Consider the following 288,358-nt stretch of genomic DNA (forward strand, 5'->3'; position numbering starts at 1 on the left):
TTATTTAGAAAAATATATGGATTTTACATAAATTGTTTAAAATAGCTTAGCCTGGAGATTATTTTTATTATCATATAATCAGATATATTTTTGAAATGTCCCTCAATTATTTGATTATTATAAAAAGTGGGATACACTAGGTCTGCCTAGAAGAATTAAATTTGGATATTTTCTTTTGATATAGTGGTAGTATGATTGATATCTCACCTTCTATCCTAGTAAGGAAAATTCAAGAACAGTGATGAAATTATAAACTTTTTATTTCCCTAAGCATCATTAAAAATAATAAGCTTTATTCCATTCTGTTATAACAAATATATGTAAAATTGAAGTGCAAAAAAAGGAGTAAAAACCATCATCTGACCTTTTTCTCCCCCTAAGACATATCTGCAAGCTACATGTTCTATCTCCACTTAGTATTCCCAAGATATTTATATATCCAAAGACCACTTCTTAGCACTCTTATCTATATCTTTGCAGTAAGAACTGTGTTTATGTGGTTAACTACTATAACCCGCAACTCTTTTTCAGAGCTATTATCCTCTAGGATCAACAAGCTGATCTAGTAGACACGCACACCCAATATATTCTGGCAATGGTTGCACTCTTCATTGAATGCAATAGGAGATGCTTTTGTTTTAAACAGGACCCAAAAGGAGAGGTTGAACAGAGAACATGTTAGAGAGAGTATTTACTGCAGATTTTACAGTTTAGATGGAATCATCAAAGACAGGATGCAAAAAGAGACTCCTGGAGATAGGAAGCTACTCCTCCAAAGTCAGGAGGCAGACAAGTGCTCATGTGAGTGTCCCACATACAAAGACATCTTGCCTCCAGATGTTTTGTAAAGCCACATTACTCCTCTGTTCTATGCAAATTATGATACAACATGTATGCTTAATTGAAACTCTGGTTTACATACATATATATGAATGAGAAATTTGGACCAAGTAAATACTAATAACAATTTCTGTTTAGCTTATTTTTTCACTGATAACAAAATGAGTTTAACCGTTTTTATGTGTTTTATCAATAACAATAAACTTCAAAGCCTTAAAAACCCTGATAGAAAAGTCACCCATTCTTCTTTACAGCTGGTTTCTAATATATTGCTGGAGATTTTTTTAAGTGTTCATTTTAAAAGATCTATAAAAGTTTATTGGCATGTTTATGGCCACCTATCTCTAGAAGACCTATGCAAGCAATTGTCGTTTTTTTCACTATAAATGTTTAGAAATCATCAGAACTTTTTAAAAATAAAAAACATTTTTCCCTAAGAATAACAAAATTGGTCTATTTGGTGGTAATAAGTACTTTCTGTGGAAAGTAATCAACCATCAAAACAAAATACAGTCTTTCACTGTAGATCAGAATTAGACTTTAGATACTCAAAGGGTAAAAATTCAATAGCTTTATTTAAAAGAGATTATTTCAGTGTAATAAAACTTATCTTTTCTAAAGTGCTCATATTTGCTCATCCCATAACTTTATTATCCTGCTGGTATGCCTTAATGGACTCTTCAATTAATGACCACTTGTTATTTAAGATAGTCCAGGGAGCATTACTGAACACAGTAGACACAAAACAGACACAAACATATTGAAAGTCAGGGATGGGGAAAGAGTCCCAAGCTTCTGTAAAATGTTGTATTAGTCATTAGACTGTGGAAATTTTCCTATTAGGCAACATAAATCTCTAGAAGAGTACATAGTAGAGAAAAAAATCCTATCCTGACGAGTGTAAGTGACCTTTTCTATTTTTCTGTTCCTATTTTTTGACTTGGGAATTCTATTTTTCAAACAGCGATCCTGGTTTTGGCTGGGATAGAGTTAATTTTCTTCCTAGTAGCAGGCATAGTGCTGTGTTTTGGATTTAGTAGAAGAATGTCGATAACATGCTGATGTTTTAGTTGTTGCTGAGTACTGCTTATGCTAGTCAAGGACTTGTCAGCTTCCCATGCTCTGCCAGATGCACGAGAAACTGGGAGGGGGCACAGCCAGAATAGTTGATCCAAACTGACTGAAGGGCTATTCCATACCATATGACATCATGCTCAGTATAGAAACTGGGAGGGGTTGGCTGGGGGGCAGCGATCGCTGCTCGGGAACTGTCTGGGTATCGGTCGGCGGGTGGTGAGCAATTGCATTGTGCATCACTTGCTTTGTATATTATTATTACTATCATTATTTTTATTATTATTATTGTATTGTTATTCTTATCATTACTGTTTTACTTTATTTCAATTATTAAACTGTTCTTATCTCAACCCAGGAGTGTTTCTCACTCTTACTCCTCCAATTCTCTCCCCCATCCCACTGGGGCAGGGGGAGTGAGCGAGCGGCTGCGTGGTGCTGAGTTGCTGGCTGGGGCTAAACCACGACAACAGCTTCTTTCTTAATCCTTTCTGAATAACTTGGCAGATAATATTTTCTTGTCATGGTAGGTATGGATAAATCTTACTGAGAAAAAGAAGACACAGTTTAATTGGAAACTGCTTCCAAATATGGAAGATAAAAATATAGCTGATCATCCTTAACTTACTTCAGAAGATGGGGAAGCAGTAGTGCTTACTGAGGACTGGATTACCTGGGATCAGGATCACCAGGCACTACATTTTGGCGTTTTACTATACCTACTGTAGGATTTTTGAAACAAAATCCTTGTCTTATTTGTATAATAATTATTGCTACTTCTATAGTATCTAGAAAGTTTTGTCAGTTTTTAAACAATCAATGTATTCATATGAACAAATTAAGATTTCCAAATTTCACACTTAAAATTCAAAATTACTGAAGTCACAGGTGATGTGAAACAATAAAAACAGGAAATTCTGTACCCCAAATTTGGCCTTTACATTTGGAATAACCACTGGGTCAAAGCAAATTAGAAGGAAATGTTTTTTCTAATGTAGCTTGATAATTGATAATGACCCTGCCTTCTTTAAGAGTAAGAAACAGCTGTAGAACTTTATCTTACTGTTTTATTCCAAAGATCTTTCTACTCCCAAATCCCCAAATGCTGATTCATGCCCATACATTTAACAATAGCATGGGTGAAACCCAGTGTCCTGGTTTCGGCTGGGATAGAGTTAATTTTCTTCCTAGCAGCAGGCATAGTGCTGTGTTTTGGATTTAGTAGGAGAAGAATGTTGATAACAGGCTGATGTTTTTAGTTGTTGCTGAGTACTGCTTATGCTAGTCAAGGACTTTTTCAGCTTCCCATGCTCTGCCAGGTACACAAGAAACTGGGAGGGGGCACAGCCAGAATAGTTGATCCAAACTGACCAAAGGGCTATTCCATACCATATGACGTCATGCTCAGTATATAAACTGGGGGGGGTTGGCCGGGGAGCAGCGATCGCTGCTCGGGAACTGGCTGGGTATCGGTCAGCGGGTGGTGAGCAATTGCATTGTGCATCACTTGCTTCGTGTATCATTATTATTATTATCATTATTATACTGTTACTATTAGCATTACTATTTTACTTTATTTCAATTATTAAACTGTTCTTATCTCAGCCCAGGAGTGTTTCTCACTCTTACTCCTCCAATTCTCTCCCCCATCCCATCGGGGTAGGGGGAGTGAGCGAGCGGCTGCGTGGTGCTTAGTTGCTGGCTGGGGCTAAACCACGACAGTCCTTTTTGGCGCCCAACGTGGGGCTTGAGATAACAACAGATTAATCAGAGTGTATTAAGGAGTCTGTTAACAGTTGCCGGTCACGATATTAGTTCTTCTGATCTGTTCTTTTTTTTGCAGCACGCGTTAAAGCTTGCTGTCAGTTTGTGTAGTGTGCTATGCTCTGCAGTGATTCATGATCTTTTGCTTGGGAGGCTCCTTATCAAAGCCCTGACCTTGAGCATTCTTTGGTATTTGGGTTTCATACAGAAGTCACTACTGTACTTCGGGTACTACCTCATAGAGAGAGTTAGCAATTATACTTCTTACTCTGAGAGGCTTGTTGTGGAGGAAATACAGAATGGCACCTTTGCTGCTTTCTTCTATGATGTTTCCTCCTTCATTACAACAACTTTCCTGTATCTTGAACACCCCTGGGCAGTTAAGATACTTCTATTGATAATTCTTGGGAATGTTGTTTCCATTTTGATAAAGGTCAGTAAGCAGTTTAAAAATACCATCCAGAGATCTACCCCAAGGCTGGATAGTTATGAGTGGCAGGGTGTGTGGGATCATATGCACAAGTACCTAGGGCAGTGGGGACCTCCAGTGTTTTGGAACTTCACCCCTGAACAAGTGCAGAATCCTGAAGAATTAGTAAAGTATTTGGAAGAAGTATGTTGTCACCCTGGTAGCTCCAGAGAGACACAAATCATTGCAACATGCTGGGGACTGGCCCATGCTTATCGAGCCATGGTCAACGCTAATCAGTACCCTCAAAAGAAAGAGAAGGTCTCTGGATCTGATGACAAAACAACAAGCACTGTGGCTACTCAAACCCCCACTACAGGCCCTGTGGCTACTCCAACCCCCACTACAGGCCTTGCAGCTACTCAAACCCCTGCCCCAGGCACTGTGGCTACTCCAGCCACAGCCATGAGCACTGCGGCTACTCAAACCCCAGTGACAGACACTGTGGCTAAACCAGAGAACCAACCTGCGCCGGTATCAGTTGCCCCTATACAGAAGAAAAAATACACGAGGAAATCAGTTCGTTTAGTAAGGGATGAAGATGAACCAGGGCCATCACGAGAACCAGAGGAGGAAGAACCCATAAATGAGATGGTGACCACCCGATCCCTATCCCTGAGTGAGCTGCGAGATATGCGAAAAGATTTTGGTCGTCATCCAGGCGAGCACATCATCACCTGGCTGCTCCGATGCTGGGATAACGGGGCCAGTAGCCTGGATTTAGAGGGTAGGGAAGCCAAGCAGCTGGGATCCCTTTCCAGGGAAGGGGGCATTGACAAAGCAATTGGAAAAGGGGCAAAACCGCTCAGCCTCTGGAGGCGACTTCTGTCAAGCGTGAAGGAAAGGTATCCCTTCAAGGAGGATGTTTTATACCGCCCAAGCAAATGGACCACCGTAGAGAAAGGTATCCAGTACCTGAGGGAATTAGGCGTGCTGGAGGTGATTTACAGTGACCTGAATGATGAGCGGTTAACCAAAGACCCAGATGAAGTCAGGTGCACACAATCCATGTGGCGGAAGGTGGTACGGAGCGCACCGGCATCGTATTCCAACTCGTTGGCAATACTAGCCTGGAAAGACGACGAGGCACCAACGGTGGATGAAGTGGCTAGACAACTCCGGGACTACGAAGAAAAGCTCTCTTCCTCCCTACGGGCCTGTGTCTCGGCTGTGGAAAAACTGTCTGAAAAAATATGCCAAGAGTTCCAACAACTCAGAGAGGATCTGTCCTACTCCCCACCTGCACGGACCAGTGTCTCAGCCATTAGGAGTCAACGTCCCTATGCTCAAGAGAGAGGATATAGAGGATACACACCACGGGGCACCCTGTGGTTTTACCTGCGTGATTATGGAGAGGACATGAGAAAGTGGGATGGAAAACCCACCTCAACCTTAGAGGCACGGGTGCGTGAGTTGCAAGGAAAAACTATTAGAAAAGGCGGTTCTCCCAGGAAAATTGCAGCTCCAGTTTCCAGTGAGCAGTTCCCGAGACAGAGTAAGAGGGCTAATTTTACTTCCGACCTTGATCAGGGAACTTTTGATTCACATTTACAGGAAGTGAACAACGAATACTGTGACCAGTGTTAGAGGGGCCCTGCCTCCAGCCAGGTGGAGGAAAGGGACAACCGGGTTTACTGGACTGTGTGGATTCGATGGCCTGGAACGTCAGACCCACAGGAGTATAAGGCTCTAGTGGACACTGGTGCACAGTGCACGCTAATGCCATCAAACTATAGAGGGGCAGAACCCATTTGTATTTCTGGAGTGACAGGGGGATCCCAACAGCTCACTGTACTGGAAGCTGAAGTGAGCCTAACTGGGAATGAGTGGCAAAAGCACCCCATTGTGACTGGCCCAGATGCTCCGTGCATCCTTGGCATAGACTACCTCAGGAGAGGGTATTTCAAGGACCCAAAAGGGTACCGGTGGGCTTTTGGTATAGCTGCTTTGGAGACAGAGGAAATTAAACAGTTGTCCACCTTGCCCGGTCTCTCAGAGGACCCTTCAATTGTAGGGTTGCTGAAGGTTGAGGAACAACAGGTGCCGATTGCTACCACAACTGTGCACAGGCGGCAATATCGCACCAACCAAGACTCCCTGATTCCCATCCATAACCTGATTCGTCGACTGGAGAGCCAGGGAGTGATCAGCAAGACTCGCTCACCCTTTAACAGTCCCATATGGCCAGTGCGAAAGTCTAATGGGGAGTGGAGACTAACAGTGGACTATCGTGGCCTGAACGAAGTTACACCGCCGCTGAGTGCTGCCGTGCCAGACATGCTAGAACTTCAATATGAACTGGAGTCAAAGGCAGCTAAGTGGTATGCCACAATTGATATTGCTAATGCATTTTTCTCCATCCCTTTGGCAGCAGAGTGCAGACCCCAGTTTGCTTGTACCTGGAGGGGTGTTCAGTACACCTGGAACCGACTGCCCCAGGCGTGGAAGCACAGCCCCACCATTTGCCATGGACTGATCCAGACAGCACTGGAACAGGGTGAAGCTCCAGAACATCTGCAGTACATTGATGACATCATTGTGTGGGGCAATACAGCAGAAGACGTTTTTGAGAAGGGAAAGAAAATAGTCCATATCCTTCTGAAGGCTGGTTTTGCCATAAAACAGAGTAAGGTCAAGGGGCCTGCACAGGAGATCCAGTTTTTAGGAATAAAATGGCAAGATGGACGTCGTCAGATCCCAATGGATGTGATCAACAAAATAACAGCTATGTCCCCACCAACTAGCAAAAAGGAAACACAAGCTTTCTTAGGCGTTGTGGGGTTTTGGAGAATGCATATTCCAAATTACAGCCAGATCGTAAGCCCTCTCTATCAAGTGACCCGGAAGAAGAACGATTTCAAATGGGGCCCTGAGCAACAACAAGCCTTTCAACAAATTAAACGTGAGATAGTTCATGCAGTAGCCCTTGGGCCAGTCCGGGCAGGGCAGGATATTAAAAATGTGCTCTACACCGCAGCCGGGGAGAATGGCCCTACCTGGAGCCTCTGGCAGAAAGCACCAGGGGGGACTTGAGGTCGACCCCTAGGGTTTTGGAGTCGGGGATACAGAGGATCCGAAGCCCGCTACACTCCAACTGAGAAAGAGATACTGGCAGCATATGAAGGGGTTCGAGCTGCTTCAGAAGTGGTTGGTACTGAAGCACAGCTCCTGCTGGCACCCCGACTGCCGGTGTTGGGCTGGATGTTCAAAGGGAGGGTCCCCTCTACACATCATGCAACTGATGCTACATGGAGTAAGTGGGTTGCATTGATCACACAACGGGCTCGAATAGGAAACCCCAGTCGCCCAGGAATCTTGGAAGTGATCATGGACTGGCCAGAAGGAAAAAACATTAGAATATCACCAGAGGAGGAGGTGACACGTGCTGAAGAGGCCCCACTGTATAATAAATTGCCAGAAAATGAAAAGCAATATGCCCTGTTCACTGATGGGTCCTGTCGTCTTGTGGGAAAGCATCGGAGGTGGAAAGCTGCTGTATGGAGTCCTATATGACAAGTCGCAGAAACTGCTGAAGGAGAAGGGGAGTCGAGTCAGTTTGCAGAGGTGAAAGCCATCCAGCTGGCTTTAGATATTGCTGAAAGAGAAAAGTGGCCAGTCCTTTATCTCCATACTGACTCATGGATGGTGGCAAATGCCCTGTGGGGGTGGCTGCAGCAATGGAAGCAGAGCAACTGGCAGCGCAGAGGCAAACCCATCTGGGCTGCCGCATTGTGGCAAGATATTGCTGCCCGGGTAGAGAACCTGGTTGTAAAAGTTCGTCATGTAGATGCTCATGTACCTAAGAGTCGGGCCACTGAAGAACATCAAAACAACCAGCAAGTAGATCAGGCTGCTAAGATTGAAGTGGCTCAGGTGGATTTGGACTGGCAACATAAGGGTGAATTATTTATAGCTCGGTGGGCCCATGATGCCTCAGGCCATCAAGGAAGGGATGCAACGTATAAATGGGCTCGTGATCGAGGGGTGGACTTAACTATGGACAGTATTGCACAGGTTATTCATGAGTGTGAAACATGCGCTGCAATCAAGCAAGCCAAGCAGTTCAAGCCCCTTGGGTATAGTGAACGATGGCTAAAATATAAATATGGGGAGGCCTGGCAGATTGATTACATCACGCTCCCACAGACCCGCCAGGGCAAGCGCTATGTGCTCACCATGGTGGAAGCAACCACTGGATGGCTGGAAACATATCCCGTGCCCCATGCCACCGCCCGGAACACCATCCTGGGCCTTGAAAAGCAAGTCCTGTGGCGACATGGCACCCCAGAAAGAATTGAGTCAGACAACGGGACTCATTTCCGAAACAACCTCATAGACACCTGGGCCAAAGAGCACGGCATTGAGTGGGTATATCACATCCCTTACCATGCACCAGCCTCCGGGAAAATTGAGCGATACAATGGATTGTTAAAGACTACCCTGAGAGCAATGGGTGGTGGGACGTTTAAACATTGGGATACGCATTTAGCAAAAGCCACCTGGTTAGTCAACACCAGGGGATCTGCCAATCGAGCTGGCCCTGCCCAATCAAAACTTTTACGTACTGTAGAAGGAGATAAAGTTCCTGTAGTGCACATGAAAAATATGCTGGGGAAGACAGTCTGGGTTACTTCCCCCTCTGGCAAAGGCAAACCCATTCGTGGGATTGCTTTTGCTCAAGGACCTGGGTGCACTTGGTGGGTGATGCGAAAGGATGGGGAAGCCCAATGTGTACCTCAAGGGAATTTGATTTTGGGTGAAAATAGCCAATGAACTGAATTGTATAATATTAATTGCTTTATAATACTGTATGTTATCTCTTAACTATATGTTATCTCTTAACTGCATGTTAATATAATAATATAGTAGGTTAATATTAAGTATATAATACTATATATTATGATTGCTATATGCCGCATCAATGGTATTGCAGTAAGAATTGCCCAGCCTAAGGAAAATGAACTTTGATGAAACCATGTTGGAATGAGAACTGACTTCAGCATGCAACAGTCCAACACTGCACACCACCTCTCCTGCTCTGAAAGACTGTGATGACAGATGGAACCCAAAGTCATGGGCTAAATGAACTCAATGGACATTTTAGAGGGATGGGCCATAGACGAAGGGAATGATATCTGTGTGTATATCAAGATAGGGAAAGGGGTGGTGATTAATTGGAACACATTGGAAAGGGGAGGGCCTGTGCATGACGTAGATGGTATAGAATAAGGGGTGGATACTGTCCTGGTTTCGGCTGGGATAGAGTTAATTTTCTTCCTAGCAGCAGGCATAGTGCTGTGTTTTGGATTTAGTAGGAGAAGAATGTTGATAACAGGCTGATGTTTTTAGTTGTTGCTGAGTACTGCTTATGCTAGTCAAGGACTTTTTCAGCTTCCCATGCTCTGCCAGGCGCACAAGAAACTGGGAGGGGGCACAGCCAGAATAGTTGATCCAAACTGACCAAAGGGCTATTCCATACCATATGACGTCATGCTCAGTATATAAACTGGGGGGGGTTGGCCGGGGAGCAGCGATCGCTGCTCGGGAACTGTCTGGGTATCGGTCGGCGGGTGGTGAGCAATTGCATTGTGCATCACTTGCTTCGTGTATCATTATTATTATTATCATTATTATACTGTTACTATTAGCATTACTATTTTACTTTATTTCAATTATTAAACTGTTCTTATCTCAACCCAGGAGTGTTTCTCACTCTTACTCCTCCAATTCTCTCCCCCATCCCATCGGGGTAGGGGGAGTGAGCGAGCGGCTGCGTGGTGCTTAGTTGCTGGCTGGGGCTAAACCACGACACCCAGTGAAAGGGTGTGGGAAAAGGTGTTACATTTTATCTGAGATTGATCAAAATTTGCAGAATTAAAGCCTTGTTCACCTATTAAACAAACAATCAACAACAACAAAAGTTCTTCTGCCCCTGTATGTGAACAAAATCTAAGTGTAAAATTTGTAACAGCTGTTCTATCCCAGCAAGAGACAATAACTAGATAAATACATCTATGACATTAATGGGAAAAGTCATAAATGAAGCTTTTTTCTTTATATTTGCAGCAGTGAGTAAATGAGATTCTCAGAACCTAAATTCAGTTTGATCTGCTACTATTTTCCCCTGTTCTGCATACAATGTTCTGTCTTTTGCAATTAGTTGATGTATTTTCAGATTTGTATTATTATGTTTACAAAGTTGCTATATCTTAGATAATAAAGGCAAAAATGAAATCTACACCATAATTTTTGTTGATAATGTGGATTATAAGGCTAAAAAATGTCACAGCAAAACTACTATCATTGAGGCATGTTAGTCTCCTGTTTTCTGCAACAGAGTCAAAACTTACATGGCAAGATAGTGCTAAGACTGAGACAGATGCCATCTGGAGAATAACACAGCTATTAAGGGTCCTAGGGCAACATGGCTCTACCATATATATATGGCTCAGAATATTATTTTATTTATGATTTTCATTTCCTGCCTTTCACCTGAAAATACTCTGTGCCTTTATATTAACATGTTTATATTTCATTATGGCTAACGATAAGTTTAAAAACCAGGTAATTCCTTGAATTTTTGCACTTATGTAGTGTTGCACTCTGACACATTTGATTAAGAATTTGATAAGCTACCATGAAAATCATTCAAACTAGTACTTATCAGAAGTTTGCTAGCGAGTTGTGTGCAACTGCTTCAAAATTGGTTTAATTAAGATTAGGTGGCCATCAGTATGGCTGATGCCAACCCAAAAAAAGTAGCTGCAAAACCTTGAAATTTTAGTTATTCAGGTTCTGAAGGGCACAGAAAACTGCAGTGAAATGATCAGAAAAAAACCCAAAGCAATTCTTTCAATGAAGCAACACTAAAGTTGTTTCAGTTATTAAATTTTGATACAGCACTCTCTTCTATTTGTTGTTTTTTCAGAGTAATGTCAGCTGCTTTCTTCCAGTTTTTCCTTATTTTGTAAAACATTAATACAATAAACTGTATTTCAAGCTTCTATAAAAGCAGACTTCTGTATAGGTAATTTTTTTTTTTACTTTAAAGAAATATTTATTATAAACCAGAAAGAATATTTATTGCTTACAGGAGGTTAGATTTTCAGTCCTAGGACTGTACTTAAGAACTTCACAAGTCTTCCTGTCAACCACTCTGCACCTCTAAGATACTCTGCATGCATATGGATACTTAAAAAGTCCATATGTATACCCCTGATGAGATCTGCTTTGAGCACTCTCTAAAAGAGCAGCAAAAATCATTGTTTAATGTAACACTGGAATGGATAGCTGAATTAAAACTGCAAACTTGGGGATAATTTTGTTCCCTTTAGTGTAGAACTTACCTGATGGACACATCTTTGACACTGATTTGTCTCTCAAGCCTCAGTTACAATATGAGAGGTGCTTCACTGTTAACTTTATACACACACAAGGCCTGAAATTTGCATTGAAATCTTGATGGGCAGGTGTCCACACATATGCAATACCTCGGTGAAGTCTATCAGCCTCCATTAATGCACGGTGCTTCTTGAAGGTTAGTCACTTAGATGTTTCAAGTACTTAAAAAAATATATTAATGTATTCTATACACAGCTCAGTGAAATTGCTTCCCATATTTCTTGATGTCTTTGAAAATTAACCATCCTGTTTAGAGATGACAGTATTGATCCTTAGGGTTAATGTTTCAAAGCTGTTATTAGTTCAGGTCTTTGTGTTTGTACTGCTTTCTTAGGATTTGTAGTTGCTGAGCTATCAGTCACTTTATATGATATTAAACACTAGACATGGTGAAAAAACATCCAACAGAAACTGCTGTTCAGTTCTGACAGATATTAAAATTTCCTGCAATCTCTGTATGAAGTTTGCTTAATCAAATGTCAGGGAGACCTTAAATCTATCGATAAAGACCTTGATTCACCCAGAGGGCAAAATCAACAAGGAAGGCAAAAATCCCAAACAAGAAAAGAGCCTTTAAGAGTTGTATTTGTAGTGCCATCTGCTTTGAGTTAATTGTTCTCAACAGGCTACTCAGATGCCATTTAGTCTCTGTATTACTTATTAAAGAAGTAGTGAATACATAGAAATATGTCATGAGCAATAGCAAAATCCTGATATAGTGATAATACAGCCCGATTGATATACTTATACTCCACTATTTAAAGCTTTATTTTCTTCTTTATGAGTTAAATAGCAATCTTTGTGCATGTACAGCTACTAATTGATAAACCTGATGTTTATGCAATCTTGATAGGCAGACATATATAAAAGAACAGATGGCAAAACTTTTGGTCACTTGCAAGTGTTGTGAGTTGTACTGGTCTTAAAAACAGCTTTGTTCCATAGATTGAAGTGCTATTCAAAATTTCTTCTAACATATAACTATGCACTATACAAAAGAGACACTTTAAATGTTGGGAAATGTCAGTTTGCCCTTGTAACTGGCAATTTGCTCTCTTGTTCTGTTGTAAAGTGAATGCAATAGGAATACTACCATGCGTATCAGCAGGATATTGCAATGTGTCTGTCCTCAGAGCTGCAGCTTGGGTGCAACAATCACAGTAATGGGGATAACAAAGGGCAGTGTATGGAAAGATCACAGAAAGTTGAGGTGAAAAGAATGCAGTTTTGGACCTTTCACCTCAATCTGTTTATAGGTGTTTGTCCCTCCTTTAGAAACAGCTTATTGATGTGAACTTGGGAAACAGGGAGCACACAAATTTTTCTATTTGTTAATATTTTTTAAAAAATTATAAAACAATAATAATTTAAAACGAACAAACAAAACTCACTGAAAACCCACAGATGTCGTGAATCAGAATAGATAATAATAATCTGATAATAGATCCATGTTTACATTACTTCTTTTGACTGTAAAAGGTCTCTGGACATCAGCCTTACACCTCTGTTTAATAAAGTGCTGAGCTCTGATAATGTTGCAGCTATTTGTCAAACACTCTTTTTTTGTATCTAATCAGTGTTACAGCTATTACTATATTTTAAGGCTTCAGCTACCAAATCTGATTTTTTAAAGAGAAAAAACCTGTTGTATTTAGCAACAAAAGTAATCCTGAAGTTCCAGCATATCCAACAATAGCCAAATTTAAATAAATAATAATAATACAGTAAAAGAAGCAAAAGAGTAACTAAAATGAGATTATTAATTTTTTTTTTTTTTATCCCTATGCTATGAAGGAAATGAACACTGAACTTCGGACATGATCCTATTGATTTCAGTGGGATTACTCACCTCCTTAAGTTTATAAAACAATAAATACACACTAAGAATGATATATGTACTGTCTCTGGACAAACAGTTTGCTCTCATCCCTCCACCTACCTACCTACCTCAGGACTTTCTGTAGATTCCACTGAAACTGTCTATACACATTGTTCCTAAAGCACTACGCTATGAACAGATCATATTTAGTCCCTACCACTTTGTCACCTCTCCTCATAATGTTTTTCTTTTTCTTTTTTTTTTTCCCTACAAGATCTCTTCATTCTAAAAGATGGCTTAAATGGAATGTGTTTGAAAATACATGCTTTGGAAGAACAGTGGAAGACACTGAGGTGTAGAATAAGTCTGACCAAGGTTTAATGGCAACTTTTAAGTTTCTGCAGACTTCTTTTTTTCATTTTCTGACCTATGCTGCATCTTTATATGTAGATTTGAAACCCTACCACTTCCTATAGGACTATTGTGAAAGATTAAAGTTATCTGAACACTGACTCCACAATTATACTTTCAATTATTTAGCCGAGAAGAAAAGTATCTGAAAGATCAAGATCTGTTCTAAAACTACATCATTTATCAAATTTCAAGCAAAGTCAAATATGAAATTGCTTAGCTGCTTACTGTGAAACAGACCTATTTCTGTAAACAGGCTAGGTATCAGAGAAATTAAATGTTTGATATGCAATGTTATTTTTTAGAAAGGTCACAGGTCTGATCTCTGTACTTGTTACATTCAAAATCTTGTTACGAGCAAAAAGAAACTCACCACATATATGGAGCTAGGAATTTACTGGCAGTCTAGTTTAAGCTTTAACACTCTAGTAATACAAATTATGTAGTCAATACAGATAAAAGCCTCATTAATAACAGAGTTAAACCTGTTATGGAATCCCTTTGCCCCTTCCTGGCATCTACCTCTTTTCCATGGTACTGTGCTCATACCTCGAATGTCCCTGGGGTTCCTAAAGCTGACAGGCTCAGTTCCTGGCAGGACGACTGGAGAAGTATAGAAGACCTGGTGGACTTGGTAGTGTTAGGTTAATGGTTGGACTGGATGATTTTAAAGGTCTTTTCCAACCTAAACGATTCTATGATTCTATGATTAAAGACATGCCACACCTATCCTGAGGTCTTTCGCAGGATGAGTATGAAGTCTGGTGGGGTGGGGGAGAAGGCTTCCTCCTCTATCCTGGGAAGAACATAGAATCATAGAATCATAGAATGCTTTGGGTTGGAAGGGACCTTGAGAGATCATCGAGCTCAACGCCCCTGCAGTAAGCAGGGATTGAACCTGTGAGCTTGGTGTTATTAGCACCATGCTCTAACCAACTGAGCTCCTTCCTTGAATTTCTTTTATACCTTCTTTACCCCAGGCAGCTGCCTTCTGGCAGCTCCCAGCTAAGCATGAGCATGACCCCACAGCCCCCCCAGCTCAGCCTCCCAGAGACTCTTGTCTGTTGGGCAGAGGCTCTCTGGGTTTGCCAGACCCTTCCGAAGGAGGCGCTGGCAGAGCTCAAGCTCAGACAGGGGAAGCAACAGGCAGTTGGCCATGAGGCAGGCACTGAAAAAAGTTCAGCCTAGCTCCAGCCAAGGACCTGTCCTACCAGGTCAGTACCGAGCCTGTGACACTTTACTAGGAAAGGCAAAAAACATAGTTAATGGGCTGCATTCTAAGCAATTGACAGAACCAATAGTAAGGAAGGCAATCAGCAGACGCAGATAAGTACTTTGCATAGGGGTAGAGGCAACATGGCTTTCTAGAGAGAAATCATACCTCATTAATTTTCCAGTATTCTTTGAAAGAGATAACATGCAGATACAATGCATGTGGATTTAGAAAAGCTTTATAAAAGTCTTATCGTGGGAACTAAGCTGTAACCAGATATGAGAAAATCTTTCCTTGGATTACTAACTAGTTTAAGATAGCAAAGAAGAGATGGCAAAAAAGGTCAGTTTTCAAAGTAAATCTAGGCTACCAGTAAGGATCCCAAATATGACAACAGCACAGTACAGTCATAAACGTTCTGGAAATGGATTTAAATAGGCAGCAATGCTTTCTGATGTTACAGAAGTATTCAAAGTGGAATAAAAAAGACTAGTACCATAAAATGACTGAAAAACTTCATCAGAGTTTCATGATATTGAATAATCAGATTATAAAATGACATGCAAAATATGATATTGTTTAATGCAAATTTATATACCAATTTAAATGGTGCACAAAATAAACAATAACAGAGTTTAAATACCTGTAACTTCTTTTTCTGGAAGAATTCTACTTAGATTTTTTTTAAAAAATCATCTCTGTTCAGATGCAGTCAAAAAGATAATGTTTGTTACTTTGAGGAAAGACATTCAAAATAAATAAAAGAAACATAACACTGCATAAATTCATGATAAGCCCACATCTTAAATATTGTGAGGGCCACAGAAAGAAATTATTAAAAGACAGTTTTAAGACTAAAAAATGGAGGACTTTTTCAGGCAATGCAGAAACAGAAAATATTTCTGAAGGATGGATAAAGAAAGCAAAAAATATAAATAGATTTCAAATGTCATGGAGGATGGTGACTAGCAAGTGCAGTAGTTTGGATATGATTCTGGCTTTGGAAGTCCTTAAGTCACTAATAGCTTAAAACCAGTGGATATTAATGAAGTCAGCTCCCTTTAGAGATATCCACCTTCTTTTTCTAAGCACCTGCTACTGACAGAAAGAGGATACTGAACCACACACATCTTTTGATTTAATCTGACCTTTTAGATAAATACAAAACCTTATAATTTTTAAAGATCCTATAGCATATTCAATGTGAAAACTGGGATTAAACCCAAATAAAGTTCTTCTCATTCTATTTCTACACCTGACAAAGTGAAACTCTACTTCACCATGCTAGACCCACCATATAATATTGTTCTATTTTTCTATTTACCCTGGATGCTTTTTATCCACAGAAATCTGTAATTCAGAATGTCACCAATGTCTCTGTAAGTAATTATCTGACAGTGCAATCTGCAATTTTCATACAGTGTATTTGGAATGAAAATATGGAAGGCATACAGAAAGCTAGCATTTGTGGAAAACTTACTATGGAACTCAGAAACTTTAATATGTTCCAAAGTCAAAAGAAGAACTACCCCTGTAACAGAACATCCAGCTGTGATATCTCTTGTAACATTTTATTCTGAGGGAGAGAAGACCTCTTTAAATAACATAAAGGATGTTCTGATCAATATTATAATGAAATTTAATATTTGATGTTAGATTATTAACTTATAATGAATTTGTCCTTTTATTATTGATGCATAATCAGTATTTTAATCAGGTTCATCAATGATATCATATCTAGAATTCAGCACAGCAGGAAAATTAATTGCTAGATTGATAACAAACATACCTTATCATGATTTCCATTTTATATACTCTTCAGTAAATAATTTTATGTGAAACATTTTATAACTACAGTAAGCACTTAATGTCTTGCTTATTAAAGTGAAACTATATTAGTACATATTTTTATATTAAACAAAAGGAAATATAGAATCTTCTTTTTAATGTAGAAATATCCTTATTCTGAGAAGTTTAAAATATGATTTGTCACACTGACTGCCATGAATTTTAAGATTACATCTTTTACCAGAAATAACTTTGTTCTTCATGGATCTATATTTTAGTAAAAGGAATGTGAAATTATGAAAAAAATACTCTTCCCACAGAAGAGATAAAATACAAATATCTTGGTTAATGTAGTCTAACACTCACTACAATAATACCTGAACAGTGTGAAAAATATTTTTCTTTATTCATCAACAGTATATCAGCCTGACTTAGAAGTCTAAAATATGTTATATGTTAATGATATATAAAACAATTTTTATTTAATCTTAAGAAATTATGACCACCTGACTCAAATAAGGCATATCTGACCAAGTATTACTCTTTGAAACAATGATGTATAACAGTTTCTGACCTCTGCTTTGACCCTTAAAGAATCTCACATAAAAAATTAAATTGAATGACCACTCTGACTGCAGTCTCAGAAATGTGGAGTTAGAGCTGGAAAAGAAATACTTGTGTTCTTCTTATGAATTAAAGGTTGTTACCCCAGGCAATCAAGATATGTAATTTTCACTTCATGCAAAAATTCAAAACTTGGTTTTGTCCAGATCAAATGAGAGTCAGCTGTATTTATTCCTGACATTTTTTAAAGTAATTAATACAAGTATCATTTAAAAATCAAAAAAGCACAAGTAGTAGGGTTCAGTGTAGTCACATACCAATGGACAGATCTCAGGAGAGGAAGATTTAGTAACAGAACCATTTGCTTTGAACTATTAATTAGCCCAATCCACAAAAGAAAATACATTCATTTAGAAATGAGGTCCTGAATATCACATTTGTGACCAGCTGATATAGCTGTTAGTGTTATTCTTTTATTTTCATTGTTAGTAGCAGGAGATGGTATGAAATAAGAGATGTTCTGCAGAAGGTAACCCAGAAGAAAAAATTAAAGGAATAAAGGAAAAAAAAACCCTAAAACCAGGAAATTGATGGTTTGGTTTGAAAAGCACTTCCTTGCCCTTTTGAGACCATTGGATATATTTTCTAAATGTTTTTTTTTAGAAAATGGAACTTTAATTCCAACATCAATTAGGAATATTTGAAAATGTTTCTTTCTGACCTGTTATGAGGCACAAAAGGTACCTGTTACAAAATACTCAGTTTACAACAAGGAAAATAGTATCTATTTAAGAATAGTTCTTACATTCCAATCCAGTGTAAAAGACTACACACAGGAATTTTGCATGTTGCCTAGGAATAACAGGCAATATTCAGAGTCTGAGGATTATTCTGAAATAGCAAATCACAAGCTTATTTCAAACTTTTTTCCTCTTTTGTGGGAGATACCATAGAAAAGACTGAGATAAACAGTGATGTAGATGTACTCAGACATATTGTGATAAACATGTCACCAGTAGTTCAAATGTAGAAAGGGACGTATTCTTTAACTGCACAGAGCTGTAGATATCTACTTTGAGTACATTATATGATTCATATTTACTCCTTGAAAATTAAGCACTTATAAATTAGTTTTAAATCCTATGACTTGTTAATCTCAATTCATTCTAGAAGATAAAACTTTACCAAGCATACTATTTATGTTTCCTGTTATCAATGCTTGGACTTCTGTATCAGGGACATTAGTATAACCTAATAATCTGATCCCAAGGTAGACAATAAATAATCAGTCCCTAAGCATCCCAAAATTTGCTCTCTATTAAGCTACTGCATTCTGATATTCTCTAGAAAAAGATAAAAGTCAGAGAATGTGACTTCTCTTTTTCATCAAAAATGGTTTCTTACCAGAAGAAATGCAGAAAAGCTCAGACTCATGATTTTTTCTGCTGTCTAGTTGGCTGTTTGCATGATTTATGATGAATTTGTCATTGCATTAACAATCTGGACATAGCTTTCAGGCTTCACTTTCTCCAGTTGTTAGTTTACACAATTATTGTTGAGTCATCATTGGATGTAATCATCACCTTAAAGCAGACAAAAAATTACCAGCTATCTCTTCTTTGTTATTCTGCTTTCACCTACAAAATGCACATTATTTTTAAGTGTGGGGGTAGGTCTTATCCTGGTAGTAATAGGCACTTACATACCACAGTATTTCTCCATTTTTTTCTTTGAACTCAGGGAGATTTGGTTATTAAATGTCAAATTCAGGATCTTAGTATCTGGAAAATGACATTTCTTTTTTAAAATGCAAGTCAAGTGAACTGTTTTTAAAAGTAGAAAACAAGCATCTGTTGCTTGCCTTTCTTAAAGTGCAAATTAAATCCTTAGCCAAGGAAAAGAAATATCTGAGGTAAGTGCTGTTGATTACTAAAAGTATGATAGAAAATATATATTTGGCTTTGCTTTTGATTTTCTATTCTTTTGAATTATTTAGAACTATTAATTTTACTACAGATAAGATTCTTCTAGGTCGTTCTTCATTAGACCATAGCAGTGTCCAGTCTTTTTTTATTTATGAATAAATTAATTTGCTATTTATTATAAAGCTCCTATCCATATACCCCCAAAACCATGGAAACTATTTAAAATTCTGAATCCAAAGTACAGTATGACCAGTTCACCTCCTTTAACAATGACCACTAAGTATTGTAAATCTCCTAAGCCAATTTTCCCGTCATTCTCCATATTTGTCTACAAAGTCTACAATAATAGCTGCATATCTTATTTCCCCCCCTTTTTTTTCCTTTATTTATTTCAATACATGCATGAAAGAAAGCAACTAGAGATATTCCTTACTTAAATCATAACCTTGTATTTTCTCATGTCACACACTCCAGCAGAAAAACTGGGAGTTTCTCTTTTTCATTGACTGCATCTTTCCTGTGGATAAAATATCTTTCTGTGGTTTTTTTCAAGCCTCAAAAAACATGCATAATCTATGAAAAATAGTATTTTTATTAAAAAAAAGCTCCAAAACTGTCAATTATCTCACCCTTTTTGTTGTCTGACAAGAAACAAAAGCATGACTATCTATAATTTCCTCAAAGTGATGATTTTAATAAAGGCACATACAGAAATGCTGTCAATACAAGCAGAAAGAATACTCAGTGTCTATATGTGAAGGATGTATATAGTCAATTAAGGAATAACTGAACCATAATTATGGTCACCATGCTTTCCACTTATTTATTCAAACAAACCCATATGCTTATACATCAGTTTCAGTACAAATCTGTCTGAAGACAGCAAACTAGTCTGTTTTCATTCTTTGCAGGAATCAAACTTATCAGTTTTAATCACAGCTGCCAACTTCTAGGTTGTCCTTCACATCTCACTGGTCAGCTAACAGTAATCAACACACATTACTCACATAGGGCTCAATCCTAATTACTCTTCTCAGCCTACAATATAAACAATCAGAGACGCATGATCTGAATGCTGACTCACTTTTTAAGCTTTCTGAGTTTTCTTAGCTTGTCTACAGACTGATCTCCAAATATACTAAATACAACCATAGTGTATACACCAGACTGACCATAATACAAGTATACTGGGCTCTAGGGTCTTTATTTAGACTACAGAACATACTATATCCAAAATGATATATGAATTATTAATTGAAATATAGAGTTTAATTTCTTGCTCAGATCTAGGAGGATTCAAGAGTGAATTAGATGGTTCTCAAAGCTATTACAATATTTTTAAAAACATAAAAAGGGTATGGTACCTCATCCAGAATCTAGCTACCAGTCATGAGAACAAGACCTGTGTAAGATGCAGATTTGTTCATATTTTCCAGCTGTTGAGTTGTCATATCTCCCTCTCACACTAGCCACTGGAATATTTTCTGTGGGTTTCAAGATTTCATTTCTGGATGAAAATTTCATTAAGGAAGTGAAAATTTTTTCACGGTCTCTATTAATTTGATTGATAACTTTGTAAACCTTGATAACATTTGAAAACCTTGTAATATGCCTATAAACAGAGACATAAGAATGGCTGCCATGCTTGGTTTCCTGAAATAGGACAAATTTCTTCTTCGGCATTCTGGGCTGAATACATACTGTATTACTACAAAAGGTCATCAATCCTGGTTCTGACCAGGAAGCAATCTGGAAAACCTGGGAGCTGTTAAAAAAAGCAGTTTTTCATGAACTTTTATGGTATTAGTGCTAGATGGTAAAAATCAAACTTTCTGGGTTTCATCAAAAGGAAGAAAAGGAAAACAGAATTATGGGTGATGATTTTGAAGTTACATTTTGTATTTGCCTCAGTCTTTACTGGCAAGATTAGTTTTCAGGAATCCCAGGTCCCAGGGACCAGGGGGAAAGGTTGGACCAAGGAATATGTACCATTGATGGAAGATGATCAGGTCACAGAATACTTCAGAAAACTGGACATACATAAATCCATGCGCCCTGATGGAATGCACCCACAAGTGCCGAGGGAGCTGGCAGATGTCATTGTGAGTCCACTCTCAAAAATCCTTCGTCATGGTGACTAGGAGAAGTACCTGAAGACTGGAGGAAAACAAACATCTCTCCCATCTTCAGGAAGGGCAAGAAGGAGGACTCAGGGAATTACAGGTTAATCAGCCTCATCTTGATCCCTGGGAATGTGATAGAGCAGCTAATCCTGGAAAACATTTCCAGACTCATGAAAGACAAGAAAATCAGGATTAGTCAGCATGGATTCCCAAAGGAGGAAGTAATTCTTGACCAATTTCATAAACTTCTATGATGAACTGACTGGCTTGGTAGACAAAGTGAGAGCAATGGATATTGTCCACTTAGACTTTGATAAGGCTTTCAGCACTGACTCCTATAAGATCAGCATGGAGAAGCTGTTGGTGTATGGGCTGGATGAGCAGGCAATGAGGTAGATTGAAAACTGGCTGAATGGTCAGGCCCAGAGGGTGGTGATCAGTGCCACAAACTCTAGTTGGAAGCCAGTGACTAGTGGTGTACTTCAAGAGCAAAAAGTGTGTCCAGTCCTGTTTAACATCTTCATTAATGATCTGGATCACAGGGTGGAGTGTAGCATCAGCAAGTGTGCTGATGACACAAAACTGGGAGGAGTGGCTGATACACCAGAGGGTCATACACCAGGCTGGAGAAATGGGCCGAAAGGAACCTTATGCAGCTCAACAAGGAGAAGTGCAAAGTCCTGCACCTGGGGAGGAACAAACCCATGCACCAGTATGTGCTGGGGGCCATGCAGATGGAAAGCAGCTCAACAGAAAAGGACCTGGGGATCCTGATGGAAACAAAGTTAAATATAAGCCAGTAAAGTACCCCTGTAGCAAATGTGAATGGTATCCTGGGCTGCATTAGGCAAAGTGTCGCCAGCAGGTCAAAGGGGGTGATTCCTGCCTGCTACTCAGCACTAGTGAGGTCATACCTGGAGTACTGTGTCCAGTTCTGGGCTCCCTAGGACAAGAGACACATGAACATACTGGAGAGAGTCCAGTGAAGGGCTACAAAGATGATGAACAGACTGGAACATCTCTCATATGAGGAAAGGCTGAAAGAGCTGGGACTGTTCAGCCTCGAGAACAGAAGGCTCAGGAGGAATCTTATCAATGTATATAAATACCTGAAGGGAGGTGCAAAAAGGATGGAACTAGACTATTCTCAGTGGTGCCCAGTGTCAGGACAAGAGATGGTGGGCACAAGCTGAAACACACGAGGGCCCACCTGGAAATTGGGAAACGCTTTTTCACTGCGAGGGTGACTGAGCACTGGCACACATCTCCCAGGGATGTTGTGGAGTCTCCACCCTTGAAGAGGTACAGAAGCCATCTGGATATGGTCCTGGGCAAGTGGCTCTAGGTGTCCCTGCTTGAGCAGGAGGGTTGGACCAGATGACCTTCAGAGGTCCCTCCCAACCTCAACCATTCTGTGATTCTGTGATGAATGATGAATGAAAGCCAAGATCCATTTTTTTTAAGTGACTTAGATTTTTATTTAGAGCAGATGAGCTGTAAGGCCTCCTAAGAATCACTAAATGGCATGGAAAGCTAGCTAAATAATTGGCTGATAGAACTTTTCACCCCTGAAAAGCCTCAGTTGCAGTTTTGTTGTTTATGTACCAGGTGAATATTAAAGTCATCTCTGACAGTGGTGCTAGTGGTTCTCGAGTGTAAGCCTAGGGCATAATACAGAACTGTATGTCTGTAGGATTTGCTTTAACACATGATCATTTGAAAAACTTATGATATACATTTTATGAAACTGTGTCTTATTTTAGTTTCAAAAAATCATTTTCAGAGTTGTCTAAATGGCTTAGAAATATGGTGAGAACATTTGCCAAGCTGGTATCTAATCTTCTGAAAGAAATTCATGAGTCTGACTACTAACCATTTGAGGAGAGCTCTCCTTTCTTATCTTGTGCTTGTCAACATGCTTGGAACAATTTCCATTTGTTTCTAAAGCCTGTCAAATATATAATTAGATTTGAATCCCACTGCTTTAGGTGATATTTTGGCAAGCTGTTTTAAGATGTTAAGGGCTATCCTCCCTCTTTATCTTGAAAGAATGAGTGCAATGTCCAAAGATTTTTATATGCTACAGGTAATATATTTTCACTGTGATAACTATATTGTAGGAAGTGACTGAAGAAGATGCTTAAGTATTGCCTGAAGCACATTATATACATAGAGATATATCTGTCAGCTGTATTACTGATTAAATGCATAGATTACACAATTTCTCTTTCCACTAATGTAGGGTGGTAGTAGTTAAGTCTTTCAAAAAAGTCTGACTGCTACCACGGGGTACATGACAGGGATACTGATAAACCTATACAGTATGTGCAATTACACACAATCTTTCTAATGGGTCTGGTATGATTTTGAAAATCTTCTAAATAGGAAAACTTTACTGCTACAGTGCATCAGAAATACATTTCTGTGATCTGGGAATAAAGTCCGAACAGGAGCTCTATGATCACTCTGAAAACTGAGACCGCAGGATATACTCAAGATCGGTGATCCTATGAAAAAATTCATATCAAAAGCAGTGAAGATTCTGCTTCCTTATATTGCTTTCTACCTCCAGGATACACAGGCTGACTCAGCTGGGGAGGTGATATGTGCAGAGGAATTTGATTGCTTTTTTACAGCTGTAAAAGACGTGGAATTTGTGACATGGTCCAATTTCTTTCTGTTTGTGGCTTCCATTCTCCATTACTGTTCCACTGAAGGAGGATCTAATTTAAGATATTTTGCTCCCCATCCTTTGCAAGACTTTATGACACCCTCAGGTGTGCTGATTCAGCTGCATGGCCTTGCTCTAAACCAGATGAATGAGACAAGCCATTTTAAGAGTAAAACACACTACATCTTTTTGTTTATTTCAGTGGATCATTTGAAGAAATGTAGGTTATAGTAAGGTGACACAGAAATGGAATTAAACAGGGATGGTAATCTTTCCTGGGGAATAAACAAGTGTGGGAACAGAAGAGGCAGAACCCTGATAATTTGCAACCGCTGCTGATGACTTACTAAAATAAAGCCATGGTTTAAGCAAGGAAACAGGCTTTTTCCCATAAAATTAATTGTTAACTCGTTTTACTGGTAACACATCAGAATATACTTTTGTAGTGTTCTACACTAAGAGAGGTGGGGGTTTTTGTTTGTTTTAAAGGACTAAGAGGAGAATTTTTTTTTTTTTCAAGTTTGAATGTTCTACTTGTTTTTCGGCTGGCAATAAATGATAATCTACCTCTTCATCTAAGTAAAAAGAAAATGTAACACTGCTTATATAGCAATTCTCTTTCTGGATTGTTTTCTCAGATAGAATAAATCAACAAATACTGGCCCATCAATGTCATTGGTACTATGTTAGTTTATATTAGCTGAAAATGTGGTGCACTTTTCCAGTGAACTCTTTCTTTCTTATGCTATTCAGCTCTGTCTTTGCTGAGCTGTTTTATCTTCCTTTCTGCTGTGGTCTTGCTAAAGACTTAGTTACACATGGAAAAACTTCTAGTGTTAATAGCTGATGCTTTATTCTCTCTGAGCCCTTTAGAAATTTTTTCTATGATTTTTTTTTACATAATCTTATGATACAGAAAGATTGTCATCTGACCCCATGCCCCTCTCTTCCAGTTAATTTTAGTGGGGGGAAAAAACATCACTATTTCATATATCCTTTGTAGATGTTTACACTGCTTGGCCAAAGTGACAGACCAGTTCTGGATACCTTAGGAAAACTATAATTTTCCTGATGAATATATCCTAAGATTCTATATTTTACATTTCTTAACAATAAACACACAGTAAAACTGGGCTGTTAAATCAAATGCTTCTTTGAACAAGACGTAGTGGAAATATTAAGCACGGTAAAACATTCAGTACAAAACAGTCCTGTCAGACATTTAAGCTTGGAAATCAATTAACATGAAAATAACAGAGAAGGTTACACTGTATACTGAGAATAAGAATTCTACTCACAATTCGAACACAGTAATACTCATGAAAATAAAGTATTTCTAATTTATCTTTTGAATTTCAAGCTAGATAACTATTCTTAGAATATCTGGTTATCAAGCATTGGAACAGGCTGCCCAGGGAAGTGGTTGTGCCACCATCCCTGGAGGTATTTAAAAGACGTGTAGATGTGGCATTTAGGGACTTGGTTTAGTGGTGGACTTGGCAGTGTTAGGTTTACAGTTGGACTCGATGACCTTAAAGGCCTTTTCCAACCTAAATGGCTCTATGATTCTATGATTCAGGTGTAAAATTGTGCATTGTCAATGAGTTTACTCAAAACTGCTTTAGAAATATTTGATCTGTGTAATGATCCTGATCTGAACTTTGTATATTTGAAGTCAAAGATGACATCACTAAGTTTCATAAAATTTTGAATTTAAGAACAAAAGACATAAGCATTGTTGATATTTAATACACAATGTGGATCTCTTCTGAGGTTTGTAAGGCCCATTCTGTAGAAAGTTTTTTACAGCAAGCAGCAAAAGTGTATATGAGTGATATAATAAATGGAGATTGTTCTAGCTCTGCTGTTTGGGTTACTTTTATGATTATAGCAAGATACATTGTGAGACAGTCATGAAAAGTCACATATTTCCCTGCTCACAGGCACAGTGAGTATAGCATGAGTAATATAATGAGCAATATTTTTTTTTTTTATTTTGGGCCCACAATGCCAGGCAGACATTGATAAGCTGGAGCGAGTTTTGTGGAGGGCCACCACAATGTGGTGCTGGATCACTTGCCCTGTGAGGAGAAGCTGAGGGAGCTGAGCTTGTTCAGCCTGGAGAAGAGACAGCTTCAGGTGAACTGAACATCTGCCTCCAAAGCCTATGGAGAGGATATTGAGAAATTGCAGTTAGCCTCTTCACAGTGGTGCATAGTGGTAGAACAAGAGAAAATTAAGCTAGACTGATAGAAGAGATATACAGGCTGGTTATAAGGAGATTTTTTTTCCCTGTGTTGACAGTCAGGCAGTGGAACAGGCTGCTCCAATCTCTCCCCATCCTTAGAAGCTTTCAAGACCCAGCTGGATAAAGCCCTGAGCTGAGGTCTGACATAAGAGCTGACCCTGTTCTGAACAGAAAGAACTCTGGACTAGAGTTATCCTGAGGTCCCTTCCAACCTGAATTATAATATGATACTGAATTGTATTGTGATTCCTTTGCTTTAAGAATGTGCAAATATTTAGAGCTACAGTTACAGAGCAACTTTGAGAGTTGCTGAGTGTTATTTTCAATTACTTAAAGGATTAAAGCAGTATATAAAATTAAAGTTTAGGAATAAAATTAACATACTTTAACCATTTTTGCAGGAATACTCTAAAAATTGATTATTTATGTAATTTAACCAAGATCATGTCTTTGTCTAATCCATTTAATCTTAGGCACATGCAACAATAGTCTCACATCATATTCAGTTTTGGGATCAGATTTTCTTTTGACTGGAAAAAGTGCTATTACTTTCATTAACAATCAAGAGCAGTTACTGTGTTTTTTTCTTTTAGCCATCTGTCTAATCTCTTAATGATCTCAGAGTCACATCAGTCAATTCTAGCAAAGCACAGGTGTTTCCCCCACTCCCAGATTATATCTACTTCTTTAAATGAAAAGAAAATCATAAACCTATCACTAATAGTGCTCTCTCTAGTAACAATGCAGGTTAAAAATAGATTATGTGAAGGTGCTTTCACATTGTTATTTCATACTGCTGATCAAAAAACATGCATCTGCTGGCCAGTTACATGTATAAATAAGAGCTGCAAGAGGTCTATTTTATTTGGTGACAACTATGCAGGTCCTCCAGTGAAGGGAGGACCTACATATCTCCCACATGAGGTGTATGGTCCTCCCATACAACCCCTCCAAAAGGTAAGAGAATGATAAAGATGGCAAAACCACATAAAACAAAGTCCCCTTTGGAAGAAACACTAAGGGTAACGAATGAACTAGTTTTCAGACAGATTTATATTAACAGGAGCTAGGAGGTTGGTTTGTGCATATATGGATAAGCATGTTAAGCAGCAGTTAGAGAGAGGAGTTTTTTCAAGAGTTCGTTAAAAACCCCCTCCATATACTTCAGATTGTTAAGCATGAAGCTTTCTCAGTCATTTCCAGAAATGTGATGCTGCTCAGCAGTAAAATGTTAGACCTGAGTCTTATTTCTAAAAGTAAATAAATCTTGGTGATGCTCTATGAAACCTAGTTTCCAAGGATAACTTTCCCTGAAAATCAAGTAATGAAGACATTTTAAAAAAAAAAAATATATATTACATGGAAAATATTATCCTTAATTTGTTTCTTAATATTCACTTTATAACAGTATTTCAGTATTTTGTCATCTTATGAACCATCCCTTAGAAAGTGTTTAACACCAATGGTTAAGTTATGTGCTTGGATTTTTATTTGCCTTCAACATTTTCTTTAATTGCATTTAATAATTTGAGAAACCACAAATGGGTTTCTTGCTTTCTTTTTAACTTTGTTTTATGTTTTTCGTTATGTTCTTTCTTTTTATTCTTTAGTTTAGGTTACTGGTACTTTTATAAAGGCACAAAAATTTCTGTCCTTAGAATTATCACCGTGTTGTGATAAAAGTTTACCTAAAAACAAGCTATTGTTTGAAAAAGATCTGAGCTTCCAAGCATGGAGTGATCTTACTTAGACACAATAGAAAAATTTCTGAGAACAACATTAAGCAGTAATTGGCTAAATTATGCTGTAAAATTACACAAGAACTTCTGTAGTTGCACAGGACATAAAACATTTCCTGCAGTGAACATGCTACACGTTTCTTATTCATGTTTCATATTACTTGAGGGCTGCTGAATGATGGCAAGTCAATCATGTCATTAAGGCAGAATAATATATATTACCATAAGAGTAATTCTGAAGATTCATATGTAATGAGACAGGAACCCGGGGAAGATATGTTAAGTCATTCTCTCTGTCGTTCCCATGTTTGCTTATTGCATTGAATACTGTCATTTAAAATATAGATTTAGAGATGTGCTAAAAGATGGTCCTTCCATTGTATGAACCCAGTGATACCAAGCATTTCAGAAAATCAGATCCTGTATATTATAAAATAAAAAATTTATTCCACAATTAAGCCATTTTGATATCTCATTTTACTAAATCTTTTTTGAAAAATGCAGGACAATATAGTAATGATGAAAGGCCATATCAGTTCCTCATCTGAAGAGTGTTTATTCTTCCCTGAGATTTCTGTTTTGATCTCATGTTAGTTCCCTATAGAATCCTGCTTCTTCATGATGAATAAAGTGACATCACTGGAGTCACGTTCTGACTCTTTGTGGTCTGGTAACCTTGGCTGCCAGACACCCACCAAGCTGCTGTCTCACTCCCCATCTCAACAGAATGGTGGAGAAAAAAAGGCAGAAAAAAGCTCATGGGTTGAGATAAAAACAGGGTGATTGCTTACCAACTACCATCACAGGCAAAACAGGCTGGACTTGATGAAGAGTAATTTAATTTTTTGTCAATTAAAAAGAGAGTAGGATGATAAGAAATAAAGACAAAACTAAGCCAGCTACCCTTCTCCTTCCCCTTCTTCCCAGGTTCAACTTCACTTGTGACTTTTCTACCTCTTCCCACCCCAAACAGCGCAGGGGTATAAGGAATGGTGTTACAGTCAGTTCATAACACTTCATAACACTCTGCTACTCCTTCCTCTTCATGCTTTTTCCCTGCTCTGACATGGGTTCCCTCCCCTGAGATACAGCCCTTCACAAACTTCTCCAACATCGGTCCTTCCCACAAGCTGCAGTTCAAGAACTGCTCCAGCATGTGTCCTCTCCTGTCCTTCAGAAACAGACTGCTCCAGTGTGGGTCCCCCACAGCCTGCAGCTCCTGCCAGGAATGTAATCCAGTATGGGTTCTCCATGAGCTGAGCTTCCTTCAGGGCATCTCCACCTGCTGCGGTGTTGGGTCCTCCACAGGCTGCAGTGTGGATATCTGCTCCACTGTAGTCCTCCACAGGCTGCAGGGGGACAATCTGCTTCACCATGGTCTCCTCCATGGGCTGCAGAGGAACCTCAGATCCAGCACCTGGAGCACCTCCCTCCCTCCTTCCTCACTGACCTTGGAGTCTGCAGGGTTGTTTCTCTCACATTTTTCTCACTCCTCTCTCTCACAACTGCTGCACACCATTTTTTACCCTTTCTTAAATATGTTATCACAGAGGCACCATCAGTTTCGCTGATGGGCTTAGCTTTGTCGGTTTTTTTGGTCTGTTTTAGAGCCAGCAGGAACTGTCTCTGGCCAAAATGGGGGCAACCCCTTCCGTCTTCTCACAGAGGCCACCCCTACAGCTGACCTCCCCCCTTTCCTGCTGCCGAAACCTTACCACTTAAACCCAATACACTCATCCAGGTAAATTAGTTTTCTGTTCAAACTTTCAAGTTCCTTATGTAAGAACATAAGCCCCTTCCACTGTAAGGGAAGATCAGGTTTGAGACCACCTGAAGAACCTCAATGTACACAAGTCTATGGGACCTGATGAGATGCATCCCAAAGTCCTGAGGGAATTGGCTGATGTAGTTGCCAAGTCACTCTCCATGATATTTGAAAAGTCATGGCAGTCTGGTGAAGTCCCTGCTGACTGGAAAAAGGGGAATGTTGTGCCCATTTTTAAAAAGGGAAGAAAGGAGGACCCTGGGAACTTCCGACCTGTCAGCCTCACCTCTGTGCCTGGGAAGATCATGGAACAGATCCTCCTAGAAGCTATGCTAAAGCACATGGAGGACAGGGAGGTGATTCGAGACAGTCAGCGTGGCTTCACCAAGGGCAAGTCCTGCCTGACCAACCTAGTGGCCTTCTATGAAGGAATGACTGCATCAGTGGACAAGGGAAAAGCAATGGAGGTCACCTATATGGACTTCTGTAAAGCCTTCGATGCAGTCCCCCACAACATCCTTCTCTCTAAATTGGAGAGATATGGATTTGATGGGTGGACTGTTTAGTGGATAAGGAATTGGCTGGATGGTCTCATCCAGAGGGTAGTGGTCAACGGCTCAATGTCCACATGGGGACAAGTCCACAAGTGGAGTCCCTCAGGGGTCCGTACTGGGACCGGTGTTATTTGACATCTTCATCAATGACATAGACAGTGGGATTGAGTGCACCCTCAGCAAGTTTGCAGATGACACCAAGCTGAGTGGTGTGGTTGACATGCCAGAAGGACAAGATGTCATCCAGAGGGACCTGGACAAGCTGGAGAGGTGGGCCTGTGTGAACCTCATGAGGTTCAACAAGGCCAAATGCAAGGTCCTGCACCTGGGTCAGGGCAACCCCCAATATCAATGCAGGCTGGGGGATGAAGGGATTGAGAGCAGCCCTGCGGAGAAGGACTTGCAGGTACTGGTGGATGAAAAGCTGGACTTGAGCCTGCAATGTGTGCTTGCAGCCCAGAAAGCCAACCGTATCCTTGGCTGCATCAAAAGAAGCGTGGCCAGCAGGTCGAGGGAGGTGATTCTGCCCCTCTACTCTGCTCTGGTGAGACCTCACCTGGAGTACTGTGTCCAGCTCTGGGGCCCTCAGCACAAGCAGGACATGGACCTGCTGGAGCGGGTCCAGAAGAGGGCCACCAAAATGATGAGAGGGCTGGAGCACCTTGTGGAGTGATTGCTGGAGGTGACTTAGACACCAGACTTAGATTTACAATTACAAGAAAGGTACAGCATTGAAGAAGCTTTCTGGATGGAATGCAGCTGGATGCAAGGAATCTATCCCACAGAAGTTCCTAAGCCTGTAACCTTGGATGTCGCAACCCAGGGGAGCCTGGTGTGCTGATTCTGAGAGGAGCTGCCCAGGGGGTGGAGTGGTGTGGAGACATCACGGCCAAGCCCTGTGATAAGGGAACTCGGAGGGACATCATGGCCCTGATAAGCTGCATAAGTGATACCCTGAGTCAGCAAACTATCATGATGTTGACGAAAATGCTGTCCTTTAGTAACTTTTACTCATTATAATATCATTATAATACTAGAACACACTCCCATCTCAAAACCCACCCGCCTCCAAGGTAAGACCCCCCCTCACTGAGCCTGTGCTCTGAATTTTTCTGGGCCTGTACCTTTAAAACGAAGCGAGAAAGTTTTACACCAATCGTAACAAAAGTATGTATGACTAGAGTCCCTCAAGCTCCACCTAATGTGTAAAATACTATAAAATTGGCCTAAGGGAGAGGGGATGTTAGGGAAGACATCATCGTGTACTACTCTGACCTCTGGGATCAGTCAACGGGCTGAGCCTCTCTTCCCCCCCATCGGGACGCCTTTGGGTAAGAATCTAACACTTGGTTATACCAAGTGCCTCTGCGGGAAACTTAGAAACCTCTATAGAGTCGCTTTTATGTCTTTTGATGCATCTGTGTTATTCTAACCTTTGGCAATCGTAGGTGCCTTGCAGTCAGTGAATTTATCACCGGTAATCCAAAGAACCTGTGTGTCTGTTGGTTTAATAAATTGCTTTGATTTGTTGCTCTAGTGTGATAGTGGTCATTGAACGCGACCACACGCTTTAAGTGTGGCCATGATAGTTCATGCAGCACGACTAGATGAAAGGTGCCTACGTTATTTGTGAATCCGTAATCATGATAGTTCAGTGTACTGAACGCGACCGGACTTATAACGATAAATTGGGTACCTTCCAAAGCCGAAAGGTGCCTACGTTATTTGTGAATCTGTAATCGTGATAGTTCAGTGTACTGAACACAACCGGACTTATAACGATAAATTAGGTACCTTCCAAAGCCTCTCTTCACGCAACACACCTCTCCTATGAGGACAGGCTGAGAGAGTTGGGATTGTTCAGCCTAGAGAAGAGAAGGCTGCGAGGAGACCTTATTGCGACCTTCCAGTACTTAAAGGGGGCCACATGAAAGATGGGGAGAATCTTTTTAATAAGGCCTGTTGTGACAGGACAAGGAATAATGGATTTAAACTAAAGAAGAATAGGTTTAGACTAGACATTAGAAAGAAGTTTTTTACAATGAGGGTGGTGAAGCACTGGAACAGGTTGCCCAGAGAGGTGGTAGAGGCCCCATCCCTGGCAACATTCAAGGTCAGGTTGGATGGGGCTCTGACCAACCTGATGTGGTTAAAGCTGTCCCTGCTCACTGCAGGGGGGTTGGGCTAGATGACCTCTAAAGGTCCCTTCCAACCCAAAGTATTCTATGATTCTATGATTCTATGAAAATCTTATGACTCTACTGTCCCACTTTCTCAGCTGTTGTTTTACAGGTAATGAGATGTTTTTATTGCTGTCACATTTATGTATCATCAATCTGTTATCTACCAAGAACATTTTGCATAATTTCTTCATGCTATCCATAGCATCCACATGCTAAAGCTTTAGGGCAAATATGAAATCCAAGCAGTTTTGTTTAGCTGCTCTGATGATGATTAAAGGGCCATCAAGCAACCCTAACTGGTGATTTATGGCTGATTTAGTCCAGAAAACTCACAAGACACTGACAAAATGCCAGAGTATTCAGGACCGAGGTTATGTGTCAAAAGGCATGAATGTAGCCAAAAATATACATTTTTCAGGAAATAGTAATTCCAGTTCAGCTGAAGATAGTAGAGAATTCTTGAAAAATCCAACTTCTAGAATTAAGCTGCTGCAATGTAAATTGGTATGTGATTGTGTGATTTATGCTATGAATTATTGAGTGAATTACTGAGAAAAATTGATCATGTTCTACCATCAGATCATGAGTTAGGTGCAACTTCTGCAAAATTTAAGATTTAGACTCTTAATGTCTGTAAGGTAGTTTTGGTTACCTTCTCAGAAGGTGCTTGCATTATTAGGGATTCCTTGGAAGAATGAAATAACAGAAGTGTCTGAAATGACACATTTCCTTGCATTTAATTTTAGTTATAATAACATTCATGATAATTTAACAGGCAATGTTGAGAAACAACCTCATGATCTTCCCCACACCATTTTCCTGCAATAGACTTTGGTTTTATAGTCGCCATACTATGGCAGACAACTCGGTCTCTTTCTTGCTGAAACTCATGACTCTCGGTCTGGGTCACCCTAGAGCAACTGACAACTTTTTTTCTTTTTTTCTTTTTTTTTTTTATTTTAAAACACCAGTGTTATATGAATTTCCTCTTTTTGACAAAACAGCATATTGAAACTGAGGGGCTGATCCTTCATGATCACTGTACTTAATTAGATGCTCTTCATACAGTCCGCTGCCTGTCTGTCTTTACTATTTTCTTCAGCAATTACTCTTTATTTCAGACTATGTATTCAGACAAGGTAAACACATAAACACATTATTTTTAAAAAATAATATAAATATTTTCCTGTTTCCCCAAAGCTATCCTTTTCAAAACCACAACTTTCACACAGCATATGCTTTTCTACACTAGGCTATTTTACATGTGGACAATTTAAAGGATGCTGTTGCAAGCAAATGGCTAGGCCAATGACTAGATTTTGGCCTGAGGTTAAGCTAAATGAAGAGGGAAACTACTGGATATGATGCAAGAAATTTCTGAATTTAAATAACAGAATGGGAAGCTGATGACACTTGTAGGTAGTTCAGTGAGGGATGGCTGGATTTCACTGATGGTAAAGTAGGAGTGATGTGTGAGATTGCAAAACTGCAGAGATACTTGAAGGGGAGCATTGGGGACCTTTTGGGGAGTACAGTCTTGCAAGGCCAAGAGTACCTAGGTAGCCACATCAGCTGTATTATATAGAGCCAGGGTTACCTAAGTAATGTAGAAATACTGAATTCAATATGGATTTAACAAAACTGGGACTGAATGGGCAAAAAGTGATTAAGGCACGTTGCTTATTAGGGCAGGGAGGACACTGAGATGAAAAAAGAGAGTTACAAGGATGACAAAAAGAAGGGCCAAGAAACAGGAAAAAGAGTAATAAGGTACATAATTTTGTGAGCAGTGTTGTTTGGGGGTACCTGTGGGGCAGTTCTGTGATTGATCATATAAATAAATGAAATAAATAAATAAATAGGACAATAAATAAAGGACAATAAATCAAATATGTTGTTATAACCATACTACATGAGTCAAATCTTCTCCTGCTGTTAGGAGGACAGTGATGGGAATGAGGTGATGGGCTTCCCTGGACTGTGACAGAACATCTCAAATGACCAAGCATCATGGTATCACCATGTCAGTGCAAATTCCAGGACTCATGGCATTGGCAGCTGTTAACTGCTTCACAGTGTACTCTAGACACAGTTTTGTTTTGTTTATTATTTCTTTTGTTATGCTTTTCAACTCTGTACTTAGATTATATTTCTAATTTTATTAAAGATCATTCAATGTAAATAGCATTGCAAAATCTTTGTCATGTAGGACAACAGCATGGGCAATACATTGTGTAGTCTTATGGCAAAAGATATCTAACTACTTATTCTTCTGGGTCACCTGTGCACCTTATTTCATAGAATGAGTCTTCTAATTCAGAATAGCTGCAAGATATAATAGCATAATACTGATACTTTTAAAAGTGAGTTGCATCTTTCTGCTATGAGCCATCACACACTGCAGTTCCTTATGCTATGAACTATCATTCTGTGGTTTCTAAACCTCTGAAAGCAAGGCTAATGTTTTTTTTCTACAGGTGGTGAAAATTGGTGTTTATAAATAAGTACTGTTGGATCAATTAATGTGTAGCTAGGGCACAAGACAGGGAGGCTTACAATGCAAGGGTAACGTCTCTTTCTTTTTCCTTCTATTGATTCATAGTATTGATAGTGCTTGCCTTGTAACCTGCCCTCAAGGTAGCCTACAGTGTCAAGACAAAAGTGCTTTTCTCCATCCTTTTAAAAACATACTAGCTATTGTGTTGTCCTCACAAGAACTACTTTTCCACAGCAAATTTGCAGCATGTGTGATTGTTTTCAGGGACATAAAGATTTGATCAGAAATTGGTGATACTTGACATCATTAACATTCCTTTAACAATATCCTACGTTTTGCATGATATACTTTTTATTTTTGCAGAATATCTTCCTCAACCTTCTCTAATTCTGAATCTGACTTTATAAACACTTTCTTTTTATATATATGTATCTGCCAGATTCATAGAAAAGATAACGGAGATTTGAGGTTAGCTGAAGAAGAAAGGTGGAATGAACATTTTATGAGCATTTCTCATATCTACATTTTCATGATTTTTGAAATCATTATCTATGACGCAGACCTGAATAAAGCTCTGCACATGTTACTAGGACAAAAAGTTTTAAAACATTCAGCATCTGATTGTCTGTCTACTGTTTCTAACAGAAATTTCTTGTTTCAAAAAAGAAAGGTTTCTGTCTTGGGGTGTTAAGGACCTATTTTTCAGTGTGATTTCACTATTTGGTAGAAAACCCCCCACTATTTCTTCTCATTCATTAAACCTCAGGCAATATATGTGCTTTCACACAGTAGTGGACTTTTTATGTCTGTTGTCTTGAGTACTGTACATCTATACAATCAGACTTTGCTTTTTCAATCTCCTTTGATTTAAGGAAATTGTATAGGAGTTTTGCAAATATCCTGTACGAGTACCAGTAGAGTAGTTCAGGAAAAACCTAGTATGGCTAGGTCAAAGCTTTGAGTCTTTGAACAGACATTGTTTTCTGTTTGATCCCTACTCTCTTCAGAAAATCAAGTTTTGTTTTGTTTATTTGGTTTGTGTCTATTTAATTTCTCCTCCTGCTGGAAATACACCTCAATTCAGCAAACTGAATTAATTTTTCACTTCACTAGGATAATGAATTTTATTTTTAAAAATGAAAAAATCAAAACTGGTAATAAACATTTAAAAGTCATAAGAAAATTTAGGAGAAATTTTCACAATTCTTTAGTACCGCTTAAAATTTATATTGGAAATAACATATCCTGTGTGGAATAACAGAATTTCTTATCGGTTTTTAAAAAATCCTTACAAAAAATGGATCTATAATCTTAATTATGTTATTATTTATTATCGAACAATTGTTTTTTATTAATAAGTTTTGATGCCCATATTTCTAAGATGTTCTCTATATGAATGTTTTACTTTATTTCTGAATAGCGCATATGATTTCCTTTTGAGCATTATATCTTTTTCTTTTTCCTTATGCCTGCGCCTCTACTGTTGATCCCATTAAAGCATTTCTGGCTTATTTTGGATTCATTTTTATTGTAACATAATAGGAAGAAGAATACATCACTCCTAGTCACTAGAGAAAATCCTTTCCATGGACTTGATCCAATGCTTCCTGAAGCTAAAATTAGTTGTCTTTTTCTCTTTATTAAAATTTCTGTATTCACATTTTCTGTGAGTAATGACTACCAAGTATTAATAGCTGATGAATAGCTAATGGTCCCAGTTCAGTATTATGGAGGAGTAATAACAATTATTTTTCAGCTACTCCTAAAGTATTTAAATAAATAAATGTGCTTGATGATACTAACTTGTATAAAAGTAAAATTCCTAAATCAGTAGTTTGGATGGGATAAATTACACCTTGAAAATAATCCTTAACAGACCAAACTGTAGGACAGAGTACTCAATATAAAATTACTTGAATTAATTTAATCATTTTTAATTGAAAAGTTGAGCAAAATTTGATGTTAATGGGTCGTCAACATGCTTTATGAATCATCAAAGCTGTATCAATCTTTCAGTTGTGTTACTGTGTCTATCTGTCATGGTTTAACACCAGCCAACAACTAAGCACCACACAGCCACTTGCCCACTTCCCCCCTGTGAGATGGGGAAGAGAATCAGAAGAGTAAAAGTGAGAAAACTTGTGGGTTGAGATAAAGACAGCAAAAGTCATGAACACAAGCAAAGAAAAACAAGGAGTTCGTTCACTACTTCCCATCGGCAGGCAGGTGTTCAGCCATCTCCAGGAAAGCAGGGCTCCATCACGTGTGATGGTTACTTGGGAAGACAAATGCCATAACTCTGAACATCCCCCCTTCCTCCTTCTTCCCCCAGATTTTTATTGCTGAGCATGATGTGATATACAATATCCCTTTGGTCAGTTGGGGTCAGTTTTGTCCCCTCCCAACTTCTTGTGCACCCCCAGCCTACATGTCGGCGGGGCGGTATGAGATGCAGGAAAGGCCTTGACTCTGTGTAAGCACTGCTCAGCAATAACAAAAACATCCTTGTATTATCTACACAGTTTTCAGCACAAATCCAAAGCATAACCCTGTACTAGCCACAATAAAGGAAATTAACTCTATCCTAGCCAAAACCAGCACACTATCATATATAATTACTATTCTAAAATTCTGGGGGGCTTTGGGTTTTAGGGTTTTTTTTTTTTCAGGAAAAATTTCAATATTCATTGAGAAAAGTATATTTTTTTTAAAATATCTTTTTTATCTCTCCTCCTCTTTCCCTAAAAAGCTTTTTTTTTTACCTTTGTCCTTCCTGAAACATGCTCTTTTGCAATGGCTGACATTTCTTTATGGGTATAATGAAGAGTTAAAGATGCTTATGGCAGTAGATCAGCTCACATGACAAAATGATTATGGTCATATCGCTTGGTTAGCATCAGTCAAAGACAGAAAACCCAAGGTTTCTCTATCTGTTGGAGCAATGAATGGAAAAGACTTTACCCTGCTGGTAGGACTTACTCCAAAACATGAAAACAGGCAGGTTGAGTGTCTTTGTTTCTTTGTTTATTTTTCCCTATTGGTTTGAGCAGGTTCCCTTGATATTTCCTACTGAGAAGCTGGGTTTACCAGTAAACTAGTACTGTTTTATTCTTGATGTTGAAACCCTGCTGGGAATGTCTCATCTTTAGAACTCAAAAAGTATCTCTGGTTACTGAAGGTTTCATGTCATTCCTATTGCATCGTAAGAGTTTTTTTACTCTACAAAGAAATAGGTTCTGCCAGGTATTCAGAAAGTACCACCAGCAATGCTACACTTAAGGACTTGTTCTGGCGAAAAGGAAACAGACATATAGATGGACTTAGTGTTAATCCAATTAATGTTTTAACAGTATAACATTTCAAATTATTTGATACAGAAAAGCTGAGTACAGTGAAAATTATTATCTCATAAAACCCCATCTTATGTATCCCTGTTCTCTTGGTGCTGTGCTTACCCTTCCAATGTCCCTTGAGGTTTGAAGATGATGGTGCCAGCCTCCTCAAGAACAACAGAGGAGGATTTTATGATAAATCACTATCATCCTGAGTTCTTTGCCAGGAACAGCGTGATTTGGAACCTCTCTCTCCTGGAATCACATTAGGTTTATTTTAATGGGCTGCTGCCTTCTGGCTGCTCCCAGCTGAGGGGTGATCGTGTCCCCACAACCTCCCCAGGCTCAGCTCCTCCACCAGGGGATCTCATTTGTTGGGAAACAGACCCCTTAGTTTGTCAGACCCTTTCCATGGAGGCATTGGTAGAGCTCAGGCTCAGGCAGAGGTGGCAACAGGCACTTGGCCCCAAGGCAGGTGTTGAAAGTAGCCCAGCCCAGCTCTGGCCAAGGTGAGCCCAGGCCAGCCCTGAGACCTGTACTCTCAAGTCAGAGCAGAGTCCAAGACTTTTCACTAGGAATAGCAAAAGTCATAATGAGAGAATTTGCATCTGTATGAATATAATGACCAAAATGTATATCAATCTATTCTTCTTCCTTCAATATGCTGCATAAATATGTGATAAAAGTATGTCAGATTTTGACAATGAACCACAAAGTAACCACAATGTTATGAGTCACATTATTACAAGAGGAATTTTGGTCTTTCCATCCTTGTGCTTTCTTCACTTTCAAAATATCTTTGTTTCCCTCCAGATGCACCCACCCTGACAAAGACCAGGCCTTTGTTACTTTTTATGCCTTACTTTTCACTCCTTACTTTTCACACCCTTACTCTCCTATTGTGGCTGTTGCCCCGTACACACTCAAGGGTAGATGGAGCCTTCATCAATAGGAATGGACATTACCATATATGACCACAGGTCGATTTGAGTAGGGTATAAACAGAGTTCCTCAGAGGGGCAAATTCATTGTTCCTCCTTGGAGCAGTGGTCTGCAATCGGAGACTCCCCCCTTGGGTCGGGATGCCACCCAAGGTAACTCCTCACGGTTGAGAGCCCTCACACTATTATTCCAGTCATTATTCTGAAGCTTAAGAATTTTTGTCAGCCATGTAGTATTAAATTCCCGTGGTTATCCTGAACCTGTGGTTTATTAATGTTCGCCAGAGTACCAAATATTTTTTATTAGAATAAATATAATTTTTGGTTCCATCACCTGCCTAATTTGACTTTGTGCACCTCCGCAATAATAACCACTGGCCTCTGGGCATGTCTTCAGGCTGAAGCTTTTCAATGTTCTGAAGATTTTTTTTTTTTCTACTAGAAAAAGTCTGAAATAGTCTAGAAAAGATCATGAAACAATAAAGTTCACATGCACAAATAATTCAATGTCATATTTTGACAAATTCAAATTTTTGACTTCCTAAATATAATTTTAAGCAGTTCATTTTTTTTTTGACTTTTTGACTTTTTTTTTTTTACTTCAGTTCATTGAGTAATAGAAACCTGTTAAGAAGAACACTTAAAAGGTCATCTTTCTGTTAAGCCATTCTATATGTAACTACTTGAGTACTGTGAAAGATGATCTAACAAGATAAATTTTGATAAACAAGATGTGTCTTCAGACTTTTCTAACTCAAACTAGAGAAATATTATAAACACAAAACTTGTAGAATGAGTGACTTATCTTGTGAGGAAAAAAAAATCTTGCATATATTAAATATTGACTGGTTAGAGATTAATAAATTAGATTCTGTGAATTAACTCTATTTGGGTGCTGTGACAGTAATGTCTTGTTTTCTCATAGTCAGCTAATGTAACTTTTAGTAAGTCCACATCAGACTAAAACATAACCAGAAAGTAAGACCACAGCAGTAAGTCTTACTGCTATGGAAAGTAACACAAGCATTATTGTTCACAATTTTAGGAGAAGCACCAGGCTTTTAAATATAACTAGAACTGATCTGCCAAATCTAAAAAAAATGGGTGAAGTACAAGCACAATGACCTTCATACTTGGAAAACATAAACATTTCATGTTGCAAAAATATAAAGCTCTTTGACAGACTTGTGACATCTTTGATTTATCATTTTACCATGACACACAGATGTGACAGTTGTTAGAGGCAGGTAAACAGCCATAATCCCTTGAGGTGTCAGTAAAACTTCTTTTCTCACATCCCAACTTTGATTAAAAATTGAAGGACATTTTCAAAGCTTCTAAACAAATATCTCAGAACAAAATTTACAAAAGAACTCTAATTTCAAATCAATATTTTTTCTTTCATGGCTTATAAACTTTGAATTTCTCCTACTAAATGTTACTTTGAATTCCAGTATTGAGATTTTATATCTTTATAAATATTAAAATCAGAATGAGTTCTTAATTCCAATAAATTATGAGTTTAGAAATTATTTGAAGGCAACGTTGCAATTTTAAAGTTGTACCCATTCTAGTTCGTGTTAAATTCCACTTCAGAAGTTTTAAGCCGACATGTCAAAGAGAAAAGCAGGCACATGGAAAGGGAAAAAATATCCTCAGAACCAACTGTCCAACACAAAAGTGAAAGCAATGCTTTATATCCAAAGAGTTAGTAAGCATGTGGAAGTACTTCTGTCATCAAATGAGTCAGTCAACCTCTAGACACATCAGAGACGTGAAAGGCAAATACTTGAGACATGAACTTTGGTACCAAGGGTATCCTAATATTGGAACAATACCAAATCAACTGACAGAATATGGGAATGGTGAGGTATATTTTCCACTAACACAAATCACCTTTATAGTCTTTTCTGGTGGGCAGGGGGGTAAATGTCTCACTCCATACATTTTTTTTTCAAGTTTAGTTTCAAAATCAGTCTTTGTTAGTAATATGCTAGAAGGCCTACTTCTCAAGCTATCAGAAGTTGCAAGTCTGGAAGAACAAGATAAATGTGGAGATGAAAACCTGTTGAGTTCCAGTCCTGATTTTGACTTAAGGTAGATTCTTATCTTGTGAGATTTATTTTTAACATATTCCACTGGCATTTCTGAAAGTACTCTGATTTATGGCTGCAAAAGATATGACCTAATGTATAATGTTAGCCAGAACTTGTGTGCAATTACACTTATTGTTCATGTTTCAGAGAGATGACATTTTAGCAGTGGTTAGAAATGCTTTTCCTAATAGCTTTTACATTTTCTTTCTTCCTCTTGTCTTTCTATTCAATGTCACATTTTCAGCCCAAAACATCACATAAAGGGCCAGATGTGGCTGCCTTTATATAGACAAATATAGCGGCATGGCGCAGAGCCATAGCATGACTAAAGTTTTAAGGATACAGAAGGTTAAGAAAAGCTACCAGCAACTTGGGTTGCTCCACACTGTGTGTCTGTAGCATAAAGTACAGCTCTGGTCCAACCCCTGACATATGCCAGTACAGCTTTTCTGGGAGAATGCCAGATATGATTTTAAAATGTGACAGTTTCCCTGACCGTATATCCTAACATCTTTGCAAAGACAGCTCTGTCCATTCACACTGCTTATGTTTAGAAGATGTTCTTCCTTCATCCTGTCAATTCTCTGGTGGCTTGCAGAAACATAAAATGACCCAAGGAATATAAAACTAGAGAGGTACCCTGCGAAAACATTTTTAATTCAGACGTAATTAAAAACTATTGTGGATACTCATGATTATCATAATTCATGAATAAACAGAATTATCATGAGATTAGTGTTTTAATTGTTAAAAACAATCCAAACTGTTGTATAGCTTGTTTTACTTGTAACCTGTGAAACTATTTATTTAATTCAGTAATTTTCTTATTGCTTTAAAAAGAGGGAAATAATTAATGAACAAAATCTATAGTTACTGGCAGCTAAGAGTTTTAGATAGGTACCTTGTCAACCACCAGATGCTTTTAAAAACTAAATGAAGTATAAAATAAGAAGGAAAGTTTATACCATCCCTTCCATCTTCATGTGAGTGTACTTTTCAGTGCTACATAAAATGTTGCCTTCTATCTACATTAATTTTACAAAGAAATATTCCTCTTTTTCATCACTTTCTGTTTTCAGCAAAACCACTAGGACTGAAGTCATATGACATAGTTTTAACTATTTTCTCTCACACTGACCATCACCTACAGAGGCACTTCACCCCAACTGAAAATAGGTGTCTAAAATACTTTGTAGATGACGATTCCATTTTCCATTTTTTTAATTCACCTGTCTCTTTTACATTCCACATTACTGAATTTCATGTTGATTTTTTCCTGCATCTTCCTGAAAAGCCCCTGAAATAAGTGGTTTTGAACTAGTAATATTCTTTGTGTGACAATCCATTTTCCACCAAATAATACTGAAAAAGTGATGTGGCCTTTCAAATTTTTTGTTTTCTCTAATTTTGTTTTTGTTAATTTTGTACTTTATAACATGAAACTTTAAATCATGAGTTAAGACATTGAACCCTGATCATGTTTTGTGATAGTGAAGCTACAGTGGAGTATAGTGGATACCTTCCTGCACAGCAATACAAAAACACATATGGGCTTATTAGAGATGCTACAACCAGCAGTGTCCAACACACATACACACACACACACAACTCTCTCATGTTAATTGAAAATTCCTAAGTACAAAGTCATATATTTAAGCAAACCTAGTTAGTCATTACAAGAGCATAATTTTTTCTGAAGATTGATTTAGGGCATTGATCATGACAAACAAGCATGCCTTCTTGACTGCTGTGAAGCACTTGAACCAGAAAAACACAAGATTTCATGCCTTTAATAAGTAACCACTTTCTATGCATTAATCAGAAAAGCTCTTGTTCTGCACCACTAGTAGATTTAGAAGTTGTTCAAAATCTACCCTTACCTCTGTCAAACATATAATTCATTGCCACTTAAAAAATCCAACAACAACAAAAAAGGTTTACAAGTTTTATATTGATTGCATGCACATTTTTGAATGTTACCAATGTCAGGTCCAAAAGTAATTATTGTTCTAAATAGGCAGAGTGTAAATGTTATACTTTGCTTGCATCAATAGTTGTAGAACAATACAAACATTCTGGTTTTTGTTTATCCAAGCCCTCATTCTTTGAAGAATTTTCATCTTGGTCTGGTTTGTATTTTCCAGTTGGATGAAGAGAACTGCAGGTAAGAGTCTTTCATTAGAGGCATGTCTGATTTAATTAATCTTTAATTATTGTGCAAAACAAATGAAAGGATAGCTTCGATCAGCAAATTCATTTGCAACATTTATCAACTAACTGATCTTTATCACCCACCCAGATGACAGTAAATCAAATGCATGCCCCTTTTCAATTCATGAAGCAAATGATTAAAGTGTCCATGAGTCGCTATCCTAACTAAATCTAATTGTGTGTGAATAATCAGTTCAGTTGTGTGATGAATGTGCCATCATAGAATCTAGTCCATAACCAAACCATACTTTAAACTATACTTGCTTTAAAAGGCACATTCTTAAACTCATGGCTCCAGACGTTTCTTCTTGTTCCTCATTCACTGGTAGATAAATATATACCATATTAATTTCATCATTTTCCCCTGCTTCCTCCTTGATCTTTCACATCAACTCTAGGAGTTGCCCTCACTTGACTTTTGTAATTGTAACACATTCCAAACACAGATATATATCTTATTAAAAATAATAATTTAATATAAACACAAGAAGTAGTTTTGTATTTTACTACAAAGGCTTTATTAGTCCAAACTAAATTTTAATACTTTCCATTGTACAGCTTTGATTCTTAAGACTGTTTCTACTTGACTAAATACCTCCTTGACTTAACATGAAGAAAAAGAAATCATAACTGTATTTTTTATTGCAGAATATAAAAGATACCAAAATCACACATTCTCCTTCAGAATATATTTCTTGACCTCTGCTGTTCTTAAATATTTATGAACCCATTCTTTTTTCACCTGGGCTTCTAAAATTCCTTATTTAAGGTTTCATGAAACTTTTGTTTATGGACAAAACTTCATTTAGAGGCCTTAAATGAGGATTTCAAACCTTTTTGTTCATCAGTACATAATTAAATAATGATGAACTAACATGACAAATAAGCTACGCTTTTTTCTAATCTATCCTTAACTTATACCACATTCTATTTCATTTTTCTTCAAGTATACATGTATAAAATGAGACCTTTTTCCCTACCCGTCATCTTAAAAATAAAGAGATGTCTCTGTTGAATTCATCTAACACATTAAAGCGAGAACAAAAACTTTGTAATTAGTTATATTTAGGTGGTTAACTAAAACCAAAGAACTAGCTGTAAGGGTCTTGAAATGACTGAAAGGTAAGAAACTTGAAAAGGAAAAAAATTCTTTCATATATTGATTGATTCTTTCTATATGCAAAGGTGGAAGAGAGAAAATGTGATTTGCATAAGAAACCAGATATCAGAACTAAAAAAACTCTATTTGCTCCCCCATACACCCTTTGGAAACGCAAAATCATGATGTACAATAGAGTTCTGGTTTTGTTTTGATTTGTGTGGTTGTTGTTGTTGTTGTTGTTGTTGTTATTATTATTATTACTACTATTATTTTTATTATTAATTATCCAATATGGGTCATCTGTTTGGAAGATGCCCTTAGTGAAAATACAGTTTTATTAACTACCACTTTCATCCATAGTAATGACATGTTTGGGTGAAATGTGTACTCATTTGAAACAGATTCTGTAGCTATCAATGAAAACGCACCTATCAGACAACAGAAGGCAGACCCTATGTGAATGCACAATCCCATCAGTCAGCTGGCTTCAAGAGCTATGCTGATTTAAACTTTCTCTATATCTGGCTCAGGCATATTTCAGATGACTTGGTGCCATCCACAGCCACTCTGCTGGGTCATCAGTGATAGTTCTCATATACATATGCACAGAAATAGAGAATGAAATAAAAAAAAAGTCATGCTGTGTCCCTAGGGTAAATATATTAACAAATGAAAATTTAAAGATATACTCAACTGAATTAAAAAGATACTTCACTAAGTCAAATTAAGGAATTTTTTATTGCCTACAGTCTGGAACATTATTTGTTCCCTTCATTGTAACCCAGGACTTGATTTGTATGTGAATGTGAATTACTTCTTTAAAACGGAAGACTTACAAATTTTCATTAGTGAAGTATTTAGCAGGACAGTTTGCCAGGCTTTTTCTAACATCATATGAAGTGATTTCATTAAATTACTAAGCAAGTGGTTTAATTATGCAAACTTTCACATTTCTAACTGAAAAGTGCATGTTTTATTGGAAAACATATTGCTTCATGAGAGCAATAGCTAGGCATGTTGTTGCAGATTGAGACCTAATGACAGTTTGTAGGCTAAAGGGATTTGGATACCAAAACACTTTAATAATTATTAATTATTATTAATTAATCAAATTAATAATTATTTTCTTGAGCACACCAAAACTATTCTTTTGTTTGGGACAGCTGACTGATTGTACTTTCTCTCTTTCTATGAGAGCAAGAAGTCAGTTAAGGTTTCTGCAGTCTGTACTGACTCCCTGGCTCATGTTAATTGCTACAAGCATTGCTGTTCCTTTTCTATGCATGAAGGTAGCAGATAGACAGGTAATATACTTCTAACTGCCAAGATCCTGTTCAAAAGTTCTCTAAGATACAAATGGATGAGTCACTTCTGATTGTTGCTTTCAAACTTAATGAAACATATATATAAAACTATTCTCAGCAGAGGGTGAAAATGGAATTAATTTCTTCTCACTTCTCAAAAATAAAATGAGACCTTCACAAAAGATGGATGGATTTCATGTGAACTGACAGGGAAAAGCAAAATAATTCTTATAAGGATCCCTTATAAGTGTTTGCAGAGAGAGAGATATTCTTTGAAATGGCGGACAAGCTAACAACTGCTCTGAGAAACATGAATACCATCTGCATATAGCAGAGACTCCCAAAATCTGCAAACTCTCTTATTCCAAGTATCATCTTCTCCTCAAATCAGAATATTTTTTTGGGGGGTTGTCAGATATTATATATATATATATATATATATATATATATATATATAAACTTCAATGTAATTTTGGGCACTGGAATAAAAATCTTTCCTCACCTGAAAAGGAAGATTGTGTCTACCTTCCCCACAACAGATAAAGACTCAAATTTTCCTATCAGAGAAAGTAGTTATTCAGCGAAGAGTTGGGTGCTTGATTAAACTGCAGTAAGACTTATAGTGAGGACATCCCCTACAGAAAACCAGGAAATGGTTCTCCCCTATGGCCTATTTACCTAGTGCTCTGTTCAGGGAAAGATGACAACTCCCTTGCTCTTTAACCCTTGTCTGAAAAAAGAGGGACCAGGGCTCAGATGGAGAAGCTGATTTTCCCAGCCATATGCAGTCTTGACCTGTACTGTTTCCATTACAAAACATAATGTAGGGCACTCTTGAACTATAGCCCCTGTAGAAGTTTTTTTCTTTTTTTTTTTTTTTCTTGGTCAGAGGAAAAGATAATGCAGATGTTAAAATACGTGTATGAGTACTGAATTGTAGAAAGATGGAAGAATTTATGAATTCCATGACAAAATAACAAAAATGCAAACGTTACCTTTGTTGTTGGAAACATGTTAATGGTTGGACTGGATGATCTTAAAGGTCTTTTCCAACCTAAACGATTCTATGATTCTATCATTCCACCGATGTCTCTTGGCATGTAAAAGAAATACAGTTATAGGCTTACAGTAAATACTTAAAGGTTATGACCTACCATGATATGTCCACACAGACATTTTGCAAATGTTGGCGTTGTAGTTTCTAATTAGCGATCATATATGTATCTGTTTCTGGAACTGTAGTTTGCCAGAGGAACATTGCCCCATTGTGCTCTTTTCATGTAGTAATAGTGAGCTGAAATAGTATCTGTGAGTCAAACTCAGGCAACTATATCTGGGTTTTCACTGGTGCTGTTGCACAGTTTCACAGTAGCTGGATGGAACCTGGAGGGTTAAATGAATGAGTAAAGGCAGCATACCTTGATATGACGATTTATGCTGGCTTCCATTTTGGAGATGGCTCTTCTCCAGCTCAGTTGGATCATGGGCAAAGAGAGGCCACAAATTTACATTGCAGGAAGAGTAAGTCAGTCTATAAAGCATTATGTGAACATATTCAAATATCAATATTTAAAAAACTTTTTACACCAAATAAAACATTAGTTTTATATAATCACCTATATAACCTATAAGTCTGAAGGTAAATTGTTATCAGAAGTGTAACGAGAAAAGTAACTTTGATTTCTTTTAGTAGAGAAATATATTCAAAACTTATTAAAGAATATGTTTGAAACTTCTGCAGCCACATTTTCGGAACAAAAATGCATGGTCTTCATAGGTAACTGATCATAAGTACAAAGTAGGCTTTCATATTGATGAAAACCAATTAGAAATAAGCAAAATTCTTCACAGTAATTGGAGAGTTATAGACACTGAAAATGATTGTGTGAAACTTTATATAGGGATAGCTCTTGACTTACAAATTAGTGTGCTGGTACAATTGGAAAAAATATAAGCAGTATGTAAATTATTGTTCTATATCACCACTCTTCATCAGTTTTGCACAAATGTTAAAGCATACAAAGAGAGGCACAAGAGAATTATGCTTAGGGTAAGCAAAATTTTTCAGAAAGCATGTATTATTTTCTTCAGAGAGATTTAAAAATCTGACTGACATATTTAACAGTCAAATGGTTTCTAAACCTTACTATCCTGAGATATATTGTATTCAAATATTTAAAACTAGAAATGTACAAAAATGCAACACTATATATATTCCTTAAAAGGAATTATTTTAAATTCCTTAAAAGAATGCCATAAAAAAAGTCTATCTAATTTCCAAGTTACTTTTTTCAGTTTTCCTAGTCTTTGCTAAAAATTAGTTTCTGTGGTAATTTAATTTGAATATGTTTTTGACTAACTCATGTATAAGCAGAGTGGCATCAATTTTGTGATTTTACTTGAAGTTTGGTTCTGTTTCATTTCCTGTTTAAAATTTCACTTACTTTACTTTTTTTTTTTTTTTTTGTAAAAATTTTGCTTTTACTTTTTAAGTTAGATTTATATGTCCCATGAGAGCAGAGCATGAAACCATGGACATGATACATTCAGAACAAAAAGGTAAATGTACCAAATGGAATTTTTAGAAGCCCATTTTTATCATTTGTGAGACATTCTAATGATTGTGAGGGTCTAAAACATAGTTTGTGAAGGGTTGCAGCTGGCAGCTCTGTAGACTGTGGTTTAGAACAGACTAGAAGCCAAAGACATCTAGATATTGTTTTGAATGATTTATGGACTCTAGTACTACCTTAGTATCAAAGAGGTATGTAAGATAGTGTGGCTTTGGGATGGTCTAGGGATGTGAGCTTGCTCAGCTGAGATACCAGTTGACCTAGACTCACCTGATGTGTGAATACCTAGATACTCCTAAAGGCAGAGCTGTATAGATGCAATGGTAATTAGATCATTCTGTTGTGTCCTGTCAATCAGTGAGCAGGCATATCTCAAAAACACCAGCTCAAGAGGCCTTGCAGATATATCTGGCTGAAACAGTCTATTAAGACAGGTCTGTATGTGGTTGTGTGACCGAAGTACAGAATAATCAAAATATGATTTACATTACTGGCATAGCTATTTAATACCTGTATGCATATATATCATTGTGGTAGGTTGACCCTGGCCAGCAGCAAAGCACCCACACAGCTGCTCCCTCAACTCCTACCCCCACCCTCATCAGGACTGGGGAAGAGAACAGGAAGAGCAAAAGCAAGAAAGCTCATGAACCAAGGTAAGGACAGTTTAATAACTGAGGGAATGGAGCAGGGGGGAAGATGCAAAGACAATTACTCACCACGTCTGATGGCAGACTGATGCCCGGCCAATCTCTGAGCAACAGCTACCCTGGAAGAATACCTTCCCTGCAGTTTTTAATACTGAGCAGGACGTCATATGGTATGGAACATCCCTTTGGTCAGTTCAGATTATCTGTCCCAGCTGTATCTCCTCCCGAATTCTTGCCCAACCCCAGCCTACTTGTTGAAGAGGCAGGTTGAGCAGAGTGAGAAAAAGAGAAAACCTTGTCATCATCACACTGTCACGCTCTTCAGCAGTAGCCAAAACATTGGTGTGTTATCACTATTGGTTTAGTCACAAATCCAAAGCTATAAAGAAAGTTAACTCCCTTCCAGCCAGACCCAGTATAATCATAATATGCTGAAAATATCTTTTGTAATAAATAACTTTTACATATTACTATCAGCAATTAAATCAGTGACAGGTTGGGTTTGGTTTTTTTTCATATGAAGTTGCTTTTTTGTTTTTGTTTTGTTTTGTTCTATGAAAGGCAAGAAACAATTGATGCATTCTACTAGCCAACATTAAGGATTATTCTATTCAGATTGCCAAGTTTGTTGATTCATCATAACAGTTCTTTCAGGTTACATCAACTAAAATTGCTCTTGAAGACAGGTACAGTAACCAAGTGATGCTGATGAATAAATTATCTACCCTAGAAACAAATAATCAAATGTAAAAAGCTTCTTGACGTGTTCCTCAACAGTAAAGAAAATATTATGTGATGATTACACTCCAATTCAATAGAAGCAGAAAACTGATCTATAAAATATTTAACAAACCAATCTGAGTGAAACATGCCCAGTCTCACTGGTCTATGTGAAAAACTGAATTACTGCCTCTTCAAATTCATTACAAATACTTTGGTATGCTCTTTTAATCAGAAGGTCATTTTAAAAATGACAGGCAAGAGTTATTTCTATTTGGGCAAATATTTGAACTTACTACCTTGTTGTGTTTATATAAAACTGTGTGCATTGTCCTTGTGTAAGTACTTTTCTCTCTGACCTTTTCAAGCATATAGCAAATAAATCTTTCCTTGGCTTTAAAGGGGCTGTCATAACAATATCACAGGGTTCTGGGCACGTTGACTAAAAATTTCAAAACAGTCTAATCAATTTGGAAACATTTTTCTTTGAAATTAATAGATGTTGCTATAAAAGGACTAATCAGCTTTGAAAGTTTCAGTCCATGAATTTGAATGTCTTTCCCAGTTACATTTCCTTATAGGTTTTTAAATAAGGAAGTTGTATCAGTTTTTATTAAGATGGGATTAAAGTGAACCATTGCAGTGAAGTAAGAACTCATGTGTTGATATTGTATCCTCTTCAGCAAGATTTATTTTGTTTTTTTTTTTTTTCTCTTAAACTGATTAGGAATTATCTTCTGTTTCAGTTAATTAAAGCAGATTTCCCATCAGAGGAGTGCCTAGGTACAAATGCAGTCTTAGTTTGAAAACCCTTATCCTTAAGGAAAAAGATTCATATGATTTTACCCCTAGCCACCAGGATTTTGAGCTCAATTCAGAATCTCAAATTCAGGCTGCATACTTTCTCTACTCTGTCCCAAATGAGGTTCATGCTCAGGTTCAGGGATCCCTGTGGTGTGTTGTCCATAATTGGGACAGAGTCAAGTTTGAACTACCTAGGCAAGCAGTGAGAGAGTGTACAGAGGGAAAAAATATGACATATTGGCTATTTCCCTAAGGAAATTCTGAATCCTAAAGATAAAATTGGTTTCTTCTGTGTCTTTATAGAGCACTCACATCAAAGTCATGCTGCAGGACTGTGCCTTCTACCTGTGATTGTAAGAAATTTAACCTAAAAGGTAAGACTTCCTCTTGACATATCTTTAATCAGAAAAGTCTGGGGTAATAACTGAGAATAGGATAATATCTATACTGTGGTGTGCCTGGTGGGATTTATTGCTCCTGTCTTCCTGTATATGTGTGTGCATGTGTGCACATGTATGACTAAGCCAGTAATCCTAAAGTAGGTATTTAAAATAGTTGACTCACTCTGAAAAAAAGAAAGTCAAGAAAACCAGCTCCATTGAATCCTATGAATACTGACTGTCAATAATCTGACTAATTCCAATTCTGATCTAATTCAGGATGCAAGATGGCTAACCCATGAATGGTGTCACATGTCTAAGAAGTGATAAAAAAATATAACCAACCAACTGTTTTGGCATTCTTTGGTGCCAGCCTTACACGCCTTGAAAGACCTGCTTGAGGAATTGTGCCTAACACAAATGTTAGGCACAGCCCAGCCAAAGAAACCCCAATGACATCCTGAAAGTCTAAATGGATTTGTTTAACTCCATGTTGAAAGCAGTGACAAAATATTGTACGGGAAAAAGGTCTATATTACAAGCAGTTATTTACATCCTAACATAAACGCTATTATGTACCTTTAGTCACCAAAAAGAATATGCATAAGGAACTCAAATATCAGTCCCCTCTGGTCAGAACATTATAGGGCAAAATCTAAAGCTTGCTGTCTTGTATCAGGGCACTGCAAAGGCTGGTGGCTCTCCTGGGCCAGGAGCTGGGGGACAAGAGGTGTCCCCATGAGGTGTCAGGGCAGGGCTTCGTGGCCAGGGCCAGTCCCACCACCAAAAGCCAAAGGCAGTGGGACAGGCCTTGGCTGGGGGTCCCTGCTCTGCCTGCCCCCAGCCAAGGCACAGAGCAGGCCAGGGGTCAGCTGGGGACATTGGGCATCTCCATGGCGCTGGAGATGTGTCAGGGATGGCCAGGAATGGTCCTGTGGCCCTGCTGTGGCATTGCTGGGGCAGGGACTGACAGGTCCAGAGGGATGAAAAGGGGTCCTGGGCCAAGGACAGGAGACAACACAGGACGCTGCCAAGTGTCATTTTCTTTGGTGGTGACTAATACAAATCTCAGTTCTGATCCCATCCAAATCATCAATCCCAAATTTGCAAGTATGGTGAATCTTTCACAGTAGAACAAGTGGATTAGTGAAAACTAGGAAACCAGTTAGGATAAGAAAAGGAAATATATCAGAGGCAGTTTAGCTGTGATTGCAACATCTTTGGTTTATACTGGAAAAGGTGTCAGAGTAGCTCTGGCAGAGTATCTTGTGTTCCCAGAAACTGGGAACATGAGAAGCTCACAAATTCAGTATCTAAAATTCTAATGTAGTCTTCAAGCTTGTAGCTACATCACTGAACATAAAACTAAGCATAAGGCTATACCATATTCAAATTCAAGGTAGTTGCTCTAAATTGATATGTTAATGGGGGAGATTTAGCTTAGCAGGGAGAGATCCAACTTAAATAGCCAAATTACTATGACTACTTCTAATGATCTCCTAAATGGTCAGCAACCTGCTAAAGAATGAAGATTAGTTCTATGTATAAGATGTTTTATCACAAATTATGTGGCTTAGGTTTTTTAAATGGAAGAAAAAGTTCCTAGTAGTTTGCAAACCACTTCTTCCTTCCTTGATGGAATTCTGTAATGTTGGGCAGTTACTGAAGATCCCTTCTGTGTACCATAGGTTTGATTATCTAATGGGTTGTTCTTTCTGCAGTTAGCTCATTTGCATTTAATGTGCATAAACAAAATGTTCCTAACCTGCTTTTACAGATGTGATTACAGGAGCAGAAAATCAGAGGTGGTTTTGTTGTCTTTTTTTCAGGAATATAACAGTATGAATCTGGATTTACTCTGTAGAAGTGTAATGTGGACCTGAATTTCTATCAAAATAGTTTTCATACCCCTGAAGTGGAGCTAGTCCTGGAAAAATGGAACAAATGTAGCTCTCCAAACTGCTTTCATTATACTTTGACCAATGTTTACTATGGTGTTTTTTAACATGGAAAAAAATTTGTGTTTCTTTTCATTTACTTTGATTAGTGTTAATTCAAATGTATTGACTTTAATGGCTTTATTCTTTACCCTGTTAGGTGTTGTAAGTAAAAATGAGGCTATTATGAATACAGTTGAAGCAGGCTGGGTATTATTTAACAAAAAATGGTTCAAAGTAGGTAGCTCTTCCTACCATAATTTGTAGCACCTGGTAGTGGTCTGACATTAGACCTCATCACATACTCTTTCCAGATCATTAACCACAACCAGAAATCACAGATTCACAGTAACTGAAGCAATGCTCTAAAATAGTGTTGCAGACTTTACTTTTTAAAGGTTTATTATTTTGAAATGTTTGGGCTATATTTAATCCCTTCTGTTTTTAAAAGACCTCAATAAACTTGTCTGCAGATTACTGTGGAAGGGAAGAAACAGTAGAGCATCACCTCTTGTCTGAATGGATCAAATGAATACTGCAAATAAAGTTTACAATATGCAGATTTAAGATGCATGATGCTGGTGCTCAAACTCAATAACCTTAGGGTAGAAAGCTATGTGGTGTCATCAATGAAATTTACAGTCCAGGTGACAAACAATATCTCTGTGCTGTGATAAGGAGGGAACAAAACATCATAGTGTCCAAGTCAACCTAGCAGAAAGAAAAAAAATCCTTCTCAAACGAAAAGAAGTCTGGCATCTTAAGTTAGTCATACTCCACATGAACCAGTAGACATTTGAGGAAACATTTTTCTATGTGCTGTAGAAATTTTGTGTCTGCTTCCCAGCTCCTAAAGCTTAAAATTTCTTCCTTTCTAAAATTCAGCTTAAGGAAGAGTCTTACTTAAAGCGGTAAAGGAATATCCAAATAAAGAGGTTTCCTATACCACACTTTAACATCTACCCATCTGTAAAGTAAAAGATTCTTCAGTGTAAAAATTATAGTGAATAATTTGTATTAATTTTTGTAATGAATTTTGTTTATAAGCTTTGAGATAAAGGGTTCAAAATTTGATAGAACCGTTAAACAGGCAGCTATAATCAAATTTCATTGAAACAATTTAAATGCATTACAGTATCTTGAAAGTGCTACTGAAACAGTTGGAAGAGTGCTTTCTTCTGTCTAAAAGATGGCAAATCAATTAGATAAATGGAACTCACACACATTTCTATTTCCCAACTCTTCATATCTGCAGAACAAGTTAAAGTGGGATCCTTCAAAACTGTATAAAAAAACCCCACCCTTTTGTTTTTGTTTTAGTTGGGTTTTTTTTTTTTGTGTGTGTGTAAGGCTAGTTGCTAGATTTGTTTTGTTATTTTCGTATTTTTTTAAGCCCTCCAATCTGACTACCTGCCAAAACTGAAATGACTGTACAGTACTGACCTTAGCCAAATCAAAGGAAAAACTGCTGGAAATCTTGAGGCAATACTCTGCTTCTGTGAAATGTCCTGTAGGATTTAAACTCTCACAACATTTAAACTCCTGTTGACTGGAAAAAAAATTTGACTGATGCAGTTATCAGGACGCTGAGGGAACTAACAGTCTCTGCAGCCTCTTCCCTCAACTCCTAGGGGTTTGGCTATCTGTATTTAAAATCAGCTCTGGTTTTGCTCAGCTGTGTAACCTGGGATCAAACTGCTGTGAAAACACATAAGCTGTGAAAATGAGCTGTGGTAACCTCTTCTGGGATCTCTGTCCCCTTTGCTTGGAAGCTGTATTTAAGCTCAGGCCCTTGCCCTAGGTCCTTGTGTGAGTTTTGTTGCAGCTGTGCCGCTGCCTGGCATTGCACCTTGCTGTCCCTGACCTGGCCTCGCTGACTTGGCTTCCTGGCCTGATCTCAGACCTGCATTGTCACTAAGGGCACAGATGGCAATCACAGGGCTGTTGGCTGACCTGGGTCACGGCCACCAACCTTCTGCTCATCTTGCGTGTGTAGCCTTTGTGGTAGAGCTGCTGCCCTGCCTGCCTGCTGTGACTTCCAGTTCCTGGCTCGCCTTTACATGCGGAGCAGCATAGGCTTGCTGTTCCCTGTCACTAGAAAGCTCATTTGCTGGATCGATGGCTTTGCAGAACACTGAATTTAATTTAAAACTGGGTATGAAATGATGTTCTCCTTTTATCTTTTTTTGATCCTGGGAGTGACACAGAAATGACCTACACTTCATACTGAAAGTTCCTATATGTCAAAATAGCTGGCAAATTTTCCCAAATAGAATCATAGAACCATAGAATGCTTTGGGTTGGAAGGGACCTTGAGAGATCATCTAGCCCACCCCCCCTGCAGTGAGCAGGGATTGAACCTGTACACCTCCAATGCTGGGAGATCTTTGTTACATCATGTCTGGATATACTCCACCTTTTCTACTGTGTTCATTTGAAAGAAAAATAAATAGTGGTCCATATAGGCCATGCTTGCCTAGCTTAAGGGAATACATATCTAATCTTACAGGTGTTTCCCTTTGAGACAACAAATATAGGAGAAGCTTGGGAGCCAGGGTTAGGTTTAAATCAGTGTTGTTACTCTATAACACATTGTGTTTATTCCCTTTCTTATATACAGGTTGTCAGAAAATAGCAAACAAATCATTTTTTCTCCATCAGAAAAAAAAAGACACTAAGAGCCATTAGTAAACAGTATAGACTGGATTTTCTCTAACAGAGTATGTCAGACATTTATAGCAATGTTTTCGTTGAAACTGAAGAGCATGAGAAAAGAATTATGCAGGAGAGTCCTGGCTGCAAACCCATCTGGTGACCACTCTCTGGGTACCTCCCTCACAGGTTCTGTTTTCCATTCCAGCTTTGTGCCCTAATTCATCAAGAATCTCTTTTCTCAGTATTTCATCCTGCTGGTAATTTATGTGTATGTACAACTAAATATTTATTTGGCCAATGCAAGACTGATCCCAAAGTTAAATAACATTTTCCTCATGTATGGTATAAAAAACTTGGCTTATCCAATTTCTATTTCTTTATTTGCATAAAGCAGCACAGCTCCAAAGTAGAACTAAATGAGAGTGTCATATTTGTCAGACTGTCATCTATGAGGTTGGGGACTTGAAACTTTGCCTTTCCCTGCAAGAAATTACCAAAGGTTTCTTAGCCTATTCACTATTTTTGATGATTTCTTTTGGTTTTTGTCTCATTATTTTTGAAAGTTTTAAAATATATCTTTTTTTTTTTTTTTTGGGGGGGGGTATGTGTTTTTTAATTTTTTTCCAGTGAAGAACATGATGTTTTAAAATATTTTTATTTTTTATTATAAAATATGTTTATTAGACGTGAGAACCTCCTTGTACCTAGCCTTAGCTAGGCACAATCACGTCACATACAGGTCCACAAAGCTGAACCTGTATGTCAGGTTAAGAGTTTAGAAAAAAAACCCACACCATAATGTATAGTAGCAATCAAATTATCTGAAATAATTAGGGGTTACAAATAGCCTTTAGCACAGCATAGGTTTTCAATGGCCTAAACGTTCATCCAAAAGTTAACTCTTTGTTTAAACTTGGCTTGCTTTGACTTCAGAATCATTACAGAAATGTAGGCTGGAAATGAAGCAAATTTAACTTATTTACAGAGATCAGGTAAATGAAGTGAATCTAACCTTTAAGGTTGAACCTGAAGAGCAAGAATATTCATCTAGACCTGCCTGATAGGAGTCCTCTTTGTTAAATTTGATGTGGTTCTTTGGAATCCAGATCACACACAAACTTTCCAGTGTCTTGGCATTTGGAGGCATGACAGCAGTTCATCCAGTGTATTAAACCAACCAGTAATATTTTCAGTTATGATTTGTTTGCTTGTTTCATCTATATTTCCTCTGACTTCTATGACTTTTGGGCTATATCCTTATTCTTCTGTGGTATTATTTTGACAAAGTTTCCATATGCTGGGAATATGTCTCATGGACAATTTTAATGAAGTTATCCAAGCAATCACCAGGGTTTTGTATCATTTAAATGGTAAATTTAGGGTTAGAGATAAAAGCTGACTCAAATAAATGTACAAGTTTTCATATATACTGTATCTGACTCCTCTCACAGTGAAACAGAGAAGACTTTTAGTTTACTTATATGGAAAAGCAAGAATAACATTGTGTAAAATACATGTTCATTTGTCTCTCTGTTTGTGGCCAAAGCAGAGGCCTGTGATGCTTATTAATTATAATTGTATAAATCTGGATATTGTTAATATTAATTTGCTTACAAAATATATAAATATTAATTTGCTTACAAATATGAACTTACCAAAACAGTGTGAATGTAGTGTGATCAACAGCAGTATACAAGTACTTCAGCAGTATACAAGTACTTGTTAACAGCATGATGGCATTCCTGTTACAATGCATACAGAAGTATGTGAGCTCCAAAGCAGCAAAGACATACAGTTGCCCCAGAAGACACACAAATGATAAAAGTTTCTGCAAGTAGTCAGGGCATCTGGCTGAACACAGAAGAAAGATGACTGGCAAAACTAAAATCAAAAGAAGCAGTGCTGGTAGCAGATTAGGTCCCATTTTGGAAAGGGCTGAAAAAACCCAAAAACCTATCAAGCACAAAGGAGCTAAACAGAAACTGAAAACAAGCCCACATCAGTTGCAGCTTCTCTCACCAAAGAGCTCTGAAGCTTGCTCACCTCAACTTCAGCAACCAAGTACCTTCAAGGACTGTACCTATCAGCTCTAGCTGTGCAGCATCAGCTACGTAGTGTAAGCGCATGTATGTAATATATTTTGTGTGTTATTTAAACATTTGTACAAAGTGTTAATTAATTAATTAATTTTAGGTTTAACTTGTCTGATTTTTCAGTTTTCTAAACACTCCCCTCACAGTAGTCTCAAATTTGACAGCTAATATATACCTCTCTCTCACATACACCAATATATATATCTCTATACACACACACACACATATGTGTATGCCACGTATATATATGCCACATTTGTCAGTAACTGATCTCTTTTCTAGGTCACTAATAGTCTTCCTAAGACTCTTTTTTCAAGCCATGTTCCATGTTCAGTCCTCTTAGGAGGAAAAGAGTACTCCTGAATTTTTTACTATGCTATATCTTTTATCTCTTCGAGGCTTATTATCATTCCACAGAACGCCTCCATATCCCTCAAAATTTCTTTGAAGGTGGAGAAACAGAGCAAGTATCTGGAAAGTGTCATTTCTTTCCAGCTTCAGAATGACTGTAGAAAGAGATTTTTAATAATACTAATTTGCATCCTCCTTCTTCCTGCCCAGGAAGAAATGAATGAACCTGTTCATCTCTTAGTCTGCTTGTAGACATGTAGTTTATCAATTTTTGAAAACACATTCTGAACAGAGTTTTAGTCCAGTTAAAATATTGATTAGAGATGGAGACCAGATTCTCTCTCAGTTACTTTCATAAAAACATTTATAATAAATAATTAGCAATGACTAAATAAAATCATATTCTTAGTTGGTGGTAGGTTTGGGGGATTTCTTTGGGGGGGTATTTGTCTGTTTGGATTTTTTTATGGCATGTTATTAAGAACATTAACAAATGTTGAGTGCTGGAAGGTGTTAATACTCTGTTGTAATTCTGCCCACAATAGTGTTGTAAGCATAGTTTGAGCAATGTACATTTACAGTATGTTTTTGGGTATTATAAGAGACATGTAAGATTATTTATTAAATAATTACAATACATTTAAATTTAATTTTTAGAATAGTATTTTACTGACTATGTTTGCTGTCAAAATATGCATGAGGGTTTTGTGGAATAAGAAACTTTAAACATATAACAGTTGCATTTGACGTTTTATTTTGCTTTGGTTGTGATTTTTTTTTCTTTAATGAGATTTCATGTCCTTTGACAATATACAGGCTGAGTTTATCCAGTGCTAAAAATAGTAAAATTCCTAGTCAATAGGCAATATAGTTTCATCCACATTATGCATAGAAAAGAATAATGAGGAATTAACTACAAATTATTCCAGGTTATGGAAAAAGGGTAGTATATCCAGCAAAGACATTGTCTGCACTCCGTACAGCTGGTACTATTCTTTTGGTGAGTGTACTGTGTTTAGTAAATTATTTTTAAGTAAATAATGATCTAGTGAATATTGATGCTACAGGCCTGCAGGAAGCATAGTGAGTTTTGGATGATTTGCGTAATTTAATGAAATATTTTTTATTGGTATAATATTGATTTTATTTTGGAATTTCTCTTTGTGTTTGCTTCTTGGTGTTTGCCAGCTGAAAGTAGAAAGAATTAAGTTCTAGCACAGTTAAGAAGCCAGAATAGTTTTGGATGGGTGCTATGGAAAGGTTTTCCTTGCCTTAAGATACTGATTACATCACTATTTTGACTGGTACAGTCAAGCTACTAATGTTTATGCCTAATTCATGCAGCCCTGAGAACAGGCAGATTTTTCCATTAATAGTAAAAAATTCAAATAAGAATTGGTTTATAAATAGCACAAATTGCTCTTAGAAAACTCTGTCTTTGCACTAGTATTTTCAAGAAAGCCAATAATTTTATCTTCTTTAATTAATTTTATCATTATACTTCTTTAAAAGACCTAAATACACAAGGATAATTCTGAAAGATTATTTATGAAGCATCTGTTCCATATAAATTCTAGACAGATTATTCAACCTGTTCCATGAGAGTCATCCTTAATTGCCTACCCATAAGGAGATAATGTATTAGAAATATTATGCTTTTCTATTCAGTTGCTATTCTGCATGGCATGGAGAAAAGTTAACTTATTGTAAGTGGAGGGTTTGTTGGTTTGGTTTTTTTTTTTTTTTTTAATTCTTCAGTGCTCACCATGGCTTCTATGCTGGAAGTTGAGAGTTGTGTAATAATTTAGATATGAATTAAATCTTTTTAACTAAATGAACACATAAAAAGGGATACATAAATAAATACTCTGTGTCTGACAATAGAGAAAGACAAATTGTACAACCCAGAGATAAAATTAAAACACCTCTATTAGTTACCATTTTAGATGTTTTCATCAACTCTTGTTGAATGAAATGATTCACTAATCATTTTCTGAAATATTAACTGGGAAATCTGTAATATATTTAAAGAACTTCATATGTGTCTTTTTTTCTTTCCCCCCCCCCTTGCTCTGAATGCGTAAATATGGGTTATGTATTTATTAAGAGCAAAGATTTACACTCCATAATAGATATGCTGACTACAGAATAAATTATTTTACTAGAACATATACCATATTCATGTTAGGTAAAACAGAACATGAGATTTATTACATTGGTAAATACAACAAGTAAAAGGCACTCTTTTGGAAACATTTAAAGAGAAGTGCTTTCTTTCTCTCTGTCATTTTTTAAAAGATATTATTACTTTTTATTTTTAATATTAGGTATCTGATGTTCCTAAATTAACTTCTAAAGGAAAGTGAAGTCTGAAAAATAGGACTCATAACTCATTTTGTCAAGCTGATAAAAAATGTCCTTATAAATGGAAAGAAACAGCAATAAATTATTACTTTTTTGATTGATGGATTACATTATGTTGTTCAGATACAGTAGCTGTATAAAATAAATCTAAGTGTAATAACTGTTCTGTTGGATAATTTGATTATAAATGTCATCATTAGAAATATATATATGGCTTACACTACCAGAATTGTGATTAAGAGTTAACACACTGAGAAAATATATGTTATCTATGTACAGTTTAAGACTTTCTGAAATGTAGAATATAATTAACTAAACTTTTTGGCATATTAAGATTCTTGTTTATACTGTAATTTTTTACTGCAATCGAAGTGAAATGTTAAAATACAATCACCTGATTTCACAGGCTTTTTTGCATATAACTATCTTCAAAATGACAATGTAAAAAAACAGTTACAATCTTTATTGAAACATTATTTTATATATTGCTCCTTACTGGCTCAGTAAGTGTCAATATTTTTTTTAACTGTTTCCAAATTCAAAATTAATCTCTTAAAGAAACTTAAAAAAATACTTGAAATCATGGCCCTTATTTTAATTAACAAGCTCATCAAATTTCTTGGTATTGCAAACTTTTGGTACAAAGGTGAAGATCTATCCAGTTTCACATCCGCCAATTGTGACATGACAGCTGTAATTATCCTGTATACCGTCAAGTCAGCTGGGACTAGTCTTTAGCATAAAACTTAAGAAAAGCATAAGATTCTAACTCCATGTATTAACCAACATTATTTGACATAGATGTAACACAGATAATCATGCACTTTGATGGTACTACTTAATTAAAGGTCATTCCTTTCACATTAAGTTAAGCTGAATTTGAAATCAGAGTGGGTAATTTTTTTTTATCATTTTAGAATACATCTTTTAAAAAAATGACATTGACTGAAAGCCTTGTTATAATAATGGTTAATATTTTTTTTGTGTGTTTGATAAATCTAATTACTACCTTATTAAATTAATTAATATCTTAAAACAAAGCTGAGCAAACAATTTCTATCAAATAACTTATCAAAACTTTTATTTCTTGTTCACAAAACCTGGTTGTCCATTTCTTTGCCTCTGGCTTCTCACTGTATTGATTGTAACAATTTTGCAATTGTCCAATAAAAAAGAGTTGGTTTGGGTTGTGGTTCATCACATAAATGATATGATTTCTGTTCCTCAGAAAGATAACCCATCTGAGACACTTGGAAAACAGATGGAACTAAAATATTTTAGAAGGCAGGAAAAAGTGGAATGAATCAATGTCTTGTAAACATAGACCCCAAAAGAAACATTAAAAAAGAATATTTTAAAACTTTCTTATATTTGGTTACACTGGTCTCTTTTTTTTTAGAAAATATTGATCAGCTGAAGATTCTGGCTTGTGATACAGTGAGGAAATAGTTTTTTGTCTCAGTATGTTTCCAGTGCCTATGCATGATCTTGATTACTAATACTGAGTTGTGGATTGTTTATGGAGTCTTATGGATATGTCTGACACTTAAGTTCTATCCCTCCATAAACATAAAGAACACAGACTCTGATCGTGAAAAGCATTTTGATAAATTTGAAGATTTAGGCCTTTCTTTCCAGTGTCTTTGACAGAGCTTTAGAAAATGTGATGACACCAGGGTTTTAAGCTAAGCACAGGTGAGAACTGCAATGGCTGCTGTACAGGCACATGCCCTTTTGTGCATGCGTTTCTGACTGACAAGTTGAAAACAACCTGTACAATCCCTGATACAAAGAGAAGTATGTAGTTTGAAGAAGACAAAAGGTAATATCACAATGATATTGTTGTTACTTTATATTGTACTTTCTCTATTTCTTTAATGCAGTTTGTATATGGACAGATAGAGTTTATGAGCTTCCATAAAGAAGTGAAATATTTGAAAGACAGGACAGTAGAGCTACAATGAGGTAGACGAAATCAAGACAGATATTAGAAGTGACAGAGGAGAGCAACGGGAAAGGGAAAGATTTGATGGGAAGTTTTGTGAAAGTGTGAAATTGAAAAAGGCTGCGAGGAGGTGTGCAGAGAAGGCAATAGCAAAACAGAGTGTGAAGATGAGGGATGAGAGAAAAATATTTTTGAGTAAGAGGGCTTGGTTAAAAACAAAATTAAAAACAACCTGATGAGAAATCTACTTTTTTGCTGGTGTAAGTGAAGCTGAAGACACTGATCCATACTAGCTTATGCTACAAGAGAGTAGCATAACTCACCAGAATCTCTGCCTTGCCGCCCTCTGTAATGCATCTGCCCTTGTCCTCCACTCTGCTGAAGAGGCAGTGTCCTGGTTTTGGCTGGGATAGAGTTAATTTTCTTCCTAGTAGCAGGCATAGTGCTGTGGTTTGGATTTAGTAGGAGAAGAATGTTGATAACACACTGATGGTTTAGTTGTTGCTAAGTACTGCTTATGCCAGTCAAGGACTTTTCAGCTTCCCATGCTCTGCCAGGTACACAAGAAACTGGGAGGGGGCACAGCCAGAATAGTTGATGCAAACTGACCAAAGGGCTATTCCATACCATATGACGTCATGCTCAGTATAGAAACTGGGGGGGGTTGGCCGGGGAGCAGCGATCGCTGCTCGGGAACTGTCTGGGTATCAGTCGGCAGGTGGTGAGCAATTGCATTGTGCATCACTTGCTTTGTGTATTATTATTATCACTATTATATTGTTAGCATTATCATTACTATTTTACTTTGTTTCAATTATTAAACTGTTCTTATCTCAACCCAGGAGTGTTTCTCACTCTTACTCCTGATCCTCTCCCCCATCCCGCCGGGGCAGGGGGAGTGAGCGAGCGGCTGCGTGGTGCTGAGTTGCTGGCTGGGGCTACACCATGCCAGGCAGGCAAGGAAACCCCATGGTGAGCTGGACATTCACACTGTGTGGACTGAAACTGCTAGCTGGTCTGAAGAAATTCAGTGATAACAGAGTTTACGCTTAGTTGTTGAGTGTCCCCAGGTACTGTTTGTTGGTTTCCTAACTATACTGCTGTAGGTGTCTGCCAAGAGAATCTGAGAAGCCTGCCATTTTCCTCTTCCATGAAGATGTGTGTACACAGTGTTTAAAATTTGCTATCTGTGAGTACTAGAGCATGGAAGCTAAGGATGTGGTTTCTGTGAGCATCCGTGTGAATAAAACTCAGTCACTCAAATGTTCAAGAAGATCTGATACAAAAGGAGTGGGTGGATGGCTGAAGAAAATGTATTTCTAAACTCCCAGGTTTTGCGTTTGGGTTTGGTTTGGTTTTTTGGTTGTTTTGTTTTGGTTTGGTTTGGTTTGGTTTGGTTTGGTTTGGTTTTTTCCTTCCTTCTTTATTCACTAATCTCTTGTCATTTCCTGGGAAAGATTCTCCTTTTTCCCTCTGAAGTTTGTCACTTCATTAATATAGCAGGAAGCTAAGGCATGGTTACACAGCATGTGTTAGTTCTTTTCTAGTGCAAAAAGAAATAGATTTAATAGAATTGCTAACAGCATTTTATATAGCTTTCTTCCTCCCCATCACTCCTCCCCCCATCCCCCACTTTTTTTTTCCTTTTTTTTTTTTTTTTTTTTTTTTTGTTACAGTAATTGCTGTCTGAGCCTCAAAGGCTAAAAATCGTTTTTCATCTCATGCATGAAGAATTTTAGTCTGACTGATGACAGCTATGGAACCTTTTCTTAGTCACTAAGCTGCACTAATTTGCAAGCTAAAACAATATTAGCAAATTGTTAATGATCCATGAAACTGCTGCAGCAGCCTTAAATGTTATGCTCAGAACTTTCTTACAACTAAAGCAGCTTACCTAAATTCCCAAATGGACACAAAATGAGATGGCATTTACAAAACCACAACAACAACAAAAACTTGTAGAAGTGACAGGCTTGGCTAATGCGGTACATTAGTGTGAATAATTTGTATTGAGGGCATGTGAACAATTAACATTAAAACCCAGACCTAGTTTGTAGCAGTTTGGATTTAATTTTCATGTTGAGCTAAAGCTGGTGCACACATTTCCTGTCTGCGCTTAATGGCTGCAATTTTCCTCTATTTCCATCATTGTGTGGCTGGCTTTTAAAATGAACTAGATTCCTTAAAAAGGAAGATAGAGTCAATTTTGGAAATAACCTGTGAACATCACTTTGCATAAAAAGCTTTTTTTTTTTTTTTTTCTTGTTTCCCCCCCTTAATGGAGCCAAAAATACTGTTTGATGATTTATTTTTGAAGTGTTTTGAGAAATTTTGTTGACTGAGCAATATTCAAGCTGTTTCATGTTATCAGAGCATGTGGAGGGCTAGTTCCCAGTCAACATGTCAGAGAACGAGAAAATATACTTTATTTTCAGCCATGCATTTACCAGCAACAAACAGAAACTGATAAAGCAATGTGGCTTTGTTTAGCACCTGTGTGGCTCATTGTAGATAACAGGAAGAGTTTAAACAAAAGCATTGCTCTTTCCCTGGCCACATATAAACAAGTTATTAAGAGTGTGTGTGTGTGTGTGTGTGTGTGAAGCAAGATAAAAAGCAAATTTTTAATGTGTTTCATATGGAAAAAAATTAAGCATTATCTCAAAAATCAAAGTAGTGCAACGTCAAGCCATTCTGAAACAGAAAAAAAAATGTATCTAATAAAAAAAAAATTCTAGAGAAAGAAAAAAACACAGATAATTCTAGACACCTCCAAATAATTAAGAATTAAAGTTCAGTAGGGAGACTCTCGTAATTGTAACTTTACATTCTGTTAACTAAAGTTGATTTCTGTTATTTAATCTTATCCTTTCTAAGTTGGTGGAATAAAGACTTAACAATACTTCTCAAACATGATGTGTTATTTTGTGTCAATTATCATGTATTTCATTGTATGTAGTAATGATGTTGTTATTAATTATGTTCTCTTTCAGGATATTAAAAAGGCCCTCCTGAAGAAGTCACATTTTCTGAACAAATATATGCAGAGATTGTACCATACCAGAAGGCACAGAAATCCAAACTGAACCAAGATGAAGCTGAGTGAGCATAGAACAATAAGAGCTGATGAAATGTTACATGATCATCTGATCACCTTTTGTACTACAGCAGTTTTTAACTGTTGAAACAAATATTTCCAAGTAACACTCAGCTTTTTTTGGTCATCTTCAGTTGTAGAGTTTCAAGGTCATAGTGAAAGGTGGTTTTAGACTCCTAAATACAATACATTAGACTTCTTCCTCTTGTGTGACTGTCAGTTCTGTAGCAAAATATTTTTATGTGGTGTCAGCATCAAAAAGTATATTAACAGTATGTATGAATTCTCTATTAAAATTTTTTTTAATTATTTTTTGTCTAAATCATCTGCTTATAACCCATCAGTATGGTTTGAAGTAATGAACACATTTATTTTCATGGAAGACAATTGTATGTTTTATTGCTTTTGTTTTTCCTTCTTGATCTTCTTCTACACCATTTTCTTTCCATCTGAAGTAATGCCGAGTGTAAGATAACACATATATTACCAATATTTTTCGTTTGCTGAAAATAAGAGCTCAGTTTACGCCATAAATGTAACCCATTATGACTGCATTTACTATTTTTCATTAAAGTAGGAGAAATAACTGTACTTTTCAGTTTAATTTGATTATTTTGATAGCGAAAGAGGGGTTTTACTTTTGGAACGCCATTTATGTTTATGATGTTTATATTTATGTTTATTAAAATCCACTCTTTAAAGGGTCAAATACAAAGAAAGGAGTATTAGAATGTCTTGTCTTTCACTGGGTGTGAAGAAAAGTACTCTTAATTGTTATAAGTTTATAAAGAATGATCAATCAATCAGTTTGTATTTCATCCAAGTCTCCATCTCTGTAAATGGACTATTTGATTACAAAATATACTGGAAAATTTTGAAGATACAAACTAAAAGACTAAAGAAATAATGCTCATCTTTTCTGTAGGAAGAGAAGGAGGAAAAAGGTCAATCTATGTCTCTCAAAATGTTTCTAAGCAAGCCAGCTATAAGAGAAATTTTACCACACTCAAGTCTCTAAGAATTTTGCCATCAAGGTTAACAAGACTGACGTTTCAGCTATTAGTATGCGTACCTTTTCTGTAAAACTGCTATATACTAGTAGAGAAAACAGAAATGATGAAGCAACATTCAGTCTGTGGAAGGAGATGCATAAGAGGATGCCGTTAGAAGATATGATGCTGAATCATCATGGTTGTTGGTGTGGCCTTTTTGTCTTAAGTTAGGGAAAGGGTGAATTACAAAAGTCTGTTAGGATTAAAGAATAGATTGTTTTATTGGAAAAGAAGTAATAAAAGGAGGTTAGTCATTTTGAAACATTTCTTCCAATATATCATTTGAGATCATGCGAAGTCTCTGGGTTCTTCTATGCAAAATTACCTGTCAAGGTCTCTCTGACATGGACCTTGAAAAGTAGCTGTGAATAAGCTCTGAGACAGCTACACAAAAAGCATTAAACTCTAAAATATTTTATGAGCATGGACAGATGTCATAAAGAGAAATTTCAGCAAGGTTTTTGGTTTTTGGTTGGATTTTTTTTTAACATATTACAATTGCTTTTATATAATACTGTCACCAGCGCATTCTGATTTACAAGTTACAAGATGCGTTGTGGCCCCAGTGGTTTATCACAAAATGTGTTTTGAATTTTTTTTATTTTTATTTTTTTCTCCAAATGAAAATGCTGTTATGTAAACAGAAAAGGATAACAAAATTGTAACAGTAGAATTAGTCAAAAATTCCAAGAGCAATATAACTGTGAGGTTTGATTTTGCACAAACATAAAACTCTTCTCTAAGCAATTTTTCATTTTATAGTTTTTTCTTTGATTGGAATGGGAGGAGAAAGGGAAAAATAAAACTTTTAAAGTAGAGTTGTTCTCTTTCCTACATACTTTCAGACGATAAGAACATAATAAGCCAGTATTATCAAGATAATGATAAGAAACATAGGGCCTACTATATTTTGAGGATACACTTTGACTTCTGTATGCCCTTTATTCAGGGAATGTTTTTCATAAGTAAAGTGAAGATTTTATTCTCAGAGTTTGCGGTTTACAAAAATACTGTAAAACCAGAAATACAGTGCTGCTCATAAATATCCTTCAGTGAGTTTAACAGTGCATTTGGCAGTAAATAACATTTAGAACATTATCTCCAGGTTCTTTTTAAAGATCAGCTTCCTTACGGTTGCATAAATGCTTCTCTTTCAGCATTTGAAAACAGTTTCAACAGAAGCTCCTCCAAAAGCAGCGTTCCCCTAAAAATCCTGAACTTGCTATTATATAAGGCAATGACTTGATTCTTCTGTTTTTCTAGCTGCATAATTTTTTTCTAAGCAAAATATAATATAACCTCTATGCCTATCTTTAAAACCTTACAATAGTTGTAATACTTGACAGAGCCTGGCACCTTTTATAAAACTTTGAGAAAATATTCTTTTTATTTTCAAGGTCTTAAGGTTTCATCAGATGTCTCTCCTAGCTCCCAGACTGGTTTGAACTTCTGAACACAGTCCAGGAGAACATTTATAAAGACTCACCTATCAATTGCTCAAAACCTTGCAATTTAAAGGGAACTGGGGAAAAAAGTAGAGAAAGGTCTCTTTTTGATCAGCTATGTGTGAAGGTTTCTGTATAACTCCACTAGGTCTGTAATTCCCTGATTTGACTGTTTGTAATAGTAGTTTTTCATTGTGACTAATATGCTGCTTACCAAAGTGCTGCAACACCATCAGTCACTTCGTAGAGTTTCTGAAGACAAAACAAATCTAAAACTTTCTTTAAACCATAACTCTATGAAAGCATGAAGTGGGTGAGTTTGCTTTATAGAGGCTTCTGAAAGCATTGTTTAATTATTATTCTATACATGTGGGGATCGAAGCTTCTTGAGTTTTACTTTGTATTTTGGATTTAGGAAAAATAAGTAAGGTAAAGCAGAACTAAGTAAAAAAACGTGATTTGTTGGAAAACTATGAGAAAATGCAAGTGGTTTCCCTAACCAAGTTTAACCAAAACCCAATCACTTGAAGATTACATTTGAGCGTGCTGTTCAAATTATCCATGGAGCTATCAGTTTCATGAAGATCAAACACTCTCAAAATTAATTCAGAAATAACGTGCCTGATCACACTGCAGTAAACTGCTCTGGTTGAACTACTCCTCTTTGTTCAACTCAGCCCTGAGACTTTTTTTTTAAATGTCACCGAGACTTATCCTGGAATAGCATAGATGTCTCTCTAGACATATCTAGATGTACGGGGTTTTCATGGCAAGCTTTTGGTAGCAGGAATGCTGCAGGGGTGGCCTCTGTGAAAAGAGGCCAAGGGCTGCCCTGTGCCGGACACGGTTCCAGCCAGTTCAAATGGACCCCAGCACAGGGCACAGCTGAGCCCATCAGCCAAGCTGGTGGCATCGAAAACATATTTAAGAAAGTGTAAAAAATGCTGTGCAGCAGCTGTGAGATAGAGGAGTGAGAAAAATATGAGAGAAACAACCCTGCAGACTCCAAGGTCAGTGAGGAAGGAGGGAGGGAAGTGCTCCAGGTGCTGGATCTGAGGTTCCTCTGCAGCCCATGGAGGAGTTCATGGTGAAGCAGGTTGTCTCCCTGCAGCCCATGGAGGACGACATCAGAGCAGATATCCACACTGCAGCCTGTGGAGGACCCCATGCCGCAGCAGGTGGAGATGCCCTGAAGGAAGCAGCCCATGAACAGCCCACAGAAGAGCAGACTCTTGGGAGGAACTGTGGCCTGTGGAGAGGAAGCCGAAGGAGTAGCAGGATTTCTGGCAGGAACTGTGACCCTGCAGGGGAACTCACTTTGGACCAGTCCGTTCCTTATGGACTGCAGCCTGTGGAGAGGATCCATGCTGCAGCAATTCTTGAAGAACTGCAGCCTGTGGGAATGACCCATGTTGGAGAAGTTTGTGAAGAGCCTTATCCTGTGGGAGGGATCCCACACTGAAGCAGGGGAAAAGTGTGAGGAGGAAGGAATGGCAAAGACGAACTGTTATTAACTGACTGCAAGCCCCATTCCCCATCCCCCCTGTGCTGCTCAAGGTGGGAGGAGGTAGAAGGGTCAGGAAGGAAGGAATGAAGTTGAGCTTGGGAAGATGGTAGGGGTAGAGGGAAAGTGTTTTTAGTTTTGTCTTTGTTTCTCACCATCCTACTCTGTTTTCAATTGGCAATAAATTAAATTGGTTTTCCCCAAGTCGAGACTGTTTGACAGTAACTGGTAAGCAATCTCCCTATCTTTATCCCAGCCCATGAGCTTTTTCATTTTATTTTCTCCCCCTGTCCTTTTGAGGAGGAGGAGTGAGAGAACAACTTGGTGGACATCTGGCAGACAGCTAAGGATAACCCATGACACTAGATCTTTAAAGCATGTTATCTATGAGTAAAAGCAGAGCTTAGATGGTATCTTAAGTTAGACAATTAGCTTTTAGTTACCTGTAGTTACTTGGCATGAATCTGGCTGTTATGAGTTGATCAATTTTGTTAGACTGGAATTTTAAGTACCTTTACTTGACTCTAAGATGATGCTTTTTTGGTGTTTCTGCTAGCCTCATTAATGACATTCTAACTCACTGCTAGCTTTAACTTCTGAAGCAGAGTAAATGAAAGACTTGTTAGTGATAAACATATCAGCAGTTAACAAATTCTTCCGTCTACAGCAATGAGCAATAAATAAAGGAGAGGAGTTCAATAGCCGTTGATTCTCATCAACTGTGCTTGCTAGTGCAAGATTACTGGGTCAAGGAACAAACAGCATCTTTCTTATTTTCAATCTAATGTTATCACTAAAAAGAAAAAGTTCAATTCTATCTATGTTTGTAGCTGTATCTGTTTAGCTGATATGTGTGACAAAATAAGTTTTCTACTGTCTAAAACCCTGAACAGATCAACACTACAATTGCCTCAGAAAAAGATACAGGAATGACTATATCAGATCAAGACAGGCTGGCTGAGGCTCTTGAGTTCCTAAGCTTCTCAGAAACCTGATACGGGTTTAAGACAAAACTCCCAAATAGATAGCGTTTAAGGTCATAGTTTTATTGCAAAAAACTAGGGAAAAAGCTGGGGTACAAATACATTCCAAGTCTCAAGCACTTACAGCTGCCAGAAGGTGTAATTCTTTTTCTTACACTTTCTTCCAGGAAAACAAGTTTATGTGAATGAACACAAAAAGATGCATTACCTCACTGAAAATTTCAAGACATTAAGAACTCATATAAAATACAATAATACTTGTCATTTTGACCAGCAGCAGACTATGTACTTACATATATATAGGTGAGTCATTATTTCAAAAGCTATAGGCTTCTGTTTCATTCTGCTGGCATTAGCATTAATACATAGAACTGAGTTTTATTTATTTTTTAGTGTAGAAATGTATTCACCTCTGCTGGTTTTGGCTGGGATAGAGTTAATTTTTTGCATAGAAACTAGCATGGGGCTGTGTTTTGGATTTGTGCTGAAAACCGTGTAGATAATACAGAGAGGTTACTGCTGAGCAGTGCTTACACAGAGTCAAGGCCTTTTCTGCTCCTCACCCCACCCCACCAGTGAGGAGGCTGGGGGTGCACAAGAAGCTGGGAGGGAACACAGCCGGGACAGCTGACCCCAACTGACCAAAGGGTTATCCCATACCATATGATGTCATGCTTGGCATATAAAGCTGGGGGAAGAAGAGGGAAGGGGGGATGTTCAGAGTGATGGCGTTTGTCTTCCCAAGTAACCATCACACGTGATGGAGCCCTGCTTTCCTGGAGATGGCTGAACACCTGCCTGCCAATGGGAAGTAGTGAATGAACTCCTTGGTTTTCTTTGTTTATGTGCACAGCTTTTGCCCTGCTTATTAAACTGTCTTTATCTCAACCCACAAGTTTTCTCACTTTTATTCTTCTGATTCACTTCCCCATCTCACTGGGGGAAGTCAGCAAGTGGCTGTGTGGTGCTTAGTTACCGGCTGGGGTTAAACCATGACATCACCAAAAAAACACCCTCTGAAAGACAAAAGATATTATCATATCTTATCATCATAAATAATAGATACAGATAACCTACTGACCAAAATTTTATTTGTTTGGGAAAAAAAAAAAAGAGGTAGAAAATTCAAGTCTCTAGATAAATTTTGCTTTTAAGACCCTCTTAGATTTTTTCTACTTTTTATTTTGAGTCAATATTTCTTTCTCAGCTATTTTTATGGATAAATATCCTTAAAATAAACTTAAAATGTCACTCTATGCTATGATGATAAGCATTTCCTGACTTTTATAGCTTTCTCTCTCTTTCACTTCCCTCATTATTGTTTTCATTTTGAAAGAGACAAAGAAATTTTAACCTAAGGAATTATCAGAAGTAATTTCTTCATTTTTTTTTATAGTTAATAGATTGATAGAACATCAACAGTAAGTAACAGGATAAAAAGTATTTTCCTCCTTTTTCCACCTCTATTTTTATCATTCTTTCTTTAAAAATGGGTAGATAACCACATTTTTATAACAGGTAGAAAAGAACTTTGTCTGCAAGATGGAAATAATTTCAAAGACATTTGTGATATAATCAGAAAGGAAATTTTTCTAACTGCTACAGAATTTTCACTTGTTCTCCATGTAGTGAAATGTGGCTTTTTATGTTAAATCCATCAAGACAGAAATTCTGTAACCTCTTTGTTTTCTAATGAGAAAATTGGCTGAGGATCATTATAAACAAGGTGGAAGTCAGTCTGGCAGGTGGTGGCTATCACTGAGATAAATAAGTAGAAGCTGAAAACATTTTTCTATTGGAATTGTGTTTGCTTTAGTCAATATGATTTGTAGTTTCTCCCTACTAAGGGGTCTGTAATTAGGTCTGGACTTGAGAGAACGAACTGATGGTTTTTTTTTAAAAAGATACAACTACTTCACAAAGCTGGTATTCTTCAAATCAGGAATCTTGACCAATATAGAGAGGTGAAAGCTAATTTACCACACAGTTAAGATCCATGCTCATGAGCAGTTAATACAAGGAATGTGGAAATGGATCTCACAAGTCTGCAAACACTACCTTTTATCGTATTCCAGAAGATAAAGGAGAACAAAGAATCATAATCTTTGCCTAAAGTGTTTTCATAACATGTTCTGTAAGTGGAAGTTATTGTACCCTACCTGAAGTAAATAGTTATAAACATAATGTAGGGAAATTGATGAGAAATTCATAACAATTTCCTCAAAAAAATTAGCTGAAAGGGATCAGGATTTGCCTGGAGGGTTTGTCTTAAGAAGGTTAACATTCAAACTCTAAATACATTTTCAGTTGGTTTATATCTCTATGCTACCTGCAAGTTTGGTTGTGTTAAACTGTGGAGGGAGAACACTTTAAAAATAATTACAGAGAAAGCAGTATAATGTGTTTAGACCGACAATCTTAAAATGGGAAAAAAATACAAGGTAATTTCTCCTTCCAAATAGGAAAGTAATACCTAGGATTTAAAACTGATCTCAAAGAGTGACATATTTTAGGGTGTTAACATGGCACATTTTTCCATGTGCTATTACAGTTGATTCTTCTTTCTTTTTTAAAAGTTGGAAAGAGACATTTTGAGAGAAAGTGCAATGGCAAAAAATGTGATATACTGAAAAAGTATAGCTTTTAACCTATATAAAGGGTAATGACTTCTGTGGTTGTATGCTGTTCCATCACTCTTCTCTTGCCAGATAAATCCTCTAGTGATCCTCTGATTAGATTACAGAATAAATGTAAAACTCTGCTGCAATCTCATTTCTTTGATTTGAACGGCAAGATAATTGGGAACTGTGCCTTGTGAGGTCACCCTTGTTGGCTGTGGAATTTTGTCTTTTACAATATTTTGCAACTGTTAATGTCATATTCACAGTGATTCTATTCCTGAAATCAGACTAAAAAGAACAGCCATATTTGACCACATGAAGGTAAATTTGCCTTGTTTTAACAAAATCTGCACAATTAAAAAGTTCAGGTCCCTTTTCACGCAAATTAAATTGATTATATTACACAATCAAAATCAGATTCAAAATAGTAGTAGTGGCAACAGAAAAATCTTGTAAGTTCTCTCACTTCGTAGGATACCGTCTTTTAACAGACTGTATGAATACCGATGCAGAATAACATATCTGAGACAGTGGATTTAAATTGCTAAAAGAGCCTAAAGAAAGCAAATCACTGTTAAATCTCACTGCTCTTACATAAAACTAGAAGTAACAGTCATTTAACTCTTCCTTAATCTATAAAATAAGAACCAAATTCTCAGTCTGTGACATTTAGAAGTATAAAGAAGTACAAACTCCTCCTCAATCTATAAAATAAGACTCAAATCCTCAGCCTGTGAGATTTAGAAGTATAAAGAATGTAGAAAATGGAAATTCTTATTGACATCTTTTCAAGACATTTTATTAATGCTTAAGAATATCTAACTCTTCTACATATATTCCTTCTCAATGAAAATTTAAGGTTTTCTTTAAAAAAAATCATTAAAAGATGTTAAATCTGCATAAACTGAAAATTTGTACAAATTTTGAAAGGAAAAATTTTCTAGTAATTTACAAATTTTGCATACCAACAGTTATTATCTATTTGTTTAGAAAGTTTGCTTTATCATTCCTTTTTTTTCTTTTTAACTTAAATGCACCTCTTTTTTCTATTTCTCTCCTTTCTACACTGAACTGAGAATAGCATATAAAAAAAAAAAAAAAGTGAGTGAAACCAGTAATATTTTCAAAATGAGACAGTGATTCAAACATCTGGTAATGGGAACAGTTTCCTCTTGAGAAAGAAAATTACCATACTAGAATTCTTACATTGTTTTTAAATATATAAAATTGTTGGCCACTTAATAATTTAGTTACCTGTTTGTGTAAAAAAATGTAAAACATTTTTGCAGAAACTTTAGTCTGTTGAAAGTCCATGAAGTTCATCATGGAGTCCTGTTTTGAGACATCATCAACTTTTTGCATTAGTAAAGATCACATTAGGACAGTGTCTGCCCTGTACTGCAATATGATGATCTTCTATGTCATATTCTCTCGTCTGAATTCTCTTCTTTATTGGCAACAGAATTTAAGAATTTTCTGTCCTTGAAAATGGTCTCTGCTTCTTCATGTTATTCCAGAGGTATATGATACTGTAGAGTAAAAACATGCAGAAAAGATGGTTAACCAAGTCACTGTTAAATCCCATCTTTCTCTGTGGCTTTACTGAGAGACAAAGCCAAATGACATAACTGTTCCCTGACTGTATTCCCATTGTTAAGTCAAAGTCACCTTAACCTGCGCACACTTATCAGGGAAACAGTGAACATCTTTTTCATGCAAGTCCTTCTCTACAATACCATGATCAAGAAAGGAGACAATTTCATTTATTGGGACTTTTGGCTCCTTTCTGTTAACAAAGAAGAAGTAAACCTTTAATTTCATACAAGTTTAACATTTATTCATAATAAGAAGACTATTATAAGAAGTTAAAAGAAGTTGGAGCCATTTTTAATGGTGTTATTAGTTTGAGTTTACATTTGTGCCCATTAATCGTCATCAATATGATTTCATTGTGTGGTTAGTAGTAGTTGTAGTAGTGATTTTAAATAAATTGCTATGGGGTTATATTTTAATGCTTTCAAGAAATGTCAAGAAAGAAGTATCTGGTATCTGTTACACATAACCTTTGATCATAATAAACATTAAGCATTAGTGATGAGTTGTATTTCCCTTTTGCATGAATTGTCTTTCATCTAACTTTGGTGTTGGTTTTACTCTGTAGCTATAAGAGGATAACAAGGCCTTTGAAGTGACAGACTTTTTGGGTTTTTCCCTCTACCTTTATTTGACCAAGATTACAATGGGTTACAAGGGTTACATAACTGAATAGACATACCATACAAAAGAAGAAAATGCCAAATGTAATTAAATAATATGGAGTGTGTCGTGGTTTAGCCCCAGCCAGCAACTCAGCACCACGCAGCCGCTCGCTCACTCCCCCTACCCTGGTGGGATAGGGGAGAGAATCAGAGGAGTAAGAGTGAAAAAACCCACTCCTGGGTTGAGATAAGAACAGTTTAATAATTAAAATAAAGTAAAATAGTAATGATAAGAATAACAATATAATAATAATATACAAAGCAAGTGATGCACAATGCAATTGCTCACCACCCACCGACCGATACCCAGACAGTTCCCGAACAGCGATCACTGCTCCCTGGCCAACCCCCCACAGTTTCTATACTGAGCATGACGCCATATGGTATGGAATAGCCCTTTGGTCAGTTTGGATCAGCTATTCTGGCTGTGCCCCCTCCCAGTTTCCTGTGCCCCTGGCAGAGCATGGGAAGCTGACAAGTCCTTGACTAGCATAAGCAGTACTTAGCAACAACTAAACCATCAGTGTGTTATCAACATTCTTCTCCTACTAAACCCAAAACACAGCACTATGCCTGCTACTAGGAAGACAATTAACTCTATCCCAGCCGAAACCAGGACAAGTGTCTCATATAAACTGACAACAATCATACATAAATATATCATTTGGTGAGTTAAATACATAATTTGGTGGCTTTGTAAAAAGTTAACTGAGTAAACTAACTGGTAGACTAAAACCGCAACACTGGAGCTGATACACCCTGCAAATTGAGTATGTATTCATTTGTTATTTTAATGGAGATACTGTTCAGACTGATCAGACAGAAAGTAAGAAATATTTCTGTTGTGTGAGCAGAATTCCTGGTTTAAACACATAGATGACAGGAAACAACTTGTGAGGTGGATGTTACTAAGTTGGGAAATTGGGGTTTTTTGTGAATATAAACAACTACTAGAGTCAGGCTGGGCCACAATGATTGGATAGGCTAGGAAAGTGAGATAGAGAGAGGCAAAGGGATCAAGCTAAGGTAAAATTTAGATATTTTACTTACAAAGAGTAAAGATGCACTCAGTGGAAACAATCTTTAATAGTGATGTGATAATGAACTTGATTCTTGCATCCTTCAGTGGCCAACGCTTTCCATTCTAAAGCCTATTTTGCAGGCACTGTCCATTTTCCTCAGCAGTCAGTCATAACTCTTCAGAGTGTTCCAAGCAAAGGTCAAGATTCAACCACCCTTTTGCTTTCTAAATGTCATACACTTAGTTTGTTCATGATCTAGGCTAACTCCGAAGCAATTCAAATGAAGAGACAAGAAGAGACACCTCCAAGAGGGCATCTCTTCTCACCCTCTGAAAGCTGTCTACGGGTAGTCTGATGAATCAAACACTGGAGATGTTGCCTTTGCAGGACCGACTTCTTAAAGACTAGATTAAACTAGACATCTCAATTTTATACTGTGAATGTATATCAAACAGAAGCAACCCTAAATATCTGATTTACAGTACAGAGTCTATAAATCTAGAATCACTTGACCATTTTCATTGATTTCAATTAATTCGTATTCACTCTCTACACAAGAAAACTGATGTATAAGTATCCAGTGATTAATAAAATTTTATCATTATTCATGCATAATAAATTAAGAATCACAGAGTCATAGCATAGTCCAGGTTGGAAGGGACCTCAAAAGATCATCTGGTCCAACCTTTCATGAGAAAGGGAGCCTAGATGAGATTATCTAGCACCCTGTCCAATCGCATCTTGAAAACCTCCAGCGACGGAGACTGTACCATGTACCTGGGGTGGTTGTTCCAGTGAATGATTGCTCTCGCTGTCCAGCTCTTTGATAATTTTCATGGCCTTCCTTTGGACCTGATCCAGTCTGTCTGCATCTTTTTTGAATTGTGGGGACCAGAACTGGACATGGTATTCTAGGTAAGGCCTGAGAAGCACTGAGTAGAGTGGAATGATCATGTCTTTATCTCTGCTAGTAAAGCCCCTGCGGGTGCAGCCCAGGATTTGATTTGCCTTTATTACCACAGTGGCATGCTATTGACTTATGTTCAGCTTGTTGTCCACCAGGACCCCCAGGTTGCTTTCAGCAAGGCTGTTCCCAGCAACACAGATCCTAGACTGTTCTGGGCTCTTTAGTTATTTCATCCCAGGTGCAGGAATTTACACTTGTCTTTATTAAACTTCATACTGTTCTTGCTAGCCCACTCTTCCAACCTGTCCAGGTCTTTCTGTAAGATGGCTCACCCAACTGATGTGTCCACCTCATCACCCAGTTTGCTGTCATCAGCAAATGCAGTGAGGGTGTTTTCAATCCAATCATCCAGATCATTTATGAAGATGTTGAATAGTATGGGGCCCGGTATTGAACGCTGGGGGACACCACTTGTGACAGGCTGCCAGTCTGAGTAAAAATCATTGATCACCACCCTCTGAGTGCAACTTGTTAGCCAATTTTCTACCCATCTTGCAGTCCACACATCCATGTGTCCACCCATCTCGACACACTTAAGCCAAACTTAAGAATCACAGAATCACAGAATGGTGAAAGTTGGAAGGGACCTCATCTTGTCTAATCCCCTTCTCAAGCAGGGCTACCTAAAGCGACTTGTCCAGGACCATGTCCAGATGGTTTCTGAATATCTCCAAGGATGGAGGCTCCACAACCTCCCTGGGAAACCTGTTACAGAGATCAGTCACCCTCACAGGGAGAAAACATTGGCTGATGTTCAGAAGGACCCTCCTGTGTTTCAGGTTGTGCCCATTGCCTTGTGTCCTGTCACTAGACACCACTGAAAAGAGCTTGGTTCCATCTTTACATCCACCCTTGAGGTATATATATACCCAGAATATGGACATATGTTGTTTATGACTTCACTAGAAGCCTTCTATGTTATTCATTTTCACATATATAGTAACAAATGATCTTCAGTTCTGATATTATACAGTAACACTGCTATTCTGATGAACTGCCAAATGTACAGTATTTACAGAATCATTAGAAATACTAAAATATCTACCTCCATACACATAAAATATAGTCCTTTTAACTTCTGTCTTACAAAATTTTGTTAAAAAATCTTTTTTTAATTAATCTATGTCCAAATTTCTTTGTAATTTAATTGACTATTTCTCAGTACATAAAGCCCCATGCTAATTAATTTTTTTCAATATTAAATTCAATTGCCACTCGTTAGGTGAAATAAAGTATTCTGAGGGAATGTGTATTATTTTCCATCTACTATTAGAAGTTCCTTGATGACTTATGTGTCAACATTTGTTAGTTAAAGGTGGGTTATATGAATGCTTCCAAAAGCTTTACAAGGACATTTGCAAAAATGCCTCCCCATTTCTACCATTATTCACACATCTACCAGACTAGACCTCTAGCCAGCAGCACCACAGTTGTGGTTCACAGACACATCTCTCTCTCTCCTTTAATAGAATAAAAAAGAACAGAATGGAACAGAACAGCATAGAGTAGACTATTTCAATTGGAAGGGACCTGCAATGTCTAGTTGCAATGATCATCTAGTCCAACTGTCTGACCAATTCAGCACTGACTAAAAGTTAAATCATGTTATTAAAGGCATTGTCCAAATGCCTCTTAAACACTGACAGGCATGGGGCATCAGCCTCCTCTCTAAAAAGCCTGTTCCAGTGATTGTCTACCCTCTCGATAAAAAAATGCTTCCAATGTCCATTCTAAAGCTCCCCTGCCACAGCTTTCAGCCATTCCCACATGTCCTATCACTTGATACCAGGCAGAAGAGATCAGCACCTCTATCTCCACTTCCCTTCCTCAGGAAGCTGTAGACAGAATGAGGTCACCCCTCAGCCTCCTTTTCTTAAAACTCAACAAGCCCAAAGTCCTTAGCCACTCCTCACAGAACATTCTTTCCAGCCCTTTCACCAGCTTTGTTGGCTCCTCTGGATGCCTTCAAGGACCTTCACATCCTTCTTAAATTGTGGGGCCCAGAACTGCACGCTATATTCAAGGAGAAGATGCACCAATGCGGAATACAGCGGGATAAACACCTCTTTTGACCAGCTGGTTATACTGTGTTTAACACACAGTTGAGCTTGCAGTTGACCAGCACCCCCAGATGCCTTTCTGCAGGGTTGCTCTCCACCTACTCCTCTCCTAGTCTATAATCGTGCCTGGCGTTACTCCGTCCTAGGTGCAGAATCTGCTATTTGGACTTGTTAAATTTAATCCCATGAATCATTGCCCAATACTCCAATCTACCTAGATGGAGATAGATTGCCTCTGCAAGGCATCTTGTCCCTCAAAAGAGTCAGCAGCACCTCCCAGTTTGGTATCATCAGCAAACTTGCTAATGGTGCTTTCAACTCCTGCATCCAGATTGTTGATAAATATATTGAACAGAACTGGCCCTAGAATTGAACCCTGAGGAACACCACTGGTGACAGGTTGCAAGCCAGGTGTAGGCCCATTCACTACAATCCTTTGAGCCCTGCACTTCAGCCAATTCTTCACCCAATGCACCATGAACCCATTCACTCAACAGTTGGACAACTTGTCCAGAAGGATGCTGTGAGGGACAGTATCAAAAGCCTTACTATATTCCAGAAAAACTGCATCCACTGCCTTCCCTTCATCCACTATTTTCAGTCGGTGAATTCCCTTTTTTAAAACAAACCAAAAATTCCTCATTGAGTCCCTAACTGCATCACTTTGCAATTTCAACTATTAAGTTTCATAGCTTTTTCTATTACTTTTGCCCTGTAGTTCATCCAGTTCTCCTTTTATGATATTCCAGTATTTCTCTGTGCTGATGATGTGTTTACATGTGTGGATATCTGCAAATCTCTCTCTCTTTTGCCTACTTTTTCTTCCAAGACTGTTAACAAAAATATTAAATAAAATCTGTCCCAAGAACAGACCTCAGAGAACTACTTTAGTAATCTCACTACAAAATAATAGATGTCCCTGAAGAAGTACTTCTTGGTTTTAGTTTAGTTGGTTCTTTATCTTTTCTACGATTCTTTTTATTAAACTCTAGTCACTGCTGTTGAACTGTGTCATCTGAGTGAACCGTATCAACCACTTCACTGAATCCTAGATAAAGTGGATCTACTGCACTTCTTTTGTCTTGAAAGTCAGTTATTTTATCAAAGAGCAATACCATGCCTTTATTACTGATCTGGAAGAAGGAATAAATACTAGGTTTATGAAAACAATAGTTAAAACATAAAATTAATCCTATGAGTGGAATAAGGCAAAATAATAAACCTCTGGAAAAGTGATTTGTAAATTCTGTGTTCAGAAAAGGGGAGAAATAAGGGAGCTAGCAATACTAAGTCAAGCCTGAGATTAAGGTGATGGAAAATTAAAGACAGGATGCCAATGGGGCTTCAAGGTGAGACATGATGATGAATTGGTAATGAATAAGAAATAAATACTGAATTTTCTGTATACAGACATACCTGAACTTCTAGAAAGGTACTGACAAACTGAAGAGAACCAAAATAGGAAAATTAATAAGATTGAGGAACTAGAAGGATGGACTTAGAAATAAGAGAAGTCAAGGTAATTAAAATAATAAAATACTAATAACCAAAAGGTACTCACACCAAAGCATCAGAAGAATTACATAAAAAAAGAGTAGTATGATGAACGCAAGCCAAATAAATCTTATTGAGATCACAGAATACTTTCCAAGAGTAAGGTCTGTCTGACCGAGAAATTTTCTCACAATAAAGTTTATCAGAAGCCACATATATGGGACTTCTAAAATGAGATTCCACAAAACTGAAGAAAATATAATCAGCTCTGTATTAATGGTGAAAAAGAAAACCTGATGTCTGAAATTAATTCTGCCTCTTTTCCATTGTCCTGACATCTTATTAAGTAGCACATAAGGGGTAAGCTATGCAAATTTTCACTATACACATTTGTAGTGAGAGAGGAAATCGTACTGAAAAGCCTGAATTTGTTCCTCTAGGTTCCTACATCTTTCACAATGGAATTTGTGATTATGTATTTGGGATTCAGTGAACAGATTTCCCTCTGCCTGAGGCTCCATGTGCTTGTCATGTTCTGATCAAACCTGGTTTGCTCAGATTGCAAAGGATAAAGTCACTTATATTCTATATAATTATCTACCAACTGTGTAGAACATTTCCTCAAGAGCTGGGAGCCTCAGGTTTTAATCCTCTTCTGCCTAAACATGTCTGGGGAGTCAATGTCTGTGTGCTGGAAGACTTCCCTGGAAGCTAGACTAAGAAAGGTTTGGGAAATACATCTGTCAACCAGTTGTTGTTAACCCAAATCCCAAACAGTCTTCATGATAGTTCAGATTAATTACCAGGCTCTACATAACCACACATATCTCCTTTTTATGGAGGAAACAAGAGGAAGAATTTGAGACAAACTTCTTTACAGGTATTTTACTTGCTGGCTCAAGAATCTATACAAATATGTATTAACACTGATATGACTCTACATTTAACTTATGCTCCATCATTATGTGTAGAATTAATTGTTTCATGCTACTTTTTTAAGCACTCCAAGATGGAATGTCTCAACCTCAGTGTCTCTGCTAAATGTCTGTGCTCTTGCTCATTGAACATAATAGCCAATCATAAAAAAAATGCATCTTCACCATTCAGTTTATAGGTAAGACATTCAGAATAACACAAAATTCACCTTATGTGTCTCTAAAATAAAATATCCTTATATATTTTCATTAAATACTGTTTCTAGTGTGTCATTAGGGCTCTGAGCACCTGAAATAATTTATAAGCAGTCTTAATGCAGTGAACTAAATAGCATTGTCTTGTCGGTCAACAAAAAGGCAGTTATGCCTTTTAGCTACTATCAGGATCAATGTTTGATTTGTACTTCATTTTAATTACTAATAAATTAATACAAGCCTACTAGAGCATATGTAATTAGGATTTTTGTGATTGATTTGCCACCAAGAAATGACCCTGATTATGTTGATAATGTTCAGTTTACTTTTAATTGTTTTTTTGGTTGGTTTTTTTTTTTTTTTTCATTAAAGAATAAAGAGCTACTATGGCGGGTTATCCTTGGCTGGCTGCCAGATGCCCACCAAGCTGCTCTCTTACTCCCTTCCTCAACAGGACAGGAGGAGAAAATCAGATGAAAAAGCTTATGGGTTGAGATAAAGACAGAGAGGTTGTTTACCAGGTACCATCACAGGCAAAACAGGCTCGACTTGGGGAAATTAATTTAATTTATTGCCCATTAAAAATAGAGTAGAATGGTGAGAAACAAAGACAAAACCAAAAACTCCTCCCCTCCACCCCTCCCTTCTTCCCAGGCTCAGCTTCCCTCCTGACTCCTCTACCTCCTCCCCCCATATGGTACAGGGGGATGGGGAATGGGGGTTGCAGTCAATTCGTAACACTTTGTTTCTGCCATTCCCTCCTCATACTTTTCCTCTGCTCCAGCATGGGTTCCCTCACATAGGATATAGCCCTTTAGAAACTTCTCCAATGTGGGTCATTCCCACTGGTGGCCGTTCTTAAAGAACTACTCCAGCATGGGTCCTTTCCATGGGGTACAGTCCTTCAGGAAAGGACTGCTCCAGCGTGGTGCCCCACAGGCTGCAGTTCTCACCAGGAAACCTGTTCCTGTGTAGGCTTCTCTCCACAGGCCACAGTTGCTGCCAGAAAACTTGCTCCTGCGTGATCTCTCCACAGGCTGCACCTTCCTTCAGGGCATATCCACCTGTTCCAGCTTGGGGTCATCCACAGGCTGCAGTGTGGGTATCTGCTCCACTGTGGTCTTCCATGGGCTGCAGGGGAAGCTCTGCTCTGGTGCCTGGAGCACCTCCTTCCCCTCTTTCTTCTCTGACCTTGGAGTCTGCAGGGCTGTTGCGCTCACATTTTCTCTCTTCTCTCACAGTTGCTATTGTAGAGTGGTTTTTACCCTTTCTTAAATATGTTTTCACAGAGGCACCAGCAGCTTGGCTGATGGGCTCAGATTTGTCCAGTGGTGGGTCTATTTTGAAGCTGGCTGGAACTGGCTGTGTCTGTCACAGAGGTAGCACCTGGCCTCTTCTCACAGAAGTCACACCTGCAGACCACCCAACCAAAAACCTTGCCAAGTAAACCCCATACAGCTATACATACTGACCAAGGTATAAAAGTATCTATAACTGCATTATAGTAATAACTTCTTTTTCTAGCTGTAGTCATCTTTGATTTTTTAAAAAATCTGATTAATCATTCAAATGGAGAGTTTTGACCTCAAGGCTAATCACTAAGCTCTTCTGCCAGTGAATGGCAATCAAAGCACAAGGGCCATTATGGCAAATGTATTACATTTAAAGAGAGTTGGTGAATATGAAACAAATATGACATTATTTGGTTTTGATTTTAAACAAAGATACGGGCATTGTTTAACAAAGGCATTTTATGTATTTTAGTGTGGGAGTGTGGCTGTAATGAGATATATGTATTCAATGGACACATGACAATGAAAAAATGGTACACTTCACACAGAAGGAAAAATAAAACAGAAAATATTTTAATAAAAAGCCAGAGCCTTGACATGGCTATAGATAATCTGTAAAGGATTCCAAAATGATGATACAAAAATGCTTTCTGTAGCTGTATTTTTGGCTACTGAGAAGTGATTTAAAAACAAAATAAAATATTCCCTGGCCCCAAATGTTCATTATTAGTCTTCATATCTTCCTAGAGAAATCATCTTCATTTGAATGTCAAATTGCAGATTATGAACACAGAAAGATACAAAGAGCAAATGTTAATAAAAAAACCTACTTATTTTTACAATTCATTCACAAAATTCATATCTTGTGTAATATATTAAAAAGTTTGCACAGTGCAACCTCCCTGTGAATGATCATAGCCTCAATAACTGGTTTTTTTGCTGCATAAGGCTCACTGAACCACATGCTGAGTACACTTAACCCAGAGCGAAGTTCTCAGGGAGCTTTAAGTACTTAACCCTTCACTAAGTACTTAATCAGTGGAGAACCACTACAGTGCCAAGTTGGCATTGCTTTTCCTTCATCTCCCTTCAAAATCAAATGCTGGTCTGTCAGCACTCTTAGTGAACTTCTAATCTATCTGCATTAATTGTCTCTGCTCAGCCCTTTCAGCATTGTTCTTGACCTCTTTTCCCTTTCCTCTTATGATATGGTACGACGGGACTTCTTTTGTCCAGGACTTTACAGTAAAACTATTCTCTTTTCCTGCCTTTTAAAAAAAACAGTGTTGTGGTTTAGCCCCAGCCAGCAACTAAGCACCACGCAGCCGCTCACTCACTCCCCCTGCCCCGGTGGGATGGGGGAGAGAATCGGAGGAGTAAGAGTGAAAAAAACCACTCCTGGGTTGAGATAAGAACAGTTTAATAATTGAAACAAAGTAAAATAGCAATGATAATAGTAACAATATAATAATAATAATAATATACAAAGCAAGTGATGCACAATGCAATTGCTCACCACCCACCGACCGATACCCAGAAAGTTCCCGAGCAACGATGGCTGCTCCCCAGGCAAACCCCCCCAGTTTCTATACTGAGCATGTCGTCATATGGTATGGAATACCACTTTGGGCAGTTTGGGTCAGCTGGCCTGGCTGTGCCCCCTCCCAGTTTCTTGTGTACCTGGCAGAGCATGGGAAGCTGACAAGTCCTTGACTAGCATAAGCAGTACTTAGTGACAACTAAAACATCAGTGTGTTATCAACATTCTTCTCCTACTAAATCCAAAACACAGCACTGTGCCTGCTACTAGGAAGAAAATTAACTCTATCCCAGCCGAAACCAGGACAACCAGTTAATTGATAGACCCAAAATGCTTTAGTCTCTGCACCTATGCTGCAGTATCCCTCCTTGCTGCCCCTCTTCCTGGTTGCTTCTGAAGTTTCTCCAAAGATGACCATTCACAGTTGTTTTCCAGGAAAGGAGTGACCTCCTGCTCCCATCAGAGTGGAGTAGTGCCATAAAGTAAACTGTAGACAAACAAATCAAACAGTTCTACCATCTATCACAGAAGATGACTGACTCTTCTGGCTTTTTTTTTTCTTGTGTATCCTTGGTTCTTTGTCCCATTCTCTTACTTCAGAGTTCATCCACGTGGTCACATCAGTAATACTGCTTTCTCTATGCCTCTGGGGAATATGTACTAGAAAATGCATGAGCCACTTCATTTCCTCCAGTGAATTCCTATGTTTTTAATCCTAGCTTTTATTTCAATACTTTTCTCCTTCAACGCATCCTCATTCCCTTCATCCAGTATCTGCCCTTTGCTATGCAAGAACTAGCTAAATTCATCTGAGAAAAAAAAAAAAAAGAGTAATATTATGTGACCTCACCTTTCTTTCTCTCCTTCCCTCTGGTTTCCACTTTCTTTATTTCTCTGTCACTTAAGCAGTTTCTCAAAATCTCTTTTTCTCTAGCATGCACAAGGGCCCTATAGGGACTGTTTTCTAACATCAAGCAATAAAATGCATTTGTAAGGCCACAGCACTGAGGATTTTAACCCCATTATGTATGTATGAATACTTTCTACAGTTGATTTGACTTTGGGGTTAGTGTCTCAATAAATCTTTGCTGAACACTGAATCATTTTTCATTTTTTAATAGCAAGTGGGAAAATAGATTGTTTGAAGTTAGAGGGTTTTACTCCTGCATGTTCAGCATTGTAACAAAACCAAGAATGGGACAAGTTACTCCACCTCATCAGCTTTTCACAATTTCATGCTGCTATTAGTGATTTCAGCAGTGCTTAACAAAATGATTGATTAGCAACAAAATACTCACGCTCTTTATAAATCACAAAAAGCCCAAATTATGATTTTCGCAATTGTTTTGTCTATTCATAATTTTCTAAGCATGTAAATCAGATAGGAAGGATTAACTTGTCTGAACATAGACGTGCCATTTCAAAATGGTCTAGGCTATCGTGTGACATCTGCAGGCATATGCAAAACAGTCTTCATGGGAGACCTGTGCCCTTCTGAAGCTGCAGCTGCAGCCCTGGCAAGATGTTCAGCAGAGCCTAAAAGAAGACTAGATGCCTATACTTAGACAGCTGAAAGCTGCTTAACTTTATTTCAAGTTATTTCTTCATTTAAGGTCTTTGATGATTTTGTTGCTGTATTAAAGACAAAGTACACTGACTTAAGTACATGATTATGCTTAAGATGATGTTGCAGCAGTGTATGTATGCTAAGAACAGAAGGAGAAACTCATAACAAATTCGAGTGAACTGCAAGAAATCTGTGCTTACACTTAAGGTTTCTTTTCCAAGCCAGAACAGGCTGATTGAATTTCTTGAAGTTACAGCACAGAAAGGAGAAAAAATATGATCGTGATTAAATGTCAGTTCAAGGTGCTCCAAGTCCTTCATCAGCATTGCTCTTTATCTGACAGAATCTCTCTCTGCCTCAATTTCTTTCCCAATAGTGATTTCCTTCTGGCTTGTTGGAATCCAATTCTCATCTAGCCTGTGATCCTTCTATGTTTCTGATGACAGTTTTCATTACCATAATGGACATCCATTTTGGGATTATATGCTGGACATATGCATTTGCCCACAAAACACATGCTGAAGTATCCTACTGACATATATTTAATTCTGATCACTCTAATCCTCTTTCCAGTTTTATGCTGCCAATTTAATTTTTTATGACATGTAGTTTGATCATAGATAATAATATAGAGTTTGACTATATTAATCACTTACTGTGTGCTGAAATTAGCATTATCTTCCCATAATTTATTGCCCAGGGATCTTTCCTGGCCAACTTTCTTTTGAAATAAGGATCTCAAAAGTTTGGCTTAAATTATTATGCAAGGTAATAATTTTCTTCTCCTTGTGTGTCTCTCTCCATTCTCCCCATTCCACTGCCCCAACTTCCAATTTTAAAGACCTCAGGACATTCTTCATACTCAGTATATATCCAAACTCTTCTGTAAATCCTGCTAAGTCTTTGGTTTCAGGAACTGCTTGGGTTTAATTAGCTTAATCATATTTTCAGTGAGAACTAATGTTTGTTGATTTATAAATTTTACACCTTTTAAGTACATCTATGATCTCCTGAATGCCAATGAATTGAAAAGGTATGAAATGAAACACTATTCACATAATGATTTTGAATTTGAAATAAAAATTTGGAAAAGGAAAATCACAGTGCTTCAGAGCTTTTATCTACTTCTCTTTCTGTGTCCACACTTTAGCAGTATATCCCTACCTCATAGCTGTTATTTCAACCCATTCATTTACTTACATAGTATAAAATCCTTGTGCCCATGGTTATCTATATTTTAAACCCTTGTATTCTTATATTATTGGGTAAATTGGCTTATTCTTTCTTATGGGATCTGGATTTTTATTTTTCTTTCCCTTTTTGGTGTTTTAAGGTTGCAGTTTGCCTACTGGTCAATGTTAAGATTGGCTGCTTAAATATTTTATTTCTTCCATCAAACAGGAACTCATCCAATTATCTTTATCACAGACTAAGAAAAAAAAATTACTTTATCACTTAAGTTTTTTACTCAGATCTCCAAAATCTAAGCCATTGCTTTCTCTCTATAAATTTAAACTGTATCTTTAATTTTCCTATTGCTTGTTTTCATCTATGAGGAATTGTTTTGCATTATTCCTGTAAGAAAAGCACTTGGCTTCCATAAAATATTGTTTAAAATGCCATTTATTAACTTTGTTATCACAATAATTAATATAGTTATTATATATTATAACCATAGTTATTATCAGTTATAGTTAACATTATAAAGAAAGAGAGGACAACCCTTCAGATGCTGGGAAGACCAAGTTGTGGTGTTGTTGAATGGGCCTCTGATTAATGTGTTGCGCATTGTGCAGATCTCATCCATGGAGAAGCTACCCCATCTTGGTCTTTTGAGCTCTTACAAGATGTTCTTAAAAGAAAACATAATTTCTACTGTGAAACAGAAAAGAAGTTCACGTGAGAATTTGTTGCCACGCTTTTAGAGGCAAGGTCATGCAGGTGGTGTGGTTGCCAGAAACGAGTGGGAGCTACCTACAGGCTCCTATGTTGCCAGGAGCGGGCTGTTTATCCTGCAGCCTAGGGACATGCACAGCACAGCACAGGTCTCATGACACAGTTATAAGTGTAGCACAGCACAGGCACACGCCTACTCAGGTTGACAGTTCTCTGGATCATTAGCTCCTCAATGTACACTGATCAGGTTCATTACAGGCATCTAGCATGTATTTTAATCAGTTATTTACTTCACTGATTTACCGTACGTACTCAAATGCCAGTCATTATCAGTAACATATGTTCAGTCCATGCTATATATCTTTTGATGCCATACTTGGATGTTTCCTAGTCTACATATTCTTACCATACACTACTGTAGGTGTGTCTTGAAGGACTGCAGGCATCCTACTTATTGCCTTAATAGCAAAGTACTAATCACTCGTACTCCTAAGAACATCACTTCAGCTGCATACCTACGATAGCTAAGCTTCCTGCATTCTCAGTCTCAGCCTTGTAACTTGCCTGAGAGTTGTATAGGTATTGTTGTGAATTGCAGAACAGCAAAGCTTGATCTCTGTACAATCAATGTTCTTGTTACTGTAAAGTGTACGTTCAGTAGTGTCAGGAATTTTAGCTTCTTTTTCTTAGTAAATAGCTTTGCTATTTGCTAGTGTATTCCTGATGGAATGTACTGGTAGTCTAGATTTGTCTGTAGGTGAATTCATAGTATATTTATCTTTTTACATATGTTAGCAGTATTGAATAGAGACTCTAAAGATCTGTCACAAGAGTTGCAGCTTTCAGTTTCTGTATTTTGTGTGAAATTATTAGGGAGCAAGAGCAAAAGGTAGACATATGTATGTGAAGCCTCTGATGGCCTCTGTCATCACAGTGAGCACACCCACACATGCACGAAAGAGGAGTATTGCCAAAGATATTGCTAAAGGAAATAAAGTGGTGTTTAACACGAGTTTACTAGATGATAATAGTAAAGCATATGAAAAATCAGATTTGGATTCATGTTACTCTTCATGCTGACCGAAAGCTGTTTTACAGTACATTAAAGTCCCTTCGTATTGTGCTGCAACACCTAAGAGAGAAGGTACTATTCACATACTTGGCAAAAAAGTTGACTTAGAATATCACCAGTCCAGCACAATGACAAAAGAATGTTAACTGGTTTTATTGCTCACCCTCCTGCTCAAGGAAATCTTAAAAAATGTTACTACAATTATACTATAATTCAGTATGTATTCTACTGCAGATAATGCCCATTCCATTTAGAAACTTCTTCCCTGCCTTTCAAATGTCCAATTCACACAGTCACAAAACTCAAATGGCACTGGATTTATCTGCAAGGATCTTTTCATAAAATAGAGGAATGATTAGTAATCAGTTGTACAGTGGATTGGAACGTTTCAACCAGGTCCCAAAGATTAGACCTATCACATTTGGCAAGAAGCTGGCTATGAACACATACTCATGTAGTGGCTCAGCTGTATATGGGATCATTTCACAAGTGATACTTCCCATTTATAATAATTATTTACAACCTCCATCCTTTTTTTGTAATTTTTTGTAATAATATTTAGGAGAATAGTTATCAAGTTTCTAGGCAATCCAAGTGTACTCACAAGTCAGAATAGCCTTGTTCAGGTGTTAACAAATTTGAAGAAAGTAGGGACAAACAGTGAAAACAGCTTGGCAAAACATTCTATTTCCACCCTAAATGCACATCCAGCTGACAGCACTAATTCTTTGTCCTTTCTCACTATCTCTGTGGTGTCTTTACTTGCATTCTTGACTGAGAGTTTTTGGCCCTCCTTCATAAAGATTCTGATAATCTCAAAGTCTGGCTGTTTTTACTGAATACCTGCTGTGCTTTACCGTCATGGTGTAAGAAGCTGTGAAAGCCATTTTACATGTAATCTTTACCTCTCATGGCACACTGTAGATGACAGAGTTGAAAGTAGTGAAAATGAGATTTGATACTGTGGTGGTTTGACCCTGGCTGGATGCCAAGTGCCCACCAAAGCTGCTCAAGCACTCCCCTTCTCAACTGGACAATGGAGAGAAAAGATAATGAAAAAGCTCATGGGTTGAGATAAGGGCAGGGAGTTCATTCAACCGTTACCTTTACGGGCAAAACAAACTCCACGTGGGGAAAATTAGTTTAATTTATTGCCAATCAAAACTGAGTAAGAGAGAGGAGTGAGAACATGTGTAGGGTAATCAGAAATAAAACCAAATCTTAAAACACCATCCCCCCACCCCTCCCTTCTTCCTGGGCTCAGCTTCACTCCTGATTGTCTCTACCTCCTCCCCCTGAGTAGTGCAGGGGGATGGGGAATGGGGGCTGTGGTCAGTTCATCACATGTTGTCTCAGCCACTCCTTCCTCCTCAGAAGGAGGACTCCTCACACTCTTCCCCTGCTCCAGCATGGGGTCCCTCCCACAAGAGACAGTCCTCCACAAAATTCTCTGTGAGTCCTTCCCACAGGCTGCAGTTCTTCACAAACTGCTCCAGCGTAGGTCCCTTCCATTGGGTGCAGTCCTTCAGGAGCCGACTGCTCCAGCATAGGGCCCCATGGGGTCACAAGTCCTGCCAGCAAACATGCTCCAGCCTGGGCTCCTCTCTTCACAGGTCCACAGGTCTTGCCAGGAGCCTGCTCCAAATGCAGGCTTCCCATTGGATCACTGCCTCCTTTGGGCACATCCCCCTGCTCCAGCTTGGGGTCCTCCATGGGCTGCAGGTGGATCTCTGCTCCACCATTAACCTGTATGGGCTGCAGGGGGACAGCCTGCCCCAGCACAGTCCTCAGCAGGGGTGGCGAGGGAACCTCTGCTCTGGCACCTGGAGCACCTCCTGCCCCTCCTTCTTCACTGACCTTGGTGTCTGCAGAGTTGTTTCTCTCACATATTCTCACTCCTCACTCCAGCTGCAGTTTATGTACCTGTGGGATTTTTTTTCCCCCTTCTTAAATATGTTATTCCAGAGGTGCTACCACCTTCACTGATTGGCTCAGCCTCAGCCAGTGGCAGGTCCATCTTGGAGGTAGCTGGCATTGGCCCTGTGAGAGACTGAAAGAGTTAATGTATGTTCATGTCTCAAACATTGTAGTGGTTGGTTATGTCTCAAACATTGTAGTGGTTGGTTGATGTCTCAATCATTGTGACGGTTGATGTCTCAAACATTGTGGTGAAACAAGTTAAGATCTGCATGGTGACACCAAACCACAAGTGGGAAGCTAGTTGGCACAGAGCACAGGGAGGCAACGAAGCTGGTGAAGGGTCTGGAGCACAGGCCTTATGAGGAGTGGCTGAGGGAACTGGGGTTGTTTAGCCTGGAGAAGAGGAGGCTGAGGGGAGACCTTATCGCTCTCTACAACTACCTGAAAGGAGGTTGTAGTGAGGTGAGTGTTGGTCTCTTCTTCCAAGTAGTTAGCGATAGGACAAGAGGAAATGGGCTCAAGCTGCGCCAGGGGAGGTTTAGATTGGATATTAGGAGAAATTTCTTTGCTGAAAGTGTGGTCAAGTATTGGAACAGGCTGCCCAGAGAGGTGGTGGAGTCACCATCCCTGGAGGTGTTCAAAAAACGGGTAGACGTGGCACTTTGGGACATGGTTTAGTCTAATCTACCCTTGATTGGTTTAGTGTGGACTTGGTAATGTTAGGTTGATGGTTCGACTGGATGATCTTAAAGGTCTTTTCCAACCAAAACAATTCTATGATTCTATGATTCTATGTAGGAGGATGTGCAGTTCCATATTTCTAATGTGCCTCACAACTCACCATATATGGCCAGAGGTCATACAGAGTTCATTTGAGGAAGGGGCTCATGACCACCTGAAAGAGCCCTCATGACCACCCCTCCACAATGACACCTGAGCAGAAGATTGAGAACTTTCTGGGACAAGAAACATATAAGTTGTCGAGGGGATGGACTTGACGCAATTAAGAGGTGGAGACTGGTTTATAAAAGACACGACTCTGAGAAAGCCAGGTGCACGCCCACCACCAGAGGATCACCTCATCTATCATCATCATCGTGGGATCCAAGGGTGGTGATAACTCTCTCTCTCTCAATCTCCTCCCCCGCCCCCCTTCCCTCTTTTTCCTTCCTTCTCATAAATATTCCAGTTAGAACCCACATTGCCTACTACTATGCTTTCCTAGTTCAGGTTGCCTAATGTTACGCTTGCCAAATTAAGGTTGTTTCTATCATCAATAAAGTGCTTAATCAATCATTTGGTGTCGTTTCAGCTTAATTTAGCCCAAAGGAATCACAGAACAGCCATGATTCTCCCTGGGCAGCCCAGTTTGGATTGTGACAGGCCCTATTGGACATAGGGGAAGCTTCTAGCAGCTTCTCACAGCAGCCACCCCTGTAGCCCCCCCACTAACAAAACCTTGCCTCACAAACCCAAGACAGATACATATGGAATTCTGGCCCTATATCTGTGGTCCTCTCTGACCCTAACTATGTGGAAAATACATAAAAGGAAAACAATCTGTTCTAGTGGTCAGGTGGTCCATCTTCTTGTATAACAGATTACATATTATTATGCCAAAATAATCATAGTGGTAGTTTAATCATTCTTCTAGGTGCACTATAACTGATATCAGTACTTTTTGAGAAATAATTACATTTCTATATAAATCAAGGCTTTTGATAACAATTGCCGAATGAAAGACAGCTGTGAATATGTGTCAACATGTACCATTTACTATATGTACAAACAATGACATTTTTTGAAACAGTAGGTTGCTGTTATTAACCTGTGTGACTTGCTGTATATTTAGATACAAATATTAGATATGTAATGTGATTATATACTATATATACATCAATAAAACATAGGAGGTTCTTTTTAAGCTAAGGTTTGGCTTGGAAAAACTGATGTATAATCACATGAAAATAATTATTTTTCTTTAAATCAGGATAATGTGCAGTATCAGAAGATCTCGGAGTTCTGGTTTTTGTACACACACATTCACACTGAAAGAGGTATGGCAGTAATCTTATTTTCCTTTTTAACTTTTTTAAAAGGAGAAAATTTGTCTTCCTTGAATGAATCAAAAAAGTGTTACTCTGAGTAATGTGGATGCATATAAGAACTTGTGGTGTCATTTTATTTGGTCTATTATGGAGGGTTAACAGCCTTTAAAGTCACATGTTTCTTTGAATTATTCTTCAATGCTTCATTCAGCTTGATGTGATCACTGATGGCTGAAGATTTCTAATAATTTTAAGAATTGTCTCATCCATAAAAGCTGTTCCAATATTAGGAACAAAACCAAGGGATCCTTTTTCTTTTAATATTAAATGGCATCTATTTTGCCTCCATGTTTCCCTTTTCTAGTTTTTAAATGAAACTGGCATTAAAACATGATTTAAAAAAAAAAAATAGAGAGAGAGAGTTATACATTTTTTCTCTCAATAAAAACTAAATGCATTGCAATTTCTGCGGCTAGGTTATCAGTTATGACTAATTAGTTGAAACTTAGCCAAAAAAATTCAATAGATGTTTTCTGGTTCTGAAATTTTCAGTCATTCTTGGAGAAATATCTATTTAATGGAAAATCAGTACTATTTGCCATTTGCTCATTATTGGTTCTGGCTTATTCTATAATTTAGCATATTTCATTCACCCATCCATGCAAAGAAACAATACCCCGTGACAAGGATTGCCAGTGTCTCAACATAATCAGTAAACAGTCTAAACAAACTCCTTATCATGAAGTCTATAGCAGAAAAATAGCAGATCTGTTAAAAGGAAATTGTGATTGACTGGCGAATTATTTATCAACCAAGAAAAGAGCTGTATATCAGCTTGTTTTCTCTTACAAATAAGTCTTTTTAGTCCTCATTCAGTGGAATTTATTCATATATGGAGATTTAGCACAAGGCCTATTCACTACTTAAATCCCATATATATATATCAGCTTTTGCTGATATATTTTGGGCTGAATTGCAGCTCACTGTCATTTAAACTGAATGGGTGGTATTTCCAGCTGGATTGTGAACAGAATTTTGGGAAAACTGGTAAGAAAGTCTGTTCTAAAGATGTCTTGCTAGCTAGATTTTGGTACATCTCACATATCTTCATTAAAATAGTGGCCTGTGAATCATGACAAATTATGATAACAAGCTAGGGACAGTTGGACAATGTTCAGTGAGTTGCTGACTCCTCCTGAAGCCACACATGCAGCCTTGCAATATTGAAAACTTACCCTGAAGGCTCCCTTGAGCAAAACAGTATAGGCATATCCACCAGAGTGTTTATACAAATGAAAGCTGAATTACTGTGTTCTGAGACTCATTTTTCATCCTATAATCATTGATCAATTCAGAACTTATGATAGCAAATAATAGCCTCCATGGTCCAAAACAGAAATGAATTTGAAATCTGTAACTTGAGATATTTTTTTTTTTCTCTTCATCACACTAGGATGTCTCCCTGAAAAATGGCACACTTTCAAGAATTCCTGCTACGACTGAAAAATGTGGTAGACAACCTTTGAAGATTTAATAAACTGAAAGCAAAAGCAGAAAGTGTGCGTATATCAGAATTACAGCACTGAAAGCTGTTATAACAGGGAATTTATATTCTGATAATATGCAGAGAAAATGGTTTAAGTACTAAACACTCTGTACTAACCCAGTTACTGTTCAGTCTCTCTTTTTTTTGTCATATCAGAAATATATGATTCCATCTTTGAATTAATACAGCAAAATTGGAGATTGGCTTTTGAAATATTTATATTTTAACTTTGAAGCCAAAGTCTTTTCTAATGAAATCTTTTAGTTATTAACATTTCTCAAAGAATCTGCAGCAGAAACACTTCCCTTCCATAGGGAGGAGTTGATATTAATTTCTATATTAGGGGCAGCATTAGACAAAAAGCACAGGTATTAGTTTTGGTTCACAAATGTTCTTTCCACCTCAATGTTGGTTACTAACACCAGTCTCCCCCCAAAGGAAATGGTGCTAGTTTTGGTACAGTTGGTATAGTTTCTGTAATTCTTTCTGTTTAACGTAAATTCTTTTGGAATTCCCTTCTGTTTCCTTTCCCATCCCTCCATCTCTTTTCAATTCCTATTCCTTCTTTTCTTCAGACCAATTTTTTCATTTAATTCATTTGCCTTGCTTCTTGTTTTGTACTGAGAACTCAAATGTTCCTCCTTAGCCTTCCTCCTTTGTTTTGTTTCTTCACTTTACAGGTTCCATCACTCAGCTTTGGTGACAGTTTTCATGACAACAGTATATGCAGTCTTACCATAACTTCATCTCTTTCTTTAATGTAGAAACTTGGCAGATCTGATTACTGGAAATGTAATCTTCACTAATCATTGCTGTCTCTCTGAGTTCAGTCATCACCTCTACTTTTCTGTCCTTTATATGTCTACCTTTAAATTTTGGCAACTTAACACAAAAACAACAGAACAAAACAAAACAAAATAAAATAAAACAAAATAAAATAAAACAAAAGGTTCCTTGTATCAGATTTCTCTGGAGGTATTAATCTAGGTGATGGCTCTAACTTTCACTGCAAAGTGAAATTTGAATTGCCACAGTAGATTGCACAAAAAATATGTAGTAGATTGCACAAAAGTAGTTTTCTCACCTGAGTCTGGAATGTGACCTTTTGCTTTTTCTTTGCTATGATGAAGCAAATGTCAGCTCAAAATCTAATTCCCAAAATAGCAACAGATTCAAAGCATCTAAAACCAGATCAATTTGTACAAGCTAACAACACTAAGTATGTCCTATCAAAAAGGATTCTGTTTCAAAATCAGTCTATATTAGACAACAGTAGTATACAGTTTTTATTTCACAACTGTTTTCCTTATTAGTTTTGAGATGGACTATGAGTTACCTGTTTGACTACTGAGACCTGCAGCCTGCACGAATTACTGATTGACTTTTAATATATGATTTAAGAATCCTTCAAAGGATGCTCAAGAATTCTGGTGAAGCATACAAAACCCAATCTCTATGACCTTATTTTTGTCCTTTATTTCAGCAGTCATGCATAGCTAGATGCACTTTGAACACACTGATAACTAGAGAAGGAAGAACAGAAATACAGTAGCTATTTTATCTAAACCTATTCTTTCTTGAAGTGAAAGAAATCATGTGATTGTGAGAACAAATAATTTCTGTTATTTGATGATGCTTTTTAATGAAAAGTTAATCAATTCTGCATTTGGAAAAAAAATCTTCCACCATTTACATCACCTTTTTATCAAAAGATAAACAATTAGCATTTGGCAGTTGACTTATGTGCAGCATATTCTAAAATTTAAGAGTCCTAACTGTTTTGAAAACAGGATACATTTGGTTATTTAGTTCAGCAACAGAATTTTAAGCACATGAGACCTGGAAGTTGATGCTTGGAAGTACTCTAACAGTGTATTCTTAGTTTTTCCAATATTTCTTCTTTTTCTATCCAGAAATGTTGTCACAGTTGACTTAGAATTTTCTGCACTTGTTATTCATTTCTAGAATTATTTTATATAATCTGGAGTTACTGCTTGACAGAGATAGCAACTGGTAAAGAAGCATTAATCACACACCTACAGGAGTGATCTGATTATCCGTATAGCGTACAGACTACCCATATTGCCTCTGTAACGAAGTTCTAATGTTTCTGAGAATAAGATTAAAAATTGATACAGTGCAACCACAATTATTCCTTCAGTAATGAGAAACAAGACAATGTCCTGCCATTATGATGCTTGAGTGACTTGGTATACTGTTTGAAGAAAGTGGCCTTTGGAAAGCTATTAATACATATATTTACCCTGAATAAATAAATAATTAGATAGATAAATAAATAAAACAAAATAAAAAAGTGAAATTGATACATTGGATTGATCAGTAGGCATTAACATGGCAGATGCCAGAAATTCAAAAACACTGTTGGGCTTTATCTCTTTAGCAACACACACACTCTATGTGTTCCTGAAGTACACTGTGTACTCTAAAGAAGACTGGCAAATAAAATGGGTTGCTCAAAAAAGTAAGAATTTTGAAAGACTAGAAAACAATTGCATTTAATACAAAAATTGATTCTATCTGGAGTTTGCAGACACTGGAAGGAAATATAAATATGTGTCACTGCCAGTTTGTCTTGCCCATGTTAATAAGTTGGAGAAAGATCCAGTCAGAACTCTAATATATGTGAGATTGTACAGGTCTTGATTATTAAAAAAAACCCCAACAACAAAAACTAGAAAAGGAGATTAATGAACATAAAAATGTGGGCTTCAATGGGTGACTGGAGAAGCAGATCTTTTGTTGTTGCTCATGTCATATCATTCTCAGGTCCGATGCTGACATTCTGTTACTGATGTTACTTAGTTTCTCTGACCTAAAATTGTTCAACTTTACATGTAGAAAATACTACAAATCAGCTTATACTTTGCATATAATAATGAATGACTGTTTGGGAAGTGCTTTAGGATAATCAAGTGAAGAAAAGATTGTGTACAGTAAGTGCAATTCTTATATTAAAGACTTGCTCTAGGATGACTGCTTTAGAAGTCTGTCTGTGCTGCTAAACTGGGAGCTCCTTCTTTATCTTTGATGAATTCAAAGTATGAGCCAAGAGAAATGTAAATTGGACTCTGCTAGAAAAAAAGAGAAAAAAAGCGGTCTTTGGCTCCTCCTAATCAATGAAAAGTCACTGATGCAAAAATAAAGATTTTAATTGAAAAAGATAAGAGAAAAGAAAGACATCAACTAAAATGAAAAAGAAAGTATCTAAAAGTTAAATGAAGAGTTAAAGAGAAAAAATTTTAATTTAACCTAAACATTAAAGACCAACTTTTCAAAACATAGCATCAGCATATGCAAGGCAGAATATGTAATTTTCAGAATACAATTATTTGTTCATCTACTTTTTTGCATAACCAATGATGCATGCAATGGTAGCATATATAAAGGCAAAAAATTATTTGTGCCTAGGTATGCCAATTTAAATTACATTATTTACATACACACTGAAAGAGTTTTTGACAAAGCAGTGCCTTCCCATTGGTAGGTGCCAGTGAATGGTTTGGAAATCTGATTAGAAAATCACTTTGAAGAAGATTTAAAGGACCTTTTTGGACATGAATATGGTCAGATGCCTTTTTCTGATCCTGGTCTTTATTTTTAAATGGTTGTTATGGGCAACTTGGAAAGCTGGAACATTGTTCTGTTTATCCTACTATACATTAATATGCAAATTCAATAACCACTTTGTTACAATTCGTAAGCCTGATTTTCAGTTTATAAATACACATATTAAGCTAGCAATTGTTTCAAGAATCTTCCAGAAATGCAATGTTTGTGTCTCACAAAGACTATCAGGTCACTGTACAGAGAAAAGAGAGAAAACCTCTGTTATATGTGCATGGTAATTGCTGGTTCCTGGGCAATGAGTTCAGGGTGAAGCAATATGTATTTCTGAATTTCCTTCATCAAACTTCTACGAAGCCTGAACAGATGTGTTTGTAATTAGCTGGAATTAAAGAGTGAGTGAAATAATACTGATGGAAAATGTAAATTATATTCTCCAGAACTGCCTTTTAGTGCAGTTATATTGTTCAAGTCTAAGTAGATGCTTTGGTGTATAGCAGCAGTCTTACTGAAAAATAAGAAAATGTGCACCTTGAACATGTGCTAACACATCTTTTGTATACGTGTAAATTGTGTTGATATGAACTAAATTATGCTTCATATAACAATAGAAGTGATAAACAGCTTGTAGGGTGGGGGGGAAGAAGGAATTACTGTAGCATTTTTAGGAGTGCTACTATTCTACTATTAATCAGAAAAAAGTGCAAGCTCTTCTGTTTTTCCAAAAAGATATGAAACTGCTGGCTGGAAGTAAGTGGGAACAGAAAAGTTTTAAAATCTTTTATGTACTATATCATACTTTCTGTTTCCAGGGAAACCACTTTCTTTATAACTGCTCACAACAGCTCCACCATTAGGACACCAGCTGTCAGGGAGGTCTGGTATTAAGGGTGGAATCAGGGGTGAACTGAGGAAGAAATACGAAAATAATTAAGACTGAAAATGTATATGATATTCAAAATAGTATACTGTATATATTTATGGAAAGAAGTGATTTTGGACTACTTTCGTCCTAGCTTTCCTCTTCAGGAGACTGTTTCTGTATGCTGGCTATATTTGAAGCATGACACACTGTGTGCTGTTGTAGAAAAAAAAAATATAAATATTAAGGCAAAATATGGCTCAGTTAGCTGAAGCAAATAGTGAAGAGTTCCCTTAGGCTGTTATAAAAACTGGTACAAGCAGTATATTCAGAACTGGATGAATTTAAGAAGGGCTTTCTTTGGAGGCAATAGCTCATGTCCCTTTTTACTTGGGATTGTTAGTCTTCATGCATCAATAATGAATGAAGAGAAAAAGAAATAATAAAGGTGACTGAAATTCTTGCCAGCTCCTGGCGTTTTTTCATATCTTCAGAATTCCTCCATACTGACAACTGTACCAAATCACTGAGATTAATCTTACAAGATGACCTTACACAGAGTGGTATTTTGGAGATGTTATTATGCAGCCAAACATTTAATATTTGTCATTTATAAGTTATTCTTGGAAGTGATGTGTTTCCAGGCATTATAAACAAAGCTTTTGAAAAAAAGTCAGGCTTCTCTTCATATGAAAAATATAGAAACAGATATACACAAAGAGTAGAGGATAGGTGATATAAGGTGTGATAAGCAGGGAGATGAGGAAGGAGATAAAAATGGAAATATTCCCCTGCTCTTTCTGTTAAAAGTAGAGAAAAGCTCAGCTTCTCTCATACACTAGGTACTGTAACAGGAGCTCCTCTTTCCTGTTTTGATTTTTTTGTTGTTTGTTTATTTCTGGTTTGTGGGTTTTTTGTGTGTTTGTGGGTGGCTTGTTTTTTTAAAAAAATAAGTGGATGATTACAACTGGGGTGATTCCACTGTTTAATAATATGGATGCTTTTCACTGTGATTTCCATATGGATGACTGAAATAACTCCAGTTTGACTATGTATAGTCAAAGTATCTTGGCTTCATCTTTCTGTGAAAGGAATTAATTCACATTCACAGTATATTTTGGAATAATTTAGGGTATACTGGTATTATCCTGAATAATATCAGTTAAGTAAAGTAAAGTTGAGAAATTTAAATTAATTTAGAAGGTCTTATCATATGAGTCTCTTGTTCGGCATTTACCCATCCTTGAAATTTAAGGACTTCTTAACACATTAAACATTAAGTATACAGCCATAATTTCTGTGTATTTTTTATTATTATTATTTTGTTTGTCTTGAATTCAATGGACTCTCAGTTCTTCTGAACAACTCTGAATGCATTTTAACCACACAGTGGGGCAACTTTATATCAGGTCTCAAGACAGAACAAAATTCTGAGGGCAGAGGAGATATAAAAGAAGTATTTCTTCTTGGGGCAACTTATGAGAAAATAGAAATTATTTGTCAAAAGACAAATGTTTAAAGTTTGTATAAGTTCATGACCATATTGATAGAACAAAATACATCAAAGACTTCTAGAAAGCAAGGACATCAACTCTAGCTGAGATATGTACATCATAAACTGCTGGAAAGCATTCTGGGAAAGTATCACTGTATGCTTTACTCATATTCATAACTACGTATTCACTAATACCTACACTGAAGGCAGGATGCTGGACAATACAGATACTCTTTTTGTCATTGGAAACTTTTATGTGTTCTTCTATGTTCTTGTATGCTTTCTTATGATGAACTTACATATGTGCTTTGGACCATGTAAAGAAGAAGGAGCTTCTGCTGGAGGCTGGTCATAGTGAAAGAGCATGAGATTACACAGGAGATATGTTTGATGTTCATCCCTTCTGTTCCAGGACTTCATACCCTATATAGAGGTGATTAGTACACAGGCAGTTTGTTTCTGGAATACATGGTTCTGGAACAAAGGACTGGAACATCCTGTTGGTAGCATGGGATTTGCAGATGTCATGGTGAGGGAGCATTGGAAATGAATCTGTATGCCTCTGAGGAGGAAAAAAAATTAAAAAAGAATACATTTGTTTCAAATATGAACATTTTGACTTACGAGCCTATTCAAGATTGGAAGATATTATAAATCACACTCTCCCTCCCTGGCAAGGAAAACTCAGGAGACAATGACTGTATTTTTCTACATTATGTACAACACTGTTTCAGGGATTTGTTCAGAAAATCATATGTACTTCCTTGGTGACGGTTTAGAAAAATATCTCAAATTGACTAATAGGACATTAGGAAACTGACCAGAAACATTTTGGGCCTGTAATGTAATACTGCAAATGCAAAACAGGACAAAGAAAGTACTTTTCACAAGAAAAAAAAAACCACTTTTTTTTTTCTTTAAAGTGACAGTTTTTCCTTCTTTTTTTTGATAAATATCAATATTATAGTTTCTCTTAAAAAAGATAGAAAGGCTTGCATTTTCAACTTTCTTGGAAGTCTCATACTACTTCTGTTTACAGTAGAGCCTCAAAAAATTAAAGCCATCGGAGCCAAACACCTAGGCTGTAACAAAGACCTGTCTAGAATCCTGTCGTGGTTTAGCCCCAGCCAGCAACTAAGCACCACGCAGCCGCTCGCTCACTGCCCCTGCCCTGGTGGGATGGGGGAGAGAATCGGAGGAGTAAGAGTGAGAAACACTCCTGGGTTGAGATAAGAACAGTTTAATAATTGAAATAAAGTAAAATAGTAATGCTAATAGTAACAGTATAATAATGATAATAATAATAATGATACATGAAGCAAGTGATGCACAATGCAATTGCTCACCACCCGCCGACCGATACCCAGACAGTTCCCGAGCAGCGATCGCTGCTCCCCGGCCAACCCCCCCCAGTTTCTATACTGAGCATGATGTCATATGGTATGGAATAGCCCTTCAGTCAGTTTGCATCAACTATTCTGGCTGTGCCCCCTCCCAGTTTCTTGTGTACCTGGCAGAGCATGGGAAGCTGACAAGTCCTTGACTGGCATAAGCAGTACTTAGCAAGAACTAAACCATCAGCATGTTATCAACATTCTTCTCCTACTAAATCCAAACCACAGCACTATGCCTGCTACTAGGAAGAAAATTAACTCTATCCCAGCTGAAACCAGGACAAATCCCTTTGATAAATGAGCCAAAACTGAAAGCAAGTTCTTCTTTCTGACAAAACCCAGAGCATAATAGACTTTAAAGATTAAAATAAGCTTACAAACGTCACCCTACTCCCAAAGATGTTGCAGCCTGTAAGAATTACACAAGCCTTACAATGGAACATAAACCCCGAACTTTCTTGGAGTCTATACCTCATCACACTGAGTATTGACTGAGTATCTGTAAACCAGTTCTACTGCTGCTTACACCACTGTAGGTTACTAAGGCCTAGGCAGGTCACTCAGGTAGTATTTATCCAGACAGAAGTTTCTTGAGATGAAGAAGTTGAAAGTTTGACACTTTGTACATGAATCTTGAACACAGAAAACCACAAACTATTTCTCAGCAATACCAAAACCAGATGGAGAGACAGGAGTAGAAGTGCAAAGAAATACTTAAGAGCAAAGCAGTCTGTCATATACATATCCTAACCTGAGTTACGAAGTTCCTTCATCAAATTAACAGCATTGTGCTGTTTTGTGTATGGCACAGAATCCTAAAGGTATCCTGGCCATGTAGAAACATGAGTTTCTTAACTGTTACTGTGACTTAAGTCAGGTTATTTTATTTCTGCACTATTAAATTCAGGTTTCAGAGTGAGACTAGGTTTTTACACAGACGCATTTTATGGGATGTTGGAATAGTTTCATGGTGAATATATACAACTCATATCCATTTGAACATAGATTTAGGACAGGATAAGAAGTTATGGAATTTAAATGGGAAAGTACATAGGCAAAGAAATAAAATAAATCAAGGACTTGATTGTTGGGTTGCAGAAATTACAACAGAAGTCAGTGCTTATTTTATACAAATTTATGCTAGAAACCATGGAAGGAGTAGAATTAAATACATTTATCATATATATATCTCCACTGTGTCCAATCAAAAATAGTATATGATAATACCTGTCACATATCGGTTGGCTTCACAAACTGGAATGAAGGCACAGATAAGCCTCCTTGTATTAGGCAAAAAAAGAAATGTATTTTTGACCTGACTTGCCTAGGAAATGAGAACTGATCAGGGTAGTTGAAAAAGTCTTTTTACTGGTGCATCCGGGATAACTATCACCATAAGCACAGAAATGGTTTAAAGCTTATCCCAGGGAGCATGTGTATAGCATCTCTTTATGTGTCTTATTTGTCACATTGCCCCAAGTGAGAAAGTTTATAGAGATACAGCTTTGCTCATAGAGTAAGATAAACACATTTTGCCTTCACTGTTTTCTCTAAGTCTTAGGTGTTTTGTAAATGTATTATGTAAAAATCTTAATACTGTTGACAAAAGGGTCAGTTTAAATCATTGTCTGTACTGGTGTGATAACACTCGCTACAAATCTCATACTCCAACAGCTGCTGCTCAGATCAGTGAAGTATGATTTGCAGAGGAACACTGAACTTTGTTCTTAAGGGAGAGGAGAAACCGAGTGTTGTTATCTTGTAACCTCAGTGTTAAAAAACAAGAGGAAATAAGAAGCTCCAAAGATAGCTTTGCATACCCTTGCAAAATTATTTTAAAAGTCATAGTAATACTAGGCTTGTTTTAAAACAAACAAAGGCATAGAGATACAGCAAATGACTCAAAATGTGTCTTCATAAATCATATATCCTGAATTTTCTCTCAGCACTGTTTCTCAAGACTGTGGATAATTGGGATAAAACCCACAGTCTTCTGTGAATACTGTATGCTGTGGGGAGACTTACAAAGAGCTTAATTGAGGGTAACTAATTCTTGATGCTTTGAATAAAATTATTTTCTGAATGTCCCAGTATTTTAAAACTGATTGAATGCCAAAAAGGTTACTTTTTGTAATTGATCTTATTCAGCCTAGTTTGATCTTTTTCCGAGATGTTTCAAACCATGTTTCCAGCACATGTTCATTTGTAGCATGTGATTACGTTGATTCAATCACTTTCAAGAACATGAAGAAAATTATTGATAATTCACCAGCTGCGCTTTGAGAACAAACTTGATCTTATAGAAGAGGAGAGGAAGAGAGAGATCACACTTCAAGGTCCTTAACAAACTGTAGAACTGTATCAAACTGCGAATATTTTGAACGGATGGTAAAACAATTAAAAATACAAAACTGCAAATAGTATGGTATTGTTTTACTTGTGACAATATTACTAGGAAATCATTCAAAACTAACAAAATTTGAAGTTTCTATTAAGTTATATTCAGTGTGAGAAGGACTGACTCTATTTTTTACATTGCATGTTTCAGAAGCTACCTGACTTACCTATTTGTTTTAATTTGTTATATATGCTTTGAAAAATAAATGAACATGGTAAGGATAGCTGTTTAGAATACCTAATATCTCACCCACCTAGGTCTCACCTCTTACCTAGGTAAAACATCTTAGAATCACAACAGTAATGAGTGGCCACCACCTTCTGGTTTCAGATTTATGTTACTGTCATGTAAGTTGCAAAGTATTGTGTCCCAGCAGTCCCTTGTGAGTCACCTTGAAAGAGGCAATCACTTTTATCACATACCTCTGGAAATTCACAAAGATTTATGGCAATAAATAAACAATGAAGCATACACTTATAAAGCTCAATGATGTGTCATATTTGTGTCTAGGTTTTGTAATATTCTGCAGTTAGATCATAGTGTAAAAATTTAGCTAAAGTGGCAGAAGAAACGTATTCTCCAAAATATAAATGAGTTTGTAAACAAACAGATACAAACTAGCAGTCTTTTTTTCAGATAAGAAGAAAGGAAGAGCTGTTTCAGGTTTCTGTATATAATGAGCTTTGAATAATGTCTTACAGTTACCAGCCATGCAATGTAGCAGGTACTAATTAACTTACCTTAATAGAGGCTTGAGTGAAATTCTAAGATTAAAGAAAGTTCAACAAAAATAATTTTGAAAAAAAAATTATAAAATGCCAGAAGTCTATTTGTAATGCCCATATCCTCTGAGGTGGCAATCCCTACACATTATTTTACAGCATAATGTGCTATTTATATGAGCTTTCCCTACACTGGGATTTCATTTCAATGTACAAAGTACAGTACGATTCTTTGCCTTCTTTAAATCATCTTATTTTGTTGGTAGCCAAACAGCTTGGATATCTTTTCTGTGTTGCAACCATCATACCTGTCCGTGTTCAGAGAATGTTAGCAGCAGCAGAGATTACTCATCACTGAAGGCAGTAAATCCACCATTCAATAACTTCATGCATGTATAACTAAAGTGATATGTGAATTTCCAGACTAACACAACCTTGCTAAAAAGCATCTTCTGTACTTCAAAACTTTTCTAAATGCCATGAGTATACAAAATAAACAGTTAAAAGACTACAATATATATTTTTATTCCCATACATTTACAAGGTGTTACACTATCTTAGGTGTGTACTGAAGAATATTACATTAATGCTATCAAACAGTCATACCTAGAACAAAATAAAAGACGTTTTCTACTTGAGTTTGGTATGTTAACTTTGTTTCTCTGTGGACTAACCATTCCATAGGGCATGCATAACACATAGCAAAACAAGAAATTCTAGTAAGGAAATCAAACAAACTGTAAGCATTTATGATTGTAAAAGCACTTGCCAGGTTGGACAGCAGTTGATCAGGATTTTAAAATATTTTAATTTTTTACTAGAATCAGAGGTCTTTACTAATACCTTGTGACTTCAAATTCTCATCAGGACAGTGAGCAACCTTCCAGTTAACCTCTGGAAATGTGCCATCCCACAGTTTCTCAAAGGTACAGGCTCCTCCCACCAAATGCTATGCATTTTAAATCAGCAGTAATGAACTTTCTGGTGAATAACTAACCCTGTTAAAGGAGAAAGGATTAAATAAGAATGTATTCTTATACTATTTTTTTATTAAACAGAATCTTGTCTTATATGGGGGAGAACTCTTGGAGTCTATAGGCTATGCTATTTATCCAATCACTCAACTGCATGGTTATTATGACCAGTTAATGTATACAGTGCCCATATACACAATTAGTATATACAATTAATATAACAACCCTGAGGATATTTTTGTCTGTAATCACAGACACACAAAAATGGTCCTACAATTTGGACAGATATTGGCAACATTCCATATATTAAGCTGGCATTAATTTTCTTTCAAAGTGAGAGCTTTGTACTAAATCCATCAAGGACTGTAGCTAAACAGTCAGGCATTTAGGAGTCTCCTTGTCTTTATTTTAATGAAAGCAAATGAATTAGTAAGTATCTCTCACTGTACTTCCAAAAGCAACGTATCTTACTATGAGCTCTGACAGGCATCTTCCCTTTAACAAAACCAGCTTCTTAGCTTAACTGAGTTGAAAGAAAACAAACAACAGTTCTGTAAAAAAATGTCTCTCTATTTTGAGGTACTAAATATCTCACAATGAGATACGGAGATACCAGCAAAACTGGCTGAACAGTCAGTCTACATATACAATTAGGAATTAGATGCTGAAGACTGGTCTGCTGCAGCCACACTGATTTTGTTGTACAGATGATTAATTTTAATTTTTTCTGTTTTCAGTATATTTCTGAAAATAAAATCCAATTATCTCTTTGTTTAATTAAATAATGGAGATTACTTGAGCTTTGTATGTTGAGTGGTTCCAGAATAAGACTTAACTTTATGGCCACAAAAATTATTTTTTTGTAGTGCTAGCCAGAAATATCTATTCTGAGAACTCTGGTGGGTTGACCCTGGCTGGATGCCAGGTGACCACCAAGGAGCTCTGTCACTCCCCTTCTCAACTGCACAGGGGAGGGAAAATACAAGGAAAAGCTCGTGGGTTGAGATAAGGCCAGGGAGAGATCACTCACCAATTAGTCATGGGCAAAACAGACTCGATTTGGGGAAATTACTTTAATTCATTACTAGTCAAATTGGAGTAGGGTAATGAGAAATAAAAACTAAATCTTAAAACACCTTCCCCCCACCCTTCCCTTCTTCCCGGGCTCAATTTTGCTCCTGATTTTCTCGACCTCCTACCCCCAAGTGGTGCAGAGGGTCGGGGAATGGGGGTTGTGGTCAGTTCATCACACATTGTCTCTGCTGCTCCTTCATTCTCACGGAGAGGACTCCTCACACTCTTCCCCTGATCCAGTGTGGGGTCTCTCCCACAAGAGACAGACCTCCACAAACTTCTCCAACATGAGTCCTTCCCATGGGCTGAAGTTCTTCACAAACTGCTCCAGCGTGGGTCCCCCACGGGGTCACAAGTCCTGCCAGCAAACCTGCTCCAGCCTGGGCTCCTCTCTCCATGCATCCACAGGTCCTGCCAGGAGCCTGCTCCAGCATGGGCTTCTCACTCAGTCACAGCCTCCTTTGGGCATCCCCCTGCTCTGGCGTGGGGTCCTCCATGGGCTGCAGGTGGAGATCTGCTCCACCATGGAGCTCCATGGGCTGCAGGGGCACAGCTGCCTCACCATGGTCTTCACCAGGGGCTGCAGGGGAATCTCTGCTCTGGCACCTGGAGCACCTCCTCTCCTCCTTCTTCACTGACCTTGGTGTTGGCAGAGTTGTTCTTCTGACATATTCTCACTCCTCTCTCTGCCTGCAGTTGAGCAGGTTTGTTTTCTCCCTTTCTTAAATATGTGATCCCAGAGGCACCACCACCGTCGCTGATGAGCTCAGCCTTGGCCAGCGGTGGGTCCATCTTGGAGCCAAATGGCATTGGCTCTATCGGACATAGGGGAAGCTTCTGGCATCTTCTCACTGAAGCCACACCTGCAGCCCTGCCGCTACCAAAACCTTGCTATGCAAAATCAATACAGAAATACAGATCCATTACATTCCCTAGTGGCCTTTATGGGTAAAGCAGAGTTTGCTCCCAGGAAAAGGAGTTCTAAATTCTAGTCTGGTTATCACAAGAAAATTTCACCAGTCGTTAGTGACAGTGAAATAACTTTCAATACAGAAAATCTGAGTCTTGTTTGTCAGTGACTTGCTTCCTGTTAACATGAACAAGAAGACAATTCACTGTAAGCTGTTATATACTGTGAAACATTTTTTTTTTAAAGTAACATTTTGAACATTTGCATTCTTTGTCCCAGATTCCTTCTGCAGTTTATTACAAATGTTTCATGCCAGTATTTTTCTTTTCTAAAGATTTAGCACTTTAAAAAATATATTTATTTTAAAACACACCTTTAGTAAAAGATCCCTGGAAATTCTTCTGAGGACTTTCTTCTCCTTTGCAATCCCTGTGCTCTGTGATTATGTCAAAGTATAACCTAAAAATAAGGAGAGTGTTTCTTTTTTTTTTTTTTTAGAGGTTTTGGGGGGTTTTGTTGTTGGTTTCCCCGCCCCCCCCCCCCCGCTGTCTCTGCATAGAAATGTTTCCATTAGTGAACTTTGTTTTGTAGGGTTAATATATATTAGTAGTCATGCACTTATAAGTCCTAATGTGTGACTATAACCCACATCCTCCCTTTGAAGAAAAGGAATGATACCTTTTCAAGAGTTGTTTTGTCCATAAGTTTCGTTTCTCCTAATGGTTGAAAACCACATTTACAAAATTATCACTTTGCCTAATTAAAAAGTTGATGAACTGCAAAATGAGGCTCACAGAATCTGGAAAAAAAAAAAAAAAAAAAACCACCACAAAAAAACCCAAAAAACAAGCCCTACTGCAAGAGAAAAAAAAAAAAGAAATTATGTCCTGTGTGTTTTGTATGGAGATTTTTGAATCTATTATTTCTCTCATTGACATACATAAACTTTGCTCATGGGCTACTGACATTCTGTATCACTACCAACTCACAGCAATGTAATCCACCAAAGCCTGCCAGATTAAATCAATTATCTAATTGCCACAGTCAGTTAAAAGTGAAATTAAATTGAATCTGGGCATTAATAACAAATTGTAATAAGACAAACTCTCTCTTAATTATTCATGGAACTCTGATGAAAATAAATCTCATTTTTTTTCCCCATTGGTGATCACATAAAAGAAATTTTATCTTGTGAATTTAGAATTAATATCGATCAAATGTTTGATAAATTATTATGACACTTTTTGTCAAAGCTAGTTCATTTGGTGAATATTTGAACAATAACACACATAAAAAAGACTCAGATAAAATATACTTGCTGTAAATATTTTCAATGCTTATTTAGAGGTTATGACTGTTGAAATCTTAGAGTAAAAATTACTATTTCTGTTGTCTTAAAATATTATTTAGGCTGATGAAAAAATTACTTTTCTTTTAAATACAAATCCTAAAGACACTTTTCCACAATACAGTTGAGACAATCTGAAAGTTCACTGCTCCCAAAAATGGCAACCTCACTTTCCAGTCCTGTGTGTTTGTCCCTTTCTTTATGATGACTATGGCACTCTGACACAGGTCAGCTCACTAACCAGAAAAAGCCTTCCCAGCCAAATGTACCTATTTTTTGCCAGCTCCCTGGTCTGATCCATAGAGTAGAGATGGAGGTTCAGAGATGCTCCAGAGACAGTGATTTTGAGAAGTTCCTTTTGATAGTGGTAATTAATGCATTCATATTATCCAACTTCACCCTAACAAATCTTCATGGTGAATTTCCATCACAGCACAACAGAAGAGAACTGGTTCAAATCAGCAGTCTATACGTAAGATTTTTTTGACATGTCAATTTGTTTACTCTGCTTTCGAGCCTCACTAATCTCTATGATTAATGCTTAGCAAGAACAAGACATTTCCAAAGGTTCTCTCAAGCAGTATAAAAATATGAGAGTTATTCTAATTTAGTAGGAATCCAAGCCTTGCGGTAACAGAAACAGGCAAATTACTTTAAATGACTCTACTTAAAGAGGGCAAAAAATTGAAGTCAGTTAAATAAAAGCTAACATTCCAAAAAAGATGTTCTCTAGAAAAGGATTTTTATTATTATTATTATTTGAAACTTTTTTTAAAGAAATCTCTATTGATGCTTCTATAGAATTAAAGGAAAATAATTATTTAAGTCTTAAATGAAAAATTGGTCTTTGACCAACATGTTTAGTCTCTTTGTTTTTTAGAGTCAGAACACTCTTCACTATCATATATGTATCTTCACAACTCAAGAAAACACTTTTGTCTATTAATGACTGAGAAACCCATTTTAACATCTTCTTTTCCCATTAAGAGTGTTTTTTAAAAAGATGTGTGACTTTCCTTAGACAATATATTTTGAGTTGTAAAAAGTAAAACTATCTGAAGCCTAACAAAAATATAGATTCCATAAAGACACATACTTTGTTTTCTAGTGGACATTTAGCATTGATTTATCTATAATATGTTTGCTATTAAAATCTGTAATTAGATTTTTTTCCTTACATGAATAAGAATGGACATTGTTTAACATTGGCACTGTGTCTACTACTTAAAAAAAAAAAAAAAAAAACCAAAAAACAAAACCCACCCAAAAAAACAAAACCAACACAACATTATTCCACTCAATAACTTCAGCATTTTTAAACATCCATGTGTATGAAACTAAACTGAGCAATCCTGAACATTGGTTGCAGGCATACAATGATGTGATTGCCTTAATCTCTCTAACTTTGCTAGTAATCTCCATCTAACCAGAGCAAGATATACCTGCTAAAATCTAAATTACTCTTTAGTAAGAGTATTTAGGAAACTTCATCCAGCTGCTTGGGTCTGCTTTTAATAGAAAGTCAAGGAACAACTTTCTGAAAAGAATGTCTAGACTAAGGTAAGGAATATGTGTGAGGCTGATAAGAGGTGACAGGACGTGTTCTTATCATAAGAATCATTGAGGGAAAAAAAAATAAGAACTGGAAAATAGAATATAATATATCCCTCATATTGAAGATTACATCCTTTATTTATAGAATGTAAATCAAAAGGTGGCCAAGAAGGTCACCTTGCTGTGTATGACTTGCATATAATTTAACACTAGATAAATTCACAGAATAACAATTAAAAAAAAAGGAAAAAATGAAGAACTGTGAAATATAAGTAACAGTTCTTTAACTAAAACCTTCAACTCCATCAGCGCTCCTTGAGAATCACAATCCTTTTAGTATGACCCAGGTTCTTCCGTTTGTATAATGCTGCTAGCTCTGCTGACACTTGCCTCCATTGATTCTACTGTAGTCACTGCCATTGATATAATCATATAAAAGATTCCTCAAGAACATTAACTTCTCAATGGATGTAGCAGAAAACCTCCTGCTGATAAAGTAATCTTACTTCCCGCGGAGCGAAAAACACTACAGCAACTGAACGACAATGGATATGTTGGTCTTTTGAGTATGATTGCGTCTGACTCAAACACTGAGGAAGAGACTGTAATATTTTGGAAGAGGCAGAAGATACTCAGTAACTTTAGTGAGAAAACAGCTGAAAGAGAAAGATTTTTTTTTCACCTGTTTGTTTATCTTTCTCAGAGAAAATCAGGCCACTGAGACAGATTTTGATGTAAAATACTCTAGGGAGAAAAATCAAGGCAGCTAGTCTCTTAGCTGTATCCTAATCTAACTGCTATTAGAAATTGTCTCATTGTGCTCAGCTTTACAAGCTATATTTTGATTGCTATCACAAACTGAGATAATGCGTCAGCCATTCTTCCAAGCTATTCAAAAAGCTCTAAAACACACAGATAAAGCCTAGGAAAGCTGGTTTCTCTGTTACATATAGTAACAAGAGCTACAGAAAATAGGTTTGTTTTGGTGAAATTCATTAATTGTTTTACTCTTCTTAGCTGTTAGGACCATTTAAGTTAAACTGGAATGCAGCTGCTACAGTCTAAACTTTTTTTTTTTTTTTTCTTGGGAGAGAAGTGAGTGGGAGTGCACTCACTATTCAACTGTCACTGCACTGTGCTTCATTCTCCTTTGTAAGACCTCAAAATCGTGTGAGGGCTTGATGGGTGTGAAATTAATTAGTGTTGTTGTTTTTCAAAATTACACCAAAAATGTTTCCCACATTATGCAGAGGGCTTTTTTACATAGGTGGCAATTAAATAGATGATAAGTATTTTGCAGTTTTTCTAACTGAGAATCTTTCAATTAAATTGAGAATAAAATAGAATAGAACAGTTCAGTTGGAAGGGACCTACAATGATGATCTAGTCCAACTGCCTGACCAATTCAGGGCTGACCAAAAGTTAAAGCACATTATTAAGTGCGTTATCCAAACACGTGTTAAACACTGACAAGCATGGCACATCAACCCCCTCTCTAGCAAGCCTGTTCCAGTGTTTGACTACCCTCTCAATAAAGAATTGTTTCCTATTGTTACATCTGAACCTCCCCTGACTCAGTTTTAAACCATTCCCACACATCCTGTTGCTGGATACCAGGGATCAGCACCTCCCTCTCTACTTGCCCTCTTCAGGAAGGATCATGCACTTCACTGATCTAATTGCAAGAATGGGATATTGACCAAATCCAGGTATGTCTGACACTGGTCAAGAAATTAATTAACAGAATATGAGTCTGATGGTATTAAGTCAGACCAAAAGTATGCACCCACTAACTTTTCCCCAGAAGTGGGACTAAGTGGACACTATAGAAAGAAGAATGGAAAAAGTATATATGAAATTTCCTGAGTGACTTTTCTGCCTCTCGTTTTGTTTTTTTTTTTTTTTCCCATTTCAGGAAATATCTTGAATCAGATGTGTTTTTCCTATTTAGTAATACTTAATAAACTTTACTTTCATATAACTGTCTAATCAGACTATTTAATTTTTACAGTCCACATCATTCCTTGACAAAGAGTTTCATTAATCTACTACCTATTGCATGGGGGAAAAAAATCCACCTTCAACTTTGAACCTACCTCCCATTAGCTTTATTTGATAATAGGTAGAAAGAAAACGTAAATGACTGATACCTGTTAAACTGTCTATAACATTCATATTTTTGTGGATGTTTATCATATGCCACCACCTCATTACTTCCATTAAGGGTTCCTGTTCAGTTCCAGCTTGTTAAATCACTAGTTGTACGGAAAAGTTTACATAATTTTGATCAGATGCTTTACTCTTTGTTGAACTTTTTCCAATTCTATTATATCCTTTTGAGGTGCAGGGGCTAGAGTTGTATAGAGTATTCAAAACGTAAGAGAAACATGAACTTACACAATGGCATAATGACATTTCCTGTTTCATTCTCTATTTCTTTATTACTTTCTGACACTTGATTTCTTTTTTTCACAGTCACTGAGCATTAGAACTGTCTGTCATAAAACCAAGATCTTCCCCTGGGTAATATGGTCTGCTCAGTGCCCTTCATTGGTTTCCCCATGTGGGCTGTTTTACATTTATCAACATTACATTTCATCTGCCATTTTATTACATAGTCATTCACATCCTTATGGACTTCCTCAAATTTTTCATAGTCGAACCCTGTCCTCACTGCACTGAATAACTTCATACTGTTGAAGACTTTGTCACTTGACTGTTGCTCTCTTTTCTCAGGTTATATGCAAATGAGTCTAAAAAAACTGCTGCCAACACAAATCTATGCTAAACTCACTTCTCTGCAAGAGAAGGCTGCTTACTTTTACCTCCTCTTTCCAATTATTTATTCAATTGTATATTCAGGTGTAATGAGTGTCCATGCCCAGGTGCTGGCAGCGGGGGCCTGTGAGAAGAATCCAGAAGTTGCCCCATGTCAGACAGAGCCAGTTCCAGCCAGCTCCAAGATAGACCTGCCTCTGGCCAAAGCTGAGCCCATCAGTGATGTTGGGTGCACCTCTGTGATAACCTGGTTAAGAAAGTGTAAAAAACACTGTGCATCAACTGGGAGAGAGAGGAGTGAGATGTGAGAGAAAAAATCCCGCAGACACCAAGGTCAGTGAAGAAGTAGGGTGAGGAGGTGTTCCAGGTGCCAGAGCAGAGATTCCCCTGCAACCCATGATAAAGACCATGGTGACACAGGTAGCCACCCTGCAAACCATGGAAAACCATGGTGGCACAGATATCCACACTACCGCCTGTGGAGGACCCCATGCCACAGCAGGTGGAGATGCCCTGAAGGAAGCTACAGCCCATGAAGCAACTATTCTGGAGCAGACTCCTGGTAGGAACTGTGGCCTGTGGAGAGGAGCCTACACAGGAGCAGGCTTTCTGGTAGGAACTGTGACTCTGTAGGGGATCCATGCTGACGCAGTCTATTCTTGAAGGACAGCACCCCATGGAAAGGACCCATGCTGGGGAAGTTCATGAAGAACTGTCTCCTGTGGGAGGGACCCCATGCTGGAACAGGGGAAGAGTGTGAGGAGGAAGGTGTGGCAGGCCTGAAGTGTTATGAATTGACCACAACCCCCATTGTTCATTCCCCTGCGCTGCTCAAGGGGATGAAGTAGAGAACTTGGGAGTAAAGTTGGGCCTGTGAAGAAGAGACAGGGTGGGGGCAAGGTGTTGCCTAAATTTGTTCTTATTTCTCATTATCCTACTCTGTTTAATTGGCAATAAATTAAATTAGTTTCCCCAAGCTGAGACTGTTTTGCTCATGATGCTAACTGCTGAGTGATCTCCCTGTCCTTAACTCAACCCAAGAACTTTTAGTTGTATTTTTCTTCCCCTGCTCTGTTGAGGAGGAGTGACAGAGTGGCTTGTGGGGCACCTGGCAACCAGCCAAGGTCAACCCACCAAACAGAGAAATTTTCTGGATTTTCTCTGGCATCACATTTATCTTTCCAGTCGTCAGGTACAATAGCAGTTTTGAAGAGACAAGTTACACACTACCATTAGTAATTTAGCTATTTCATCCTTGAGTTATCTTAGAACACTTGAGTGAATGCTCTGTAGTCTTACCAATTTGTTACTGTTTATTTTGTCAGTCTGCTCCATGACCCCTTTTACTTCAATTTCAGGCACAACTTCTGCTGAGTCTCCAAAAAAAAGAGTTCCAGTGGAAGAACCTCCCTAATTTTTCCACAGTGAACACTGATACAAAAAATTATTTGTCTTCTCTGTGGTGGCTTTGACTTTTTTGAAAGATTGTTTTATACCCAAATTGTCATCTGAGTTTACAGATTCCCTCACAAACTTCTTATACTTCATGTGTTTGCAGAAATTATTTAGTATTTATTTTCATTCTTTTTGCTATCTTTTCTTCAACTTTTCTTTGGGGTGTATTATTATGTTTTCTACCTTTAATCTGCTAGACTTCACAAACCTTTCTATTTCTTTATTTGAACACATCATTAGCTTTTCAAAAGACAGCTTCTCTCGCATAGTCTCTATTACCTCATTGTTTCCATGCTGTCTTCTTTTTATTACACTAAAGCAATAATACCTAATATTTTATAAGCAATATACATTGGCCCTGTGCTTCTAGTGCAGTGTCTTTCAATAAGATCTATATCATATGTAAGGATTTAAACCTCTTTGCTATTGCTTTATCTATTTTTCAACAAGTTGTCTCGCTTTCATGTGACAGAACAGGTGAGTACAACTGTGGTGCATTTCTTTGTTACTCAAACAGGGACACTATATCTAATTGAACTGTTGTTGCTCTTATAGATTGGCTCTTAGGTTGTGGTTCCTGGTAGATGTATAAATAATTCTCTTTATGGTCAGTGATAGCCGTTTGGCTAGTCCTGGATAGAAAATTTGTTCCTCTGAAGAAGAGACCTTTTTCGAAAAAAATTCTTAAGTCTGTATGTAATCTGAAAAGTTGGCTGGTCCAGGTCCTCTTGTGGGTCAGAAACATGGTAGATTAACGTTGGTGTTACTATGCTTAGTAAAAGAATATAGATTTTAATTTAAAAAAAAAAAAAAAATCTTGCTGTAGTTTTCACAGCTACAGCTTCTATTTGCCCAACAGGAACACCTGAAAGAATTTAAAATACAGTCTAAGAAAAACTCATTTCAGATTGAAATGAGATATGAGGTCATATTTCATCAGAGAAATATTTTCCTTTAATGTCACCAGTTTTAAAGCCTAACTTTAATCTCATCTCTTCATGTTTAGCAACAGATTATTTTGTTATTAAATATAGTATTTTGTTAACCTGAAATGTTGCACAGATAATTGCTTGATGCTGAAGAGATCTTGATATTTTGCAGGGGCAGTGGCTCGGGAAAAGCCAAAATGATTCCATAGCTAAGCAAATAATGAACTTCCTTGAGAAATATGATCTCTATAGCTCTTACCCTTGCTTTGAACTTCTGATCTTTAGTATCCTTGACCAGAATTCTTGTTATGTTCTAAAAAAGTTGCTGTCAAAAATTTCTGCAACACATTGTGTTTTCCCAAACAAATTAAGCTAACCACTACCAATACATTGCAGGAATCTTCTTTTTTTTTTTTTTTTTTTTTTTTTTTTTTAAATACATACAGCTTCTTTTCACTGTGTTTATAATCTAAACCTGTGGAATGTCTAATTTAATTTATTATGAAGAGGGAAAGATAAAATGTTGGGAAGTATTTATGCTATTACATTAAAATTAGGCTGTGCTATATTGCCCCAATTGAAAATGATACAAGGGAGACTACAAAGTTTTCTAACCTAATGTTCAAATAAGTATGTATGAGTTCAGTCTTTATTTTACAATATTCAGGTTGGTCTCCCACTATCTGTCCGTAGTGGAGCAGAATTCCTTAGTTATTTTTGCAGAAGATAGCCATTGAGGAATTACAGTTTGGTTTTTTTATACTTATAAAAGAGACCTGTCTGGTTTTTGTGGCTCCAAAGACCAATTGAAGATTGCTTTGTTTTGAGTGTCCTCCATATTTTTTTCTTTAAATGTTCCTCACCAATTGATTAAAACTAATTCCTGTTACTAACATGAAAAATAAGATTAGTGTGCACATTTGACATCAGGAAGCCTGGAATGTTAAAAGCGTACTGCTACCTGACGCAGTCATCTAGGACACCTTTGAAACTATCAAAGTCTGTCTTTGAAATGATCATCCAATGTTGTAAGACTGTGACACAACAGAATTAAACAGTACAATTTAAAGTTTCATAGCTGAGCTACTCAGGATTCAGTCTGTAAGGAGCTTTGATGTAGTTCTCTAAAGGTATAACATCAATACCTTTTCAGGCATATCAGAATTTAATGAATTTATTTCCTGTCATTTTATTTATTTTTTAATTTATTGCTTTCTAGCTTGCAGTGTATCTGCTTTGATATCTCATCAGGACATTATTGATAGTGGGATTAAATCTTTTTAATTCTGATCTTCATACATTAGAAGAAAAAGAGAAAAAAAAACCCTTATCTCATTTATTTTATCTGTTTTCTTAACAATTACTTGTAAGTGGAATGACATGTTCAGAAAAGAGAAAAGAAATAGAAGATTCTTTGTCTCAGAGTTTTGAATATGTCATTAGTTTTGTTCAAAACTACTAAAAGTAGTTCTGTTTGTGCTGTTACTGATGGTAAGAAATCTAAAAAAGATATTAAAAATTAAATGGTTAGTTTTTAGTGCTAATGACTTACCATAGCTTTTTTTGTCTCAGTCTTATATAATACTGATAGACCCTGGGCTGCCTGGTCGCCTGAGTCAGAAGACCAGAAGTATGGGAACGGTGACTTTCCTTTTGTGGGCAATAAAATTGTAAGAGACCAGCTGTGTCAGCTGAATGGTCACAAGTCCATGGGGCCTGATGTGATTCACTCCAGAGTTCTGATGGAGTGAGTGGATTTATGGCAGGACCCCTCTTGATCATTTATCAAAGGTCTTGGGAGTCTGGGGAGGTCCCTGCTGACTGGAAGCTAGCCAATGTTATTCCAATCTACAAAAAGAGCATGAAGGAAAACCCAGGGAACTACAGACATGTTAGTGTAACCTCAGTTCTTGGAGAAATTATGAAGAAGATTATACTGGGTACTATTGAAAGGCATTTAAAGAATAATGCAATCATCATGCACAGTCAACCTGGTCACAAAGGGAAAGTCCTGTTTAACTAATTTGATACCCTTCTACAATAAGGTGACCTGCCTAGTGGATGAAGGGAAGGCAGTGGATGCAGTTTTTCTGGAATTTAGTAAGGCTTTTGATACTGTCCCTCACAGCATCCTTCTGGACAAGTTGTCCAACTGTTGAGTGAATGGGTTCATGGTGCATTGGGTGAAGAATTGGCCGAAGTGCAGGGCTCAAAGGATTGTAGTGAATGGGCCTACACCTGGCTTGCAACCTGTCACCAGTGGTGTTCCTCAGGGTTCAATTCTAGGGCCAGTTCTGTTCAATATATTTATCAACAATCTGGATGCAGGAGTTGAAAGCACCATTAGCAAGTTTGCTGATGATACCAAACTGGGAGGTGCTGCTGACTCTTTTGAGGGACAAGATGCCTTGCAGAGGCAATCTATCTCCATCTAGGTAGATTGGAGTATTGGGCAATGATTCATGGGATTAAATTTAACAAGTCCAAATACCAGATTCTGCACCTAGGACGGAGTAACACCAGGCACGATTATAGACTAGGAGAGGAGTAGGTGGAGAGCAACCCTGCAGAAAGGCATCTGGGGTGCTGGTCAACTGCAAGCTCAACTGTGTGTTAAACACAGTATAACCAGCTGGTCAAAAGAGGTGTTTATCCCGCTGTATTCCGCATTGGTGCATCTTCTCCTTGAATATAGCGTGCAGTTCTGGGCCCCACAATTTAAGAAGGATGTGAAGGTCCTTGAAGGCATCCAGAGGAGCCAACAAAGCTGGTGAAAGGGCTGGAAAGAATGTTCTGTGAGGAGTGGCTAAGGACTTTGGGCTTGTTGAGTTTTAAGAAAAGGAGGCTGAGGGGTGACCTCATTCTGTCTACAGCTTCCTGAGGAAGGGAAGTGGAGATAGAGGTGCTGATCTCTTCTGCCTGGTATCAAGTGATAGGACATGTGGGAATGGCTGAAAGCTGTGGCAGGGGAGCTTTAGAATGGACATTAGGAAGCATTTTTTTATCGAGAGGGTGGACAATCACTGGAACAGGCTTTTTAGAGAGGAGGCTGATGCCCCATGCCTGTCAGTGTTTAAGAGGCATTTGGACAATGCCTTTAATAACATGATTTAACTTTTAGTCAGTCCTGAATTGGTCAGACAGTTGGACTAGATCATCATTTTAGGTCCCTTCCAACTGAATTTATTCTATTCTATGCTATGCTATGCTATGCTATGCTATGCTATGCTATGCTAAGCTATTCTACAGCTCATACTTTCTGGTATGAAGGTGAGGATCTTCAAATATGTCAAAAGTTAGGAACATAGATCTGATTTACAAAACCTAAGGAAGTGACATGTTTTCTACCAATAGGTATTCTGTGTTATCCATTCCATTTTCATTTCATCTCTTCTGGCACAAGCTAGCAAGGGAAAAGGAAAGAGAAACAGAAAAGGTGAGATAACATTAAAAGGTGAAGGATCTTTAAAGGAGTCTTCTTGATACAATAATTGAATAATAAGATTAATAAGAATGTTGAGTCCTTAAGTGGTTCTTTTCACATCTAAACCACTTTAAAAGTATGAATTTACTCATTTGGTTTCTATAATAAGCATATGTCTTGAAATTATACAGCATGAAAGAGTCTATTTTCCTTACCATTCTCATTAATTTCCATGGGATATGATTTGCTTTGGTTGTATAAAAATATAATTAATTTAGTAGTGAAACAGTGATAGGTGGATCATCTAAACAAAACTTATATTTAATTTGTTTGACCACAGGGGATAGCTGATACAGACTCATCAAGTGTATGAACTTTCCCCCAGGCTAAGTACCGCCAAGGTTCTGAAACTCTGCAGTGATTTAAATGGGGGCATAAGTATGTTGACCATTTGCTCTTTTTCTGTACTCTTCACTGCCTGGGAGAAGTCAGTCAATGACAGTTCTGTCATTAGCAGCTTCAAACACTGAGAGCTGTAATTATTCCTGTCTTCTCTGGAGCCAAGAGAACAGCACCTCCAGAAGATTAGGACATTCATATGAGACTGGACATTACAGTTCTCCCTAGTATTAGCTCAGTTTTTGTCTAGTAACAGTTTAGGGTAGATTTTGTTGACATCCAAGAGAAGAGACTAGAGTTCAGGATCTCCATATCTTAGAAAAACTTTGGTATCACTGAGCTGGAAACCTAAGTCTACTCTTGTTTGCTCTGCTTTCAAACCTTGCATTCTTTACGTCCAACTTCAATAGCAGAAATGGAATGTGCTCCAGTGCTTTACTCCTTTCTCCAGAAAAGTTTGAACCTCTGTGTTTTGAGCATCCTTGGTCTTTCATGCAGAGTAAATGGAATCTAACTTGCTTTCAGCTTCCATTTTGAACAGAGAAGATGGCAGGCACCAAAAGTTAGTGCAGTGATGTAGTCTGTACACATGTATTGGAGACCTAATTAAGTTTGTTGCCTGTTTCATAAAGAGAAAATATCATCAAGACCTTTGAAAAACAGTCTTTCGAGAAGCTTGCAAAGCCAGTAGAAATGTGACAGGCATTCAGAACAATGTGTATTCTCCTGTTCTCCATGTTAGAAGGCAATATTCCATAACCCTCTCTTGTCTTGTGTAGTTTCTAACCTCTGCAAATCTAAAACATGCCAAAAGGGAAAGCACTTTTGTGCTTGCTTTGCCACATATAATTACCAAGCAGCAGAGGATCAGGCCTGTTTTTGGTTATGTTTACCATTCATTAGTCACAATTGGTTTTGATTGTTGAGTATAAAGTTTTTCTGACTATCTAGTTATATTATACCCCTAGCCATATGTCATGCCAGTATTAAAATTATTCCCCAAAGCAATTCCTGTAGCAACTAATATACCTGGGAATACCGCTTTGCAGAAAAGGAATCAGTACCTCTGGCAATGAAATGACTGAGAGTCTTCTGCCAGTTTTCCTGAATATTGATGAAGCAGTGAGACATCATCCCATGCAGTGGACAGCAAAAATGAGTCCCGTGATAAAAATGTATTTGCAGCTGTGAAATTCTTCCCATTTTCCCAAATTAATTTAATTCACCAAGGCAAAGGAAGTTGACTATTTTTAATTACTTACACCCTGATACCTAGTCTACCCGAGCATTTTACTATTCATAGCAGCTGGGGGCCAGTGTATCCTTCAGTGTCTATCAGAGCACCCACATAGCTGCTGTGAATTATGCTGGTCAGTAATGGAGCATGATGAAATGTTTTACAAGAGAGAGATGACTGGAATGAAGCAGTGCTTTGGCAATATGTCCTCCTCAATGGGAAAGACTGGAATTGCCAAGTTATTTCTTCATGGAACTGTAACTTCTGGTGGACTGAGAGCACTTGTTTTAGAAAAAGGCAGCCAGGGTTTGGGGATTTTTTAGTAACTGCAGAATTTATTACACCAGAAGGCATATTGTCCTACTTTAATGGGTTAATTACATATACTGCCAAAATTGCGGGTCTTGTTTCATCATCTGAATGAGCTTCCTTTACCCTATAGACACTGAAAATTGTTATGTCTTCTAGGGAAAAATTAAACAGTCCTCTACTATCAGAAATATTTCTTCCTCTGTGTCTTGACTGTGATCAAGCCTTAGCCTTCCCTTGGATAACTGACATATTCAATCCTTTTAGTCTCTCTGTATAAAGTAGATTTTACACTGCTTTACATCTTAACAGCTATGTGCAGATACCATGAAATTCTGATTTTGACACAAAAAGTAATAAATATGCATGGGTACTGTAGACATTAAGGTACAAATGTAGTCTTTAAGTAAAATCATGAAGATTCATTCCAGTAAAGTTTTTGCTGACACCAAAGAAGTGGGATTAAACATAAATTTGTGTATTGGATTTGCATGGCAAAGTTTTGGGAGCAGCGGGACTACAGGAGTGGCTTCTGTGGGAAGATGCCAGAGGCTTCCCCTATGCCTGATAGAGCCAATGCCAGCCAGCTCCAAGACAGATCCACCTCTGGCCAAGGCTGAGCCAATCAGTGATGGTGGCAGCACCTCTGTGATAACATATTTAACAAGGGGAGGAAAAATTGCTGCCTGGCAGCAGCCAGAGAGAGGAGTGAGAATATGTGAGAGAAACAACTCTGCAGACACCAAGGTCAGTGAAGGACAGGGAGGAGGTGCTCCAGGCAGTGGAGCAAAGGTTCCCTTGCAGCCCCTGCTGAAGACCATAGTGAGGCAGGCTGTCCCCCTGCAGCCCATGGAGCTCCACAGTGGAGCAGATATATACCTGCAGCCCATGGAGGACCCCACGCCGGAGCAGGGGGATGTGTCCAAAGGAGGCTGTGACCCCCTGGGAAGCCTGCGCTGTAGCAGGCTCCTGGCAAAACCTGTGAACCCCATGGAGAGAGGAGCCCATGCTGGAGCAGGTTTGCTGGCAGGACTTGTGACCCCATGGGGGATCCACACTGGAGCAATCTGCTCCTGAAGGACTGCGCACTGTGGAAGGGACCCATTCTGGAGCAGTGTGTGAAGAACTTCAGCCCATGGGAAGGACTCACATTGGAGAAGTTCGTGCAGGACTCTTTCCCATGGGAGGGACCCCACACTGGAGCAGGGGAAGAGTGTGAGGAGGAAGGAGCGCCAGAGACAACGTGTGATGAACTCGCTGAAAGCCCCATTCCCTGTCCCCCTGCACAGCTCAGGGGGAGGAGGCAGAGAAATTGGGAGTGAAGCTGAGCCCAGGAAGAAGGGAGCAGTGGGCGGAAGGATTTGGTTTTATTTCTCATTATCCTACTCTGATTTGACTGGTAATAAATTAAATTAATTTCCCCAAGTCAAGTCTGTTTTGCCCGTGACAGTAATTGGTGAGTGATTCCCCTGTCCTTATCTTGACCCACAAGCTTTTTGTTATATTTTTTTCTCTCCTGTCCAGCTGAGGAGAGGGAGTGATAGAGTGGCTTGGTGGGCACCTGGCTGCCAGCCATGGTCAAGCCACCAGAGTCAGGAGTAGGCCCTAAACTAGTTTTAATTTTCTACAGACATATTTCTATTTTTACTGTTTTGCTGGTTTTGGCTGGGATAGACTTAATTTTCTTCATAGTAGCTAGCATGGGAGTATTGTTTGCATTTGTGCTGGAAACAGTGTTGATAATAGAGATGTTTTCATTATAGCTGAGCAGTGCTTACACAGAGTCAAGGCCTTTTCTGCTTCTTACGCAGCCCTGCCAGTGAACAGGCTGGGGATACACAAGAAGTTGGGAGGGGACCCAGCTGGGACAGCTGACCCCAACTGACCAAAGGGATATTCCATAACATATGACATTATGCTCAGCAAAAAAATCTAGGGGAAGAAGAAGGAAGGGAGGGACGTTCGAAGTTATGGCATTTGTCTTCCCAAGTAACCATCACACGTGAGGGAGCCCTGCTTTCCTGGAGATGGCTGAACAGCTGCCTGTCGATAGGAAGTAGTGAATGAATTCCTTATTTTGCTTTGCTTGCACGTGCGACTTTACCTATTAAACTGTCTTTATCTCAACCCATGAGTTTTCTCAGTTTTACCCTCCCCCTTCCCACTGTGTGGAGAGTGAGCAAGGTGCTGTGTCGTGCTTAGCTGCCCTCTGGGGTTAAACTCCCATAGCTGTTTAACTTCAGATGTTGCTTTGCATTATAAAAAGATATTTTTTTATCTAAAAATATGACTGAAATTTGGAAGCAGTTGATATACAAAAACCCCAGCCAAATATCCGTAACCTCTATTTTTGCATTTATTGTCCTAAACAATTTTTCTTGCTTAACAGAACTGTGTAGTATGAAAGCTAAAACCCTTTAACTTAATCCAGATAGACTGGCACAGATTATCCTTGCTTGTAGAGACTGATGACTAAAACCTTGTTGAAATTATAAGCCTTGTAGCCAGAAGCTAGAAGGAAATTTTTTCTGTCAGTAGGTTTCTGATAAAAATTGGCTGCAATCTACTCTCCATCCAAGTACAAGAGACAATTCAAGAATTTCACTAAAGGCAAAAGATCAATATATAAAGACTTCCAAATCTGCATTAAATGTGTGGTCCCTCTTTTTTGTGCCTCTTTAAGATGGTTCCTTTAGAAGGTGTTTGGCATGATTAAAACTACATCATAATCTCATTTTCATACACTATTGTACTACTTGTCATGTACTTCTGTGAAATGAGTGTGAAGTATTACAAAATGAGACTAATTTTATGTTCATTTATCACAAGTGTAAATGACTGAACAGTATGCAAGGTTACAGAGGTTTCAAATAACAAACTGTGGACTAAGACAGTGTTTTTCCAGGTGACAGTGGCATTGATGTTCATGGACCTTTTTTACTTGTATTAGCTAATGTACACAGTGTGTATACTAATATGCGTACTGTCAGAAAATTTCAAAAGCATATGTGAAAAAAGTTGTAAATTTATAAAACTTAAAACCTTATTTTTTCCCTAATATTTAAAAATGATTTCTAAGAGAGGAGTGCCAATACATATTCTTCTTTGAAAATATATGAAGTATGTGTATATCTAGACAACAAGACTTACATTTCAATCTCTGTAACTATTAAATCATTCTCTACAGAGGAAACTTTTCCTGAATCCTATTATTCCCATAAAATAACATCAGATGATGATTTGATTGCTTAGGTGAAATAATGGTATTTGATGTTTAAACAGGTACAGAAATAAACCACTGAGCTTTCCAAATTCAGACCATCTGTGAATGTTCTGAATTAAATAATTTAATGATTATCTGTTTGTTATTTGTCAAAAGAATTTACTAATATAACTTCAAATAATTACAAAATTATTTAAGCTCCCCACACTTTCAATACATATTTTCTCAAAGTACCATATTTCATTCACATTATTATAGTGTACAAAAAGTCAAGAATAATACCAAGGACAAAGTGTGAGGAGTGCTTGGTACCCCAGAAGGTTGTGCTCAGGTACCATTCAGAGGGACCTCTACAGGCTGAGGAAATACATAAACAGAAACATCATGAAGATCTACAAAACAGAATGCAAGATGCTGCACCTGTGGAGGAATAACTCCATGCACCATCAGTACAGGCTGGGGACTGACCAGCTGCAAAGCAGCCTTCTGAGCTGCATTAGGCAGAGCGTTGACAGCAGGTCAAAAGAGGTGATCCTTCCCTTCTGCACTTTGCTGGTGAGATACATCTGGGTGTTCTGTCCAGTTCTGGGCTCCCCCAGTACAAGAGAGACGTATATACTGGAGTGCATCAACAAAGGACCACAAAGATGATTAAAGGACTGGAGCACACATCTTACAAGGCAAAGCTGAAAGGGCTGGGTCTGTTCAGTGTGGAGAAGAGGAGGCTCAGGATGCTTTTATCGATGTCAATGAATACCTGATGAGAGAAGTAAAGAAGACAGAGCCAGACTGATCTCAGTGGTGACCAGGGAAAACAGGGCACAAACTGAAATACAGGAAATTCCATTTAAACATAAGAAAAAAAAAAACAATACTGTAATTGTGATCAACCGCTGGAACAGGTTGCCCCAGAGAGACTGTAGAATGTCCATCCTTGGAGATATTTAAAACATGACTGGATACAGTCCTGGGCAACCTGCTCTAGCAGATCCTACTTTGAGCAGGGGGTTCGACTAGAGGATCTCCAAAGGTGTTTTCCAACTTCAGGCATTCTGTGGTTCTGTTATATCTTGTTCTCATTATGTACAACAGACTTGATTGTATTTAGTTTCTAGGTCTAGAGAGACACACAAAAATATCATTATTCCTGTACTCTATTTCCCTGTCAGGGCACAATTCATCTACAGAACTGATTTCTACTAAAAGATGACACATATCAAAGTGATAGGACTTCCTCTGTCTCCTTTGAATGATCATCGTTTCCAGTGTTGCCTCTTACACACCTTAAAACAAAATGGAATGTAACATAAATAACAAGGCTGCTGCTTCTTTTTTCTTTTTTTTTTTTTCCCCTCCTGTTCCTCCTGCATTGGATGAATAATTTCCAGAGCCATTTGCCAAACCAAGCAAATCTAAGCAAGTACTAAAATGAAAGACTAACTGTGAAGGTCTAGTATTTGTATATGGGATGGAACAAGTCTTCATTCCCACCCTAAATTCTGTTAACAAAATAAATTAACAGATGTGAATGGCAGGTGAATGAGCATGGTCTTTTGCTCAAAAAAATTGTCAGAGCTGATAGACTTGAGAAAAACCTTTACTTTAGCCACAAACTACTCAAAAATTCAGTTTAGTGCTCTTTAATGAAAGCCTCTCTATTATTTAACTTTTCTCTTGCTGCCACACCAGCTTTGGTGGGAAGCAGCACATGTACTGTAGTATGAAAAATAAGAAAACTTGAGAAACCGGTGTTTTTCAGATGAGCTGTGAATGGGATTCCAACCAAAACCAGTGGGGAATAACAAACATGAGCCCTACGGTCTGGTGTTATCTCTAGTTAAATGTCTAATATGGAGAGAAGACAGAAGTTAATAAAAGCGTAGCTATACTGAAGTCCTTCCCTGTATCTCAGCTACTCATGTAGGTTCATGTCAGTTTCTGGAGTTCTTAATTATCTTTTCTGTGCAATTCATCATTTCTGCTCATTCAGCACAAGTGTTATTTCTTTATGAGTCAGAATGCACTCATCCTTTCTCTTTGGGGTGGTTGAGTTCTGGTCAGTGGAGCCTTGGAATTCAATGGATACTGACTCAGGTTCTTGTCTGTGCCACTTTTTCTATATTCTCCTTCAATATGTTGTTTGCAAATTACTTCTTTAAAGTCTCACACATTTCTTCGCTTCAACAACCCACGTTTGAGTTGCTTTCCTACTCTGTCATTCTGTGCTGCAAGCAAAAGTAAAGCAAAATCAACAACTGTGAACTAGCAAATACAAAAAAAAATTCTTTAACTTACCATAAGCAAAGTATATTCTGTTATTCCCCAAAGCTTTCACAGAGATGCTTTCCTATGAAACACATTTTTTAAAATGAACAGAGGATCTTTGAAAGTAACTCTTTGATCAAATCCAGTAATACAAAATTGTTAATCTGATTTTTTGCCATTTTATGCTGCTTCACATGGTAGTTTATTATTGTTATTTTTAATGAGTAAATCCTTTTCCTTTTTCTTTAATCCTGGGAAATGAATCCTGGATTTTAATCCTAGGAGTGTCCAGCAATTATGACAGTGCCCTTTACATAAATAAAAATCAATCAAGGTATTAAACTAGCTTAAAATCATGAAAAAAAAAATGGGTGAGATGCAATTTTTTAAAATTATTTTTGGCCAGGAATATATAGAACAAAACTACTTGAATGTGTTGTTGACCTGGTGTCATGTCTTCCAAGCTTCTTTGATTGAAAAAATAAAGTACTTCTTATGGGCAGAAATGAAAATCTATTTATTAGAGCTCTGTCTAAAAGCATTTGATAAGATAGTGAAATCTGTTGGAAATATACCAAGTGGAATTCATGCACTTTGGAAGAAAGCCTAAGGACAAAAAAAAGATCTGGCAGACATGATACTGAATCTTAGAGATCCTTTCCAACCTTAATGATTCCTAGTTTTTACTTTCATTAAAAACTAATCCAGCCGCCAAGCCAGGAAACATGAAATTACTACTCTACCCTTAATTGGTTTAGTGGTGGACTTGGCAGTGTTAGGTTAATGGTTCAACTGGATGATCTTAAAGGTCTTTTCCAACCTAAATGATTCTATGATTCTATGATTCTATGATTCTATGAATGAAGTCTGATACTCTTAGACTTTCAGTTGTCCTACCTATCTTTTGCTAGACTCTGTTACTACACCTAACACAAAAACCAGTCTGATCCACTCCTGAATCAGCTCAAAAACTGCAGCAGTTTTCAGCCCATTGTAAACTCAATGTAAGCATACTTTAAGGTAGGAGCCTCAGTCATCCACTTTTAATCCACTACTGGAAGTCTTATAGAGCCCTAAGGAAAGTCCTCAAGATGGAACTCAGACAGCCAATGAAGAACAGATATATCTATCCACTTACCATTAAAAGAATATTGTTCACAAAATAAGCACTCCATCCTAGATCTTTCAGTCCTCAAAGGAGATCAACAAAATAGCTTCAGCTGATGAGCCTGGGAATTGTAATTCATAGCTCCACTTTGTTCTGAAAATCATGGACTCAGTAAAACATTGTTTTTATGACCCATTGCAACTTCCTCCACACATTGTCTTCTGACAGTTCCTCACTATTCCAGAAGTGTAACTACCTGTCTAGTTTTTCCCATAGGCTTTAAAAGTGTCACCTCTGCTATGTTAATTCTCCTTAAAAAAATGTAACTATCTGTGTATCTACTTAAAAGCAAAGTGCTTAAACTCCACAGTAAAAAAATTAAAACTTGATTGGTAGAGTCATTGTAGCCTAGAGGATGTGTCTATTCACCTTAAAGTAGGAAACTGGTCACTGGCCATCTGCATTTCTCTTTAGTCTACATCACCTGTACAGATTAGATCTCCAGTGAAGTGTAGACTCCCAAACACCTGTAAATATCTATATATAAACCCTTAAATGTAGCAGTCCTAATCTCAAAAGTAATCCCACCCTAGAGACTTGGGGATTTTTACCCAGGTAAAGCTAACTACTACCATTTGAAATGCCCTTGAGTATCATAGGCAACTTCACGGACCTGAGATGACCAAGAGGCATTGTTGTTCTTCTTCACCAGCATATGAAGGGCAGAGAGAATACGTTTCTGGCACCTAAAATGAAACTGAAGTAATATATTTAGGAAACTGAGTCATGCCCAATATGTTTACTTAATACGAAACTTTCATTTTATCTCATAAATGAAAAAAACAAATGCAAACGAATCCTGGTGTAGTTGCTGCTTAACACAAGGAATATCTTTCTTTGTCTCAGTTTATCTCAGTCACTCCTACTTAGGATCTTCTTCAGGATAGGCATGTCTCTGCATTGATGGTTCAAGTACTAACCTGTGGAGTGGAATCCTTGAACAATAGAGGGAAACAGGAAGTATATTGACTAGTTGTGACATTTGGGGGAAGGTTAAGAGATAGAGCTACTAATTTCTCTTAATATGAACTACAGGGAGAGATTATTGGAATATGGCTGAAATTCTTTTATTACCTTTGGCACATTCTGTGGAATGCTGGGGAAACTGGATGGGAAAAAGTTTTGTTTTCCCCTTCTGAGGGTACTACACTCTAAATGCAAACTTTTGTGAGTCCAGAAAGTGGAATTTGCAATGTGCACTCTGAAAAGTTTACATATTATTATGCAAAATGTACAGCAGATATTCCTGATTTATGCATATTAAAAAAATCATGTTCCCTAAGTGTTTGTCAGTCTCAAATTATATTCAGAGATACAATATGAAAAGAAGAAAACTCTTCCAGGAAATTCTAAACCTACATGGTGTGGAGCCAAAATTAACCTTGACATTATGAGCAAAATCCTCACAGTCTTTTCATTTTCCAAAAACTGAGGCACTTTTGCTTTTTTTCCCTTTTTTTTTTTTTTTTTCTGGTTTTGTGTTATTTGTTAGTTGATATTTCTTAACCTTGAACAGTTTGAAAAAGTACTTTATAGTTAGATGGACTTATTCAGTGGATTCCTTTATATATCCTTTTGGTTTTTAATGCAGTCAGCAATTCTGTCAACCCTTACCATGTAGAAAAGAGCAAAGAAATATAAAGGCTTATAATTAGTAACATATAAAAGAAATTATAATGAGTATACATAAGGTAAAAATGCAAATGTTTTCTGCATCTTTGTAGATGAAGGTGTTGGGAATCAGTGGTTAATCCATGGAGATTTCATTAATGAGCCAACAGGTCTATAACAATTCAGCAGATATTTAATAAATACATAAAATATGTTTATACATCTGTTGCTTTCTCTTTTGTGAGTTGTGATTAAAACAGCAATTGTATGTCTCAGGCAGAATTGTTTTGAAGGCATCACATGCACTGAGAAAGACAGAAGAGAATGAATTGCTAGGTTTAGAAGATTTGCTCTCTAGGTAGATCTCATACAGGGAGGGCTGGCTTTGCTGTAGTTTGGAGAGTTTTATTCTTTCTTACCTCAGTCACTTTTGCTCCATTATGTTAAGCAATCTGCTGTCACCAATTTCTAAGCTATTTTTGACAGGGTTTTTTTTTAGCTGTTTTCCTTTTTCTCCTGAAAAAACCCCAGTCTAGAAACATCCAAACAGAATGTTCCACCCAGAGTTAAACAGATACAGAAAAGTAAAACACGTTAGTATCACAGAACAAAAAACAGGTACTCATTGAATACCTAAAGAATAGGAAACAGAAAAGTTCAATCATAAACTTTCTTCAAGACTCTTTTAATGCAGTGCTTATATTTGCAGCTCTTTTTGCACTTCTAAGGAAAGTGCTTCAGCAAAAGCATGCATTTTACTAGAGGACGTTTTCATTAATGGTTATTTCTTATCACATTGCAGTTCTTTACACAGCTTCTATATCCCTTTGATATGATTTACATTCTCTCTAAATTAAATGTTCTGTTTGAGAACTCCCCTATAACAAAAATTATCAATGTAGAAATTGGTATTTGGAACTGCATTGAAGTTTATCTCCTCAGCTACTGACCCTCAGTTTGATTCAGAACACACAATTTGAAATTATCATCCAAAAAATGTATTTCAAAAATAGCATCAGCTGAAAATTAGATTTAAAAGAGAAGATCCATTAGACTGGAAACCTTTTTTTATCTATTTGCTAAGATATTAGTCAGAACAGTGCTTCCTTCTGCACATCTCTAGCCAAGAATTTAACTGGTTATTTCTGTCAAGAATATTTCAATTTAATGTTAGTAACTTTAGTGCTAATAAACTTTACCTAGAAAAGTACTTTTAAGAAAACACTTTGCGTATATTTGAGAAAAAGCATTTTTTTCTTCATTTAATATCTAGCCTTTCATTATGCATGGCTACCATTCTGTTGCAGGAAGATGTGGGTTTGCTCTGCCACTGAGCAGAAGCTTCCTTCAGCAGAGGTTCTTTCACAATATAATGCATCTTCACCCAGTCTTGTTACAACTTCTACATTAATCCTTTTACTTATAAAAGTATCTCTGCATCATAATATTTACCTCCAGGTCTGAGCTGGAGGAAAAAAAAAATATTTTAGGATGTGTACTGAGAAAAGATCCCCTTTTTACCTTTTTCTCAGTTTGGGTTTGGTTTTTTTTTAATTATTTTATTTTCACCCTTGGAGCATTTCCATATCCAAGTTTGAAGTTGCAAAGTTCAACTGGTTTTCAATTATATATTCCACCAAGAAACTGGTAGTCAGGATTGAAGATTTGTATAGGAATATATATATTTCATAATCTTATAGCGATTAAATGGCTGAAGGGATTTTCCTCTAATGTTCCAGAAATATTTTCTTTAGGAAGGAAACCAAGCATGAACAGAAATAAACTCTAAGAAAAGTTTGGTTTTTATTTAGTCCAAAAAAATTTTAATAAGGAAGGAGGTCTATTATGTAGCAAGGTTAAATTTAGATTTTGTTGCTATTGAAAGCTGTCACTTTACAAAGAAATGTAAATTTCTCTCCCAGGAAGGAACTAACTTCCCCATTTAACCTTTATGTTTAATGACAACCCATTTCCCATAAATAGCAACAATTATCTCTCCCAAACTATCTTCCACCTTGATTCTGAAAGCAGCAGCAGGTTTTATGTGCATACAATAGCTAAATATATTATTTAGGCATATTTCATACTGAAATGTTTCAATACCAATAAATCAGAAATGTAGGTTAAAATACAGCTCTAATCTGAATGATGATGGTTAAATTGACTAATACTAGAACAAAATGACAGAGAAATTATCATAACAAATGTACAAAAGGGGACCAAAATGAAGATAATGCAGCATAAAAAGAAACAGAGAACAAAAGACTGAGATGGAGAAGAAAATTATAATTATCATAGAATCATAGAATGCTTTGGGTTGGAAGGGACCTTTAGAGATCATCTAGCCCAACCCCTGCAGTGAGCAGGGACAGCTTTAACCAGATCAGGTTGCTCAGAGCCCCGTCCAACCTGACCTGGAATGTTGCCAGGGATGGGGCCTCTACCACCTCTCTGGGCAACCTGTTCCAGTGCTTGACCACCCTCATTGTAAAAAATTTCTTCCTTATAGCCAGTCTAAATCTACCCTCCTTTAGTTTAAATCCATTACTCCTTGTCCTGTCACAAAAGGCCTTGCTAAAAAGATTCTCCCCATCCTTCCTGTAGGCCCCCTTTAAGTACTGACAGGCCGCAATAAGGTGCCCCCGCAGCCTTCTCTTCTCTAGGCTGAACAATCCCAACTCTCTCAGCCTGGCCTCATAGGAGAGGTGCTCCAGCCCTCTCATCATTTTGGTGGCCCTCTTCTGGACCTGCTCCAGCAGGTCCATGTCCTTCTTGTGCTGAGGGCCCCAGAGCTGGACGCAGTACTCCAGGTGAGGTCTCACCAGAGCAGAGCAGAGGGGCAGAATCACCTCCCTCGACCTGCTGGCCACGCTTCTTGTGATGCAGCCCAGGATACGGTTGGCTTTCGGGGTTATGAGCATGTGTTGTCAGTTCATGTCCAGCTTTTCATCCACCAGTACCCCCAAGTCCTTCTCCGCAGGGCTGCTCCCAATCCCTTCATCCCCCAGCCTGTATTGATATTGGGGGTTGCCCTGACCCAGGTGCAGGACCTTGCACTTGGCCTTGTTGAACCTCATGAGGTTCACACAGGCCCACCTCTCCAGCTTGTCCAGGTCCCTCTGGATGACATCTAGTCCTTCTGACATGTCAACCGCACCACTCAGCTTGGTGTCATCTGCAAACTTGCTGAGGGTGCACTCAATCCCACTGTCTATGTCATTGATGAAGATGTTAAATAGCACTGGTCCCAGTACAGACCCCTGAGGGACTCCACTTGTCACCAGTCTCCATGTGGACATTGAGCCGTTGACCACTACCCTCTGGATGCGACCATCCAGCCAATTCCTTATCCACCAAACAATCCACCCATCAAATCCATATCTCTCCAATTTAGAGAGAAGGATGTTGTGGGGGACTGTGTCAAAGGCTTTACAGAAGTCCAAGTAGATGACCTGCATCACTTTTCCCTTCTCCACTGATGCAGTCACTCCTTCATAGAAAGCCACTAAGTTGGTCAGGCAGGACTTGCCTTTAGTGAATCCATGCTGGCTGTCTCAAATTAATATAATTTGCCTTGATTTCTCCCCTCTCCTCAGCAATGGTGAAGCCACACATGGGTTACTCTGTCCAGTTCTGGACTCCCCACTACAAGAGAGACATGGACATACATCCCAGTGAAGGGCCACTAAGATGATGAAGGGACTGGAGCATCTCTCCTATGAAGAAAGGCTGAGAGAGCTGAGACTGTTTAGCCTGGAGAAGAGAAGGCTCAGGGAGGATTTCATCAATGTATATAAATACCTGAAGGGAGGGTGCAAAGAGGATGGAGTCAGGCTCTTTTCAGTGGTGTCCAGTGACAGGACCAGAGCCAATGGCCACAAAATGAAACACAGGAGGGTTCATCTGAACACAAGAAAACATTTTTTTTTACTGTGATGGTGACTGAGCACTGGCAAAGATTGCCTGGAGACGTTGTGGAGTTTCCCTCCTTGGACAAGATGAGCTCCCTTCCAGCCTCAACCATTCTGATTCTGTGACTCTGAGAGTACTGTGCTACTAGCTGATTTGGGACATAATTCTGAACTTTGACTCTCTTTAAGTATCACACCTCTAACATCTAATTTGTTTTTTCTGGTTTGAATTAGTCTTCCTTCAGTAATATTTTAAATAAAGAAAACTAACATAGGAGATATGTCTCTCATGGTTTCTTGCTTGGGCTTGTCACTGTTGCTCATCTTGTTTGTTTGTTGGTTTTGGTTTTGTTTTGTTTTGTTTTGTTTTGTTTTGTTTTGTTTTGTTTTGTTTTGTTTTGTTTTGTTTTTAACTCTTTCTTTGGCTGGCTCACAAGTCAGTTTTAGTTCATTTCTGTTTTCTCTGAGGCTTTCAAGTGCAGGTTATGTGACTGGTATTCACCTTCACCATCTTGAACACCTTTTCTCCCAGTTGTAAGTGAGACTATTAAGCTCTGTGCCTCCCATGCAAAGAAAAGTGAATTCACACTGTAAGCCATCCAGCATACATCCCTTCTTTTTTTTCTTTTTGTTTTAAGAATCTGAAGCATTGTCTGCATATAGATGCAAGGAATATGCATAAACTCACCCATCAACACATATCCTATAATGAAATAAGGACTATTCTTCATGTCTTTCCAAGACTTTTCAATTTGCCAGGACAGTGAAATAGATAATGTGTACCTGCCTTTTTGCTGCTCATGCAAGGTGGTAATGTATTTTCTTCTGCAATGAAGTGTTCATCAGGGAGAAAGGAGCATTGAGAGCTTTCATGACATTTCCATTGGAACCACTCATTCTGTCTCCACATGTTTTGAACAGCTGCCTAATTTGGAGTCTGGTTTTCAAAAAATTCAAATCATAACACTAATAAGGAAAAAAAGAAGGAAAGAAGGAAAGAAGGAAGGAAGGAAGGAAGGAAGGAAGGAAGGAAGGAAGGAAGGAAGGAAGGAAGGAAGGAAGGAAGGAAGGAAAGAAGGAAGGAAAGAAGGAAGGAAGGAAGGAAGGAAGGAAGGAAGGAAGGAAGGAAAGAAGGAAGGAAGGAAGGAAGGAAGGAAGGAAGGAAAGAAAGAAAGAAAGAAAGAGTAACTTTTGTTATGCTGTGTGATGTTACTAATGAATAATTTATTATTTTCCTTGACAGTTCTTGATTTCTGGTGTGATATTCTTCACTGCTTGTTCTGCACTTTGCCCACCTCTTGTGCCAAATTCTGATCTCACTTACAGTATTTTCACATGGATCCAAATTCCTTATTTACACTGAAACATATGAGATGAGAGAAAAAAACTAAAAAACTTGCTATAGTTAATTTGCTTTCTCTTTGGTCCGTTAACTTCATGTTTATTGATCCTACAGAGGAGAAACTGCTGTTTGCCTCTGTAGACTTCTTGTAGATCACTTTTCATGACTCTTATCATCATTACTCTTTCCTTTTTGCTCCTATGTCTAGCAAAGTGCTGCCATGCTTTTGCGTGCCTGATCTACACAAAAATAATTGTGTAGCTTTTCTCGATTTTTCTTTTGTGTCACTTCTTGCTCTGTGTTTTGTTTTAATTGCTTAATCAGAATTATCTTCATTCTTCCCCATCTGATTTTAGCACCCTGTTACTTACTGAATAACCTCATTTCATGAAGTCATTAACCTGGTTTTCTAATGTAAAAGATTTTGGATCATTCTGTCTTCTGATAGGTATTGCTGTATCTGTTTCTTTCATTACTTTTTGACCTGATTGACTGGTGGGTTGGGTTTTTTGGGGTTTTGTTGTATTTTTTTTCCCCAGCGGTATTCAACAGAGGGTCTAAAATGTAAACTAAGATCCTGTGTTATGTCAATTGAGGGAAAAGGTACAGTGGGAGTTCATATCTTGTCTGACATCAGTTTGAGATTATGATGTCTAAATGTACGTGCTTACTATTCTAGATGTATAAATTATTGTCATAGTCCATGGAAACATAGTCCATACATTAAATTATACATAAACAACAATTGACTTATTCCCAAACTAGATACTTAAAGTACAGGTAGACACCTGTCATGGTTTAACCCCAGCCAGCAACAAAGCACCACGCAGCTGCTCACTCACTCCCCCTGCCCTGGTGGGATGGGGGAGACAATAGGAAGAGTAAGAGTAAGAAACACTCTTGGGTTGAGATAAGAACAGTTTTATAATTGAAATAAGTAAAATGGTAGTAGTAATAATAACAATATAATAATAAGAGTAATAATAATATACAAAGCAAGTGATGCACAATGCAATTGCTCACCACCCACTGACCAATACCCAGACAGTTCCTGAGCAGCGATCACTGCCCTCCAGCCAACTCCCTGCAGCTTGTATACTGAGCGTGATGTTATATGGTATGGAATAGCCCTTTGGTCAGTTTGGGTCAACTATCCTGGCTGTGCCCCCTCCCAGTTTCTTGTGCACCTGGCAGAGCATAGGAAGCTGAAATGTTCTTGACTAGCATAAGCACTACTTAGCAACAACTAAAACATCAGTGTGTTATCAACATTCTTCTCATGCTAAATCCAAAACACAGCACTGTGCCTGCTACTAGGAAGAAAATTAACTCTATCCCAGCCAAAACCAGGACAAAGCCTCAGTTGCTGTCCTTGTCTTGAACTGAATCCTGTCTCTGAGAATCCACAGTTATAAGTGCTGAAGCCAAAGGAAATTTGACTGTTGCTCAAAATCAGGCACAAGACAAAATCCCTTTGGAGATCAGATTGTATTAATTTTGTTCTCCAGGAGTGTTGATGGTAACTTCCTCACATGGGTGATCAAGGAGCTGAAGAGACAAGATGCTCTGCTGGACCTGATACTTACAAAAAAGAAAGAACTGATCTGAGATGTGAAGGCTGGGAGCAGCCTTGGCTGCAGTCACCATGAGATGGTGGAATTCAAGGCAGTCAATAGCAAATACAAGGATCATAACCTTGGACCTGAGGAGAGCATAATTTGGCATGTTCAGGACTCTGCTTGCAAAAATCCCATGGGAGATGATCCTGGAAATCCTCCAAACTATAGTATGGTCCATCCTGATGAGCAGGAAGTCAGCAAAGGTGGCAGGAGGCCTGCAAGGATGAACAAAGAGCTCCTGAAAAAAACTTCAATATGAAAAGTAACTTATAAGAGGTGGAGTAAGGACAAGTGGCCCAGGAGGAATATAGAGGCTCTGTCCAAGCATGCAGGGTTGGCGTCAGGAGAACTAAAGCCCACCTTGAATTCAATCTGTCAATGGATTTGAAGAGCAACAAGGAGGGCTTCCACAGGTGAACCAGCAGCCAAAGGAAGACTAGGAAAGATGTTGGCCTGCTGCTGAATGGTGCAGCAGGTCCTGGTGACAAAGGACATGTATGGATTTATGAAGGTGAAATCATGTGTGACCAAACTAATAGCTTTCTGCAATGAAATAACTAGGTTGGTAGATGAGGAGAGTGCAATGAGTGTTTATCCTAACTTTAGCAAGGCTTTCCACAATGTCTCCCATATCATCCTTGTAGATGAACTGATGAAATATGGGCTAGATAAGTGATTGTGCTAAGTGGATTGAAAACAAACTGAACTGCTAGGCTCAAACTGCTGTGATGAGCAACATGGTCTAGTTGGAGGCCAGTCAGTAGTGATGCATCTCAAAGATTAACACTGGATCCCATACCGTTTAATATTTTTATTAATTACTTGAGGAAGAGTGTATCCTCAGCATGTTTGCAGATGATATAAAACTGGGAGAAGTGGTTGACAGATCAGAGCATTGTGCTGCCATTCAGAGGGACCTTGACAGGGTGGAGAAATGGGCCAATGTGAACCTCAGTAAGTTCAGAGAAAGGAAATGCCAATTCCTGCACCTGGGTAGGAGTACCCCATGCACCAATACAGGGTGATAGCTGACTAGCTGGAATGCAACTCTGCAGAAGAGGACCTAGGGATCCTAGAGGGCACCAAGATGAACATCAGCCAGCAGTGTGCCCTCACAGCAAAGAAGGCTGTCTCCTGGGCTTCATTAGGCAGAGCACTGACAGCAGGTAGAGGGAGGTGATGCTTCCCATCTACACAGGACTGTTGAGATCATATCTGGAGTGATGTGTCCAATGCTGAGCTGCCCCCGACAAGAGACATGGGCATACTGGAGCAAGTTCAATGAAGAGCAAAGAAGATATTAAAGGATTAGAATGTGTATCATATGAGGACAGGCTGAGAGAGTTGAGGCTGTTCAGCCTGGTGAAGAGAAGGCTCAGGGTGTTTTTATCAATGTGGATAAATACCTAATGGGAGGAGCAAAAAAGACAGAGCTGGACTCATCTCAGTGGTGTCCAGTAAAAGGAGAGGAGGTAATAGGCACAAACTAATACTCTATTTAAACATATTTATTATGAGGGTAGCAAAATAGTCAAACAAGTTGCCCAGAGAGATTGTAGGATCTCTGTCCTTGGAGATATTCAAAACATGGCTGTACACAGCCCCGGGTGACCTGCTCTAAGTGACCCTTCTGTGAGCAGGGGTTTAGACTGGAGGATCTCCAAAGGTGCCTTCCAACTTCAGCCATTCTGTGATTCTGTGATTCTGCATTTGGTGTTGACTCCAGATTCTGAAGTCCTGGGGCAGAAGTTCAGGGTGTTGTGCATGTTAACTCACCACAGTATCAGTTTCAATAAAAAGCTATTGTTTCAGGAGAAATGTGTAGAAAATTTGATTTAGCTTAGCTAAAATGAGAATGTTAGGCTAAATTAATAAATGTCAATTGAATGTAAGATAAAAGATTAAACTGGCATGCTTGAGGACACTAGCTTAGGGCATTTCACTGTTCATTCTACTGAAGGTGTTCCATCTTTGGTAGTAATAGTGCAAAAAAGTAGTCACATCCTAGAAGTAAGAAATCTAGTGAGAATTCTAGATTTTTCTCATGAGTTTCCTAAATCTGGTCTTCAAAAACATTATTTTTTTGTCTGAAATGTAATAGAGGAATAAGAATTATACTTTCTTTATTATCTGGTAAAGTATTTGGGGGGAAAAAAAGCTTTTCACTGTTTATCTTCATAGCCTCTACTACAATGAGGTATCAGTTTCTCCTAAGGGCTCTCAGTTACATCAGAGTACCTCAGTTACATCAAAATGATGAATTAAATTTGTTATATATGACAAATGCTCTAAATAACAGTTAACCCATATATATTATGTCACCCATACTGTACTGATCTCATATAGCAACTTCAACAGACATTGAAAAAAAAGTACAGATGATGCTCAGACTTAGTAATGTTGCCATGTTCCTTCCATTCTCATGTATTCATTACTTGATTTTTTTTTCTACCTGCATTATCATTTTACCCTCAGAGTTTTATTAGTTTTAATATTAATTTCTTTGTGAACTTTGTCATGTTACCTCCCACAGGCCTTTTAATAGTTTCTGTTACATGAAGAGATTTTTTTTTTTTAATTACTGTATTTAATGATTCTAAGTTCTATCCCTATCAAGGAAACTAATTCCATGCAAGGAGATGAGCCTATTTTGTTTTGGGTAAATGCCAAACCCTTTCTGTGAGAGGCTGTTATATCAGACTTCTCAGCAAGAAAGCAGCAAGGAAATTATTGTGTGGCTGAATCTGAGATGAAAATTAGCTTTTTTGAAAAACAAATCTCTGATAAATACAACAAGGATTTATGACTAAATTTACAGGCAGCACAGATGGTATTTGATGACACTTTATCTCGAGGGAACAAGTATTCTTTTTTACTTTAAAACATCAATTTTATAGGTTTGGATTATTTGGCAGAATATAACACTCCTCTATGTGCACTCCTCCTAATCAGTGCATCTGCAAACTGCCGGTTAGATCCTGTCGGCAATGTGCAAGATATTCCAAGCATGTACTGTATTTTCAGATTAATTGCATTTATGTTTCTTAAGAAAGCAGGTTAAAGAGCATAAAAGCTGTGTGTAAATACTGAAGGGCAGCAGTTTCTGATCTTAAGCTAAACCAGTTAAGTAAACCCACCTTTAATCCTGGGTTTGAAAGCTTCAGTGTCAACTTTTTTGTATATATGATTATAAAGGGGGAAAAAAAAGAAAAACCCAACAACCTTGATTTCACAAATGCTAGTTGCAGTGATATGATCCACTTCCTTCACCTTCTTTCCAGCTTCTCACTTCCTGTCCTTCCTTCCAATAACAGTCCTTTCAGAACATTCTTTCATTGTGCAATTTTAAGGTATATTGGTTACTCAGATGGCATAAATCTCTTTTCAGACAAACTGATACTCTTATCTAAAGACCAATCTAAACATCCCAAAGAATCTTACATAGAAAGTACAGAAATTGAGATTGTTACTTCATGCAGAAACCTTGCCTTTCTAATTCAGAGTGTGGTTTCAAATATGTAATCAATAGAACACCTTCTTAGGTTCACATCTCTGTATATGATTGTCCTGATTTCAGCTGGGATAGAGCTAATTTTCTTCTCAGTAGCTGGTACAGTGCTGTGTTTTGGATTTAGTATGAGAATTAATGTTGACAACACACTGATGTTTTAGTTGTTGCTAATTGGTGCTTACACTACTGAAGAACTTTTCAGCTTCTCATGCACTGCCACCGAGAAGCTGGGAGGGGGCATAACCAGGATAGTTGACCCAAACTGGCCAAAGGAGTATTCCATACCATATGATGTCATCCTCAGTGTATAAGCTGTGGGGAATTGGCCCAGGGGGCAGCAATCACTGCTCGGGGACTGGGCTGGGCATTGGGCAGTGGGTGGTGAGCAACTACATTGTGCATCATTTGCTTTGTATTAGTATACAAATTGTTTGTATATTGTTATTGTTATTATTACTACTATTTTACTTTATTTTATTTCAATTATTCAGCTGTTCTTATCTCAACCCATGACTTTTCTCACTTTTACTCTTCTGATTCTCTCCCCCATCCCACCAGGGCAGGGTGAGTGCGTGAGAAGCTGTGTTGTGCTTAGTTGCTGGCTAGGGTTAAACCACAACAATGAACTAGAGTTGGAGTGTACGTGGTGTTCTAGCATGAAATACTTCCAGCATCTCAGTTAGGCACCAAAAATCAGATGTAATGTTCATCTTCTTTCATTGCATCTCCCTTCCTTTGTTTTACCACAGAATTGCCATAAACTTAATCAACGTCCAGGTAATCTCTATCTTCATGCTTCAGTGAAAACACAAATGGACTGCATTTTTGCTGCCTACAATTATGGCTAAAACTAAGAAAGGATTTTTTCTCTTACAGTTAAAAATTTCTTATTTTATAACACTGTTTGACTCATAACTGGTTTTGCTTTTATCATCTTATTTAGGCCTAACAAAATAAAATAAAACACGGACATAATATCTTATTGAGGACACAAGTCAAAACTGATTGACTGCTACTCAATAATATAGGATATTCTACTTACTAGCCTGTATGAGTTATACATGAACCTTTAGAACAACAAAATGCTTATTAACATATTTGGAACTCCAGACAATGTGATGGATTTATACTACAAGGACACTGTTTGCTTTAGTCCTAATCTCCTCTTAAAAGAATCAGTGATGAAACCTGAATAATATGACCAATCATATTCTGTGAATGAAAAATAATTAGTAATTATGATGACTGGTTTTCAAAACATCCTTTGATTAAAACTAGTGGACCAGTCCTTCACAACCATAGCTCTTCTAGACAAGGGTAGTATCTCCTAGGTTTGTACATGTAATTCCATATTCCCATGTTTTAGTCCCCTTCTATATGAACTATGCATTAATTTCAAAGTCTATAGAACATCCTAATGGTTCAAAAGATATCTCTAAATTATATTGAGTATTTTTTCTCATAATAAGTACATTCAAAATAAACCAGAATGTATGATGAAATGGTGGAGGAAGATGTGGGAAGCTTTTTTCATCATATTTCTTGATCTTTGTCTTTAGTTTTTTGGATCAGTAACCTCTGTGTTTTTCATCTTCTTTACATTCTTTCTACATGCCCACTAATGCCTGTAAAGTGTATCATATTACCTGACATCAGTCCTGGGACTCGTGAGGATTCAATTTCTTCTAGTTTTTCTTATGTATATTAGCAATGTCATCTTTTATCTTCTTTGGCATTTTAGTTTACAGTCATTGTTACAACAGGGGAAACGGCATTTAGAGATCTTTCCTGGGTTCAGATCAGATCCACCTGCAATTCAATGTTCTCTACTTTCTACTTTTTGAATAAAGTATTAGGAACTTTTGGGACACTGACAGAGACAAAAATAGAAAATATCATTATGATACTGTATAAAACCACGAGACACCTTTAAACTTTGTAGCTCTTGTCCTCACAAAGGTGATCAGAATTACAGTAAGGTTTTCACATAAGAAGAAAATTAAATTAACTGGAAATCTAAGGCCTGGAAATGGGAAGGCAATCTGCTTAGGGTCTATAAAACACAGAGTGCATCGAGAAGTTAGAAGAGGGCTTCTCTATCTTAAAACAAGGCAAAGCAAACCAATCAAAAAAAACCAAACCAAAACAAAACAAAACCACCCAAACCCAAAGATCAGGATGCATCAAATTAAACTCAAGAAAATTAAAGCAGAAAACAGGAATAAAACAAACAAGCAAAGTTAAATCAGAGAGTATGTAATTAAAGCTTTGGAATTTCTTGATGAGGAACATCTATGAACATAAAAGGTGATTTTGAGCATTAATGGAAGAACCATACCTACTAAATACAAAGACATCACCTTTAGTTCATTTTAGTTACTGTTTTAATAGTGAATTGGTTGAAGCAGTGGGACTACTTTGAAGAAGTATGTGTTGAGTACTCATGAAGAGAGCTAGGTGAGTTTTTGATCAACACAGGATCCATTCTTCCTTTGTACCTAGAGGGCTTGAAGCCATTGTACCACATCTGGCATTAAGATGAAGACCTCTAAACTGCGTGCAACTGGTGAGACTTCTATTAAGCAGCTAATGAGATTTGACATTCTTATTTTGAAAAACATGATGTTTCTGAACCAGATTACAACAGATAGGAAGTCCAAGACTATTACCCATAGGAGTCTGTCTTTCATTCCTTTTTTTTTTAAAAAAAACCCAACTTTTAAACGTTCTTTTTATAATGACAAGGAAAAAATGAGTAAGAAGCTAAGCCTTGTTCATAGCACATGAAACACTTTCTGGGAAGCTTCATCTTATTTTTAAAGGTATGTTTTCTATGACTGTTCTTTAAGGTACCATCATGATTCTTTAAGAGTCAAATTTTAGATCCTAAGTGTACTTGTGATAGTTACTAAAGGATCAAAGGGGATAGAGACATATCACTTTCCTTATACGTTTTTAGTAAGATCTCTGAAAACATACCTGCACAGCACACAGGTATTAGAAAAACAGACTGAGAGATGATTAATAAACAGAAAATATTCAAGAATTAATTCTTATATTGGTCAAAAGGCTGGAGAGTCGCACAGTGGTATCAGCGTTTAGGGTTTTACCTATCTCTAGTGGTAATTGAATTCTTGATTCCTAAATATTTTAATGAGAATTCATATCTTTCATATGTTCATCTACCTTTCAATGCAATAAGATTTTGATAAAGACACATTAATATAAACTGTATGTTTTTCTACACTGGATGTTATTACCTCCTACAAGTTCAATGGGTCTTATTCACATGTCTATAAACACAAACTTGAGTGCTTTGCTACAGAAAAGTGTTTACTGACATCATGAAATGAACCCATATTTAGTAAAAGCATGTACTCCAGAACCAAAACTGAAACACAGGAGGCTACTAAAGTAATGTATTAATTATATTACATATTATATATTAATATCAGATTAAGAAAAATAAAACAGGATATTAATTTTTTTCTCATAATGCATGTTCTGGTCCATTCTGTTTAAATATAATAGAGTTCTCTTAATGGCGTCAGTGAATTTTGAGTTAAAATCAGTGGGTAATAAGATTCATAGGGAGATTCTATGACTAAACTTTTTTGTCTTTACTTGAGAGCTTCAAGTAAAAGTATCAGGAATTTCCCACAGTGTTACCATAGTTTAATTATCAAAATGTTTCTAGAGTGTTCCTACAGAATTAGAATGGGAAGAGTTTAAAATAGCTTAACTTTTTTTTTTTAAAAGAGGAATTTAAAAACAACATGTGTGTGTGTTTGTCAGCATAAAAGAGACTAAAAACTCAATACTCTTCATGCTCAGCCAATTTCAATCTAATTTCAGATGGAAGCAAGGAAAAAAACATGTTCTTCAATGTTTGAAAATTCTCCTGAGTCTGATTTTAATATCTTTGCCTGTGTGTAATTTATAAATGTTGGGTTATTTTCACACAGGCAGTATGAATAAATAATGAATCTTAATCATATTAACCAGTCTGTGAAGAATATATCTATGAGATGTAAGAAAAAATAAAGCTCTCTTTGTGATGATGCTGTTGGCAAGGTGAGTTGCCCATTTATCCAAATTATCAAATATTTCTCTATGCAAACAAACGATTCTCTGAAGGCATCATGTACTTATTGCTATTCCATCATATTCTCTCTTTTGTTTAATTTATTTATTAAATAGAACTTGTAAACACTTTGGTGCAGGAATAATATTTTACTGTGCGTATCTACAACACTGAGAAGGTCAAGAAGTCTAGGCATGCTGAACAGTATTTTAATAGTGATGTATATAGACGCACACATACATACACACACAATATGTTATTCTTCATTGTGACAGAGTTTAATAATCGCATGAAAACTGTTTGCAAGGTAATTGGAGAAAAGAAGATCCAGCATTAACGTGATATCAATTGTTTTGCAAGGTAGGACTTATATTGAGTTCTCACTTAGAATTGTTTTACTTAAACCAAAAAGAAAAAAAAAAAAAAAAAAAGGAAGAAGGGAAAGCAGGCAGGAGTGAAATCCTACTTTCCTTCTTGGTTTCAGAACTGGTTAGAGATTGGACAACTCTGATATTTCATGGTTCTGCTCCTGCAGACAACCTAAGAAGTGCTAGAATTCAAACACAAAGGCTCATGGAATTTTCCATGTCTAAACTGAAAAGATTTAGATTATTTATCTCTTGATTTCATTACTACAAACAGTCTAAATTAGTCCGTTAGTATGCAACTAGCCATTTCATCTGAACTGTAAAACAAAAGTTCCTTGCCTAATTGTTCTTTTTTTTATATCAAATGTACTCTTTGAACTTGTAAAAACCAAAAAACTTTCTGTATATTATGATTATATAGCACAACACATGGCATCATTAGTTATAGAAAATAATGGCTAAGTCTTCATGCTTTGTAATTTTTTTGTTATTCATAAAAATGTTGCAGCACTTTGTCAAGCCACAGACTAGATTCAAAACTGTTTTGCCAATGCTAGCCTCTATAGCACTGGAGTTGCTGCAGTCTTCACTTATAGCCAATTTTATAGTTATTTGTATCCTTGATCTTTTGAGAGTCACATGTAAAGCAGTGATACGATTGTTGAAACTGACTGCTATGTACCAGATATTACGCCTCACTCCAGGCTTCTGCATAGTGATGCTTCGGAAACAGAAATAGTAAATGATGAAAACAGAGAGTGCATGCAGATACACATGCATTAGAGGACTTAATTTCATTTCCCTGTTTTTCCCTAAAGTTCATGCGTATCTGAGGTATGAAAAAAAGTGAGATATTATTAACTGACTAGAAATGAATTTGTATCAAAGCCTGATGTATTTTTTCACTATTATTTACTAAGCTGAAACATACAGACACACACACACACTAAAGTTCCCTAGGAAAAAACACTTCTTTGCCTTCAACTTCAAACTTCTATGTAGTTTGCTTTTTCATGAGACAGATATCTATATTTATTTCCCTAGATAGAATGAGGACTTTGAAGGAAAACTGAAAAAATTCTTCTTTTGTTTTAAAACTTTTAAAATTAAAAGCACTAAAAAATATAAGGACATTTTCTATTTGTAATATTTACAAGAGATTTAGAATTTGAAACTGAACATGTAAAGCCGGAAGACTGGGGAAAGGAAGGGTTTGAATGAATTTAGAAGGGGAAAAGTTCATTTTTAAAGGATGTAATTAATCAGTTGCCTTGGGACTGAAACTAATTAGCAAAGTAATAAGAGCAGAAAGACTTTTTTATTTTAAATCTGTATGTAATATTTGGTCTGATACTCATGTAGTTTTTATGTGCATTTCTAGGACTGAGTGCTCAAAAAAAATAGCAGAATCTTCTGTGTGTTTTTCCTCTACTTTGGCCCAGACACTTTTGTATACCGTCAGCTTTTTTACTGCACCTCTTGGGCAAAGCATCATAACATAATAAAACTAATCAAACCGAGGAAATGTACCTGGAAGTAACATCTCTGACATCAGTTCAATGAGCAGTTACAGCTACATCAAGAAACTAGACTTTCATCCTGGATTTAAAAGCTGAATCAAGCTGAAATATCTTCACAACAAAGGTGTTCCAAGGAGATGACATATAACCAATGAAATGTCTCACTCCTACAGCTCACAAAACAGTATTGGGGGGAAAAAAAAAGCATCAGTGATATTTCCCTGCAATGATCACAGGATCAATTTATGCGCTTAACACAAAATAAAAAGATAAAAGTATCTTCCTTTAATTTATTTTGAGATACAGGTAGTATGCAGAGCACACCTAATAATTATGTTTTAATTGTTCTAAAAAACTCATACAGAGAATAACCTCACCATTAAAGATGCAGCGTTAAAAAAAAAAAAAAAAAAAGCCCCTCTAAGATACTGTAGAGGATTAGTTTCCTGATTAACATTCGTTATCATTTAGATTATGCATACATTAATATTTTGTTTCTGCACAGTAACAAAATTCAGCATAATCATTGTTTGTGTTTTGAAATTAGCATTAGTTTTGCATTAACAGGAGTTAGTATATATAGATTTTTGGTAGGCATTTTTTCATCTTTTTATATTCTTGTTAATTTTTTTTTCAATGCAGTGCATCCTAATTTCATCTGGGCTGTTTGGTATTACTGACAATATAAACTTAACCATCAGCAACTTAATAGCAATTAATGGTATGCACAATCTCTCATGTGACATTTTTTCTAATTTCAGAGCATTTTTTAATGAGGCTTGTTAAAACAACTTATTTGTTATTCAAACTGTTATATAAAATTAGAGGCTTTTTTCACCACAACAGTTCTTTTTATAAATATCACTTCTTTACATAGTTAAACTACCCTTCTATTAACATCTATTGTAGTGAGGAAAGGAACTTGAAACATTTTGCTCAGATCTCTTTTATACCAGTTTCCCAGTTGCGATATATTTTACACTACAAACTATATTTTTATGGTGAGAAAACCTTTGTTGTTTGGAACACAAACAAATTTATGTTAAATTTTCTCTCAGCTTCAGTTGATAGAATATTCTATTTTATAAAAAGCATCAAAAAGCTGGCAAATTCCATTGTAAATGTGGGTGTATCTCATTCTTTCAATTTCCTGGATTTAATTTTTTTTTAAAAGGATCAGGGTGATTTATTTAATGTAAAAGAGTTTAAGATCTTAATCCAATATTGGAATTGTTGGAGGGATCTCAAATTCAAGCTCTAAGGCCCTGTCGTAACTTAGGTATATAAATTAGAGAGAAATTGCTTATTTTCTTTATCCACAACCCAAAAGTGAAGGCTAACAAAAAATATTAGGAGTTGAATGCATATTTATTTAAAATGAGTAACAACAGTCTGCAAAAGCCTGACAACTGTGTGTTGACTGTGTAAGTTTTATTATAAAAGTGAAAATGTAGAAGGTAAAATATGTTACAAGACAAAATCTAGCAAACTCGCCAATAAGCATATGCAAAACTGTGAATGAAATATTAGCCCAGAGCCCAGTGACTGGCTTTAGAAATCTAGTTTGGAGAAACAGCAGAACAGCTGTTCACAGCTGAAACTATATTGCAAAGGTAACCTATGCATTTCATGGAAGAGATATTTGTGTGGCTTAGTCTATAGAGAATACAGAATAACTGTGTCAGTTACTCTACAGAGAGATAATATGAATGATATCCTTATTTTCCATTTTCTTTATGTTTCAAAAACCTTGAACATATTTTTATCAAAAAAATACTTTTTCAAATAAATTACCAGCATCCAAGATGCATATCACATATTGATTTGGACCTCTCCAAAATAAAAAATAAAATCTTCTTTTCTGGGGGGGTGGTGGTCATATTTTGTGTGTAGCTGATATGGCATTAACAATCAACCCAGTTTGAACCATGCAGGTGCTGGTAATAAGAGCTGATTCTGATATATTTCAGTGTTAGATGCCTTTCACTGATCTCATATCATTTTTTTTTATTTCCTTAAGTTATCCTGTTAAGTAGCTAAATTAAACTGATTTTAGTCATGCCTATAAATGCAAACTGACGTCAGTACTGCCTTACTTTGAGATTTTACTGTTTCTTCAGTTTTGATTCGGTTGGGGAAGGAAGAAGAGGATTATTATAATGAATCTTGACTTTCTTACAATTACTTTTTTTCATCTTATAAAATTTAATCTTCCCAAGTTGATTGTATGTATTTCCTTATTTGTAGAAATTTCCCTATTCAATGTCTTATAGAACCATAAAATGGTTTGGGTTGGAAGGGACCTTAAAAATCATCTAGTTCTAACCCTCTTCCCATGGGCAAGGATCTTCCACTATATCAGGTTGCTCAAAGCCCCATCCAACCTGACCTTGAACACTTCTGGGGAGGGGACATCCACAACTTCTCTGGGCAACCTGTTCCACTGTCTCACTACTCTCATTATACAGGATTTCTTCCTAATATCTAATCTAAATCTACCTTCTTTCAGTTTAAAATCATTACCATTCATCCTATCACTATATTCCCTATCTTTCCTGTGGCCCCTTTAAGTAGTGAAAGGCCACTATAAAATGTCCCCAGAGCCTTCTCTTCTCTGCTAAACAACCCCAACTCTCACAGCCTGTCCTTATAGGAGAGGTGCTCCAGTAAATTGTGAGACTGGTTTGTCAAATTCAGAAAAGAATTTTTCACCTTTTGTGACATAAAAGATTAAAAGTCCTGAAGCAAAATTTTGAGCTGACAAAATTGCAGTGATTTAACAGTTAAGACTGAAGTATGTATCAGATATGCATACTGCAAGCAGACATGACAGGCTTGATGGGAAGGAGTGCAGACATAGAATGAAAGAGCCTGCAGTCGATTTGGTAAGTTAACACTGAGTTTTGAAACAGATCTGTTTTTTGTTGGATACAGCGAAGACACGGGTTTTATTCTCATGTCACAGAATCACAGAATGGTTGAGGTTGGAAGGAACCTCTGGAGGTCATCTGGTCATCTTGAACCCCCAGGGCTCAGGCAGGGCCACCTACAGCCAGTTACCCAGGACCATGTCCAGATGGCCTCTGAATATCTCCAAGGAGGGAGATTCCACAACGTCTCTGGGCAAACCTGTGCTAGTTCTCACAGTAAAAAAGTGTTTCCTGATGTTCAGATGGTACCTCCTGTGTTTCAGGTTGTGCCCATTTCCTCTGGTCCTGTCACTGGACACTGCTGAAAAGAGCCTGACTCCATCCTCTTTGCACCCTCCCTTCAGGTATTTATATACATTGATGAAATCCTCCCTGACCTTCTCTTCTCCAGGCTAAACAGTCCCAGCTCTCTCAGCCTTTCCTCATAAGAGAGATGCTCCAGTCCCTTCATCATCTTAGTGGCCCTTTGCTGGGTTCTCTCTAGTATGTCCATCTGCCTCTTTTGTAGTGAGGAGCCCAGAACTGGACACAGTTGTCCACATTTGGCCTCACCAGAGCAGAGTAGAGGGGAAGGATGACCTCCCTCGACCTGCTGGCATCATTCCTCCTCATGTAGCCTAGTGTCTTGGATTCTAATTAAACTTTGAAACAATTATCTCAGAAGAGCAAAGAATCAGATATTCCAAGGTACTTTGAATATAAGACACCTGAGAGAGAGCTCTGGGTTTTAGTTTGGCACTACTGTACCTAAACAAGGAAGTGCAGTCATTGGGTTTGATTTTCAGTTTCATCCCACGAGTCCAATAAAATGTATAAGATTTCTCCAGCAATGTGTGCCAATGCAAAGTTAAGGTCAGTTTAAACCACAGATAGCTTATGTGTTTTACTCTGGGTGAAAACTTGCAACACATTCTCACATCTGAGACAGGCACTTGACACCTGTGAACCTGCCAATAAGGTTGCCTCCCCTCCTTTGTACTCTAACCCACTCCTTTAGTGGCACCTGAAGTGGGCCTGGAGCAGTGGATTGGGACAGTGGTTTTCACTAAGACAGGCACTGACACTGCCAAGAGTACTGTCAAACAGCCATACTCTAAGGTCCACAGCTGGTACCTGTCTCAGGTAGCATATGGCAGCTCCAGGGCCTCTCATGTCTGCCTATGCTGTATAAAGACAATAATTCTACTGCACTTTTCCAAGCTGTCCCTGCCCTAAACTGAAAAGTTTGCAAGCTGTAATGAGTCTCTGCTCAAATTTAGGGTAGTTCCTAGTATGAAGAAACTAGGTGATCTTCAGAGATTCCTTCCAGCCTACATTATTCTGTGATTCTGAGCAGTAAATTAGGGCACAAATATGGATTTAAACATATAATAACATATCTACAGCTAAAGGTAGCTATAAAGTCACTGAAAGACAGTAAGGTGGAAAGCCTAGGCTAGAGTACACTCTCTGTAATGATGAAGACTTTTCATATGCAGGGTACTCATATCCTGATGGGTGACCTGCAGGCCTGTCCCAGGCCATGTGTTACAGGGGTGGGAACTTCAGGGAAGTGAGAAGAAAGTGAGTTGGAGAAGAGGCAAGCTGACCTACAGCCATCCCAAAGACTAAGCTTTCAGGAGAGGCAGGCATCATCAATAAGGTTTACCCGCTGGAGTAAAAAGTGAAAGTCTTATATTTGGATTTTGGATTCTATAGAGCAATATTTGAATGGAAGTCTCAGCCAAATAACAGAGTGCTTTCATTTCTGTTTTGGGTTATGATAAAGTAAAATATTGAAGCATGTATTCAAATACTTTCGAGGCCTGGGACCTTAGTACCTCAGCTGTGGGAACAGAAATGAGAATGATAATAGTTAGGAATGATCAGGGTTTTTTTATTTAGACATTCATTTTCAAAAACTTTGTATTTAAATGCTTAGGACAGTTACTTTCTTCAGGGAAGTACACAGATTAAATAAATGATGAAAAAAGCAAGAACTGGTTACCCAATATCCGTTTCACAGACCAGAAATACTAATTGTGACAGTCTATGAAATCAAAGAAAAATACTTATGTAAGTAAAAGGATGTCTGGCTGAAGGGTGAATTGTATTTGTTGAATGAGGGAAAAGAGGTATTAAATCCCTGTTTGGGAGAACAGTCTGACCTCATGCTTGCCATGACAATTCTCTACAGTCCTTTCATTTTGTTTATTCTTAGTGAGTGCATTAAAAAGGTGGTCATTTATTCCTTTTTACATAGAGCACTTTCTAAATTCAAGCTGTTGCTAATGTGATTACTGGGAGTATGAGCACACAAGGGCTGGTTTCTTATCCCCACATTTAAATTCTATATACTATTTCCTCTGTTTCATTTACATGCTGGTAAGTATCTATGTAATTCTTCAGTTCTTTTATCAAGTGTCTGAGCAAGCTATAGAAAAATCATACGCAACATACACATATCTTCTTTAGCAAATCAAATCTGAAGTCAGAAACAGAAATGATGAACTAGAAACAGAAAAACCTGTTATTTTTTCTCAAATAAAAAGTACTTTACCAACAAAAAAAAAAGACATTTTCACAGTTAAAGCATGTAGCAGAATCTTTTTTCTTCACATTAACAAACAAAGAGGAATTGGGAGGGATATGTTCCTAGTCACTTGAAAGACAAACTTGTTGGCTATTGGTTGTTTTCTAGTACCAACACATCTTTGTGAAACTATGGAATGTTTGAGGGAGATTTTCTCTGTTTTTTTCTTTCTCTTCTCCTACCTCTTTCCCTCCCTCCATATTATATGCAGCTTATTTTGCTCCCTACTTACTCGGAAACATTTCTATGAATTAATTTTATTCAGTTTTTAATTCTTTATATGTAGCCCAAATCTTTTTATAACTGTACATTTATTTCATCAGTCTTATTAATCACAGCAAAATTGTTCAGTAAGTATAACAGCGTAGAGAACTTTAAGAGTATTATATACTGATACAATTGCAATTTGCAAGAGACACCATCTACAAGCAATGTTTTCAAACAGTTACAAGCTGTTAGCCTTTTGCTCTATACAACATAATTGTAATCTCGAAAATAGTAATAACCAACTCTCTCACTACTGAATACTGTTCTGGTTTGTGACAGAGAAATTCTGTATCCAGACAGAAGTTGATAAAGTAGGTCAAGCACATAGTTACCTTGAAGACATCAATCACTTTGGGAGGAAAAAATAATTAAAATTTTATCTTTTCTTTCTAACCAACCGTCCTGGTTTCAGCTGGGATAGAGTTAATTTTCTTCCTAGTAGCTGGCATAGTGCTGTGTTTTGGATTTAGTATGAGAATAATGTTAATAACACACTGATGTTTTAGTTGTTGCTGAGTACTGCTTATGCCAGTCAAGGACTTTTCAGCTTCCCATGCTCTGCCAGGTGCACAAGAAGCTGGGAGGGGGCACAGCCAGGACAGCAGACCCAAACTGGCCAAAGTGGTATTCCATACCATATGACATCATGCCTAGTATATAAGCTGCAGGAAGTTGGCCAGAGGGTGGTGATTGCTGCTCGGGGACTGGTGGGACATCAGTTGGAAGGTGGTGAGCAATCACATTGTGCATCACTTGTTTTGTATATTCTTTCACTATTATTACTATTATTATTATTTTCTCTTCCTCTGCTGTCCTATTAAACTGCCTTTATCTCAACCCACAGGTTTTACTTTTTTTTTTCTTCTGATTCTCTCCCCCATCTCACCAGGGTGGGGAGGGTCAGCAAGCAGCTCTGTGGTGCTTAGTTGCCGACTGGGGTTAAACCACAACAGATATTGACTGCTTTCTTGTTGCACATTTTGAAAACTATGTGTTTGTTTTTCTGTCTTTTTGCAATGCTGGCAGATTAATCTGAAATATCTAGGTATTGGGTTTGCATGGTGAGGTTTTGGGAGCCAGGAGGGCTACAGGGGTGGCTTCTGTGAGAAGCTGCTAAAATTTCCCCTATGTCCAATAGCCAATGCCAGCCAGCTCCAAGATGACCTGTCACTGGCCAAGGCTGAGCCAATCAGCAATGGGGTAACATATTTAAGAAGAGGGGGGTGGACATGCTGCAGCTGCAGCGAGGAGTGAGAATATGTGAGAGAAACAACTCTGCAGGCACTGGCTCCAGGTGCCAGAGCAGAAGTTCCCCTGCAGCCCATGGTGAAGACCATGGTGAGGCAGCTGTGTCCCTGCAGCCCATGCAGGTTAATGGTGGAGCAGAGGTCCACCTGCAGCCCATGGAGGACCCCATGCTGGAGCAGGTGGATGCCCAAAGGAGGCAGTCACCCTGTGGGAAGTCTGCATTTGGAGCAGGCTCCTGGTAGGACCTGTGGACCTGTGAAGAGAGGAGCCCAGGCTGGAGCAGGTTTGCTGGCAGGACTTGTGACCCCATGGGGGACCCACACTGGAACAGTCTGTTGCTGGAGGACTGCAGCCCATGGAAAGGACCTGTGCTGGAGCAGTTTGTGAAGAACTGCAGCCTGTGGGAAGGACCTATGTTGGAAAAGTTGGTGCAGGACTGTCTCCTGTGGGAGGGATCCCACACTGGAGCAGGGCAAGAGCGTGAGGAGTCCTCCCCTGAGGAGGAAGGAGCAGCAGAGACAACGTGTGATGAACTGACCACAACCCCCATTCCCCTTCCCTCTGTGCCTCTGAGGGAGGAGGTAGAGAAAATGGGAGTGAAGCTGAGCCCGGGAAGAAGGGAAGGGTGGGGGGAAGGTGTTTTAAGATTTAGGTTTTGTTGCTCATTATCCTACTCTGATTTGACTGGTAATAAATTAAACTGATTTTCCCCAAGTCAAGTGTCTTTTGCCTGTGATGGTAATTGGTAAGTGATCTCTTCCTGTCCTTAACTTGACCCACAAGCTTTTCATTGTATTTTTCTCTCCCCTGTCCAGCTGAGGAGGGGAGTGATAGAGTGACTTTGGTGGGCACCTGGCATCCAGCCAGGGTCAACCCACCACAGTCTAAGAGGTAGCCTAACTAATAAATGCTTGGTAGGGGGAATGTCAATAGTTAATAAGTACTGCATATTACCATAAAAAGACTTGCTTAGAGATCTCATAAGTGATTTGTGTTGGAGCTTAATTGCATAAGAATTGCAGACATTTTTCAGAAACAAATTGAATTACTACAAAACAGCATTGCAAGGACAAGGGTAGCTACATGACAGACCTAGAGGCTACACCAAAGCTGCCAATGTAATTGTCTGAGGAATTTGCCAAGGAGACAGATGCTGCTGACAGAAAATAATGTTCCACTCCCTGGCATTTGGTTATAGCAATGGTCAAACCTGAGACAAACATAAGTGAAACAGCGTCCTTCATTCCCACACAGCACTATTTCATTTCTACTAAAGGTGAGTACAGTTGTGTTTTCCTAGTTCCATCTTAGACAAATTCCTATAGGAATTCTGCAGCCCTCAGAAGCTGATTTGTGCACAAAAAATAAACTTTTCAAGCTCTGCTATGAATCTAAAATCTCAACTGTATTGCAGTACACCAATACTTCCAAAGAATGGCAGCTTGAGGGAGAACAGTTTTAGCAGAATCATAGTGATCTTAACATTCAAGTCAGCAAGTCAGAACTAATAATAATTTTATGTTTGTGTTTTTGATATTTTATTCCTTGGAGAATTCCAGAAAGAACTCTCTTGGGTTGTGCTGTATAAACCCTGCTTCAGACAAGACGATAACTTAGAGCAGAACGTTCTATTTGCTCTACTATGCACTGCTTAAATGAAACAGGTCACAGGAAACCTGAGCTGTAAGCATGAATACAAACCATAGGCCTGCCACCCAAAATCACATTTCAGAATGGACCACCTAGCCAGTGCACAGTGCCTAACATATAAGCTGTTGATCTGCCAGTGCACAGCTGATCTGCATCTTCTGACTTCTTGAACACAGGAAGGGCAAAGGCTCGGTGTATGCTTTGTGTTGAATGCACAGGCAACATGTTCATTAGGGAAAGAAAATTGAGTACAGCTGAGAACAGGAAACCCACCACAGGTGTAGGACATTGATTAGGAAAAAAACCAGAAGGAGCACCATTAGAAAGGTACAGGAGGTTGCCTTTAGGTTGGCATTCTACTGAAGAGTGAAAACCAATGAAGAATTTAGGATGGATACAAAAGCACAAGTCCTGTATAGACAGAATTTGTTTACTTATATTTTCATTTGAACTATGAGTTTGGATCCAGAGGAAAGGGCAAGGTCAGTAAAATGTCAAATAAAATGCAATGTCTGTTGTTCACACAGGGAAAATAATCCTAGTTATCCAAAGACTGTGATGAGTCCAAAGATCTTGGGGTCATTATAAATTGTTTTCTGAAAATACTAGCTAGGCAAACATCAGTGCTCAAAAAGTCAAACTGGACTTCAGGAATTACTAAGGAAGAAATAAAGAACAAAACAGAAAAATTCTGTAATGCCACTGTGGAAACCCTTTTTCTTTTCCCACCATCTTTAGCATTGTATGCAGGTCTTGTCCTCCCATCTCAAAAATCATGTAATAGAACTAAAAAAAGAAAGGAAAGCAAAGAAAGTGATCAAAGATATGGAAAGATTTCTGTATGAGGAGAGATTAAAAAAACTATCACTCTTCTTTCTGGGAAAGAGAAAACTGAAAGGCAATAAGATACAGGTTTCTCAAAATCACAGATGGCATTAAAAAGATGAACTACACATGTTTATTACTTAGTTGTACTAGAGAACTGAGGCAGACGAATAAAGGATTAGGCATGTTTAGCTGGTATATTTTCATACAAGATACAAAAATCTGTGGCACTCACTGAAGATGTAAAGAGGTTCACAAATGTGCAAAAAATCATGGAAGAAAAGGCTTTTAGGAAGCTGCGGGGGTTATACTTCTCTTCTAGATGTCTGTTTTTCCTAAGCACATGCCAGAGCCTCAGATTAGATAGAAGGCTAGACGCACCTTTGACCATTTCAGATAGTCTTAACTTCCTATTCCTTATGCTCTGCACCTCACAATAGACAAAAGAAAAAAAAAAAAAAAGGATCCCAGGACTAGTAGGTTAATATATATGATATTTTTCATTGTTTTTTCATTATTTTTTTCTTAGATATTACTTATAGACATTGATATCTTGGAAATCACAATCCTAGTGTGACTGAATTAGACATGAGAATGGCATGCCCTGCAAAGCTGCTTGTAGAATGAAACCATGACACCTGCATATTCTAAAACAAATCTTGAATTACTGTTGCAATGTAAATTTACCTCTGGAGAAATGATGATATTGAGGACCTACCCTCTACCCTTTTTCATACAGTAGCTTGTGCTCTTCCCTTGCGTTACCTTGCTTTTCTCTGGTCATGGCTTTGCCAAATTGAAGCAAGTCTTCTTTCTGTCTTACTGTCTCAGTATGGGGTTATAGCTTCATGTATAGTCCTATCTGCCATCCCAGTGACATAGGATATTCAGAATTTAACTTCTTTTGACCATCACGGCCCATGAAGTGATTCCTAAGGGTAAGTCTTGAGGTGAGACAGGAGTTACCTTAGGAGTAGCCTGTCCTAAGCAGGTTGCTCTGTAAATCCGTTAGGGCTCTGCACAGCCATTTGACTCTGGATCTAAGGATTAAAATGGGGAGACAGCTAGCAATAACTCAAGGCTGCTGTTCTCTTCCCTCTCTCCCTGCTGCCAGGACAGGTGGACTCCCAAAATGATCTTATTTGCTAATAAACATTAATAAAATTGCATCCACTTGGTTACATTTGGTAAAAATCCACTTCTGCCAGTCTTCATCAAGCCCCTGACATTTATCATGTCTCAATAACTAGGGACTGAATTGGTGGGTGCCTCATTCAGTACTTCTGCAAAACAGATCAGGTATATTGGACCAAATCCTGCTAATGGTTGACTCTAGCTGAGCCTCTGCACTCTTCAAGGCACTATAGACAATTTGGATTTAGCTTACCCTTTTCTGCTTACTCTTTTGCAGTGTCACCTAGGTGTTAATTTCCAAGCCATTTTGTCCAAGCCAACTTGAAATTAGGAAAATACACCCATTACTGGACAGTAAGCATTTCTCAGTCTCCCAGATTTTGTCTGTTAAAAATAAAATAAGAAATCTTTACTCATTCTTCACAAACAATTGTCAACTTTTCTTTAGAAATAAGATAAGGCAAAAGAGAGTCCTGTTACTTTTTTAAATAAAAACACTGGAATATGCACTTTATTTCTTCAGCTTCCAAATAACTGTTAAATTGTTTAGCACAGTTCTTCTAATAACCACCCTCTGATGGCTCCTTTTTATATGCCTTTGGAAGTTAAATCTAATTAGAATAGCTGTAGAACTGTTTGGCATATGTCTCAAAATTCTTTACCCCCTGCCCTCCTCCATACTTAATACTTCCTAATTAACTCTGAAAAGAAAATAAAAAGGAATTGACACACATATCAGTTTTCACCCAGACAGACAGAGTAGAGGTCTCCATAGAGTGCCATTGAAAAACCACACTCACAGAGAATGAATCAATTAGTTTATAAAACAGAGAAAATTCTTTCTTTTTTATATGACTTGCACACAGGCCTTCAGGTTCTAAAATATGTCTTTCTGCTTATAAATATCCTGGCTAGGTCAGTTTAGGTCAAACCCTCTGTATTTTGCAATGAAGATGAAGTTTTACTCCTAAATTATTGTATTTATATATTTGTAACAGATTATAATTATCTTCAACATAACACATTTCTCATGGTTTGTAGGAATGAAAAAGAAGCAGTGAACAAAGAAGCTAAAATGAGATACTGGCTACATGAGTAACTATTAACATCTAAGCTTTACAAAAGCCGAATTTTTTTAAGCTTATATGTTTGAGGTAATACAGAATTAGAATATGTTGCTCAAGATCAGAAAATTGAGAACATACTCCCTGAAGTTCTAGTGTCATTGTTAAAACTGATTTTCCTCTTGCCATTTGCAAGCTTTTAGGGGCAGTGAATATATTTTACACTGCATTATGGCTTACAGTTTTGGTTAACAATTGAAATGGTCTTGGTGGGCTAGCCTTGGCTAACAGCCAGACTCCCACCCAGCCACTCACTCCCTCCCTCCATTCAGCAGAAAGGGAGAGAAACTAGGAAAAAAACAGTAATGAGAAATCTCGTAGGTAGAGATAAAGACAGGGAGATTGCTTATCAGTTAGCAGTGTGGGCAAAGTGGACTAGACTTGGCAAAACTTAATTTAATTTATTGCCAATTCAAATAGATTAGGCTGGTGAGAAACAAAAAGACAAACAATAAAACAAGAACTTTCCTCACCCCTTTTCCAGGCTCAGTTTCACTCCATCACTACCATCCCCCACCCCAAGCAGTACAGGAGGGAAGGGGAGAGAGTGGTCAGTACCCAGCGGTTTCTCTCTGCAGCTCCTACTTCCTCACACATTTTCTCTGCTCTGATGTGTGTTTGGTATGGTCTGCTGTGAATACCAGCACCGGGACCACAGAGAACCTCCTCTTCCTCTGACTTTGTTCTTCCTACTGTTGTTTCTCACAACTTTTGCTCCCTCTACCTGCATGGTGTTTTCTGCCCTTTCTTAAATATATTTTCCCAAAGGTGCCACCAATGTGGTTGATGGGCTCAGCTGTGTCCCATGGTGGGTCCATGCGGCTCCCATGGACCCAGTTGGAACTGGCTGTGTCCCACACAGGGCAGCCCCTGCTTCTTCTCACAGAGGCCACCCCTGCAGCCCTCCACTGCCGACACCTTGCCACAGACACGGAATACAGCTGTTAAAGTGGCTCTAGTCCCTGGGCACCCATCTTGTTCTTGCTTGCTGCACATATAGCTCAGTTGTCCATGTTGCATCATATAGCAATTCTTTCTCTACACTTTCTTTTTCATTTTAAAGAAGAACTTGAATTACCAGATTTATTTCCTATTGTGTTTAAGGGAAAACTGTCTTGAGAGGAAAATACCAGATGCAGACTTTTTAATAGTAATCATCATATTGGTTTATATGCATTTATATAAATTTTCACCCAACTTTTAAATTAATCTGCAGGCGTTAACTGGGCTGTAATATTGCAGAATTGTGTTTCCTAGCAATATTTCAATTTTAGAATACCTGGGAAAGATCAGATTCCACCTTATAAACACCCTGTAAATGTTCATCTGTTCAGTTTTTCTATTCTACTATTCTACAGAAATCTTTGTAATATGTGAATTCCCGAAAAAGGAGGGGAGGTAGGAGGGCAGGAGGGTAGGAGGAGGGTGAGTGGGCAGGAAGGAAGAAAGGAGGGAACAAAGGAAAGGAAATAGAGAGAAAGGAAGAAAGTGCAAGAAAGAAGGAAGGAAAGAAAAGATACTGACATACAAACACTAAGAAAAATTCATTCCTCTACCTCAAATTCATAGCATAAGGTACTTTACATATATAATGGGAAACAAATCTAGGGAACTGTTTCTTGAAATTTCAAGTAAATAAAAATACTAGAGATTAATCTGCAGTCTGCTATGGATTCAGAGACATTTCCCACATTTCTATGAATTTTGTACCTACATTGTAGACACCTATACCCAAGTATTTTAAACAAAACTCATTTTTTTCTCACAATGAACTCCATGAAGGTACAATTCCATCAATATTTTCTGTGAAATTCCACATACACAAAGATAATTGCCCTTATGATCTTTTTGGCAGAAGTTTAGTTTTTCATGTTTCTTTTTAAATTATTTTAAAATAGTAATTCCTGTGTATTGCTTAGTATGAAACTGTATTAGTTAAAATAGTTGCTATATCATGTCAGGAAATGTTTGTGGCCAGGATGTTTTGCAGTCTGCTTGGTACAGCACTTTTCCCCGAAATTCTTTGAAACATTGCATTAAAACAAATGAAACAAAAAAAAAAAAAGTTCTGTAAGATAACCCTTTTTCCTGTTAGAAATGAAAAATATATTTTCTGTCTTTTAAAACCATTTCAAAACTCAGTTTGTTATGATTAGTATATGTGCCCTCCTACTGCTATTTAAAAGAGTGTTTCCAGCAACACAAAAAGCCATGTTGGTCTAACTGATTATGTAGAGATGAAGTGAAACTGATTGTACATATGCAGTTAAATGCAAGAAGCAGACAAAAAAATATTGAAGGCATGTACACCATTTTACACTTATTGCTATTTCACAGGTTGGTTTTTTTTAATTGAATGGCTCCTTTAAGAAGTTTCTGCTTATATCTCCATCTCATCCTTGTGACTATTATGCTGGCTACAGTTAGTAATCATCATTTATGTAAAAATTGTGTTCCTACCAACTCTATCAATTGGGTTTTTTAATGTCAACACTATGATACCCTCTTTAGATGAATTCATATCAGTGCTTAATCTAGCTCAAAACCAGAGTAAATAATCTGAAAATTAAATAACAAAAATCAACTGCCAGTATAAGAGGATGAGGCTAGAATGGATTATTTTTCCAAATCAAATATAATTGTTTCCCATATTCAACATCTACCCCTTCTGTTTATATTTGCAAGCTTTTTTATTTTGTCTTTTAATTTATCCACGTCTCAGTTCTGATCATTTATAATATTAAATAAATAATAAATATAGTATTAAAACTGCAACTTGGTAACAAACTTAAAAATCTGAAGACAAAGGTCAGTTTTGAAGAAAGTTCAAACATGCAAATGGCTAGGTGTTTTATCAAGAGAAATGCAAGGGATATTATCTCTGTCTGCACAGGCATCGATAATTCTTATAGCAAGTCAATGCTTTTCTAACCATCTTAAAGTTGTTAAATAGGTCCTACTTTTATCCTGAGGTAATACTCATGTGGGAAGGAAGTGGTGTTGGTGAGGGTAGAATAAGCAGGAACAAGGTGATGCCTGGGTCTTTGAATGACTAAGCTGCCACTCCATGTTATTCTTTGTGCTCCCTGTAGACCTGATCGAAGTACTTCCTTGGGCTACCTTGCTTTCCTGATTTAGCTGCCCTGCAGCAGCTCATTAACAGTTGCAAAAGGGATCTTGTAAGAAAAGGGTTTTTTTTTAAAAAAAAACACTGCATTATTCAACTATTCTTCCTATACATGCCCTCTGACACTATTCCACCCCTATGAAGAGAAAAGGAAAAGTCTCCCAGATATCTTCCTCTGTCAACTGTAGAGGATTGCACAGGGCTTTAAGGGGGAAGGAGTCACTACTCCAGTGTCTCATCACACCTCAAGGGGAAATTTTACCCTTACAAGGAGAGTACAGGGTGTTTGTTGCTTTCAATTGTTTAAGTTGCAAAAAAGAAGAATCAGCACACTTTGTTTGTGTCTGATAAAACACAAGAAGATAGCCAGAAGGAAAGATAAACTACTTTATCACATACATGTAAAGTTTGGTAGTGCATGGTTAAGAAATCAAAGAACTACTTTCTTATCCTACAAAAAAGATGGCATTTACAAACCATCTTGAACAATTATTAGTACTCACTCATCTGTTTCTAAAGCTGAAGAAGTACCCTTTGCCGCTTGTACAAATTTCAGGAGGAGAACTGTACACTAATCACATTTCAAAGGGCCTGAGGACAGGATCACTGGTGTTAGATAAAGGACTAAATCCTCATCTTCCCTATCTATTCTATAATCAGGAAAAAACTCACAAAAATCACCATCATGAAAGTTTGAGATAATGCATTCTGCTCACATGCATGAACACACGCTCTTGTAGACTGTAAGTGGTAACCTTCTTTTGGTTTGATCTGTATGACAATAAATGCCTTTCTGTGTTTTGGAAAGAAGGTTTACTGAGGTATCACTAATAAATTCATCATTCACTAATAGCACACCAATAAGCCATATGGCTTTGCTGACGTATGGCACAAATCCATCATCAACATAATGTCTTCCCAAAATATATTGACACTATTCATCAAGAATTTTTGTCGAAATACTACAGTGTGCTTGACCTTTCTGAAAGAAAGGAAAAAGATTCATTTTGGGGTATATGAGAGTAAAGATAAGAAAATAATATAGTCTGGAATTAATATAAATGAGCAGTATAGTAAATGATAACAGTGACAGCTTGTATTTATATAGAGCTTTTTTCTTCTTGTTCAAGTAGAAATCACAGACTTTCTAAACTGTATAGTTTATGTATGCAGGAGTCTTCATCTTTGCCCAGATAATGCACACAACATAAAAAACAGGTCCTTGTATTAAATTAAATTGTAACTAACATAAATATAATTATGAATTGAGAAATATAAGTAACATTTGCCACTTTCCAGCTTTATCAGCATTAGGTTAGTTAGTTGGGTCTGCAAAGTTCCTACTTTTGCACCTTCTTTTCTTCATTTGCCTCATTTCTTCTTGCCTTTATATCCCTGTTTTCTTACACTGTCATGGAAGTTTTAGACTTTTCTTCTGTTTCTAGACCAACCTCACCAATTTCTTTATCTTCCTATCAGAGTCCCAAATTCATATCCCTCTATACCTGGTGAGTTCTTTCAGCTTTCATAGTGAAAACTTCTCCTGGGAATATGCATAATTCATTCAAACTGGCAATAGCCAGAATAAATATATTTTCCTCTCTAGTACAACCAACACCCTAGAAAAAAAGGAAGGTAGTTGTACAGCTTCTATTATCACTGGACAGACAAAATGGTTTAAAATCTTGTGTATATTTTCTTACTTAAAAGGTAAGCAAGAAGATACTAAGAAGCAGAAACAAGAAAATCCAAAGGCAAGCAACAAAACCAGAGAGAGTAATGAAAAAGTAAGGAAGTAAAATTAGTGTTGGGAGAAAAATATTTTTAGAAATGTATAAAATCAGTAATGTTATATAAAACCTGCCATTTTCTATGGATGCTTATTTTTGTTTTATTAAAGCAACCCATACTTGTGCAGTGGATATTAAAAGCTAACCCAAGCCACAATATCTGTTAAAGTAAAACCAATCAGTAGCTCTTATACAATAAAAATATATAATAACAAAGTAAATTCTTCATGGCATCTATTCCAGTTAGAGAAATGTTGCAGTTGGTTGTTGGACCTATCGTGATGCTCTTTAGACTTTGGGTATCATGTAAGTAGAACATACTACGCCAGTAAATCCCACAGGGAACTTCCCTCACCTGGGTTCCTGTGATGTGAGATTTCCAGATCTCAAAACCTAACTTCTGCTGAGGAGTCCTTGTCTTCAACACCATCCTTATGGGATGCACAAATAATTTTCTGGAAAAAATGTCAGTGTATGAGTATCAAAAAATTATTTTGTATTCTAATTCTGAGTGACAATTTTTTTTAGTCCATCTCTATACATTCAATTCAAAATCAGCTTTAAAGTAAGATAAATTTCAGCAACCTTGAAGTAGGCTCTAGTTTATATGTTCTGCTAATTCAGTAAAGCCAATTAACTTGGTTCTGCTTTTAGATTCAGTTTGCTTGAATTTAATGCTTATGTTTGGTAAGCAGACAGATAAAGAGATAAACGGGTCACTGTATTTATGACCGTTCATTATTTCCTTTAATACCCATGTTGAATAGTGTAAGTTCTGATTACAATTAAAATGCTTTTATGCCATCTTAGCAGTAATTGACTGAAACATGCAATTTGTACTTTGATTCTGTCTGTTAACTAACTGACGATCACAAACCATTTCTTGATAATGTTTTTAATCAGTCAGTTATTTTTCAAGTGTTTAGAAATAGTTTTGTCACCAAAATTGGGAGGAAGACTCTCTAACACTTGATGCATTAAAGAGCAGGCATTACTTTATTTGGCACTGGCTGCAAGGTGGAATATTTCCACAAATCAAATACACCTCTTGAAGTTCATTTTGACATTTATACATGACAGTTAACACATCACGCCTATCTAATACATAATCATTGAACTGACTGAGCATTCTCTTCTGCCATTGGTCTGTATCTTTTCCACTTAATTTTAAAGCTACAGTGTGATTTTAATTCACTGCACATGCTCAAAAGGAGTGTGAGGGGGGTAGTCCTTTCATCCCTCAATTGATTCGGTGGTCACAATCTCCCCCTGCCGGAATTACCTTTCCCTCAGTTACCATGCTTCGGCAATTGGCCTATTTCTCAGCATCTTCTGGGGTAAGATGTTCTCTTTTATCACTGCTGACCTCACATTTGTGCCCTTCCCTTATCTTTACAACCTTCTTTGTGGCAGGATGTTCCCATCACCTGTCCTTGAAGTTCTACAGATTTGTATTCTTTTGAGGAGGTACTTGTTAGTGAGTTATTAATTAACATTGTTAATACCCTCTTATGACTACGCATTATTTACTACCTTGAATTTTCTCAAATCCTCATGTGTTAGTTTCCACTCCTAATCGTGATCCTTTCTTAACTACTAATAACTCCTGCACTATTTCCATTTCATCCAAGAAAAATATATACATGTGAGGTAACAGTTTAATAACAGGCTTTTTCTCTGGTGTGAAAGTTTCTGCAAGTTTTTCTACATTCTTTTCTCTCTTGCTTTCCTTCTACTTCCATAAATCATTCTTTGTATCTGTTCTCTTTCCTCTTTTACCACATGTAAAATTACCATCACAAATTGTCTTTATTTTCCCTTCTTTTTTGCCTCCTCCATCAGATTCCAAATTGCTTTTCTTTATAATCTGACCTCAGGGTAGCTTATCCCCTTCATGTCAGTCACAAAACTCTGTAATAATGGTTCCAAATCCTTAGTCTAGTAGAAGAATACATTAGACCAGGTAACAATTTGCCCAGCATTAGTTGCACTAATATATTCAGAAAGGATCACATAAACATCTAGCAATAGTTTACAACAAAGCTGAAAGTCCATGGAAGAACATGAGCATTCATAAAACAAAATAAAACAAAAATACTGTAATTTTACCTAATATTTAGACAAATATTTTAATCTATTTAACCAAAATTATTAAATAATTTACTTGTCTATTAGATTAATGGAAAGCAAAATTCAAAAGAAAGGAAAACGTAACATCTCTCAATTCTATGCCAGCTGTGATCAAAGCCTACCCTAGAGCGAATTGACCTCTTTGCAGGTATAAATTGCATTGACAACAGCAACACCCGCCATTCTTCACTTATATGTGAATGCAAATGAAAAAAATACTCCTGATTTGTGTTTGTAACTATCTGATTCTGTTCAAAATTTCTTGGCACAAGGTTATATTCTCAAGTTGTTTTCCATTTGCATACTTTTCAGTAAAAGCCTTTTGCATTCTCCTCAACACTCTTTCCCCCAAACTCAAAATTAGACCCAAATTCTGCTTCACTTAAGTACATAGCAAAGTCTGAGAAATAAGTTCTTATTAATTTAATATATTTTTAAATGCGTCTTTTATGCTTTTCTTCATAAGATAATGCTAGCTGGAATTCATCGTAGAGTGTATGGATTTCTGTATTAATACAAAACCAGTTCTTACCTATTTATAATTATTCTTTCCTTCCCACACTCACCCTATATCAAGACAATTTAATTTTATGATCTGCTGAGTTGGCACAATCTCAAAAGTCATGGACATCATAACCCATCCTTGGAGTCCTCTTTGTCAAGTCCATGATCAAGGAGAAGTTTCTGATCCCACCTGTGATGAAGAAATGTGTCTGTAATGGACACACATCTGCTCAGGTGGCCAGACAGGTGATGGCTCATATTCTAAGGGCCAGACTTCTTCAGACAAAAAAAAAAAAAAAAATGTTTGGGTTGTGCTTATTTTGCTATTTCTTATCTTCTTTGGTCAGAGGTAGAACAACAGATGCAGTCATCCAACTCACCACCTGATACTGCTGATTAGTATTAGCTGCTTTGACAAAAAAGATATTCAGATAATATCACAATAGTATTTAAACATTTAATTTGATATTATCCTTCTGCATTGTTACAGTTAAGTTTTCCATTCATTGATTTTAGTATTGACTCTAAAAGTAGCCAGATCTTGTACAATGAATCCAAGTTGAGTCTGCAAATCCTATTTCTGGTACCATTGTGAAACAGATTATTAAGTCAATAATCCGTTTGAGTTCTTGGTAGTTTGGGTGGTGTTTTGATTTTTTTTTTCTTTACATCAAATTTCTACTAATTTTATTTCCTTCTGGTCTTTATTTTCTCTAGGTATTACTTAGACTACACCATTAATAACAGAGAAATATCATTTTACAGTAATAACTTCAATAGCAATTTTGTTCTCCTGAGTTAAGGAACATATTATCTGATGTACAATATTGTGTTTTTCTGTTTCTGATTTCCCGCCTATGGACAGAGAGCATCTTTAAATAGTAAACCACTTTTGTCTTAAGCAGCAGAAGTTTCCTCTATTGTTTGGTACCCTTCATTATGTGTAGCATTATCTGGGACTTATGGCATTTCTAAGGCCAAAATAAAATAGTTTCTAAGGCATCATATTTAAATAAAATCATATATTTTCACACTGGTTTTGTCTACCCAAAGATTATCAAGATAACTAAATATGGCCATTATAGATATGCTTAAAGGCCCTGTGCTGTTGAAGTTAATGACAGATGAGAAATCAATTGCAGTTCACTTCAGTGAGGTGACAGTAGAAACTAAATGCTTGATAAATAGTCTTTGCTGCATCTTGTCAATAAAGATTACTCAATTTTTAAGACTTTTAATTCACTTTACAACCTGTTCTTTTGGGTTTGTTTTTTTGTGTTTTTTGGTTTTTGTTTTTTTTTTTTTACAGCTTGTGTGTAAAAATAATAGTTAACAGGGAATGTGTTATTTTACAGGTAGTTGAACAGAAAAGGCAACAAGAAAGCCTGGATTTTGACTATTCAAGAGCAATAAGTACTGATGAAGTATGGACTACATAAGTACTCAGTGAGATAGACTGAAAACTGGCTGAAATGTGGGCCCAAAGGATTTGTGATCAGCAACATGAAGTCCATCTGGAGGCCAGATACTCATAGTGTGTCCCAGAGGCTGATACTGGGGCCAATTCTGTTTAAACTCTTCATTAATGACCTGGACACCGGGACAAGGTGCACCCTCAGCAAGTTTGCAGATGATACAAAACTGGGAGGAGTGGGTAATAGACAAGATGGGCATGCTGCAGCTCAGCAAAAGGTTTATTCAGTGCTTAGATATTCCTCCTGCTTATAACATATTTCTAAAACAATGCTTAGATACATTAGACATAGGAATGACTGTTTAGGACTTTATTCCTGTGAAGATGCTCAGGAGGTTTGTCTTCAGTGGACACGTTGATACCAGTTACCTGATACTGGTTATATCTACCTCAAAGATTTTACTATAACACAATAATCTTTTCACAGTATTGCACTATATCATTTATTATAGGTTTTAATTCATATTAAGGAGAAAAAGTGTCATTTATATACATGAACAGACACTTTCACTCATATAAGTGTGCATGCGTGTGTGTGCACAGAAGACCTGGAGAGCTCTTGACAGACTACAGCTTCTCAGCTTTGGTAGAAAAATAGTTAGAGAAGTGAATAGTATAGCCTATCCAAAACTCAGAAGTCAATCAGAACTCACAGGAAAATAACCTTAATACTTCTTCTGTATTTTATGCTGAAGATTAGAAAAGAACTCAAAATGTTTAAACACATTGGAATTGTACCTATAGTTTTGAAGTAAAGCAAAGATGGTCCATAAAGATCCTATTAATCTAAATGGTAGGAATATTTGCTTAAACCAAGATGAGCAGCAGATTGTTAACAGAGTTCAGCCGCAGGGGAGAAGGAATTCAATCAGCTCTGTCTTCACCAGCAGATACAATCAGATGAAAAAGAATAAATTAGATTTTAACCACTGGGTCACATAGATGTTCTATGCAGTAAACACAAACTATAAGAAGAATCTCCCCAGATTGTATCTTCTGACCAAGTTTTCTTTGGAAATTTTTGTATAACATGATCATGCATGTGCAAAGAATTTTGCCCTGGCTTAGATAGCCTGGACAGGTAAAGTAACAATAAAATATGGAAAAACAGAAGTATTCCAAAATTCTTTGTAGAAATAAGAAAAGATTTGTAAACTTTTTATATCACTTCAAAAAAAAAAATTGTGACTGTAAGCATTTTCTAAACAATAAGTATTGTTTAAAAACAATCTTTGAAATAGTCTATAAGAAACACATGAAAATCACTTAGATGGCTGTACACCAAATCAAGCACACCAAAATCAGGCTGGATAGGGATTAACTTGACAAGAATAATAATAGAATTACATAATTAGTATTACATAATTAGTACAGTGGTAAGTATCCCCGCCTGTCACGTGGGAGACTGGGGTTCGATTCCATCCGAGAGTACTGAGGGAGCTGGCAGAGGAGCTTGCCAAGCCACTTTGCATCATCTATCAGCAGTCCTGGTTAACAGAGGAGGTCCCTGATGACTGGAGGCTTGCCAATGTGACGCCCATCTACAAGAAGGGCTGGAAGGAGGACCCGGGGAACTACAGGCCTGTCAGCCTGACCTCGGTGCCGGGAAAGATTATGGAGCATTTCATATTGAGTGAACTCAACAGGCATGTGGAGGTCAGCCAGGGGATCTGGCCCAGCCAGCATGGGTTCATGAAAGGCAGGTCCTGCTTGACCAACCTGATCTCCTTTTATGACCTGGTGACCCACCTGGTAGATGAAGGAAAAGCTGTGGACGTCATTTACCTGGACTTTAGCAAAGCCTTTGACACAGTCTCCCACAGCATTCTCCTAAGGAAGCTGGCAGGTCATGGCTTGGACGGGCGTAGTCTTTGCTGGGTAAAAAACTGGTTGCGTGGCCGAGCCCAGAGAGTTGTGGTGAATGGAGTTAAGTCCAGTTGGCGGCCGGTCACAAGCGGTGCTCCCCAGGGCTCCATTTTGGGGCCAGCCTTGTTTAATATCTTTATCAATGATCTAGATGAGGGGATTGAGTGCACCCTCAGTAAGTTTGCAGATGACACCAAACTGGGTGGGAGTGTTGATCTGCTGGAGGGTAAGATGGCCCTGCAGAGGGACCTGGATAGGGTGGACCAATGGGCCAAGGCCAACTGTATGAGGTTTAACAAGGCCAAGGGCCAGGTCCTGCACTTCGGTCACAACAACCCCATGCAACGCTACAGGCTTGGGGAAGAGTGGCTGGAAAGTTGCCTGGCTGAAAAGGACCTGGGGTTGTTGGTAGACAGCCGGCTGAACATGAGCCAGCAGTGTGCCCAGGTGGCCAAGAAGGCCAACAGCATCCTGGCTTGTATCAGGAATAGTGTGGCCAGCAGGAGCAGGGAGGTGATTGTCCCCCTGTACTCGGCACTGGTGAGGCTGCACCTGGAATACTGTGTCCAGTTTTGGGCCCCTCACTACAGGAAGGACATTGAGGTGCTGGAGCGTGTTCAGAGAAGGGCAATGAAGCTGGTGAAGGGTCTGGAGCACAGGCCTTATGAGGAACGGCTGAGGGAACTTTGATTGTGTAGCCTAGAGAAGAGGAGTCTGAAGGGAGACATTATCGCTTTCTACAACTCCCTGAAAGGAGGTTGTAGTGAGGTGGGTGTTGCTCTCTTCTCCCAAGTAACAAGTGAAAGAATGAGAGGAAATGGGCTCAAGCTGCACCAGGGGAGGTTTAGATTGGATATTAGGGGAAATTTCTTCACGGAAAGGGTATTCTTGAGGCTGCCCAAAGAGGTGGTGGAGTCACCATCCCTGGAAGAGTTCAAAAAATGTGTAGACATGGCACTTTGGGACATGGTTTTGTCTAGTCTACCCTTAATTGGTTTAGTGTGGACTTGGTAGTGTAGGTTAATGGTTGGACTGGATGATCTTAAAGGTCTTTTCCAACCTAAACGATGCTACGATTCTATGATTCTATAATTCCTGAAACATTTTGACCCACTATTAGAAAAACAGAAAATATTCTGATCTCATCAGATATTTTTCCAAGTTCATATTATGTGCAGTAATTAGAAACAAATTCAACAATAAAGGTAAAGAAGACAACAAACCAAATGTCAATCCCTTGAAAAATAAATGTTATTTCCAGTTTTATATTTAACTCTTAAGATGCTTTCACAGGAATCAGTTTTCTTTCTTTTCCTCTCCTCCATCAGCTTAGTAGAGTACATTATTAATTCTCAATAATTTGTTTCTTTTTTCTCATGTTTATGAGATTAGACTGTTGACACTAAGTTGTAATTACTTTGTTTTTCAAAATTTTTAAGCAGATATTATCCTGCCTTGCATTTTTTTATGTAAATCTACCAGAGGCCATAACTTTGTGCTGCTGGACATATACCATGAACATCAGGCCCACCAGTAGGCCTATACCCACGGCAGGTGGGTGATCTCCATTGTGTACTGTTGTCCTTCAGGTATGCATTATGGTCTGTCCTCAAATAAATATTAAGATGTGACCTGGATCCATATTGTTCTCCCAGATGCTCATGCAGAACTTAGAATATGACATTTGTCTTATAGAAACGTGTAGATTTTTAACCCTTATCCATACTGAGCAAAATACACATGCTTGTTTGTATTTTGATAATGCTAGAAAGTAATGGGATCAAGCTATTCCTCAGTTACTTTTTTTTTCCTATTTGTGTCCTATTTCTAATCTCACAAACATTGTTCACAGGAAAGCAGGAAATAGATGCCTGAAGTATACAGCTGTAGGAGCTATCTCACCCAACACAGCCTCGGAAGCAAAGTAAACTATGTCACCTTCAAAATGAAACGTTTCACACACACCTCAGCTGGGAGCAGACAGAAAGTGGCAATCAGAGGTAAGGAAGCATCCAAAGATACATCAAAGCCAACCACTAAACTAATGAGAAAGAAACCACTGCCATGAACATACTTCCCCAGAACAGACCTCAAGATGTCATATGACTTGTCAAAAGCCTTTCCAACTCTATTCTTCTTGAGAAGGGTTGTTGACTTAAGACTCAGAGCAGTAGTAGGTACTGGGGAGTTTTTTTAATAACAATTTTAAGAGTATTATTGATGCTTTCCTGTATTACTTAGATAATTTGGACTACTCGACTTTTAGAACATTGATTACACCAACAAAAAGTCTTACCTCCACCTGGTAAGCTCCCTTCACCCATAACAACATTTTAAGTGTAACAATGGATTACATGTAGTTATTGAGGGCAATATATATGATATAAAAATATATATATGCATATATTCACCTATACGTACACGTATATGTATACTAAGAAACCTTTTCAAAAGGGATTGAAATTGGTCACAGGTCTCTTGTTTGTCCTAAAAAAAGGAAACTTGCTTAAGCAAAATTTAGCTAATTATACTTTTTATTCTTAGTGGGGAGTGGCAAGTTCCCGTATGTGTATAGGGAAATAGTTTTAGTCAAAAGAGACCAAATTCTGTCCTCACTACTACCTGTGAAGCCCCATTAAAGTCAGGGGATTGCATCAGTGAAACAGAGTAAAGAACCTGGCCTCCATAGCTATGCAACTAATATTAATAATAGAAACATTTTAGATAAAGTGCATTTTAGTTCTTATGAGAGATGTTAACTGTCTTAAACACTTCAAAGCTGCTTCTTGCTGCAGATCAGATAGCTCAGGAGCAACACCAGGGAAAGCTGCCCAAATTGATTCTATCATTATGCCTGAGTACTGGGGTGGTAGGACTGCTTCTAAAGGTGGGGTGTTGTTCAGTCGTTAAACTGGGGCAGATTGAATAATTTATTGCACTTACTGAATTATTTATTTCTGTTCACAAACAGGCTTTGATTTTTATAAATGTATTTGGCATGCATCATGGCTTGATCAGTTTAGCCAAACAAAATCTAACTTTTGGGTGCCTCACTAAAGGCTCATTCTTGCAAGGCACTGAGACTTGTCATGGCACTTTTTGTGACATGGCATTTTTTCTCTTTGAATAATTGACTGAAGGGTTCAGGATAGTGGTGAATGACAAATAACAAACAAGACAGAGTAACTGGTTTGTTTTGCTAACAAATCTTCACACATTAATACAGATCATCCTTGAGGACTGCTCTTTCTTTGATATTTACAATCATGGAAATAACACTCTCATTCCTTTCTGTCAATATCTCATAAAAAGGGTCAAAAATAAAGGTTGAACTAAATGGCTATCAGAAATCTGAACAACCATTCATGCATACTGGGTTTTATCAGTCCCACATAAGTTTTAGGTCAAGAAAAAAAGGAGAAGTGGAAAAAGGAAAAATAAATTGCATCTTAGTCTCTTCTACCTTGGAATTCAAAACCTAGGCAGAATGCTGCATAATCTTGCAGTTTCACAATAGGACAAGCTGACACAATTCCTCTCTAATTTGCTTCCCCTTTCCCTGGCCACATTTTTCTTCACTTATCTTCGGTTGTCTCTGGAACTCATATGATCCTGTAGTGAGCTGATTTGTCACACAGAATTAGTAAAATATATATGTGTGTATATATATCTCTCTCTCCAAGTTGTTGGCTATTTTATATGTTAAAATCACTTAGGGAAAGGCATGATAAAGACTAGAGGTGGCATAAAGCAGAGTGCAGACGTAAAGAGGCAGATATCATAGTAGCCAGAAACTACTGGTTGATATAAATGGATCTGAAGTCTAAGTTCCACGTTGTCATGTTCTGATCATGTCTCTGTTTTGCTAACAAAAGGGCAGCACTAATTTCTCTCAAAACAGTGAAACAGATATCTTTCATATGACTGCACAGAGGTTTAAACACTAATCCAGGCAATGGAAGACCTATTACAGTAATAAATTTGAATCTCTCATGGTTTTAAATTACTTCTTTTTTAAATATGACCTTTTCACTTTACAACTTCAAACTGAAAGAAAATAAGTGATAAATATCTGGCATGGCAGAGCACATGATGTAACCATAATGATGGTGGAGAGTCAGTGTGGAAGTGCTAATACATGCCTATCATTTGAGCAAAGAACCTGCTGCAAGGAGGAGTCAGCAGCCTCCTCATTGCCATTATGTTATACCCTCCTTTTTATGGCAAATACAAATCACTGTCGAGGATTATTTTACCTTCAGTAAACTTTAAGAGAAGTGAGTGTAAAATAACGTATCAAGCATATAATTTTTTTTAACCCTGAAACTTACAAGCTAAATATATATGTGCCATGTATATGTAATTATAAATGCTTTCATGTTAATCAAAGTTTGGGTGTATTTCCAAGACAGCAGGACAATTCATTTGCCTGTTATGTAAGAAAAGGTCTTGACTACATCATGGCAAAAGGAGATGGCTACAGGCTTAGAACTGTACTGTGTGTAAAGACTGGCTTGAAACATGCAAGTAATATAAGATTAATTACCCTGAGCATAGTGTCACATAAATACAAGGAAATTATTTTTGTGTGCATATAACCCCGTAAATATAATCTTTGACATTTCTAGTAAAAGGCCACAGGGTCTGCACCAACCTGACACAGCAAGGTCTCTCTGCTGGTCTGGGCTCACTTTGGCCATAGGTGGGCTGAGCTTGTTGACATTATTAATGATGGTTTTCTGTATTAATTAGATATTTTGGACTATTTGACTCAAAACATTAATTATACTAGCAATAAATTCTTAGCTCTAGATGTATGATGGGTTCACTTTTTCTTAATGAAAGATTTTGAGATAGTTTGGTTGAAACAGGGGGCATCCCTTCCTACTGAATCCAAAGGTGTCTAGTTGTCAAGGCTCTTTAATGTGTTATATCAAAACTGAGGTTATACAAAACATAAATTACTTTTGAAAATCTCAGGTCGAAAACATGCTTGAGCAAACTTGAAGGATGTCATAAAGAAATGTACAACACACAAGAGTTAACAGAATGAGTTACATGAGAGACAAATTGCCTTCACTAAATATTTTTAGATATCTGGGTCGGTAACTTTCCCAAACTAGGCAGAGAGCCTCTGGTCTTATGCCAGATGTTCTGTGAGCACAGTGGCCAGGGAGACAACTGCATCCTGCAGCACCTTTCTTTGCAGACCAGACTTGTTTTTAATGTAGGAGTCTTGCCAGGAATTAGCAGAGCTCAGAACTGCATTAATTCCCTGTGAGTCTTTTCTTTGACTACTACTTCACAGACACAGGAAGCTCCAGCTAGTAGCAGCAGGACCTTGCAATAAGAAACAAAGAGATCCTTCTTCTTAGTCCTTCTTCACAGCTGCAAATATATGAACCACCATAGCCCAGTATCAAATTGCTTTTTAGCAAACTACAAGATCCACCTTTTATGATAAAGCTTTTCCTTTGCAAGATTTTAAATTACATTTAAAAATAATTATGACATACTGGTGAGGCAGAATTTCCTTAAACTTGGCAAGTATGAAAAGCTGAGTAAGTGATAATCTGCCAAAACTGCCCGCCCCCCAAAAAAACCCCACAACCAACAACAAAAAAACCAAACCACACAAAAAACCTCACCAAACTCTGATAGTATTTAGCTTTAATAGGTAGAATTACTTTATCAGAGGTCACTAGAGTATTATCTTTACAGGTCTGTGTGATCTTTTCAGAACAATTATTATACATGGCAGGTATTTCTTCTAGTGCTTTAACACCACTTGGAATATAACTGTTCAAACATAGATAACCAAATGAAACAGTGATTATATCATGGTATACTAGGGAAAACTCAATATAAATGCTGATACTTCATTGGTGGACCTATGATAAAAAAGTCTGTAAATAGATCCTTTCTATATGAAATTCACAGTGCAGCTATCTATCACGTAAAACTCACACTGTCCACAAACTATTAACGTTTTTAGTTTTCTCTCACTTTACTGGGATATATTTTGTTACTTCACTCTCCTTTTTTTAGGTTTTACAGGCTGTGTGCTGTTTGAACACTGTTGGTAGCAAATTCTGCTGACAGAAGCAGAGGAACAAAAGTCAGTTGACTTCACTAGAATGATTCCGAACTGGGGAATTTGCCATCCTGATGTTCCAAATAACTTTAAATAAATAAAAGTTCCAAATTTCTAATTCTAGATTCAACTCTTCCTTTTTTTTTAGAAACTGGAGGTAAAGGTGATAGATGTATTGACCTATGATTGTGGGAACTACTTCATTTAGCTTATAGAAAATAAAATTGAAAAAAAATATGATCAGAGCCACTGGAGGGATAAGAAAAATTGAAAAAAGGTTGAACTATTTAAATTTAGGTAACCAAATGAAGGTGTCTATGTGGCAGGCAGGTTCTCCAGGCTCATGTCACCATTATTGTCAAGGAAAGCTACTCACTACAGTCACTGGAGTCTAGAGAGGCATTCAGCTGATTATCCACTAGAAAAATACTTAATTTCCAGAGTTCAGGTGTCTAGTGTCATCTGAAATTCCATATGGTACCCCAACTAGCCTCTAGGTGCTGCACCAGGGCACCAGTGTCCTGTTGATCCCTATATCACACTTCCTTGCCTTTGTGACTTAAAAACCTAAGTATCTCTGCAAGCCAATTCAACACTGCTGGTGGTGTACATATTTTATTCTCTTTATGCATGTACTTTATTTTAGAGCACCCAAAATTATTTTCAATGCACATGTTGACTTGGCTTTAAGTAAGCTTAGAGACTTAGTTCACACATGCACACCCATATATAGACACCAATATTTAGAAGTCTGAACTGGCAGCTGCCTCTCACCTTTAACACTTATAATTAGCTACAGCAAGAGGGGACTAAGCTGTCTTCCAGGCTCAGTAAACTGTACATGAGCATCCTGTGCTATTTGTGATTTCCTTGGAATCCTGGTTAGTCTCCAGCTGTCACACTGAAAGTGTATGGGTGGTATGGGTGTCCCTTTGTGTCCTTTAGCATGTCCCAGGACTAGTTGGATGACACAGGACATCTCAAAGGGCACAAGACATCTACATATAAGCAAATTAATCAAACCTTCTGTATTTACTTAGGATATGAAAAGAAGTATTGAACTTTCTGAAATAATTGGTTCCAAAAATGAAAATTTAACTTCTACATTATGGAAATCTTTCTAACTGTAGGAATACTTGAAGAGGTGCTGAAATGGATGGCTTAGGATGACCTGATGATCTAGACAGAAATCTGACAAGATTTGTCAAAAGTGCTGAAAATCTATTCAGAAATTAGCAAAATGACTCGTGTCTAGAAGGCTACTATGTTAAAAAAAAAAAAAAGAAAAAAGAAAAAAACCCAGGAATTAAACTTATGTTTATTGAATCAAGGTCAACACATTGATTTTTTTAAAAAATGAAATCTGTTTTTGTTTTGATTAGTCTGAATATGCTTAGACTTACATTTGTTGCCAATGTTGAGACAAAACAAGTGAGACTGCTGTGGTGATGGATTACTCAATTTGTTACTGATACACATTGTAAGCTTAAGACTTTTGCAGAGAAATATGAAATCTCTGTTAAAATTGTGCTCTCTAAGAATAAATAAGGTAATATGTAATATAGTATACTTATTTTCTTTTAAATGTTTACTGAAAAATATATACAGACTTCCAATATACCATTCTTTCTTCAATAGTCACGCTGTAGACATTAAGTATTATTCATCTACAGCACAGAGGTACACAAAATAAAGCAGTCAATTAACCCTGTTTTTTAGATATCCAGAAGCCATGGAAACATGAAACATAGCTTGTAATAAACACCTTTAAAATTACATAATGTGCTGTACAGAATTTTGAGGCAACACTCCTGTACGACCTATGCAATACTTTATTACAGAAAGGATTTAATGAAAGCAACTTGGCATCTGGCTGTAACTAATACCATGATAAATGACTTACCTTTGAGGAAGGATCCCTACTCTAACAAAGTCAATTAGAAACTATGGAGACAATTTATGAAGTTCACTTTTTATTCAACCTGAAGTTTTCTTGGAGACTATTATTCTCATGTCCATCTATGAGGATGCTATGTCACACTCATATTGTTGGCCACTTTCATGTGAGTAGAGAGATTCTAAGCAAAAGGTTTCTGTATTTGCATGTGCTTCATGAGTGCAATATCTAATATTTTTCAACAGATATTTCATTTACCTTCTAATTATTCCATTGCATAGTGAATCAGTGAGGTCTTGGATTATTTTGGGGGATCTGAATTCACTGACCTGCTAGAATTCCATACTGGAAGTAGCTGGTTGGATGGGCAGCATTAAACCAATGTATTTTCATGAGATCAGCTCTCTCATGTAGGTAGTGACTGGGGTTTGAAGGGATATTTTATTTTTATTTATTTAGTCATAAGAGAGATTAGATATTTATTTTCAAGAATATAACAACTAATTTTTTTTACCAAAAACAAAAATTGGGACTTACTAAAAGTTGGGAATTGGAAGATATGGATACTCTGATCCTCAGTGACATTTTCTGTGTTCAAGAGTACTTCGGGGTCAAAATTATTATTTATAGTAATAAACATGACTGTTTCATTGACTTGAGCACTTCAAGTTTTAATGAAGAACATGGGCAACAGAAAATGAGGATTTACTAGTAATATATATATATATATATTTTGTTCCTTCCCCTACTCTTTGTTTAAGTTGTCATATTTATATATGCAGTATCTAGACAATTCTGAAATTTCAAGTGTTTTGCTAGAGAAACCCCACTGTCATTATAAACTGTGAAGTGAGACCCAGGAGTGGAGCTTTAGCTTCTACCACTTTACACAAATAGCTGCATAAAATTTAAGAGAGATAATTGTCTGAATAAGTGATAGAATAACTTGGAAGTTCACAGTCCGGCACTTCATCTCGCCTATGTTTTAGTTCCATAATGAAATTTCAGTTCCATATGTAAAGCAGCTTTCTCCATGTTGTCATCAGACAACCTGATGGAAAAAAGTATAATCTGGAAAGGTGTCAAAAAAAAAATTAATTTAATTTCAATTTTTTTCCCTTCCTTTAGTCCCTCCCTGATCTTGTTATGACTCCATCTGCAAGGAAGCCAGAGCAGGAATAATTAATCATGTTCAATAAGAATTAATGGTTGAAAGTAGTGCTATGATTTGATATTATGCAGCTTATTAGACTGGGAAAAAAGGTGCAAGGAAGTAGAGTTCTTCCTTGTTAGGAAAGCTATCTATCATTATCTCATAGCTTTTCAGTGAAGATGTCATTAATACTGTACTGTCTCTTCTAAATAAATTTGAAAAAAACCTTGCCATTAAAAATGTTCAAAATCTGGAAAAGCAAATTTCTGTCACCTCCTACTCCATTTGAAAACACGTAAATATGAACAAATGTGATGTGTGACAGGAGGAAGGAAACCTTCAATTCTTTCACATCAACACAGGAAATAGCTTTCTGACACATGTGAAATGTTCTCCTACTCTTCCTTTACCTTGATTGTCTATTTAGATATCTGAAGTTATCTCTGAAATTACATTTACATTGAAAAATGAAGTATGGTTCAGACTTCCCTGGGAAAACAGTGGTCTAAGCTAGTAAAACTAGTGCAGGTCAGAGCACCTCCACAGAAAGTCAAGACCGTATGGTTAAACAGTTGCAATTGTGCTGATAGAGCTACATTCATGTAAATATATACTGATTTGGTCTTAGTTTGCTGAGAGCAAGTCTATCAAATTTCAATCCATCAAATGCCAGTTCAGAGATTAACCTCCTTTCCTTGTCTCTGTATTCACAGTGCAGGTTTGAAGGAGTCCTGAGAAGTCCCATGTTTGTATATGGCTTAATAAAATAATGCCTGTTCTTGGCTCTTATTCACTATGTAGTGAACATATGTAAGAATGCTCCCACACTGGGCTGTAAACTAATTAGATGCCTGTACTCCAAAGGGCATTCAAAAGACAGTGTCTTCCATCTCTAAGAAAATATTTGGTTTAGTCTTTCAGAATTCTTGCAAAATATTATTCTTTGTAATCCATTCTACAGGAATATAAGGTCCTAAAGTATAGTGCCCCATTCTTAACAATATCTCTGCTGCTTTCTTTAATAAGATATATTGATGTATCATGGAATCATAGAATCATAGAATTGTTTAGGTTGTAAAAGACCTTCAAGATCATCCAGTCCAACCATTAACCTACATCACCAAGTCCACACTAAACCAATCAAGGGTAGACTAGACTAAACCATGTCCCAGAGTGCCACGTCTACCCGTTTTTTGAACACTTCCAGGGATGGTGACTCCACCACCTCTCTGGGAAGCCTGTTCCAATGCTTGACCACCCTTTCTGGGAATAAATTTTTCCTAATATCCAATCTAAACCTCCCCTGGCGCAGCTTCAGCCCATTTCCTCTCATCCTATCACTAACTACATGGGAGAAGAGACCAACACCCACCTCACTACAACATCCTTTCAGGTAGTTGTAGAGAGCGATAAGGTCTCCCCTCAGCCTCCTCTTCTCCAGGCTAAACAACCCCAGTTCCCTCAGCCGCTCCTCATAAGGCCTGTGCTCCAGACCCTTCACCAGCTTCGTTGCCCTTCTCTGGACACACTCCAGCACCTCAATGTCTTTGAAATGAAATGCTTTGACAAATTTGCTGGCCTATGTATTTTTGCAACTTCTCACTTGTTGAAGTTTTACTTTGTTTCTAAGAACACTTACAATAATACAGGATCTTTGTTTCTTTGGAGCTGATCCACTCCTCCTATTTATCTCCCACTTGAAAATCATAATCCTCTATTTGTGACATCACAATTAATGATTGGGGGTATTATTATGATTCTTCAATGGACGATTCTAACATCAGATGGAGAATAAGACATCGATAAAATCCTAAGGAACAAAGAGAGTTTGTTTTCTGTAAATGAGCTGACGGCAGGGAAGGGAAGGGTAAAGGATTGCTATATATATATTTATGAAAACAGGACTGATTCTAATTAGAATGTGTTTCCTTGCCCTAAGCTTTCTGTGAAAAGCCATGCAGCTCCTTAAGTTTTAGAAGTTGCTTTTTGGCCAAGGGCAGATTCTACTACTCTAATACGGTTCCCTCTATTTTAGTGAGCATACTTAAGATGTATGAATCTATTCATTACAAGTAAAAGTAGTAAAATCTAACATTGGACAAATCAACAGTGTGAAAGTACTCTGTGTTTCATATATTTAAACAATTTTTTTTGACTCATCCTAGTGACTAAAGATCATTGTTTATTTTCAAATGTTGGAAAGAAATGAACAGTTGGAAAATATTCACAAGAGTACTTTTAGTCTCCAATGTCTCTAAAGTCAATGCTCTGTAGTAAGGAATTGACTATTTCTAGTCAGAGTGAAATCTAAGTCACTCTGAATCACAGCCTAGGACTGTCTATCAAGGAGATCAAGAGATTAGACTAGAGATAGCCATTTTGAAGCTCTTATAAGCCAGAATTTAGACCAGTAAATGTTTTAAGCATCAAACACTTAATTTCTTTTTTCCCACTACTGTTTTGTCTTCTATTGTTGCATGAGAAATAGGATTAAATTACCAAAGAATGTGAAACCAGATCCTCAAAAGGATCCTAACTTCTACACAAATCAAAGTATACTTGACTCAAAGATTTCTATATGATATGTATTTGAATCAAAAATGCCTACATGTATTTCAAGCTCTGCCTCATGGTGAAATGTCTTTAATTGGCAATTGTAGGTACAGTTCACAATAAAAAATAAGCTATCATTGAAAGGGTTATTAGAGTTTATGCTACTTACTAGAAAAAAATCTGTGGATGATGTTATTCTGGATAATAACAATGGCCCTTTTATGCAGAGTTCTGGCACAACTGATAAAACCGAGAACCACTTTGAAGCTCAGACCAGAGCTTCAGAATCTTATGTTTCTTTTTTTTTAAAAAAAAAGAGTCCCCTATAGGTACTGTTTGAAACAGAAGTTCTGAACCTATAAGTGGCCAGTAATAATGCTTCTACCGGTATTTGAACATTCCTAAATCTATAACTATTGCTCTGAGCAATGTGAAATGCCATACATGCCTGCTAATTTGGAAACCAGCAAGAGCAATTCATATGTTAATCTTGACAGTTTATTGATTGTGACACTAGGGATGAAGGTGCTGGAAGATCTCAGAACATCTGCAGTGACTGACAATTCATTTTGACACATTCAGTGAAGAAGAGGTTGGTAACAAAATCTTTTGCTGCTCCACAGATAGGCTACAAGCTGAATAACTTATTAGGGTGGAGTGCGAGTAACTCAGTAAAATGTTTTGGTACATTGAGATCTCAATGAAAGAAAGGTTGGAAAGTTTCTTAATTCTCTTTTCTAATGTAAGGGCTAGTTCTCCCAGTATTAAGTTAAACAAAAAGCAGGTACTTGGCATGTGTAAGTTCATAAATGAAAGAATATCTCATATTACATGCACAATACAATGCTAACAGGAGTTTTACCATAAAGTTCTGTGAGAATGTAATGAGATCTCAACATGGAGAAGGCAAACATATGTAACTATTAAATATCAATGACAACATAATCTACATTTGACTAAATTAATGTAATAACATATGTGTTATGCTATATAACATAGCATATATATGCATATATACACACTTATCATACCCACAAATATATTTTAGATCTAAGTGTATACACATGCATACAAAGTAGACCTTTTGGATGCAGTGTAATTTATTTTTAATATTTTTGCTAGTAGGTGTAAAAGCCAATTTAAAACCAACCTGCTGATCTACTAGTTTCTATCTCTTCTGATGCTTATTCTCATTTCATTAACATTAATATTTGCTTATCTATGCAAGCTTTCTCTTTGTGATAACATATGTATGAAATTAGAAGATACACCACAACTCAGAAATATAGTTTTATGGATTAGAAATAAAGAATATTTAGTAAACTATTAATCTATCAGATTATTCAGACCTTGAGGCAATTTTGTTTATGCTGCCAAGAAAGCAAATTGTTCTGATTCATATATTTTTAGAAGAATTTCATTTACTGTGCCCATTTGCTCAGACATAAATTCAAAGACAAACTAGAAGTCTGTAGAAAATCCCAAAGCATAGAAAACTTTTATATAAATGTTTATAAAAATGGCTCTGAATACCACATATCCTCTTGGCATAATTCCTTTCTTATGAGACATGTTGTGAAATAAGACACAGTTTAGGTCTGTTGCAGAAAGGAGGCTTATTCCTCTAGAATGTTGGCTTGAAGTATAGAGAGAGAGGAATTATTCTTAATACTTACACTAACAGAACATTTATAATATGTTGTATGGATGCAAAAAGATTTAGATTTATATTTATAAGCCTTTGTCCTTCTATTGATTAAGACATAGTCTAATGGAAGTGTAGCTTAATGTGACTAATTTCTTTTTTTTACCTTTTAAACTAAAAAGCTGTCTATATCTTCAAGGCTTCCCCATTGGATACTACAGAGGGGAAAAAAAGTTAAAGAATGACCTAAAGAAAAGTTTATGACTGTCCAAGTACATGGATAGAAAGAGAGGGGAAGAGACTTGGTGTGCAACTGCTTTCTGAGTTCACCGTCCTACTCATATACGGAAAGAAAGGTGTATATAGATGACCTATCTGACAAACTGTCAGAGAGAAGTCTAGGTGCAGCTGGGTCCAATCTTAGTCTCAGACTTGGTCAATGGTTTATAAGAATAAGGATAATGCAGGAGTATAAGATTCACTTTGTAATTAAATCATACATCTACAGACTACTTAAGCTGATTCACACATGCAGACACAAATGCACATATATATATATAAAAAAAGGTATACCTGTTACAAATTCCCCTCGAGTTCAGTGAAATAACTCACATCAAATTTCTCAATGGGCAAGGGTTGAGCCTCTGACAAGGAGTGAAGGGGTTCGGCCCAGGCTCTACTGTCAGTCTTTGGCAATGGACTTCTGATTTTAGCAAACTTTGAGAGTTTGCTAGCTCCAAGAAGTGTCTCGCTCAGAGGGAGATGCTGGTGCAGGCCACTGCAGACCAGGAGAGCTCAAAGGGACTCGCATAGGACTGCTGTTTATAGGATTGTGAGATGATTGGCTTTAGTCACCAGTAAATTTCCATCCAAGCCACTGTTCTGGTCGGTAGTTGCTGGAATTCCAGTAACGATGATACCACTCTGTTTCAAGGCTGTCTGGGGTAGCTGTTTGTTCTTGCTCCCCTCATTAGCCATAATACAAGATTTTGATAAGGACAGGACTGCTCTCTGCTTCAGCCATGTAGGAGTTTCTGGTACAATTAAGGGGTGCTTAACTGACCAACTCACTACACAAAGGCCGCAGTCTGGAATTCCTGAGGTCATAAAGCGGTTGAAGAGAAAGAAAAAGGATGTGGGGGGATGCACCACCACAATTATTATGGGTGGATTATGTTCACTTAAATTTGGCTATCTGCATCTAACCTTCTTGCCCCAGGGTCCCACTACAGTCAATGAAGATGCAGTACTTAGTCAATAAAGTTTCAGCCTGAAGTAAACATTAAAAAAAAGACCAGATAGTGTGATGAATAATGCCTATTTTCTTCCATTAACAAGTAAAGGAACTGCAAAACAACTACTTCATATGTAGACATCAGAATTTGAGATATCTAAAGCTAAGTATCACAAATCAATTAAAAGAAGGAAAAAAAAAAAAAAGGAGCAGGAAGTACAAATTATTGTCACAGACAAAAAGAGGACCTCAGTATCTGAAACACTTTGGCCATTACAGGTTGCCATGGTTTGTACAAACCCTTCTATCCTAACTGCCTGAACGATGTTAAAGGGTAACTATTGTTCACTGCGTACCTGAATGAGGATAAAGGTAGTCATGGTTTCTGATTATTTCAGATGTGACTCTTCAAAGCAGAAAGCAGAATAGATTTTTTTTTCCTCAGTGAAAACTGGAACATTTTAAATGTTGTCTGATTTACAGTTATTTAAAGTCAATGTTTTATGCTTTCCCCAGGCCAAAAAAAAGACACCCACCCCCAAAAAGAAGCTCAAAGTTTGTTTTCTTGTCCATTTGTGTGTTTACTTTATATGATAGCTGAAAGTCTAATGTAGCAATTGGGCTTCATACTAAGTGGTAAGGTCGATCAATATATAATAGTTTGCAACAGCCTGGGATCTGGCCCCATGCTTTGAGTTTGACTTTACATTTTAAATTAAGTTAAAGTATTAATTTAAATGATGATGAAGAGAAGATTTGCAGACATAAGCAATCATTATCAACCACAACATATTTTGAAAGATTGGCAATGCCATCAGCCATCCTTTGTGCAAAGTATTTTATTAATTGTACTTATTGTTATTCAGCCAGGCACTTTCAGGTTGCTCTATCATGAGTATATTCTTTGACCTAGGACATGACTGCTAAATCTGCAAGTCAGTATTAGGGAAGACATGCACTTACAGCATGGTTGAGATGTATGAGCATGGCTGCCTGTGCATGACTCTGAAAGCTTAATCAGTTTCAGTAAATCTCTTGCATTCAATTATGGGTTAGCATGTGCTATTTCTATTGACCTCCTTATTGGAGAAAGCTATTAAAGTAGGTATATTTGTGCAGTTCATAGTAATGTACCGGGGCAGTTAGAATGAAGTTTATGGGAAAATGTAATAGAAACGGGCAAATAATTTGGATAATTCAAGACCTAAACAAGATAAATTTATACAGTAAATCATAATTATACAGTAGTGAAGAAGAACACTATATATGCTGTAATTGCTTAAATCAGTTGTATGTTGTACTTCGCTTCCCTGACTTTGAGAAGCAGGTCAGTTTCCTACAAGTAATGGAAAATATTTGCTACTGTGGGTTGAGGTTTTATTTCAGGCAATCTTGCTGGACCTGCTGCTGAGTTGGAAGATCAGCTGTCAGCAGAAAGGGATGGATTCATAAAACATACGCTCACACTGGTAGAGCAGTAGATGTAAGTACAGATGGGTGCGTGCTCTGTTTCCAAAGCTGTGTGCAGAACAGACCACCACCGTGCAAGTTCGAATGGCATTGGCAGGTATAAGTTTCCGGTCAGCAATCTGTTGGTTAATGGAAACATCCACAAGAAGAAGCAAAGGGATTATCTGGCATTACCAAAAATGTGTACACAGAACTGGGGCCAGGGATCGCAGAGTGGAAATGTTATGAGGAAAGAGTAAATAAGTCATGACAAAGTAGAAATGGAAGAATGTAAAGCTGCAACTACTCTGTAACAGTGCAGAATTTTAAAAGGAGTCACAGTAGAATGACCTGAATAAAATCTGCTTGTGACTGCATTTAACACATGAAAAAATGAGTTAAGAAAGAGAAGTGGGAGTAAATCTGAGCTAATGGACTAGACACACTTACCAAGATCTTTGGAAGGGGTTCAAAGAATGATGTAGCACAAAAAGAAGCATCAATGAGGATAGTGATGAAAAGGCAATGCAACACCATTCTGAGGTCTGCTACAGTGAGAAGCACATCTTCAGTCATGAAGGGCAATCGGATTCTTGCTTGGCACATGGTTTGCACAGGGTAGCTTTCATTCCAGCTTCTTAGTAGAATGTCAGACATACATCTTCAGACAAACCATTACCTTTATGGCTGTTATTATTAATTTATTTTAAACCTTTATGAGCATAGTAAATAAGCTTCTCCTCAGGCACTTTAAAGTCACAGGCATTAGAAATCTTACAAGACTTAGCCTCTTGGATAATACTTATTATGTTTAAAAATTTTAAAACAAACAGAGAATTCAGCAACATCTGATTTCAATAAAATCATTAAAAATAGTAGAGTATTTCATAAAAACATAAGGGGACGAACTATGGCTTCCTAATATGCCTTGAAAACCTTCAAAGATTTAGTCCACCACTCTTATCTCATTGGATTAATGGAGAAAATCATAACTACCACAGTTCACAATTTTTCATATTCATTCCACAGAATAGTGCTTCTAGGGCATTGTGTCTAATTGTTTTGTTTCCCAAAGATTTTATATTATTATCATGACTTCGTGCCCAAAATGCCAGCATATGTTCCTGTTGTAAATGTGGTTCTAAATGTCATACAAATACTAGGGTATGAAGACTATGAAATCTACCCACTTTTTACTGATAGAGTATGAAGGCCACAGTAGATTAATCTTTTCTTGCCAACAAAAGTGGTGCATACAATATATAAAGGCTACTTCTGCATGTTATTCACATAGCATGCAGTTCCAAATCTTAAGTATATACCTTAAACTACAGCATCATTAATTTAATTGATTGCTGTGAAAATTAACTGTGTGAGAAAAATCATTATTATTTCAAAACTATGATAGGAGTAATTCTCTTGTTGCATGCCAGGATTAGCATTTTAGACACATTATGTGTCTATAGAGCTAAGGAAGTTACTTTTTTTTTTTCTTCCCCCCCCCCCCCCCCCCCCCCCCGAGTTACTGTACCTGCATACAAATCAGTTTTGATATTCTAATAAGTATACTTAGGATATTCCACTCACTAAAGCAGAGAATGAGCTGACTATATTAATGTGCCTGTAAAGAAGGAAGACTTGTGTGTACACCAGAAGTTTGAAAAACAAGGAATTTTCAGCTTTTTACATATGAAAGGAACCCTTGGAAAGATAGTGATGACATCTGTTTACCTAAGAGTTTTTTTAAACTACCGTGAATGCTAAATAGAAAGAGTCAGAAAATTATTTGTAATAAGGAAAAAAATCATGTTCCGATTTTCAAAACGTGGGTGTCTAGTCACTATCTAGGTGTTTCATTCTCATTCAAACCAGTGTGAGTCATGTACTGAAATTTCTGAGAACTTCAATTTTAGTAGCTGAATATAAATTCCTACCTGAATGAGGGGATGCTGGTTGCATGAACAGAGACTTCTATGTTTCACAGGAGATTCATCTCAAAGGTGGAAGGGTGGTGTTCACATCTCATTCTCTGATATTCTACTGGAAGCTACTGGCCTTGATCTACAGCCAGGAATCTCTAGCAGACTTTTCATCAGAAACTGCAATGAAACAGCAGATTCCTGAAAAAGATTAATTTGGTATTGAAATTTAAAATAAAAATTACACTTTCCAACTGGCTATAATCTAGCAGATGGAGTAACCTGCTAAACCAGGAACTGAATTATCTGCAGACTCAAAATGCTTCTGTGGGAGTGGGCTTGTGAGCATACAAAATACCACATTCCTTCTGGAAATCGCAGGAGCTTTGAAGAATGATTGGGATGCCTCTAGCAAGGTGTATATGTACTATGGACATCACCACACTGGGAATTTGAGTTCTGATAAATGTCCTATTTTGAAAGCTAAGAACCTAGACTAGCCATTCATAGAATCATAGAATCGTTTAGATCGGAAAAGACCTTTAAGATCATCCAGTCCAACCATTAACCTTACATTACCAAGTCCATCACTAAACCAGTTAAGGGTAGAGTAGCAACTTCATGTTTCCTGGCTTGGTAGCTGGATTATTTATAATGAAAGTAAAAATTAGGAATCATTAAGATTGGAAAGTACCTCTAAGATCATCATTCCAATCGTCAACCCAACACCACCATGCCCACTAAACCACGTCCCCAAGTGCCACGTCTACACATTTTTTGAACACTTCCAGGGATGGTGACTCCACCACCTCTCTGGGAAGCCTGTTCCACTCCTTCTGTGAAGAAATTTTTCCTAATATCCAATCTAAACCTCCCCTGGCACAGCTTGAGCCCATTTCCTCTTGTCCTATTGCTCATTACTTGGGAGAAGAGACCAACACCCACCTCACTACAACCTCCTTTCAGGTAGTTGTAGAGAGCAATAAGGTCTCCCCTCACCCTCCTCTTCTCCAGACTAAACAACCCCAGTTCCCTCAGCCGCTCCTCATAAGACTTGCTCTCTAGATCCTTCACCAGCTTTGTTGCCCTTCTCTGAACACGCTCCAGCACCTCAATGTCTTTCTTGTACTGAGGGGCCCAAAACTGGACACAGTATTCCAGGTGCAGCCTCACCAGTGCCGAGTACAGGAGGACAATCACTTCCCTGCTCCTGCTGGCCACACCATACCTGATACAGGCCAGGATGCCGTTGGCCTTCTTGGCCACCTGGGCACACTGCTGGCTCATGTTCAGCCGGCTGTCTACCAACACCCTCAGGTCCTTTTCAGCCAGGCAGCTTTCCAGCCACTCTTCCCCAAGCCTGTAGTGTTGCATGGGGTTGTTGTGACCCAAGTGCAGGACCCGGCACTTGGCCTTGTTAAACCTCACAGTTGGCCTCAGCCCATCGATCCAGCCTGTCCAGGTCCCTCTGCAGGGCCATCTTACCCTCCAGCAGATCAACACTCCCACCCAATTTGGTGTCATCTGCAAACTTACTGAGGGTGCACTCAATCCCCTCATCTACATCATCGATAAAGATATTAAACAAGGCTGGCCCCAAAACAGAGCCCTGGGGAACACCGCTTGTGACCGGCTGCCAACTGGACTTAACTCCATTTACAACTACTCTCTGGGCTTGGCTACCCAACCAGTTTTTTAGCCAGTGAAGAGTACACCCATCCAAGCCATGACCTGCCAGCTTCCTTAGGAGAATGCTATGGGAGACAGTGTCAAAAGCTTTGCTGAAGTCCAGATAGATGACGTCCACAGCCTTTCCTTCATCTACCAGGTGGGTCACCAGGTCATAAAAGGAGATCAGGTTGGTCAAATAGGACCTGCCTTTCATGAACCCATGCTGGCTGGGCCTGATCCCCTGGCTGACCTGCACATGCCTGTTGAGTTCACTCAATATGAAATGCTCCATAATCTTTCCCGGCACCGAGGTCATGCTGACAGGCCTGTAGTTCCCCGGGTCCTCCTTCCGGCCCTTCTTGTAGATGGGCGTCACATTGGCAAGCCTCCAGTCATCAGGGACCTCCCCTGTTAACCAGGACTGCTGATAGATGATGCAAAGTGGCTTGGCAAGCTCCTCTGCCAGCTCCCTCAGTACTCTCAGGTGGATCCCATCCGGCCCCATAGACTTGTGAGTGTCCAGGTGGCATAGCAGGTCATTAACTGCTTCCTCCTGGACTATGAGGGCTCCATTCTGCTCCCCATCCCTGTCTTCCAGTTCAAGGGGCTGAGTACCCTGGGGATGACTGGTCTGGCTATTAAAGACTGAGGCAAAGAAGGCATTAAGTACCTCAACCTTTTCCTCATCCTTAGTGACAATGTTCCCCCCCCACATCCAGCAAAGGATGGAGATTCTCCTTAGCTCTCCTTTTCTTGTTGATGTAGTTATAAAAACATTTTTTATTATCTTTTACAACAGTGGCCAGATTGAGTTCTTGCTGGGCTTTTGCTTTTCTAATTTTCTCCCTGCATGACCTAACAAGATCCCTGTACTCTTCCTGAGTTGTCTGCCCCTTCTTCCAAAGGCGGTAGACTCTCCTTTTTTCCCTGAGTCCCCGCAAAAGCTCCCTATTCAGCCAGGCCGGTTGTTTTCCCCACTGGTTGGTCTTACGGCACGCGGGGACAGCCTGCTCCTGCGCCCTTAAGACTTCCTTCTTGAAGAAGGCCCAGCCTTCCTGGACCCCTTTGCCTTTCAGGACTGCCTCCCAAGGGACTTTCCCAACCAGCGTCCTGAACATGCCAAAGTCTGCCCTCCGGAAGTCCATCGCAACAGTTTTGCTGCCCCTCCTCTTTACATCGCCAAGAATCGAGAACTCTATCATACCATGGTCACTAAGCCCAAGACGACCTCCAACCACGACATCTCCCATGAGTCCTTCTCTGTTTGTAAACAGCAGGTCAAGTGAGGCACCTCCCCTGGTAGGCTCGCTTACCAGCTGCATCAGGAAGTTATCCCCCACATGCTCTAGGAACTTTTGAGACTGCTGCCTCTCTGCTGTGTTGTATTTCCAGCAGATGTCTGGCAAGTTGAAATCCCCCACGAGAACAAGGGCTAGCGATTGCGAGACTTCTGCCAGCCGCTTATAGAACGCTTCATCTATCTCTACATCCTGGTTGGGTGGTCTATAGCAGACTCCCAACAGGACATCTGCCTTATTGGCCTTCCCCCTCATCCTTACCCATAAGCACTTGACCTTGTCATCACCACTGTTGAGCTCTATACAGTCAAAACCCTCCCTAACATACAGAGCCACCCCACCGCCTCTCCTTCCCTGCCTATCCCTTCTGAAGAGCTGATAGCCCTCCAGTGCAGCACTCCAGTCATAAGAGTCATCCCACCACGTTTCTGTGATGGCTACTATGTCATAGCCATCCTGCTGCACAATGGCTTCCAGCTCCTCCCGTTTGTTTCCCATGCTACATGCATTGGTGTACATGCACTTGAGATGGGCTATCGATTTCACCCCCAATGTTGCCATGCTGCCCCTGGGCTCCTCACTAGCGGGCCCGTTTATATCCCCTTCCCCTTCCCCCTTCAAACCTAGTTTAAAGCCCTCTCAATGAGTCCCACCAACTCATGGGCGAGGATCCTTTTCACCTTTGGAGACAGCCGATCTCCATCAGCTGCCAGAAGGCCCGGTGCCGTGTAAACCTCCCCATGATCGAAAAACCCAAAATTCCACTGATGGCACCAGCCTCTGAGCCACCTGTTAATCAGGTGAGTTTTCCCATTCCTTTCAGCACTCTTCGCTGCCACTGACGGGATTGAGGAAAACACTACGGGTGCTCCCGATCCTGCGACTAATTGCCCCAGTTCCCTGAAGTCCCTCTTCATTGCTTTAGGACTTCTCTCTGTAATCTCATCACTGCCCACCTGTACAACCAGCAACGGGTAATAATCAGAGGACCTTACAAGATCAGGGAGTTTCCTAGTAACGTCCCTAACCCGGGCCCCAGGGAGGCAAGCCCTAAATCTCCCTTTCAGTTGCAGAATGTCTGTTGCTTAGTCCTGGATGCTGTCAACTCTCTCTGCTGCTTGTATGAGACTGCAGGCTATTGGTGATGTTTTAATTGAACTAGTAGGTTCTATACAACATTGGTTCCTCCAGATCAAAACCAGATTTTTATTTATCTACTGAATTTTTCTACTTTTTGTCTGGAAAAGCATTAAGGGGATTTGAAAAGGCTTGAAAGAGATATTCTAACAGTAAAGGCTCCCTGAGAAAAAAAGGGAACATGAAAACAAGAAGTTTGGTGGTGATTCTGAAGGACACATTAAAAAAAGGGCCTTGAGTGTAATATTGTCATCCTCAAAATTCTCTCTCAGGTGTAACCTAACTTTGGAAGCTCCCAAAATTCCTGAAAGAGCTACAGGTTCCCAGGCAGCTGAATTTCCACTGCTAATACATGCCGGTTAACTACCGGAAGATATTCAGGTCTCAGAAACAGAAGTAGGGTTATCAAAAATTTATATCCATTTACGGAAACACAAACCCCCAAATCACGTGAAGATTCTTTGCTTGACAATAGAAAAGGGCACAATCATTTCAGTTCAACTTCTGATGCAGACATGTCACTCAAAATGACTTCACATTTGACATAATCTGACAGATTTTTGGCAATTTGACACTTACCCTTAAAGGTGACCACTCCAGCTCATGGTTCAGGCTTATCAGAAGGGAAATCTCTTCATAGCTCTGACTGAACCCTGAGCTCTGACTGTTCCAAGAACATCAGAGGAATTACACTTCAAGGTTGCAAATATAGGCACATATATTCAAAGATCTATAAAGAGAATTAGAGTGAGTATAAGATATCAATTCAAGTATGATTACATCAAATAATATAAACAGTATACACCTTGAAATTATCTCAGTTGTATTTTGCTGGTTAATAAAATCATTCATACATCATTATTTTTATTTGCCTCTACTATGTGATGTTAGATAAATTGACTTCTTTATTCAGGTGCACAGTACCGTGACATATTAAACCTGGTTTTGACATTTCTAGAAAGAATAATAAAAATTCATGGATGGGAAATATTGTATCTTTCATGCCTATTTAGAGTGATGCAGCATGTGTGAATTGTTGTTCTACTACATTCACCTTTCACTTCATGTGTTACAAATATTACAGGAGACAGATATTTTCACACATTAATTAGCAATTAAAAAGCTTATAAATAAAGTCAATTCAAAAAGATATGTCTTATTAAAATGCAAACTATTATTCCAGATGACTTTTAAATAAGAAATGAACAGAAATGCTGAAGACTGACTACTAACCATGCAATAACATCTTCAAAAACAATTTGTTGAATATTAATGAACTGAAAATGTCATTTCTGGTCCAATTACTACAAGTAATTAGGTTTTTTTTTAATTATGGAAGAAGTGGAATTTTAATAAGGTCAATTTTACAATTACAGTTTTGAAAAAAATCCTAATTGTATTGCCATCATCTTATATAAAAAATGGAATCAACTCAAAAAAATCTGTTGAATTTAATGTAAATAAAGAGAAACGTACCATGTCAATTCAGTAGGAAGTAACATTTTAATGAGATAAGGTTTGTTTTTGAAGATGGAAAATAAAAGATTTTAGTTATATAAGTATTAGTTATAGTAACAAAAACCCTGATGCTATTACATTCAAAAAAATATTTTAACCTTTCTCTTTTTAAATATTTACTATGTAACTGTTAAGTCTACTGAAATCAAAAGAATTACTTCCTAACTTGAAGAGAGATACTGCTTTTTACTAATATGTGTTCTAACTGCAGTTTTTATAGAAAAGGTCAGTCCTTTGCTATAAAAACATAATTCAGTCAAGATTGTATTATATCTGGAGATTTTAAAACTCAAGGGTCAACACCTTTGTGCACCTTGTTATTTAGTGTTTATATTTGAGAAAATATCTCTTTATTGAGTTCTTTGATGTAACTTTAAAAGCTGTTTGGAATTCAAGTAATTTTCACCTTTAACACAGTGTGAATTTTATTGAACAGATTTAAAATTTAATCTTGCATTAAGCTAGCCCAGATGCAGCTAGCATTGCCATTACAAGCTAAATTTTCCTAACCATGTACAATGTCCACTCTCATAAGCTAGCAAATGCAGACCAACTATTATACATACAAACAGAAATGTAGGTCCACTTTTTTTTTTTTTTTTCTTGTACACAACTGCTCATTCTGTGAAAGGAATGAATACACAGTTAACATATCAACAAGACATACCCTGGGATTTGCAAATTTTACTTGAAAATTTTCATTGTTATAGAAAAACATCAGGCGATGAAATTATGTTATTTAAGTTGTATTATTTAAAAAAAAAAAAGAAACCTTCAAAAATGTATAACATTTGATTGAAAAGAATCTCTGGATGTCTGTATTTCTAAAGGCAGAAAAGAAAAATCCTGTAATCCACACCTAGAAATCTTTAAACTCTGTATTTCTTTTTTTATGTGGAATAGAGCTGCAGCTTGTTAGGAGGTAATAGCTGGAAGATATCATAAAAGTACATTCTAGTTATGGAATATTAAATACTGACATATTGGTCAAGCAAATCTTTCTGATAAAAAGTAGAATAAGAGGAAAATGTTTCCAGCTGTTACATATATAAATAGCATTTCTTCAAATCATTAAATCTTCATAGATAAAATTGTTTAAAACAAAAATGTTAGTATCATAGAACGCTTTTACTGGACAAAAGTACATTGTTTCTTGTTTTATCCTCAGTAGAACTAGGAAACTGTTTTGTTTGGGGTTTTTTTTCCCCTCTTTTTTACATACACAAAGACTTCTGTCACATATTCCTGTACTCTTATTTGGACTAAACTAATTTAGGTCCTTCATTCTTTCTCATACACCATGTGTTTTACACTTGTAAATCATTATTGTTTCATTTATTTTGGACTTACTGCTCAATTTTAAAATCTTTTTTTAACATAAAATTGTCCAGAACAATGGCCCAGCTGGACCTTTATGTTGCTAAATAAGATTTTTTTTTTTTTTTAACCTAGATTTTTGTCCTGTGGATATTTTACAGTAGCAGTTATTAATTTGCATCCTATTTATTTCAGACATTTCTTAAATTTTCATTATGATGATAATCTCCAGTCATGCTTTCTGAGGTTCTTATAACTTTTCCATGTTTAGTATTATCCTTTCTTCCACATTACTAATTTAAATACTGACTTTACTTGACCCCAAACTGATCCCTGTAGAAATCCATCTGACATATCCTATAACCGCTGCTTCCACTTTGAATAGAATTTTCTCAGTTAATTGCACAACTTCTCTTGTATCATCTAAACTGTATTTTAGTTATTTGCTTATGGAAATGTCAAACAAGAAAATACCATAAGGCTTATTATCCAGCAAAACATATTACATTCACCCCTTATCCTTCTGTCAGACAAAAAAAAAAAAAAAAAAGGATTTTTTATATTTTATGATCCTAGAGAAGCAAAAACATCTTAGTGAAATAAATGACTACTAGGTCACAAAGTAATAGATCAACATTTCTCTTTAATAAATAAAGGAAATGGATTAAGAAACAAGTCTAAGAATCAGTAGCACATAATCCCAGGATTATGTTCAACATTTGTCTTGCAAAGATAGCATTTTAATTAAAGATATGTAAACAGTAAATTAACCAAAATAATTTTCTAGTCTCTGTGTGTGTGTGCATGCATCTGATATCCACACTGAGTTTATCCAATGTGATGACTTCCTCATTAAAATGAGGACGAGGTGTTTTCTCAATTACGGCTTTGATGTCCTCTAACCACAAAAGTGAACAAAGTAGCAGCAGCAGCGTGTTACCACAGCTTGAAACTTGTTGTGCTATAGCACCGGGGTCTAAGAGACATTTCAGTAGCATAGATTTCTAGCTTTGTAACTGAAGTCCATCTAGATTTATAAGTTTTAAAGTTTTATATCACATTTTTAATTTGTCAGACATTATGGGAAACTCTGCAGATAAACTGTTCAACAGACCTGATAGTGCTTACCTGTTGAAGTTCAGCTTTCTAAACAACTGTCTGTATGCCTTTATGGTGTACGGTCAGTTATAGCTAACAATAAGACAGCAAAAAGCAGATTTTGAAAAAAAAAAATGTAGATTACTTTTTCCCTTAGAAGAAAAGGCAATCAGAAACCCAGATTTTTCCTCAGTGACTCCTCACATGTCAAGGAGACAACAGTTTACCAAAGACATGGCCTAACTGTCTGTGATTGTGAATCTGGGCATGTTCCAACCAGGCTACTTGATACGATGTTAAATTAAGAGAAGATAAGAATTTTTAGGTATCCAGAAATTGTAAAAAACCTGATTTTTTCTTTATGAAAAGAGTAGAGATTACAAGAAGGTTTTTTTTTCCCTTTTGACCCCAGGAAATAAGGTGTTGCCATTGCTTGTAGCAGGCCCCAGGACCCCAGGCTTACTCTGGATTTGTGCTGCTTGGACATTTTTGTAGCCTGCAAAGTCCATTGTTTACTTTATTTTAGTTTTTGCTTGGTTTGGTATAACTGATATAATACTGGGATACGCATACATACATATGTATGTATATATGTGTATTTATTTATCTAGGGTCACAGACAGTTCATTCTACACCGAGAAACTTCTTATTGCTAATTTTATTTATGTATAAAAAAAAATCTTTGCTAAATTCTTGCCTTTGCATATACGAGCTGTTCATTATTGTACTTAGACAGAGGGCTCTGAGAGTCCTGGGTGGGCTGAACCAGATTCAGGAGTGCAATGAGGGCTAATCACATACTAGGCTGCATTCACAAGAGGGTAGACAGCTGGCTGAGCCAATGATTGATTCGGCAATCTGGGGTCCTCTGTCCAGCTTGAGATGGCTTCTGTCCAGTAGAAGAGAGGTGTTGAAAAAACAGAGAGAGACCGTCTGGGATATATGATGTATGAGGTGGTGCTAAGGGAGCTGAGTTTGTTTAGCCTTGTGAAAAGGCTGCAAACAGGGGATCTGTCATCTTCCACTGCCTGAATGGGGCTAGACAGAAGGTGGAGCCAGACTTCACGGAGACCGACGCACAGCAGGTCAAGAGCCCACAGTCACACGTCGCAGCAAGGGAAGTTCAGGCTGGGTATTACTAGATTATGCTTTACGGTTGGAGTGGCTAAGCACTGGAAGAGGTTGCCCAGACAGTCTGTGTAGCCTCTATCCTTGGAGATATTCCGAATTTCATGAGGCAAGGCCCTGAGGAACCTGATCTAAATGTGAAGCTAACGCTGCTTCAAGCAGTTTGGTTTGGACTAGGCAATCGTCAGATGTACCTTCCAACCTAAATCTTTCTATGATTCCGTGACAAACTTCCTTTCAGTCAAGTTTGCTATTCAAAAACATGACCTTTTTTAGAAAGCTTCATAAAAAATGAAATCCAGACAAACAGATAATGTTGGGGCTGAGAATCAGCATGAGTCATTTCAGCCCAGTGTGATGAAATGAGGAGAAAAAAATAACTAAGAAGGCATTATAAAGACAGGTTAACTCAGACTTAATTGCAGCTTTGCTAATAGTAACTTTATCATATCTCTGCACCCTGTGCAGTAATTATCTTGTTAAAAAAAATGACATGGGACTTGAAAAAAGGATGACAGCAGTGCAACTTTCTGATAATAATGAGTTAAAGCATTCCTAAATCATCAGGGATTTTGTTTTTGAAACCCAGTGTCTTTCCTCAGTGTTCTTCCAGTCTATTTCATCTAGAAATATGTTTTGAACAAATAAATTAATAAATATGTTATGTATACACCTTTATGTCTTTACTTATGCAAATATTTACATATATTCCAAATAAAAAAAGAGATTTTTTTGAGAAAAATAAAAATAATATGTTATACTTGTTTATGCTGATATGGTTGTCTATGATTGATACTAGATTTTGTAGTTACATAAAATAAAAATATTAATAGATAGTCATAGGGCATTTGGAGACTGGATTACGCTTCTCATGGAGATACAAATTACAGCTTTTGACAATATTGAATTGAAATTGAGGAAAAAACAGAATTCTTTCTCCTTCAAAAGTACAGGCCCTTCTTATTTAAACTCAAAGAGAAAGACAAAAGTTCAGCTAAAAAGTATCTATTGTAATTGTCATATATAGCCTTATTTTGGATAATACAAACCCATAACCAAAGTATCAGAATCCAATACTTTCCCTAAATTAATTTATCCCAGGTTTATCCAATGTAAATCAAGAAAACAGTATTAAACATTTTAATTTGCCAATAGGACAGAGGGTTATGCCGGGTCCTACTCAGACTGTTCTTTATTGTTTCTATCTCATATTTAAATTGCATAGAACAGTGATTAATTTCTTCTATCCAAAGCTTCCAGACAGTTATTATTTTCCTTAATACGAAATCCCACTGTAGTCGACTAACTTGAGCTTTTCCAGTCCAGTTGATTTTCTAAAGGTCTTATGAGATATTTCTCTCTTGTAAAATAATACTGTGATCAAAGAAAGCTAGGTGCACAAGGGGCAGAAGACCACATGGTCTTGTGTAATAACAATGCAAAAATTTCTGTGCAGCCAGTGTTTAAACTGCAACAGTCTAAAAATGTTTGTGATGTTTTTTAATTTAATATAAAAAAATGACATTACTTTAATACAGAGATGTTGATTTGAGTGTGAAAGCCTGTCCAGGTCTGCAAGATAACACTTTGTAATCTGTGAAGTTACATTAAGCATTATAAATTATCACGTAAAATGCACACAAAGAAATAAAGAAAACCAAACTTAACAAGCAAGTGAGCAAGCAAACAGGAAAAAAAAAACCAAAACAAAACCAAACCAAAACCAAAACCCCCATAGAATAAACTAACAAACAAGAAAACAAACAAACAAACAAAAAATCCCCAACATCCTCCCCAGCTCTAAGAAAACCTTTTTGGTTTTAATTTAAGTGTGTCTATAACAAAAAAAAAAAGCTTGACTGCTTAGTGTTCTGGACACACTAATTAAATACTGAGGTACTTGCTCCTTTAAAATGAGCTGCATATTGAGAAAAATAAATCAAGTTATGCAAGTACTCCAACATTTTTGTATTAAACATTTTTAAGTAACTGTTACTAATAGTCACTGGAACAATAATCTTTACTGTTTTGTGATCCGTGGCAATTTCCCACATTAGCAAGTAATGGCATTGATGAACCACTATGAGAACATGTGTTATTACCCAGCTGTTCTGTTTTCATATTATGATGTACAGTAGATGATTGCCAAAACTGGTGGTTGCATTCCTGCTGAGTTAACCATTTGAATGAATGTGTATATGATTCTAAGCTTGCAACCAATTTATTATTTAGACCATCAGTTGAAGATAATATCCAGGGAAAATAAATTGTTCATCCCCTGGAGATGCTGGAAAGAGTTAAAAGACAACTAGTCTGAAAGCAAAGCAAAACAAAACAAAGCAAAAGAAAACAAAAGTTGTAGATAAAAAGTGTGTTATCAGATTTGTTATTGTAACTGAGTTTTAGAAAATCTTTTCAGTATCACTATTATCATTGTAGGAAGTTTTTTCTGAATGTCCCCCTGTTTTCAGTTTGCTTTTTTTATTCCTATTTTTCTTATGCTGCTAATACTTTATGGATTTTGGCAATGCTAACTTGTTTTACAATGTTTTATAAAATAGTTGGCATTTTTTAAGATTTATTTAAGCATAGATGAGAGAGAATATTTAGGGGTAAAAACTACATCTCATAGAGACAGGTAGCATTTAACAGTAACAATGTCCTTAGTAATTTTCATATACTATAATGCATTTCAAAGTTTGAGGAAAGTTTTTCATCTGCTTGAGGATTACAATAAATAAAATCAACAAAAAAATTTCATAATGTATTTTTATAGAGATATGAAAAGTATATAACTTTCAGCAATATATTATTCACAATTCACTAAAGATACTAAACACATGATTTGTAATGCTATAGAAGTGGGGTTAGGGGGACAGATAGCAAAAAAGTTATTGTCTTGCAGTTCCAAAGAAGAGCAATGAAGCTGGTGAAGGGTCACAAGAACAAGTCCTATGACGAGCGGCTGAGAGAACTGGGGTTGTTTAGTCTGCAGAAAAGAAGGCTGAGGGGAGACCTTATCACTCCACAATTACCTGAAAGGAGGTTGTAGTGAGGTGGGTGTTGGTCTCTTCTCCGAAGTACCAAGTGATAGGACAAGAGGAAACAGCCTCAAGTTGTGACAGGGGAGGTTTAGATTAGATATTAGGAAAAATGTTTTCACGGAAAGGGTTGTCATGCTTTGGAATAGGCTGCCCAGGGAAGTGTTTGAGTCACCATGCTTGGAGATATTTTAAAGACATGCAGACATAACACTTAGGGACATGGTTTACTGGTGAACTTGGCAGTGTTAGGTTAACAGTTGTACTCAATGATCTTAAGGGTCTTTTCCAACCTAAATGATTCTATGATGCTATGATTCTATAAAAAGAAACACATGTATTTTCCAAATCACAAAAAACAGAATTCATGTTGCCATACAATATCACATATAGTGTTGTCAAATAATTGGCATAATCAACCAACATAGCCCAAAAGTAATAATGGTGATTTTTTTTTTTTTTTTTTTTTTAACTGACTATGCATACATGTTAGTTCAAGCAGTCATGTGCAAGGCAAGGTGGCTAGTGTTACTTTAGTATAACTCATGATGGCAGTGTGCCTGACGTAAGGCTAGCTCTGTGATGCTTTGGTGAAAAAAACTATTGTATCTATACTCTGGGTTAGACCAGGGTGCTAGACATGAAAAATTAAAAGACTGTTCTGGAAAGAACATAAAAACCCTGGCAATCTTAAGTACTTGGTCCAATCAGACATGGGAATTTTGTACTGTTTGCAAAGGTCAAACTGTCTTTGTCATAATGAACCAAATTATAAATGCCAAAAGCACTGAAGTTCATGGCTGAACCTTCCTAGAGGACTTTCGTGACATGGGATTACTTTATCTTAGGGGATTTGTTGTTTTTCCTTAAGCTATGCAGTATAAACTAATCAATAGTAATTAATACTGTTAAATTCTAGTGATAAGTCTCCATTATTTCTTAGGGTCAAGATATGTAAAGCACAGATAATAACTGTGTTAATGACATTGTTTCAGGCTGCACTTGTAATTGAACTTAAATCAGTGTCTGAAAATGTTTACAATGATTAAAATAATAATTGACCTAAAGTTTCAGTTTATGAAGATTTTCAAAGGAAGCCTTATTTCCTTGAGAGTTAATTATAATGTGCATGCATATTCATATCTATCTGTCTAAACATATTCGCACAAAAAAATCAACTGAGATATACAGTATTATCTTTTTTATCGGGGCACCTTTTTGTAGCATGAGCAGTAGCTGCTAGTAGTACATATGCAAAATATTGTATGGTCATAAGCTTATCTTTCTCCCTCACACATAAAACTAATGTATACAGTAATAGCAAACATCACACTACAATTAATACTAAAATTTTACATTTAAATTTACATTTTTAAGCATGATGCTGGGGAAAAAGAGGGAAGTAAGAGCTAATATATGACCTTGAGAAAGATTTTTGACTCATTGAACTAATACCATGTCCCTTGATAAAATCTTTAATGTGTTAAATTAATAGATACATTCTCATGTCTTATATCCCAGATGGGATACAAGTTCCTGGGGCATAAGGTGTCCTTACAGTGCCTGGGACTAGATAAGCACCCAGGAAGGACAAAAAAACCACTATATTATGAATGAGGAAAGAAAACTCGTATTAGGTTTCAAAATACCTAAAATCTCGTTCATCTCTGAATTTAGATACCTCAGTAAAGGATACAGGTTACAACCTTTCCTAATTCAGGATCTGTCACTCAGAATTCTCATCTAAGATTAAGATCTTGTGGTGGGTTGATCCTTGCTAGATGCCAGGCGCCCACCAAAGCTGCTCTGTCACTCCACTTCCTCAGCTCAACAGGGGAGAGAAAAGATAACGAAAGGCTCCTGGATTGAAATAAGGACAGGGACTCAGCAATTACTGTCACAGGCAAAACAAACTCGTCTTGGGCAAATTAACTTAATTTATTATCAATTCAATCAGAGTAGGATAATTAGAAAAATAAAACCCCAAATCTTAAAACACCTTTCCCCCCACCCCTCCCTTCTTCCCAGGCTCAACTTCACTCCCAATTTCTCTACCTCCTCCCTCCCCAGCAGCGCAGGGGGACAGGGAACAGGGGTTGTGGTCAGCTCGTCACACATTGTCTCTGCCACTCCTTCCTCCTCACACTCTTCCCCTGCTCCAGCGTGGGGTCCCACCCGCAGGAGACACTCCTCCACAAACTTCTCCAACATGAGTCCTTCCCACAGGCTGCCATTCTTCACAAACTGATCCAGTGGGTGTCCCTTGCATGGGCTGCAGTCCTTCAGGAGCAGACTGTTCCAGCATGGGTCCCCCATGGGGTCACAAGTCCTGCCAGCAAACCTGCTCCAGTGTGGGCTTCTCTCCCCATGGGTCCACAGGTCCTGCCAGGAGCCTGCTCCAGCATGGGCTTCCCATGGGGTCACAGCTTCCTCCGGGCACATCCACGTGCTCCACCATGGGGTCCTCCACAGGCTGCAGGTGGATCTCTGCTCCACCGTGGGCCTCCATGAGCTGCATGGGGACAGCCTGCCTCAGCACAGTCTTCACCAGGGGCTGCAGGGGAATCTCTGCTCCGGCACCTGGAGCACCTCCTCCCCTCCTTCTTCACTGACCTTGGTGTCTGCAGAGTTGTTTCTCTCACCTATTCTCACTCCTCTCATCTGACTGCTGTTGGTGTGGTGCAGGTTTCCCCCCCCCCCCCCCCTTCTTAAATATGTTATCCCAGAGGTGCTACCACCATCACTGATTGGCTTGGCCTTGGCCAGCGATGGGTCCATCCTGGAGCTGGCTGGCATTGGCTCTATGGGACATAGGGGAAGCTTCTGGCATCTTCTCACAGAAGCCACCCTCGTAGCCCTCCCACTACCAAAACCGTGCCACGCAAACCCAATACAGATCTTCAGCTCCTTGTTAGAAGGGGTGCTTAGGGTTCACATTCACTTTTTTTTTCATCTTTTTAAAATCTAGATAAAGACAGACAACTCCCTTTCTATCTAACTTTTTTCTGTCTTGGACTGTGACTAAGCAGAATAGCTCATTCAAACACATTTCTTTCAGAAGATGGTAGAGAGTCCCCAGAAAATTTTCTCATGAAATCAGCAAAATGTTCAATACACTAAGGACAGAGGGGAAAGGGCAGGCTAGTTGAAGCACTCACCACATTCCCAAGTCCACCTTCTCTGGCACTTTTTTAATCTTTATGTAACACTTATATAGTAAGTAATATTTTATTAATCTGATACACAAACTTCAAAAATAAGAGGCTGTAACAAACAAACAAACAAACAAACAGAGTATAGTTTTCTTGCTTCCTTCCTTGTTCTCTTCCTATTAGGTGATAGCAATATTATACAAGTAGCAGTAGGAATTAGAAATGCTTTCTTTAGCAACAAGATAGATATTCTCTTTAGCCTAGAAGAATGGAAAGAAATGCTTATTCAGGCACAAAACCAGCCAATCTTTAGAGTTAAGTACTACCTTAGTAATTAATTTTTGTATTTTGTGTTGTCTCATTACTGCAAATCTATGCTTTTAAATAAACATATTTTTCACAGAGCCTCATATATTGGGGAAGCTAACTCTAAGTAACACAGAGGCATACATCCCATCTCTTAAATAGAAAAAATCGTTAAAATAAGAATATTAGGACACCATTAACTGTTGAAGGAGGCTAGTTTATGCAAGGCTCCTAATCTAGATCACAAAATTAAGCAAGATGAATCCTTCAAAGTGCTATCTAAATAATCTTTCATCAGTGTTAGATATTTTCTTCTCTCTTAAAAGGTTTTATTTTTCTTTCCGTATTTGTCTATAAGCAGATACCTTAAAGGCAAATATTTAATATTTTTAAATTGCTTAATTGCTCTACTAATAAAGAAGATGCAAATCTAGAACAAAAGAAAACTGAAAAACTGAAAGGCTTAAAGCTTCTCCTCTGAAAAGCAAAGGAAGACTGACCATTGTGCAGAAAATAAAAAGCTAGAAAAATATAGAAACTTAAGAGAGAACACTTAAGCAGTGCAAATGTAAATTTGAGAATATTGGTTTTGTATCTCTATTGCTTTTTCTATCTCTGTGGGTTTGATCTCTTTTCATTAACTCTCACTTTTGGACCTCAGACCATGAAACTTTTAATTTTTACATTTCATTATTTTGTCTATTCTCTTTACATAAGATGGATACATATCCCAAATTTTCTAAAAGAAGTAGCTGTTGAAGCAGAGTTGCCATGAGTATGCTAATACATAATAATTTTAAGTACCAAATAAATCCTATAGACAGAGCATGCATTAATATCTACTCTACTCCCTCTCCAGTACATGAATAGCCTAACTACCATGACTGGTGTTTTCAGCTGACATCTAAAAATTATCATACAGAGTCAGGTAAACTCTGATCTCCTATTAAAACAAAGTTGAAAAACCTGTGCTGTTCATTTGGTAAAGGACAGTTATTATGAAAATAATGCTGGGGTTTTTTTCAGTAAATATGTGTAATATGTTATACTGTTGTAATTGTTACTCATCATTTGTACTGAACTGACACCTAAAAGCCATCTTCATGGAGCTGGATCCTGTCACAATGCAGAAACACAGAATAAAAAGACCATGCCTGGTCCTGGCCTATGCCCTAAGTAACTCAATATACACTTCTTCCTGATGATTCATTATCCTTAAAGCATAAGTGATAAGGAGTTCTTTGACTAGAAATTTTACTAAGCAAACAATATCCTTCTTTGTTTTTCCATGTTGAACCACTTCATTAAAGACAATGTTAAAATTATGAGAATCAAAGGAATAATTCATCATAACAGTCACTACACTATTACCGATACAATTCTGATTTGCCTAAAAATATTTGTTGTTTGATAAATCTCATTGGGGCAAGTTGGTCAAAATACCAACCAATTACAATTGCTAACTTATCTTCAGTACAGAACAAAAAGGTAATTGTTTTGAATGCTGACAGTTTCACAGATACAGTTAAGGTTAATGCAAAACCATAGACAGAAAATGAATTTCATAATGAAGCATTCCATAAAAGAGAAACAAGTATAGAATGTAGTGTATAATAGATGGCAACATTAACCTAGTGAAGGGACATCCAAAGACTTTCTCAGTGCCCAGGAGCATCATCCTAGTTGTTCATTTTAACTAACTCTTTCAATGCATGACCTTGTGTTACTTCAGTGATTAATTCTGAATTAACATTAACCTGTAAGTAAGTGTCATTGAATTGGACTCCAGTCAGAATGATCTCAGTAATAGATGTCTAAGCTGCACTAACTTCATATTAAGGTTTTACCATTTGAGCACAGTCAGTGATAAGCCGATTTGAAAAACATTTAATCTAAAGCCAATTTACTTATTAACTGAATTACCCACAAATTTGACTAACAGAAGGATTTTGTTCAAACAGCCGGTCAATGTAAAAAGATTGCCAGAGATATGACCATTTTTATCCTGGTAAATTTTAAGCTGTCAAAGCCCTCAAAAATGAAAGTGCCATAGTGACTCCAGTGATCTCAATAATAAAATTCGCCGCAGGTTTGCTGATGTCAGTTTCCATGAAGGTTATACAAACCCTTACGACTAATCATTTAGGTGGGAAAAAGGTTCAAAATCTTCAGTTCACTCACACTGTAGAGAGGACTGGAAATTACTTTTTTGGTCAGAAGCTTGCAGTATCCAGACACACTTTCATATGTAATCAAACACAATTTAAAAATTATATCAATTACCTATTCACAGTACTCCAGCATGCTATCATTGCAAACTTTCCTTTGATTGGAAATCCACATTTTTTTCATGACCAAAATATACCCCTTTCTTCTTCTGCCAGTGCTGTTGTTCATCCTAAATAATAATTTTCCCTCTTTTCATATACAAACTGACAGTCATAGCAGCATCTTTCCAAAGCTGGTTTTTTTCCCAGTTTTTCTTATACAAAAGAAGCTCTTCATTCTCTTGCTCATTCTTATTATGACCTTCCCTGTGGATGTTGTGGAGCGAATTAGTTTTTATCATGGTCACCAAAAGTAGACAGTGTGTGATAATCAGCTTGAGAGTAAGACATGTAAATATGAGTCTTACATGAAGGTGAACTAGCTGTTTAGTCTGACTATCCATTATAGTCAATGAAGATACAGTTAATGCAAACATTGGATCCTAACAATCAACTCAACTTAACTATTAAAGCACAAATCATTTACCTAAACATTAACAACTAGTGTCATTTGTGATGTGCTAGAGCATTGTTTTCAGCTGCTTTGGAAAGAACTAGATCTTTTAGGAGCCCTTATTCATATTTGACAGTCTTCAGTGGAAGTCTCAAATTCTCTACAGGATTTCAAATATCAGTAGATACAACGGAATCTTGCCCATTTTGAGCTGGATTACTCTTTGGTCTCTACTATATCTATTAACTAGATGCTCATTGTCTACAACATGAGCTTAAAAATTTAACTATGGGGGAAGCTTCTATGTGCCAGCACCTAAAGGTAGACCCCTTAGTCTGTGAAATGAACTTTTCTAGCATTTTGGGCAACGCCTGGGAAATACTTCACCTAACATATATTGAGCTTGAGCTTTTATTTGACTCTTTCATGGCCTTATCATGTTGGTGATTCACAAATGTATGACAAATGAAAACATCATTTTTTCTCATTCTTCTTTGTCTTTAATAAGAAAGCAAGTTCCTTACCGGTGTATTTAGTCTGTCCTTACTAAATACATGACCTTATATTTTATACTGTAGCATTTTATATGTCTGCTATGTACATATACAAGGCCACTCAGTTCTTCTTGCATAATATTCCAGTTCTTCTCTGTGATGATAATTCAAATTTCCCATCATTGGTTCATTTTCTTTTTTCTTTTCTTTTTTATTTTTTCTTTGTTTCTTTTTTCTTTTGTTTCATGTTTTCTTTTTATCTTTTTTTAAAATTTGCTAATTTAAAGCATTAATGAGTTCAGTCCCAAGGACGAAGTCTGATAAGTACGTCATTACCTGTTTTCTCCCACTGAATGCATCTTGTTACAGCACCTGCAAAAGCTGTTGTCATGATTTTTAGCTAGAGTGTACATTACTCATTCATCTTAGCTTCCTCTCTAGTACCATAACAAATACTCCACTGAAGACCAGATGGATTTGCTAAGTGATATTTCTGTGCCTAAAATTCTTTTATTCTGCCCTTTACTTTCTGTGACTTTGAAATTATTAATTAATTATGAGTCAGTTGCAATTTTTTTTTCTCCTTATAACCATCAGTAACCTATAGAAGAGGTATATCTTGACAATGAAGGGGAGAGGTTTTTCAAAGTGATTTTGATAGCATGCTATTTATATTCTCATAATTTGTAGATTTTGTTAACAAATGGTCACAAGAGCAGTATTTGCATCTGTCTGTGTATTTATATGCATGTGTGTGTTTCAGTACACAAATGAACAATTAAACACCTTTCTAAATTCTGGTAACAAAACCTTAGTTTATCCGTAATGCACAACACAGAAGCTGTTGAAGTAAAACAGGGGCTTATAACAGGGCCTTCCAAAAGTTCAGCTGCAAGATTTTAATAGAGACCTTGAAAATAAAAGCCAAAGATGATAAAGGAGTCCTCATAGCTATAAGGAACTCATCAGTGGTTAGTCCAAGACTTTAAAGGAATGCAGCCTTGGATGCTGGCTGTAAGATGCTTTAGAGGGAACGAAGGGAAGAAAATATGTTCAACATATGTAATATATAACATATATAGAACATTTTAATATACCTCAAAATTGAGGACAAACAAAGAATTAAGAAGATGTTGTGAATAGTAGAAAATGTATTAGACACAAGTGGACCAGACCATAACATGAAGACACTCCACCAACACCACTGTTCCCTTCCAGTGGAAAAAAATGGGGGTTCTAGTGACTTCTTGTAAAAACATGTTGAAAAGACTGAGCATGATACCAGACAAAAGAGCAGATACTACCAAGTTTCTGTATATTATTTTTAACTGTTTCATTATTAGGAATAAGCCGTAGTGATTTAATTAAGACTAACAATAAACAACAGCCTTCATGTCTAAGGTATGTTTCTTTAGTCCATATAGATTGTGTTAAGTGACTGGTCAGTTACCCCCTGATTAGGGACTGGCTGCCAAATCTGGATCCAAAAAAAAGAATCAGTCTTATAGAAGATTTTTGTTATTTCTATTATTTCTATTTCGTTATTTCTATTATTCAAGATAGCAGACCATATTTTCAGTTTTTGTGATTGCTTGTATCAGCACAAAACAGGTGAAAATATTAATACATTTCTATGATGAAAAAGGTTATACACTATTCAAAAAAGTTGATAATCCCATTGTCCTGGTTTCAGCTGGGATAGAGTTAATTTTCTTCCTAGTAGCAGGCATAGTGCTGTGTTTTGGATTTAGAATGACAATAATGCTGATAACACGCTGATGTTCTAGTTGTTGCTAAGTACTGCTCATGCTAGTCAAGGACATTTCAGCTTCCCATGCTCTGCCAGGTGCACAAGAAACTGGGAGGAAGCATAGCCAGAATAGTTGATGCAAACTGACCAAAGGGCTATTCCATACCATATGGCGTCATGCTCAGTATAGAAACTGGGGGGAGTTGGCCGGGAGGCAGCAGTCACTGCCTGGGGACAGGCTGGGCATCGGTGAGCGGGTGGTGAGCAACTGCATTGTGCACCACTTGTTTTGTATATTCTTTTATCATTATCATTATTATTATCATTATTATTATTATTATTATTATTATTATTATTATTAATATTATTATTATTATTTTATCTTCCTCTGCTGTCCTATTAAACTGCCTTTATCTCACCCTACAGGTTTTACTTTTTTTTTTTTTACTGATTCTCTTCCCCATAGCACTGGGGTGGGAAGGGTGGGTGAGCGGCTGTGTGGTGCTTAGTTGCCGACTGGGTTTAAACCATGACCCCATCTATTCTTCAACTATAAGGTCATGAACAATTGTGCTGGCAAAATATTAAAGGGTTGTTTTGTTTGTTTTGTTTTGTGGTTTTTTTTTAAACAGACTTTTTTCTCCATTTTCATGTGTCTTATACAATCATCTCAAACTTTGTCAGGTAGACTGATTCATACTGCATTTCTCAAAATATACATCATGTTTACTGATCTTTAGAAGTACTTGCTTATCCACTTCTGCTTTCCAAAATCTTCTTGGATGAGATAAGATCCAGTAAAAATTTTGGATAGTTCATATGCAAGTATATTTCATTTTCCTAATTTGTTTCTAACTGCATTTTATGATACTACAAAGACAATATTTTTAGTTGCATAGATTTTTTTTAGTAGTAGTAGTAGTAGTACTAGTACTAGTAGTTTAATTTTACTATCTATACTTTGTTCTTTGGGTTAAACACAGGTGACAGGTGATTTTTAAAATTTTAAGATCTTTGTCCTTTATGTGAATTTGCCCTTATATTTGTACACTGATACTTGTTACTAGGGAGCAAGAAAAGTCTAAGTTATGGAAATTCTACCATCTTTTTCTAATGCATGTCTTTCCCTCTGTTTCTGTTGCATGTTTTTCTGTGTTAGAGAGTCAAGAAAAAGGATCTGACATATATATTAGTGATCCAGATAGATGTACATAAAGGTCTTGACTAGATACTATCTAGCAAGAATTTACAAAAAAAGTCTGTATCACTGGAGAAATACTTTTTTCTTTATAACCTCCTCAGAAACTATTCCCTGAAAAATGGGAATTTCCCTAAAAGTGAAAGAAAGAAGCAGCTGTTTACTGAAAAACAATCAAGCAAACAAACAAAAAGCTTAGGCAAGAGACACAAAAAGGGTACAAGATTTGGTAGGTTACATGGGGTTGGAGAAGTAGCCAAGTGAAAAGTCCCTGAGGTATGATAGAGTAAGACAGATTCTGACTACATAATTTGGTGAAAAGACCCTGTTCTGCAAGTGAAGGTATCTGTATGTTGCAGGGTCCACCAGGACCCTCAGTCCTTATGTGCTAAGCTCCTTTTCATCCAAACTGTGGTTTTGGACAGGTTATTCAAATCAAAGAGCAGGATTTTTCAGTTGTCTCCATTGAACTTTGTGAGGCTTTTGTGAGCTATTCCTAGCTATATTATTGACCTGTTGTATAATCCCATGTAAATCACCTTACTTTTTCATCTGTTTCCTTATTCCCTTTTTTTGCTTAGAAAGAATCCATCTCATGCTAGAGTTGGCAGCTTTTTATTTTTTTCAATTTTTTGTGAGGTTTTTTGTTAGTTTGGTTTGGGATTTTTTGTTGGGTTTTTTTGTTTGTTTTTTCCTTGGCACATTATTGAACAGAATGAGCTCTTTCCTGGTAAGTCATTCTTGTTCCTATAATTCAAGTAATACAACGTAGTAATCATTTGCTGCAAAGACTCCTTTAAAGAGTTTGCCACTTGAGAATTCTTTGCCTGTAGTTAGCTCAGGAGCAGTGCAAGCTTTGGGAGAGGAGAGAGAAAATTGGAATTCCTCCTCAGGTTAAGTATCTTTTACCACTAGAGGTGAGCCTTTTGGAGGTAAAAGGATTGGTTTTTTTATGAAGAGGTTCAACATCTAGAACTAATTTTTCTGGGTTTTTGGGGGTTTTGTGGGTTTTTTACTGGAGACCAGAGCGGCCAAACATCCTTGGTATCCATGGGTATTTTGCATGTGCTCATGTGATTATTCTGGCATGTCAGCAAGACATCTGAAGGTACATTGAAGGGAAAGTAGGGAAGCCATACTGAGGAGCACCTTTTTATAATACATGTATTGAAACAACAAGAGTGACTTTCAATACATACTATATTGACAGAGGCCTCTATATATACTAAAAAGAATACTGTCTGTTCAGTACTTCTCTTTCAGCATTCAAGGCACCACAATTGTTCTCAGTCTTGTAGCTTGGATGAAATGGAGTCCGACATACATTTCAAGGGTGAGTACATTTTGGATTTGAATCACCTAAGTTAATGGACTGAAGGAGGCTTATATCTCAGTACTGAAATCATGTTCATTTTTTTTGTGGCCATTTATTCTCATAACACTCTTTGTAGCAGCAATGTCCCAAGCTCACTTTTCTGTTCATATTCAAAAGATAATTTAGCTAATGAATCATAACAGATTCACATGAAATTCATACTATATAAGTTCCATGAACAAATCTGTTTTCTCTCTGTTCTATTATGCATGAAAAATGATAGATGATTAAACCATCCCAAATCCCCCCCAAATTTTTTTCTAGAAAGCAATTTTGATTGTGTAAATAAAGCAACATACACTGCTGTGATACGTTACCATATCATCAATAGCTATATTGTTCTTTCTACCTAAATACAGAAGACAACTGAATCTGCTGAAGAACTTGTGCAAGTAGACCAAAGAAAGTGAGCTGTTAAAAAAACATGTAAATTTGTAAACATTCTGTTTGTGTTCAACTAAAAAATGGTTATAATTTACCTATATTTATTTATGGCTGTGTCATGCATTTCCTTTTCCTTGTTACCAGAGTGAACTACTTTGTTCTGCAACTTAAAAATTAATATGGACATCTCAATAATATAAATGTATTAATATTTTATTACTGGCCTAAATTACAGCTTTTATTCATACATAGAAGAGAGATAATTCACTCATTTATCACTAATAAAACCATTAATAAGTTTCATATCTAGCAATAGCCATATAATTATATTTTTAAAGCTATTAAAAATGATAAATTTAGATATAATGGCCTGATATCAATGTAGATAATGAACTGGCATTTCCTCAGTTTATGTGCATATACTACTTGAGCTCATAGTCTGTAAGGAGTGATGAAAGAAGGAAAGAAAAACATAAATAAGCATATTGATTTTACTTTGCAAAATATTCGTTGTTTATATTTTTTCTTTAACATTTAGATAGAAGATACATGCCTTCCAGAACTCACAAATAAAAACATTTCATAGTCAATTTTGAAACAAGTTGCTCATCTAGTTATTAACTTACTTGCATTTAGAGATAACTTGGAAAGGAAAACATGGGTTTGTACTATTTTTATAACTTAGAGATCTTGACTAAGAGCTCTACCTGCTCAGAGCCATAGTAAAAAAAAAAAAAGTAAGTAAATACAAATGGAGTACCTAGCAGCCAGGAGGGAGGACTAAAACATAAGATAATGTTTTAAAAATTATGAAAAAGTGTTTGCTCAAATTATCTCCAGAATTTGTATATCTTCTAGAGCCCTAAGTTAGACATGACTGTAGGATTAGGATTCATAGCTTGAAACTTTATCCTGGCATTATCTTTGTCATTTTTTAAGGACAAAAGGTTTATTCTTTTTTTTACACAGAACCAAAGGAACAATTCCTGCCACACACCATTTAGTAGAAAAACCCGAACTGTCAAACAGACGAACACTGGAATCTGTGTATCAACATTTGCCTTACCCTTATGATTTTAAACAACATCTCCCTATTCATTTGGCCATACAAACCTGCTACAGGGTAATATGACACCAGAAACCTCTGAAGAAAGGCAGAATTTAGGACAACAAAACGTTCTTTTATGTTTCTTAACGGTTAATCTATGTAGCAAAAGAAAGCTGGCTGTTGTGGAATCTTACACACACAATCTTTCAACCCTCATGGTATATAGATTTTATGTGGTTAGCTTTGATTTGAGAATTTCACCCCAGAAAGGGGAATTTCACCCCAGGATCTACAAACCAAGTGACCAACCTGTAGAGACACAAATACATGAGGAAAAGTGTAAAAAAACAGTTAAGACCACTTAGGTGGCATCTTATTCAGTGATCATGTCTTGAAGGAAACTATAAGAGACAAAATACGTTTCATTTTGTTTCAGATGCTGCATATGATTTCTTATGCTTGAGTTCCATAATCCTTGGTGATTAAGAATATGTTGTACCAGCTTTTCTAACAAGCCAACATTTGTACCAATTAGTTCTACTAGAACAGAATTCTATTTATGGGTGCACTCAAACATGACAGGTATACTGCTTTGATTTTCTGTGACTTAAATGTAGCATAAACACTCTTAAAATCACATCAGAGCAACATCCTGTGAATTAGTTGTGAACTCCCCTTTTCAGCTGTGTTAGACTTTGCTAGAGATTGCAAGGAGAAATTATACTCTTGAATGAGAGGAGACTTGTCAATACATGTTAAAGTATAAGATCTTTAATTGATGGTATTTCTTAAAAAGAAGAAGAGTTGTGGAATATTCTAACATGGATCATTGCAGGAGTGAACAAACACGCAGAAATAGCATGGCCATTTTACTCTAGCAAACTTCACCTGTCCTGAGTATAATTGCTCTAAAAGTCTAAGCTACACAGTCAACTAAATATAATTTAATTTATTTAGTCAATTAAATGTAAACAATTTTTTTAATATTCTGCTAATTTAATTTTCAACAAATGTATCTTTATTCATATACACATAAAGAATTAAACTATAGGATTGTACAATTTTTATGCTAAATAAAGGATCTTTGTTGCTTTAACCCAACCTTCAGGCATGCTAACTTCTACAATAGAATCAGAACTCAGTTAGACCCTGAGTCACAGGGCTCCAGATCAGAATCTCTTTTTTGCCTCCAAGAGCCTTGAACACTTTTCTGAACACTGGCTAGGCTTCCAGAAAAAGCCCCTCAATACACATCTTTATTCCAACTAGTCACCTGGTGATTAAGAGAAAGAAAATTTTTGCAGGGGTATTGTCGCTTTTTTGCTTAAAGTACTCCAGCCATCTAGCAACAAGGTACATTGTCATAGAGACTTTTAGTAATGTCATGATCTCTACTTTATTTTTTAGGGGTATAATAATCTTAAGTATTATGCATGGTCTCTAAGTGCTCCTGGCATTAGGTCTGTCAGATAACTGATCTCAGGAAAGACCTAATTTCAAGAGGAGACTGAAAGAGTGAAGCATTTTAATCCAGAATTTTTAGAACTAGGTGCCTTAACTCCACAGGAAATTGTATTATAGATACCAAGGGTTTTTTCCATCTAGCCCCTAATGTCACTTTATTTATGGTTAATTACACAGTTTCCAGCTTGTAGCTACTGCCAAAGAAACAACAATGTAATTATGAATACACTTTCCTAATAAGCAATTTTCTTTTATTTGTGGAGCTCTGGGTAAGGAGTAGAGGTATGACCTAAAATATCTATCATCTACTTGTGTATGCTTGAGTACCATCACATTGATTCATTGGAACAAAGACAGTTATAGAGACTTTTATTTAGGCCAGGAATACATAGGAAGGAATAAATTATATTATCTTCTTCTAATTCATGGTTTAATAGTGCTAGATCTTGCTTTAATAATCAGAATATCCTAACTAATACATGGTTAATCATGGTTCATCTGGTTTCAAAGACATACAGATATAGATTAGATATAGAAGATATGGATAGGTAGATATAAATATAGATATATAGGTATAGATATAGAAAGATATATCTTTCATATATCCACACCTGGCAGCAATTCCTATCTTCATGTAGCTATTGAGATGTTTAACTAGTCTTAGCATGGCCAATTGCTTTGACGACTTATTACAAAAGCATTTCATAGGTATTATTAGCTATAAGTAAAATTTCTGAAGAAAACCTGAACTGCTTTCATAATAACAAAACTGCTGCATGACAGCAGCCAGAGAGAGGAGTGAGAATATGTGAGAGAAACAACTCTGCAGACACCAAGGTCAGTGAGGCAGCTGTCCCCCTGCAGCCCGTGGAGGTTAATGGTGGAGCAGATATCCACCTGCAGCCCAGGCAGGACTCCACACCGGAGAGGGTGGATGTGCCCAAAGGAGGCTGTGACTCCATGGGAAGTCTGTGCTGGAGCAGGCTCCTGGCAGGACCTGTGGACCCATGGAGAGAGGAGCCCAGGCTGGAGCAGGTTTGCTGACAGGACTTGTGACCCCCAAGGGGGACCCACACTGGAGCAGTCTGTTCCTGAAAGACTGCACCCATGGAAGGGACCCACCCTGGAGCAGTGTGTGAAGAACTGCAGCCCGTGGGAAGGACTCATGTTGGAGAAGTTTGTGAAGGACTGTCTTCCGTGCGTGGGACCCCACGCTGGAGCAGGGGAAGAGTGTGAGGAGTCCTCCCCCTGAGGAGGAAGGAGCACCAGAGACAACGTGTGATGAACTGACTGCAACCCCCATTCCCTGTCCCCCTGCGCTGCTGGGCAGGGAGGAGTTAGAGAAATCGTGAGTGAAGTTGAGCCTGGGAAGAATGGAGGCATGTGGGAAAGGTGTTTTGAGATTTAGTTTTTATTTTTCTCATGATCCTACTCTGATTGAATTGGTAATAAATTAAGTTAATTTCCCCAAGTCTGTTTTGCCCATGACAGTAATTGCTGGGTGATCTTCCCCTGTCCTTACCTCGACCCATGAGACTTTCATCATATTTTTTCTCCCCCTGTTGTGCTAAGGAGGGGGAGTGATAGAGTGGCTTGATAGGCGCTGGCTTCCAGCCAGGGTCAACTCACCACACCTTTATAGTTGGTGGAGAGTATTAAATACTTCTGAAGGTGATAGAAAAGGCCTATACAATAGAAGCAGCCAATATGGGGTTTGTCACACATCTGTCTGGGAACAGGTCCTTGCATGAATATGAAAATTAGATGTCTTTGTGTACTGGGGGAAACACTGTAGTATAAATTGTGTGGATACCAACTGTGGAAGGTAGAGGAGGATGAGAGGATGTGGCATGACTAGAGGATGATGGGTGGAGTTCCCAAAAAAGGATCAAAGGACATATCGTGGCACCCTGGTCATTTTGAACATTTCATTGTTTCATCAAAATATTATTTAAAATAAAGCGTATGACATTTTCAGAAGTCAGAAATTCATAATTTCATATCACTGCTAAATAATAGGACTGAGAGAAGCTCTTTGATCTGTTTTTCATTCAGCAAAAGGAAAAGGAGACCACACTTATTTATGAGACCTCATTGTCTACTAGCACGTTTTTGGGATAGGGTAGCAAGGGTTATTAGACCAAGGCAGGCAGGCCTAGAACCAATGATTTAATTACATGTACAGTTACCTGAACTATGATGTCATCATGAGCATGATTTAGTTGTTTCCAAATAGATACCTATCATCATTTGAGATGTGGTAGATCATCAGAGACATCTCATGTTGTTCACAGAATTTCACAACTTCCCAGAGACCTGTATCCTGTATTTTGTGTTCAGAAAAGGGCAATGAAGCTGGTGAAGGGTCTGGAGCACAGGTCTTATGAGGAGCGGCTGAGGGAACTGGGGTTGTTTAGCCTAGAGAAGAGGAGGCTGAGGGGAGACCTTATTGCTCTCTACAACTACCTGAAAGGAGGTTGTAGTGAGATGGGTGTTGGTCTCTTCTCCCATGTAGTTAGTGATAGGACGAGAGTAAATGGGCTGAAGCTGCGCCAGGGGAGGTTTAGGTTGGAAATTAGGAAAAATTTCTTTATGGAAAGGGTGGTCAAGAATTGGAACAGGCTGCCGAGAGAGGTGGTGGAGTCCCCATCCCTGGAAGTGTTCAAAAAACGGGTAGATGTGGCACTTTGGGACATGGTTTAGTCTAGTCTACCCTTGATTGGTTTAGTGTGGACTTGGTGATGTAGGTTAATGGTTGGACTGGATGATCTCAAAGGTCTTTTCCAACCTAAACGATTCTATGATTCTATGATTCTATGATTCTATCCTTCTAGAATGGCAGCTAGAGGTCAGATAGCACAACCAACAGGATCTCAAGTGCCACTAGTTACTATATTTATATAACTGAATTAAGGCCAATATGTCAGCTCTATTTCAGTGAAATCAATATTCTGATAACTTTGTAAGATTTTAAACAATAGCCATCAGATAGGACTCCTGAATATTTGGAAGGATGTCCCTGCCTGTGCGAGTCACAGAAGACTTGGGCAGGAAGGAGGTAGAGAATGTACAGGTCTATCAGAAGTCTAACCTAGGTAGCATAGGGGCTGATCAGGGAAAGCCTCTGACTCTTTATTGACTTTAGAGATCTATGTCAGGAATTAATATTTTTTTATTTATGATTTAGATAGTATTTATGGCAATGCCTTCCATATAGAATAATTTGCCTTTCTAGAGTTGGTAGGCTTATGCTAAGAAAAGTACTCTATAAGGGGCTTAGTTATTTTTATTGCTGAGCCATAGGACCATTTAAAGTTCTGTCATAAAAATTCTGTGTCTGTACTAGAAAAGACAAAAAAGGAAGATTAATGTCATATCTAAAAAAAACAACAAAAAAAAGAAAACCCAAACAAAAACTTACCAAGTGATGTTCAAATTACTAGATATAATCCATTGAGAAACAGCTGGAAAAAGTAGTGTCTTAAACAGAGATAAAATTATTTATCTTTCAGATTCAAATAATATTATTTAAGCCACTAACTAACTGTACTTCAACTGTCAATTGAATTACATCTAGAAATTCAAAATTACATTTTACAGATTAAGTTTATGTAGCTGTGTTTAGTACTTGTCTTCTGGTCTTTAGGGACATGTTTTCTTAAGGAATATACAAGCTGAAAATTGATCTGTCTGGTAACCAGCATTGCAGGAATTAATTCTCACCTTACATTATAGGCATTGTAAGAAGCAAATTCTCTGCTGGCCTGGCTGCATTTGAAGTCAATGAAGTAATGTCAGGAGAGAATGTGGCAGTGGTTCCAAGTGTATTTTGTGATTATTTTAACAACAATCATTAGATATTTTATTTTTAATATATTCTGTTCTATATCTTTTTTGTCCATACCACCATAATATATTACAAAGAATGGTTTATTTTTCCTGGCTAATTTATGCCGTCTTGCAGGCCACCTTTAGTATGTTAGACTTACAGCTAGTATATTTATTTTTCCACCAGTAATTACATCCTGCCTAATTTCTGCTACTGCCTTTGCACTTATAATGCCAAAATTTTCAAAATAAATTAAAACTAAGAAAATTTATCCAGTTACACTGAGGGTGATTCTTCTTCACTGGAGTAAATAGTGATGTTAAGTGATGTATCTATGTCTCTTAGAACCTTTTTAGAACAGTTGTCCCCTGACTGCTTTTCCAGCATGATTTTTTGTGCATGTGTATGTGGTTGTTTTTCCCTAACTGTACAATGCGTTATAAGATTTAAAGTGCCATCTCATTAGAGGTTAATAGTATTGAGTGTTGGCTCCAAACACCATTTAGAGATTATGATCTGAGCTGAATACTATATAAATAGCTAATTGTTTAATCTGACATTGCTAATATATAGGAAGGAAATGGATAAGAAATCTGATCTTTATTTGAATAATAATTTCATTAGAATTTCCCAAACTAATCAGCATCTCCTTACACCAGGCATTTACTTCTTGTTAGATACTTACATGTTGCAGCAACAATGTGAGTAACAATACTTGTTATTTTCTAATTATGTTTCAGTCCACAAGATATAAAACTAGAAATGTATTATAAGGCTTGTAAATCATCAGTTAAGTTTCCACAACTGTTTTCTAAAAATAATGACACTTCTCCAAAGCCCATTCCAGGAATACTATCTTTTCGCTATGATCACTGAATATGCTCATCTTAAATTGAAGTCAATTAAGGCATTTAAGCCAGCAGACACAGCAGTTTGTATAGTAGTTCCTGGGCTCTGCTTTGTAATCATAGAATCGTTTAGGTTGGAAAAGACCTTTAAGATCATCCAGTCCAACTATTAACCTACACTACCAAGTCTACTCTAAGCCAATCAAGGGTAGACTAGGCTAAACCATGTCCCAAAATGCCACATCTACCCTTTTTTTGAACACTTCCAGGGATGGTGACTCCACCACCTCTCTGGGCAGCCTGTTCCAATGCCTGACCACCCTTTCCGTAAAGAAATTTTTCCTAATATCCAATCTAAACCTCCCCTGACGCAGCTTCAGCCCATTTCCTCTTGTCCTATCCCTAACTACTTGGGAGAAGAGACCAACACCCACCTCACTACAACCTCCTTTCAGGTAGTTGTAGAGAGCGATAAGGTCTCCCCTCAGCCTCCTCTTCTCTAGGCTAAACAACCCCAGTTCCCTCAGCCGCTCCTCATAAGGCCTGTGCTCCAGACCCTTCACCAGCCTTGTTGCCCTTTTCTGAACTTGCTCCAGCACCTCAATGTCCTTCCTGTAGTGAGGGGCCCAAAACTGGACACAGTATTCCAGGTGCAGCCTCACCAGTGCCGAGTACAGGGGGACAATCACCTCCCTGCTCCTGCTGGCCACACTATTCCTGATACAAGCCAGGATGCTGTTGGCCTTCTTGGCCACCTGGGCACACCGCTGGCTCATGTTCAGCCAGCTGTCTACCAACACCCCCAGGTCCTATTCTGCCAGGCAGCTTTCCAGCCACTCCTCCCCAAGCCTGTAGTGTTGCATGGGGTTGTTGTGACCCAAGTGCAGGACCAGACACTTGGCCTTGTTAAACCTCATACAGTTGGCCTCGGCCCATCAATCCAGCCTGTCCAGGTCCCTCTGCAGGGCCATCCTACCCTCCAGCAGATCGACACTCCCACCCAGTTTGGTGTTGTCTGCAGACTTACTGAGGGTGCACTGAATCCCCTAATCTTCTAGACCTCCTGGGAACTTTGTCCAACATCACTGGAGGACTCACAGGAGGTCTCTGAGGAACATCAGGGTGCTTGCTGCTGGCAGGGAAGGATCACCATGTGGAGCTGTGACTGCCAAGCTCTAGCAGCTTCTAGCAAGCTCTGTGAGCTGTCGTTGACCAGAGGGGTCAGCTTTTGTCCCAGCTGACCCCTGGTAAGGGATGGTCAGGCATCTTGCAGCAGGTGCAAGGGAGAGAGCCATATAAGGGCTGATCTTGAGTACAGGTCATGGAGGCAGCTAACAGATACGGCCTTCTATGCAGAAAGGCATCTGGAGCTCTGCTGAGGGTAGTGTATATGTACTCAGTGATGGTGATGAGGTGCTGCACAGCAGCCACTGGAGCAGCTGTCCCTGTAACATCAGAGGCTTTGTCCCAGATCAAGTTCCTGGGGACCCAGCTATACAGCACTAGAGCTGTAGAGAGTGCCTGTGGCCTCTTGCTGTGGCAGGGAGGATACTTCTTGTCTGCAGGAGGTGGGCATACTAGTGGACTGTGTTACCAAATAAAGGAGCTGGAGGAGATCAGCAGACAGTCTCATCTCTGGTGCTACAGAGATTGACTGGATCTTCTCTAAGACTCTGCAGCTTCAAGAGCCTGAGTTCAGAATCCTGAGAGGAAGGAAAAAGGTAAATAGCAGGATCTTTGAGAGAAGACTTTAGCCTGCTCAGGGACCTGCTTGCAAGAGTTCAATAGGAATCATAGAATCATAGAATCTTTTAGGTTGGAAAAGACCTTTAAGATCATCCAGTCCAACCATTAACCTACACTACCAAGTCTACTCTAAACCAATCAAGGGTAGACTAGACTAGGAGATGGTCCTGGAGAGAAGAGGGGTCTAGAAGTGCTGGTTGAGTTGTTTTGTTTGGGTTTTTTGGGGTTTTGGGGGTTGTGTGTGTGTATGTGTGTGTGTTTAGATTCACCCTCTTCAAGATCAAGAATGGTCTGTCATGACAACTAGGTTATCAAACAAAGGTGGCAGGAGGCCTGCATGGATGAAAAAAGACATCCTCACTAAATCCAAATATAAGAAAAACACCCAAGATGTGGAAGTGGGAAGAATATACAGGCACTGCCTGAGCATGTGGAGATGAGGTTTAGAAGGCTAAAGCCCACCTGATATTGAACATAGCAAGGGTTGTGAAGGGCAGTGGGGAGGGCTTCTACAGGTACATCAGCAGTAAAAGGAACTTTGGAAAATGTGGGCCCCCTGTTGAATGGGACAGAGAAGCTGGTGACAGAGGAATTGAAGTAATTGGGTATCTTGGCCTTTTCCTTCACATTGGTCTTTACCAATGTGGGTAAGATTTGTCTTCAGAAGTCCCAGGCCCCTGAGGCCTGTAGGGAGACCTGGAGGAAAGACAGACTTGCAGGAGGGTTGGACTAGATAATATTCAGAGACCCTTCCAACCTCAACCATTATGCGAGTCTGATGTCAAGTTATAAGACAGTAGATTCCACAAGGGAGACAGTTTCATTATCACAATTATTTTAAGTCTTTGCATAATTATGTTCAGGTAAAAGGAAATACAATTTTTGGACTGCAAAATTGTTCTTAAGAAGGACTCCAGATACTGACATACAAAATAGGAATTATACACTCTTGTAACAATCGAATGCTTTTTCATGTCTTATGTTGTAGTAGTCATACGTGACTAGCCTCATGATACATATCTTTGCTAACAATTTATCTAATTTTATCTGTCACTTCATGACACCTTACAAGATACTTACTTAAATGTATACTACAGTGTGCAGTGATGTACAATAAAAATACATCTCATTTTTGAACATCAGTGTTTATCTTTCTAAAAGAAGTCCTATATAAACGAATTGAATAAATGTATTAGTCAAGGAAAGCCATTTTCTTACAAATATGACAGAGGAATCTGTTTACCATGGGAAACATTTCCTTCACTATTTTATTTTTTTGTCATTAGGAGACACAAAAATTCATAACAGCCCTGTCAAGTAATTTCTTTCATGAAATATAGTATCTTTAAGACATAAATACTTACATTAGAGAGCTTTTCATAAACCTGTTACAAATATTTCAGTAATTTAATGTCAACACTTTTTCCTGATGGGGCTATTTATTCTTTTAAACAAATAATAGCATTGGTGTAAGTCAATGCCTACTAAAGATTTTGACAGGGCATTATGTGTTATTTTGGTAATGACTGTAACTAGATTTACAAAAAACCAAAATACTTATCATGCAGCTGCAATGATCCTTGTGGAAAAAAAAAGGAAAAAAAAATATTCCTGTATTCAGGAAAAAAAAAAGTAGTTTCTGAAATGTGCAGTCTAAACTTATTACCTTTTCAGGCAAAATATGTATTTAGTAAAATATTTTTGATGGGAATGAGAACTAAGGGGGAGAACACTATTGTCTTTAACTTAAATTTCTGAAGACAATGACATTTAAGTATTGTCAGAAGATTTATTTACAGATATTATCCATTAAGCTTTGGTTTCTGCATTGATTTTGGATTTTTAAATTTCCTGATACTATTCATTTACCTTTTTCCTTTTTGAGGGAATTAAAAAGCTCCCATAATGAAATGTATATTAAAAAAAAACAAGTGGAGAAAATGTTCACTGGGCTTATAGAAAAAGATATTTAAACCAAGCACATTTCTTCCCAAATGATTTTATTCTGATATAGAATCTGCTCATACATCTAAATTTTCTGTTTTGCCACTCGCTTTTCTGCCATAACATTAAGGGAAGGAATAGTGAGATTGTGACTTTCAGGGATATAGGGGGGCTTGGAAACTTTGATGGGCACACATTGACATGTAGATTCAGATAATTTAATTTTAAAATTAACTCTATTTAGTTAGGTATTTATAAAAATTAAAATTGATAATTAAAAATTAATTTAATGATGATTAATTTCACTTTTTAAGGAAGGCTAGAAACATACAGGACTAGATATTAAATCTTCATGCTATCTGCAGCCCTGATTCAGTTGAAAAACAGGCTTTAGGTCTGACACAAATCTAAGATTGAATCCTGATACATATCTGCCCAGTAGCCTGAGAGAGCCTGAATTCCTTTATTTGGCAAGCATTCATGTTGCTGCCCTTGCACATTCTGAGAAGCATTAGTCTCACTGAAGGATGGTATGATGTGAGGTCATGCTCTCATCACCTTCTGCACTGGCCTTATTTAACTCATTATTAACAACCATCCACCCAGTGTTATCAACTATACATAAGAAATCCTCAGGTACTACAGTTTTCATTTTTTATCTCTGAAGCGTGTGTGAAAACGGTAAAGCTCATTTCATTAAACAGATCCCTGCTGGCTAGTCCTCTAAAGAGGTTCAAGAATTTAAATTATTCTTTCTGAAGTCACTCGAAACCTGTACTCACAATATTGCTTCCATATTTACCTTTGTAAACAGTGGGGGAAAAGAAGAGAAAAAAACAAACCCAGTCAAAATCTATGCTATGCTAATTTGGGGCATCAGATTTCATCACTTTTAAAGGGGATCCACCATTAAAATGAAGACTTTAAGGTAGCAATGCATGCTTCTTTTAGTCTGGTGGAATAATGAATAATCATTTTAAATGCAGTGGCCACCATCAGGAATTCACATGCTTAACTTGTTCCAAATGTCTGAATTATATAGTGCAGAACTAAAGGCAGAACTACCCCCAAAGGATGCCACTTTAGGAGTCTCTCTCTTTTGGTTGTGGCAAAGTGATTCATAGTTTAAATTAAGAACTTCTAGAACCCTGCGGGGTGAAGCTACTTCATTGGCTTCTGTGATTCTCAGAAGTAATTTTTCTTTCTTTCAGTCTGTGCTGTAAAATCCATGGCAGACATAAGCTTTCACAGAGAAACAGAACAAAACCTAAGTTGGGACAGCTTTGAGAATAAAATCTAGGGGAGGGGTGGGGGGGAAACAAATGTTGCTAGAATCACTTCTGTAAACTATGGAGAAATATTGAGGATCATTTGTATACTTTTCCCCCTGTTGATTGATTAACATGTTCATTCCTACTATTCTTCTGCTTCCTATATCCTACCCGCAATTAAGATATTGTGTTCATTTACCTTATTGGCAACGCAGTACACATGAAGACTGATGCGGTACGTAAATACTCCAACAGTATCACTGGAGAGCAATGGAAAATATATCTTTCAGTGCTGAGCTTTGTTATAGTCTTCAAAAGAAAGGAATTGTGGCAATTAGAGCTGTTGAACTGTATAGGAATTGTATAACATTATTTACAATATTTGGAGTAAGGCAACATCAGAACAGTACTCACAGTGAAGAAAAAAGTTGCACAAGACTGGAAAAACCTGCCTCCTTCCCCCCACCCTCCCCCCGACTTTGTTTTTGTCACTTCTCTGTTACTGAGCAGATCTTCCTTTCTCATCTTCATTTTCCACAGATGATCAACATATGGCCTTATTGAAATGGGGTGAAGTTAAATGAGACCTTTTTTGATTATTTTGGTAAACAAGTCACCAGACATTCATTTCAGACAAATACATTTCCAACCTCAAATATTCAAAAACCTTGTACCAAATCTCAGAAAATTACTCTAAAAGGAGAAATATAATTATTATTAAAACAAATATTCCTTGTATTTGTCATCTGATTTTGAAATTTTTGCATGGATTTGAAGCCTGCTTTTCAACTTTTCTGTATGAATTTCTTCATCTGAGAGGAAATTTTTATTTTAAGAAAGGTAAATGGAGGTAAAGATAGCATCATGGAACTGCAGAAACTGAGACTTGGGGGGGAAAAAAGGATGTAATCTCAACACATATTTCTCAGCACAACCAGTTCATAGTGGACTTGTATTTTCTCTTTTACATACTCTCCTTCATTATCTCCTGACTCAGTATATTTTTAACTATACCATCCATCTCACACCATAACTTTCTGCTACTTTTGTTTTCCTTTCTGTTTATTTCTGTCTTCTAACATGACATAAAAAAAGTTTTTAACATATCTTTGCTTTCAAGCACACGGTCCCCCTTTTCTTCCTATTGATGTCTTATGATCCTTCTCTTTAATTCCACGAAAGGTCTCTCTCTTTCTGTGTTTCCCTTGTGCCTGCCTGGGCACAAGCCAGCATATTGGTTTGACATTAAGTTTCTGCATTTCAGTGCCTGAACTTCAGTTTCTGTTTTTTTCTGAAAAAAAAATCAGGTTGAAGGAACACTGGCTGACAGTTCTTCTGAGTGCTTTTCAATGGGAATAATCATTGAAAAGAGCAATGACGATTCCTCCAATTGTCAATATTACAGTCATATGAAGCAAATTTCAAAAAATAGTTTGTATTGTGATTTATGTTGTTGATTACTAAACTACCATTATTCACCACTTTCCACATATTAAGGAACCATGAGGAAATTATCCTCTGACTATGTTCTTCCGGGTAAGTAAGAAGTGTTTATGTTTATTAGTTAAGTTAGCAGTGAGAACTGAAGAAACATTAATTCTCTGGCAATCTGTCCATTGCTTTGTTTTCTTGGAAATTTGAAGGAAATTAAGTCTGTTATGCTAGGTGCTACCTTCCTTTCAACTTAAAATCACAGTCTGTAATAAACAAAATTGTTGGTCTTTTTTTTTTTAGCAGTCTTCATTCAATAATTACATACAAGGCGGCATCTTTCAAGGTTGCTCTGTTGACTCATTCTTATCAGAGGATAGAGTCCTGACAATGTCCTATGGTTTGGTAAAACATCAAGGAATTGTGGCACATGATGATCACAGCACTTTTGGGAAGGGAAGCCTTATCTTCTAATTCTCTGTGCATAATGACTGACACTGATACAAAAGAGTGAAAGCTGCATATAGCAGGCTACTTCACCTTTCACCCACTTCCTATAATATTTTCACTAGCATGATGCCTGGTCTTCTTGATACCAAAAGTGATTGTACTAAATGAAGGGCAATGGAAAGCTTCTCACAAACACGTAGATATACACATAACTCATGGAAAGAACATCAGCCAAGAGCAGCAAAAATCAGGACTCCTACTCACCATTGCCAAGGAAATAGATAAACAAACAGCTAAGCACATGGCAGAATTGGCTGGGAGTTTGCAGCACAGAGCTATACCACAACGACTGTCCACATCTGTGCTTCAACATCTCGCAGCAGAGGCAGTTTATTCCACTTTCCTTAATGTCAAGCTTCCTTTCTTACTACAGTGTTAGCTGAAAGTAGATTACTTGAAATAGGGTGTATTTGTTTACAAATGTAAATTAATGGTCTAAACTTAGTGCAGAATGGCAACTTGCAGGGATTTATGGGAAGATCCCATTTCTAAAGGATGATACTAATTAGAAGCATTTAAATGTCTCTTTGTATTTATAGATTGGCAAAGAACATATGTTCATTTCCCTAATTCCTTCCACCTGAGGATATTAAAGCTCTTTACAAACTTGAATAAAGCCTCACTGCCCTATGTGAGGTAAGTAAATATAATTATCCTCATTTTACTGATAGAGAAATTGAGGCTTTGGGAACTGACTTGAACTAATGTAGTGGTGGTGAAATTAGAGGCTATATCACACTTTTCTACTTTAGTAAAGTTATATCACTATTATTTGTTGAATATTTAATGCTGAAATTTGAAGCAGGAATGCTGAAGTTTGATAGCTGACATAAAAATGAGTTCTAAATGTTTAAAATATCCAGAAATAATATCTCTCTCTCTCTCTCAAAATCCATCAAGATTTACAAGAACAGTATTAGTTCGTAACGATCACCAGATAATAATGTGTTGTCAAAGAAAAAGATAGGAAAGCTGCTCAGGGTGATTTAAATTTCAAAAGTGACTAAACTGGATGTCTTCAGTTTGAAAGAGGCAACTTGAGGCATCTTGAAGAACCTGCTTTCAGAAAGATGTTGATCTCTTCAGTGCCCTTAAGGGTGTGAGACACTCAAACAGTGAAGCATCCTTAATTCCTAAATATTTTCTTTACTTAATCTTTAAGCTCTTTGAACCAAATAATGCCTGTTTCATATAAAGTTTACACAGTGCCTGCCTCAGAGGAATAGCTGTAGTGAAATAAGTAATACGTCATAAAAATTTTTCCATTCATCAGTATATCAGATTCTTTAAAATCATATCAGATTCTTTAAAAAATATTTCATATTTCCTCTCACAGTATTAAGCAAAATAAAGCTAAAATAATTATAAACAGAGCAACAATAAATGTCATTAGAATATTGTACCTTATAATTGTCAATATTAATACACAGTAACATTTGTAATTCCCAGCCCTAATAATAATGTTTATAATCAAAAGCTTCTAGCAAGAAGGCGGCATAACACCTTATTTTGGAGGGTATTTTTTTAATTGGCCTACATAATTGTCTCCTTTTCCACTAACTTTGTTATTTAAAATTCATATGATTTTTATATCAGGTTCAGCTCCATCAGAGCATGAGCATTTTACAGTTCACACATGAAATATTAACCTGCAAGCAATGCCATATTAACACAGCCCTTTGTACTGTGTGAAGAGTAAATTATTAATATTAAAACAAAGAAAAAAGAAATAACCAGCATGAGACACAGCAAACTACCATTTTATTATGGCATTGACTTTTTAGGCACAAAGCATGTTCTTACTGCTTGTTATTAATTCTGTTTCAAAGAGTTTAGCTCATGTTTAAAATATAAAGCCTTCTTTTTACCTAATTAGAGGGAAAAAATCTTAACCTCTTTTCCCCCCCCTCCTCATTTAGAGTTAGCTCTAGCCTTCTGTTGAGACAGATAACCTTCCTTTCATGAGATAACATTAAAGTAACATTCTTCACACTTGGAAGATCTCTATGCTTACGGATTGCTGTAGCTGTACATTCACCTGGAATCCAGCTGAGAAATGATGCAACACTGTTGCTCTCTGCTGAAAGTCATAAACCAATTAGGTAGTGAATATATATCAGAGTGACATTAGGTTCAATAATGGAGAAAGGAGATGATGAGTAAACATTTGTAGCATCTTCCATGTAAGTAGTTAATGCTGGTGCACTTCTTTTTTTATAGTTAAAAATTGCATGGCTGTGAGTTCTGGATGAAGTCCTTATTTAATTACAACTATAATTTATACCTGAGCATGGGGTAATTCTAATGGGTTTGTGTGGCACGGTTTTGGTAGTGGGAGGGCTACGAGGGTGGCTTCTGTGAGAAGATGCCAGAAGCTTCCCCTATGTCCCATAGAGCCAATGCCAGCCAGCTCCAGGATGGACCCACCGCTGGCCAAGGCCAAGCCAATCAGTGATGGTGGTAGCACCTCTGGGATAATGTATTTAAGAAGGGGGGAAAAAACTGCACCACACCAACAGCAGTCAGATGAGAGGAGTGAGAATAGGTGAGAGAAACAACTCTGCAGACACCAAGGTCAGTGAAGAAGGAGGGAAGGAGGTGCTCCAGGTGCCGGAGCAGAGATTCCCCTGCAGCCCATGGTGAAGACTGTGCTGAGGCAGGCTGTCCCCATGCAGCTCATGGAGGCCCACGGTGGAGCAGAGATCCACCTGCAGCCTGTGGAGGACCCCATGGTGGAGCACGTGGATGTGCCCGGAGGAAGGTGGGAAGCCTACGCTTGAAGCAGGCTCCTGGCAGGACCTGTGGACCCATGGGGAGCAAAGCCCATGCTGGAGCATGTTTGCTGGCAGGACTTGTAACCTCGTGGGGAACCCATGCTGGAACAGTCTGCTCCTGAAGGACTGCAGCCCATGCAAGGGACACCCACTGGATCAGTTTGTGAAGAATGGCAGCCTGTGGGAAGGACTCATGTTGGAGAAGTTTGTGGAGGAGTGTCTCCTGCGGGTGGGACCCCACGCTGGAGCAGGGGAAGAGTGTGAGGAGGAAGGAGTGGCAGAGACAATGTGTGACGAGCTGACCACAACCCCTATTCCCTGTCCTCCTGTGCTGCTGGGCAGGGAGGAGGTAGAGAAATTGGGAGTGAAGTTGAGTCCGGGAAGAAGGCAGGGGTGGGGGGAAAGTGCTTTAAGATTGGTTTTATTTCTCATTATCCTGCTCTGATTTGATTGGTAATAAATTGATTTTCCCCAAGTCGAGTCCGTTTTGCCCATGACAGTAATTGCTGAGTGACCTCCCTGTCTTTACCTTGACCCACAAGACTTTCATCTTATTTTTTCTCCCTGTTGAGCTGAGGGGGAGTGATAGAGTGGCTTGATGGGTACCTGGTGCCCAGCCAAGGTCAAGCCACTACAGGTGCTTAGGACTTTAGGATTCAATTTACTTATTTTTTTTTAGTACTTAAGCTATTTGAAGTATTTGTCATCTTAAAATTTTCTAGCCATTTGTTTTTAAAGACACACTGAACCATGAAATGTTTTGGTTTATAACTTCATGTGAAAGATCATATCATCTTCACAGTGAGCCCTTTTGAGTTCTTCACACCCCTGCTCGCTTACACCTGATATGTTTGGTAGGCAGTGGTAGGATCAGTAGGTTCTGAACATACTGTTTTTTTCCACTGCCTACTAAAAGGAGTTTATAAAACCCCAGAATTTCACTGCAGATTTTAAGTATTCATATTCTCTTAACCTTTTTACACTATGTATGTTTTCTTGAGTGATTGTAATTTGTCATGCAATCATATGGATGAATGACAGAGTTACTGTCCATTAGCAACTTTGCCTGTGAAAAAAACAATTATGGGGGGAGAGAGACAGAAATAAAGAAAGATACAAAGAAATACTTCCTTCTGAGCAATGGCTGTGGTGGTAATTTCCCAGTGTTCCTCAGTGTCCAGTGCTGCTGTTTCCACAATCCCAATAGGTGTCTTCAGGCTTTTCACAGGTCAAGAGGAAAAGTGGTGAAAATGTCTTTGCACATGATGTTCTGTGGCGTGACAGTTTTTAGCACAGGCAGCTAGACTTTTACAATGGTCCTGACAGTAACTCGTAACCCAACTATAATCATCTTCTTATCTTTCTTGTAGCAGAGTAGGAAAATGCTGTCATTAATTCCTCATACCATTTACCTCTGTTAGTTCATCACCATGATTTCAACAGAATTATAAGGAATTATGAACATTAGTGTTTCTAATGTGTGTTTTAGCAAGCATGTCTTTCTACAGTGGACATGTGTACTGTAAGGACATCATAACAGAGTGTGTCTAGAGGAAGGCAATTGAGATGGTGGAAGGTCTCGAGGGCACGACTTATGAGGAGTGGCTGAGGTCACTTGGCTTGTTCAGCTTGGAGAACAGAAGGCTGAAGGGTGACCTCATGGCAGTCTACAACTTCCCCATGGACCCATGGGGACAGAAGCCCAAACTTCTGAAGGTGGGCAGAGGGGGAGGTGCTGATCTCCTCTCTCCGAAGACACAAGGAAATGGAATGAAGCTGCAGCAGGGGAAGTTCAGGTTGGACATTAGGAAAAGGTGCCTCACTGAGAGAGTGGTCGGTCACTGGAACAGGCTCCCCAGGGAAGTGGTCATGGCACCAAGCCTGTTGGAGTTCAAGGAGCTTCTGGATGACACTCTTAGTCAAATGGTTTAGTGTTAGTAGTCCTGTGAAGAACAGGAGTTGGACTTGATGATCCTTATGGGTCCTTTCCAACTCAAGGTATTCTATGATTCTATGATTTGATGTCCTAGGACTGCTTCTTATTTACTTCTGTGTTGTCACTCAAGAATAGCCAAAAAAATTCAGAAAGCATTTACCCATTATCCTGTATTTACACCGAAATATCAAAAATATCAGTTCACAGTAATGAAAAGTAATATTATAAACTAGTAAAAGGGTATTTACAAAACAAAATTCCTAGTATATTTCTAGACAACATTTTAAAAAGAGGACAAATGCCTCAGCACCGAATAGTAACACTGCTTTATCATCAGAGGAGATTGTGTATGGGGGAGAGGGTTGAGGAACAGCATTTACAAACAGAGAGCCTGCATCCCAGAAATATAGAATTCATTTGACTCAAAGAAAAAGCAAGAGAGAAACAAAACATGAAAAAAAAAAAAAAGTTTTTCAAAACTTAGTGGTCCTGAGATGAGCTTGTGTGGGGAAGGTAGCTACAAAGGAAAACTAGAACAGCACAAAATCTTGTTAGGAGTGGACTTAATCCTTTTGAATCCAAACAAGCTCTAATAGTTCTGCAAACAAAGGAGTGGTCCTATAAAGTCTGGGTGATAACAAAGGACTGAAAGTTCTCATGAGAGGGGCAGAGGACTGTTAAAGCATTCATCAGATTTTCATCTACAGCTTTGCCAGTGAAAACAACAATTCCTAAGGTTTATAATAACTTTCCAATTACACATTTTAGCTGAAGACCACAATTATGTGATAGTTTGTGAAGTGCCTAGTGAATATAGACAAAGTTGAGAAGTATATGTTGTCCAATGTAAATGTGCTTGCAAGCCAGGATGAAAGTTCATAGTGGAAAGAGGCTGTAAGAATCCAAGAGTAAGGAACCTGAAGTAAGCTAGCTGTATGTTAGCCCAGACTAACTCCATAAAATATAAGACACAGCCTTTCTGCAGTTGAAGTCCCCCTGGAGCATGACATTACAAAATCCAGAATCAAGAAGTCAAAATTGGAATTTTAGTAAATTAAGAACAAAACAGATTAGGTCATGGTCTCCAGGTTCTGACTTGGACATACTGTGTAACATGGATGTCCCCACAGTGTGGATGCTATAAGCAGAAGGCTCAATAGATTAGCAAATAGAGGTACAAATAGAAAATGGGAAATGAAAGGGATCATAAAGTCACTTGCTTCAGTAAGTCTCAAGACTGTTTGGCTAACAATAATGTAGGCATAGCTTTATCTCCTTCAGTAGAAGAAGGATGGAGTAACACATCTTAATATTAGTAAATCTCTAAATTGTCTTCCTTTTAGAACTTATTAGAATTTTAACTTAATGTGAGGCAATTACTGTGGAGAAAGTTTTTATTTCTCCTTGAAGAAATATTCAAAATGTGTGGATATAGGAATGCCTGAAATCTCCAAAGCCAGGCTGAAGTTTCTTTACATAATTTTTCTACAAACAAACATATTCTGTTCAGTGATGTTTTGCTAAAATGTCACTGTTCAGAAAGCAAGCTCAAAATGTCACTGTTCAGAAAGCAAGCTCATCAGTGAAGACAAAAGTAATTTTCCAACTGAATACAGCAAAGTTGTGTTTGGCCCATCTGCAAGCTATCAAAACATTCACAAGGACTTCAAGATTAAAGAACACCTGTTTAGACTTGCAAGATCTATGTGCAATTTTATATACCAACAGACTCATTTAATCAACCCCATTATCAGCACACAGATGAATCATCCATCAAAATATTTTTTACTCTCACACTACACTGTGTACAATCCTGTAGAACCTGATCATAATGTATTGTCCTTGAGATGGCACTCCTCGTAAAATCTTTTCTGTAGCTATAGTAATTTGCAGAAAGCTGCAATCTGTTATTTCTTTTGCAACGCAGCAATATGGCTAAAAAATTGAGGATAGTTTATTTCAATTTTAGCCTGGTCTTTTATAACAGCAAACACCTATTATCAGTTTCCAGAGCAGCATACCTTTGGTGCAAGCTAAACTACCTGCTGAGATACCTGTGCTCCTTCAGGCTGCCTCTGCAGTACAAATGCAGGATCAGTCTTATTGTAGTTGCAGATTATTAAGATAACACAGCAGGTCAGAAAGCTGATGCTGACTTCACATGGACTTGCTAAGGGCAGTTCTTAAATTCTAACAAGTCTTAGGCACTGCTCTTAAAAGTACTTTCTAGAGAAGTCCACCTCCACACAAAGCATCAAATGTTCTTTCTTACATTTTGAATGTGTGTTTGCACTGGAAAGGAGATGGACTAAAAGAATAACCTGGAACCTTCCCTATGTGCATTAAAGATGTAGAGTAAAAAGAATGGTGATTGGCAATAATTCAGTACCTTTTCTACAATACACTTCCTCAACATCTTCTCCTGCAAAGGATAGGATAAAACCCTAGAGCATATAGTTCAGGAGGAATAGAGACCGTATTAAGTAATGGACTTAGTTATGTAAGGCGTTCTGCTTAGGCTAGATTAATTAGAGAGTTTGGATGTCCCTACTATTCCCCCAATTGCACAGGGTGGCTGGGAAATCTACAATTGTCATTTTAGTTATTTTCCGAGATGTTTACATAATCACAAGATTTAGAAGCATAGAGTTTAGAAAGGGCAGAAGAGAAGTAGGAAACAAAACTCTGCTAAATAACTATCATTGCATTTTGCAGCTTTTCCAAATGTAGTCTAGTTGATGCAGATGGCTATTTACATCTGGTAGGATGTTTGTCAGACTTGATCCTCCCTTGGGTAGCTATTCTGGGAAAGCTAATGGGAAGTAGGTAAAACATGTTATTACAGATAGATGACCAAAATGTTTCTTTTTCACTGCTGAAAAGCAAATATAAAATAAGAACCATGCCATACCTGAGTTTGCTGTTTTACAGATATAGGATTGTTTTTTCTTGTTTATAGTTATTGTTGTCAAAAGACTATGACCTATGTGTAATTTCAATTCCTAGACCAAAAGTAGTTTTAATTCATTTTTCTAGAATCCGTAAGCAACAATGTGCCTCCTTCTAAACTTATACTTTTTATCACCTTCTATAAAAGTTCCTGAGCAAATGCAGTATTCTCAGCATTTAATGTGATTCTAAATGGTAAATCTCAGATATTAATAACAGGTATACAATAATCTCAGATATTAATGATGGGTAACATAAGATTAGAGAGTGTAAATCCTGAACTATTTATAGGGTGGTTTTTTATTTTGTTTTCCTAATAGAGCAGCAGCTTTGCAGGGCAAAGTTCAAGCTATATAGAGTGCTGTTTTCAGTAGCTCTACAATGGTTCTACAATGGTACTATAGTCTTGAGTAAATATTGATAGCATAATGTAATATGCCTCAAGATAAGAGAAGGCAGTTTTTTATAACTACAGCAGGGTGGAATGCTTCATATCTTAGATCTGTTTGAGAAATTATACACCGAGGAAAAGATTATCTCAAGTGACATTTGGCCAAGTTAAATTTCAGCCCTGCTGTGTCGATACATTGTAATATGGACAGTATTTTTTTAAGAACTTCAGTAGCCTTCTCAAATACAGCATCATCAAGATAACACTGTATTCCAGGCACATTATTGAGGATTGCAAACATCATTCTTTGAAAAATGCTGGGTGCTGATGCAGGTCTGTATAGTCATATTTAAAGCGGAAAACATATAAATGTTTTGAGATCTGTGTCATACTTAGTAGCATGCTTTGGTGTCAAGCACCCTTGAAATAAGAAAAAAAAAAATTTACTTCACAAATAAAGTATTGCAAATAATTTCTCAGTTAGTGGAAATGGATGGCTGCAATCACTGCAGTTTCTGAAAGCTGATACAATACTTTAACCTCACTAGGAACACTCAGTTTCTTCGTTACTGTCTTAGAACTAAATTTTAAACCTTCGGAATACAATGTGTCTCACTTAAAATGGTAAGTGTTATAATTTCTACAACACATAACTGATATTAGGTTGACTTTTAATCTTGTGAGCAAATCTTTTTCTCAAATAGACTTTTTCCATTGACGCTGTTACCTGTAAAAACAGAATTCAAGAGTCTGTGGTGTAATAGCGTTTGGTGGTTTTGAAATTATTTGCTATCTGCACGAACGCAGCAGCAAATCAATTTCTGCTTAGGACATGAATATCACTGTGCACAATATACAATCCAGCAGGTGTTCAATAGGAATCAGAAGTCATATTTACTTGCAAAGAGTTTACCACAGGAATTTTGTTTCTCAGTAGCTCTGGATTTAATCTCAGTTTAGTACACAGTAAACCTCTAAAGCATTTTAAATAGATTTATGTCAGTATAGACACTGTTTGGCCAGTTTCCAGAACTAACTCAAGAGAACACTGATGACCTCCCAAGACAGTAAAAATATTTAGAATATGCATTATTGCATACACACTGTGCTTGGGATTGCTTATATCCACACACCACCTTTCTCAGCCACATCATATACTTGCTGTTCAAACTGTGTGATAAGAATACCTCAATTTTTCTAATACTGGTTGCATTAGTATTATTTTGCATAACATAGCACAGTTTTAAAGATTGTTTTGCATAGCATAGCAAAATTGGGTATATTTTGTATTGGTGTCTACCAATAATATTTTGGGGTTTTGCAGTATTTTTATACTTTTTTTTTTTCCATTTTTCTCTTTCCTTTTTCTATTATGAGGTTTGGCAGTGGTGAGTTTTTTGTTGGGTTTTGGTGTGGTTTTTTATAGGACATTCTGTAAGTGAGATCTGTAAAAGTTATTTGAACAGTTTTTGCTTTATCCTGTCTTAGGAACATCACTTCCACCATGCATTTACAGCATTCTCCTGGAGAAACTGGCTGCTCATGGCTTCGACGGGCGTACTCTTTGCTGGGTGAAAAAAAAGCTGGATGGCTGGGGAAAAAGAGTTGTGGTGAATGAAGTTAAATCCAGGCAGCAGCTGGTCACAAGTGGTGTTCCCCTGGGCTCATTATTGGGACCAGTTCTGTTTCATATCTTTATCAATGATCTGGACAAGGGGATCGAGTGCACCCTCAGTAAGTTTGCAGACAACACCGAGCCGGGTGGGAGTGTTGGTCTGCTTGAGGGTAGGAAGGGTCTACAGAGGGATCTGGACAGGCTGAACTGATGGGCAGAAGCCAGTTGTATGAGGTTCAACAAGGCTAAATGCTATGTCCTTCGCTTGGGTCAAAACAACCCCATACAATGCTACAGGCCTGGGGAAGAGTGGCTACAAAGCTGCCCAGCAGAAAAGGACCTGGGGGTGTGTCGCGGTTTAGCCTCTGTTGGCAACCAGTCATCACACAGCTGCTCACTCACCCTCCCCCATGGTGGGATGGGGGAGAGAATTGGAAGGGCAAAAGTAAGAAAACTCATGGGTTGAGATAAAAACAGTTTAATAATTGAAATATAGTAATAATAATAAAAATAATAGTAATAAACATTTTAATGAAAAAGAGAACAATGAAAGAGAGAGAAACAAAACCCAGGGGAAAAAAAAAGTGATGCAACTGCTCACCACCCACTGACCAATGCCCAGCCAGTTCCCAAGCAGCGATCGCTGCCCCCAGGCCAACTCTCCCCAGTTTCTATACTGAGCATGACACCATGTGGTATGGAATACCCCTTTGGTCAGTTTGGATCAGCTGGCTTGGCTGTGCCCCCTCCCAGCTTCTTGTGCACCTGGCAGAGCATGGGATGCTGAAAAGTCCTTGAGTAGTGTAAGCAGTACTCAGCAACAACTAAAACATCAGTGTGTTATCAGCATTCTTCTCATACTAAATCCAAAACACAACACTGCTACTAGGAAGAAAATTAACTCTATCCCAGCCAAAACCAGGACAGGGTGCTGGTTGACAGCCAGCTGAATATGAGCTGGCAGTGTGCCCAGGTGGCCAAGAAGGCCAACAGCATCCTGGCTTGTATCAGGAATAGTGTGGCCAGCAGGAGCAGGGAGGTGACTGTCCCCCTGTACTCAGCACTGGTAAGGATGTACCTCAAATATTGTGTTCAGTTTTGGGCCCCTCACTGCAAGAAGGATGTTGAGGTGCTGCAGCACATCCAAAGAAGGGCAATGAAGCTGGTGAAGGGTCTAGAGAGCAAATCCTTTTGAGGAGCAGCTGAAGGACTAGGGTTGTTTAGTCTGGAGAAAGGGGAGACCTTATCACTCTAAAACTACGTGAAAGGAGGCTGTAGGTGGGCGTTGGTCTCTTTTCCCAAATAACAAGTAATAGGACAAGAGGAAATGGCCTGAAGTTGTGCCAGGGGAGATTTAGATTGGATATCAGGAAAAAATTCTTCACTAAAATGGTTATCAAGCATTGGAACAGGCTGACCAAGGAAGTGGCTGAGTCACCATCCTTGAAGATATTTAAAAGATGTATAGGCATGGTGCTTAGGGACCTAGTTTAGTGGTGGACTTGGCAGTGTTAGATCTATTTATGGTCAGACTCGATGATCTGGTAAAGAGTCTAAGAGATCAATTCACTTGCTTAAACACAGGCATCTACTGCCATATTAAGTATCCTAGACCTTTCCTACCTCTTCTCCAGTAGAGCACAGGTTGTGTAGTACCTGTCAGCTGCATGTGGATACCTAGGTGTCTCAAATGGCACAAGTCACTTAAGTTTAAGCAACCCTGGATACCTAAACTAAGCAACTAATTTTCAGCTAAACTGAGGACAAACATAATCCATCCCATTTAAATGATCATGGGTGTCACCTTATGTAAGCTCATTCAAACTTATATAAGTATTTGTTCTGTAATAAGAAAATAACTATTTAAATAGTTTTCTATGAGCTGATTTCAAATTATCCTAGTTGCCATACTTCTAAGCTGGTATGCAATAACTTTTTTCTAGGCAGCAAATGGTGTTCTTTTGACTCAATTCTGTATATGTTAACAAATTGTATCACATTTAGCAGATCATTAGCTTTATGCACAGAGGTATTTTATGCTGTGAATGTGTTATATTCTTTTAGCATCTGATAGGGGAAACATGTAACTCTAAACATATCTTCTGCTACAAGGCAATGTATAGACTCAGCACACATTTGGATGCCTTGGGACGTTTTTTTCTTATGACTTGTCACTATGTAGTTTTCATATACCCTGACCCAAACATTGAAAATGGAATTATGGACTCACCATTTCTTTGCAGTGTAGCAGGACAGTCTCATCACTCCTTCTGTTATGTAGACAAGTGAAAAGAGTAAAGTTATGTTCTAAAACACTGAATATACTAAGAAAAAGAAATGTGCGGTAATCACACCACAGACCAAGGACAACAAATTTAGACAGATCTTTCGGTTTTTATTTACTCAGATTATTTGAGTGTGCACCTCCATTTTTTAACCAAAAAAACGCAAGATGGTAACTTTAAAATGATCTCCAGACTGCTTATAAGAGTTGCCAGGACAGAATGATGACCAGGTCAAAGATGACTGCAAAGTCATACAGCCCCATCCCATCAACAAGAAATGAAGGTTAAAACTTTGTCTACTTCCTTTCCAAAACGTACTCCTGGGAGTAGTTCAGAAAACTGTTTCACAGGCAACAACCTCTTCACTGACATGCAGCCTTGCTAGGTTAAAGGTAGGCCTATGCAGAAAACTGCTCACATAGCGTAGGTTTTATTTTCTCAGAAAATGTCAGGAGCAAAAGTGAAGAACACAGTCTCAAAGCTTGTACACACATACACACACAAAAACCACCTTCCAAATTTCACCATTTGTGTAAGAAAAAACTTCCAAAAACAGCCCTCCTAGTCTCCTCAATTTATGATACTCTATTTTTCTTCACTTTCTCTTTAGTTTTGAGCATTGTTTATAACTATTTGTAGGACAACAAATAAATAAGTAGTTCTGGGATTTTTTTATTGTTTCTATGAATGTTACTGACATGTGAGACACCTGGCATTCTAAGATACGTGACTGTGTTTGCAAGTGGGGCAAGTAGGAGAGAGAATACATTTGAATGCAAAGCCAACAGCTGAAATGTGGCCTAAAAATGAGACAGGGACAGATGGAGGCTCCTAGGAAAGAAATCCTGGTAAAACCTCATAGATTTTTTAGACCTTTTTGTCAGAGATTAAATATCTGTTTGCTTTCTAACTTACAGTGAGTTCACATTCCATCTTTATGCTACCAGTATAATAAACACAGTCATCACAAAAGTTTGTGTGCATGTCTACTTGTGCTGCACAGAAAATTACTTCATAGAATTAAGAAGAAAGGCAAACAAATTCATATAGTGAACAAAGTCAGAAGTTATCAGGTTAAAAAAGAAAATACTGGAATAAATTATTTCTCACAGTAATTAAAAATCAGCCAGTTAAAACCATAAATAATTAAAAATTAGCCCCCCCCAAATGAAAACCTCAACAGAGAGCCAGCCTCAGAGGAAAAATAAAGCACAGAAATTACAAGAAAATTTGAGAAAAAAACAGAATGTCAAAAAGAAACGTCTGTTTTACAAAATTATGTTCTTTCAGTTATATAACTATGTAAGCGTTTTTATTACTTTGAATATATCTGCAGCCCTCTAAAGAAATAAATTATATACTTGAAAGCCCCAATGACCCTTGCTCAAGAAGTACCCATTGACTAAAGATGTAGATTACTATCAGTCTGCATCAAATGAGTTTCTTTGTAGAATGAAACTGTTAAAAAGCAGGGGTAACTTTCTTAGCAATTCTTTGAGTTGTAGACTTCAGTTTAACTTCCAGAAAACCTGAAAGAAATCATTAATCTGACACTGATTCTGTGCAAATTTTACAGGGTTTCTTTATATAGATGGAAAACCAGTGCTGTTAATTGGAGACTGAAGAGAAACATGTATCAATGCACTTCGTTATTTGTATACATACACACACATAAATCACTTGTATTTATATGTGTTTAGGAAGCAATAAAACCAAAGGAAAAACTCCAGTAGCAAACTAAAGAAAACTTCTGGATTGGAAATAAAACTGGTGCAAATTTTTGAGGAAGAAGTGAAAAAAAGGAAAGTAGATGTGAAGGAAAACTTAACTTACACCACCACCTCTCTGAAAAAAAGAAGTAAATATTCATTAGTTAATGGTAATCTATATGCTCAGGGTGAATAACTTGCAGTATCAAATCATGTTTATTTCTAAAAAACAAAGAAACAACCCCCTCCCCCCAAAAAACAGCAACGAAAAAAGGGGGAGGGGTGTTTCATTTATTTTCAAAGGTGGTAAAAACATGAAGGGCATTTACTTTTATTGCATTCCGGTACTGAACAAACAGAAACTTTGCATATTACCACAAAGTAGCATTTTGACATTCTTGCTGGTGAATACTTGTGCTAATTTTAGGAAGAAAAGGATAAGGGACATACTCCTATTTTTAGCTGTAGTGCCAAAGTAACATAGCTTTCACCTAGTTAGCATCTTCCTTCTTTTTAGTATAACACTCCTATGCATTAAGGAATGAGAAAGACTGTAAAATAACATGTTCTGGGGTTGACAATTTTCACTGCTAGGTAAATTTCTTACTGCCAAGTTATAAACCCTTGAAATATAGCGTTTATAATATAAGTGCTGCTACAACCTTGAATATAACGGAAAAAATGACAACTATAATTATGTTCTGTGAGAAGCATAATAATATATTCTGAACTCATAATTTGGTCATTTATTTTCTATAATTGTATTTTTACTTTCTCTTTAAATGAACCTTTATAATTTTATGAACAGCATGGTCTTCTCACTAAAAATTAGATTGGCTTCTCCTTTTTTAGCACTGAATTGCTTAGCTATATACATCCTCTTCTCCCTTTATTATTTCTGCAGTCATTTGAGACTCTGTGATACAGAAGTAAGTGTAAGGACCAGACTTCCAAAAATAGACTGCAGTTCCTTTAAGATGAAGCTGTAAATGTCCCCCATGCTTGACCTAACTGTTTAATATTTTTCCAAGGAAAAAAATAATTAATCAATGTTATAAACCACTTTGAAAAAAAATGCAGAGAGGCCCAAACCAGGTAGGGGTTTGGTTTTCTTTTTCATTTAACTTCAGCCAACCAAAAGCAAAGCATGGAGCAAAGCTAATTGTCACTTCCTCCACTGAATCATCCCACCAAACTAAAACACTTCCTTTTCAAGGTGATTAATGTGATTTCAATATGATTAATCAGCTTAGGAGATACCTATTCTCTCTCTGCTGGAACCTGGAAAATGAGAAACTATATGAGAGTATATACCTAATACTGGGAGGATTACAGGCTTTAAGATGCTGCTTCTCCTACTAGAGAGAACAATTAGTGAAAATTTACACTCTCATATTTTTCTCATTTGTCTGTTTTCACTTTTATACTTCTAGCTTCTCAGATGCAATAATGGATTTCAAGTTGTACTAACAGAAATAATTAGATCATCTAGTCTGACCTTCTGTATAATTCAGGCCATCAAATCTCTTTCAGTTCCATCTTCTAATGACTATGACAACCTGTCTTTGTCATTAATTATAAACAAAGGATTTCTGAGAAAAAGAAGCCTTCAAAAACCCTTCTATGTTTATATAATAGAGCTCATTCTAAATGTAACAGGACAGCAAATATTCACAGTATTTTTCACTTAACTCAGAAGAAATAAAATAAATAAATAAAAACCCAACCGAAAGCCAAACAGCCATTTATTTGAACAGGTCTGTTTATGTCTAAAAAGTACTCACAATCCCCTTTTTCCCAGAATGCAGCAATACCAAATCAAGACCAAGTAGTTATGCTAGCTGGTCTCCAAAAAATGCTTAGCTCAGGCTATACACACTCCTTTTCCTTTGACAACAGCTTTGACTTTAGGTATTCCCCACTTCATACGCTCCAACTGTATGTACCTCCCTGTGAAACACACCTTTGTGCCAACACTACTGTTTGCAAAACTATATTATATATGTGATTAACAAACCAATTCAAGATAAACAGACCTGTGAATAATAGTCCTGCAAAAAGGAAACATTTTGTTATTATTATGTGAAAAATTTAGAAGCTTATTACAGACTTAGAGGTCTTAAAATAATGATAGAACAAAATACATACATAGGTCTCATTAGTTTTCTTACTCCATGAAGCCTACAGAAACTTCTCAGAAACACAGCTTAAAGTTTCCTCCATCTATGCAGGTGCTGTTGTACATATTCCAAACAATTACCCCAAGAGACATTGTGCATTACTCAACAGATCTACAGATTGGTCTGAAAAGACCTAAATTATAGTTTTCACTTTTCATCATGCTTTTAAAGAAATGTGTTCCCTATTCAGTCAAGGTAATTTTTTAAATTATCAGAACACTAAGAATGCCAGCCTCTTTTAAATACTTTCCCAAATCCATCAGGAATACAGGCTGAAGATTTTTAAGCTTTTAAAGCTGTAATGCAATGAACTAAAATGAATACACAGTGATTAATCAATCTGAAATTTGTCTTCAAATGTTTTCTCTTCCATTGCTATCTAATTGCATTATTATAGTGTGGTCTTAGATTTTATCCTCTGACTTTAAGAAACTTTCATTCTAAAACATGAGCAATCTACATGAGAGAAAAAAAACCCAACCAACCAAACAAAAAAACCAACCCATCCCAAACCCCCCAAAACCCAAGCAAGGCTGACTGAAAGAGATAAATAGGAAAATGTCTACAAATTTCTGATAGAAGAGAGTAAAGAATATGGAGCCAGATTCTTCTCAGTCACACCCAGTGACAGGACAGGAGTTAATGAGCATAAATTCAAGAAAATTCCACTCAAGCATAAGAAAAAAGATCTTAAAGGTCTTTTCCAACCTAAACAATTCTATGATTCTATGATTCTAAAAAAACTGTTACTGTGGTAGTGGTCAAACACTGGAACTGGGGTTTCCCAGAGTGGCTGTGATGCCTCCATCCTTGGAGATATTAAAAACCTAGCTGAACATGATCCTGCATTGAGTAGGAGGCAGGATTAGATGATCTCTCCCTGGCAACCTCAGTTGCTCTGCAAAAAAGAATCAACACATTCATAGCACTGCTGCTGTTCACCTAGGTACCGGTGGCACTAGAGTTCTAATCTATTATTCCAAATCTATCACACTAAATCTTGTTTTCTGTGTTTTGCTGTATGAACAGATTGCTGATTCCATACTCTCCAACTCACAGAATTCATAAAAATGTAAACAAATCCAAAATAATGTACCCAGTACGTGGTAGTGGTATTGTCACACAAAAAAAAGTAAAAAACAAGCATGAAGAGAAGGAAGAATTGCTGGTCACCTCTTGGAAAGGCAGTGGTACAGCGTCCCCTAAAAGCTGTTCTGAATCTAAGTCCTACCAGAGATCTTCTTTCAAAGGTGAATGCAAGGAAGGAGTCAGGATATTGTTGCTACATGCCAACACACACAAGAATGATGATCCAAAGTGCATGCACACACACTCACGAGGGGGAAACTCTCTCTTGTGGGTACCCAGAACATGTAATAACTCACCCAGGGAGGCGGGACAAGGGCTTAGTCAAGGAGATATCCAAAAGAAATCACTCATCAGAAGAAGTTGAGGGCACCCAATCCAAAGGGAAGTTTCCTCGGGTAGCACCCCAACCCAAGGCGACACAGACCCATTGCTCTGAGAAGACCACTCAAAGGAGATTTCCAGCAGCACCCCATTTATACCCTGGGTCGGATTTGAGCTGTGGTCATAATTCGTCATGATCTAGAAGCTTCTCTGAGCCAAAGCGCCTCGTTGGCGGTGGGCCCCGTCTGTTGACCACGCCTCTCCTGCTCCCCCTACCGAGCAGTGTACGCGCCTGAGGGCACGGTGAAGCACAAAAGGCGAGAAAATGAGGCGCGAAAAGCCAGTCACCGCCATGTTAAAAGCCCCGGTCTTCATGGGGGAGGGAGGGCAGAGTGTACCTGTCACAGTATATTACCGAAGCTTGCTTCTTTGAGCTGGGTAATTAAAACTCTACAGAATCTTTGGTTCTAACTGTCTTACATGGCTTAGTGAGAGCTGAAGTTGCCAACAGAATTTTGTAGCCAAAAGTGATGACATTGGACTGTATTGGGCCTGGCTGAGATGGAGTTAAGCTTCCTCATAGCAGCCCTCATAGTGCTGTGCTTTGTATTGGTAGCTAGAAAGGTGTTGACAGCTACTGCTGAGCAGTGCTTTCACAGCGTCAAGGCTGTCTCGCCAACATTCCCCCCTCACCAGTAGGCTGGGGGTGGGCAAGATCTTGGGAGGGGACCTAGCCAGGACAGCTGACCCAAACTGACCAAAGGGATATGCCATACCATGTGATGTTGGCTCAGCCATAAAAGCTAAGAGGAATGGGGAGGAAGGGAGGACATCGGTTATTTACAACGTTGGTCTTCCAGAGCTACAGGTACTGAACCCCTGCTTCCCAGGAAGTGGTTGGATATCGCCTGCTGATGGGAAGCAGAGAATATAATCTTTGTTTTCCTTTTTCTTCTGTGCATGGACTTTGCTTTTGCTTTTTTATTAAACTGCCTTTATACTGACCCACGAGGGTTTTTTTCCACTTCATTTTCTCCCTGCCTGTCCTGCTGAGGAGGGGAGTGATAGAGTGGCTTGGTGGCACCTGGTGTCCAGCCAAGGTCAACCCACCACAGGACCAATACCTGAGAAGGTGATTATTGTTTTCTTGGGAACTGTACTTCAGGAGACTTGTTCTTTTCTTTCACTAACAGGTGTTAATAGTATCAATGATGGAGGTGTCTACAGATCTTGGTTTTCTTCTGTGTGTGAAGGACAGAAGATCTTTTTCTTTAAAAAAAAAAAACCTATACAAAAATTGGCTGGACTTACACCATCCCAATTTTCCTCTAATGGTGGATATGAATGTTTCAAAACTCCAGAAGGAATACATGAAACTTGTAACTTTTTTAAAATTCTGTTTTCTAAGACCAGTTTTGTTTATGCTTTGATTCTGGTTTATATTTTAGTCCTATTTTATTTCAATTACTATTAGGTCTGAATTAGGTAAAGAAGGTTTGAAAATATTAATACAAGCTGTCATTGTTCTTATACAGACAATAAGAAATGTTATCTTCCTTTACTGTTATATGTGTCTTATTTTCCTTTATGTCTATATACTTCCAGAAAACCTCATTCTTTAACATTTCTGATTCAGAGAATTTTTTCTTCCCCCATTGGAATCCATTGATTACACTGCCCATATAAAAGTAAAAGAATATTGCATAAATGACAGGAATTTATTGGTTCTGGAAACATTTAGAGAGGAAAAAAATGTGTTGAATGTGTTTATTTGTGAAGTCTATCGTGACTTTACTGAATCTTAACAGAAATTCAAATGGCGTGACAAAGGAAACAAGGTGATGGCATTTTCAGCCCTGAGCAACAGGAACAAGTGAAACAAATCATCCATCCATGGGGCAGCCATTTGTGAAATATGTAATTTATTATTTAAAAGAAAAACCTTATAATTGCAGTACAAGAGGGAAGAAAGCATCAAGGACCTTTGACAAAAAGCTAGAGGAGGAGAAAATGAAGGATCTTCAACACATACAAGAAAGAGAAAGGAAAGAAAAAAAGAAAATAAAATCACAGGAAAAGGGAAAGGAACCCTAAGCCTTGTGTTTTGGGCCCTGAGATGAGAAAGCAGGAGGTTCTTATGTTCTCCCTGAATTATTTCTGCCGTTATCCTAGAAGTGTTTATTGACAAATCACATAGCCACACATTACAAAAATGGAAATGCATGTTTTTAGAAATATTTTCAGTAGGTAAATGTCTTGATTATATATAATACTAATAATAATATTGTTCTTTACGGCAGTCAACCAGAAAATAAACACCTTTGTAAATGTATCTCTTTGGATTGCATTTATTAAAAACCTGACAAAAGAAAAGACAGCACTCATAAAATGAAATGTTAAATAACTATGGTTATTCAAGACACTATAACTCACCTCAGAAAAGTTCTGTATCCTGATTATGTTGATAATTGTCTTTTTTTATTATTTATTTTTATCTACATTCAGCCCTTACAGGGATTCCAGTGAAGCATTTCACTCTTGTAGTTTTCATATTTCTCCATATAACTAATGTATTTGTGGTACTTTTCTGGAAGGTATCTGTCACCTCACAGTTGAATCAAAACACCCTCAAAGCATTTACTTGCATATTTGAACTGAATAATTTCCAGCTCACTAACAGAATTACTAACAAGTAATTCTCACTATTAAATGCTTTAAAGAATATTTCCTTTGGCATACTACAGACACATTCAAATATGCTGAAACTTTGAGCATATTACAACTCCCTGAAAGGAGGTTGTAGTGAGGTGGGTGTTGGTGTCTTCTCCCATGTAGTTAGCGATAGGATGAGAGGAAATGGGCTGAAGCTGTGCCAGGGGAGGTTTAGGTTGGAAATTAGGAAAAATTTCTTTACGGAAAGGGTGGTCAAGCATTGGAACAGGCTGCCGAGAGAGGTGGTGGAGTCCCCATCCCTGGAAGTGTTCAAAAAATGGGTAGATGTGGCACTTTGGGACATGGTTTAGTCTAGTCTACCCTTGATTGGTTTAGTGTGGACTTGGTAGTGTAGGTTAATGGTTGGACTGGATGATCTTAAAGGTCTTTTCCAGCCTAAACGATTCTATGATTCTATGATTCTATATTAAAGATGGACAAGGTTTTCTTTAAATACAAACTTCTGCAAAGCAGAGGAAAAGAGTGAAATATGCTCAGGTGAAAAAAAGGCTACCGAAGAAAAAGTTTGGAGTGAGTGATAAACATGAATGGCCACGAACAGTCAGCAGTGGATTCTTCTGTCCTGCCAGCATCTGCTGAGAGCATAATACTGAAATCACTGCTTTTAGCAATGACTCCTGTAAGACAGAGCAAGAGAGAAACGAGGCTACGTTGTGCTGGGAGGAATCAGGTAAATGCACTGCTTGAGACATGGTAGGTAGAGCAGTCCTGTCATTTTCAATCAAAACTGCAACTGTTGTAGAAAGAGATCTGCATGTTAAGTTTCCCTTTGTTTTTAAAGCACCGTAAATCCTTCAGTATCCTGACTGGGTTAGGTAAGGTTTTCTTCATTTTTCCCTCTCTCATTTTATTACATATTCCTGCATAAATGGCTCCAGTGCAGCTGCATCTCTGTCTACTTAAATGTCTGTAAATGTTCCACTGCTCTCAAAACAAAACCAAAAACAAAACCCAGAAAACGTACAAGTCTTATTTTTTCATTGAACACAAAGCCATTTAAAAAAAAAAAAAAAAGTTCTGAGCTCCTCTAAATAAATATACCTGGGAAATACAAGCCCAACAAAGCCAACATATTTTTTAACAATATTTTAATTTTTTTCCCCTTGATTTCAGCAAGGTTTGAAGAAAAATAAAAAAGTGATTCTGCTATGAGATAGAGAATTCAGAATTTCAAGAACTGTTTCTTCTTTTGAAAAAAATAGTAAAATTATTTTGAGAGTTACCAATGCAATGGGTAATAGCTTCAGTACCATTTATAAATTAGTGAAGTAGCTGTTTCTACACTCTTCAGTGCTATGCAAACGTGCTGCACTAGAAAAATTACAAAAAGGGCAAACTATGGGGTTTCTTCCCTAATCTAAAAAAAATTAAGATTTTTCTTTCTTCATGTTCATCATTGTTCTTCTGTGGTTTTATAGTTATATATCAAGATAATTATGTGTAGGAAGGTAAATGAAACCTTTTAAGAACAGTAATTTGAATAAATTACGTCCACTCTTTATTGTAATGTAGATACAGTTAAATGTATGTTAGTAATATTCTGCATGTGTATTTCTTTAGTTTACCAAGTAACTACTCTGAATTTTAAATAGTAATTCAAATACATTCAAATTTATCTTCATAAAACAATATTAAAAAAACAGAAAAGTTGCTAAAAAGTTTCTTTAAATTGTATAATAAAGTAACTATTGCTTCTGGTCTAATTTTTTTTTGTCCTTTGAGTGTATATAATCTTACTTTTGCAATTAGTCTTCATATCGTTACATGTAATGATTGAAATGTAATGGTTGACTGAAGAAAATTACTGTCCTTTACAAAGAAATTTCTACAGGAGAGATATTCTTCTTATACATATAAAAGACCATAGTCAAGAGACTTTAAAGATTCTTTTTTAGATTAATATAGATTTCATATTTGAGCTGGTTAAAAAATTAACTAGTACTTTTAATAAATTAATTTATTTATAATAAAATGAAGTAATAAAGAAACTATAAGGTTCTAAAAAGGATTAAAAATTTAAATATGTATCTTAATAAGAAGTCACAATATTTCATGATATTGTATTTCTAATGTAGTAGATTTCAGTACATAATATTCTGATATTGGATGCAAGTAATTTTATTACCTGAATATGAAGGGCTGATATTGTACTGAATGTAAATATGAGCTAGTTCCTCTTGGCTATAATTCTAGAATAAGGTTTGTTTAAGGTCAGAAGTTGCATGGTAAAGCCAACGTACAGAGGTATTATCTGTTCATTTTTTTCCCCTATTTTTTCCCTGATCTCCGCAGAATATTATTGCATGTTGTTTTAATTATCATGTGCAATATGGATCATTTCATTTTTATGAATCTATATAAAAAAATATATATTGTCAGTCTGGAGTTAACTGTTGTGTGAAACACTTAAAGATGACTGCTGAAAAGGTCTGTATACCCAACAGATTATTAAAATTGCAAACTTAGTTTTCCATTAACATTTTCTATTTTGGCATCTTAAAAAGAGTGGAAGTTGATTTCAGCAGAACATCCTGTGGGGAAATTAGTTCATTTTGCTAAAGTATCTTAATAATTACAGTGACATCAAGGTTAATTGCTTAATCTGTATTGCCATAGTGCAGTCCTGTAGAAATCCCAACACAATCTGTTCTCTAATTAGTGCCAGAATATCCATATATAGAACAAGTTGTAACCTAAATAAATAAATAAAGAAAGAACCAATATGATTAATAAGTAAGATTTACCAAAGTGTGTGTGCATTTGTGTGTGTGTATATAGATATGAAGGGGGATAGATTTCAGAAAACAGAGCTCTTACAAACACAGTGTACTAAACCCTTGGGGAGATATAAACAGCTGAGGTAGAAAATAACTTCAAGCAAGATGTTTTTTCTCCCTATTCTTTTTCCAGCTCTAGAATGTGATTTCTAGCCAACACCATCAAATTTGCATTAGGTCCCATTTTCATAATGCAGTACATCACAATAGTCAAAATATGCTTGGCTCCTAAATAAGGTGAATAGACTTTTGTCTGCAAAACGTAGCAAGTTTTAAGTTATAAGTTTTAAGTTTTAAGTTAAACTTCCTTTCTTCATTTGAGTTCATTCAAATTGAATGTATACACACTTTGTTTTTAGTCTTCAGGTCAATTACTATTCAGGTCCTCCATGTTTCTTCAAAATGTCAACAACTTCATTAACTCAGTGGAAAATGCAAAACTTACAGAAACATCTAAGTTGTGCATGACGGTGCTTAAGTATTTGTTATTTAAACCTAGTATTTAAGACCAAAATTGAATTTTGATTGCCATAGTAAATGTCATTAGTTGGAATATAGTAGTTGCATATGACACATGTAAAAATATTGTATTGTACAATATTTTACAATATCTGAACAATAAAAATATTGTATTGTGCAATATTGTACAATATACACATTCATCACACTATGTGGAGTATCTGAAGTTCTTAATGATGCTGAACGTAAAAAGGCATAGTTGAACTGGTAGTTTAAATTTCTGTTCTCAATATTCCTTATATGCACAGAGTGGACCTTATTTGATAGAAATAATAATGTTCCACTAAGTCAATAATAATGCACTAAATCATAGCAAGTAACGCCCTGGCTGTTATCTTCTTTCTCAGGAACGCTGAACAAGTTCACCAAGATCAACCGTGTAAATTAGAGGCTCCTCAGAAGTGATATCAGAATTATCTGGGAAAGGAACACATCACACCAAATCTCTCACCTCTTCAACAATATATTAAAAATAAAAGAGTTTGTTTAAGATAAAAAAAAAAAAAAGGACTTTTCCACTATATCTTCACTCTTCATTACTCTAGTCTTCTTTTTTTTTTAATTGATGTATTATTACTTTTGTTTCTGTTGCTTCACAGAACTGGCCAGTCCAGCATCCAGAGTTTTGGTCATGAGATTGTTTTCTTTTTCTTCATACTGAGTTTCTCCTATCTGGCATTCCTGTCCCGTTTCATTGCATCCACTTCACTGATTTTCCTCTTTCTGCATTTTATTTTTCCACATGCATTTTCTTTATATATTCCTAAATGCGTCTCCATTTCTGTATTATTATTTATATGTGCAAATACTCTATTTTATATACTATGCAGTAGTTCTTCTGTGTTCTTTCTTTTCTCTGTAGGACCTCATTCTGAATGCCCTAAATGCACAGTAATTGTTTTCTCCATGCCACTGCCAGGAACTGATAGACTTACTATGCTTTGATTGTCCCATGTCAGAAACAAGGTGGTCAGAATTTATAATGTAATTGTGAAGAGTCTTCTATTTCATCTTTGGGGGTAATTTCAATAATATTCCTTATTAGTGAACTTACAGATTTGTGTTACATTGAAATACTTCGTTAATGCATGATCCCCTGCAGTTTTATTGACTGTTCAGATTCTGAAGATATGCCACACTGAGGGACAATGTGGTGCCCCTTATAACTCAGGATGACATGATGGTTCCCTTCCTGCTCTCTGCTCCTTTTTGGAATCTGTGGGTTTATTTGCACATTAGTACTTCATATTAGTCATCAGTTCTTGGTGAATGCTTATTACATTCAAGGTGGAAGCTGTGAGTTACTGTGCATTAGCTAACGTGGTTTTCAAATAACAAGTATCTGGAGACAGAAACCAGCAACTGGATCTGTAATAGTCAGCTGTATAATTGATCTTATTTTCAGAAGGGTTATAAACAGAAGTTTTAAGGCATTCACTAAGTATGCAGCAACATACAAAAGAAATTCTGCTTTTAATGACCTTTAAAGAAAAAGAAAGTTATACATATTATGTCTATCCTATTTTTACAGAAATAGGGATAAGTAAATCACAGCCAGCACTAATCTCAAATCTGCACCTCTGAAAAATATGGCAATGCAACAAAACATGTTCTGTCATCCTTTACTATATGTTTTGCACAGCAGAACTGAAACATAGAGCCTGTAACCTTGAAAACGTACACTTCTTAAGGTATACATTCCATATCAACATTAAGCCCATCACTCAAATGCTGGTATCACTGTGATGAAGCCTGATGATGGTTTGATTGCTTTAGATACTACAACTTTTACTTTGAGGGAGCTGAGGATGCAAATTAACCTTAATTTTACAAAGGAAAAAAATCTGTCCTTACTGCTCTCAAGTGCATATTCTCCAAAGTGTGATCATTAAATAAAGAAATGTTTCCAATAACAAATACTTTAAATTGTGCTATATTTAAGTTTCCAAATATCATTTTCATCTGGCTTTACCAGCATCTAGCCATCTATGTATCTATTTGAGTAATTCTGAAGGCATAGACCTTTACATCATATAGATGCTACAGATAGGTAGAGCTAGATATGGAAATGCTTTATGTTAGTACTTTTCAACTTGGCAACTTTTAAAATAGCCATTTTTAAGACTAAGACTACCATGTACTCAAAAATAAAATGATCAAACCTTTAATTTTCCTATATTTTACTTCATTATTGCCTCTTATTCAGTGTTTAATCATCTCCAGGGAAACAGGAATCAGCTCTCCCACGTCTTGCAGTAGTTTTCATTTAAATGCTTTCTCAGCTAAACACCACTTTAATTTTGAATGTTCATACTACACAGTGGGAATTTACGCAATTTACAGAGCGTTTACCATAGCAGTTGAGAGACTCTAGTTGAGAAATTTCATACAAATCCTCAACCTCAACAAAAATTCTGTTCTTTCAATTCCCTTTAAAAAGGCAGTTGCTAACCTGGTAAGTTTATTTTGACTGTCAAACTGCAATTAGTAACCTGCAGTATTATCAAAGAAGAAAGCTGAAACTTAGCACAGCAGTGAGTCTATACTCGGAAATAATTGCAGCTTTCTTTTTCTTTTCCACTCGAGTCAAAACAATAACAACTTGTAAAAGACTGGGACTCTTAGCAATGCCCTAAGCTTTTTAAAAAGCATATTTTAACATGCTTGTAGATGCATAATAGTATTTGGTTCTCTATTTTCCTCTCCTTGTCATTGTAGATACTGCTTAGAAAAGTTTCATAGCTTGTAAGATACCATCCCAGTTGAAATCAGGCAGCCACTAACAGGAAAACTACTTCTTAGCTTTGCTGATTATTTACTGCAATTTATTAAGCTTTATCCTTTATTTTAAAAGTGCATGGAGCCATTTGGTTTGTGCTGTCTTGCAAACCTCTTTGGTTTTCTTTCAAAAATGTATACAGCAGAAGCTGAGGTAAGATCTGGTTAAATGAGAATTAGACAGTTGATTTTCAAACTCTACTAACAAGCTGACTTTTAGTTGAGTATTTCTAACTTTTGATAAGAAGTGCCCATCATAGGCAGGTAAGTTCTTTCAAACTGTGCAGTGTTGTGTGTTTTCAGATTTCAGTGAGAAACTGAGAAGAGAGAATATTTTTATATATTTATTTTAAAAATACCAAATATTAGATAATAAAAGATTGATTAGTCTATGTTTATACATAATACGAATCCACATTCATATTTAACTAGTACTAAGCAAAGATTTTTTTTCAGGACTTTAACGTACAACATCAAAGGATGTGTTTACAATGTACCTCCTGTCATTTTCACTGTGTAAGATATCTGCTGTTCAGCCTTAAAAGGTCACATAGTCTTGGCTTCCCTGACTTAATCAATATGGACTACATGTGTCTGCATCAGAATAAACAGCTACTGCTGCCTCTTTTTCTTTTTGCAGATGAAGTAATGTGTTATTCCTGATCTCCTCTTGCATCTGGGTCAGGTCTTTTCCCACATTCATAGTCAGTGCATTGGGTGACCAGAATGACTGTAATGACAAGGAGAACACTGGAGCAATGTTAATGCAGTTGTATATGACTGATTGGACAACCTCAGCAAAAATTGATCTTCCTGTCACCCCTTTGAGTCCACTAATGTCATGTTGTTTTTTCAAACAGACTTAAGCCTAGTTGATAGACTTGTTCTCAGGTATTCCATTCCGATCTCAGAGGGAGTAAAGGGTGGGCTGGTAAGCAAGGTCACTGGCTATTGAACTGAAATTAATTAAATGATGAATGGCCTTTCAAGATAATCATTATCATGCAATTATTTCGGCACATTTCTGAAAGCCAATATGGGGGAGGAACGGATTCATTTTTTAAGACATTTACTTTACTATAAAATGCTCTCAGGAAAGAACTTGTCACATGTACAAACTTGCTGTTGTACAATTTATCCCTATTTGCAAGAGGAAGCATGCTCATTGGAGGCATAAAATAATTTGAGTATTCAAACACATGAAATCAATTATTTGTATTTCATCAGAGTTTTCTGCAAGCTATTAAACAGAAAATAAAATGTCCTCTGACAACTTATTCATATTTAAACAAATAATTATTAGTTACAGACAATAAAGGGAAAAACCTGATAGTAATTTATCATCTTGCAAGTATTTATGCTTTCTGAAACCTTTTGGAATATATAGGTCAGCCAAGAAAAAGTGACCTACAGTATGATGTGAAATAAATCATTTACGCTGAAATTATGACCTGTTCAAAGCACACTAAAACTGTCCAGTTAAATGAAAAACATCACTGTTTTTTCATTACTGTGGTGGGTTGACACTGGCTAGATGCTAGGTGCCCACCAAGCCTCTCTATCACTGCCCCTCCTCAGCTGGACAGGGGACAGAAAAGATAACAAAAGGTTTGTGGGTAAAGATAAGGACAGGGAGAGATCACTCAGCAATTACCATCACGGGCAAAACAGACTTGACTTGGGGAAATTAATTTATTGCAAATCAAAGCAGAGTAGGGTAATGAGAAATAAAATCAAATCTTAAAACACTTTCGCCCCACTCCTCCCTTCTTCCCAGGCTTAACTTTACTTCCAATTTTCTCTACCTCCTCCCCGCTCAGCAGCACAGGGGAACGGGAAATGGGGGTTGCAGTCAGTTCATCACACATTGTCTCTCCTGCTCCTTCCTCCTCAGGGGGAGGACTCCTCACACTCTTCCCCTGCTCCAGCGTGGGCTCCCTCCAATGGGAGACAGTTCTCCATGAACTTCCCCAATGTGAGTCCTTCCCACGGGCTACAGTTCTTCACAAACTGCTCCAGTGTGGGTCTTTTCCACAGGCTGCAGTCCTCCATGGGGTCGCAAGTCCTACCAGCAAACCTGCTCCAGCATGGGCTCCTCTCTCCATGGGGCCACAGGTCCTGCCAGGAGCCTGCTCCAGCGTGGGCTTCCCATGGGGTCACAGCCTCCTTCAGACACATCCACCTGCTCCGGCGTGGGGTCCTCCATGCCTGCAGGTGGAGATCTGCTCCACTGTGGACATCCATGGCCTGCAGGGGCACAGCTGCCTCACCATGGTCTTCACCATGGGCTGGAGGGGAATTTCTGCTGCAGTGCCTGGAGCACCTCCTCCCCCTCTTTCTTCACTTATCTTGGTGTCTGCAAAGTTGTTCCTCTCACATATTCTCGCTCCTCTCTCCAGCTGCTGTTGCACAGCAGTTCCCACACCCTCCCCCTTCTTAAATATGTTATCACAAAAAAACTGTTACTCTAAAAATATGCAGTTGTTTGTTCTAAAACATATGCAATTGAATAGAATCTTCAGAGTACAAATTTCTTCTGAGTTTCATGGGCAGGAAGGTAAAGAAAAGAAGCATAAAATCCTTAAGAATTAGAAAATAAAACATACATGTTAAATAAGAATTTACTATTATTAAAAAAAAAAAAAGACTGCAGGAGGATCTCAATCATAACACTACACTAGAGAAACCAAGAGAAACTATGTGGTACTAAATTATTTGAAAAATGTAGGAGTAAAACAGACTTCATAATATTTGTTTTACAGATGTTTGTCTTTAAATTTAAAACCCTAAACAAAACAGAAATGGCCTTGCTTCACCTAATTTTAACCTATAGTCCCTTAAGACCTACATACTGTCAATTGAAGCAGGAAGAAATACTGTTGTAAAACAATCACCTCCACATACTCTGTTAATATTGTTATCTCAATTTTAATGTTATCTTCATACTTTTTAAAATGCCATATCTCTCAGCTTTGTCAGATGAGATCAGGTTTTTAGATGAGAGAAAAAGAGTTTTTGAGATGTTGGAGAAGTTACTAAAAGCTGTGTAGAAACATGAGCTATCTAAGAGTAACTATCAGCACTGCAGCAGCCCCTGTGTTTTTCTGTCATTTCTAATGTTGCAGCAGAATAAAACCTCACTAAGAACATTTTGAGCTCTTGGACATATATATATATGCTATGTACATAAGTATTGCTATACGCAATAATATTTATAACCCAACCTTTTCTAGGATTTTGATGATTTGGTGGGGGGAGTTAGTTTGTTTGGGGGCTGGTGGGCTTTTTGTTCATTTATTTTGGTTTTGAGCGTAAAAAGTCATAGAAGAAAGCTGGTTTGCTTTGTTTTGCTTTGACCTCCATGTCATTTCCCTGTAATACAGGAAACTGGGCTAAAAGGGGCAGCCTTTATGAGGAGTAATTCCATTCTATGCATTCATAAAGACTATACTAACATTTTTAGAAAACCAAAAGCTTAAAAAAAAAAAAAAGTCTTGTTTATATTATTCATTTTCAAGGACATCTACCATATTGACAGGTTTAACTGCCAAGAATGTCACCTACAGTATGATGTAAAAGAAAATATTGATTTTAAATGTAAACACACAGTACTGTGGTGGCATTAACAAGTTACACATTTCACTCCTTTTTGTTCCTGTAGCACTGGCAAGTGTAGAGAATTATTTTTAACCTACATATAAGTTGATGTAACCTTTCTTTACTGAGGAACCAGCACTACTACACCTGTCTGAGGTGTTACAAGATATTCAGTGAACTAATGTGAATACATTGTTAAACTGAATTTCCTGAACCTACTATGCATCACTAGTTTTCTCCAAGTCAATTGAAACCAGACTCTTGGTCATAAAGAACCTTAACCTTGTGCCATGAAAATTTGCTCTTGACAGGTTTGCTGTAAAGATATATTTCTGTTTCAAATACCTCAGCCTACTTATCACTTCTTCCCCCTTTTGCTAGCAGGTAACTGCACTAGAACTATGCTTTTCACTCATTTCTCAATTAGTTTGAATGACACCACAGGGATTTCTGAATTTTTAATTTAATATCTGACCTTTTCAATAGTATTACCACTAATTTTTTCAGATTCTTTTCTCTCTTACGATCTCTCACCAATGGTATTTCAACATCATGAAAAAGTATAAAACTAGAAATTTTTGTCTCAGATCCCAGTTGATACCTGCAGGAAGCCTGTAGTGAAAAACTGAAAAGGATCCTTAGCATGAGGCAAAACACTAAAACTTAATTATACCCTATGATGTTCACACTTTAAAATATGATACATTGATTTAACTCTTCTTTTTATTCTTTCATCTATTCATTCCTTGTATTTAATTCATTTGAATCTGTCATCCTGATTTTCTAATCCCATTTCCTACCAGTGTGCTGGTTTTGGCTGAGATAAGAGTTAATTTTCTTCATAAGAACTAGTATGGGGCTATGTTTTGCATTTGTGATGAAAACTGTGTTGATAATACAGGGATGTTTTAGTTATTGCTGAGCAGTGCCTACACAGAGTGAAGGCCTTTTCTGCCTCTCACACCACCCCACCAGCGAGCAGGCTGGGGGTGCACAAGAAGTTGGGAGGGACACAGCTGGAACAGCTGACCCCAACTGACCAAAGGGATATCCCACACCATATAATGTCATACTCAGCATATAAAGCTGGGGGAAGGAGAAGGAAAGGGGGGGGATGTTCAGTGTTACGGCATTTGTCTTCCCAAGTAACTGATACATGTGATGGTCCCTTGCTTTCCTGGAGGTGCCTGCTGATGGGAAGTAGTGAATGAATTCCTTGTTTTGCTTTACTTGTGCGCACAGCTTTTGTTTTACCTATTAAACTGTCTTTATCTCAACCCATGAGTTTTCTCACTTTTCCGATTCTCTCCCCCATCCCACCCAGGGGGAGTGAGCGAGCAGCTGTGTGATGCTTAGTTGCCAGCTGGGGTTAAACCATGACAGTCAATTTTTGAGAAATTATCTATAAGCTGAAAAAGCACTTGATTAAGATGACACTCGATTAAGTCCTGACATCTCCTTCAGTGTCACTATAGATGTAAATTTTATATTTGAAGTTTCCATGTGCACTTCTTAGCCAAAGAGCTAAGGACAATTTGAGAAAGTATGAAAAAGTCTGAAAATTTGTACACAGTAATCCTTTTCCTAATAGTTTTGTATATGCCCTTTAACAGTTATAAAATTGGGCTTTTGTTGGGTGGTTGACCAGACAACCTTCTCTAGGCTGTTTTCTATTCCAGTTAGAAAAATCACAAAATTACAAATTATAGGACTTGAAGGGACATCAAAATATCACCTAGTCCCTACCCCAGTAGTTCAGTTGTGACCTCCTCGGAAACATGAACTTTTTGTGCTGATCCCTGCATAGTCCTAGCAGCATTAAATTTATTAAAAAAAAAACAAACATGAACCATAGAAATATTTTTCCATATTTAGTATTCATTTTGGGTGATAAATTGCTGTGCTGACCAGCTCCTTAGAAAAAATGGACGAATAATTATGTCTTGCAACAACATTTGTGATAGAAGTAAAAACATCATTATGAGGTTGGCTTGAAAAGTTTCCCAGTAACACGAAGGGTCTATCTGCTACAAGGAAAGGCAAAGGTCAGAGATGACAGGACACTGAATAAGGTTTATTTTCAAGGTATTGAACTTCAGCAAATTACTCATCCTCAGAAGAATTACTGTTAAATATACAACATAAGTGTATATTAACTTCTCATCTGGTATCTTATTAAAAGGGTATTGAAACCATAAAATGTTTTTGGTTTTGTTTTTTTTTTCCCCACAATGCAAGAACATAGTATTGGAAACTTATTCATTTGAGAAAACTTGAAATTAGTCTTTAAAATAATTGGAATTGTGAGAAGTTATATGACATCTACAGCATGGAGATAGGAGGTATAAGTGTGTCAAAACACTTTAAATCCACTATACTGTGCTTTTGCAACATTATGATATCAGAAGAGCAACTAAAATATTTGATCACTTTTAAAAGTGTTATCACAAATTAAAAGCATAGCTGTACGATAGCAGTGGTGTGAACACTGTAATGGTAGACACAGTGACACTGTAACCTCTTACGGTTTGACACAGCAAGGATACTTGGATCCCTATCAGTTCCTCAGATATAGACTATATCACTGTCTTTTCTGGAAAAAGAACTTGGCGGATTCAATACAAAACAACAGGTAGGCTTTTCTCCAGAACAGTTCCTTAAATCTCCAAGGCTGCAATATTCTCAGGGAGAGAAGCCTACAGAAAAGAACATGATTTCTTCAGGACAAGAAGTACTGCTACAGTCTTACCAAAAAAGAAGAGGCAGCAAAGCAGAAAAGTTTGGGTTTTTTTTTTTTTTAATTCCCATATTCATGTACTTTAGAAAATTCTCTTCTTGTTTTCACTTTTTTAAGTTGAAAAGTCACTTATCAGTAGAACTGCAGGCAATGAGAAATATCATCCGTTCACTACATCTGCTGACTTCTAGACTCAACCAAAATCTGCTAAACCACAAAATAACATTTCTTCATCCATAATTTCCTCTTCTTTCCATGAATCTTTATTGGCTCCCCGACCTGTTCTAGAGCTCTTAGCGTGATACTCTGATGCTATAAAGGGTAGATATAGCATGTCCCTGGTGCTACATCATAAATTATGAGTTAATATAGTGTTTTCTGTGTATCTTCTTTTATTGCTAAATTTGGGCATTTTTAAAATCACATTTTGGGGAAGAAAAAAACATCAAAAGCATTTACATATGTATTCCCCATCTGGGAAATTTTGCACAGTTCTCATGTAATCTTTTTGTTACTTCATTTAGGACTATATTTTAACACTAATTAGAATCTAAAATACAAACAACATCTCACTGGCATTTTTAGGTGCACCTAAATATTTTACCTCTTGTACACATTACAGGTATATAGGCAGTTAAGGATGCAGTTAAGAGCCTAGTGAGGTTTCAAAGGATTTTATGTAACTCCCATGAAGAAGTTTCTTCCTGAAATGCTTAATGTTTTGGTTCATAGCTGCATATAAACTTTCAGGACTCTAAACTTTTCTGTGCTTCTGTTTTCTGTGTATAAAAAGAAAAAAATAATTTTTTTATTGTTATAATACTTTTTTAAGAAAGGGAAACTCTAAATATATTTAAATTGTGAAGAGCATAGATATTTTTGTGAGCAAGCCTTAAAAATTATACAGTAGATAGAACCATAAATCTTACAGCAAACTTCTGTTATGCTGATACAAATGGTGATACAATCCTGTCTTGCCTAATTACTGACTAAAAACTATTGTTTGCTGCTGAAATACTTTTTCTAATATTCTTAAATGTAGATAACTAACATTTAGTAATGACAAAACCAAACAAACAAACCAACCCACAACCAAACAAAAAACCCATCAAACAACCAACAACACCCCCCCCCCAAAAAAAAACCCCACAACCCAAAAAAACCCAAACCCCCAAAACCCTCTTAAGTTTAAATTTGTCAATTTTAAAGCATTTCCTTATGGTGGTTCAGTCCAAAACTACAGACCGCAGATCTTCATCTTGAGTCTGAGCTCTAGGCACAATATGAACATGTCCTAGCTCTGTATGAGGTTCACATCAGGTTGTGGGAGCTTGTAGTGCTCACAGACCTCCTTCTGGGGTGCTTAACCTATGGAGCAGCAAAGGTGTACCTCTGGGTGCACTTGTCATACTGTTTAGTGAGATAGTTGAAATACTACGGTTACACATCTCATTTCACTCTGAGGGAATTTATTCCTCTCAATAGAGAGATTAGCTTTTAACTCAAACATGGAAATTGAATACATTTAGGCATTGTAGCCACCTAAGTCACAGTTCAGTCCTTTGTAGATAGTCAATGCCCAATGTTTTTTAAAAAAAACCCCAAAGGTCGATGACAAATATTGGTCAAGTCAGCCCCCCATTTAAACCCTGTTCTGCTGCTTAATCCATAAAAATAAAAATAAATGGTGCATAATCTTCTTTTACCCACTAAAGGACAAAAAACATGCCTTCTAGGAAAAGAAATCCCAATACTTGGCAAGATTCCTATCAAGAAAAACAAGTGCTTGAATTCTGTGTTGAGTGTGGAAATATTTACAGGCGTGATCTCTGAAGAAATGGAATATGAACTAAATGGCTTCTTTCTGAAGGGTGTTTTTTAGATCGAAGGGGAAAAATGTCATCCTAGAAACAAAGTCTGCAAGTTTCAAAGCTAGCTCATTTTACATAAGAAATACAATTGTGATTCTCTTAACAATGAGGATATTGTTCTTACCAATACATGTTCGACTAATCCAAATATTCTTATTTTCTTGAAAGTGGTTTGAGATCAGACTTTTTCCACATCACCAAAATTATCATTAGGGACCATTATAACTGGATTGTTTTCCATTTATTTCATCACAGAAGCATTTAATTTATTTTGCATCTGACAAACAGAACTGCTGCTGACATCACAGCAGGGTTGCTGCTTGTTACTGTAACATTAGTTTTGGAAATAACATTTCTAAGTACAGATTTTCTAAGTTTTTGCAGGAAAAAAATCTTTAGGGGGAAAACAAAACATTAATTTTGTTTTGCTCCAGGATGCTCATCAAATAATTGCGGCAGAGGTAACTGTGGTTAATTACTGCAAGGAAATATTTTATCTATTGTAATATTCATCCTCTTTGCACTTGGGTCTTATTTTCCAGAAGTTGTCAGTAATTAGTACTAAGGAAGTAGGTATTAGTGAACTCTGAACTGTATCTTTTTCTAGTTAGCTTGAGAATCAGAGGCAAAGTGAAACAGCAGCTGAAAATTGCTAGCAGAAACCTATTCTATTCTGTTCAATGCTAAGCTATGCCATGCTATGCCATGCTACGCTAAGGTATGCTATGTTATGCTATGCTACTCTTAGTCCATTCTTTCTTACTCTGTTGGGGACACTGGTTCTGGGACAAGAATGATGATACTTATGCTACATGGCATGATGCAAGCTGAAAGCTGGGCTGGCTGATAGTGGCTGGATGTTAATGTTGGCATTAATGTTTGTTCTTTAGCTTGCTTAATATCAGCACTGCTGTGAAACTATGCAAATCCATAAAGGAGCTGGAACTCATACCTTGACACTGTACTATGCTGAAAGGAGGAATATAAATAAGAAGTCATATTGATATCTATTCTCTGTACACATTATTTATTATCTATGAACCGAAGGCCGTGTCAACATTTGGGGGGGCTACAAGATGACTGTGTGCTGAAATTTCTTACACTTTACCTGTGAGCAATGTTTCAGTATTCTCTTCAAACAGAATAAAAATGACTTATCATAAAGTTTTGTTGCTTGCAGTATATAGATATTTTATCAAATGACTTTCCTTTATTCATGAATCTGAAACATGCATAATATGAAAGTTCTTTGAAGTACAATTGTATTTCTGTATTAAAATATCATAGCAAACAACTCACAGAATCACCCCCTTATATATAAAAGTAAATACTCTAAAAGGCTTTTCTGGATTTCACTTCCCAGTATTGGGCTGAATATTTTTCAGTGATAGACCTTCTCTTTCACAATGAGTTAACTAGCACTTTTACAACAACACTGAAGCAAAGAACTAAAATACTTTGGAAGAAGAATTAGATCTCCATGGAAACCTGTGAGGGGGTATTTTTTTCCACCTATTATACACCAGTAAATGTAACATGGATCAGATTAACATGGCAGCTGAGAAACTGTAGGCAAATAAGACTTTATTTACAAAATAAGACATAAAGGTAACACATCTGTCTTCAGCAAACAGACTCAGATCAAACTCTTAACATCCATTTTTAAATATGGCCACTCAGGATATTGACAAGTCTGAGCACTCAAAAATCAGCTGACTTTCGGTTCAGAGACAAAGTAATCTTTAATTGGAGTACATAAAAGTATTTTCAAGGCACCCACTTGAATGTAAATCTTTCTTTTAGTTTTCCTAAATTGATTTTGATATAACCATATTTCTTTTTTTTAAGTTTTATCTTGGTCATATATAGGACTATAGACATATATGGGATTTAATCTGGCATTCATTTTAGGTCATTTTTTACATACATCATGGACTTCAACGTGGTTTACATATGTGTATATGCATAAATTACCACTTATGGAGGTGGCTTTGCTTGGGTAAATCATGTTTGACCAATGTGACTGCCTTCTGTGATGAAGTGACTTGTTTAGTGGATGAGGAGAGAGCTGAAGTCCCTTGATTTTAGCAATACAAAATCTCCAACAACATCCTTGTTGAAAATCTGGTGAGGCATGGACTGTATAGATAGACCACAAGATGGGTGGAAAAGTTATGCAGCTACCATGTTCAAAGGGTGATTAACGGCTCAAAGTGCCCACTGGTTAAAAGTGGAGCTCCTCTGTCACATTTTCCTGTAAAACCTTTGTTTTGATTTTTCACTCAGTCATATGACTTCTGATAAAAGTGAAGTAGTATTTTATTCAGAAGCCTTGTGTGTGCACATATATATTTGTTTATCCTGAGACAACTGTTTGCTTTTCTTGTTCTTTTGAAGGAACTGATACAAAACGATGTATTTTGCCTATGTCAGGAACTTAGAAAACCAATTTGTTTGCTGCAAAGTGAAGGCTTTGGTATATAGGGCAGATATGCTTGGGGTTTGACTTCAGTTCTTTGCTATCAGTTCTCTGCATCAAAAGAAGCGTGGCCAGCAGATCGAGGGAGGTGATTCTGCTGCTCTACTGTGCTCTGGTGAGACCTCACCTGGAGTACTGCGTCCAGCTCTGGGGCCCTCAGCACAAGAAGGACATGGACCTGTTGGAACGGGTCCAGAAGAGGGCCGCCAAAATGATGAGAGGGCTGGAGCACCTCTCCTAGGAGGCCAGGCTGAGGGAGTTGGGATTGTTCAGCCTGGAGAAGAGAAGGCTGCAAGGAGACCTTATTGCGGCTTGCCAGTACTTAAAGGGGGCCTACAGGAAGGATGGGGAGAATCTTTTTAGCAAGGCCTGTTGTGACAGGACAAGGAATAATGGATTTAAACTAAAGAAGAATAGATTTAGACTGGTTATAAGAAAGACATTTTTTACAGTGACGGTGGTGAGGCACTGGAACAGGTTGCCCAGAGAGGTGGTGGAGGTCCCATCCCTGGCAACATTCAAGGTCAGGTTGGATGGGGCTCTGAGCAACCTGATCTGGTTAAAGCTGTCCCTGCTCCCTGCAGGGGGGTTGGGCTAGATGACCTCTAAAGGTCCCTTCCAACCCAAAGCATTTTATGATTCTATGATTCTATGATTCTTTGTCAAAGAAGACATCAAGAACCACAGCCTCCTCAAGGGATCTTTCCATATTTTCTTCTCTTTCATATTGTCCCCTTTTTTTGCATCAGAAGTAGCCCAGTCCCTGGCCTGGTCCCCATTCCTCATTTATGGAGTGAGGAAGAGGAAGCCATTTCTCTTGTACCACCGAGAAGCCTTGAGCTGGCTCTGTCCCTTGTGGGGCACAATATAGTTGGTGTTTAAGACTATATTGTCTGGAAATGAACTTTCACACAAACAGGACAGGGCTCTGAGCAACCTGATCTAGTTAAAGATGTCCCTGCTCCCTGCAGGGGGGTTGGGCTAGATGATTTCTAAAGGTCCCTTCCAACCCAAAGCATTCTACAATTCTATGATTCTATAAATATATTGATTACAGTACTATCTTAAAACAGAAAAATTAGTTCAGTTCACACACATGGGGACTGGATTTCTGTTTGGGATGAATATGGGGAGTAGAAAGAATTTTAATCCAGCAGTGGAAAGCATAGCAAAATCCAACAGTTATCAAATGGGAATACTTATATCCAAACTAGAAATAATGTACATCTTTAATAGTACTGATATTTTAACTGTTAGAAATATCTGCCACCAGACGTAAGATCTCTGTCACCTGCAGCTGAGGCTGAATTGTTGTGCTTTGCTTGTCTGTGGGACAATCATCCTTCCTGGTGCACTCTGTAGGCTTGGATCCTGAATGTGTATTTTTGGTGTATGGTGGAGCAGAAGGAGCACCATAACCCTGGCCACCCATGTTTCCTTTTGAAGAAAACCTGGCAAGCAGAAAAGGAGAAAGATAGTTATGATGTGTTCCAACTAAGGCCCTTGATCCAGACAATCAGGGAACAAGGCCTATAGGGCATGGCAGGGAGGGCACCTACTCTACAGTGTAGGTAGAATCAAGAAGGCTTCTTAACATGCACTATGTCTTAAACAGAAATCACGTACATATTGTTGAACTGTTTCGTTGAACAGTTTGATCAAGATAACAGAGATCCCTTCTTTTCTGAAAATGTGTAAAATTATGAAAATAGCACGTGTGTAGAAGTAATACTGGCTTAAAGCCAAGCCACAGTACTCAGACCTACATGAGTGACATCACTGTTCATCTGTCTATTATTTCTCTCACTGAGTTTTGTTCTGCCCCTCATCAATTCATCACTGAAAACACCTCATATTACTTAGATTAGTGTAGCGGCTGTCACGCTCTGCAGCAGCAATTCCACATGGAAGGGCAAAGCACAGACTAATGGAATCACAGGTTTCTGTATGCACCTGAGGTCGAAATTTGGCTAACTATTCTGGTCACTTGTATGTTCAGATATATGGTATCCTTTTGGCAATGAAACCAAATGTCTGCTGTGACAGTAATTTAAAGCCTATTCAGATAGATTATGTCTATCTAGAAACCTGAGTGAAAATAAATGTGGAAATGTAACAGAATTAGATGAGGGATTTTTTTTAATTTCTCCAAGAAATTAGAGGCAAATGAGATGTAGTAGAAAAGCTTTGGACTCTGCCTTTTATAAAAATCAATGAAACGTGAAATGAGTCAAACAATATTGTTTTTCTGTTATGTTCTGCAGACGTGATCACAGGTTATCAGAAGAAACTGTTTTCTTCACAACAAATTAGCACAACATAAATGTGATTTGATGGTAAAATAGTGATAAACTGTTTGGTAGATTTTCAGTGGTTTAGGATACGGTGTATACTTTGAAGAAATTGGCAGGAAAATTAAATACTGAATATGGTGTCTTAAATGCTTCAAGTAGATTTCAGCTTCATATGTGCTCTGGAAGTAGCATCTTAATTGCATGAAAAATGAAAGAGGATGAACATTCATAGGAACATTTGTACTTCAATAATTAAGTCCATATAACCTTGAAACTGGCACGATGACAGAGTAAACATAAAATAGAGAAAAAAAAAAGTCCATTTTGCCATCAAACTTCAGTCCCTCTGTCCTGGTTTCGGCTGGGATAGAGTTAATTTTCTTCCTAGCAGCAGGCATAGTGCTGTGTTTTGGATTTAGTAGGAGAAGAATGTTGATAACGCGCTGATGTTTTTAGTTGTTGCTGAGTACTGCTTATGCTAGTCAAGGACTTGTCAGCTTCCCATGCTCTGCCAGGCACACAAGAAACTGGGAGGCGACACAGCCAGAATAGTTGATCCAAACTGCCCAAAGGGCTATTCCATACCGTATGACATCATGCTCAGTATATAAACTGGGGGGGGTTGGCCAGGGAGCAGCGATCGCTGCTCGGGAACTGGCTGGGTATCGGTCGGCGGGTGGTGAGCAATTGCATTGTGCATCACTTGCTTCGTGTATCATTATTATTATTATCATTATTATACTGTTACTATTAGCATTACTATTTTACTTTATTTCAATTATTAAACTGTTCTTATCTCAACCCAGGAGTGTTTCTCACTCTTACTCCTCCGATTCTCTGCCCCATCCCATCAGGGTAGGGGGAGTGAGCGAGCGGCTGCGTGGTGCTGAGTTGCTGGCTGGGGCTAAACCACGACACCCTCTTACACCCCCAGATTCATATATTATTATAATTTTACATCTTAATACTTTTGACTGAAAAAAAAAAAATCAAAAATGGAAAATAAAATAAAATAAAGTAAAAGGTACCTATTCCAATTATTTCTTTTCTTTTTTTCTTTTGCTTTTCCCCCTGTATAACCACATTCTTAAACCTTTCTGTGACAAGAGAATTTTAACTTCTTGGATATTTTCATAATTTTTTTTTCTCAAAAAGCCACTGAAATTAAGCAGAATCTAGTCTTTTTTTTTTTTTTTTTTTCTGGTGGGATGTTATATTTCTTTCTGGTGGGATGCTAGCAGCAGAAATAATCTCATTTATGTACATATATTTCTTTATTTTTGCTAAGAATAATGGCACAAAAACATTTTCTGTTGTTGTCAATAATCTGTCTGCTCTGTAGCACTACTTTCTGTTGAGTACCTTTGTGGGCATTTTTAAATTAAATACTTCTTGGCTCAATACTCTGCATCTACCACCTTACTTTGCTTACCCTGTGTCTAGTAGCATTCACATCTTGTACTAAGTTTGTTTTATCAAAGCTTTTATTCAACTTTTCAGTTTAAATAGAGCCAGCTAAGGTTATAAAAATAAACATTTCATATTAAGATTTTAATCAGACACTTTTTTCAGTCTATGTGGACTTATCCATAGTTTAGCATTTTTTAGGTTTTAAGTTATTTTGTAGTTCATCTGAATTTGTATTTAACTCTACCTTATAGTGCAATGATTTTCAACTAAAACTGCAGACTAAAACTCTATACTTTTGTATCTTAAAAAGGATTTTGAAGCAATATGGTCTGAAATGTTTCATCCCAAAATCCTTCTCTGAAGCTTGCATAAAAGAGCATGAAACAAAGCCTGACTGAGCTGGTCTATAGGAACTTATTGTCACCTGAATAGTAAAGACCTCAGTGGGGGATTACAGTTGTCTCTGCTGCCTACACAGATTTTGTGATGAGAGCCAGCAGGACATTTCATTTCACAGAACTATTGACTATGTTGGTTACAAATACTCTTAACAGAATTTCATACTTAATCATGATATTAAAATCACACATGATTATAAAAAATGAGAGTAACAAATGGAGTGGGTTTACTGCATCTGCAAGGGCATTGGTAGTACAAATTCAACTGGTCATGCTTTAGAGAAAGAGATTTTTGATGCTGACATCCCCTGCCAGGAGAGCACAAGCTTTACATTAGGAAAAGATGACAGGACTGAATAAATTGAACATCAAGGGACTAGGAATACACAGCAAATAGGCACAGCTAGGAGGTCATTTGGAAAGAGAACCAGCTGGATTCAGTTGGTGTGAGGGCACAGTGACAAATCTATCATCTGTCCACCAGCAGAGAAAAGACACAGGAGACTGGCCTGACTTCAAAGAGTACCTGTACTAGTAAACAGTTCAAAAAGGGATAGCTGAACTGGAAACTGCTATTCTGCCTTCACTTTACTTCTCTGCCCTTCCTCTCCATCCCCTGTTCCAAAACTCATCCTTTCCTCCTTTCCTACTCCTTCCCTTTCCCCCTCTCAGTTTTAGATATTACCTTATGGTTTTTCATGATAAGCAATACACAGTGATTACTCAATGACTTGCATAAATACCTGCTAATATCAACTTCTAAAATCAGCTGTGATTACTTTGTTTCCAAATGACTGGTGAGAATTTTAGTGATATCTTCCTTTCCTGAAGTTTCAAAGACAGTTCAGTACTAACTATCTGGGGACTATCCTGATGATAACTAGGGAAAGAAGGAAATAAAACAAAGAGAATAATCAATGCAAGTTGATGAGAACCTATGTATAAGGAAAATTGTAAGGCTTTTTTTGGTGTTTCTCAGGTATTATTCTTTTTATTATTATTATTCATATGAATAAATAGCAAAAGGGTCAGTCTTCTTGCCCTAGGCTTAACTTTCGTAAAGATAGCAATGTGCATGTGTACATGTATTTGGAGGAACTGTGATCATTATATACACCATTATTTGTATTTGTCCCCAGCTCTACAACTTCCTTAGACCTTCCTTAGAAATTTCATTATGAAATTCTAGCTTATTCCATGACTGTCATGAGCTGCTGACCTGTCCCACGTTAATGAATTCTCAGTGAAAACCACTGACACTCTGTCTCTGACATAGCTTACTGTGTCCCTATGATGACTGTTTCATGGGTAGTGCTAAAGAGTATGTGATTCTATGGAGGACACTTTTAAGTCTTTTCCACAATCCATTTATGTTATTTAATAAAGTACAATCTGGCTCCTTTCATCCCAAACTGGATCTCTGCTGTTTTTCTGGCTAGTCAAAAGGACAGTATCTGGAGAGGAAAAAATCTATCTTTATTATGCATATTTTTGCTGTGTATTTACCTTGAAATTTTTATTTAATATACACTTGGATAGAAACCTGACAGGTTGGCAGCTCATGAAGCTTATTTCTTTTTGTTTTCAGAAAAAGGTATAGTGGAGTCTTTTACAATCTCTGCTGCCCAGACAAATTAGCAAAATCCTTTGTTAAAAAACAGCAAAGGGATATAGGAGTATGTATCTCTGCCAGTTTGAAAGCCCTAACTAGTAAAATATAAGACACCAAGTAATTCCATTGAAATTACATAACTAACTGTTTTTTGCATTATTCTCTTGATCTAGAAAGAACGCTTATAGGGTCAGAGAAAAGTTCATCTTCCCTTGTCCTACTAATCAGAGTGACTCATTACTGCTTATTACTGCCTAAGGAGGGCATTTTAGCAATGTAAACAGTCATCCTTAGAGTAAAAAAAAAAAATTATTACTCTTAGGTTTTACATAATTTAACCATTTTTGATAACTGTAGAATTTGACTGTAGCAATGAAAAAAGACAGATGTATATTCAGTCATTTGGAATTGTCTTGACAATTTTCTTCCTTAAAGAAAATATAATTTTGTGTTCCTTAAAATCTCATATAGTGTTTGTCATACATAACTCTTCATCAGGTACGTGCTGCGGGGGTTGTGAGCATCTTAGGTGATACAGTTTATTATTAATGACATTTGCTACTCACTTATGGGAATTGTCTTTATTTATGCTACCAGGCATCTATTAGCATGACAGGACTGGTGGGCAGCAAGTTAAACAGGTCATATAATCAACATCTGCAAATATAACTCATTTATCATGCCCATGTCAAATTTGTGAGAAACACAACCTTTCTGGAAGCAGGAAGGAACCACAAGAAAGGTTAACGGATTTAGAATGCTGTTGAAGTCTTAACAAGTAAGCATGTGCAACAATTAACTTGTTTAATATTTGCCATACTTTGTTGTCTCTGCTTGTACAGAATAATTGAATAATCTATTTGCTATTTACTGTATCTGCATGACATCCTATGGTGCAACCATTTTCAATATGAATAAATGATCTCAATAAATGCTGAATGGAAAAATGCACTGGTGTGGAACCAATGAATTGAAAAGCTCATTTAGGACCTGATCCTTTGAAACACAGAATGAGCCCTGTAAGTGGCTATTCTCTCAATTTGTATTTCTTTGAGAATTAAGAGGCTCTGTTTATCACCAAAGCTACTCGGCATATGCAGGATCAGATATTAATAAACAATAATTCTGGCAAATGAGAATGTCTGATATTAAAATGTCATTAAGACTAGCTTTCTTCATCCTTTCTAAATTGTTTTTCTGCAAAACTCAGTTTGAAAACACGAGAAAAACAACTTAGGGTGTTCTGAAGTAAACTCTTATCTGTCAAAACTACACTGTTCATTTTCACTGTCACTGTAGTTAGATATTCAAGATGCTACTGTGATTTGTTGCTTCGTCACTGACCGGTTTATTGTTTTAATTTTAATTAATGATGGAAATGAAAAGTAACTATAATACAGCATAATACAAAGACAGGATATTAGATACATCAATCATGCATATTTTATTTTGCTAGTATAACCAATTTTATAATTTGCAAATTTAGATTTGCATGCAGAGGATCAAATTAAAGAAGAATAGTTGTGAAGGGAAACTTCATTTTTGAAAGCTCATTTTGTCAATAAATTAAGACCAGGAAACAGATGCACAGTATTTGCCGTCATGGTATTATTGAAAACTACAGGTATTGAAAACCAATGCATGTTACATTACTTTTATAAGATCTCTGGGATTTTATGCATGACACTATTGTTTTAACTAGTACATCTTCATAGAAAAAGAAACATGGTAATTAATGGAACGTTGCATTTACCAACAGCTCATTGAAATACATTTTTATAGTTTCTATTCAGTTTTATATAATTTGGCGTTTATTCAATGGATAACTCATTGGGTGGATACATGCAAGAAAAATGTCTGCATTTCACAGGAAATGGAAGTACTAAATAAATAAGTGGATGTTCTTGTAATAGTTCCATTTCAGTTAGAAATTAAATAAATAACTTAGAATCCACTTTTAATGATATTTTCAGTCAAGTATTAGGCATTGTGAGCTCATAAAGGAAAATATTTTCAAAAATTATGTTAACTGTACCTGCATAGTAGCTAAAAAAGGCCTAGAAAGAGCCAAAATATGAAAAGAAAAGTAATTTCAGCTGAATATTTAATATATTGAAAGCAAATTAGATTCTACCAACATCCCAGGTACATATGGCAGCTTCACCGGCAAAAACAATTTATTAAAAATTTGGTGTATTATGGTCAGTTGAGAATTTTTATGAAAAAATATTTTTATAAAATTAAAATTATTTTTGATTGATCATTTCAGATAAAAAAGATTCTAAATATATATCTTGAGTTTATCTTCTCATCTTGACTTCAGAAACTTGTATAGATTTTTCTTCTGTTAATTAGATTATATTTCCATTTATAGAATCCTAGAATCCTAGAATCATTTAGGTTGGAAAAGACCTTTAAGATCATCCAGTCCAACGATTAACCTAACACTACCAAGTCCACCACTAAACCAATTAAGGGTAGAGTAATAATTTCATGTTTCCTGGCTTGGTGGCTGGATTATTTTCTGTTAAATGTTAAAACTAGGAATCATTAAGGCTGGAAATGATCCCTAAGATTACCAGCCCAACCGTCAACCCAACACCACCATGCCCACTAAACCATGTTACGTTTTTGTTCTCTGCTTCTATATTGTTTCTTTTCAACAAAATATCTTTACTTTTAGTTTCTTTCTCATTTCTTATCTGTGTATTCCTGGAGTGTGTTGCCTCACATGCTCTTTCATTGGAGAAGTACGAACTGTTCCAGACTTGTTCTGTGTAGTCACTTCGAGTCTGTTTTTTCTTCTAAGTCAGTGCTTGTTTTGTTGTTTGTTTCTTTTTCATTTGAAGCTATTTTTGCAGCCCTCCACAGACTGTGTCTTTGGTGAAAGACAAGCAAGGACTAGCAGCTTTTGAAGAGGAGTCTTCCAGCCCAACAGGAAATCAGGTGCTCTTTTTCACTGATGAGTTCTCTCTGATGGCTTTTTAGTTGACAGTTTCACTCTTGTTTGAGACAGGAGTTATTCACTGATTTAATGTCACAAAGTTTGCCTGCATCCTTTCCTGTTCTGTTTCAGGAGGCAGCAGCGGCCTGAAATACCAACAGAAAAGTGTTTCACCTTACCCTTGTATTCCCAGAGCCCCACGGAGAGATCTGTCAGTGGGTCTGGGAAATAGAGGGTGAGCTGCCTCAGAGTGATGCCCTTCTTTGGAGGTCTGTAGAGCCGGAAAAAGAAAAGACTAGCGAGAAAAAAAAAGGGATCCTCTAGAAATCCTGCTACACAAATCCCTGTGAGTGAAAGCAGGGGAACCAGAAAGCTTTGCACAAGGCCTTTACAGGTCCTTGAAGAGTGTTTGTAGCAAAATGTGTAAGGCAAGATGCAGAAGAGAGGAGGCGGTGGTGCTGTGCAGGAAGGGCGATGGTCTTCACTCAGTCAAGCATGATAGGAGATTATTTCTAGTAAACCATCACAGTGACTATTGCTGAAAAAATCCCACCACATCATTGCATTCAAAATTTTTCGATTTAGAGGTGATGGCAGCCCCCCTACTCCTGAGACTTACCTCCATAGTAAGGATAGTAAAGTACTGATTCAAATTTATTTTGCTCATTCACATCACAGCCATTTCTTACATTCATATAATGCAGTGTCACCCCCTGGGAACGCACACAATACCCCATTCCTTCATCATAACTCTTGATCTTACGCAGTACTTAGTACTGTACAGTTATAGGGAACTTTTTAATTTTCTTGTTCACCTACAAGGACGCATCATGCTTTTATCTTCCTCAGTATCTCACTTTTCTGCAAAAGTCATTGGGTTTCTGTCTGTGTTCCAGGTCAAAAAGGCTAAAAGGTTTGATCTCCCCATACAAATCATGGGGAGTTTAAAGACTATTCTGTTTATTATGATGTTTCTAAACATTATTTTACCTTTTACACTTTCATTCTTGAAGAATAATTAGATGTTTTTATTATCTTTTCCAGCTTGGGATAGGTCAAGGCTCTGAAAAAGCAAATTTTCATTGTGAAACTGTCATTATGGTTTTTTAGGATTTTTTTTTTTAACCAGAGCTGTGTCAGAAAATGATAACACAGAATTTTAGAAAGTATCTTTCAGTTTTAAATAAGTTGAAAAATAATCATTGGTGTTTCCTTGCTAAAAAACTGTATTTTCCACATGAGAAAAATGCTGAGAAATATAAATAGTTGATTTCTTTATGATCTGTTTCTGCGAATTGAAATCAAACAAATTGTTTCTCTGACCAAAAGACATGCATTTTGCAGATGAATATAGGATTTTTTTTAATATTAATTTTTTTTCATTCATTGACCAAACTGGAAAACAAGAGTAGGAGTGAAGGGTTTGAGTATACCCCAAATTTCACTCTTCTTCAAAATATTTCCAAATATGCCATTACGCTTTAAGTAGTTTAAAAAAAATATTTTTAATATTTTAAAATCTGCATTAAATGCAAGTTTGTGTTCAAAATTAAATTTGTTTAAATAGTTTGAAAGTATGAGATGTTTCCAATTGGCAAGCTATATTCTTTTTCACTGAGAATAGGCTCACATCTCTGAAATTTAGTGTTACTCAAAATGTTTTTTTCCCATCAATAGCTAATTTTATGTTCTTTCAAACTTTGTACATTTTAGAATGAATTAACAAATACTCTTCAAGAATACTTAGAAATATAAGAGACGGGAGAAATGTTTCACAGATTCTGGGAACTACTGAAAAATGGAATGAGATTTTTTAAAACATATTCCTTCTTTTGGTTTCTTAAAAATCTTTCCTTTTTCTCCTAAAAACAAACGGGAAAAAAACCCCAAAAGCCAAGGTGGTTCTGGTTTCTAATGGTAGCTTCCATTAGCTGTCTTTCTGTCATGGTTTAGCCCCTGTTGGCAGCCAAGCACCACAGAGCCACTAGCTCATCCTCCTCCTCTGGTGGGATAGGGGAGAGAATCAGAAGGGCAAAAGTAAGAGAACTTGTGGGTTGAGGTAAGAACAGTTTAATAATTGAAATTAAATAATAATAATAATAGTAGTAATAAAAATTGTAATGAAAAGGAGAACAACAAGAGAGAGAGAAACAAAACCCAGGGAAAAAAAAAAAACAAACAAGTGATGCAACCACTCACCACCCACCGACCAACGCCCAGCCAGTCCCCGAGCAGCGATCACTGCCCCCTGGCCAACGCCCCCCAGTTTCTATACTGAGCATGACGTCATATGGTATGGAATACCCCTTTGGCCAGTTTGGGTCAGCTGTGGCCCTCCCAGTTTCTTGTGCACCTGGCAGAGCATGGGAAGCTGAAAAGTCCTTGACTGGCGTAAGCAGTACTTAGCAACATCAACTAAAACTTCTGTGTGTTATCAACATTCTTCTCATCCTAAATCCAAAACACAGCACTATGTGGAAGTGCTAGAAAGAAAATTAACTCTATCCCGGCTGAAACCAAGACACTTTCTTTTACATTATTTAAGCTTTTAATGATTTTGTCTTCACTCTTAAATTCTGCTTTTCCTGAGAGAAAGAGGTATTTGGAAGAGAGAAAGGAAATAAAGGAAAGGCATAAAGGAGTATGCAAATGTTTGGCTGGTCAATGTAGCACACCAGTCTCAGGCTGATGCTCTGAGATTCACTGCTACGCATACGGATGTCTAAGCTGAGAAAACACCAAGGAGAAGAGACAAATGAGAAACGCTGCAGCAGTCATGACAAACTGATACATAATAATAATGAAACATCCTTGTGTTTCCTCTCAGATACATTTCCCAATGATTGTAAATCTGATTTAGCTAACAAATCTTCATTGAAAAGAAAGATAGCAAACAAGAAATAAAAAGAATATCACTGCATGTAACAAATTAAGTTTCTTGGTGGCAAAACTGACCCAGTAATAAAAGCAAATGTACCAACACTAATTTCCTGGGCAGTTTCATCTCTATTTCTAAGTAAGGGATTTTTTTTTTTTCCTAATGTCTTTTCCTTAGATAAACAATGGAATTTTACAAAAGTTTTTATTGTTGCTGACATTAGTTACAATTAAACCAAGATATATTAAAGAAAAAAAATAATTGCACAAAATAGATGAGACCAAAGCTTTTTTTTTTTTTAAAAAAAAAAAAAAAACTAGGCTAGCATAAATGTGTTATTCTTTACATGGGCTAAAACTCATGTCTGGTTAGAACGTGATGTTGCCACATATAAGCAGGCTATTCCAAACTCCAATTAATTTCCACCGTAACAGATAATAATTGGTAGTAGTAATAATGACAGTAATAAGCATGGGTGATATGACTTTTTAGGTAGTTTTTGGATTACTATAACATATAAAAAGACTGAGAGATGCAATGTCATTAAACTCTGGAGCTCTCTGCAATAGTTTAATTATTTAAAAAAGGGAAATGAAATGGTCATGGCCATTACAGTGAGCATGGAGAATGGCTAAGCAGATGACAAGCTGAGACTATTGCCTGATCAGTCCATTTTACAACCACCTTGTGTGCCACCACAGCTGTTTGTCTACCGACCACCTGGCCTGTCTAGTTGCCATGAGCTCTTTAGAGCAGGGGGTACCATTTCCAGTTACTAATTTCTTTTACAGTGCAGAGGAGCCTAGATCATCGATTACTAAATACGTCCATAAGATGAAACATGTTGAAAATCCAGCAGGCAATTTAAGCATTATCCTTATTCCGAATGAATGAAAATAGTTCATATAATATCTTCTATCAATCAATAATAATAATAAAGAGCTCCAAATGTTGTGCTTTTTAATCCCATAAATGTTGCTATACTAAATTGAAGATGCACATTCTAAACTTTTCCAGTAAAGAAGTTAAAGGATTAAGGGACCTTCTTAATAGCAGTACACAATAGTTTGTCAGCTTTTTTATTTGCAATGCCGTCAGCTCTTTGTAACACAGCTAGGCTAAGGGAGAATTCTAATATTCCCCGGCTTTTACTTTTTAAGCCTATTGTTTTTTGTCATCTTTCCTGACATCACTATGTAATCTGCAGCTGTAAGCAAGATGCCAAAGCTGGTGTGACAATTCCAAGCAAATGTGCTGTAAACAAAAGAAGTTGGTTTCCTAACAATAAGATCTGTGTGAATTCTTTCTGAAGAGCTTCATCCCCCAGTCAAGCTTCCTTCAATGTAGTGAGCTGCCCGTGGGAGAGAACAAAAAAAATTTAAAATTCAAACAGTGAAAAAGGAAGATTGAATGAATTAGATGAAATGCATCAGGGAGATCAAGTGTTTATATTCACATCACTTCAAGCTATCTAATTCTGAACTACAGAGTAGTGAATTTACAAGAGTGCTTGTAAATACCAGACATATTAAAATTTTCATTAAGTATAACAGAAATGGTCAATTATAAAACAAATGAGATGACGAAAATGAGAGAACAAATATTTAGTTTCCTGATTTAACCTACCATTTCAGATCTGCTGCTCCTTTACCTGACCCTGTTAACTGTTTAGTTAGACTTACTCAAATGCGTCCATTCATGCATGTACTCATGCCCATGTATATAAAGATATGAAATATGTCTTTTTTGCTATTTCATTATTTATGTTTTATATAAGATGCATGTTCAGATAATTTTCTGAATATATTTAATATTTTGTCATCTCTTAAACAAAGGAAGTCTTAGATAATATTTTTTTATTTTGTGGATTTTGGTCAACAAGAAATAGATTGTGAGAATTTCTGTGAATATTTCAGTAATAAATTAAAAAATGCCATTTTAAAACAACTGTGTTTGAAAAAATAAAGGAGTAAGGAATGCAAAGGCTTTTCCACTTTTCCTCCCTTTTCTTTCTGTTTAGAAAATGTCATATTTTTCTTAAAACAAGCAATAACCAGTAAATGTAACAGTCCAAAGCAGTAATTCCTGTTGTTTCACATTTGTAAAAATGTAAAATGAATGTTATCTTTCAAGTCAAATATTTACATGCAAATCCATACAAGTGTCTGGTATAGCACTTGTTTAATAAGATTATATATGGTTATCCCACTCCCAAGCCCACTTTGACTGCAGAATCAAGTAATTAAAATACTAAACCAAACCCAGACAGCATCACAGTTTCTACTATAGCTTGGGTTACATTTCCAGGAGATATGCCATCCTAAAACACAGGAGTGTTGGACCCCACATGTAGGTCAGGTAGGACTTCCCAGCTGCTCTAGACCTGTGAGATAATTACCTAGCCCAGAACGGTCACACCATCAGCTTGAATGTGTGACCACACAGACACTCACAAATGCCTGGCTATGTATAGGTAGAAGGAAAGGCTGGCAAATTCATTTGAGGGCTGACAGGCAGCACGTTATGGACCTCAGCTGCCTTTTGCTTAAGTCACTATGAGAGAATAAGCACAGGCTGCTGTTAGACATAATCTTAATAAAATTAATATATCTTTAGGGAACTTTCTGTCAACAAGTACATTATTATTATCCTTACTGATTGGATTCGCTACCGGTACAGATGCATTTTTTGAGAACTAAGTCGTGTCTGAGATTTTAGAAAGAGAAGTTTTTCGTTATACTTTTTTCACCACCTCTGTTAATGAAATAGAAGTATGGAGTAAAAGGAAAACTTAATTAGACTGTTAAAATACCCCACATCCATGAAATTTATTTCCCTGTCAGTGAGAAATGTCTGAAGCAAGGCTCTGAAACATCCAACAGCTTGGCAAGGTGTTGTGCAGAATGAACCTGTAATAATGAATATTCTTCATGTTCTTCATGATTTCTAACATGGCAAGGTGACAAGGTCAGCAATTAGAAACACTTGGGAGACAGAAAAGAGGTATCTCACCCGGGTGAGGACTGTTGGTACCTGGAGCAATAGAGTCTTGCTAAGACAAATGAGAAAGATCTTTCTCCCCTTTTAACCTTTTCCTGTGAATTTGCTTCCACAGATTGGCCTTTATGACTCTTCGGACTTTCTCTCTGGGCGATACCTCATTAACATTAAAGAAAGCACTCCAAATCTCCCCTAGATCAGATACCCATATGGTGAGAACAGCAGGTTTGTTCTTCTGCAGTGATCAGGCACAGGGATGCTCAGCAACTACCTGTACAACACTGATCACAGGATTTTCTTCCACCTGTGTTGCCTTTTTACATGCTTTATCCCATCACAGTTTCTTTCTCTTTGCCATCTTCATTCCCAAACAAACCAACCTCCTGTGTTTAGTCTTTCTTCATTGGCTCTGGTTTTTTGCTGACTTTTTAAACTTCTTTGCATTTGTAATATGATAATTTGGTAATATATACCTTAGTCAGCAATTCTGTTGAGCTATTACCTGCTCTTCCTTTCTGTTATCCATAACACTTCTCATTTCTGATATTCTTGATTCTCTCTGCCTAGGCAATATTCTTATTTTGCTACTAATTTTAACATCTTTTAACAGCTCATGCTATACTTAGAATGCTTTGGGTTGGAAGGCACCTTTAGAGGTCATCTAGCCCAACCCCCCTGCAGGGAGCAGGGACAGCTTTAACCAGATCAGGGTGCTCAGAGCCCCACGTAACCTGATCTTGAAGGTTTCTAGGGATGAGGCCTCCACTACCTCTTGGGGCAACCCGTTCCAGTATTTCACCACCCTCACTGTAAAAAATTTCTCCCTTATAACTAGTCTAAATCTACCCTCCTTTAGTTTAAAACTATTACTCTTTCTTCTGTCACAGCAGGCCTTGTTAAAAAGATTCTCCCCATCCTTCCTATAGGCCCCCTTTAAGTACTGGAAGGCCGCAATAAGGTCTACCTGGAGCCTTCTCTTCTCCAGGCTGAACAATCCCAACTCCCTCAGCCTGGCCTCGTAGCAGAGGTGCTCCAGCCCTCGGATCATTTTTGTGGCCCTCTTCTGGACCCGCTCCAACAGGTCCATGTCCTGCTTGTGCTGAGGGCCCCAGAGCTGGACACAGTGCTCCAGGTGAGGTCTCACCAGAACAGAGCAGAGGGGCAGAATCACCTCCCTCGACCTGCTGGCTACGCTTCTTTTGATGCAGCCCAAGATACAGTTGGCCTTCTGGGCTGCAAGTGCACATTGCTGGCTCATGTCCAGCTTTTCATCTACCAGTACCCCCAAGTCCTTCTCTGCAGGGCTGCTCTCAATCCCTTCATCCCCCAGCCTGCATTGATATTGGGGGTTGCCCTGACCCAGGTGCAGGACCTTGCACTTGGCCTTGTTGAACCTCATGAGGTTCACACAGGCCCACATCTCCAGCTTGTCCAGGTCCCTTTGGATGACATCTCGTCCTCCTGGCGTGTCAGCTGCACCACTCAGCTTGCTGTCATCTGCAAACTTGCTGAGGGTGCACTCAATCCCACTATCTGTCATTGATGAAGATATTACACAGCACTGGTCCCAGTACGGACCCCTGAGGGACTCCACTTGTCACTGGTCTCCGTGTGGACATCAAGCCATTGACCACGACCCTCTGGATGTGACCATCCAGCCAATTCCTTATCCACCAAACAGTCCACCCATCAAATCCATGTCTCTCCAATTTAGAGAGAAGGATGTTGTGGGGGACTGCATCGAAGGCTTTACAGAAGTCTAATAGTCATCATCCATTGCTTTTCCCTTGTCCACTGATGCAGTCACTCCTTCATAGAAAGCCACTAGGTTGGTCAGGCAGGACTTGCCCTTGGTGAAGCCATGCTGGCTGTCTCGAATCACCTCTCTGTCTTCCATGTGCTTGAGCATAGCTTCTAGGAGGATCTGCTCCATGATCTTCCCAGGCACAGAGGTGAGGCTAGCAGGTCAGTAGTTCCCAGGGTCCTCCTTTCTTCCCTTTCTAAAAATGGACACAACGTTTCCCTTCTTCCAGTCAGCAGGGACTTCACCTGACTGCCATGACTTTTCAAATATTACGGAGAGTGGCTTGGCAACTACATCAGCCAATTCCCTCAGGACTCTGGGATGCATCTTATCAGGTCCCAGAGACTTATGTACGTTCAGGTTCCTCAGGTGGTCACAAACCTGATCTTCCCTTACAGTGGGAGGGGCTTTACCCCCCTGGTCTTCATCTTGTGGTCCATCGACTCAGGAAGGGTGAGGAGAGACGCTTCTGGTGAAGACTGAGGCAAAGAAATTTTTGAGTACCTCAGCCTTCTCCTTGCCTGTTGATACAAGGTTCCTGTTCATCAGGTGGGTATGCTTTCTTTAACCTTCATTTTCTGTTTGACATACCTGTAGAAGCCTTTGTTATTCTTTACATCCCTTGCCAAATTCAGCTCCAGCTGCACCTTGGTCTTCCTGACCCCCTCATTACACAACCAGGCAGCTTCCCTGTACTCTTCCCAGGACACCTGTCCCTGCTTCCACTGCTTGTGCAGTTCCTTCTTGCTCTTTAGTTTGACCAGCATGTCTTGACTCAGCCATGCTGGTCTCTTCCCTTCCTTGCCTGATTTCTTACACCTGAGGACTGAGAGCTCTTGCGCTCTATGGAAGGTGTCCTTAAAGATCTGCCAGCTCTGTTCTGTTCCCCTGTCCCTGAGGACCATTTCCCAGGGGGTCCTTCTGACTAACTCCTTGAAGAGCTGGAAGTTTGCTTTCCTAAAATTTAGGGTCCTGATTGCACTCCTTGCTTTTCCCATATCCCTCAGGAGTGTGAACTCCACCAATGTTTTGTGCTGGCACACATTGGCAATGCACAAATCCCAGGCTGCCTCCAGTCTTGACATCACCAATGAGCTCATTTGCATTGGTGACCATCAGGTCCGGTATTGCATCCCCTCGGGTAGGTGTGTCTATTACCTGGCTTGGGAAGTTATCCTCAATGCATTACAGGTATCTCCTGGATTGTCTACAGCTCACTGTGTTGCTTTTCCAGCAGATGTCAGGGTGGTTGAAGTCCCCCAGCAGGATGAGAGTCTGCAGGCGTGAAGCCTCCTGCATGTGGAGGAAGAAGACTTTGTCAGGAGACTCCCCTTCATCAGGCGGCCTGTAGTAGACACCAGCCACAAGGTTCCCTTTGTTGCCTCTGTCTCTGATTCTTACCCATAAGCTTTCGACCTTCTCATGGCTATTCTTCAGGGACAGCTCTTCACACTGTATCGATTTCTTTATGTAGAGGGCAACGCCTCCACCCCTCCTTCCTTACCTGTCCCTTCTGAACAGCCTGTAGCTATCAATAGCCACATTCCAGTCATGGGATTTGTCCCACCAAGTTTCAGTAATGGTAATCAGGACATAGCTTTCTAGCAGCACGGTAGCTTCCAACTCCTCCTTTTTCTTCCCCATGCTGTGTGCATTCATGTAGAGGCATTTTATCTTGGCTGTTGGCTATGTCACCTTCTTAGTGGAACACCCCTTGTTTCCCTTGAGGTGTTTCACAGAGGTTTCCTTGTTGGCTCCTACTACCTCAGGAGCCCTCAGCTCATCTCCACAAGATTTTGACTGTGCTTCAGTGTCCCCAGCACACATCTGGGCAACAGGCTGAGGGCTCATAGTAGCACCTTGTCCCTCTAACCATTGTGTATCATTCCACATCTTGTCACAGGCAAGCCTGGTATGTTCCCCATCTCCCTTCACATCTGGTTTAAAGCCCTGTCAATGAGCTCTGCAAGCTCCTGAGCAAAGACCCTCTTTCCCCTTTGAGAAAGGTGGCTCCCATTTGACCCCAGCAAGCCTGCTGCCGTGTAGGCCATCCCATTGCCAAAAAACCCAAAGTTGTGTTGGTGGCACCAGCCATGGAGCCATCTTGTTACTGTAGCTACGGGTCAGGGTTGACTATCTGGACACACACCCTAACAACAACCTATTTAGTCTTCTACTGATGAGTAAAGAGTGAACAAGCACCCCAGTGCTAAGAAAAGTGCCTTTTGTGCCACACTTGTCAAAGAGTGGAACCCAGTTCCCTTGGATAGATAAGAAGATAAAAATTGTTAGAGGCAAGACTTAGCAGTTTACTTGAGTTGACAGCAGTGCAGAACCTTCAATACAGTGAAAGAAAGCTGTAATTTCTGGTTGTATTTATACTAATCAGGAAATTACTAACTACATTTAACTGATATAAGCAACTCAGCTCCTTCAGTGTGGGGAGTGATAGAAACACTGACAGCCAGGAATTACAGGTAATTACCTCTTCTTGCCACAGAGGAAGTGAAACATAAGAAAATCACCTGAAGAAAAGTAAAATTAATGTGGAAAAAAAATAAGGAATATTGCTTTATGTATCCTAAGGTAGATAATGCTTTTTTGTAATCACTTGTACCTAGCGGAGGAAAACATACACAAAAGAGAGGGTAGATGTGGTGCATAAGACTGAGCAGGAATATGAGGAAGTATCCTGATATAGTGCAAAGATAAAAGAAGCTTCACTGACTTTAAACCTCCATCTATACTGTTTACACACATCTGTTTCATCTGTGATGAGACTTGTTTCCTGGCATGCCTGAACAGCATTTCTGTTACTTGAATAAGTTGTGTGCCATGGAGATGATGCCTGCAAATTCAGAAAAAGTTTGTTTCAGGTTTATTTTCATGTTTCTGCCTTATAAATCTATAGAATAAATGTTAAAAGTATATCATATTAAAAAAAAAATTAAATAGAAAAAATGTAAAATTATGGACCACACACACAAAAAAATTCTGACATGCCTTTCTTTTCCTTATTAAGATCAAGCCTGAAAAAAGTAATCCTGTATTTTTTTTTTAATAATTTACTTACAAGTTCTTATATACTGTACAAACCAATAATACTTTGTATCAGGTGCAATGACAGATGTCATTTACAGTGATTGCCGGCATCCTGTCACTTCATTTCAATGCTGTCAAAGTCAATTATCTATAGCAAAGAGGCTGGGTACAACTGTCATTGACCAGATGCAACTGAATTGAACAATATGAGTATGTGACACTATACCTCAAAGTCTTGAAGACAGTTTGCAGATTCCAAGACCTTCATGCTTAATGGAAAAATATTACTGTAAATAGTAATAAACTGAAAGTATGACAATTATGGAGAATACATAGGAAATATGTGATCCTGAATGCTTATTAGATTAATGCCAATCTACTGCCTAATTTCACAGACACTAGAGTGTGTAACATCTTAATTTTCAGAGATATTTTCTAACTGTTTTATTAGCATTTATCATTGAAACATTCTAGAGAAATATCCATACTGATGCTAGATTAAATACCTCCAAGAAGGTAAATGAAATAATGCCAAGAAAGTAACAGATCCATTATTTATTAATGTCTCTTACTAAATAAAATATTGTATGATGTTGAAAAGGAGAAATAATGACATGCTGAATTGAGGAGTCCTTTATAATCCTGCCTAATTAAGATGGGACCAACCTAAAACTTGGATTAAATATTTGGGTTTAAGATTCTGGTTTTGACAGCCCACTTGATCAGATTCCAAATTTCTTGCCTAGATCTATGCTTTAAAGTATTCCAGGGGGATCTAGAAGCAGGGGAAAAGTAGCAGCAAAGCATACCCATTACCTATTTTAAGTGAAAATATCTATTGCATTGTTTGTAACACCTAAATTTAAACTTTAATCATTAAATAATATAATCTGGATTTGGCTTTTAATGCCCATCACTAGGAAATGTTTGGAAAGCATTTGTTGAAGAACGTGGCACACTGAAGGCAAAGAGGTCATATCTGAGGACACAGGTTTTACCTTCTCTCTGAATGTGTCTAGGGTGTATCTCCTGAAGAAGTACTTTCCTGCTATGGATTTGCACCCCCGAACCCCTTTCAAAAGCATGACACTCACAACCATTTTTTTCTTTCAAACACTTAAATAGTATTTTATAAAATTATAAAATTCCTTTAGTTTAGAAGGTACTTCTGTGTTCCCATTTTTATCACTTAGTGGTTAGTCAAATACTCATATGAGGTATATTTAAAATGTCTTTCTCTGCCTGAGGGACACATAGACAGATCAAGGGCATTCTCACTCCTTTGTTTTGAAACCATTCCATTTTTCATGCAACAATCAAAGACTGTTGGACCAAAGACAGAAAGAAAGCAAGGAAAAGAATATGCATGTGTGTGACTTTCTAGCTTACTAATTAGAGCTGTCACTCAAGAAGAGAAGACATTTGTGGTTTAGGTTCTGCTTCAGTAGCTCTGTGTGTTTCTCACTATTACTTTTTCCAAAGTAACGATACACAGGATTTAAACCTTACATTGTCTTTCTGAACAGAACATATTCAAGCAGAAGAATTATTTGAAAGCAAGTTTTTTAAATCATAATTTTGAGTTCTAACTATTTAATTTTTGAATTAAAAAAAAAGTGGTGACAAATGGAACCTATTTTGATTACATCTTTCAGACAACATAGGTCATACATAGGAAATTCAGACAAGTTAGAAGGATGCTAAGGTTGCAGTTCCTGAGGAAGCTGGGAATGAGCTATGTATTGGTCTGATAAGTTCTATCCATGTTCAATTGAAACACTGTTTCACATGCCCAGAAAAGATGTCAAAAACACTGCCGTGTAAAAAAAGGACTTCTCCAGGATTCATTGCCACTGAATTGGGCGTTTGAAAATGGTAGTTTTGGACATCAGTGACCAAATTTAGAATAGATAGGAATGTAAATGCCTGTATTCTTTTGTACCCTTGCCCTTTGATGGCTTTAAAAATAAAAAACAAAACAAAACCAAAACCTTTCAGCTCTAATGTGACAACCATTAAAATGATAAAGAGTCATGCCCTGTTCATTTATTATTATACAGCAAAAATCAGTGGGAGTTACCCATGAACAGCGGTAAATCTATCTTGTGAAAGTTGATAAATAAATAAAACCCATCAGTCTGCTCAGCTGACATGCTTTCTGCAGTGATGTCGATAGGATAACACAAGAACAGAATAGACCGTTTTGAGTCACTTGGTTATGTGTGGAAGACAAAACAGGTCAATAAAAAATAAGAAAAAAATGATCTAGTAAAGTAATCTTAGGAAGGACATTTTTCCCAGGCATTATCAGAGAAAGTCTTTACACCAGTAAACTTGAAATCACTGAAGCAAATCAAACTGGAAATGCAGAATGAGAGGTTGAAAACACCTCATGGGATCCACCTCACTAAGTGGGGCAAAGGTACCTTTGCCAACAGAATGGCTGACCTGGTAAGAAGGGCTTTACATTAGGAAAGATGGGGGAGGGAGAGAGTTACCAGCAGCGTTGTGAGGGAGTGGTTAACAGGGTTGACAAGCACAGGGTCTGGAGTTATGTGAATAAAGGGGAACACAAAATCCACAAAACAGGGTTTAAGTTTGGTCACCTCAAGTACTTACATGTCAGCAAAGAAGTACCTATGAGGCAACATTATGGGGAAACACCCCACAGACTCTTTCTGGAAAATCAGCATTCTGGGGTGTCTCTATGAAGTGTCTGTACATCCCCACACATACATGGGAAGTAAATAAAAGAACTAGAGATCGGTATGCAGTTGAAGGGCTATAATCTTGTCGGGATTACTGAGATGCGGTGGTATGGTTCGGATGACTGAAGTGCTGCAATGGAGGCATACAGCCTCCTTAGGAAGGACAGGCCTAGAAGTTGAGAAGGTGAAGTTGCCCCTTATATGAAAGAACAGCTGGAATGCATGAAGGTGTACCTGGCGATGGATGACTGGCCAACTGAGAGCTTATGGGTAAGGATTAAAAAGACGACCAATACGGGTGACATTGTAGTAGGTATCTGCTACAAGCTGCTGACCAGGAAGAAGTGGATCAGGCCTTCTACAGATAGCTAGAAGTAGCCTCATGTTTACAGACCCTGATCCTCATGGGGGATTTCAACAACTCTGATGTTTGCTGGAGGGACAACACAGCATGGCATAAGCAACCCAGGAGGTTCCTGGAGAGTGCTGATGACAACTTCCTGACTCAAATGATAGAGAAGCCAATGAGGAGAGGAGTTTGGCTGGACCTCATATTTACAGACCAGGAGGGCTCATTGGGTGTATGAAGCTCAAAGGTGGCTTTGGCTGCAGTGGCCATGAGATGGTGGAGTTCATGGTCATGAAAGGAGGGAGCAGGTCAAAAGCAAGATCATGGCCCTGGATTTCATTAGAGTAAACTTTGGCCATTTCAACGATCTTCTTGAAAAAATGCCAGGGGATATGGCGGTGGTGGAAAGAGGGGCACAGGAAAGTTGGTTGATATTCAAGGATCACCTTCTTCAAGCTCAGCAGTCCATTCCAAAAAACAGGAGATAAGGCAAAAATGTCAGGAGGATCAACAAGGTGCTCCTGGCAAAACTCAAACATAAAAAGTTGGTATACCAAAGGTGGAAGCAGAGACAGGTAACTTGGGAGGTATATAGAGACAGTGAGCATACAGAGATGTGGTTAGGAAAGCCAAAGTCCACTTGGAGTTGAATCTGGTAAGGGATGTCAAAGGTGACGAGATCTTCTTTAAGTACATAAGCACCAATGGAAGACTAGGGGAAAAAGTGGGCCCGTTGCTGAATGAGGCAGGGGTCCTCATGACACAGACATGGCAAAGGCCAAGGTACTGAATGCTGCTTTCACCTCAGTCTTTAATGGCTAGACATGCCTTCAGGAATCCAAGGATTTGGAGATGAGGAGGAAAGTCTGGAGCAATAAGAATACACTTTTGGTGAAAGAGGATCAGGTTAGAGAATACTTAAGCAAATTGGACACATGTAAGTCAATGGACCCTTATGGGATACACCCACAAGTGCTCAGGGATCTGTCTTTTCCCATTGTGAGGCCAGTATCAATCTTCAAATAATCATGGTGATTGGGTGAGGTGCTTGAGGACTGGAAGAAGGAAAATGTCACTCCTGTCTTCAAGAAGGACCCAGGAAACTACAGGCCAGTCAACCTCACCTCAGTCCCTGGGAAAGTGATGGAACTACTAACCCTGGAAACCATTTCCAGGCACACAGAGGACAAGAAGGTGATTGGGAGCAGTCAGCATGGATTCCCAAAGGGGGAAGTCATGCTTGACTAACTTTATAAACTACTATGATGACATGACTGCTTAAATGAAGGAAGAGCAGTGGATATTGCCAACCTAGACTTTGGTAAGGCTTCCGACAGTCTCCCGTAAGATCCTTATAGAGAATCTGTTGATGCATGGGCTGGGTGAACAGACAGTGAAGTAGATTGAAAACTGGCTGAAAGGCCAGGCCCAGAGGGTGGTGATCAGTGGCACAAGGTCTAGTTGGAGGCCAGTCACTACTGATGTACACTAGATTTCAATAGTGGGTCCAATCCTGTTCAACATCTTCATTAATGATCTGAATGATGGGGCAATGTACCCTCATAAAGTTTGCTGGTGACACCAAACTAGGAGGAGTGTCTGATATGCCAGAGGGTCATGCTGCTGTTTGGAGGGACTCCAAGACGAGGATAATGGAGATACATATATTCACTGAAAGGACGATGTTTCATAAAAACAAAGATTAAAAAAGGTAATGGTCTAGTGTTGAACAGGATGAAACTAACTAACTAAATAAGGTAAAACACACATAAAATTGAGATATTTGCTTTCCTTCCAGAAATGGTAAAAATGTGAGAAAATAAATTGTCCAGTAAGTTCGTGTTTGCTATTTCTGTAAAAGACTAAGGAAAGCAAGATTTTGGAAACTGAAAATACTGTCAGTACTTTAGAATAATATGTGGGGGGGGGTTAACAGAAACAGTTGATGCAGATAGAAGTCTGTGAAACATATTAGAGGATAAAATGGTATGAAATATAGAAGAATGACCACTACAGCATCTGAAAAGTATAAATTAATCAACAGATACTTTAAGATAAAAGGGGAAAAAATTCTTCAGAGTAAAGAGCTAGACCTTCAGTTATAAAACGTCAATGGTTCTTTTGACTTCAGTTGAGGGTCTGGTTCTATGCATTTCCTTTCAATTAATGTACTCTAATTTTGTATCAAAACACTTCAATAAGCAAACCATTTAATGTTCAAGGAAGTAAAGGTTTTTCTGTGCATCAAGAGGCAGAAAGTTCTCTGCATGGAGAAATTCTAAAGAACCAAATTTTTATTTCTAATGAGTTTTGGAAATTGTATAAAACTATTTCTAAAATTAATAAATAATAATAACAAAGTCTCAGCCTCACACATTCCTAGAGATACTAGTGTCGTGGTTTAGCCCCAGCCAGCAACTAAGCACCACGCAGCTGCTCGCTCACTCCCCCTGCCCCGATGGGATGGGGGAGAGAATTGGAAGAGTAAGAGTGAGAAACACTCCTGGGTTGAGATAAGAACAGTTTAATAATTGAAATAAAGTAAAATGGAAATGATAATAACAACAGTATAATAATGATAATAATAATAATAATACACGAAGCAAGTGATGCACAATGCAATTGCTCACCACCCGCCGACCGATACCCAGCCAGTTCCCGAACAGCGATCGCTGCTCCCTGGCCAACCCCCCACAGTTTCTATACTGAGCATGACGTCATATGGTATGGAATAGCCCTTTGGTCAGTTTGGATCAACTCTTCTGGCTGTGTCCCCTCCCAGTTTCTTGTGTGCCTGGCAGAGCATGGGAAGCTGAAAAGTCCTTGACTGGCATAAGCAGTACTTAGCAACAACTAAAACATCAGTGTGTTATCAACATTCTTCTCCTACTAAATCCAAAACACAGCACTGTGCCTGCTACTAGGAAGAAAATTAACTCGATTCCAGACAAAACCAGGACAACTAGGCACCTAGTATCTCTACTAGGTAGGTCTTCATACTAGATACAGAAGAACATACTGAGCTAACAGTAAGGAAAGAAGTAAAAATGACCCTTTAACTCACTGGTGAAATATGGGAACATGAATTTTAGACTCAATAATGCTTACTGTCCCTTCACTGAAAATATAGCATAGTTTCTCTCAGTCAGCCTGAATTTGCTACTATGTCTTCTGTGTCTGAGATTACTTCCACTTTTGCTTCAGAAGTGAGGAAGAAAGAAATGAATGCTGATCTACAATAGTTTTTCATAGTTCAAACACAGCTGTTCTTACAGAGGCAGTAAATACTTTTTACTGACCCACTACTTCCACTGGAAATGATCAGCTAGTTGCTTTGGAGAGTCATTTTAATTTATCTGGGAATGTGTTTCTCAACTTTCTTCTGAGTTTTGGAGGGCTCTTAGAATTTAAAAGCATGATATCCAAGAAAGAAGATTTTTTTAAAACCACTTTAAGAGGTGAAAACTGGCTCATGTCCTCTTTCAAAATTATAAACAAACAAATCTAGACTTTTTCTCTCATTTCACCTTCAGCCTTGACTGTCAATGTTGTATGTCATGCTTTCAAGACACCACACAATAGAGATTTTGTGTATAGGAGATCTAAAAGGCAGCATATGTATTTCAAATTCTGTACATTTCAGCAATTACTAGCAGTACTGTCTCTTACAAAGCTGTTAATATTTCAAATTACTATTTGAGAAGAATAAAAAGGCTCGACTAAGTGGTCAGACAGTAGTAGTAGGTATGGTACAGAACCTATGGGAGACCATCAGCCTTCTGGAGCAGCAGCTCCAGAGAGGGGAGCTACTATAAGGGGAGACAAGGGGAGGTACTAACCAATAGTTTTATCCAATGGCACTAGTCACCTTTCTTTAGATAACTAAATTGAACCCAAACTCTATCTTGCAAGGTCTCTCCTGAAAGATCAGAGAGAAGGGATTTCATTGTCCCATCTTTAAGACATGTTTAGAGTACAGTCAGAAGCTTGGACAGAACTATGGGTCTTTCTGTGACTGCTGATTTTAAATGTTTTTCATATTGGTTAATGGATATCTTTCATTGTACTCCCAGTAGTTGTGGAGGACTTTGACAAGATCCTAGAATATCTCCAGAACTTGTGACCTAATTAGTCTTTCAAACATACTTTCTGTAGGGTAGTTGTCTAGGAGATGATAAGGAAATATAAATTGCTCCATGTATATCACTGTGCTGTATTTTATTAAAACATTTTTTAAACTTGCATGCTCTTATTTAGAGTTTATAGCAGTGACTGAATTAAGAAGTCTCTCTGAATGAAGCCAAACTCTTTTAAAAGAAGTTCAGTTGATTCTAGCCTCTTGTCTTAATTAAAAAGCATCTTTAGGGAAGAACTAATTTGATCACAACTGATTCAGCCAGCCAAACTACCTGGGCAGCAGCTTTCT

Source organism: Pelecanus crispus, chromosome 1 (genome assembly GCF_030463565.1).
Source record: "Pelecanus crispus isolate bPelCri1 chromosome 1, bPelCri1.pri, whole genome shotgun sequence".
Lineage (NCBI taxonomy): Eukaryota > Metazoa > Chordata > Aves > Pelecaniformes > Pelecanidae > Pelecanus > Pelecanus crispus.